General features: G+C 50.7%; 6 protein-coding genes and 3 non-coding genes across 10 annotated transcripts in view; 7 read left to right on the top strand and 2 right to left on the bottom strand.

Annotated features, from left to right (window-relative positions):
* Window positions 1-28,336: 28,336 nt before the first annotated feature.
* JAM3 (junctional adhesion molecule 3) lies at window positions 28,337-107,695 on the bottom strand. The gene is made up of 10 exons (XM_078608259.1): window positions 107,573-107,695; window positions 48,621-48,686; window positions 47,223-47,333; window positions 43,851-44,018; window positions 42,453-42,655; window positions 41,224-41,323; window positions 40,092-40,199; window positions 38,697-38,715; window positions 35,287-35,356; window positions 28,337-34,865 (listed from the first exon to the last, which is right to left on the bottom strand). The coding sequence occupies exons 1-10, from the start codon at window positions 107,631-107,633 to the stop codon at window positions 34,830-34,832; spliced, it is 942 nt and encodes a 313-aa protein (XP_078464385.1). The 5' UTR covers window positions 107,634-107,695; the 3' UTR covers window positions 28,337-34,829.
* Window positions 107,696-117,633: 9,938 nt separating this feature from the next.
* Window positions 117,634-152,609, bottom strand: REXO2 (RNA exonuclease 2). The gene is made up of 7 exons (XM_078608256.1): window positions 152,227-152,609; window positions 142,688-142,771; window positions 140,066-140,143; window positions 130,445-130,556; window positions 121,267-121,375; window positions 119,908-119,961; window positions 117,634-118,072 (listed from the first exon to the last, which is right to left on the bottom strand). Exons 1-7 carry the CDS (start codon window positions 152,467-152,469, stop codon window positions 117,949-117,951), a joined length of 804 nt encoding a protein of 267 aa, XP_078464382.1. The 5' UTR covers window positions 152,470-152,609; the 3' UTR covers window positions 117,634-117,948.
* A 2,403-nt stretch (window positions 152,610-155,012) lies between these two features.
* On the top strand, window positions 155,013-164,270 carry LOC144728667 (uncharacterized). Its single transcript, XM_078608253.1, has 5 exons — window positions 155,013-155,336; window positions 158,991-159,153; window positions 161,136-161,229; window positions 161,634-161,727; window positions 162,302-164,270. The coding sequence occupies exons 1-5, from the start codon at window positions 155,025-155,027 to the stop codon at window positions 162,629-162,631; spliced, it is 993 nt and encodes a 330-aa protein (XP_078464379.1). The 5' UTR covers window positions 155,013-155,024; the 3' UTR covers window positions 162,632-164,270.
* Window positions 164,271-168,707: 4,437 nt separating this feature from the next.
* LOC144728671 (uncharacterized) lies at window positions 168,708-187,799 on the top strand. 2 transcript variants are annotated; one of them, XR_013587550.1, is made up of 5 exons: window positions 168,716-168,968; window positions 172,879-173,041; window positions 180,773-180,854; window positions 182,697-182,811; window positions 184,214-187,799. XR_013587550.1 is itself a non-coding variant. In XM_078608258.1 (4 exons), the coding sequence occupies exons 1-4, from the start codon at window positions 168,876-168,878 to the stop codon at window positions 184,506-184,508; spliced, it is 513 nt and encodes a 170-aa protein (XP_078464384.1). In that variant the 5' UTR covers window positions 168,708-168,875; the 3' UTR covers window positions 184,509-187,799. The 2 variants fall into 2 exon arrangements, 1 of the variants encoding a protein (XP_078464384.1); XM_078608258.1 differs by lacking the exon at window positions 172,879-173,041 and having other exon boundaries at window positions 168,708-168,968; window positions 184,286-187,799.
* Window positions 187,800-199,789: 11,990 nt separating this feature from the next.
* On the top strand, window positions 199,790-207,226 carry HSPA8 (heat shock protein family A (Hsp70) member 8). The gene is made up of 10 exons (XM_078608255.1): window positions 199,790-200,036; window positions 202,011-202,234; window positions 202,694-202,899; window positions 203,231-203,383; window positions 203,916-204,188; window positions 204,542-204,824; window positions 205,052-205,254; window positions 205,579-205,777; window positions 205,973-206,205; window positions 206,554-207,226. Exons 2-10 carry the CDS (start codon window positions 202,030-202,032, stop codon window positions 206,743-206,745), a joined length of 1,947 nt encoding a protein of 648 aa, XP_078464381.1. The 5' UTR covers window positions 199,790-200,036; window positions 202,011-202,029; the 3' UTR covers window positions 206,746-207,226.
* LOC144728699 (small nucleolar RNA SNORD14) lies at window positions 204,878-204,970 on the top strand. The gene has a single exon (XR_013587556.1). It is a non-coding gene; the product is annotated as a small nucleolar RNA SNORD14 (small nucleolar RNA).
* Window positions 205,408-205,500, top strand: LOC144728698 (small nucleolar RNA SNORD14). Its single transcript, XR_013587555.1, has one exon. It is a non-coding gene; the product is annotated as a small nucleolar RNA SNORD14 (small nucleolar RNA).
* LOC144728700 (small nucleolar RNA SNORD14) lies at window positions 206,368-206,456 on the top strand. The gene has a single exon (XR_013587557.1). It is a non-coding gene; the product is annotated as a small nucleolar RNA SNORD14 (small nucleolar RNA).
* Window positions 207,227-211,781: 4,555 nt separating the features above from the next.
* The window catches only part of LOC144728668 (uncharacterized), a 151,025-nt gene continuing 90,925 nt past the window's right edge, over window positions 211,782-271,881 (top strand). The window contains exon 1 of the transcript XR_013587549.1: window positions 211,782-211,918. The gene's annotated coding sequence lies outside the window, so the exon portion shown is untranslated. The remainder of the gene's footprint in view (window positions 211,919-271,881) is intronic.

Here is a 271,881-nt window from a genome sequence, read left to right as displayed (position 1 = left end):
GCCAGGGGACGATTTCGCTCTCTTGGCTTCAACCTCCGGGCGGTCAAGACCCTGTTCCTGCCGTCCTGCCTCTTGGAGCTGCTCACAACCTCCGTGTGATGCCAGCGAGTGCTGCGACGAGACAGTGATAGGTCAAGTCTCCCCTCGTCCTCCTCCCTCCGACTCTCTCAGTGTCCGTGGGACGCCGCGAGTCTAGCTTCAAGGTACGTGGTAGGACATTTGTGTGACTGGGTTCATAGGCAGAGTTAGGCTCTCCTCGCGAAATATTCCAACTCTAGGTATTGTGTATTTGCGCCGTTAATAAACTTTTGTTCAGAGGATCGGTGCAGTGTGATTTATGTGTGTGTGTAGAACCTCGTCGCGGTGTCTGCGATTTGTATGTGGTGCTCCTGCGCGGGAGACGGTGTGCGTGAGAGAGCGAGCGCGGGGCTGGAGCGTCGGCGCGGTGTTGGTAATTTGAGCACGTGTGTGAGGCGATCGTGTATTAAAACATACACGATCGCCGGCGCTCGTGCGCGTTTACACAGCGACGATAGCATTAACGGCAAGGCGCACGCAATTTCGCGCAGCCCGTTAACGCTAGTCTTGGTGTGCCGCGGATTATAGCTTAACCACCCGGGGGGTACGCATGCATATTCATACTGCCGCCGTTAATTTTGATTAGCGCCGGCCTTTGTGTAAAACACGCGCCTGCAGGGGCGCGCGCGTGCACGCCACCATGTTCGTTTTCGTGGTGGTGTCCGTGGGCGTGTGGGAGATAACCCCGGGCGGTGGCGAGCCAGCCGAGTAGCGATGTCCCTCAGAAAGGGCGCTGGCACGGGGGGAGGGGGGCCGATCACCCGATCGGCGGGGGCCCGGCGAGAGGCGGCCGACGAGGGGGAGGGGGGAGAGGAGGGTGTGGACGTCGCGCCCCGCCCGCTCACAGGGAGCGGCGAGGCGGGTGTCGGCCCACACACGTGCACGTTCATGATATTTATTTTTACTGGAGGAAATCCAATGAGCTATAAAGCTCTTTTTGTCACAGATGTGCGAGGAATGCGAAGTTTTTCTACCCGGCGCGTGGTTCCCTTGACCACCGCAGGCATTCATCTCTTCAATTTGACATCATAATAAGCCGTGATCTATCCACTGCTGGATGAATGCCTTCCCAAGCCATGGCCATCGCACATGCTCACTCGATGTGACAATCCACCCAGCATCCCGCACACGAGCTGACCTCATTGCTCCGTCTCCTCTGTGGAGGATGCCCCCTCGGAAGCGTTCCGTTCCTTGGCTGCGGCTCCGTGACCACTCTTCACCATCGGCCAATGGTCCCCGTGTCGCCGTGGCGCGTCCTGCCCAACCCCGCTCACTGTACTAGGGAGCCAACGCGATGTCTCTCACGCGAGGCAGACGAGAGGGGGTTGGAGTGGTTTTAAAATGTATCATGAAAAGCCACACAGCCAGCCTGCCTAAACAAGAACGGTTTTTGCTTTTCCTGATACGACACGGATCAGAAACAGAGACACTGACAGAGAGAGAAAAACATCTCTAAAGCGTGGAGAAGTGCGCGCTTGGAATGATCCTGACAGCCAGAGAGAGGATAGCGCGCCGTCAGAGAGAGAAACGAAAAGCTAAGGCGAGGTTAATAACCACAGCTGTGGCCAGCCGAGTCTGTACACGACGTGAGGACGCTTCAATTGTGTGAGTCGGCGATGTTAACTTCACTCGCTCATGCTCCCTCGGTGTTGTTGATGGGAAACAGAATCGTTGAGTCGCCACTCGCCGCAACCCTCCGGGGAAGTTGCGCGAATCTGGGAAAGAAAGTCGCCCCCTTCCCATTCACCGGGACCTCGCTGATGTCCCACGCCATCGCTCGAAGTCACTCCGAGCGCTGTTGAACCCATGAGCTTAACCTTCAAATATGCGAGTTCAACCCCCGATGAAGTCTGGAGAGCTTCACCGCCTTGTTGTGAAAGACCCAACGCGAAACATCCCTGGGTTTGATCTTCCACGAAGCTCACGGTCCACCCGAAACCGCATCCACTCCATAGGCCACGGCCGTAGATGCGAATTCCTAATGCACAAATGAAAAATTAAAAACTCTCCACTAGCAGCAGCAGTGTGCGACTGTGGTGGTCATCCAGAACAGACCGTGCCGCGTGTAACGACGCAATGCCCCGATCCACCAATAGGGAGGAGACATCACAGCGATGATGCTACTCCACTCAGCTACTCCTGACGCGGTGATCTGCTGGCTTGACCACCTGGATGTGAGATCGTAGTGGCGTGGCTCTGCATCTACACCAGCAGCCGAACGACAACAAGAAGAAGAATGTTGACGTAAAACTTTCGAGACTGCAGGAATTCATATTCTTTGTTTCTTTCGGTAAAGTCACATAGATATAATTTTTTAAAGTAAATAAAATAAAAATGAAAAAAATTAAAATGACGATCGCTTGTGTTGTGATCGAAACGTCGTAGTTTGTATTTTTTTTCTTTTTTTTTACTTTCATTTTTTCTATCTACGTGACTTTGCCGAAAGAACTAAAGAATGAGAAGAATGAGACTCGCCCGCCTGCCCCCTGCCGTGGGGTTTGTCCCCTCGGAGCGCCGCGTGGACTCCTCTCTCGGCTCGGCCTGCCCACCGCTTCACCGATCGCCGCACCTTCCACGGCTGTTTATTCCCTTTGCCTGCTGAACCCCCCCCACCCCGTGCCTGTCACGCACGCCCCACCCCACCGCAGCCGTCTGCGTTATCGATTCGTGCCTCCGAAAAAAGACCGCGCAGCAAGCTGCGGTCATAGCTCACCTGGCGCGCTGCTGCCGTCTGCTCGGCAGCAGGGACGCGCTGTCGGCGGCGACGACTTCATTGGCGCCTCGCCCCGCGCCGCCCGCATGAGCGTCAGGCCCCTCGTGACCCCAGCGGGTCGCCCACGTGTTGCCCGCGCGGTACCCGCCGCGTGGCGTTCAGATCGATGTCCGACGTTTCGCTCCGTACGTGTGTATGTATGTATGCGGTCCGTACCCCGGTCGGGGGAAATGGGGGGAGGGGGGGTGCAGGCTGAGGCATGGACACCGTGCAGGAGGAATGTTGAATTTGTGCAGGAAATGTCATTGTCACATTGTGGTGACAACACGCACTACGACACAACGTGAAACACGCGCCTTACTAGGAGCGCGTTGACTCGCGGTATGGACACGTGATCTCGCTGTATTGTGGCCTCAGTAGTCTGTGGGGGGCTGGGGGGGGCACCAGTGCACTTGATTGGGGGGCCGCCGAACCGAACAGTCGGAGCCCCGCTGATGGAGATGGGGAGCGGTGACGGTCAGCGCTATGCTGCGCTACGAACCCGGCGACCCGAGTTCGATTCCCGCTCATGGCCACCACCAATGACGATTATCTGAACCGGTCCTGGGCCTCACCTAGGTCGACTCAGCCTTAAATTAGTACCTGGTGCGGTGTGTAAAATCATCCCCACTGGAGAGACAAAGGCGGTCGGGCGTGGTGCTGGTCACCCACCCCTTCGTGTGTATACCGTGCCGGCCTTAATAGGTGCTGATCGCTAACAGCACTTGCCCCAACAGTATGTTAAGGCTATACAGGGGAACTTTGCCTTTGCCTTACCAAACAGGTGGGGGGGGGCACAGCTGATGGAGATGCCGGCGTTCCGCGTGTGTCACCCCGCGTCACCCCGAGTCACCCCGAGTCTCCTCGCATCCACGAGTAGCTCGGAGCGCTGGGACGCTGCTCGCGACGACCCAAGGGCGTCTCGTCTCCTACCCCGATTTGCTTTTCCACGAAAGTGCCCCCCAATCCCTCCACCCCTCAACCTTGCTCCCCGCCCCAACTCCATCACGGATGAGAGCGGTTCCCCAATAATTCTTAAGCGTGATTACGTTGGCTGCTTTTACGCTTCCAGCTGAGAGTACATTGAGAAATAATGTTGATGTGCCAAGTGAACAACAAATGCCACTCCACTGGCACTGTGCTCGAGGCAGATAAGAGATTCGTAATTCGGCGGAGCAGAACGTGGCTTCTGCCGCGTCGCGAACCCGCGCCAGTTGGCCATGCGATGGATTGCGCTCACCGCTGCGAACGGAATGGCGAGATGTGGAATCGCTTTGCGCGCCGCCGCTGCCACTGTGGCAAATATTTGTCCTTGCAGCCAGCGATGGGCGCACGGGTGCAAGGGGACGAAACATGAGACCGCTGTCATCCCACATCATGGCCGCGTTCACTCGAGGCTCCGTCGCCCTGTAATGCGAGCAGCAGCAGCAGCAATAAGAAACTCCACGGTGCGCGACCGTTATTATCATTGCAGCAGATTTACTGCGGAGAGCTGAGGACCTTCGGACGTAACTTTGGGCTGAGCCGCATGCCGGATCGGCGCATCCATCGCACGAGATGAGGAGATTAAAAACAGAGATGGTAAAAAATAAATGCGTGACCTGTTTAATTTATGCCGCTGACGTGGGGTGAACGTGCGGTAACCGTTGCTTCGTCAAGTCTTGCAGAAGATTGCGCCAAGCAAAATAAAATAAACGGTCAGGGTAAAATCGTTGCCGTGAAATATCTCGGCGGTTTTGAGCGAGGGAGCGCGCGTCCAGTAAAGTTACCAGACGATCTCTCTGTGTGCATTCCCCACGACCACCGAATTGTGGGCCCACTGTCCACCTGTGCCAGTCGGATGAACCTCGACACGCAATGTTGTCAGTGTGAGCGGTTCAAGCAATTTGTACAATCACGAATTACCGTGCAAATTCCTTGCATGGGCCACATCTGTACAGTGCCGAGGAGAGATGCGGGGACCCTCACCGTGGGGGTTGGGAGACCCTCACCGTGGGGGTTGGGAGACCCTCACCGTGGGGGTGGGAGACCCTCACCGTGGGGGTTGGGAGACCCTCACCGTGGGGGTTGGGAGACCCTCACCGTGGGGGTGGGAGACCCTCACCATGGGGGGTGGGAGACCCTCACCGTGGGGGTGGGAGACCCTCACCATGGGGGTGGGAGACCCTCACCGTGGGGGTTGAGAGACCCTCACCGTGGGGGTTGAGAGACCCTCACCGTGGGGGTTGAGAGACCCTCACCGTGGGGGTGGGAGACCCTCACCGTGGGGGTTGGGAGACCCTCACTGTGGGGGTTGAGAGACCCTCACCGTGGGGGGTGGGAGACCCTCACCGTGGGGGTGGGAGACCCTCACCGTGGGGGTTGGGAGACCCTCACCGTGGGGGTGGGAGACCCTCACCGTGGGGGGTGGGAGACCCTCACCGTGGGGGTGGGAGACCCTCACCGTGAGGGTGGGAGACCCTCACCGTGGGGGTTGAGAGACCCTCACCGTGGGGGTTGAGAGACCCTCACCGTGGGGGTTGAGAGACCCTCACCGTGGGGGTGGGAGACCCTCACCGTGGGGGTTGAGAGACCCTCACCGTGGGAGTGGGAGACCATCACCGTGGGGGTTGAGAGACCCTCACCGTGGGGGTTGGGAGACCCTCACCGTGGGGGTGGGAGACCCTCACCGTGGGGGTTGGGAGACCCTCACCGTGGGGGGTGGGAGACCCTCATCGTGCGGGTTGGGAGACCCTCTCCGTGGGGGTTGGGAGACCCTCACCGTGCGGGTTGGGAGACCCTCACCGTGGGGGTTGGGAGACCCTCACCGTGCCGGTTGGGAGACCCTCACCGTGGGGGTTGGGAGACCCTCACCGTGGGGGGTGGGAGACGCTCACCGTGGGGGGTGGGAGACCCTCACCGTGGGGGTTGGGAGACCCTCATCGTGGGGGGTGGGAGAGCCTCACCGTGGGGGGTGGGAAACCCTCACCGTGGGGTTGGGAGACCCTCACCGTGGGGGGTGGGAGACGCTCACCGTGGGGGGTGGGAGAACCTCACCGTGGGGGTTGGGAGACCCTCACCGTGGGGGTTGGGAGACCCTCACCGTGGGGAGTGTGAGACCCTCACCGTGGGGGTTGAGAGACCCTCACCGTGGGGGTGGGAGACCCTCACCGTGGGGGTTGGGAGACCCTCACCGTGGGGGTGAGAGACCCTCACCGTGGGGGTGGGAGACCCTCACCGTGGGGGTTGGGAGACCCTCACCGTGGGGGTTGAGAGACCCTCACCGTGGGGGTTGGGAGACCCTCACCGTGGGGGTTGAGAGACCCTCACCGTGGGGGTTGAGAGACCGTCACCGTGGGGGTGGGAGACTCTCACCGTGGGGGTTGGGAGACCCTCACCGTGGGGGTGGGAGACCCTCACCGTGGGGGGTGGGAGACCCTCACCGTGGGGGTGGGAGACCCTCACCGTGGGGGTGGGAGACCCTCACCGTGGGGGTTGAGAGACCCTCACCGTGGGGGTTGAGAGACCCTCACCGTGGGGGTTGAGAGACCCTCACCGTGGGGGTGGGAGACCCTCACCGTGGGGGTTGAGAGACCCTCACCGTGGGAGTGGGAGACCATCACCGTGGGGGTTGAGAGACCCTCACCGTGGGGGTTGGGAGACCCTCACCGTGGGGGTGGGAGACCCTCACCGTGGGGGTTGGGAGACCCTAACCGTGGGGGGTGGGAGACCCTCATCGTGCGGGTTGGGAGACCCTCACCGTGGGGGTTGGGAGACCCTCACCGTGCGGGTTGGGAGACCCTCACCGTGGGGGTTGGGAGACCCTCACCGTGCGGGTTGGGAGACCCTCACCGTGGGGGTTGGGAGACCCTCACCGTGGGGGGTGGGAGATGCTCACCGTGGGGGGTGGGAGACCCTCACCGTGGGGGTTGGGAGACCCTCATCGTGGGGGGTGGGAGAGCCTCACCGTGGGGGGTGGGAAACCCTCACCGTGGGGTTGGGAGACCCTCACCGTGGGGGGTGGGAGACGCTCACCGTGGGGGGTGGGAGAACCTCACCGTGGGGGTTGGGAGACCCTCACCGTGGGGGTTGGGAGACCCTCACCGTGGGGAGTGTGAGACCCTCACCGTGGGGGTTGAGAGACCCTCACCGTGGGGGTGGGAGACCCTCACCGTGGGGGTTGGGAGACCCTCACCGTGGGGGTGGGAGACCCTCACCGTGGGGGTTGGGAGACCCTCACCGTGGGGGTGGGAGACCCTCACCGTGGGGGTGGGAGACCCTCACCGTGGGGGTTGGGAGACCCTTACCGTGGGGTTGGGAGACGCTCACCGTGGGGGTGGGAGACCCTCACCGTGGGGGTTGAGAGACCCTCACCGTGGGGGTTGGGAGACCCTCACCGTGGGGGTGGGAGACCCTCACCGTGGGGGTTGGGAGACCCTCACCGTGGGGGTTGAGAGACCCTCACCGTGGGGGTTGGGAGACCCTCACCGTGGGGGTTGAGAGACCCTCACCGTGGGGGTTGAGAGACCGTCACCGTGGGGGTGGGAGACTCTCACCGTGGGGGTTGGGAGACCCTAACCGTGGGGGTTAGGAGACCCTCACCGTGGGGGTGAGAGACCCTCACCGTGGGGGGTGGGAGACCCTCACCGTGGGAGGTGAGAGACCCTCACCGTGGGGGGTGGGAGACCCTCACCGTGGGGGTTGAGAGACCCTCACTGTGGGGGTTGAGAGACCCTCACCGTGGGGGTTGAGAGACCCTCACCGTGGGGGTGAGAGACCCTCACCGTGGGGGTTGGGAGACCCTCACCGTGGGGGGTGAGAGACCCTCACCGTGGGGGGTGGGAGACACTCACCGTAGGGGGTGAGAGACCCTCACCGTGGGGGTTGAGAGACCCTCACCATGGGGGTGAGAGACCCTCACCGTGGGGGGTGGGAGACTCTCACCGTGGGGGGTGGGAGACCCTCACCGTGGGGGGTGAGAGACCCTCACCGTGGGGAGTGAGAGACCCTCACCGTGGGGGGTGGGAGACCCTCACCGTGGGGGGTGGGAGACCCTCACCGTGGGGGGTGGGAGACCCTCACCGTGGGGGGTGAGAGACCCTCACCGTGGGGGGTGGGAGACCCTCACCGTGGGGGGTGAGAGACCCTCACCGTGGGGGTTGGGAGACCCTCACCGTGGGAGTGAGAGACCCTCACCGTGGGGGGTGGGAGACCCTCACCGTGGGGGGTGAGAGACCCTCACCGTGGGGGGTGAGAGACCCTCACTGTGGGGGGTGAGAGACCCTCACCGTGGGGGGTGGGAGACCCTCACCGTGGGGGGTGAGAGACCCTCACCGTGGGGGTTGGGAGACCCTCACCGTGGGAGTGAGAGACCCTCACCGTGGGGGGTGGGAGACCCTCACCGTGGGGGGTGAGAGACCCTCACCGTGGGGGGTGAGAGACCCTCACCGTGGGGGGTGAGAGACCCTCACCGTGGGGGGTGGGAGACCCTCACCGTGGGGGGTGGGAGACCCTCACCGTGGGGGGTGAGAGACCCTCACCATGGGGGGTGGGAGACGCTCACCGTGGGGGGTGGGAGAACCTCACCGTGGGGGGTGGGAGACCCTCACCGTGGGGGTTGAGAGGCCCTCACCGTGGGGGTTGGGAGACCCTCACCGTGGGGGTTGGGAGACCCTCACCGTGGGGAGTGGGAGACCCTCACCGTGGGGCGTGGGAGACCCTCACCGTGGGGGTTGGGAGACCCTCACCGTGGGGTTGGGAGACCCTCACCGTGGGGGTGGGAGACCCTCACCTTGGGGGTTGAGAGTCCCTCACCGTGGGGGTTGGGAGACCCTCACCGTGAGGGTGGGAGACCCTCACCGTGGGGGTTGAGAGATCCTTACCGTGGGGGTGGGAGACCCTCACCGTGGGGGTGGGAGACCCTCACCGTGGGGTTGGGAGACCCTCACCGTGGGGGTGGGAGACCCTCACCGTGGGGGTTGAGAGACCCTCACCGTGGGGGTTGGGAGACCCTGACCGTGGGGGTTGGGAGACCCTCACCGTGGGGGTGGGAGACCCTCACCGTGGGGGTGGGAGACCCTCACCGTGGGGGTTGGGAGACCCTCACCGTGGGGGTTGAGAGACCCTCACCGTGGGGGTTGAGAGACCCTCACCGTGGGGGTGGGAGACCCTCACCGTGGGGGTTGGGAGACCCTCACCGTGGGGGTTGGGAGACCCTCACCGTGGGGGGTGGGAGAGCCTCACCGTGGGGGTTGGTAGACCCTCACCGTGGGGGTTGGGAGACCCTCACCGTGGGGGTGGGAGACCCTCACCGTGGGGGTTGGGAGACCTTCACCATGGGGGTTGGGAGACCCTCACCGTGGGGGTTGGGAGACCTTCACCATGGGGGTTGGGAGACCCTCACCGTGGGTGGTGGGAGACCCTCACCGTGGGGGGTGGGAGACCCTCACCATGGGGGTTGGGAGACCCTCACCGTGGGGGTTAGGAGACCCTCACCGTGGGGGTGGGAGACCCTCACCGTGGGGGGTGGGAGACCCTCACCGTGGGGGTTGAGAGACCCTCACCGTGGGGGTGGGAGACCCTCACCGTGGGGGTTGGGAGACCCTCACCGTGGGGGTTGAGAGACCCTCACCGTGGGGGTTGAGAGACCCTCACCGTGGGGGTGGGAGACCCTCACCGTGGGGGTTGGGAGACCCTCACCGTGGGGGTTGGGAGACCCTCATCGTGGGGGTTGAGAGACCCTCACCGTGGGGGGTGGGAGACCCTCACCATGGGGGGTGGGAGACCCTCACCGTGGGGGTTGAGAGACCCTCACCGTGGGGGTGGGAGACCCTCACTGTGGGGGTTGGGAGACCCTCACCGTGGGGGTTGAGTGACCCTCACCGTGGGGGTTGAGAGACCCTCACCGTGGGGGTGGGAGACCCTCACCGTGGGGGTGGGAGACCCTCACCGTGGGGGTTGGGAGACCCTCACCGTGGGGGTGGGAGACCCTCACCGTGGGGGTTGGGAGACCCTCACCGTGGGGGTGGGAGACCCTCACCGTGGGGGTGGGAGACCCTCACCGTGGGGGTTGGGAGACCCTCACCGTGGGGTTGGGAGACGCTCACCGTGGGGGTGGGAGACCCTCACCGTGGGGGTTGAGAGACCCTCACCGTGGGGGTTGGGAGACCCTCACCGTGGGGGTGAGAGACCCTCACCGTGGGGGTGGGAGACCCTCACCGTGGGGGTTGGGAGACCCTCACCGTGGGGGTTGAGAGACCCTCACCGTGGGGGTTGGGAGACCCTCACCGTGGGGGTTGAGAGACCCTCACCGTGGGGTTGAGAGACCGTCACCGTGGGGGTGGGAGACTCTCACCGTGGGGGTTGGGAGACCCTAACCGTGGGGGTTAGGAGACCCTCACTGTGGGGGTGAGAGACCCTCACCGTGGGGGGTGGGAGACCCTCACCGTGGGAGGTGAGAGACCCTCACCGTGGGGGGTGGGAGACCCTCACCGTGGGGGTTGAGAGACCCTCACCGTGGGGGTTGAGCGACCCTCACCGTGGGGGTTGAGAGACCCTCACCGTGGGGGTGAGAGACCCTCACCGTGGGGGTTGGGAGACCCTCACCGTGGGGGGTGAGAGACCCTCACCGTGGGGGGTGGGAGACCCTCACCGTGGGGGGTGAGAGACCCTCACCTTGGGGGTTGAGAGACCCTCACCATGGGGGTGAGAGACCCTCACTGTGGGGGGTGGGAGACCCTCACCGTGGGGGGTGAGAGACCCTCACCGTGGGGGGTGAGAGACCCTCACCGTGGGGGGTGGGAGACCCTCACCGTGGGGGGTGGGAGACCCTCACCGTGGGGGGTGGGAGACCCTCACCGTGGGGGTTGGGAGACCCTCACCGTGGGGGTTGGGAGACCCTCACCATGGGGGGTGGGAGAGCCTCACCGTGGGGGTTGGGAGACCCTCACCGTGGGGGTTGGGAGACCCTCACCGTGGGGGTGGGAGACCCTCACCGTGGGGGTTGGGAGACCTTCACCATGGGGGTTGGGAGACCCTCACCGTGGGGGTTGGGAGACCTTCACCATGGGGGTTGGGAGACCCTCACCGTGGGTGGTGGGAGACCCTCACCGTGGGGGGTGGGAGACCCTCACCATGGGGGTTGGGAGACCCTCACCGTGGGGGTTAGGAGACCCTCACCCTGGGGGTGGGAGACCCTCACCGTGGGGGGTGGGAGACCCTCACCGTGGGGGTTGAGAGACCCTCACCGTGGGGGTGGGAGACCCTCACCGTGGGGGTTGGGAGACCCTCACCGTGGGGGTTGAGAGACCCTCACCGTGGGGGTTGAGAGACCCTCACCGTGGGGGTGGGAGACCCTCACCGTGGGGGTTGGGAGACCCTCACCGTGGGGGTTGGGAGACCCTCACCGTGGGGGTTGAGAGACCCTCACCGTGGGGGGTGGGAGACCCTCACCGTGGGGGGTGGGAGACCCTCACCGTGGGGGTTGAGAGACCCTCACCGTGGGGGTGGGAGACCCTCACTGTGGGGGTTGGGAGACCCTCACCGTGGGGGTTGAGTGACCCTCACCGTGGGGGTTGAGAGACCCTCACCGTGGGGGTGGGAGACCCTCACCGTGGGGGTTGGGAGACCCTCACCGTGGGGGGTGGGAGACCCTCACCATGGGGGGTGGGAGACCCTCACCGTGGGGGTTGAGAGACCCTCACCGTGGGGGTGGGAGACCCTCACCGTGGGGGTTGGGAGACCCTCACCGTGGGGGTTGAGTGACCCTCACCGTGGGGGTTGAGAGACCCTCACCGTGGGGGTGGGAGACCCTCACCGTGGGGGTGGGAGACCCTCACCGTGGGGGTTGGGAGACCCTCACCGTGGGGGTGGGAGACCATCACCGTGGGGGTTGGGAGACCCTCACCGTGGGGGTGGGAGACCCTCACCGTGGGGGTGGGAGACCCTCACCGTGGGGGTTGGGAGACCCTCACCGTGGGGTTGGGAGACGCTCACCGTGGGGGTGGGAGACCCTCACCGTGGGGGTTGAGAGACCCTCACCGTGGGGGTTGGGAGACCCTCACCGTGGGGGTGAGAGACCCTCACCGTGGGGGTGGGAGACCCTCACCGTGGGGGTTGGGAGACCCTCACCGTGGGGGTTGGGAGACCCTCACCGTGGGGGTTGAGAGACCCTCACCGTGGGGTTGAGAGACCGTCACCGTGGGGGTGGGAGACTCTCACCGTGGGGGTTGGGAGACCCTAACCGTGGGGGTTAGGAGACCCTCACTGTGGGGGTGAGAGACCCTCACCGTGGGGGGTGGGAGACCCTCACCGTGGGAGGTGAGAGACCCTCACCGTGGGGGGTGGGAGACCCTCACCGTGGGGGTTGAGAGACCCTCACCGTGGGGGTTGAGCGACCCTCACCGTGGGGGTTGAGAGACCCTCACCGTGGGGGTGAGAGACCCTCACCGTGGGGGTTGGGAGACCCTCACCGTGGGGGGTGAGAGACCCTCACCGTGGGGGGTGGGAGACCCTCACCGTGGGGGGTGAGAGACCCTCACCTTGGGGGTTGAGAGACCCTCACCATGGGGGTGAGAGACCCTCACCGTGGGGGGTGGGAGACCCTCACCGTGGGGGGTGAGAGACCCTCACCGTGGGGGGTGAGAGACCCTCACCGTGGGGGGTGGGAGACCCTCACCGTGGGGGGTGGGAGACCCTCACCGTGGGGGGTGGGAGACCCTCACCGTGGGGGTTGGGAGACCCTCACCGTGGGGGTTGGGAGACCCTCACCATGGGGGGTGGGAGAGCCTCACCGTGGGGGTTGGGAGACCCTCACCGTGGGGGTTGGGAGACCCTCACCGTGGGGGTGGGAGACCCTCACCGTGGGGGTTGGGAGACCTTCACCATGGGGGTTGGGAGACCCTCACCATGGGGGTTGGGAGACCTTCACCATGGGGGTTGGGAGACCCTCACCGTGGGTGGTGGGAGACCCTCACCGTGGGGGGTGGGAGACCCTCACCATGGGGGTTGGGAGACCCTCACCGTGGGGGTTAGGAGACCCTCACCGTGGGGGTGGGAGACCCTCACCGTGGGGGGTGGGAGACCCTCACCGTGGGGGTTGAGAGACCCTCACCGTGGGGGTGGGAGACCCTCACCGTGGGGGTTGGGAGACCCTCACCGTGGGGGTTGAGAGACCCTCACCGTGGGGGTTGAGAGACCCTCACCGTGGGGGTGGGAGACCCTCACCGTGGGGGTTGGGAGACCCTCACCGTGGGGGTTGGGAGACCCTCACCGTGGGGGTTGAGAGACCCTCACCGTGGGGGGTGGGAGACCCTCACCGTGGGGGGTGGGAGACCCTCACCGTGGGGGTTGAGAGACCCTCACCGTGGGGGTGGGAGACCCTCACTGTGGGGGTTGGGAGACCCTCACCGTGGGGGTTGAGTGACCCTCACCGTGGGGGTTGAGAGACCCTCACCGTGGGGGTGGAAGACCCTCACCGTGGGGGTGGGAGACCCTCACCGTGGGGGTTGGGAGACCCTCACCGTGGGGGTGGGAGACCCTCACCGTGGGGGTTGGGAGACCCTCACCGTGGGGGTGGGAGACCCTCACCGTGGGGGTGGGAGACCCTCACCGTGGGGGTTGGGAGACCCTCACCGTGGGGTTGGGAGACGCTCACCGTGGGGGTGGGAGACCCTCACCGTGGGGGTTGAGAGACCCTCACCGTGGGGGTTGGGAGACCCTCACCGTGGGGGTGAGAGACCCTCACCGTGGGGGTGGGAGACCCTCACCGTGGGGGTTGGGAGACCCTCACCGTGGGGGTTGAGAGACCCTCACCGTGGGGGTTGGGAGACCCTCACCATGGGGGTTGAGAGACCCTCACCGTGGGGGTTGAGAGACCGTCACCGTGGGGGTGGGAGACTCTCACCGTGGGGGTTGGGAGACCCTAACCGTGGGGGTTAAGAGACCCTCACTGTGGGGGTGAGAGACCCTCAGTGTGGGGGGTGGGAGACCCTCACCGTGGGAGGTGAGAGACCCTCACCGTGGGGGGTGGGAGACCCTCACCGTGGGGGTTGAGAGACCCTCACCGTGGGGGTTGAGAGACCCTCACCGTGGGGGTTGAGAGACCCTCACCGTGGGGGTGAGAGACCCTCACCGTGGGGGTTGGGAGACCCTCACCGTGGGGGGTGAGAGACCCTCACTGTGGGGGGTGGGAGACCCTCACCGTGGGGGGTGAGAGACCCTCACCGTGGGGGTTGAGAGACCCTCACCATGGGGGTGAGAGACCCTCACCGTGGGGGGTGGGAGACCCTCACCGTGGGGGGTGGGAGACCCTCACCGTGGGGGGTGAGAGACCCTCACCGTGGGGGGTGAGAGACCCTCACCGTGGGGGGTGGGAGACCCTCACCGTGGGGGGTGGGAGACTCTCACTGTGGGGGGTGGGAGACCCTCACCGTGGGGGGTGAGAGACCCTCACCGTGGGGGGTGGGAGACCCTCACCGTGGGGGGTGAGAGACCCTCACCGTGGGGGTTGGGAGACCCTCACCGTGGGAGTGAGAGACCCTCACCGTGGGGGGTGGGAGACCCTCACCGTGGGGGGTGAGAGACCCTCACCGTGGGGGGTGAGAGACCCTCACCGTGGGGGGTGAGAGACCCTCACCGTGGGGGGTGGGAGACCCTCACCGTGGGGGGTGAGAGACCCTCACCGTGGGGGTTGGGAGACCCTCACCGTGGGAGTGAGAGACCCTCACCGTGGGGGGTGGGAGACCCTCACCGTGGGGGGTGAGAGACCCTCACCGTGGGGGGTGAGAGACCCTCACCGTGGGGGGTGAGAGACCCTCACCGTGGGGGGTGGGAGACCCTCACCGTGGGGGGTGGGAGACCCTCACCGTGGGGGGTGAGAGACCCTCACCATGGGGGGTGGGAGACGCTCACCGTGGGGGGTGGGAGAACCTCACCGTGGGGGGTGGGAGACCCTCACCGTGGGGGTTGAGAGGCCCTCACCGTGGGGGTTGGGAGACCCTCACCGTGGGGGTTGGGAGACCCTCACCGTGGGGAGTGGGAGACCCTCACCGTGGGGCGTGGGAGACCCTCACCGTGGGGGTTGGGAGACCCTCACCGTGGGGTTGGGAGACCCTCACCGTGCGGGTGGGAGACCCTCACCGTGGGGGTTGAGAGACCCTCACCGTGGGGGTTGGGAGACCCTCACCGTGGGGGTGGGAGACCCTCACCGTGGGGGTTGAGAGATCCTCACCCTGGGGGTGGGAGACCCTCACCGTGGAGGTGGGAGACCCTCACCGTGGGGTTGGGAGACCCTCACCATGGGGGTGGGAGACCCTCACCGTGGGGGTTGAGAGACCCTCACCGTGAGGGTTGGGAGACCCTGACCGTGGGGGTTGGGAGACCCTCACCGTGGGGGTGGGAGACCCTCACCGTGGGGGTGGGAGACCCTCACCGTGGGGGTTGGGAGACCCTCACCGTGGGGGTTGAGAGACCCTCACCGTGGGGGTGGGAGACCCTCACCGTGGGGGTTGGGAGACCCTCACCGTGGTGGTTGGGAGACCCTCACCGTGGGGGGTGGGAGACCCTCACCGTGGGGGGTGGGAGACCCTCACCGTGGGGGTGGGAGACCCTCACCGTGGGGGTTGGGAGACCCTCACCGTGGGGGTTGAGAGACCCTCACCGTGGGGGTTGAGAGACCCTCACCGTGGGGGTGGGAGACCCTCACCGTGGGGGTTGGGAGACCCTCACCGTGGGGGTTGGGAGACCCTCACCGTGGGGGGTGGGAGAGCCTCACTGTGGGGGTTGGGAGACCCTCACCGTGGGGGTTGGGAGACCCTCACCGTGGGGGTGGGAGACCCTCACCGTGGGGGTTGGGAGACCTTCACCGTGGGGGTTGGGAGACCCTCACCGTGGGTGGTGGGAGACCCTCACCGTGGGGGGTGGGAGACCCTCACCGTGGGGGTTGGGAGACCCTCACCGTGGGGGTTAGGAGACCCTCACCGTGGGGGTGGGAGACCCTCACCGTGGGGGGTGGGAGACCCTCACCGTGGGGGTTGAGAGACCCTCACCGTGGGGGTGGGAGACCCTCACCGTGGGGGTTGGGAGACCCTCACCGTGGGGGTTGAGAGACCCTCACCGTGGGGGTTGAGAGACCCTCACCGTGGGGGTGGGAGACCCTCACCGTGGGGGTTGGGAGACCCTCACCGTGGGGGTTGGGAGACCCTCACCGTGGGGGTTGAGAGACCCTCACCGTGGGGGGTGGGAGACCTTCACCGTGGGGGGTGGGAGACCCTCACCGTGGGGGTTGAGAGACCCTCACCGTGGGGGTGGGAGACCCTCACTGTGGGGGTTGGGAGACCCTCACCGTGGGGGTTGAGTGACCCTCACCGTGGGGGTTGAGAGACCCTCACCGTGGGGGTGGGAGACCCTCACCGTGGGGGTGGGAGACCCTCACCGTGGGGGTTGAGAGACCCTCACCGTGGGGGTTGGGAGACCCTCACCGTGGGGGTTGGGAGACCCTCACCGCGGGGGTTGAAAGACCCTCACCGTGGGGGTTGAGAGACCCTCACCGTGGGTGTTGAGAGACCCTCACCGTGGGGGGTGGGAGACCCTCACCGTGGGGGTTGAGAGACCCTCACCGTGGGGGTGGGAGACCCTCACCGTGGGGGGTGGGCGACCCTCACCGTGGGGGGTGGGAGACCCTCACCGTGCGGGTTGGGAGACCCTCACCGTGGGGGTTGGGAGACCCTCACCGTGGGGGTTGGGAGACTCTCACCGTGGGGGGTGGGAGGCCCTCACCATGGGGGTTGGGAGACCCTCACCATGGGGGTTGGGAGGCCCTCACCGTGCGGTCATATCATAAGAAGACGAATATCTCAACACCAGAATAGGGGAACCCCGCATGTAAATGCATCGTCTTGAGCAGAGTAGTCGCCTTATATTTACGAAACTGACTAAAATAAACGGGACTTTTAATGTCCTAGGAAGACTGACATATCTCCCAGGACAGCAGCTCAAACAAGAGGCCAATCCTGGGAAAAACGGGACAGGTGGCGACCTGACCCAGGCACTCGTTGCTGTGAGGTGTGGGTGTTTCCACTGCACATCCCTGCCCCCCGAAAGGAGCACATTATTGGAGAAAAACAGCGTAATGTCATTAGGGTGTCGAATGCGACCCTGCACTTGAGCGATGCACCTAACAGGGGTCAATGGCAGCTGATTGCATGAGTGCAGCCAATTTTAGGTGATTGCACCCGCCGCTGGCGGCGTGCACTGAGGTCTGCAAAGTGGCTACGAGTGGAGCAGAAAACATGAATACCGTAATCGTTCACACGGAGGTACAGGCACCAAATGCGACAAGTATTATCTCATGGGGTCACGTAAGAAAGAAAAAAATATAGCCACTTTAAAAAAAATATTGAAGATGGCCGCCATGTTTCTAAGATGGCGGCCATCTTAATTGTTTGGCGGCCATCTTAGATTTTTAAGTGGCCGGCGTTTTTTTTCAAATATCCACCATCGTGAGTATCGAGAGCAAATGTCACGCGTGTATCACAATTTAAACGATTCATATGAAAACATGCAATTATCTGCTCCACTTTGCAACGCTTCCTCCGTGGCAGCAAATGTTATCGAGTTAAGCCAGGGTGTGGATGATGCTGTATGCTAAGCAGAGCGGAAGTCTGTATCTCCACATAAAAAAATTGTCATTTAGCCCATTGGCTTTTGTAGAACAATATTGTAGGGGTGACATAGTGGCGAGATGTTCACTACCTCGCCTGGTGTACAGCAGGTCGTGGGTTCAATACCGACCCTGACACCTGTATATGAGGAACTTGCCCCTTCTCCCAGTGGTTGCGTGAATATTTTTCCGGGTCCTCCGGGTTTTCCCTACACATTTGGAATTAATACGCGTTTAGAGTATTTGGCTGCTATACATTTCCACAAGATAAGCCACTTCATTGGGTTATCATGTGTGGCCAGGTCACTTCTGAAAAAGAGCGTAATGGCTCAGTGTACCTGGTAAAATTAAAAATAGTTTTGTTTTTGAAGTGTAATCCACTAAAGCCAAAACCATAAATCGCATCCCCGACGAGTGCACCATCCATGCACACCCTGGCCGTATCGCTGCAATCCTTACAACATCTACTACTGCCGCCTTGGATTGGTTGAAGGACCTTAACATTCGACTATGACACCATCTATACAAACTGTTGCTTACATGGCGTACGAAAGAAGAATACGAAGCATAATCCAGCAGCATTTCTTTAAGCAAGCAAACATAGACGCGGTTTTAACCTTCGGGGGAGTCTCATTGGGCCGGCAAAAAATATATTGCGGGGCTGCCAGATGTTCCTGGCGTGAGCTCTCCTCAAATCTCATCGTGGCCACTCACTGATGGCAAGAATCGCGTGCGATCCGCCCCCAACCCCCCGTCCGTCCGTCCTACGTCTCGGCATATAAATGAGTTTGGAGGGGAGGAGAATACAAACAGCAGCCTGGGGTGGGAGGAGAGAGTTGGGGGGTCGAGCGGTGGTGATCACTTATCAATAACTCATTCGGCCCAGGCTCTGCTCCCCGGGCGGTCTCTTTTGTCCCCTCGCGAGCGAGGTGCAACCGCGTTATTTACAACGTGGACTTCATCGCTGAAGTGGTGGAGAATTTCATTTGATTCGCCATAAATCCACATTTGTGCATTCCCATAAAGAGCGTCCCCGCTAATTAGCGGGGGCGGGTTGGTGGAACGCCTGGGCCGGGCCCCCCACCACTGCCTGCCCACCACCCCCCCACTCCTCCCCCCACCACTCCCCCCCCACACTCCTCTCCTCACTCCCCCCACCAATCCTCCCACCATGCCACCACCTCTCACTTCAAACGCCTTTGGTGTTTATCTGCTGCCTTGCCCACTCTTGATAAGTCGGATATATATACATATATATAATGCATTCCTTTTTTTATTTTTAGTAACTTGATTACCATTTTCTAAAAATGTTTAAACTCCTATTGGTCTTTGTTTTTGTATTGTTTGTTTATTTGTTTTTGTTGTCACCTGCTGACCCCGTACTCCCCTCCACCCCCCCCACCCCATACCGGACGCGTGTGTGTGAACAGAAGAGCTTCGCAGCTCATCGGATTCCTCCTGTGGTACAAATAAATATTCAGATTCTGAACGAGAGACGCGCGCGAGAGGGGGCGTGGTGGTGCCCGTGCCACGCGCACCGCTCACCCCCCAGTTCGCGTGGCCCCAGCCCTCGTTCAAATCGACGAAAGCCCTCCCCCTCTCCCGTCACATGTTGACATGCGCTGTCAACATGTGAGCCGCGTTGGCAAGCGCTGTCGAACGTGGCTCACAGGTGACGACGTCACATCTATACTCCGCTTTATTTAAGACCGAAACAGGAGGAGGATTTCTCCGCAACTCTGACTGTCGCCTGATGATGTTGCTGGTTCTGATTACCTGCGAATCGTCGTTCTCGAATGGTAAATGTTGTGGGTGTACTCTCCAACGCACCGGTGTGCTGAACTAGTAACGAATTGGCATGTTTTGTTTACCTGACAACCCTTACTAATTGGCTGTGTCGGGTGGTGGCGGGTTTAACGACACATATCCACGCGATTGTTGCTGGCCGTTTGACGTTTTAAGCTTTTTTGAGCCTGCTGTGCTCAGCGACTGTGTTGATAGACAGGCAGACAGACACACCGCCTCTCCAACAACTCTCCAACTCTCCCCTGGGTCCCACTGGACATCTGTTAAAGATAGAGCTTCATAGCTCATCGGATTCCCCCTGCAGTCTAAAGAAACATTTCGATTCTAGTTCCTGAGAATGTGTGACACCTCGCGTGCGCCTTGTCGTGTGCCCCTACAAATGACCGTAGACTGCAGATTATTTACTGAAATCCTGGCAGAGCACTTCTAAAGCGATGTACAGCACTGCTGTGTACGTGCTTGTGCTGTTCAGCACAAGCAACCGGGGGCAGAAACGCACGCAACGCGCGCGTGACCGGAGCAACATGAGCGAGAGGCAGCGATCATTCCCATGCGCCTGCGGTCTAGGGAGCGATCGTGGACCAACAGGAGAAGAGGGAGAGACGCGGAGGGAGAGAGAGGGAGGGGGGCGAGATGGGGAAGAGAGGAGGGGAAAGAGAGTGGCGGACAGAACGTGCCGCGGCTTTGCGCCAAAGCGAGTCGTCAACGGAGAGTGGCTCTGCAGTGGCTGGATGCGGACGCCAATCGGAGCATTTCCCCGGGAGGGATTCACCAGAATGTCCAACGTAATTGCTGCAACAAGCAAGCAAATAAATAAATAAATAGCGTACATGCAACGTATGGATCCGGGGTGTGTGCATCGCGCTGTCTGTTGGGTGTCCTTTGCAGAGCAAGTGGGAGGGGGCTCTCCCTTCCGAGGCTCACGTCCGGTCTATGCAGCAAAATAAAGGCTGAGTGTGCTCCGTTAATCGTGATGCAGCCGGAGAATTCCTGGAAAGAGTGGCGAGAGGTGGGGGGATGGGTGGGTGAGTGGGTGGGTGAGTGGAGCTGGGTGGGGGTGGGTGGGGGTGGTGGAGTGCAGACAGCCCGTGGTGGCGGTGAGGACACGGCTGTCGATACGGGCTGTGCAGAGCGAGGGGTGAGCGGTAGGGACGCGTCCTGAATGTGATATTGGGCGTCTAATGGCTGCTGAGGAGCCCTCTTCCCGGGTGGCAAACGCGGCGGTTCCGTGAGGGACGCCTCCAACCATCCCACATGCACATTCCCACATCGAGGGCTTGCCTGTAACGTCGGCCTCTCTCGCTGGGAGGGAGAGAAAATAAATATAAAACCCCCAAGCGTGCGCGTGAGAAAATCGATGGATCGATTTCAACCACCAGCAGGATACGTTGCTATCGGAGCAGAGGAAATTATTTCCGTGTATATATTTCATTTACAAATATGTTCGCTGACCGTTAAAGGCTCTGGAAATCACTTCCTATTGTAGATCAATCTTTTTGTTCGTCTGAGCCTCGTTTTGGCTTTCGACCACTCGAAGAGTAACAAGGTCGTGCTCAGGACGAGGGTGTTTCATATGACTGCAATGTGCGTGTGAGGTTTGTTTGGGCGGGTGGGGGTCGGCCGGTGGCAGGAGGTCCCTGACTCGCAGTCAGAAGGCCCTAAGAGGTCAACTTCCCAGGGGGGTCCACTCGGCCCATCGTCTGTCTGGGACCATTCAAACGCGCACCACCGTGTGGGAGGTAAACAGCGTCGTCTGGACCGGTCCACTAGAAGAATGTGGAATGTCCGTCACTGGTTTGCGGCTGCTGCCAACACAGGTGTCTGAGCTGTCCCCGGTCATCATTCGAGCTTTACAACTGTCTGGGCTCAGATCTGTGCTGAGCTGTTCTCGAGGGCATGTGGCCTACTCTTCCACGCCTGGCAAGACTTGTTGGAAGAGGTGGGCGCACCCACACTTTGCCCCACCACACTCGTGGCCTGCCTGATCGACTCCGTATGTACCCATTTATACTGCTGGCTGGATAGAGGTGTGGAGGCTTGGGGCGATTTAGAAACGTGCTCCATTGTTGCGACTGGCGCGGCGGGAGATTGACCCGGCAACCTCTGGGTTGCATCCTCGCAATGCAGGCTGCAGTGCCACACACATTCTGTGGAATTACGACTTCTGCTGATGAACAAATACTGGAGCCATGTGATGTCGAACCACGCTACACTTTCTTCTCAATGCTTTCAATGTTACCATTACAATATTTAGACTGTTCAGGTTAATTTAAATATTAACATTAAGCTCTAATATTTAGTTGGTTTGTATTTTTCCCGATTTTAAGATATAAAAAACATGCGTTTTCCACATCCACTTTAATGTCAGTGTCTCTGGAGAGAATAGTTATAATTAATAATTATCTTTCCATTAAAGGATTAATCAGTCTCGGCGAACCTAAATTATAACGCGCAAACCCCCATTGCCTCCACTGGGGCCAGTGGCCTTCAGCGAGCTGCCAATGCAGATTAAATCAGAGTCCAGTTTCTGCAATGGGCCGGTGAGCAAACAACTTCTCACTTGCCTCCTTGAGGTGAGCGACAGTGGAAAGCTCCACGTACTCAATTGCTCATGATGTTTCTGTAATAAATCATCATCCTCCTCCTTGGTCAATCCATTGCTGGATGAAGCCCCCCTCCCCCCAAGCCACCGCCGCTTCTCATAATTCTGCAATCTATCGCTCCATCTCCTCAATGGATGTGATCTCGGATGAGTTCCACTCCTTGGCTGCCATTCCATCATTACCCTTGGCCATTTGTACGTATTTACGTTGAACTTCGTTCCCACCGTACGTAGTCAACCGCGCTAATCGGAGGTGTGGGGGAAGGACAACAAACTAAACACTCAAAGCAGTTCTAAATAAATTAGTTTATAACTGCCTTCATATGATGAAGAATTAACCTTGTGCAGGCTCTGTAATCCTCTTTCTGATCTCTATCTCTATTTTCCTCTCTCTCAGAAAGAAAACATTTCAAAATATGATGTTGGAGTTCAGGGTTTCACGGTGTGTGTGTTTTTTTTGTTTGACCAAATACTCAACAATATTGATTGCAGCTCCATGAGTCCTCAGGGGAGAACGCCGAGTGCAGAGTTCCGTAAAAGACGGCGTCGCGTCACTGTCACGTGGTGTGCAGCCACAGAGAATGCATCATTTGCATGTGGCACGCTTCCCAGCTGTAATGCACTTGGCACCATCAGGTCAGTGCGCCACGGTGGCGAGGAGATGTTAACTACCTCGTCTGGTATACAGGAGGTCGTGGGTTTCGATTCAGACCCTGACTCCTGTATTTTGGAGTTTGCGTGTCTCTCTCTCTCTCCCCATGGTCGCATTTATTTTTCTCCAGGTCCTCCGTTTTTTCCCTCCACATTTAGAATCAAATCGCGTTTAGAGCATTTAGTTGCTATACATTTACACGTGATAAGCCACTGCGTTGAGCTATCATTTGTGGCCAAGCCGCTTCTGAAAAAGAGCTGTACAGTATAGCTCAGTGTGCCTTACATGGTAAATAAAAAATAGTTTTAGATAAGCCCTCTCATTTACAACAATATTTTACCTACAGCGGGACATTTTGACTTAAAACTTTCGTGACTGCAGGAATTCATATTCTATGGTTATTTCGGTAAAGTCACGTAGATAGAAAAACATCAATAAAATAATTCACTTTATTTGTATTATTGTATTGTTATTTTTTCTATCTACGTGACTTTACCGAAAGAACCATAGAATACAGCGGGACACTGCGGTGGTGTGACAGGCAGTGGACAAGACGAGCAATCCAATGGTCGCCGGTTCCACTCAAAATCCCGGCGCGGCAATTGAAACTGTGGCACACATTTCTAACCCCCCCCCACCCCCCCCGTTGTGTCCACGAGCGGCATAGATTTCTACGCCACAGTCGATCGGCACGTGGTGTGCGGTGGCCTAGAAGTGTGTGTACTCCCACCCCTTTCCGCGAAGTTTGTCCAGAGTGGATGAGTAGGCCAAGCACTTTCTAGAGGGGGCTCCCCTCGTGTGCCGTGCCGGTTTTCATAAGTGCTCGCTAACAGCACTTGCCCCAACAGTCTGTTAAGGCTATACGGGGATGTTTGTATTTGTAGTAACTCTGCAATGATGATGGCCGTGGGGTGGCTGGGTGGTCGCTGTAATAAATTCACCAGCTCTTGAGCAGAACAGAGCCCCCGCCGATATAACTCCTCAGCCCGAGTTGTAAATGCTCTGATACTTGCATTGTCTTCGTATTGTTCGCCCTTTGGCGCTCTCTGGTCAAAAACTCGTGAGACAGGGCCACAGAGAAGGCTGCTGTCTCTGGTGTAGCCGTGTAGGTCTATCAATTTCGAAGACAATGCAAACATCGGGCATGTTTGTTTGCCTGTTTTGTCACCAGCACGTGTGGTTAGTGCAGACGTGATGCCTTGCAATCGGCATCTGTTTCAGCGCCAGAAAGGGTAAAGCCTATTCTTACTTTTTTTCTCCGTAATTTTGATAGTGGCAGAGTGCCCCCTTGTTACCACGTCACGTAACCCCGGGGAGTCCGGCTGTATGCTGACCCCTAGTGATTCGCCTGCTCGCCACAGCTTCGCGGAGAGTCCGGCTGCAGCCACTGTGCACACTTAACTATTTTAATTTCACCAGGTACCAGGTAAGGCCCACTGAGCTATGCAGCTCTCTTTCAGAAGCGACCAGACCATCACAAATGGTGGCCCAACGAAGTGGCTTATCGTGTGGAAATGTGTAGCAGCCAAACATTCTAAAGGCGTGGTGTTGATTCTAAATGTGGAGGGAAACCCCGGAGGACCCAGAGGAAAAGATCCACGCGACCACGGGAAGAGAGACACGCAAACTCCAAATCTACAGCAGGCGTCAGGGTCGGGATCAACCCTCGACCTCCTACATACCAGGCGATGTAGTTAACATCTCCTAGCCACCGGGGCACCCCATGTCCAGCTGAACAGAATATTAGTGGCCGGTATTAAAACAACTCATCATCTCTCAGGAGGTCATTAAATACGTACCAGAAAAGTTGTCCAATGAATATACTGGTGTCTGCCATAGCAATGGGGAATTTCCACCACTGATTCAAGAGTCCGACTGATGTAGTGATGAACACCATCCGGAGCTTATAGCGACGCGGCAGATTCGTGCCACCTTTGCACCACTGGCGGTTGTCCGTGAGCCAGTGGCGTAGCGAGCGTGGTGGGACAGGCAGGGGGCGCCTTGCCCCCCCCCCCCGCCCCCCCCCCCCCTGATGGCCAAAGCTCCGAGTCGGGGCCCCCTTGACAACCACCGCGGGAGATGTTTTCAACAACAGTGGCAGACGAACAACGACGCTTGTTGTGCGAAGACGGAGCGCCCCGACAGCGTTACATGTTCGAGCCCGTGATGCGTAATGATGTGGTTAGGCAAGAAGATCCGTGATGTGATCATCATGAATAGCCTGGTGGTCCGGAATTCCACACTGCTCCCTCCCTGTCCCCACGTGTGTCCGCTGGTCCTGGCTCCCCAGTCCTCTCTCTGCCCCGGCCCCTCCTCCCTCTCTCTATTTAAGGCCTCGGCACAGATTCGTTGTCTTGGTGTGTGTCTCTGCATGTGTGTCTGCCTATGTCCTTTTCCGTGTCTGTATTTTATCATTCATTTTTACCTGATGATGGCTGCTTGTGTTGCAACCGAAACGTCGTATTCTATTATTTTATTTTCTCCGTCACTTTACCGAAATAACCAAAGAGTATAAATAGCCTCTCAAATATTGGGGCCCCAAACCTGACCGAGCTGATGATGTCGCTTTTGCACAACGGGCGTGAGCTCTCCCGTGGGGACGAGCTTCACACGAGTCGTGTTCACAGAGGTCCCGGGACCTCCCGAACAGCGCGGGCATGGATGTCCAATGCTGTAATTAACCACAAGAGGGTGCGCTCCAGGGCGGGAGGGCGGTGCAATCACCGCGTGTCCCGTGCGGGAAGCCCTGCTCGGAGTGGCATCGCCCGCGCATCATCGCGTCCACGCGAAGCCCTCCAACTTTGTCAACTGGTGCTCGTTAGAGGATCAATGTCGCTCACTGAGGATTATGAAACCGTGAGCCCTTCCAGTAATTTACATAAATAATGTGTGTTATGTTCGTTGTCTGCATATTATTGCAGCTTTCTCACACCTTGGCTTAGATGCAGAACGCAGAGCGAGTGGCCTTGGCAGGTGTGACGTGACTTGAACCGATGGTGCACCCTGTAGTGCAAGCGTGACATTTGGCAGGAAAACACCCAACGTATTCTCAGGTAGGCAGCCAAGCTGCAGGAACCGTATTACAGTGGCCATCTCGGACTTCCAAATGGCCACTCTCAATAACCAATGTACGGTCCCCACGACGTCGGTTTCTTAGCCACAGAGGTTGATTTCCAGTTGCCATACCCACACCTGTGGACCCATACGGGTAAGTTTAACACGTCGGAGGAGGCTTTCGCGACCAATATCATCCATAAGAGGTTTTTTGGGTTAGATCGCGTAAATATATAAATGTGTCGTTAAAACCCGCCACCACCCGACACAGACAACTAGTAAGGGTTGTCACGTAAACAGAACATGCCAATTCATCACTAGTACGACGATTCGCCAGTAATTACAACTAGCTTCATCAGGCGACAGCCAGGTTGTAAATGTTGTGGCTTGGCTCTCCAACACACCGGTGTGCTGTACTAGTGACGAATTGGCATGTTCTGTTTACGTGACAACCCTTACTAGTTGGCTGTGTCGGGTGGTGGCGGGTTTTAACGACACATTTATATATTAATGCGATCTCACCCAAACAACCTCTGTTATGGACCATACGGGTTACCTGTATTTTTGTACAGGGAAATTGAGTTTTCAGGTCCATACGGCGTACAGCCGTTTCAATACGGGCAAAATTTTCTGTCTATTTGTCTGTTTCTCCCTTGTGATGGGACTTGGTAGGATGAACGTTGATATCTATTAAGGCACATTCGCAGCATCACCTCAATCGCCTCCTTCAAGAGAGACTTAAAAACTCACCTCTACAACCACGCTTTCGAGCGACTCTGAGCTTGGCTCCGCGCCTCTGAGTTGCGGCCGTTACGTCCGCAAATTTGCGCGTTATAAATTACATTATTATTATTAAGGTTTGAATTTGTCTGTACTAAGGTAGGCACTAATAAGGGGTTGACAGGCATGCATACACATATATTTTGGCCCACAGGAGCCTGATTCGGTCACCTAATGGATCATCAGTCATCTTGCATTTCATGATGGCTTCTAATTATTCAATATGGGCTGTGAAATTGCAATCAATACAATATTGACCAGAGACATCTTAACTGTGTGTATTCCTCATAACGCTTATAAAATGTACGCTCCTTTTCTTTCAGTTCGTGGGGGAGATGCAGCCATTACTAAGATATCGATTAAATTAGTGCTTTGCAAAGCATTCAATGAATGGATTTCGCAATATTCATCGCATGTTTTGATATTGTGTTAGGAGGTCGTGAGTTTCAATTCCGACCCCGACGCTTGTATATTTGGAGTTTGCATGTTCTCCCCGTGGTCGCGTGGATTTTTCTCTAGGTCCTCCGGTTTTTCACATTTAGAATCAACATCACGCGTTTAGAGTTTTTGGCTGCTCTAAATTTTCACGTGATGATAGGCCGCTTCGTTTCGCTATCATTTGTGGCCAGGTCGCTTGTCAACAAGAGCTATATAGCAGCTCAGTGGGCCTTACCTGGTAAAAAAAAATGTTGTTTTAAATAGTTGACCAATAGATACCTGGCCGTAATCATTTCTGTTTATCTGCCCTTTGTTCAGAAGCTACTTTGCCATCATCACCACCACCACGGCGTCACCTCTCAGCCGCAAATTTAAATGCACGAAGGGCGGCATATTTGAGCGCGTTTCTCTTCCCACTGAAACCACAAACTGTCACCGGTGCCACTGTCATTCGTGGGGCTAGCGGTGATCAGATTCCCAAGCAGCGAGAAAAGACGGAGCGGAACGCGTCGAGTGACGGGCCCCACGCTCTCCTCGTCGCTCCGCACGACGCGACGCGCTTGACGAACAGATCCTGGCGTAGGCCAAGCCGCTGGCCTCGCACGAATCCACCGAACTTCCAACTGCCCGAACGTTGCCCACGTGCACCGTATCCACTTCGCCGCGTTCACACGGTGCAAGGGGCGTCAAATCCGCAGTCCCCCGACCGAGTGCGGTGAGCTGCTCGCTCAAGAGCAGCGGTCAGCAATCAATGGACGGCCACAGCGTTACACAAGGTCACTGGGCCCGGGCTTGGATCGGGGTTGCCACCTCGCCTGGTGTTCCACGGATCGTCCACTTGTTGAGATAGCTGCGCCGAGAAAGCCACAATTCCTTCGTGGGACGTTAAAAGTTTTTTTTGTCAGTTATGTAAAGATTATGAAACACTCAAACAGATGCACGTACATGTCGTGTTTCCCTCTCATGGTAATGTGAGATAGTGAGCTTCCCTTGATATGTCCCTGCTTTTTTGGAGTTCCAGAGGTGGCAATCCCAGCTCAGACAGCATCTTCAAAAATTGTCGCCCTTCCGTTTTCACTTCTGTCAGATTCCACGCCCCACGCGCCCGGCAGCCCATCATGTCCCTGTACAATTTCTGCCAGATATGTTCGTTCGTTCGGTCCAGACCTCCAGCTCTTCCTGGGGAATTCCCAGGCGTCCCCAGGCCAGCCGAGCGACACAGCCCCGCCAGCAGCAGCAGCAGCGTGTCCTGTGCCGGCCCCGGGGTCTTCGCCCAGTGAGACGATCCTGGTAGGGTTCCAGGGGGAGTCTACCGGGGGGCATCCTGACCAGGTGCCCGAACCACCCCAACTGGCTCCTCTCGATCTGGAGGAGCAGCGCGACTCGACTCCGAGGCTCTCCCGGGTTACCGTGCGGAGAAACCTCAGTTCGGCCCCTTGTACCCGCCATCTCATCCTTTAGGTGGGATATGTTTCAAATAAGTCCGCTATCCATGAATTCCGGCTAATTGAGGTATTCGACGCAAGGCCCTTGTTGTTAAAGTTGATTTTTTTTATTAATACAAAGTACACATGTAAACACGTATTAGCATCTATAGTGTTTACTACAAAATACATTTCAGCATGTAAAAACGTGATTAGCATTTACAGAACTTTGCAAAACGCACGAATAAAAGAAGCTGCGCCATTTCACAATGCGTGGCGGGCCGGGCTCTCCTCGAAAATGCCAGAGAGGCTGTCATCTTGAGGTGGTCGTCTTGAGGTGGCCATGTTGGTGTACTGGCGAGCCAGCGAAGGCGAGGGAGCAGCAGCTGTGGGGGCAGCGGAAAGGCTCGGCTCGCTAGGCCAGCAGAAGCCCGCAGCAACCCCCCCCCCCCCGGCTCCTCCAACACATCCGGTCAGCACTCGGAAGAGGAGGCCAAATCACTCTCTGGAGGGGCGCTCACGAGAGGCAGCGATGGCAAAGTACACGCCGCCAACGGGGATGCTCCCGCCCTCTGGGGGTTTGCAGCGGCTGGGGCAACTTATTTAAGAGCGCCCCCCCCCCCTCATCGCCACATAGAATTCGCCGCGTGTCCCCGGTCCACTTCTGGCACTCTTAGCGTCGCGAGTCAGACATGGTGCACGTTCAAGCCGCGGATAACACTGGATTTATGCAGCCGTAAACAGACCCCCCCCCACCCCGCCCGCCCTCCTCTCTGCCATGCACCCGTCGTGGTTTCAAACGTTCAGCAAGACTCACACTCAGTGGGATGTTTAGACCGTGGCAGGGGCCGGCCGTCAGTGACTCTCGCAGAGTCACAGAGCCCAGGGCTCTCACCTGTACCCTCACCTGTACCCTCACCTGTCCCCTCACCTGTACCCTCAAATCAACCGCAATTACTCAACATCGCACTCCTGGCCGCGAGTTCGCAGGCAGGAAACCGCCGATTTAGTCGGACTGCGCTGTTCAGAAAAATGCGATGCAGCGCATCTTGGATACCGTTCTATTCAATGGCTTGTATTTATAGAAAAAATTCCTCCAGCAGATATACTGCAAGTTGCCTTCTTAAAAAAACAGTAGACGTTTAAAGAAAGCAATACTGAAATACGTGCCCTTGACTTCAAATTTGTTTAAACATGACTCGAAATTGGCCAAAAATGACACTTTTGTACCCCGTTTCCACTGGCACATCCGAGCCGAGGCAGCGCAGGGCTCTCACGGTTCCCAGTGTTTTCCTACTGGCCGAGGCGGAACTAAACCGTGATACGCTGGCCTCACGAGAGGACATCTGAATCTTGACTCAGGGCCAAACAAGGCCAGGGGCAGGGCGCCACGGTGGCGAGATGTTGACTGCCTCGCCTGGTTTCCAGGTCGTGGGTTCAATCCCGATCCCAACCCAAACACCTGTATATTTAGAGTTTCATGTTCTCTCTGTAGTAGCATGGATTTTTCTCCGGGTCGTCCAGTTTTTTCCCCCCCACATTTAAAAATACGCGTTTAAGAGTATTTGGCTGCTATAAATGTCCACATGAGCCGCTTCGTTGAGCTATCATTTGTGGCCAGAACGCTTCTGAAAAAGAGCTATATAGCAGCTCGGTGGGCCTTACCTGGTGAAAAAAAGTTTTTAATAGTTCACCAATAGTTACCTGGCCATAATCGCATCTGTTTATCTGCCCTTCTTTCAGAAGCTGGTAAAAAAAACTTGCTTAGTTTAGTGGCACGTACGTTGTGTGTGACGTCAGCAGCACGGCTCGGCTTTCTGCAGTGGAAAAATAACTCGATGAGTCCTGAGCCGTGCTGGGCTGGCTCGGAAACGGCCTCGGCACGGCTCGGTTGTGCAGTGGGAAAATAGGTATTGGCAGTCGCCAGAAACGTTGATAGCACACCCCCTCCTTTCCTGCCCGCAGCAGGCGCGCTCCGGTAATATGGCTTTAACTCACACATTACACGCCACTGTGTATAAAAAGATTAAAAAAATTCTCCAAATTAAATACTTCACTCCGAGCACCGCCACCCAACAAAAAAGGAGACTGCAGCCCAAGGGCTAAAGCGAGAGGAGAGGAAAAAAAGTGACACCAGATTTTCTCTCTCGTCAGGCAGATGGCTTCATCTGCTTCGGCATTCTCACACTCAATGGGACTAGTTTCACTCTGCAAACGTCAAATTAAACATTACGGCCGACCGTTTTAACACCAGCTAGGTTTCCGTAAATAATATTTTCAAATGTTGGCATTCGCTTAAATATAATTATGGGAATTCTTAATTTGAATTTTAAACAATGCAAGGTTTTTTTTGTAAAAAAAATGACAGTGTATACCCATGTCCTGCATATACCTCATTATTTTTGCCTAGACATTTCAAATGTATGTAGGTGTATTTTTTGGGAAGCCTTGAAGGATAATTGAATATAATTTTATTGGCATTTGTGAGACTCATGAGCGTGCGTCTTGTAATGATCGGTTATCCCGCGGCGCGTTGGTGGGCAGAGGTGGCCGTTTTGCGATAATTAGTGTAATCGTGGACAAAATGGCATATTTGGATATTCAAATGTCCACTTTTCCTATCCAATCAATTAACATGGAAACCGGGCTACAGGACTGGGGGCAGTTATTTCTCGTGTTTTTGCACAAATCTCGACTGCCGCCAAAAGCTTGAGGCCACTGGTCGCCACAGACAGACGCCTCTCTTGTAAACAAGCTCACGCGCACTCTCACCTCACGCGCACTCCCAGCTCACGCCAAGGCCAAGCACACGCGAGGATATGCGGCGCGAGGAGCGGGCCGAGGTTTGGCCACGTGGTGTCAGTCCTCCGCATCTACCAACTGGATGGAGGTTTGTGGCTCGCGAGGCGCGAACGCCTTCATAAGACAATGCAAGGGGAATAACGCAGATGTCGCCCGCCCACCCGCCAACCAAGGGCCCAGGCCAAAAGCCATTATGCCGCAGCGGCGGACAAATCTGGCACCGTGAAGACCAGCGGCGGCACGGCAGAGTGAGCAGCCGTTAAGTTGCAGCGGCAGCGAGCGGAGACGCGAGCTTTGTGCCATCGTAGAGAACGCGCCCGTCACCATCACTGGTGCGACGACGTTTGCGACGCTCGGGAATGAAGATGGCCACGTCGGAGCTCAGCGGCGCACACGCGCAAAGTGCCCGACACAACGCGGGCGCGATCATGCCGGGTCGTGCCCGCGTGCGTGCCAGCCGCTGTGCCCACGCTACGTCGTTGGACGCAAGGAGACCACCGCGCAGGTTTTCGCGGTCAAGCCGTAATGGCTCTTCCGACGCGCCGCTGCGCGCCCCTGGTTGGGACGTCAACTGAATTGACTTCTCAGATTTAAACTATATTTTTATAGTTTGATTAAAAAAAAACACTATTCAACTATTTTAATGTTAGCAGGTATTTTGCATTGGTGTTGTAACTTGCTGACCCGCCCATACTGGACATCTGTGAGAAAGAGCTTCATAGCCCACTGCAGTCTAAATAAAGATTCTGATTTGGAGCTACAGAGGTCTTTCTCAGAAGCGACCTGGCCACAAATGATAGCTCAACAAAGTCGCCGGTCATCACGTGTACAATTTCTAGCTGGCAATTATTCTCTAAACGCGTGATGTTGATTCAAAATGGATTGAGGAAGACCGGAGGACCCGGAGAAACATCCACGCGACCACGGGGTGAGAGACACGCAAACTCTAAATATACAGCAGGCGTCAGGGTCGGGATCGAACCCACAACCTCCTGTATACCAGGCGAGGTAGTTAACATCTCGCCACCGTGGCAAGAATATTCAGTTCGCGATGAAGGATTTCAAATGTAGTCTGTTATGTGCGTACTTGTGTACAGCTCTTTGTCAATTCGCTGCTGGATGAGGGCCTCCCCATGCCGTGCAGGTTAGTGGGCATTACAGGGCCGTACTTCACCACGCTGGTCAGCACTGATCGGTGAAGGCATAGAGCATAGAAGTACAGTACACAAATGCATTTTGGCTGCACGACCCTTTTTTGGGCATGACGTTTGCCCCCCCCCCCTCTTGCAGTCTATAACACCTGTTATGCACGGCGAACAAGCGGATATCCAGGCTCAAAAAAATCCTGCTTAGCTTCCGAGATATGACGAGATCGAGATGTGACGAGATCGAGATGTGACGAGATTGAGAGCGCTGGAAATAAACGACGAAGACGTTCCTGCGAGCCAACGGCTGATCTTGAGCAAGCCAAAGGCGAAGCCGCCTCCGTGGTTAACAAAGGGCGACTGATCCCGGTACGGCCAAAGGTGTTCGTCAACTTCAGTTAACCTAGTCGGTCGCAACGTTGCATCATCCGTGCAGCGGTGTGCAAATACCATTTCTTCTTGAATTCCGAGCCGTCGCAATTCCAATATTTTGGGGTTGCATCGGGCAGGCGGGGCCCGCGTGATCGAAGATTAACGTTACAGCGATTACACTCTACAGTGCATATATATCAAAGAGAATGTGATGGTAAAACAATTTGCACGCGATTATGTTCCTCTGAGCGCATCCCGAGCGCCAGCCAGCGGGCAGGATAAACGTCGTTAATAATCTCCTTCACAAACATGGCACCGGTGGAGCGGGCGGGCGTCAGTAATCTCATATGCAAACACTTTGCCTTCGTGAAAGCGTGCCACGACTTCACCCAAACCCGCACCCCGGCGAGGGGTTTTACATTCTTGACTAACGGGACGACGCACCGGGCTAGGGCGGTAGACGCAGCAGCAGCAGCGGAGGAGGAGGACGCGAGCGATGTGCCAGTGTCGTTGGGCACGCGCCAGCGAGCAGCCTCGCCGGCGCGACACCGCCAGGACGGGCACGGGCGGGCGACGAGGCAGCGTCTCCCGCACGCTGCGAGTCCCGGACCCAAGGCCCGGTTCACCGAGAGGCTTCAGGGGCCGCGGCCCCAGGGCCTTGAATGAGGCCCCCCACACCCCAGCTATATAAGCGCAAACCCACGGCGCTGCGATAGATCCTACAGGTGGTCTTGGAGCATAAATCGGTGTAAAGACCGTATTTTGCGGACTATAAGACACTCTGGAAAGTTAAGACATGCCCCAAACTCGTGCCCAGTGTCACAAACGAACGACACACACTATAAGATGCAACCCTAACTTTTTCTTTAAATTACAGGTAAAAAAGCGAGTCTTATCATCTGGAGAATATGCCACCAACGGTCATGCGCTGAAATTTTAAGAGTTTTTTTTAAATTTGAACTTTTATTTAGCTCTATAACTTGTATGTTACTTTAAAAAAAAACTAGAAGTTAAATAACCGAGGTGAATAAAGCCGGATTTGTGCCGCATCGTGCATGGGTGGCGGGCGAAGCGGTCAGGGCAAGGAATTGAAGAGAGACAAAGAGGGCCCCCCTACCCCCAAACTAGAACAGCCCTGGGGCCCCCCACACAAACGTAGTCCGCCCGGTGCCCCAGCGTTCACCGTTACTCATCGTCCGGGCGAGCCATTCACCGATCAGCGGGCGCGTGCAAGGTGTAACCGAGGGCAAGTTGCAGAGGTGGGCGGCGGGGTGCGAGGAATGGCGCGTGGGAAATACTGACGTTGGCGTGGTGCCTCCGATGAGCACGGTCGGCTACGTACGGTGCAAAAGAAGTTCAACTTGTTTGGTTTTGCGAGCGGCCTCGGCACGCAGTGGAGGGTGGAGCTGCGGCTGAACCTCGATTATTTGCGTTACTGTCAAGGCTCTAAAAGTTTCAAGTGGGGCGACGTTTATAACGACTCTGCGCTGCCGACGACGAGAAGACATCAAACGCGAAATTTTTACCGCCACAGCAGCATCCACCAGACTCCGGTGCCTGCAGACTGTCTACAAACACAGCCGCATGGGAATAGAAAAACGTGTTGACACTAAAACTCCCTTCCACAACAATCTCAGTGACCATCACGTGCCTATGGCTGGTGGTGAACCTCAAAAAGTTGTAAATACCTGCCACAGGAAATAATTTTGGCCAGGCGGTGGTTTGAGTTTTTAGTTTCCCCCCGACCATAGCACTCGGACACGTTTTAAGGTTGCACGGTGCGTTGCCCGGCACGATGTCCGACGTTTCCTCCCGCAGCGTCCTTGAGGAAGCGAAATGTCGGACCGTCGTGTGCCGAACAACAACAATAATAATACGTGCGGCCGCTCTCGCCTAGCGCAGCTCGATGGCGGAAACCCAGCCATGGCACGGCCAGCAATCGCGTGCCGGAGGGCCGCTCTCGCATCTCTGAAACGACACACCACCACCGCCTCCACCTCCTCCTCGCGCATAAAAAGTCTTCCAGTGCAACGTCACGTCGTAGGCAGATGTGGGGCGGCCGTGGTTCGCGTTGCCTCCTCCTATTCTAGTCGACAACCCTCTCATCGTCTAGTGCGCCGTGAAGCTCAATGTAACTCATCTACGTTAGTACAAAAACAAAAAGGAGAAAGCGTTACGTTAAGATTCATCGAGTTCCTTTCAAAAAGAAAATTCCCTTTTTCTAAAAGGAAAAAAGAAAGAAAATAATTATAATGAGTTCCGCAGGAAATTCCCAGCTGTTGTGGCTTAGATGACAAACGAGGACTTGTGACGGAAATCTCCCTGAAAAAAAAAGACAAAATACAAAAACATTGTTTAAATCGCAGCAACAGTTGGGATACCTGATACTCTTCTTTAGAACTGTCATACAAGATGGCGAGTTCAATTTAAATGACGATGAATATTGCAATCGGAAGCTTGTACACAATCTGTAAGTTGGCCATACCCATTTATAGCAGCAGCCAAATACTGTAAATGCGTGTTGATTGTAATAATAATCCACGCGAACACGGGAAGAGAGACACGCAAACTCCAAATATACTGCAGGCGTCAGGGTCGGGATCGAACCCACGACATCCTGCATACCAGGCGAGGTAGTTAACATCTCCTAGCCACCGCGGCGCTCCAGTTCCAGGGGAAGGAGCGAAGCGCTCGCTGTGAGGCTATCGGGGGGAGGGGAAGGGACGGGAGGGGGGGCACGCACCTCGTCGTCCGCAGGTCTGGATTTGGAATGCAGGGAGCCTCTCCCGCGGGCGTCCGGCGGAGACCTGTATCTGGAGGCGCGTACAACGCCCACGCGGAGGGCAGCTCCGTTAGCGAGCGCCTATTCACGCAACGGAGTGGGGGGGGGAGGGGGCACTGCCCACGCCGATGCTCACCGGACCGCAGCGGAAACTCGTTCGTTCAAGGCTGAGTCGACCTGAGAAGCGGCTCGTGACACGTTCAGATACAAATTGCCACTAAATGTTATATTTGGCCTGGAATGAAGCCCAGGTTTCTACAATCGCGGCACCAGTTGCGAGCCGCTGTGCCACCGCTCTTCATTGTACATGCCTACAACCACAATTGAAAATTTACTTATTTAGAACTTTCTTTTTATATTCTTGGTTCTTTCTGTAAAGTCACGTAGAAGGGAAATAATAAAATAATAAAAATATAAAAGAATTTTTTATTATTTCCCTTCTACGTGATTTTACCGAAAGAACCAATAATATTAATCTCTGCATTCACTTTCTTTTTGTTTAGATTGTTGTCCTTCCCCCGCACCTGCGATTAACACAGTTGGCTACGTTACGGTGCGAAAAAAGTTCCACATACATACATACAAATGGAGTTCAACATACTTACATGCTAGCGCCAGTGCTGTGGGTAGGCACCTATTGCTTCCCCAGCGCTCGCATTTATAGGCCACGCCAGTTTCTCTCTAAATAACTCATCACATTATGTAGGGGTTTTTTTCTTCTTCACACCATATCCCTTTAAAGAAATCGAAATAGTTTTGCCAAAAAAGAAAGTTTGCTGCAAAACTTTAAAGAACGAGGACTGGTATTAAACACAAATAGCCAGGTAAGTAGGTCGCCACTGGCTCTGGCCGCCCGGAGGCGCCGTTGAGGATCTCAGAGGAGCACACGGAGGAGAACCAGCGGCTAATTGCACGGGCGCGACATCGTGCCCAAAAAGGAACGGTGATTTCACCACCCAAACTAAAACTTTTTTTTATATATTACCAGGTAATGCCCACCTTGCTATATGCAGATCTTTTTCTGAAGTGGCCTGGCCACATGACAGCTCAACGAAGTGGCTTATTACGCGGAAATGTATAGCAGCCAAATACTCTAAACGTATGTTTGTATGTATGTGCTATATGATGAACTTCTTTCGCACTGTACATAGCCAGCCACACTAATCGAAGATGCAAACGCGTGTTGCTAAATGTGGAGGGAAAAACCGGAGCTCCAGGAAAAAAATCCCCGAGACCACCGGGAGAGGCACGCAAACTCCAGTATACAGCAGCAGGCGTCAGAGTTGGGATCAAACCCACGAGCTCCTGCACGCCAGGCGAGGTAGTTAACATCTCGCGCTCCATTGCGCGAGTTTATTGAGGCACTACTGCTTTAGGTGCTCTGAGCCTTGCACACTGCACACTGCACTCCCTGTCGTGCTGGAAGGTGCCTGTCATTTATTGTAATTCTGTATTTGGTTCGTCTCGTGTGTGATTGGTAAGCTGAACAAACACAATGACAGAAGCCAGCATTATTGTCCAGATTCTTTGACATCTCGTATTTAACAAATTAATTTGACACACACCGTTAAACGACACACAAACACACTTTTTTATACAAACAAGTCTCTTATTTATATAATTAAAACAAGAGTGCCAGTCATTAAATATGCAACTGACACTTGGTCCAAAGAATACTTGATACTGTTACACAAATGAAAAATAATAAAATGAATCAATGACTTAACTCAGAATTTATATTAATAAGGAGACACTCATTGCACGATGATATGATTTTGAAAAGGGAAACAACGCAACAAGGGCAATCCGCTTTCAAGAGATGAATCCCGGTTCATATTGCGTACATTTCCTACGTTCAGAATACAATCAGCACCATATGCTCTGAGACCTGTCGTTTAATGTTGCGGTGATCATAAACTTAACATGTGATAATAATATTATCGTGATGAAATGGTTAAGAAGGTAATGGGGTGATAATCATTACATCTATTCCAGGCACAGTCTGTTCAGTGGACTCTCACGCGAGCGTTGAGAAGGTGACACAGTAGGCGTGGAGGTGGCGAGCAGTTAACTACCTCGCCTGGTATACAGGAGGTCGTGGGTTTAATCCCGACCCTGACGCCTGCTGCTGTATATTTGGAGTCTGCATGTTCTCCCCGTGGTCGCGTGGATTTTTCTCTGGGTCTTCCGGTTTTCCCCTCCACATTTAGAATCAACGTCACGTGTTTAGAGTATGTGGCTGCTATACATATCTAGGTGATGACGAGCTACTTCGTTGAGCTATCGTTTGTGATAGTGGCCAGGTCGCGTCTGAGAAAGAGCTGCATAGCTCAGTGGGCCTTACCTGGTAAATAAAAAACTAACTTTAGTTGAGTTTCTGTGCCAGTGAATGTGAAGTTGTCGCGAACACGCCGTCCCTCGAACAGCGAAGCGTGCAACTGCTGCTTGACTGCGAAGTTTGGATGCGTGTATGTACGTGTGTGTGCGTGTGTGTATGTGTATGCATGTGTGTATGTGTATGCGTGTGTGTGCGTATATGTGTGTGTGTGTGTGCCAGGCCAGGTGCACATGGCCTGGCACAAGCGTCGTGGTGACGTCACCGCCACTTAGTGACGAATGGCGGTTGTTGTTGTATGTGTGTGCAGGGGGCACAGGTGGTGCATCAGCCAGTCATCTCGGTCATCTCAGTCAGTCGACCCGTGGCACCTGGGTCTGCCCCGTGACCTCCTACCAGTGGGCATTCGACACTTCAAGTGGCCTCAAGGTGCACATGGCATGGCACAAGCGTCGTGGTGACGTCAGCGCCACTTAGTGGCGAATGGCGGTTGTTGTTGTATGTGTGTGTACGTGTATGTACGTTTATGTAGGTTTGTGTGCGTGTTCGTACGTGTATGTGTAGTCTACTAATTCAGAGACACTAGTATGAGGCGTTATCCCTCTTGTTTATTCCGGCTCTCACAGCTATAGGAGACAACTCCATACCGGGTCGGGACAGCCAACATGCTTCCAGACCCACAGCTTGAAGAGGCGAAGACCACGACGACAGCAGCACGACAAGTTCCATTCCCGATAGCAGCAGCCCCGACTGTGAGTCGGAGCTCGCCTTTTATACTCCCCGGCGTGGCCAGGCTCTGCCCTCGGCCACGCCCCCCTCTGGATCCCCCAGAAGGCTCCGAGCTTGGCCCACGGGTCCAACTGGAAGAGCGGGCTGCTTGCCCATTGTCTACCAATCTGCTAGCGCCACGCGCTAGTGACTCATTCAATGTCACTACATACGTGTATGTACACATGTGTACGTGTATGTACGTGTGTGTACATGTATGTATGTGTGTGTACGTGCACGGCACACTGCTGCGACAGGAAGATCTTACCTTGAAGAAGCCTTGTGTTCTGGAAAATGGGGAGGGAAAACAAAACACAATGTTGTAAATTAATGACCGACACAATGCAACGCTATCCCATTTCTGGATTCCAACTAAAACCTGTGGTCGTATGTAGCAACGGTCTACAACGTAGGCAATTCCTCTGTAAGTACAACGGTCTACAATGTAGGCAATTCCTCTGTAAGTACGAGGTTAATTAATTCGGTTCTCACAGAGGTAACCGGCTGGGTAGGACATGGCAGAATTGCAGCCAAATAATGTCGTGAAGTCACCACTCGGCAGAGGCAACGTTGACGTGCAGCCAACATGATGGCATCACCGGCGATGAATGGATTTGTGCGCACAGCACCGACACTGGCACGCGGGCACAGGCTGGCGGCAGCTCACCAAGTTCGTGGCCAAGCGGCCTCGTGTCACATCCGTCAAACTGTGTGGCCCCCCCCTCCCCCACCCCCCCCAAGGGAGGTGACGACAACCGTTATGGTGGCTCATCAAACGTCCATTAAACGCTTTCCCATTCCAATGACATACGTCATCAGTTTTTCTTCCAATTGCATTCTGATAACGTACATTCCGATGTATGTATGTTGAACTTATTTAGCACCGTACGTAGCCAACCGTGCTAATCGGAAGTGCGGGAAATGATGATGTACGTGTACATCATTGGCACGGAATTAGAATACATTTTTTACTAACTTTATCCCCTATATCTTCAGTACCGAGTCTCCCGCAAGGTCACGTGGGAGGGCTTGTGGCACAGTTCGGCGCCGGCTATCGTAGAGTGCGGTCGTGTCGCCACGCTTCTCTGCAATGAGTGCAATGTCCTTAAAAAGGGCGGCGCTGCCACGCCTCTCTAAATAACATTAACGCCAAGCCGCTCCAGCGCTCCGAGAATCAGCGGTGAACGGGACGCCCGCCCTGCAACTTGCAGACATCTCGGAACGTGAAAGGATTCGGCGGTTAAACGGCACTCGGCGCTCCCCCCGCCGCTTCGCCAGGTCGTGCAGCGTCGGCACCACGTTCGAAGTTTTGCTCCGAGTGCCGGGAGCCAAACAGCTCGCTAAGGCGTGCGCAGGCTAATTTATGCATAATTTGTTTGTTTGTTTCAATAGGAGCCCTGGCGGGGGTACAGAAACTCCGCGGACATAGTCCCAAACGCCGTGCACCTGGGTTAAGAGAAGGGGAGAGATTGGGCTCGCCGCTAAGCCACCGAGTGGGGACCGCGAGCGGGGTGCGTGGGGAGGGGAGGGGAAAACGAACTTAATAAAAAAAGTGGAGGGAGCGGGGGGGGGGGGGAAGAAGAGGGGGGGTAGGGGGGTGCACAGGCTCTCAGCGGTGGCCACAGCGCCGCGCGTCACGCGTCACCCGACGGGCCGCGCTTACTTTTGAAGTAGCCCATCTTGTGAGCCCACCAGACGGCAATTCCGCACAGCGCCACCACCAGCACCACCACGATCACGGCCGCGACGATGGCGCCCACGTTCAGGTCATCTGCGAGGCGCAAGTCGCCCGTGAGGATCTCGTGGAGGCGCTCGCTGGGCCACGCCGCCCGGGGCGGCCCCGGAGGGGGGGAGGGGGGGGGGGAGGGGGGGGCTCGCACCGACGCAGCGCAGCAGCAGGGGGGGGTGCTCTGTGATCCAGCAACCGCTGGGCCTCACCGGGCGACTCGCTCGCGGGTGGTCAGTCAGAACCCAACAACCTAACAACCCAATCATTCTTCTATTGCCACTATACCATGGTTGGTTTGCTATTTCCATTGACGTCACTCATTGATTCTTCGCCCCAATGTGTGGCACTCGGTCTACCAGTGGCAGATCCAAGGAGGAGGGGAGGATGGCGGGGGGGGGGCTGTGTAGATAGGGGAGGTTGTCCCCTTCCCCCACCTTGAGAATCCCAAAAATTGGTATTTCATTAATATTCACCAGAGAGGTACATCGATGGTTTTGTTTATATATGTCGGGACATATTATTTTTTATCTGAAGTTTCGGGAAAATTCTAGATCCACCTCGGCAGTCTGGCAGAGAGACTGTCTTGTCCCAGCGGCTATTTTGTCCCAGCCGTGCCCCGCGTCCATCAACCACCCTGCAGGTCAAAACGCCTCCCTCGGCCAGAGAAGAGCTGCGAGCCGAGGGAACGAGACTCCAGAGGACCGTCATGATACGGCCAAAACGCGATCCCTGCGAAAGGCCGGCGTGGCGAGGCCTCCGTGTGAGCGCGTGCGTGCGGGGAGGGACATCAGTTAAAATGTTTTGGTAATCAAACTCTGGGTCGGTATAGACTTGAAGGCGACCGTGGGAATCTGTGTCGAACCCACTCAGTGGTGTGTCTCACGAACCGAACTGGCTCGCTATCCAGTGACTGTGGGAACGCAGCATGAGAGTCGCGCGGCCTGGCACAGTCAGGCGGGATACACAGAGATGCTGCTGACGTACGTATGTGTGTGTATGTACGTTGAACTTCTCTTTCGCACCGTTACATGGCCAACTCTGCTAACTGGAGGTTGCGGACACTTACTGACTTCCATGTGCTGTGCCGAGCACTGGGCGCTCCCCGCGGGGTTGGAGGCCACGCAGTAGTAGTTCCCCGTGTCCATGGGGCGCACGCCGCTGAACGTCTGCGTACATACGTGGAAGGAGAGGAGGGGGGGTTAGACGTGACGGTTCACACACGTGCCCTTCCCTGCCGCTGGGACTGACTTAGCACGCGCTCTTCCGGGGGCGGTCGTCGCAAGGCCCTCACTGCTGCGTTTCACAGACACGGTCTGTCTGCAGTAGTTTCACCCAACATTTTTTTCTAATTTGCCAAAATTTCGACCGTGACACCGGCACGCAGCGGCCTCCTGTTTATAAATGGCGTCGAAGCGGACAGCGTGAATTTTTGTTATGTGCAGTACTCCCACAGTAATGACCAGGGCAGCCTGTGGGATTCGAACCGCCAATCCCTACAACAAGAGGCGGGAATGCCACTGCTGGTCCGCGCCACCGCCAAACCACTGAACTATTTGAACCTATTTTTATCTTACCAGGTAAGGCCGACTGAGCTGCTATACAGCTCTTTTTTAGAAACTACCTGGCCACAAACTAAGCCAACTAAGTGGCTGATCACGTGGAAATTTACAGGCGAATACTCTGAATGCGTGTTGATTCAAAATGTGTAAGGAAAGACCGGAGGACACGGAGAAAAATCCACACGACCATGGGGAGAGAGAGAGACAGAGAGAGAGAGACATGCAAATATACAGGCATCAGGGTCGGGATCGAACCCACGACCTCCTGCATACCAGGAGAAGCAGTTCACATCTCGCCACCGAGAGCAGAGCCCCTCCCGTGGCACCGCAAGTACGGTCACGGCCGCAGGGGGCGCGCAGACATCGAGGACTCGCGCACATCGAGCCGGTGCCCGCCTCGCCCCACAGGGGCGTCACGTGCACGGACCACACCAGCGCGTCAGCGAGCGCAGAAACGTGGCTCATCCTTACGGCCGAGCAATTTCCTGTGCAAAATGAGCAGGCGGACAGGGCTCACCTCCCATTTATAGCCGAGCCATTGGTGGAAATTCTGCATTCTTATGGCGGGAGTGCGTCCATCCAAAACACAACCGATGTTGAATTTGTCACAGAGCGGCACTCGTGGGACATTGGGTCGAGTGAAACCCCAACCCTGATTTGAACTCGTGACCCTTTCCGATAGCGCGCCGCCCACTGCGCCCCTCGAGCGAAGGGGTCGCGACGGGCCTCCCCGTACCAGGCTGCCGGTGTTGACGTTGAGGCGGTACGAGGAGTTGGAGAACTTGAGGCTGCTCTTGGGGTCGAGGGGCACCTGATCGCCGTTGCGGAACCACTGGTACGTGGAGATGGGGAAGCCCTCCGACTCCTGGCACAGCAGCTCGGTAGAGCGCCCGGTGGTGACCGCAGTTGGCACCACGCATCGTGGCGTCACGGGCTTCACTGCCGAGCGCCGGCGACAGCAAAGAGCAGAATCAATGCCGTCAACGTGACGGAACGCCGACAAAGCGTCGTAATGCCAGCAACGCAACGCAGAGCCGGCAACGCGACATAACACCGGCAACGCGACATAACGCCGGCAACGCGACGCAGAGCCGGCAACGCGACGTAGACCCGGCAATGCGACGGAACGCCAACAAAGCAAAGCGCCGCGGGACCATGCCTGGGAATTTCTAAATGTTAGAGGTTATAAAGAAGAGTGCCATGCATGGCGGCATTGACGAAGAAACAACAAGAGGTGGAAAAGGCGTAGCCCTGCAATTGCTCGCTTGCGCCAATGATGGCACAAGGGGCCTCCGCTAAAGGGAGCTCTATCCAGAGAGCCCCACTGGAGCGTGGCCCACCTACTCACTTGTTGTTTTACCAAGTAAGGCCCACTGAGCTATGCAGCTCTTTTTCAGAAACGACCTGGCCACAAATAATGGCTCAACGAAGTGGCTTATCAGGGCGACATTTCTAGCAGCCACATACTCTAAACACGTGATGTTGATTCTAAATGTGGACGGTAAAACCACAGGCAGAACACGCTAAGTCCAAATATGAAGGAATCAGGGTCAGGATAAAACCCACGAGCTCCTGTTTAACAGGCGAGGATGTTACCATCTTGGCACCACATGCGGCGATCTAGTGGCGTAAACATTTATACTGCCGGGAGATCGATTGCAAGTACAGTATGCTGACCATCACAGCACGTGGTACGACCCATCAGACATCGCGCGGCACAACCACAACACGCACCGGAGCGCCGTGCAGCATCTCCCGGCTTACCACGGTTTGATGGCAGTACAGCAAGGTGGATTAATTTCCATTCGTTTTCATCGGCATGGGGAGTGAGCATTAGGCCCCTCGCACGCGTAGGTTCTCTCCAGGCACTCCGGGTTCCTCCCACGTGCGTGAACACTCGCCACGGAGTTGGCCAAACATCCCAGGATAGGGCCACAGAGCTCGGGCAACTATTGGGCAACCGTACGGTTCAGGCTGCATTCCCCGCAAGGTTTGTAGTTCCCCGCGCCACTGCATCGATCTCCCTCTGTCCGACAGCGAACTAAAACTGCGCGCGTTGCAAATTTGCAGGGAAACCTACGCGGCCGCAAAAAAAAAATATAAAACACGGAGCGGCGGCGCGGGCGCGGCGCACCTTGCACGACCAGGTTGATCTCGATCTCGTCGAAGGACTTGGCGTCCTGCGTGGCCAGGACCTCGCAGCGGTAGGTGGCCGTGTCGCTGCGCGAGGCGTTGAGGATCGTGACCGAGGCGTTGAAGGCCCGGGCCACGTCGGCGATGTACGCGCGGTCCTTCAGGTCACCTGCACGCGCGCAAATCGGCGTCGCGCACGCAGCCGAGCTGTGGTGAACTACGCAGTGGAGGAGGCCGAGCGACGGCACAAGGCGGAGAGGGAGACGCCGGAAGAGACGGCAGCAGCAGTAGGAGCGGGGAGGCGACGTCGCAGAGTTCAGACGTCGCGGCTGGAGAGGAGCGGCCGAGGAGAGGAGGGGATGGAAGAGATTGGGGGAGGCCTTTGCTCAGCAGGGGCAGATGTTAACTACCTCGCCTGGTATACAGGCGGTCGCGGGTTCGATCCCGACCCTGACGCCTGTATATTTGGAGTTCGCATGTTCTCCCTGTGGTCGTGTGGATTTTTCTCTGGGTGCTAGACGTTTTCCCTCCACATTTACAATCAACATGTGTACGTATGTATGTTAAACTTCGTTCACACCGTACGTAACCAACCATGCTAATCGTTTTGAGCTTTTGGCTGCTATAGATTTCCACATGATAAGCCACTTCGTTGAGCTATCATTTGAGGCCAGATCGCTTCAGAATAAGAGCTACATAGCTCAGTGGGCCTTACCTGGTAAAATAAAAGTTCATTAAAAAAAACAGTCACGCGTTAATGCACATTCCTTTGAACGCGTCTTTCACAGTGGATGTTAAAACTCAGCGGACATTTCCCAGTGAGCCCCCCCCACCCACTTCCTCAACCTCCCAGTGTCAGCACTTTAAGCTTTGACGCAGGAGGTTTAAAGAAATTTGTCCATTCGTCTCGCTCCACTCGCTCCGTTTGCTTGTCACGTGTTCTAACGTCTTGCATGCACTAGGTGCTGGAAAATACATTCTCAGTGCAACAAAAAAAAATCAATCTGCAGACAGCGTTGGCCACTGTGTGCCGGGAGCGACTCGGTCCAAATCTGACAAATTTAAAATATTGCCTGCAAATAACTCAATTGGGATCACACACAGCAGCAGCATTGCCCCCCCCCCCCCCGACTCTAAACCTACCGCAGACTGCATCTACGAGACACAGCAACTTCCTTCGCAATGATCGCCCTGCACTGTAACAGCAGCACAAACACCAAACAGACTAAATCAGCATTCATCGTAATCATTAAATGCGAGTACACTTTCAATGAACTCAATGTACTTCCTTTAATTAAGTGAGGAGATAACTCTGGTATTCATTATCACTTTCACAATCGGAGCTTGCTAACCAAGTGCAAAAATGTGAGAAGTAAAAAAAAAAATCCTCACAATTAAGCCGTGTTAATTTTTACGTTTACAAACTGGGTCTACAACTCACCCAGTGGCTCGCACCTTCAAATGGCATCTCGGGGAGCTGAAAGCGCACGGAGGTGCAAATTGTTTGCGCCACATGGCACTGAGGAACGCAAGCAGCAGCAGCAGCAGCAGCAGCGACACCGCAGTCACCGCCTACGGCGCACGATCACGCACGGGCAGCGGAGCGCCGTGTGTGCCGTCGCCTCGGTACTGTAAATTCCAAAAATAAACGAGCGGGTCAAAGGGGAAGGTTTTTTTGTAAACTGTTACGGTTTCGGTTCGAACGCAGTCATTCACTGAGAGGCGACTTACAGGCAGCTCCATTGCCAACGGAGAAACAGAAATTCAATATAGAAGTCGCTGTTGTAAAATGTTTCCTTGCAAAACTCAGTTGCTGACCACAAGGCCCTTTGGCCCAAAACGTTAAGTGGCGAGCAAACAAGCAACGCGACTTAAAGACACTGCGGGAGATATCAGTTGACACACGCTTTCTGGGATTGAGCCGAGGTTATTACGGGAGCTTGGGAAGAGACGATGGGAAGGAGGGAGTTCCAAAATGGAGCAGTGCAAGGGAAGAAGCGGAGAGAGAAGTGGGGTGACCTGCAGAGTGGTGAGTGGGCAGGTGGGTGAGTGGGCGAGCAGTTTTATGAGTAAGTGTGTCAGTGTGTTGGGGAGCGGTGGTGTCACAGTTAGTGCACTGCACTACGAACCCGGCGACCCGCGATCGATTCCCACTCACGGCCAACACCAGTGACAATTATCTGAACCGGTCCGGGACTTCCCCTAGGTCGAATCAACCTCAAAATGAATATATGGTGCCATTCAGGAGACAAAGGCGGCCGGGTGTGGTGCTGGCCACTCAACCCCTCGTCTGTCATGCCGACCTTCATAGGTGCTAGCTAACAGCACTTGCCCCAACAGTCTGTTCAGGCTATAAGGGGGATCTTTGTCTTTGAACACAGTGTGGAGGAGCCAAAACAGCCAGTCTGGCAGACAGAGTCCTAAACATTGTTGGAGGAATCAATGAATGAAAGTTCACAGGAACATATTCTTGGTTCTTTCGGTAAAGTCACGTAGAAGGGAAATAATAAAATAATAAAAATATAAAACAATAAAAATTCTCACGACGTTTCGACTGCAACACAAGCAATCATCATCTTGCTGTGGATTTCACACCTGATGATGATTGCTTGTGTTGCAGTCGAAACGTCGTGAGAATTTTTATTGTTTTATATTTTTATTATTTTATTATTTCCCTTCTACGTGAATTTACCGAAAGAACCAAGAATATGAATCCCTGTAGTCACGAAAGCTTTAAATAAAAATTTAACAGGAACAGGAACTATAGCAGTTTCAGTACTAGTAGTGATAGAAGAGTGATAATGAGGTGGCTGAACACGGGTGAGTGAATAACTAGAGTCACGTAGAATCAGCTTCTGGTTGCCGAACAACACATTGAGGTCATCGCATCGTGCGCTTTCATGTGTGCTTCTGCGGCAGTCTGGAACGCTCTTCCTTCCGATATTAAGCCACCGGAGCAACGGACTTCTAAATAATCAAGATTGAAACTTAATTTATTTAGAACTGATTTTTGTGTTTAGTTTATTGTCCTTCCTCCACACCTCCTATTAGCACGGTTGACTGCGTACAGTGCGAAAAAAGTTCAACATACATAAATAATTGTGGACTCATAGATTCCCAACCTGGGTGACTTTCTGCATGTGGAGTCTGTATGTTCTCCCGCTCTTCTGCATGGGTTCCCTCTGGGTTCTTTGGTGTTCCTCCCATAGCTAAGCACACGCAACGTCATTGGTGTTGGCCAAAAACATCCCGATGTAGCGGGACCCTCAAGAAAACGAGTCTATGGGCTCGAAGTGGTTTTTCTGGGTAAATAAGCAATAATAATAATAAAGATTATTATAATTATCTAGATAATTATTTTTATCGAGCGCACCTGTAATCTGCCCGTTGAAGAACACAAAGTTCTTTTCGTCTCCCTTGATTTTCTTCCACTCGACGCGCGGACTGACGCTCACCGTTTGGTACTGGCAGTGCAGGGTCACCTCTGCAAGACATTGGCACGTGTCATCATCACACACGCTCACACACAACAACAACAGCAAGCACCAACGTCCACTGCGCAGCCACCGTGGCAACACAACCACAGGTTTCGATTCGAAGCAAATAGCGCTTGCTTGTATGGTGAATACACCTGCAGAAATGACCAGGGCAGCCTGCCGGAGCAGAACCACGAACAATCGAACACAGTCAGGTGCGCTTATTCGGCCATCCGGAAAGCTCTTCCTTTCGAAATTAGGAAACTACTGGAGCTATGCACTTTTAAATCATCTAGATTGAAAACTCAATTCTTGAGAACCGCTTTTTGTGTTATGTTTGTTGTCCTTCTCCCGCACCTCCGATTAGCGCGGTCGGCTACGTACGGCGCGAAAGAAGTTCAACGTACATACAAAATACATGAAAGCGCCTGGCAGTGCCACGGTCCAAACCGCGGGCCACACACCCAGTCGGCGCAGCCCGACCTGCCCCAGGAAAACAATTCACACTCTGTCAAGGTCACTTCAGTTTCCCTGAATGCCTCAAACGATTCGTCCCAGATAAAGCCAGGAAGGGAGCGTGGGCGGCACAGCCGACGTTTATTTTTATCCCGCGTCAAACGCTCTTGGAGAAAGGTGCACACCCCACACCGTGTGCGCGCATGACGAAACGACCGCGGTTAGAAATATGGACGACTTCACGAGGATCGACAGCCGGGCGACAGCTTCCACACGGCATTTCGCAGCCGACGGAACGAGGCCATCGCTCACGCGATGTGAAGCGAGAGACCTCTGCTGACAGCCCGAAGCCAGTCGTTACCAGGGTGCCCAGTTACGCAAAAAGCTGTTCCATTTTCTAAACAGCCACCACGCCTCCTCCGATGGAGCGGGGTGATGCTGGAGTGTTCAGATCTGTGTGTGCGTGCGTGCGTGTGTGTGCGTGCGTGCGTGTGTGGGAGAGCGGAGGTGTAGTGCTTAGCGCGCTGCGCTACGAACCCGGCAGATTCGGGATCGTTTCCCACTCACAGCCGACACGAGTAACGATTATCTGAACCGGTTCTGGGCCTCCCATAGGTCGACTTAGCCTGAAATGAATACCCAGTGCGGTGTGCAAACATCGCCACTGGGGAGACAAAGGCGGCCGGGCGTGGTGCTGGCCACCCGCCCCCTCGTGCGCCGCGCCAGCATTCACAGGTGCTACTCGCTAACAGCACTTGCCCCTGCAGGCTGTTAAGGCTACACGGGGGGGGGGGATCTCTGTACGCGTTGCGAGTTGGGAGAGACAGAGGGCCACTTACGCTCGTACTCCCGCACGATGGGGTTGGTGTCGCGGGAGTTCACGGTGACGGCCGCTGTCCTGTGACCTGCAACGCACACACACACACACACGTGCAGAGAGCCCAGTTAGAACTATAAACAGTTTTTCTTATTTTAACCAGGTAAGGCCCACTCAACTATATCTAGCTCTTCTTACAGAAGTGACCTGGCGACACAAATCATAGCCCAATGAAGTGGCTTATCACGCGGACAATTATAGCAGCAGCCAAACGCTCTAAACGCGTGATATTGATTCTAAATGTGGAGGGAAAAACCGGAGGACCCGGGGAAAAATCCACGCGACCACGGGGAGAAAGAGAGACACGCAAACTCCGTCAGGATCGGAATCGAACCCATAACCTTCTGTATACCAGGCGAGGGAGTTAACATCTTACCACTGCGCCCCCCCCCCCCAGTTACGCCGATGCCATCCACAGCTCATCACGCGAGAGCTCCCAACATCAGTGACGAGAACGTGATCGCACATCCCGCCGTCACGCATTCCGCATCAACCGATTGAGCGCCCCCTGCTCGGTGCCGTGCAGCAAAAAGCTCTGTGAAGACGGTGGTCACCGCGACCGTCTGGAACGTGCTCTTCCTCACGATATTAGGAAGCCACTTTGAAATTATCTAGATTGAAAACTCATTGTCTTTTAGAATTTGTTTTTGTGTTGCGTTTGTTGTCCTTCACCCGCACCGTTGCATAATTTTGCACCGCTGAAAACTAAAACCTAAACTAAAAAGCTAAACTATGTTTATTTGATCAGGTAAGGCCCACCGAGCTATATGGAGGGATAAACCGGAGGACCCGGAGAAAAATCCACACAACCGCGACGAGAGAGAGACACGCAAACTCCAAATATACAGCAGACATACCAGGCAAGGTAGTTAACATCTCCTAGCCACAGTGGCACCCCCTTTACTGGTATTGTAATATGTTCTTCCTCTACTCCCCACGATGCGTCTCAGTAACTTGTGCCACACAGAGGTGTGGCGGGTTGAGAGCTGGGCTTGATCATAAAAAGCAATGCGGCAAAGCGCCAAGAAGAGACACCTTAATCCGTGCACAATCTCCTAGTGCGGCAAAAATGTCGGAAACGTATTTTATTTAATAATCCTTACGTTCGTGCACTTTGTTTTTTATAATTTTGTTCTGCTTTTTGCTTTTATTTCTATTTGTTTTTCTTTGTCATTTTCGTGACCCAGGTCACCCTTGCAAACGAGACTCCTCCTTGCTGGTTACACTTCCGATTAGCACGGTTGGCTACGTACGGCGCGAAAGAAGTTCAAGAAACATACGTACATGCATTACGCAGATTAAACTGTTCCTGGAAAATTGTCCAAGCAAACAGGGGGGGCTAAATACAGACGGCACTGACTGAGATAAGCGTGCAGAGCATGAGGACTGGGAAATGTTGACATGGCTCGTTAAAGTAGGGTGCAATCTGAGGATCAAGCAGGCACGTTTACACTCGGAGCTGTGAATAGCACGGGAACATTCATCACTGATAAGCACTGCGGCCATTGCTTAATACGATGCAAGCATATGAAATACGATACATGTCCACGTGATAAGTCACTTGGTTGAGCTATCAACTGTGGCCAGGTCGCTTCTGAAAAAGGTGCTATATAGCTCAGTGGGCCTTACCTGGCAAAATATTTTATTAATTATATGATTACATGGAAGAATTAGAAGAGAAGGCGACGGCTTGGGGAGGCCTTCATCCAGCAGTGGATCGATGATCGAATGTGACGTGCTTCTCAACGTAGCTTATGGGATACGCAGCTCGTGTGGCCGCTGGTAGACCACTATCGCGTCGGTATGCACACATATTGAACTTCTTTCGCACCGTACGTAGCCAACCGTGCTAATCGGAGGTGTGAGTGTTGGCGGAACACACAAGGGGATGCTGTCACAGTGGTGTCATGGTCAGCGCGCTGGACTTGCCATCAAGACGTCACCGGGTTCGATCTCCCGGGCGCGACGGTTGTAAGAACAGATTCCTAAACCCCCCCCCCCCGCCTCTATCTACCCAGCCAGAGAAATGTTTAGGCCGCAGTTGGTCGATCGGCAGGGCGTGCGTGCCGTGGCAAAGCGTGGGTACTCCTGCCTCTTCTAAACACGTGTGGCCAGCGTGGAAGATGAGGCCAAAAGCTCCCTGTCGAGTGAGGGGCTCTCTCCAGGGCTCCCTCCAGTGGAGGCCCATCTGCCGGCAGCAGCGCGAGCGAGCAGTTGCAGGGCCGCGCCTTTACTTTTTACTTTGGAAAAAAAACCTGAGCAAATGAGGCAGAGCTACGAATCGTGAGAGCTATACCAAGAGGGGCAGAGGTGACAGCTTCAGGCTGGCTCGGCGAGGAGGGCTGGAATTAATGAGTGGGGCAGACCATGTCATGCGTGCCTTCTAGTGTGACCAATTAAATTATTCCACTCCCGAAAACTGGGATGCGGTCGGTATTGCGTATCCAGCATGACCTGTTACCCAGAGGCAGCTCACTGGACCCACACCCCAGTCAGGGTATCAACGTTAACTACACCAAATAAATCGACTCTCTGTGTTTCCTGTTATCCGTACGGCGTGTTTTCCACAAACGATCCTGTTATCTGTAACCAAATAAATAGACAATTTTGCCTCTTTCACATATCTGTTGCTCCAAGTGAAAAAGAAAATTAAGTATTTTTTAACACTTCCCATCAGCCAAACGTCCTTGTGAACGTCAATAATTTCAGCCAAGTTGGTTCAACACAAGAAAACTCCAAGCTCATCAACAGTCAAGAACCAATTTTCATTCAACTCAAAATTATAGAACTCCGCACATTTGCAGGCAGAGGAAGACCCAATCAAAGAGGTTTGCAGTATAGATGTCCCCATCCTCCCAAAGCTGATTTTGACGCTCTCTGTAGTCCGTGACGTGGCGGTGATTCGCGCTGGCAGCACGCCGAGCGGGGTCACCTCCACACGCGTCAGAGGCACGTCACACTGACGACACCCACAGCGATCAGAGACAAGGGGACTTACACACACACCCACACACAGCGACAGCTATCAGAGACATGGAGACTTACACACACACCCACACACAGCGACAGCTATCAGAGACATGGAGACTTACACACACAGCGACAGCCATCAGAGACATGGAGACTTACACACACACACAGTGACAGCCATCAGAGACATGGAGACTTACACACACACACACAGCGACAGCCATCAGAGACATGGAGACTTACACACACACACACAAGCGACAGCCATCAGAGACATGGAGACTTACACACACACAGCGACAGCCATCAGAGACAAGGACACACACACACACAGCGACAGCCATCAGAGACATGGAGACTTACACACACACACAGCGACAGCCATCAGAGACATGGAGACTTACACACACACACACAGCGACAGCCATCAGAGACATGGAGACTTACACACACACACAGCGACAGCCATCAGAGACATGGAGACTTACACACACACAGCGACAGCCATCAGAGACATGGAGACTTACACACACACACAGCGACAGCCATCAGAGACATGGAGACTTACACACACACACAGCGACAGCCATCAGAGACATGGAGACTTACACACACACACACACAGCGACAGCCATCAGAGACATGGAGACTTACACACACACACACACAGCGACAGCCATCAGAGACATGGAGACTTACACACACACACAGCGACAGCCATCAGAGACATGGAGACTTACACACACACACAGCGACAGCCATCAAAGACATGGAGACTTACACACACACACAGCCATCAGAGACAAGGACACACACACACACACAGCGACAGTGATCAGACACATGGAGACTTACACACACACCCACACACAGCGACAGCTATCAGAGACCAGGGGACTTACACACACACAGCGACAGTGATCACAGACATGGAGACTTACACACACACCCACACACAGCGACAGTGATCAGAGACAAGGAGACTTACACACACACAGCGACAGTGATCAGACACATGGAGACTTACACACACACGCCCACACACAGCAACAGCTATCAGAGACAGAGACAAGGGGACTTACACACACACACAGCGACAGTGATCAAAGACATAGAGACTTACACACACACACAGCGACAGCGATCGGAGACATGGGGGCGCACTAACTGGTTGAGATCTGAACAACAACAAGAAGACTTCTGCGGGCTGTGTGTAGGGGGTGCCGATGGACAGGAGGTTGGAGGCTGTGAGGAGCCGCTGCAACAGCGTGCAGGCTCACGGCGTCCCAGAGAATCACTCCGCGCTGCGGTGGACGAGCTCGTGACGGATGTCAGCGGAGGGACTGGAGGATGCGAGCGGCTCTATCGTTTGGCACCTGCGAGTCACGCGTTCGGTAGTCCAGCGGGTGGCGTTTTTGTCTAAACAAGAGTTGCCGAGACCCAAAACGTCAAGCGGCACACAGCGAACAGCGCCATCGCGGTTGTGGGGGCTTGGGGGGGAGGGGACGATGGGAGGGAATTCCAAAGTGGAGCCGTGCGAGGGAAGAAGCTGAAAGAGAAGTGTTGTGACTGCCAGTGTGGTGAGTGGATGGGTGAGTGGATGAGTGAGTGGATGGGTGAGTGGATGGGTGAGTGGATGGGTGAGTGGATGGGTGAGTGGATGGGTGAGTGGATGGGTGAGTGGATGGGTGAGTGGATGGGTGAGTGGATGGGTGAGTGGATGGGTGAGTGGATGGGTGAGTGGATGGGCGAGTGGATGGGTGAGTGGATGGGTGAGTGGATGGCATACCCGTCAGCCCATACGGTTTACCCCAGGTTTGTAAAGCGTACAGCCATTTGAACATGGGCAAAAAGATTTGTTTTGTCTATTTGTTTTTGTTTCTCCCTTGTGATGGGACTTCATAGGATGAGATTTGTAAGGGTACGGGGTGACCCATAAGGTCTGAATTGGTCTGTAACAAGGCAGGGCACGGATAAGGGGTTGGCAGGTATGGGATGGGTGAGTGTGTTGTTGTGACCTGCAGTGTAGTGAGTGAGTGGGTGAGCAGGTGAGCGAGGGATTTGGTGAGCGGGTGAGCAAGTGAGCGAGTGAGTGGATGGGTGAGTAAGTGTGTTGTTGTGACTGCAGTGTGGTGGATGAACACGGTGTGGGCGAGGTGAAACAGTCGGTCTGGCAGATCGAGTGCTCAACGTGGGTGGCGCATTGAGCGAGAGAACGCTGAGGGGAATAGTGGCCGTGGCACTTGCGGTAGAAGAGTAGCAGCACTCGGATAAAAGCACAGCGATAATTTTAAAAAACACACACACAGTCCACGGACTGTCGCGACGGGTGGCACGGGGATTTGCACGGTAGCTTGAGGACGACCAAGGGGAGAGGAATCGGCACGAGCGCATCGCTCGCTACGCCAAGAGAGGAAGACTCGGCAGAATTGGCGGCACACACACGCCGCACCGCGCGCGGCCGCAGAGGTTGCGCGCGTGTGTACGTCGAACTTCTTGTGCACCGCAACGTCGCCAACCGTGCTAATCGGAGGTGCGGGGGAATGACAAAATGTTACGAAGACCTGGGCAGTTGGATACGCTTGGAACAAAAAACTCGCGCATTTTTTTTAGGTAATTCGTCCAGTAGTTAAAGGTCAAGATTGAGTGCAGCGTAGCTATATTGAATTGAATGCAAAGTGGTAAGTCAACAGAACCGGATGATTGAGTTAGCAATGCAATAAAGTGTGATTGGAAGAGTCTATTTTAGGCCAGGCTGAGGTACATCCGTTCGGACACTTTCAAATCTGGCGGGGGCACCCTTGAGTGGAACGCAACCGACAAGGGGCCTGCCCAAGCGAGTGGACGCAAAGTCACTTTCATTCGAAGGCACAACAAAAATGGAGCGGCGAGCGCTCGCGAGGTCCTGAAGAGCGCGAACGTCACGCCCGCTTGTTTGGAGCACCCGGCGCGGTGCGGGAAGTGTAATCCGGGCTCAGTGCACCATCTCGGCTCGTGGTAAGCACAGGCAGCAGCTGCGAGGGCTCAGCGGGAGCACAGCGCCGGCGCTGCGGGCTCACGTCGCGCGTCGTGAGCGCTTGTACAGCGAGGTGGTGGTGGTGGTGGCGCAGTGCGAACCCGCACGGCTCCCTATCGTGGGGGCCCTGCCGCTGGCAGTGGCGCGAGCAGGCAGTTGCGGGGCTGCGCCTTTACCCGACGGGTCGATCTCACAGCAGGGTAGCTTCAGTACTCGTGTGTCCCTGCACGGCCACTAACGAGCAACAGTTGAGGGAAATATATTCGTTGAGGTGATGCCGACACGTTGGAGCGTTTACCAGGGGTGCCGCGGAATGGCGACACTACCGTGTATCGCACAATATATAAGATAATAAAAATTGTACCATTTGCAAAAATATCGTCGTATCATAATGATACTGACGGTCATGTATTTATTTTTTACGTACATATTTTATTTCCTGATATAAAACGTATTTGAAATAAAACTTTACGATATTTTTTTCCAAGTCGTAAACGACGCAGCAATGACGGCTTGCCGCCCGCGAACCGTACGCTCTCCGTAGCTCAGTGGCCTCGCTTGGGATCGATGCGCAGTCGGGGATTTACATAACGAGTGGCTATTGACCACCATCAGTTCCACATGCCCTCTCCAATTGCTGGGCAGCACTACTGTCCTTTCAAGAAAGCGACGCAGCACTGAACCGCAATGTGTACTGCGATGTAGCACTACCCCCGGTTTTCGTCGGGGGACGCGTTCCTGGAAGGCGCGATGACGAATATTCGAACCGATTTTTCCAAATCACCGAAATACCGTACGTGAATAATATATTGTGCCCTACAGCACAGAACACTCCTTTACGCACGACGCAAAGTAGCTCGTGTACAGGGTAGGTGGGAGGCGAAGGCTGAGAGGCGACGGATACTAGAAAGGATGGACGGTGATGTCAGCGAGGTGAGTGTGGGGATGAGGCGACGCAAATCAGGTAGCGGTGTTAATAAGGTGACGACGTATTTGCAAAACTACATAAAATGAGGAGACGTTAATTTGGGGTACTACTCTATATTCACGTCCATTAAACACGGAGCAGGCTCTCACAACCAATGTTATCATCCATAATAGGTTTGTGGGTGGATCGCTGTATAAGCAAAATGTTTTGTCCCACACACTCCACCACCTGACACGGTCAATTAACAAGTATAACCCGTAAAAACAAAGTTTTTCACTATAAATCCTTTATATGCGTGGCGGCTAGAGTGCTCTCGTCCTCTGGCTTGAGATGGCTGCCATCTATGGGTCAGATGATTGCATGGCAGCATTAAGCAATTGGTAATTAAATATAATATTTTTGTCTTAAAAAGTGTAAAATTTTGGAAAAAAAATTTCACGAACATTAATTGTCACGCACAACGAGTCTGTGTGGAAAATGTCAGCTCGATTGGATCAAGGGAAGTGGGTTAAAAAACGACCGAAAGATTTGCATGGTCCTAAGCAAGCAAGCAAGTGAACTTAATATAAAGGATTTAAAAAAGTGATCGTCATGTGAACAGCAGTCATAAATTGGCACGTTTGTTCACGTGATAACTTTATTAATGGCCGTGTTGGGTGGCGGAGGGTGTACGACACACATCTTACTCACGCGACTTGATCCAAACTCGAAACTCAGTTATGAATCATTGTCACGTCCATCAACTGGACGCGAAAACAGACTCATTCAGACAGACATTCCGGTTACGCTAAGCTCAGCTGAGCCACCACACTGACACATCCTGTACTTACGTACTTACGTACACCCTGTACTTATGTACAGGGTGTACATTGAAACTTTCATTTAGTCTCAATGCAGGTGTAGATTAGCATGGTTGGTTACGTACGGTTTGAAAGAAGTTCAACATACATACGGTACATACATTTATAAAAATAGGCATCAAATATGAGCAATTATGCAGATTTAGGCTCGCACTGCTGATGAGGCTCAGCGGGTCGAAACCAGTCCAGAGTTTTCTTCCTCAAACAAATCCTGCTGCTGGATAATGCAGAACTGGTCTGGATAGACACATGGCGGCACAAGAGTTCTGCTTATATATACGTTTACCCGTAATGCTCTACCCACAACAATGTATGATGAGTTTGTATATGCTGTCTTTCTGCATTAAAATTAAGTGTCCCGTGTTCAGAGGCTGCTGTTTTTACAATGAGCACACACGGCAAAGACAAAGATCCCCCATATAGCCTGAACAAACTGTTGGGGCAAGTGCTGTTAGCGAGTACCGATAAAGCCGAGCACGGCACATGAGGGGGTGGGTGGCCAACATCACGCCCGGCCACCTTTGTCTCCCCAGCGGCAATGTTTACACACCACACCAGGAACTCATTAGAGGCCTAGTTGACCTTGGGGAGGCCTAGCATCGGTTCAGATAATCGTCACCGGTGTTGGTGGCCGTGAGCAGGAATCGAACTCGGGCCGCCGGGTTCGTAGGCGCAGCGTAGCGCTAACCGCTGCACCACCGCTCCGCGTTCCCTTTACATGTAAATGACGGCAGAACCCTCGCAGCCAGCGCTAATTTCTCCTGGGCGTTGCCAAATCTGCTCTACGCTCAAATTGGATGTGAAAAGATCGTGCGGCATTACAAATAGGTCGCTGTGTGCCAGTGTCACGGCCCAAACCCCGAACAAGAATGTTCCTCGCGACAAGGGAACGGAAAATGAATAATGGTTCCGTGGTAATTAAGGACGGCCCAAGTCTCCCTTAAAAAAAACTGGTAATGCGCCTTAAAGGCCACACCTGGTCAAATGTAATGAACTGGCATTTACAAGACACGTGTTTAATCGTGTAGCCCACTACGCCGACTCTCGTAATTCAAAAAAGCCATCTATTTACTTTGTAATGTTCTTAATTTAGCGAGTTATTTATTTATTTGAATGCTTTGTAAAGCATGGGATCTTGTTTTTTTTGGGTTAGATCGCGTAAATATAAATGTGTCGTTAAATCTGCCACCGCCAGTTGGGAAGGTTTGTCACGTAAACAAAACGTGGCAATTAGTGACTAGTTCAGCACACCGGTGTGATGGAGAGTTAACACGCGACATTTACAATTCGTGGCGTTTCGCTGGTGATGACAACAACCAGCCTCATCAGGCGATTTGCCAACCTAATCCTTAGCCAAGCTAATCGCCTAATGAGGCTGTTTACAAACCTTACTAATTGGCTGTCGGGTGGTGGCGGGTTTGGTTTAACGAAACGTTTATATTTACGCGACCCAACCCAAAAAAATCCTTGATAATTATGGATAATATCGGTCGCCAAGCCTACTGCGTGTCGAGAAAAAATTTCCTCACTGAGATTTTCGGGGGCCGTTACCACGGAGTCCACGGGGGGGAGGGGGGGGGCGTGATGGTGGCCCAGCAGGGCTTGCGGATTTCAAGCGCCGCCGGTTCAAGCGCTTGCGAGCGACAAGCCAGTGCCCTTGGTTGATGCTCGGGGATGCGCGCTCTGCGGCGAGTGGCGACGCGACGTGTAAACAACATCGTGTTTGTTGAAACGCGAAACTTTCCACCACCACTCCTCCCCGTACTTTACATGGCCCGGAGGAGTCGCGATGAGGACAACGTGCAGATGTTGGCGGCCGTCTGCGGAATTTTTTTCACTTCACGTCAATATGGGGAGAACGTTTTTCCTGTTTTTTTGGCATCCGACGGTTGGACTTCATCAAAAAGGTCACCGTCCCATCCGCGACCGGTCTCCTAGCGATCGAGAGCTCAGTTCGAAGGGGGAGATGGCTGTCACTTTTTGGACACGTCACCCGTCTTGATGCGCGGTCGACTGCGACCCTCAAAGGAATGGCGCCGCCCCCCCCCATGGTCACACCCCCCCCCCCCCGCTGCACCCCCATCCCCGTGATCTGTGGATTCAACAAAATCACTCGAGGCGCCGGTGTATGGCAGCCAAGAGCAGTTGACGCGAACGCTGTCACACGTTTGGCGCAACGGTCCTTCGCCGACTCTGCGTGACGAATTAATGAATCGACGTGTTCTTGTACGTCTGCACGAATCTGCCTCAGGGCAATTCTTCAGACCCAAAAGATGTTGGAATAAGGTCACGAGGAGGGGCAGGGAAATAAAAAACAGAGGAGAACACAGATCAGTCGCACAATCGGTAGATGAGTTCGAGAAACACATTGGTGGCACAGAGGTCGGAGTGAGCGCTGAGTTGGCACAGCCAAGATCCTGGGTTCCAATCCCGGTATCGGCCGCCTGTGATTCAACCGAGTTCTCAAGTGCAGTGGGTTGATGGTCTCAGCCTGGTTACCCATGACTGCACAAACAAATAAACGTAAAATAACATTTGATTTCTGCACCTAATTTGGCGAAATTCGCGTAATCAAAATATTAATTTGGCTGCCACACAATTAACTTGAAGGAACTCGGAGGTTGTTCTGTCAGATCTGCTTCTGCGGGTTGCACCGCCCTGCGAGAGTTTCGGAAGAATTCTTGGTCTCGCGACGACGACGACGCGATGATGATAGCGCGATCGGGACATTGGGTAGAATTTTTTTTTTTACAAAAAATAAACTTCTAGAAGGAGTAGCAGTGTCGTCCGTACTGTACAGAACGGCACGTGCCACTTCACTCCGTCGCCAACCAGCGGCACTGTGCCGTGAATCACAGTTTGTGGCTTTGCCGTTGCATCTTTCCGCAGGGTTATACAACAGGAGGGTCGGATAATGAGTAAGCAGATTCTATCACGACGCTGGGAATCCTCTTATGCAAGTTGATATGCGGGGAGCTGGAGTGGAAGATTTTTCGGGTTGGTGGGTAGGGCACGTTTGCGTAATAGCGCAGAGTGCCCCTTGCCTATCGTTACCCCCTGCCACATTAACGCACCGAGTCCAGATGCCCTCGTTCGATCCCTCATTTTTAGGGTTACGTCGAGCTTGTTACACGTTACATGCTGTTTTTTCCCCCCTCTTTTTGAAATCCACTTGCATTCTGGTTTCTTTAATGACAATACACCACGCTGCAGGTGCAAGCGGCGAGGCAGGGGGGGCTATTGGGGCTGACACAGTGGCGAGATGTGATCATCCTTGCCTGGTATGAGGAGGTCGTGGGTTCAATCCCGACTGTTGTAGATTTGGAAGAAGCAAATGTTCTCTCTCCCCGTGGTCACATTAATTATCCTCCTGGTCCCCCTGTTTTTTTCCTCCACATTTAGAATCAACACGCGTTTAGAGTATTTGGCTGCTATCAGTTTCCAAGTGATAAGCCACTTCGTTGAGCTATAATTTGTGGCCAGGTTACTTTTGAAAAAGAGCTGTATAGCTCAATGGGCCTTGCCTGGTAAAATAAAAAGTTTAGTTTATTATTATTCTGTGTGATCAGCGGATGGATCCATCCATTTTTGTGCAGGTGCCGGTTGGATCGTTAAATCGTGGGATCGTGAGAGAGGCACTCATTCAGCAGTGGTTTGACCGCGACTCATGATGGTGATGATTAAGAGGGAAAAAATAGGAGAATCAAGAAGAAGTTTGAAGAGGTTCAGGAGAGTCAACACTACGTTCACTTGGTAGACTTACGTCTTGCAAGAATGGGTAATGAATGAAAGTGGTGGGCGGGGTTCGTACTGGGAGGGGGGGGAGGGTGCTGAATTGGTGAATCGGTAGAAGAGGGCACCATCATCGGCCATGAGAATCGGAGAAGCCGAGATAAACCGTGTGGTGGGAATAAAGTGTTGGTACTCCCACCTCTTCCAAGACGTCTGGCCAGCGTGGAAGAGTAGGCCAAATACCACTCTATAGAGGGGCTCTCTCGATCTCCCCCTAGTGGAGGCCCTCCCACCAGCAGTGGCACGAGCGAGCAATCGCAGGGCTGCTCCTTCGTCCATTTTCTGCAAGGTGCCGTGGGGTCAAGCGTGAGGGGGCCACACGATTACCAAAGCTGAAAACCTAGGACACGGCACAGGCCTCAGGTGGCCATGCCACCGCATCCGAGCGCGACTCCGAGCGACCGGCCTCCACCGTGAGCCAACGACGGCGACTCATTAAACTGTCGCCCGCACGCAGCGGCCTGCTGGGGGTAATCCTTGCCAAGCTCGGGCAGCGTCAGCGCCTTCGCGGCACGCTAAGAGGGAGGGGGGCAGGGCTCGTTTTGCGCATGGCACGGTATTTGCTCTTCGTGCACGGCTCACCACTTTACCTCTCCGAGCGCGTCCCCACTCGCTCCCTTTCAATCTGTCACCGTCGCCACTTTCGCCCCTCGCCCTGCCCACGTTCTTTACTTCCACAACGCTGCTCTCAGCGCTTGAGGAAGTTTCGGGGCCACATCTCAGCGCTCGTTCGTCGCGTGGCGACGAGGACAGGGTGTGTGAGCACAGGCAAGCGTTCCGAGACTACAAGCACAAAGGCTGCCTCAGTCTGGTCGCCTAAGCCACCTTGTTACTGTCAATCTACCTCGTGCCGTACTCAAAACTGAGGGTTTAACGTCCATATTACGTTTTCCATTTGTCGCGATATTCGGAATCTCATACTGTACCACCGTCTCCCATCGTCCCCCGCCACGCACTGGCGTGTCCCACCGCACCCCGCTGCCTTCATCAATATCTTCATCCTCACGTTTCTGTTTGCGTGCCGAGTCATAAAATGTAAACGTGTGTCCCTGCCTGCACAAGCGTGGAGCAGCGTTCGTCTCAAGACAAGAGAGTTGAAGGCGCCACCGTGCCAACGATGGCAAAACAAGTGACCGCGATCACCTGCCGAACGGCACGTGGCCGCCAGCCCCCCGAGCTGGCGTGACGGGGCTGGAGACGCCACGCTGGTTCTGCCGTACCTCCTGCCGCACCCACCCACCCCGCAACCCCACTCCTGCCCCTCCGCATTCGAATCCCACACGTTGCTCTGCCAACGGCTGCCCAGTGTGAGTAGCCGTGGGAATTCACGCCCACCCTGCTTTGCGCACGTTTGTAGAGATCGCCAAGGTTGTGTTTTTTATTTTTCAAAAGAGAATATTCTTGTGTTTATTTCCCCGTCTCACTTTAGTAAAAAAAACAGCGCTGACACATCTTCTGGGTCGTGGGCTCTACATTGACATGTAAGTCTCCCTCCTGGGCTCTTCACGAGAGGTCCCCGTTGGACGCACGTGACTGTGTGTCCAGACAATAGCTTCTCTCTCCGCGTCATCAACCAACCCCGCCTCAGAGTTTCATGGAGTGCAAGTGTGCGCAGATTCTTGCAGTGGTTTGGGTTTTGCAATGCGTCAAAGAAGATGTTTTTTTGCATCAGTGCATGTGAATTAGAAACACGGACGTGAACGAAGTGACGAGGACAAAAAACTGAAAACTGTGCAAAGCAGCGTGGGGAGTTGCACGCCTGGGATCAAAATCGGCGACAGAGAGACAAGCACGTGGATGTGAGGGCATGCGGAGACTAGTCGGAGATACCGTCTCGGTGCAGCACCCACCGCTCGAAGGGACGATGGGCGACTGTCAAGGGTGGCAGCAGACGAGGGAAAGGGCACGCGTCCAAAAGGCATCCGATGAAGAGAAGGAACGACGAAATACAACTCGTGTGTCGGTGCGAGGCGGATCGTCGCATCGCACGTTGCCGCGAGATAACGATGGCCTTCATCCAGCAGTGGAATGGCCGTGGGTGATAATGGTGCTGATGAGAATTCGCGAAAGGAAGCAATTTAAATGTAGCCCCACGTTGTTTACAAATTTGAGCAAAGTTGTTGACTACGTAAGCGGAATTAAGAGTGCAACATGTAACCCGATGCAACTGCCAGTGCTTTACATTTCATTCGCTGTAACTTGGCCTGCGGACCAAAGAGAGAAAGCTTGCTCAAGCAAAATACAGACTTGTGAATATCAGACTTATTATGTCCCATTAAAATATGCATTAGGGGGACAAACGCTGTCTGCTGCGCATTTCAGGCGGAGCGTCTCGGGGAAATTTGCGCGGCTCTAGCGCCACGCACTCCTGAGCGCTTCCCGCAGGGAGGCCATCTGTTTCCAACATGAGAACAACACACACATAGCAGAGCACTCCGCGGGGCATCGGGCCTGCGACAAACGTCAAGAACACGGACGGCAGTGGAGCGGCGCTATTCAACCGTTTTGGCCAATGGATCACTCCGCCGAGTACCGGTCTCGCTTACTCGACCTCATCGGTAACGTGAAACCAGTTGGAAAATAAAAGTCTCACCATAATAGAGGTTTTTTGTGGATAGATTGCATACATATAAATGTGTCGTTAAACCCGCCACCGCTCGACACAGCCAATTAGTAAGGTTTGTCACGTGAACAAAACATGCCAATGAGTGACTAGTGAGCACGCCGCTGTGTTGGAGAGTTAACACACGACATTTACAATTCGAGTACGACGTTTCGCCAGTAATTACAACCGGCATGATCAGGCGACAGCCGGAGTTGTGGAAAATTATTCCACAAAAAGTCTCGCCTCTACTCGCACGTGACGCTGGATGGGAGGTGCCAATTGATGACATCCTATTGGCAATCGAAATATCAATGTCATCCAGATGCCTTTGTATAAGCGAGCAAACTCTGGCCTGGTTTCAACCTTCAGGGTCTCGTCAAGAGTCACGGCTTGTTAAAGGACAGTGGGTTGAAATAATTGTCTTAATCCATAATGCTCCACAGCAACACAGATGAAGACAAATTGGTGACACAACAAGTGCTGCAGAGACCATTATTGTTTACAGTCATCAATGCGAAGACAGAGACAAAGATTCCCCCTCGAGCTGTAACGGGCTGCTGGGACAGGTGCTGTTAGCGAACACATATGAAGGCCAGCGCTGCACATGGGTGGGGGTGGTGTGGCTAGCGCCATGCACGCACATCTTTGTCTCCCCAGAAGCCATGTTTACACACCGTACCAGGTGCTCATTTTAGGCTGAGTTGACCTTGGGTAGGCCCAGAACCGGCTTAGATAAATTCAACACCAACGTTGGACATGAGGGGGGGAATCCTAAACGAAACTTGTATTTTACCAGGTAAGGCCCACTGAGCAATATAGCTCTTTTTCAGAAGTGACCTTGCCACAAATGATAGCTCAATGAAGTGGCTTATCACGTGCGAATTTAAAGCAGCCGAATACTCTAAAAGCGTGTTTCTAAATGTGGAGGGAAAAACCGGAGGAACCATAGAAAAACCACGTGACCACAGGGAGACACACACGCAAACTCCGAATATACAGCAGCCGTCAGGGTAGGGATCGAACTTAGGGCCTCCTGCATACCAGGCGAGTGGCGCGCGAACCGTCACGCCACCACTTCCTTGGTCACAGCCCTGGCACGCGCAGACACGGGCTCCTCGACACGGGCGGCGCCGCGAGCGAGACTCCGCACGCCGGCGCCGGCCGTGCGCTCTCTCGGCCGCTTGTCAACGCCAGGAAACCGCGCTGCGCTTCAAGCAGCGGCAGTCGCCAGCAACGCGGTTTCTGCATAACTGGCGGGGCTCACGTGGCCCCGGGGGCCCGGCCTTTCACTCAGCATGGCGTTGCTGGAGTTTGGCGCAACATTGCAGGAGCTCGGTACAACGTGTGACTCAATGTCGACCAACCGAAAACTACCAAAATGAAAGGTGCATCAGAGTGAAATGCTGCCATGTCAAATCATGAGGTCAGTTGGCACTCACACCATTCTCATAGCGCAAGGCTTCACGAAAAAGCACTGTGTCACAGACCAGTATTGTCTGCCAGTAGGGCACGATTTTGCAATGTGACTTTACCCAATCAAGTAATTTGCAAGCAGCTTAAAAATAAAATCTAATTTAGACCGTGACGCTGGTACACACGGCCTATCCTTTTTCCAATAAAGTCACGCGATCTTATTTTACACGATCGTACTTTACGATCAATACACCCGCAGTATTAACCGGGGAGGCCGCTGGGCTCAAACCGCGAACCTTTACAACGAGTGGAGAGCGCTCCCCCGCTCGGCCATATGTGGTCAGGGCAGATACACGGGATACGCGACGGTGAGGTCTGCGACATCGCAATCGACGAAGCGTATCGCTACGAAAGGAAGAGTTACGTTTTCATAATCGGAGCGTGTTCACTTTGTGATGAAGTATTGCTCATGGAAAAAAACATTAGTTGCATTAATATTTAATGTCCGTAAGGTACTTGTGTTTTTGTTAATGAAACGCGTAAACAATTTTACATTATGCTTTACTGCCACTGCCCAACTTTTGGAACAGTATGAACCTCAAGCATAATGTATTAATATAAATTAAACACTTGCAAATGAGAGTGCCTCAAACAACTGCTCGGTTTAGGAACACATCCACAAATGCACGTATCCGCACGTGCGGCACGGAGGAACACAAGCGGTACGTAGTGGCAGTGTGGACAATAACGCAGCTTCCCTCTCCTACGTCAGCAGAAATTTCCACGGAGAGAGCGAGCGTTGCCGGAGGCACGTTGTGGTGCCCAGCGCTCAACTTTGCACGGCTCCACCGCCGCCAACGCCAATGCCCGCCGTCTCTCGTAATCACGCGGAGCCAACAGCTGTTGGTTTTCACGGCCGTGCCACGCGGCCCCCACATCGACGCGCTCCGTCGGGTCCGACGTTTCCCCTCGATGTTGGAACGTGAGCTGCTTAGTTCGGCTCCTGAAGAAGCTCCCTGCACGTGGGGCGAAACGTCGAACGTTGTGCCGCCACCACCGCCGCCAGGCCACTTCCCCCGGCCCCAGGGCCGGTGGCCTATTGGCGCCCCGGGCTGCCGGACACAACGCACCGCTGTGGCACATCTCTGCACTCGATGGCAACACGAGAGACCTCATTTTCTGTTTCTCCCATTGATCGATTCACCTTCCCACGTGGCCGCTCGCCTAACAAGGCTTCTGCCGTGTGAAGCGCCGCTTTGGGGGCGAAGCAGCCAGGCGCACGCGCTGCTCCTGTAAGCGCGTTACAAGCCCGGTGTGAAATGGGGAGAAACAAAAATCAACTGCGCAGCACGGGAGGGAATATCGCTGATAAACAGGGGCCATCCAGAGCTCTGTTTAATCCATGTTTGCATGACCCATTCTTAGCAGGCCAGCCTCTGTCTCCCTATGGAGTGCACACTCTCACTGCCTTCCGGTTCATATCTCCCAATCAGTGCTATATTCGTCGAGATAGGTTCTGTGCAACACAATGGGCAGTAAGCGGCCAACTCTCTGAAGGTGCTAGGTCAGTCCACATGAGCAGATTTGTAACAGGATTCATCGGGCTTCAAGAGATGGCTTTGCTGTAATGGTACCCGAGTGGGAATGTAACAGTGGAATAGGTTTTGTTCACGTTACCAGACTGAACTTATATTGGTCGGATGAAGGTCTCGTAGGTATGTAGTCGATGCAGGAGCACACTCGATCTTTATTTCTAACGAGCTCTCAGTTGTTGTGAGCGACTTCATCAATCTCAACCAGAAATGCAAATCCTCGGCTCTCCTTGCGAGCAATACGAGCAACATTTACACAGCTACCCGTTTACATGTTAATGAGACGGACGTTGCACCGTAGGCAAGTGACTGACATGGGAAAGCTTCACACCAGTAAACTCTGTGAGAGCTCCAGCAGATTCCTCGGTGTGTTAGACGGAGGCCAGAAGCCGCGCTTGCCCTGGAGAGAGCTGCAAAACCAAAACGGATCGAACGCAACTTACTAACGACGGTGCTGGTGCTAGCTCCAACTGAGCTCCTTTAGCATCCTTCTCTCTCCGCGTTGCACATTCGTGTTGTTCTTCGTGGACAGAATTTGTCGTCTAAGTAACCAAGAGAAGAGAAGAGAAAAAAACTGCTGCGCCGTATGTACATCGAATTTCTTTTTTCGCACCTCTGATGAGCACAGGTTGGCTACGTACGGTGTGAAAGAAGTTCCACATACATGCATGCATAGACAACCGCGCTTAATCGGGGGTGCGACGACGTGAGCCGTCGAACCCAAAAAAAGAACTTCCCTCAAGCCAGACAGAGCCGTAGTCCCGGCCTACCAAAACATTCCACAGCCCCCCCCCCCCAACATGACTGCGGCATGGACTTGTGGTGCGTCGGTGGCACCACCACAGCCGTGCACCGCTTATCTTTAAAGCGGCGCCTCTCTGCGCGCCGCTCCCCAAGCTCGCTCCTCGCCGCTGACATTTGTTTCAGGTCGAGAATTCAGAAAATCCACGGCAAGGCTCCGAGCAACTGACGTCAGAAGCCGCGCGGGGCAGCAGCGGCGGCATTCAATTCCATTTGCAAAGCATTGCATCATTGGAAGCCCTTTGCTTGTTTGATTGCGGTGTGTGTGGAGAAAACGCCTGCAGCTGAGACGGTTCACAATGCGGCCATAGCAAAATCCCATGCCTGCTTGAAGCACGAAGTGCCGGGTCGGAGGAGGCTGACTCAGCAATGGATGTACGTATGTTGATTTCGCTCAGTATGTAGTCAACCGTGATAATCGGATGTGCGGGGGAAGGACAACAAACTAAACACAAATAGCGGTTCGGAAGAAATGAATTCTCAATCTGTATTGAAAAGTGCACAGCTCCAGTGGCTTCCGAATATCGGAAGAGCGTTCCAGACGGTTGCATAAGCGCACGTGAAAGCGCACGCGATGCGGTGACCGTCTTTGTTCGATGGTTAGCCAAAAGCCGCTGCTGCAAGGATGACCGGAGTTTTCGTGATGATTTATGCTCCTTAACGAGGTTAGCAAGGTATTGTGAATTAATACCATCCAGCATCTCCGATTAGCAGGGTTGGCTACGTACGGTGCGAAACAAGTTCAACATACATACATATTCTTGGGTCTTTCGGTAAAGTCACGTAGATATAAACAGTTTGCCTTGGAAGCTAACCCCCCTTTTCCTCCGCTTGTGTTGCGATCGAAACGTCGTAGTTTTTTGTTATTTTCTTTGAACCTATCTACGTAACTTTACCGAAAGGCCCAAGAATATTAATTTCTGCAGTCACGAAAGCTTTAAGTCAAGATTTAACACACATACATTTGTAGCAAGCACTCGGAGTGTAATGAGTGTGACTTCATAATGTATTCGTACAGCAACCAGAAGCCAATGCGGCTCAGCAAGCACTGGACGGACATGGTGGGAGCTTGCAGTACACGCTGCACTGGGACATCACCGGCTGGGCTACCTTCACAGCAGCAGGGTCCCATCCCCACCCTCCTTCACCCATGACCAGTCAAGGGCAACAGTGCAGCCCTTCAATTACTTGCTCACACCACTGCTGGCAGAAGGGCCTCCACTCTGGAGAGCGCTAGATAATAAGGTTATAACCTCTCCAGAGAGAATTGGCCTACTCATCCACAGTGGCCAGACAGCTTGGCAGAGGCTCTGGGCCTCCGTGCTGGGCTGCCTCCTGGGCCCGTCGGCAGAGCCGCACATACTGCGCGTTGCTCCGCACGTACTGCGCGTGTGAAGCACGCCCTCTGGTTCCCCACCCTCATCTCAGGCTGGCACACGCCCCTTTCATCCTTTTATATTTTTGGACTTCCGAACCTCGTCGAATAAACAGGGATTCCTCTACTTACGAGCATTTTACTTACAAACTTTCAGAGATGAGAACAAACCTATCCGTATGTCCAGTTGCCTATTCGGACAGAGAGTCGTAAGTTAAACCACCGCGCAATAGATGGCGGTGGTGGCATCTACATCTGCAGAATGTGAAGAACCAGTGACATCTACATCTGCAGAACGTGAAGAACCAGTGGTATCTACATATGCAAAACATGAAGAGCCAGTGGCATCTACATCTGCAGAACGTGAAGAACCAGTGGCATCTACAGAACATGAAGAACCAGTGGCATCTAACTCTACAGAACGTGAAGAACCAGTGGCATCTACCTCTACAGAACGTGAAGAACCAGTGGCATCTACCTCTACAGAACGTGAAGAACCAGTGGCATCTACATCTGCAGAACGTGAAGAACCAGTGGCATCTACATCTGCAGAACGTGAAGAACCAGTGGCATCTACATCTGCAGAACGTGAAGAACCAGTGGCATCTACCTCTACAGAACGTGAAGAACCAGTGGCATCTACCTCTACAGAACGTGAAGAACCAGTGGCATCTACATCTGCAGAACGTGAAGAACCAGTGGCATCTACATCTGCAGAACGTGAAGAACCAGTGGCATCTACCTCTACAGAACGTGAAGAACCAGTGGCATCTACATCTGCAGAACGTGAAGAACCAGTGGCATCTACATCTGCAGAACGTGAAGAACCAGTGGCATCTACCTCTACAGAACGTGAAGAACCAGTGGCATCTACCTCTACAGAACGTTAAGAACCAGTGGCATCTACATCTGCAGAACGTGAAGAACCAGTGGCATCTACATCTGCAGAACGTGAAGAACCAGTGGCATCTACATCTGCAGAACGTGAAGAACCAGTGGCATCTACCTCTACAGAACGTGAAGAACCAGTGGCATCTACCTCTACAGAACGTGAAGAACCAGTGGCATCTACATCTGCAGAACGTGAAGAACCAGTGGCATCTACGTCTGCAGAACGTGAAGAACCAGTGGCATCTACCTCTACAGAACGTGAAGAACCAGTGGCATCTACATCTGCAGAACGTGAAGAACCAGTGGCATCTACATCTGCAGAACGTGAAGAATCAGTGGCATCTACGTCTGCAGAACGTGAAGAACCAGTGGCATCTACCTCTACAGAACGTGAAGAACCAGTGGCATCTACATCTGCAGAACGTGAAGAACCAGTGGCATCTACCTCTACAGAACGTGAAGAACCAGTGGCATCTACATCTGCAGAACGTGAAGAACCAGTGGCATCTACATCTGCAGAACGTGAAGAACCAGTGGCATCTACCTCTACAGAACGTGAAGAACCAGTGGCATCTACCTCTACAGAACGTTAAGAACCAGTGGCATCTACATCTGCAGAACGTGAAGAACCAGTGGCATCTACATCTGCAGAACGTGAAGAACCAGTGGCATCTACATCTGCAGAACGTGAAGAACCAGTGGCATCTACCTCTACAGAACGTGAAGAACCAGTGGCATCTACCTCTACAGAACGTGAAGAACCAGTGGCATCTACATCTGCAGAACGTGAAGAACCAGTGGCATCTACGTCTGCAGAACGTGAAGAACCAGTGGCATCTACCTCTACAGAACGTGAAGAACCAGTGGCATCTACATCTGCAGAACGTGAAGAACCAGTGGCATCTACATCTGCAGAACGTGAAGAATCAGTGGCATCTACGTCTGCAGAACGTGAAGAACCAGTGGCATCTACCTCTACAGAACGTGAAGAACCAGTGGCATCTACATCTGCAGAACGTGAAGAACCAGTGGCATCTACGTCTGCAGAACGTGAAGAACCAGTGGCATCTACATCTGCAGAACGTGAAGAACCAGTGGCATCTACGTCTGCAGGAGATTATACAACTTTTAAAGCCATTCCCCGTGTTTAGTGTATACGCTGTACAACACGTTTGGAATCGACAGGAGTAAATTTGGACTTCCGAACAAATCGATTTACGAACAGACCTCTGGAACCTAACTGGTTCGTAAGTAGAGGAGTCCCTGTATTATGTATTTCACTACGTTGGTAAATAGGTAAAGGTACAGCCCCGCAATTACCTGCTCGCGCCAGTGCTGGCAGAAGAGCCTTCGCTCTCGGACCTCTAGAGAGCCCCGACTAGACGATGCTTGGCCTACTCATCCACGCTGGACAGACTTCGTGGAAGAGGTGGGAGAACCCACACTCTACCCCGCCGCATGCGACTTGCCGACTGTGCTGTAACCATTCACACCGCTGCGTGGATGGAGGCGGTGCGGGAAGATTTCATAAACTGACTCCAATGTTTCAACTGCCGCGCCGGGAAATTTAACCGTCGACCTCTAGATTGCAAATCATATCAGCAAACAAATGGGCAGTGTTAGCAGGAAATCTGAAATGGTACATAGTTATCTCCACTTAAGATTATGTCTTTTGATGCGATTGAAACTATAAAAAAAAGAACATTACTTAGTTTTTTGGCCGAAATTTGGGGGAAATCATTTTAAATAAGTGGTTGCGATATGTGCAATTTTATTGTTTACAGCGTGTTATGCCAGCTACAGATAACTAGAATCATAATCAGCATTTTTCATGTTTATACAGGAAATGCATGCAGAGTCCCATGACTTCCAGAAACTGTTGCTGTTTTCATTACCTTTAAAAAATCAAGCATGCCTACCATGTGGGATGAGACCAGCAACCTAGGGTAAAAACCCATGCCTACAGTTCGGTCCGCTGAACTTCACACACAGCAGGCCCTGCACCTACTGCTTGTCATCAGGTAAAGGTGCAGCCCTGCAATGTCCTGCTCACGCCACTACTAGTGGGAGGGCCTCCACTCGAGCGAGCTCTGGAGAGGCCCTCCAGGGGAGGGTATTTGGCCTACTCTTCCACACTGGTCAGATGGCCCCACTGGATATTTATGGCTTATCAGATTCCTCCAGTATGAATAAATCTTATTCTGATTCTGAGCGCCCAGATTTTACCCAACCATACGCGACCTGTATCCATATATACTGCTGGATTGACGAACGTTGCCCCATTGTTTCAACCGCCGCGCCCGGTCCAGCGCGCCGACCGTGACATCGCCCTGGCAGCGTCCCTTGCCGTACCCTCTTCAAAAGCAGCTCATTGCCCTGGATGTAGTTCGGGTTCGGGTATAATAAAATCAACGTGCGTTTCGAGTATTTGGCTGCTATAAATGTCTACGTGATAAACCACTTCGTTAAGCTATTATTTGTGGCCAGGTCGCTTCTGAAAAAGAGCGATGAAGCTCAATGGGCCCTACCTGGTAAAATAAAAAATTAACATGTTTTATATGACATGAGCTGGCTCCCTCTCTCCGAGTGGCTCACTAACCCCATGGGCGAGTGTAGAGATTAGAGGCATGCCGCAGCACCCTCGACCCGGCACAAAGCCACCCTCAGGCATCGCGGCACACAATATCACGCAGGAAATCTCACACATCACAATTACAATTAACCCCCGCCCCACCCTCAAATAAATGCGTGGGATCTAGAGAACACCCATGTGATGCCGAGGCCAATATATAATCAGAGTCACAAATCAAACGCCCTTGTAAAGCGACCGTAGCACACGCGGTATAAACAACAACGGCAGCACCACGGCTCCCACCGGCCGTGCGCCTGCGCTGCCGTTCGGTAAATTGTGATGTCACAATGGGCTACGCCTGTGGGGGCCCACACGTGTGAGGCAACAATGGCGTAGCAGCGAGGGTGACTCACGTACAATATACGTACTTCATTTCCCCTCGGCACCGCGGACAAAACAATGTCCCGCTCGTTGCCCGTCAACGGTTTTTGCGCTCCACTGAAACGAGCCGAGTTCGCGTTGCGAGGCGGCGCCGGCGACTGATAAACTAAAAACTAAAAAAAAACTATTTAGATTTTTCCAGTTAAGGCCCACTGAGCTATATACAGCTCTATTTCAGAAGCCACCTGTCCATCACAAATGATAGCTCAACGAAGTGGCTTAATCGAGTGGAAATTTGCAGCAGCCAAATACTCTAAGCACGTGATGTTGATTCTAAATGTGGGAGGGTAAAACCACAGGCAGAACGCACTGACTCCAAATATGAAGGCATCAGGGTCGGGATCAAACCCACGAGCTCCTGTTTACCAGGCGAGGTTGTTAACATCTTGGCACCACATGCGATCTGCCAATGGGCTAATAGTGGCGTAAACATTTATACTGCCGGGAGATCGATTGCAAGTCCAGTATGCCGACCATCACAGCACGTGGTACGACCCATCAGACATCGCGCGGCATGTTGATTATAAATGTGGAAGGAAAAACTGGAGAAAAATCCATGTAACTACAGGAAGAGGGACACGCATACTCCAAATATACAGCAGGCATCAAGGCCGGGATCGAACCCATGTCCTTCTGTATATCAGGCGAGGTAGTAGCCCCCATACCGACGCTTGTTTACGAATTCTTCGTTATCCTGCACTCGTGGTTTTACAGCCTACACCTCAAGCATTGCCGGCGGGTCGCGGGTTCACATTGGCTGGTGTTTCTCCATTAGCATGTGCACCTCAGAGGCAATCACACTGCGGCTATACACAGTTAGCGCATACACGGCACGCCAGCAGCTCACGTGGGGCCGCTGCTGTGGTGTAACGGTCAAACTCGCTGGACTGGCAGCGCAGAGGTTGCCAGTTCAATCTCCCGGCACGGCATTTTTTATTTTATTTATTAATTTACCAGGAAAGGCCCACTGAGCTAGAAGACTACGGCTCTTTTTTTCAGAAGCGATCTGGCCACAAATCATAGCTCAACAAGGTGGCTTACCGCGTGGAAATTGATAGCAGCCAAATGTGGAGGGAAAAAACCGGAGGACCTGGAGAAAAATCCACGTGACCACAGGGAGAACGCGCAAACTCCAAATATACAGCAGGCGTCAGGGTCGAGATCGAATTCACGACCTCCTGCATAGCAGGCGAGGTGGTTAACACCTCGCCACCGCAGCGCCCAAACAACGGGACATGTTGCTCTTTGTTTTATGGAACTCATTGCAACAATCACGACGGAGAGCGTACGCGCGTGCACCAGAACAAGCCGGGAAACACAGAGATGGCGCCCTCTGGGCTGGCACGCCGCTCGCTCGGGGGAGCATGTCGATGTGGCAGGGGTCCGAGGCAGGGGGTACGGTCCGGGGAGGGTGGGAGAAAACCTAAAAAACCCCACTCACCCTCCCTCCGAGGCCTCCGATTAGCACGGGTGGCAACGTATGGTGCAAAAGAAGTTCAACATACATACATCAGCCGCCAAGCAAAGAGCGAGATGTTAACGACCTCGCCTGCTATACAGGAGGTCGTGGTTTGCATCCCGACCCTTACGCCTGCTGCTGTATATTTGGAGTTTGCAGATCTCTTCTTCCCCGTGGTCTCATGGATTTTCTCCGGGTCCTCCGGTTTTTCCCTCCACATTTACAATCAACGTTTGGAGTATTTGGCTGCTATAAATTTCCAGGTGATACGCCACTTCGTTGAGCTATCATTTGTGGTCCGGTCGCTTCTGGAAAAGAGCTATACAGCTCAGTGGAGCCTTACCCGTTAAAAATATAATAAAAATCACGTGTACAGGTGGCCCGGAGATGTTTAAGCAGGTTGGGGAAGAACGGAGGCACTCGTGAGCTCAAAAGCATGACGTGATCACACAGCTTGGAAGGATTAAAGCAAAGTGGAGCTTTGGGATTGCCGTGCAAGCACCATCATGTGGGTCAACCCAACACGGTGGCTCCTCGTGCCAGGTGGGGGTCACCTTGTTTACAGGGACCGAAGCAGACGGGATGGGCAGAAAAAAAATAAGCACGCAATTAGAGAGACGACGAAGACGACGAGCTCTTTAGAACGCTGTGGGATGTTTGTTACGCTCACGTAAACAAAGCATATTGATCCGTGAAAAAAAAAACAACGGGATGTTCTTCCGGCGAAAGCCCCATATTGCAAGCGAGCAACAGGAAACGCGGAGATGCAGAATTGGGGGTCGGCAGTGGCAGCAAGAACGCAGCCCGCCTCACTTGACGACCGCACGGCTATGGCGCTTTTTGCAGAGATATTTCACTGCTATGGAGAAGAGTCAATGCCCAAAACGTCGTCTATTGTATCGTTATTTATCTATTTATGGTTTTAAGTTCGATAGAGCCAAATTTAAAATGCCATTCAGGACCTTTAGTTATTTGAAATTATTTTAATTCTCATCTTAATCCGGAATAATTAAAAAGTAAATACCGCAGTCGGGAATCTATTAAAGCAAAACGTAATGCAAAGAGATGGCAGTGAAGGTCATGGTTTGGGGCTCAGTTGTGGATATAGGTCACGAATCAATTAAGGGAGAACGGCAGGGTTGAATTATGCACGAGTGAAATTAGCTGAGATTAAGGTTATTTGTGTTCAAGTCAAGATTGGGTTACGTTCAAGGTACGCGCTATTGAGAAAAAAACATCAACTGTTGGAGATGGTTACATTGACGCATATCGATTGGACATCCGGGGGAATGATTGTGCGCAGTTTTGTTTGATGGCGTGTTCCGTGCGTCTATTAATCGTTGCTGCTTCTGCCCCCTTGCTACTGCGTGGCAGCTGACGGGAGTGAATCTTATCCATTTGCTGGGGCCGGGCTTCGATAGTGAACATCCCTCGGGGCCGTGTCTGCCCTTTCCCCCAGGGCCCTCGCAGATGCCGAGAACGATCTCCAGAACGTGCCCCGCCGGGGGGCGCAGTGCAAGCGGTGACTCACTGATTGGCTCCACTGGATACGCTCGCCTCTAACGAGGAAGACAAATCATGCACGGCCATGGCTTCCATCTCGCTTTCGCAAACGAGCGTCCGCCCTCGAAAGTATTCAACCGGCGACAATAACAATGCTCTTCCAAGCCGTACGGAGAGGTGTCGTCACGCGACGCACGATGAGAGGGGTGAAGACTTTAAGCGCCGATGTTTTTTTATGACCAGGTTTTGGGCAACGATGTGGCCGGTAAGTTCCAAATAGCAACACGACTTTATACTAAAGTTTCGTTCATATGAGATGATCTTTACGAGAGTTACCGTGACCCACGTTACAGACAGACAGACAGGCAAATGGACAGAGCTAATGCATTCAGGCTATCAACCTTGATTGAAAGCTTTGTAAAGAGCTCATTGCCATACAGCAAGATTCTAATATAGGCACACAAGTAATCTGATTTCTGTACGCAAGTTGTGGACTCGGCTTGTCATAAACAGCTGTCGATTGACGGACAGCTCGCAATCACGTGCTTCATCATCATCATGATCATCACCCTGAACAATCCACTGCTGGATGAAGGCCTCCCCAAGCCGTCACCAGCTGTCACGGCACTGCGTTGTAACGATCCACCGAGCTGTGTTTTCTCAGCTTTGATATCCCACATAACTGAGTTGCATTGGCTTCCGGTAGCTGAACGAATACATTATAAGGTCGGACTCATTACACACAAAGTGCTTGCCACAAATTAACCACAATACTTCGCCGATGTCATGGAGCATGAAGCATCGTCACGTGAACTCCGGTTATCCTTATTACAGCGGCTTCTGCGGCCATCTAGAACGCCCCTTCCTTCTGATATTAGGAAGCCACTGGAGCTATGCACTTTTAAATCTATATTGAAAACGAATTTCTTTACAACTGCTTTTTGTGTTTAATTTGTTGTCCTTCCCCCACACCTCCGATTAGCACGGTTGGCTACGTGCGGTGCGAAACAAAGTCCGGCACACAACACAATTCAATTTCCAACTGCTCCCGTGTGCTCGTCTCGTAACGTGCGTGTGACGTTCGCGAAAGCGCGCCCGGGTGAGCCGGTGTCCTAACGCGGCACATTCTGGACCTTGACTGCGCGAGAGCATTCCTAGAACGAGGCACTGCAGCAGCAGCAGCCCGGGGGGGGTCTCGCACGGTCAAAACTCGCCGAGTCGGGGACCATAAACAGTCGATAGCCCCGGCGATTGCGCGCCCTGCTTCTTCTAACTCATAAAGCCGTCAGCGAGGGCCTGACCCCCCTCGCCCCGGCGGATGGAACCGAGATTGCAAAAAACACTCTCTGTGATTGCCGAGCAAAAGGCGCGGCGGTATAAGTCACCGTCCATCCACTCGCTGTCGGCGCTGGATATATCACGCACAGCCTCCAGGCTGAACAGGGGGAAGTAATGGACGTGTTCACACAGCGTACGGGTGCACACGTGATCTGCCGCTTTGGAAGGGACCCATATTAGGAACTCGGAGCTCAACTGGAACGGACACAAACAAATACCTCCTGAAGCGTTTTTTGCCTGCATCGCATTAAATAGTAATAACAATGATAATTCGGCGTATTTTGGAGCACACGCCATTCTCATAGGTGCCTGCGTTTCACGAAAGGCTGGAGAGAAGTTTGCGAGCGGAGAGCGACATTGCAGAGTACCGTTTCTGGAACGGAGTCATCTACGGTGCCACTTCTTCAAATTTGACAGAATACGGGACCGTGACGCCGGGGCGCAGTGGCCGACACGTTTCGAACGACGCCACGGGACGTTCAAGGTCTGCTGCGGAGCGGATGGCGCGTACTGATATGATGGTAAATACATCCGCAGTAATAAAACTATAAACTATTTTATTTTCCGGGTTAAGGCCCCACTGAGCTACGTAGCTCAGAAGCGACTTGGCAACAAATGAGAGCTCAAGGAAGTAGCTTATCATCATGTGGAAATGTATGGCAGCCAAATACTATGAAACACGTGATGTTAATTCTAAATGTGGAGGGAAAAACCGGAGGACCCGGAGAAACATCCACGCGACCACGGGGAGAACATGCAAACTCCAAATATGCAAAAGACGTCAGGGTCGGGATCGAACCCACGAACTCCTGTAGACAAGGCGAGGTAGTGAACATCACCTAGCAACCGTGATGATGATGAGAGGGAGAGAGACGCAGACTCCAAATATACAGCAGGCGTCAAGGTCGGGTTCAAACCCACGACCGTCTGTATACCAGGCAAGAGAGTTAACATCTCGCCACCATGGCGCCCCTCCCAGGGCGGCCTGCCGAATTCGACCCCACGACCTGCCGCCAAGAGGCAGAGACGGCGCGAGCGCCACGCGGTGCCATCCGCCGCCCCAACCGCGCGATCCTCTCAACACTCTCGGTAACGGAACACGCCGCAGATCCCTCAACACTCCCGGTAACGGAACACACCGCAGGTCTCTCAACACTCCCGGTAACGGAACACGCCGCAGGTCTCTCAACACTCCCGGTAACGGAACACGCCGCAGATCCCTCAACACTCTCGGTAACGGAACACGCCGCAGGTCTCTCAACACTCCCGGTAACGGAACACGCCGCAGATCCCTCAACACTCTCGGTAACGGAACACGCCGCAGGTCTCTCAACACTCCCGGTAACGGAACACGCCGCAGATCCCTCAACACTCCCGGTAACGGAACACACCGCAGGTCTCTCAACACTCCCGGTAACGGAACACGCCGCAGGTCTCTCAACACTCCCGGTAACGGAACACACCGCAGGTCTCTCAACACTCCCGGTAACGGAACACACCGCAGGTCTCTCAACACTCCCGGTAACGGAACACGCCGCAGGCCCCTCAACACTCCCGGTAACGGAACACACCGCAGGTCTCTCAACACTCCCGGTAACGGAACACGCCGCAGATCCCTCAACACTCCCGGTAACGGAACACGCCGCAGATCCCTCAACACTCCCGGTAACGGAACACGCCGCAGGCCCCTCAACACTCCCGGTAACGGAACACGCCGCAGATCCCTCAACACTCCCGGTAACGGAACACACCGCAGGTCTCTCAACACTCCCGGTAACGGAACACGCCGCAGGTCCCTCAACACTCCGGTAACGGAACACGCCGCAGGTCTCTCAACACTCCCGGTAACGGAACACGCCGCAGATCCCTCAACACTCCCGGTAACGGAACACACCGCAGATCCCTCAACACTCCGGTAACGGAACACGCCGCAGATCCCTCAACACTCCGGTAACGGAACACGCCGCAGATCCCTCAACACTCCGGTAACGGAACACGCCGCAGGTCCCTCAACACTCCGGTAACGGAACACGCCGCAGGTCTCTCAACACTCCCGGTAACGGAACACGCCGCAGGTCCCTCAACACTCCTGGTAACGACACACGGCGCAGGTCTCTCAACACTCCCGGTAACGGAACACGCGCAGGTCTCTCAACACTCCCGGTAACGGAACACGCGCAGGTCTCTCAACACTCCCGGTAACGGAACACGCGCAGGTCTCTCAACACTCCCGGTAACGGAACACGCGCAGGTCTCTCAACACTCCCGGTAACGGAACACGCGCAGGTCTCTCAACACTCCCGGTAACGGAACACGCGCAGGTCTCTCAACACTCCCGGTAACGGAACACGCGCAGGTCTCTCAACACTCCCGGTAACGGAACACGCGCAGGTCTCTCAACACTCCCGGTAACGGAACACGCGCAGGTCTCTCAACACTCCCGGTAACGGAACACGCCGCAGGTCCCTCAACACTCCCGGTAACGGAACACGCGCAGGTCTCTCAACACTCCCGGTAACGGAACACGCCGCAGGTCTCTCAACACTCCCGGTAACGGAACACGCGCAGGTCTCTCAACACTCCCGGTAACGGAACACGCGCAGGTCTCTCAACACTCCCGGTAACGGAACACGCCGCAGGTCTCTCAACACTCCCGGTAACGGAACACGCGCAGGTCTCTCAACACTCCCGGTAACGGAACACGCGCAGGTCTCTCAACACTCCCGGTAACGGAACACGCGCAGGTCTCTCAACACTCCCGGTAACGACACACGGCGCAGATCTCTCAACACTCCCGGTAACGGAACACGCGCAGGTCTCTCAACACTCCCGGTAACGACACACGGCGCAGATCTCTCAACACTCCCGGTAACGGAACACGCGCAGGTCTCTCAACACTCCCGGTAACGGAACACGCCGCAGATTCCTCAACACTCCGGTAACGGAACACGCCGCAGATCCCTCAACACTCCCGGTAACGACACACACCGCAGATCCCTCAACACTCCCGGTAACGACACACACCGCAGATCCCTCAACACTCCGGTAACGGAACACGCCGCAGGTCCCTCAACACTCCCGGTAACGGAACACGCCGCAGGTCCCTCAACACTCCCGGTAACGGAACACGCCGCAGGTCCATCACGGTCTTCACCGTGATCCTGGTTTCCATCGATCGTCGCAGGAGGGGACCGCCGCCATTAGTGCAGATTAGTGTGTGCCTAATAGGGGGTGTTAGCACTTACTACACCCACCACCGGGCACGGGTCAGGTCAAGCATCAGCATGATTACACAACCCTCGCATGAGCGTAACACTGAACTCCGCACTTGTTTTAATCCCAGCAGGACTGTGACAGGTGCGGTCCAGATGTCTCGTGACCCCCATTGAATTCCCCCACAATTGAATTTTTTAAATGTAAGCTTTATTTAAGACAGAAATGAATATGCAAAGGAAAAACAATGTGAGGGGTGTCAATTAATTTGGGGGCGGGGGGGTCACAAGACATCTTAAGCACCCTGTAGAGTGGAGAGGTGCTGTTGGGGAAGTCTGTAACCTGGTGGGACCGGTGTGGCTGGGCCGGTGTGGCTGGGTCGGCGTGGCTGGGCTGGTGTGGCTGGGTCGGCGTGGCTGGGCTGGTGTGGCTGGGCTGGTGTGGCTGGGCCGGCCCGCCCAGTGAACGTGGGCCCTAGAGCGAGGCCCCCGCTGTCTAAGCACCGAGCCAACCGCCGTTCCCACTGGCCACGGGAATGAGGCAAGAGCCACAATTCCCGAAGGCTTCTTCTTTTTCGTCTTGCAGAGCCACGACTACAATCTCACATCCAGGTGGTCTAGCCAGCAGATAACCGCGTCAGCAGTAGCGGAGTGGTGTGGCATCATCGCTGTGATGTCTCCTTCGTATTTGTGGATAGGGACATTTCGTCGTTATCCGTCGTACGGTCTGTTCTGGATGACCACGAGTTTTACATTTTCCATTTGTACACCAGGAATCCGCATCTGCCATGGTTTGTACAGATGTGGTTTAGGGTGGACCATGAGCTTCATGGAAGATCAAACGCAGTGATCTTCTGCGTTGGGTCTTTCACGAGGTGTTTGTGAGTTATTTTGAACTCCATTCAGCTCTCCAAGCTTTCCCCATTGACCAATTCCCCAGTGACGAGTTTTCAAATTATTAAACAATTTTTATTGTACCAGGTAAAACTCACGGACCTATAGAGACATTTTTCAGAAGCGACCTGGCCACAAATGATTGCTCCACAAAGCAGCTTATCACGTGAAAAATGTATAGTAGTAGCCAAATACTCTCCATGCATGTTGATTCTAGGTGTGGAGGGAAAAACTGGAAGATCCGGAGAAACATCCACGCGACCACGGGGAGAAGACGCAAACTCCACATGTGCAACAGGCGTCAGGGTCGGGATCGAACCCACGACCTCCTGTATACCAGGTAAGGTAGTGAACATCTCGCCACCGTGGCACCCAAGAACCGGGGGGCTCTTCATGCCGCGCACATGAGGGTTGGGGCCAACTGGGAGAGCCCGAGGGTGGCCGGAGCGCGCCAATCTCTCCCGTGGCCGGGGCCTGGCCGTCACGAAGGGTACAGGATTCCCTCGTCATTCACGACGAGGGATATACGTTCCCGCAGATGCTGGTGAAGAGCAAATTTCGCGTATAATGTTGGCCTAAGACCTTAATTAAATTCGTAAATAAACTATGAAATACATTAAAATTATCTCATCATTTTATCTCATCACTTTATCTCTCATCACTTTATCGCTCATCACTTTATCTCTCACATTCTCTCTCATCACTTTATCAACTTCTCTCTCTCTCTCTGGTATGTAAGCGTGCACGCTGAACTTCTTTTCACAGCCAACCGTGCGAATCGGAGGAGCGCCGTGCCAATTGAAGATGCAGCAGTTGCGTGGAGTTCCAGAAGCCATTCGCCGAGAGCAAGTTCGTGAATGACAAAGGGATGCTGTAAAAGCTAACGGTGGTGAACCGCTTGGGCTAACCAGAGAAATCAGGGCAGTGGGTTTCATGTGAACTGCTGGTAATTCACCGGATGAGATCTCCACACACAAAGGCCTGGCAACTCCCAGATGTATTTCAGGAGTCCAAACAATTTCATTTTAATGGCTGGAGTCTACGCGCAAAAGAGTTTAAATAATAATGTCATTAGCTTGTACAGTATTTAATTAGCGCTACAGAGACCTCATTATGTTGCTTTTTTACAGAAAGCTTCTCCAACGCAGAAAAATATGTAATTAATTGTGAATGGAATTGAGTGATTCATTATAGAACACATTTACTTAGCATCTTCATACAGTGAGATTGGTTCCATTAATCTGCATGCAGTGTGCGCTGCTTATCAGTGAGCCATCTTTATTTCTAGCATTCAAATTAGCGCCGTTATTCCTTCACTCAACTCGTCTCTCGTTGCGATTTGTCTCGGCGGATTACGAACATCGCGGGGTTGTGTGCGAGAGCCGTTTTGGGGGCGGGCCTCCATCCAGCAGTGGATTGCACATGGCTGACGATGATGACGGTGATGCTCGGCTCTCGTGTCTGGGGGGCAGGCACGGGGGGGGGGGGGTGGCACCAGATGGCACTGCCAACAACGTCTCCCCCATATGTCACGGATTTCTCTGCAGCAGTTTGGCCCAGGGGATACCCGGAGGCACGACACGCACACAAAGACTAAGATTCCCCGTATAGCCTTAACAGACGCTTGGGGCAAGTGCTGCTAGCTAGTAGCATCTATGAAGGCCGGCACGGCACACGAGGGGGTGGGTGGCCAGCACCACGCCCGGCCGCCTTTGTCTCCCCAGTGGCGATGTGTACACACCACACCAGGTACTCATTTGAGGCCGAGTCGTCCTAGGGGAGGTCCAGGACCGGTTCAGATAATCGTCACTGGTGTCGGCCTTGAATGGGAATCGGACTCGGGCCACCGGGTTCGTAGCGCAGAGCATCTAACCGCTACACCCCCGCTCCCCACAACACACACACACCGACACATACAAACGTACGCTCCTCTGGCTTCGGCAGCATTCGGGAAGAGACAATCTAAAAATAGTAACCACTCATTGTATGTAGGCTACGGTGTCAGCAATGAGCGCAGTGCAGCAAAGTCCATTGTTGCACTCCGCCGCTATATTTTCACCGGCATTTGGTTCGCCGCGAGCCGAAACTCTGCCGATGGAATGGCCGAATGTCGAAACCGGTCCAGGGCGTCGGTGCAACGCTGCTGGAATGGTGCACTCCCAGCAGGCCGTGTGTGGCTGGAGGAACGTGAGAAAAAAACACTCTGACCTTTCATGCGGAGGTGTAAAGGGGGCCTATTGTCTGCCTATATAAATGTTGTATGTTGCGGGGAGCGGTAGTCCACCGGTCAGCGCGCTGCGCTACAAACCCGGCGGCCCGAGTATCGATTCCCGCTCACGGCCACCAACACCGGTGATGATTATCGGAATCTGTTCTGGGCCTCCCCAAGGTCGAATGAGTACCTGGTGCAATGTGTAAACATCGCCACTAGAGAGACAAATGATGGCCGGGCGTGTTGCGGGACACACACACCACTCCCTTCGTGTGTCGTGCCGTTGTTTCACTGCATTTCACAAGCTTGGGACTTGCTGTGCCACTGCAATTTGAACTTCTATACTTGATTATTATTATTTAGATTTATTTAAGGGATGCCACGGTGGTGTGACGTTATCTTCCTCGCCTGGTGTGCAGGAGGTCAGGGGTTCAATCCCAACCCTGAAGCAGGACATTTATAACAGCCAAATACTCTAAACGCCTGTTGATTCTTACGCGAGCACGAGGAGAACACGTAAACTCCACGTAGAACCTTCACATATACAGGCGTCAGTGTCGGGATCGAACCCACGACCTCCTGCATACCAGGCGAGGTAGTTAACATCTCCTGGCCACCGCGGCGCCCCAACGGCTACAACTCGGGCCACGTCCCTGGAAAGCACAGACGCCATGACGCACTCAAGCCGAGCGCGGACCTCCTCACGGCAGCACACGACGACGGTGAGCTGCAACGAGGGGGGGGGGTGCTGCGACGAGGGGGGGGGGGAGGCGCTGCGTCTACGCTCAGGGCCAACGGCCAGGGTCACCGCGCCACCTTGCGAACGGGGACACCACGGCGAGCGATGGGGACGCGGCCCCTGGACGTCCGGTAAAGCAAAAAGCGCAGCGACGCTCGTCTCAGCCGGGTCCCGCGTTTCTCCCTTCGTCGTCGCTTCCACGACAACGTCAAAGGGTGACGCGCTCCCGTGCCAGGTGGACTTCAGCACTGCGTGGTATCTTGCAGGGCCTGGGGCTCAAATGTTTCAAATTTTCCCAGCGACGTTGGAAAGCGCTGGGGCCCCCCGAGCCAAAGCAGCAACTGAAACGGTTTTGTCACCGTCCACCAGCTGACAGACAGGAAGGCTGAAGCACATGTGGGGAAGTGATGTTGCTACCACTGGCTCCCACCGGTAACGCATTTCTTCTTCTTGGCAGGAAGTAACGTGTTTAGCGCTCTCCGCTGTGTTTTCATGTTGAACCGCCGAGCGTTGTCTGGCACGACGTCCGGCGTTTTGCTCGACGTTTTAACCGCACTGCAAATGGCAAAGCATTACAATCCTTCCACATCCTCTACTGTGTTGCCAATAGGGTCGCACGACATGCACACACACAGTGCTCGCCACAAATGAACCACAATACCTTGCTGAACTCGTCAAGGAGCATAAACCATCATCACGCAAACTCCGCTCATCCTCGCGGCACCGGCTTTAGGCGAACCATCGAACAAAGACGGCCACCGCATCGCGAGGCGCTTTCAGATGCGCTTCTGCGGCCGTCTAGAACGTTCTTCCTTCCAATATTAGGAAGCCACTGGAGTTACGCACTTTTAAATCTTATTTAAACTAATTTCTTTAAAACTGCTTTTAATGTTTAGTTTGTTGTCCTTCCCCCCGCACCCCTGATTAGCGCGGTTGGCTACGTATGGCGCGAAAGAAGGTCAACACACATAGGTACAATAGAGGCTTTGCTTTCAGTCGCTACACAGTGAACTCTGTCTGGCTGGCAAGCTGACATGTCCTCTCTCGGGCTCTCATCCGCACTGCCATGCCCCCGAGGGAACCGTAAACATAGCCGGCCTCAGGACAGCTGTCAGCAGCCCCCCCACCCGGTGGCCCTGTATAGTTTGCAGGGCACAGTGTAGCCTGTGCAGAACCGTCGGTTAATTTACGCTGCCGGGCCTCGCGAGACATCTCGGGGGGCCATTTTGCGATCAATCAAAAGCGGGTTCTGAGTTCGAACGGGTGGCGTCATCGTCCACGATTGACGGCGACGGAGCGAGCGAGCGAGCAGCTTCCCCGCTGGGGGCGACACTGGCGCAGCGCCGGCGCGTGCGTGTCGCTCGTTGCAGAGGTTCGTGGTTCGCTTCCCGCAGGCCCCCGCGCCTCCGATCGATAGCACTGTGCCGTATTAACCGTAATATCATACGCTCCGTGCGCTGCACGGTGTGCGTTAGGGGTCGCGTGACATCGTTTGAAACGGGGAGGCCATTCGTGCGCCGGGCGTAATTGTGAACATTTTCCAAATTTTCCAAATTCCCAATTTGTAAAATGTACCCGCGAGTTTACTGAACCGCATCGCCGCCTGCTGGCAGACTAACAGCTACTTGCAGTCCACTTGCGCTGCACAGGGACAGCTGCCACTGGGGGGTGCTCTTTCAAATATGTTGATATAAGATGGGGCGGTCAGTCGCTCATCGCGTGCAAAGCGCTCCGAGATGCCCCGGTATCAAGGAGAGCCTCGCTGTCAATAATACAGCTCGCTTCACACATCCACTGTAACCTACAAGGCCTTTTGATTCATAACATCATGCAGCTAACTATTCAAGCTGTGTGAACAATACTTACTTTTAACAATTTTTTTTTATTTTTGTACAAGGTAAGGCCCACGGAGCTATGCAGCTCTGTTTCAGAAGCGACCTGGCTATCACTGATGTTTGAGCCGTTACTGGGAGTCGAACTCAGGTTATAGGGTTTGCCACGGTCACAAGATGTTAGCTCCCTCACCTGGTATGGAGGAATTCGTGGGTTCCATCCCTACCCCAACGTGTGTTGTATATTTGGAGTTTGCATGTCTCTCTTCCCGTGGTCGCGTGGATTTTTCTCCGGCTCCTCCGGTTTTTCCCTCGACATTTAGAATCGACGTCACGCGTTTAGAGCATTTGGCTGCTATAAATGTCCGCGTGATCAGCCACTTCGTGAAGCTGCCATTTGTGATGACCAGGTCGCTTCTGCGAAAGAGGCACATATAGCTCAGTTGTGCCTTACCTGAGATAAAAAAAAAACCCAAATAGTTTAGTTCTAGGAGTTTATCGGTCTGGAGCACGTGAGGTGGACGTGGTCCCTTGACGGGGTAACAACCGAGCGCTGCGGCACTAACGCGGGAACCGGCTGCCGTTGTCCGCGGCGGCGGAGTGACGGCGGCGAGGGCGGCTGGGGGTCTCCGTGGGGCTCAGGGGGGGCGCCGGGTAGGAGGGGATCCCCGAGCAAAGTTTCACGTTTCATGTATTAGGTAGAGCCCTGTGAGCCATGCGGCTCTTGAGTCGGGTGCAACCGCAACAAACAAAATATGAACAGAGAACATCTTAAAGTGACGACGCACAACAGAAACATCCTGGATAAACCAGCAAATCTTCCAGAAAAAAAACACCGTATTACAACGCTGTGTGCAAAAATCCCAGTGTGATGCAAGTCAAACAATAACAACCATAAGACAATTTAGATTAAAGTTATCAGGCCAACTCCGCACTTCCGCAAGAAACATGGCTTAACCAAATGTTTTCGAAATCACCAAAATAAAGCTATAAAAACAATGTAACAACAGTAATCACAGGAACCGTGATTCAAATTGTGGACAGTCGCCGTCGAGCACTCCCGCGAGGTCCGTGCCGTCACGAACGCGCCGACGCTAATCGCCCGCGCGTCTTCACGTGCACGCAAGCGAATCGCGAGTGCGTGGCGGATGGACGCAACGCGATTCGGAGGAGTGGCGGCACAGTGGTTGGCGCAGTGCTCTGTGGAGCCGGGCGACCTGAAATCGAACCCTGGCCACGGGCTAACATCGGTGGCCATTGGCATCTGAAGCGGCTTCCCCAACCCGCCTGCGCTGCGCTGCATGGGCCGCGGCCTTCAGCCAGGAGGGAGGACTGACAGAAGTTGCAGTGACTTACTGTCGACTTTTAAATTCAGCGGGAGCCAAGTAAAGCCACATGCTGGCCACCGTCTGAACGGCTTAATTCAACATCAAAGGCCAACTTTCCAGAACATCTCGAAGAGACGGTGGTGGCCCCTAGCAGTCTCGCTGTGCAGTCTGTTATCGAGTGTCCTCAAAAAGCACGCTTGATTGCGATAGGCGGGTTTAAGACAAAAAACAGGCACCATACTCTCGTTATTGTGAGCGTCCTTCGGGTGCAGCGCTGTGTCTCAATGCGTCCGTTGCCCAGGACAACTTGGCGACAATAAAAAGCCATTGTGTTATTGTGTCGCTGAATAAGTTAGGGCTGACGCAGAGTCACAAAAGGCATCCCAACTTCGTATTCATCCTTCACAGCATTTGGTTACGGCTGTCTGAATTGATACAAACTGCAAAAGGTGGACGATGTTTCGCTTCAGGAGTTTTAAATGTCAACGTACGTCAACCACCGGGTTAGCGTAACACATCGCTCAAGAACCGCGCGACGTCCGACGTTTCGATTCAGGTCCAAGGAACTCGGTTCGTGAAGAAGTTCCCAGCACGAGGAGCGAAACGTCGGACATCGCGCCGGACAACACACGCGGCACGACCCGGAAAAAGCCCGCGCAGTTTAGGCGGTGGACACTCTCCACTGAGACCCACCGTTCCCTAGCGTGCATGTCTACACGGCTAGTCCCTGTGTAAACACGCACACTGTGTGTGTGTATATACAGCACACACTGTACATCGACCATGACGCAAACTCCGGCCACCCGCGCAGCAGCCGCGGCTTTTGGCCGCCCATCAAACGGAGGCGGTGGCCACCGCCTTCGCATGCTTCCGCGGCCGTCTGGAACGCTCTGCGTTCTGATACGAGAAAACCACGGGCAGCTACGCACTTTTAAATCATGTAGAATGAAAACTGATTTTTTTTTTAGAGCTGCTTTCTGTTTAGTTAGTTGTCCTCCCCCCGCACCTCCGATGAGCACGGTCGGCTACGTACGGCGAGAAAGAAGTTCACCGTGCATGCGTACGTACGTGCACACAACCCCGAGTGAACTGTAGCGATAGCTCCCGCAGCGCACGGGGTATTCCCGCCGTGTTTATTATTGCACGGGCGACCCGAGGCGGTTCGTCTGAAGGACCGGGAGCGGCGTGGGGGGCCGTGGGGGGCCGTGGGGGGCGTGGGGGCTTCCTCCTCCTCCTTGAGCACCGCGGGAACGAGCGGGGAGATCGCGCGAGGAGGGAGCGGGGAAGGAGCGAGGGGGGAGGGAGGATGCAAGTGGGGCGAGGGGGGAGCAAGGAGGAAGCGTAGGGGGGATTAGGGGGGAGCAGTGGCACCACATCTCCCACATTCTGAGTCAGCGGCGCTCTTGCACAGAGCACCGTCGACGTTGTGCGGCCTGCTGGAAGAGCATCACTGCAGCAGCGTTGGTTCAGCACCGGCAAACTCAAGAGTCAGGCTCGCTTCAATCAATGCGGGCGACTTGCCAGATGTTATAGGCAAGGAACCTCTCTGTTAGATATGGGGCCTAGATCGATATTGGTGCAAAACTATTTATTAGGTAACACAGAACAATCATTGTGAGCCAAATGGGGATTTAAAACAATAAATATTTATATATTTACGGTGGAGGGACAGAGATGTGTGGAGGAGATGTCGTGACCCCAAGTCTGGACTGTGTCAGGGATGGGGTGGGACAGGTAGGGGGGTGGGGAGGAGGAGATAGATGGTGAATCAGAGGGGGGGGGGGCTGTGTGGGGGGTGCGGTGTGGGGTGTGGGGGGTGGGGTGTAGGGGGCGGTGTGGGGGAGGGACTATGTGGGGGGGGGTGGAGTGTGGGGGGGGGCTGTGTGGGGGGTGCGGTGTGGGGGGGTGGGGGAGGGACTATTTGGGGGGGGGGTGGGGTGTGGGGGGGCTGTGTGGGAGGTTGACTCAAGTAAAATCTCTGCAAGACAAACACATTCGCGTGGCGCACACAACAATAACGAGGGCATCGGACAACAAAGCTGGCCACAGCGGACAAACCTCGCCTCTGGGCGATGTCAGGAACTCCCGCGCAAGCGTGGCCCTCAACCGCGACTCTGAACAAGCCGAGCTTTCATCCCGGCGCGGCCTCGCCGCCCGCACCCCACGACTCGGGCAGCGCTGAGGCCCCCGTGCTCAGCTGCCGCTTGCACCTCTCTACTTGGGATCGCTCGGTGACTGAGAGCGGTGACTGAGAGCGGTGACTGAGAGCGGTGACTGAGAGCGGTGACTGAGAGCGGTGACTGAGAGCGGTGACTGAGAGTGGTGACTGAGAGCGGTGACTGAGAGTGGTGACTGACTGAGAGCGGTGACTGAGAGCGGTGACTGAGAACGGTGACTGAGAGCGGTGACTGAGAGCGGTGACTGACTGAGAGCGGTGACTGAGAGTGGTGACTGAGAGCGGTGACTGAGAGCGGTGACTGACTGAGATCGGTGACTGAGAGCGGTGACTGAGAGCGGTGACTGAGAGTGGTGACTGAGAGCGGTGACTGAGAGTGGTGACTGACTGAGAGCGGTGACTGAGAGCGGTGACTGAGAGCGGTGACTGACAGCGGTGACTGAGAGCGGTGACTGAGAGTGGTGACTGAGAGCGGTGACTGAGAGTGGTGACTGACTGAGAGTGGTGACTGAGAGCGGTGACTGAGAGCGGTGACTGAGAGCGGTGACTGAGAGCGGTGACTGAGAGCGGTGACTGAGAGCGGTGACTGAGAGCGGTGACTGAGAGTGGTGACTGAGAGCGGTGACTGAGAGCGGTGACTGAGAGCGGTGACTGAGAGTGGTGACTGAGAGCGGTGACTGAGAGCGGTGACTGAGAGCGGTGACTGAGAGCGGTGACTGAGAGCGGTGACTGAGAGGGGTGACTGAGAGCGGTGACTGACTGAGAACGGTGACTGAGAGCGGTGACTGAGAGCGGTGACTGACTGAGAGCGGTGACTGAGAGTGGTGACTGAGAGCGGTGACTGAGAGCGGTGACTGAGAGCGGTGACTGACTGAGAGCGGTGACTGAGAGTGGTGACTGAGAGCGGTGACTGAGAGTGGTGACTGACTGAGAGCGGTGACTGAGAGCGGTGACTGAGAGCGGTGACTGAGAGCGGTGACTGAGAGCGGTGACTGAGAGTGGTGACTGAGAGCGGTGACTGAGAGCGGTGACTGAGAGCGGTGACTGAGAGTGGTGATTGACTGAGAGCGGTGACTGAGAGCGGTGACTGAGAGCGGTGACTGAGAGCGGTGACTGAGAGCGGTGACTGAGAGCGGTGACTGAGAGCGGTGACTGAGAGTGGTGACTGAGAGCGGTGACTGAGAGCGGTGACTGAGAGCGGTGACTGAGAGCGGTGACTGAGAGCGGTGACTGAGAGCGGTGACTGAGAGTGGTGACTGAGAGCGGTGATTAAGAACGGTGACTGAGAGCGGTGACTGAGAGCGGTGACTGAGAGCGGTGACTGAGAGCGGTGATTGACTGAGAGTGGTGACTGAGAGCGGGGACTGAGAGCGGTGACTGAGAGCGGTGACTGAGAGCGGTGACTGACTGAGAGCGGTGACTGAGAGGGGTGACTGAGAGTGGTGACTGAGAGTGGTGACTGAGAGCGGTGACTGAGAGCGGTGACTGAGAGTGGTGACTGACTGAGAGCGGTGACTGAGAGGGGTGACTGAGAGTGGTGACTGAGAGCGGTGACTGAGAGCGGTGACTGAGAGTGGTGACTGACTGAGAGCGGTGACTGAGAGTGGTGACTGAGAGCGGTGACTGAGAGTGGTGACTGAGAGCGGTGACTGAGAGCGGTGACTGAGAGTGGTGACTGACTGAGAGCGGTGACTGAGAGTGGTGACTGAGAGCGGTGACTGAGAGTGGTGACTGAGAGCGGTGACTGAGAGCGGTGACTGACTGAGAGCGGTGACTGAGAGCGGTGACTGAGAGCGGTGATTAAGAACGGTGACTGAGAGCGGTGACTGAGAGCGGTGACTGAGAGTGGTGACTGAGAGCGGTGACTGAGAGCGGTGATTGACTGAGAGCGGTGACTGAGAGTGGTGACTGAGAGCGGTGATTAAGAACGGTGACTGAGAGCGGTGACTGAGAGCGGTGACTGAGAGTGGTGACTGAGAGCGGTGACTGAGAGTGGTGACTGACTGAGAGCGGTGACTGAGAGCGGTGACTGAGAGCGGTGACTGACAGCGGTGACTGAGAGCGGTGACTGAGAGTGGTGACTGAGAGCGGTGACTGAGAGTGGTGACTGACTGAGAGTGGTGACTGAGAGCGGTGACTGAGAGCGGTGACTGAGAGCGGTGACTGACTGAGAGCGGTGACTGAGAGCGGTGACTGAGAGCGGTGACTGAGAGTGGTGACTGAGAGCGGTGACTGAGAGTGGTGACTGAGAGCGGTGACTGAGAGTGGTGACTCAGAGCGGTGACTGAGAGCGGTGACTGAGAGCGGTGACTGAGAGCGGTGACTGAGAGTGGTGACTGAGAGCGGTGACTGAGAGCGGTGACTGAGAGCGGTGACTGAGAGCGGTGACTGAGAGCGGTGACTGAGAGGGGTGACTGAGAGCGGTGACTGACTGAGAACGGTGACTGAGAGCGGTGACTGAGAGCGGTGACTGACTGAGAGTGGTGACTGAGAGCGGTGACTGAGAGCGGTGACTGAGAGCGGTGACTGAGAGCGGTGACTGAGAGTGGTGACTGAGAGCGGTGATTAAGAACGGTGACTGAGAGCGGTGACTGAGAGCGGTGACTGAGAGCGGTGATTGACTGAAAGTGGTGACTGAGAGCGGGGACTGAGAGCGGTGACTGAGAGCGGTGACTGAGAGCGGTGACTGACTGAGAGCGGTGACTGAGAGGGGTGACTGAGAGTGGTGACTGAGAGTGGTGACTGAGAGCGGTGACTGAGAGCGGTGACTGAGAGTGGTGACTGACTGAGAGCGGTGACTGAGAGGGGTGACTGAGAGTGGTGACTGAGAGCGGTGACTGAGAGCGGTGACTGAGAGTGGTGACTGACTGAGAGTGGTGACTGAGAGTGGTGACTGAGAGCGGTGACTGAGAGTGGTGACTGAGAGCGGTGACTGAGAGCGGTGACTGAGAGTGGTGACTGACTGAGAGCGGTGACTGAGAGTGGTGACTGAGAGCGGTGACTGAGAGCGGTGACTGACTGAGAGCGGTGACTGAGAGCGGTGACTGAGAGCGGTGATTAAGAACGGTGACTGAGAGCGGTGACTGAGAGCGGTGACTGAGAATGGTGACTGAGAGCGGTGACTGAGAGCGGTGATTGACTGAGAGCGGTGACTGAGAGTGGTGACTGAGAGCGGTGATTAAGAACGGTGACTGAGAGCGGTGACTGAGAGCGGTGACTGAGAGCGGTGACTGAGAGCGGTGACTGAGAACGGTGACTGAGAGCGGTGACTGAGCTATATAGATTTTTTCAGAAGCAACCTGGCCACAAATTACATCTCAATGAAGTGGCTTAACATGTGGACATTATAGCAAATACTCTAAACGCACGTTTCTAGATGTGGAGGCGAAAACCGGAGCACCCAGAGAAGAATCCAGACGATCACGGACAGAAAGACATTCAAAACTCCAAATATACAGCAGGCGTCAGGGTCGGGATCGAACCTACGATGTCATGTAACCAAGCAAGGTAGTTAACATTTTGCCACTGTGGTGAGATGTTAACTGGTAGTAGTAGTTCAGGATGGGTAACGACAGACCGGTGCGCTCACATATTCCTCTTACAGTACCGGGAAACTTTAACACGGGAGGGAGGGAGGCTGCTCTGTTTTAAGTGCCCTGGGCGTGCCAGCTGACGCAGTGCAAGATGATTAGTGCCTCTTCCTATGGTGGTCGACACGCCCTCCTCACATCCGTGATAGGAGGTGGATGAGAGATGATTGAGCCGAGCTTTGTTTGTAGGTCCCCAACAGCCGCGTCCGTGTGTCCCACCCACGAGGAGACGTCTCCCTCGGCAGTGCACCACAATGACCCGCACATTTGCCGTTTAGATGCAGGCATCGTGAACAGACACGCTCGAAACAAAATACTCCTGCATCCTCGTCATCATCGTCGGTCATGGCCTTTCCACTGAAGTATGAAGGGTTCCCCCCCAAACCGTCACCATCTCTCACAGAAGCTATAAACAACTTTCAATGTATCAGGTAAGGGCCCAAGAAGCTATATGACTTTTCAGAAGCGACCGGGCCAACGATTGATCGCTCAACAAAGTGGCTTATCATCGTGTGGAAATGTATGGCAGCCAAACACTCGAAATGCATGTTTCTATGTGGAGAGAAAAACCGGGGGAGCTGGAGAAAAATCTACGCAACCACACAATCCAAGATCGTCGCTCCATCTCTCCGCGGCGGACGCCCTCTAGAGCCCTCCTTTGGCTGCCGCTTCGTTGTTTATCTCCGCCTGCCCAAGGCCACGACGCTCAACAGCCGGAGCGACGTCTCCACCTGCCTCGCCACCGACGTCACGTCCCTGAGACCCGAACGTTCGCTCGCTGTCGATACCGGACTGCAGCCAAGGGGCGCCGCGGTAGCTAGGAGATGTTAACTACCTCGCCTGGTATACAGGAGGTCGTGGGTTCGATCCCGACCCTGACGCCCTGCTGTGTATTTGGAGTCTGCGTGCCTCTCTCCCTGTGGTCGCGTGGATTTTTCTCCGGGTGCTCCGGTTTTCCCTCCACATCTAGAAATATGCGTTTAGAGTGTTTGGCTGTCAAAAATGTCCACTTCGTTGTGCTATAATTTGTGGCCAGGTCGTTTCTTAAAAATAGCAATATAGCTCAGTGGGCCAGAACCTGTTAAAATAGTTTAGTTTACACGGAGTGTCCCCATCTCCAAACAGAGGTTCGCTCTCTTATGAGGCATGTAACAACTCCCGGATTAACAAAAAAAGTATATTTCTTTTTGACACATCCCATCAGCCACGTGGCATTATTTCAGCAGCATCGGCTCGATACAAGTAAACTCTGGACTGGTTCCAACATGGATTGTCTCATCAGCAGAGTCCGGCTCGATTCATCGATTGAATGGATTCTAATGCTCAGCACGCACCCTACATGTTGTATATGCAGGGTTCGAGATTCAGAATCCACGCAAATTATGTACAAATGGTACCTTAAGGCTTTAGAGCACCGTAAACCATGCACAGGAGCGGCCGTTTCGTCAAACCACTGCTGGATGAGTGCCTCCCCACGTCACGCTCGTCGTACGGAGGGGGCTATTTGACCATACTTGACCACGCTGCTCAGCACGGGTTGGTGAATGCGGGGCAGCATAGAAGCGCGGTACAACGCTGGATTTTGCTGAACTGTCCTCCACCCGCCCACAATGCAGCAGTGCAGCCCCGCAGCAGCCCACGGCAACCCGGCGGCAACCCGGCGTCATGCATGAGGGTGTGGGGGGGGGTCGGCCCAGCCGAGCGCCGTACAGGCTCGGGCCTGCTCGGCTTGCGAGACGCGAGTCGAGGTACTGCGCAGAGTTCCCGGGCGATTCGCTCGTCGGCGCGGCTTGAAGATGGACGGAACGTCGACCCCCGATGACCCCCGACAAGTCGAGAGGGAGCGAGCCGTGACCCCACGTATCCGTGGCTACGCGGCCGCGGAGGTAGGGAAGGAGGATGACTCGAATGGCGATCAAGCCACGGCGGGGGGGGGGGTGCCTGCGAACCGACGTCCCCGTGGACCGCTTCGCGGAGGGATGAACCAGAGACCCACGGCCGGTCAAGTTCACATTCCTCGGGGGGGATTAAAGCGCTTTAGGATGAGCGCACACGACACGTGTTAAGACTGCGTCCAATCCGTTACGTTGCGGCAGCTCCGGGTGGGCGTCGAGAACACGCTCGCTCCCTCCCTCCCGGGGGTCTTCTCCCCAAACTCCCCGGGGGCGCGGGGGGCTGGGTCAATCTTCCCGTCTGTGGCCACGTTTTTGATGTACAGTGGGTTAAGGAATGTCGGAATAAGTCGTGGAAGCAGGGGGTGAACGACGCTGCTCCCGGAGCACAGGGGAGTCGCGTGGCGGCGGGCAGGACGCCTTGTGAGAAATAAAATTAAATGAATTTATTCTTACCAGGTCAATGTCGCTCTTTTTCAGAAGTGAACCGGTCGCATGTGATAGCTCAACGAAGTGGCTTATCGTGTGGAAATTTACAGCAGCCAAATACTCTGAAGGCATGTTGTCTAAATGCGGAGGGAAACACAGGAAGGAACCGGAGAAAAATCGACGCGACCACAGGGAGAGAGCGACACGCAAACTACAAATCTACAGCAGCAGGCGTCAGGGTCGGGATCGAACCCACGACCTCCTGCGTACCAGGCGAGGGAGTTAACATCTCATAGCCACCGCAGCTCCCTGAACGACTGACGAGAGACAAGAGGCGAAACTCACGACGGACAAGGGAAGAGAAGCGGAGGGAGGTGGCGGCAGCGACAGCGAGCAGCAGGTAGCCGACGCTGCAGCGGTCGAGGAGGGGAAGGAAGGAAGAGTGGGGTAGACCTTTTCCCAACCGAGGCAAGGCACAGGGTGACCGCAACAACGCTGTCGTACGGAGCAGGTGAGGAGGTGCAAGCTGGTGTGTGTGAAGCCCTCGGGGGGGGAGGGGGGGCGCGGAACTTCATGCCTTCAGACATTCATCCCGGGCCACCATCTATGTGAGGCAAGGAGGGTGCTGGCCCACCCACTCCACTCACCCACCCACCCACGTGCCCACTCACCCTGCTCACCCACCCAGAATCTTGAGAATCAGTCTCTTCACATCGACTGCAGGGGGAATCCAATGAGGTCAGAAGCTCTTTCTCACAGATGTCCGGTACGGGGCGCGTCATCACCCAGCACACTCACCCACCCCACTCACCCAGCCCACTCACCCATCCACCCCTCACCATGCTGTGCTGACACAGACTAATTGTGAAATACGGGAGGTTAAAAGCATTGTAAAGTGCCTCTTCTTCCCTTGTGCTGTCGGGTCGGTCAGCATGCTCTAAATTTCACGTGTAATTGACCGCTCGCCAGAAATAAACCCCCCTCCTGGCATGGCTCTGGATTTAAAACGGACGGTGCCATTAGCTGGCACCCAACGGCAAAGCCCGCCGGCCTGCCCAAGAGCCGACGACACTTCCCACGTACGACAAGAACGGTTCCACAATGCACGGCGCACGACTACCCTCGGTTGCACTCTATTACAAAGACAAAGAGCCCCCGTGTAGCCTTAACAGACGGTTGGGGGCAAGTGCTGTTTGCGAGCGGTACCTGTGAAGTCCCACACGGCACACGAGGGCGTGGGTGGCAGGAACCACGCAGGGCAGCCTTTGTCTCCCCAGTTCCGATGTTAACACAACCCAACAGGTATTCATTTGAAGCTAAGTCGACCTATGGGAGGCCCAGGACCTGTTGAGATAATCCGCACTGGTGTTGGCCGCGAGGAGGAATCAAACTTTGGTCGCCGGGGTTCGTAGCGCCGCACGCTAACCACTGCAACCAACCGGTCCACACACATCTTCGTCATAGATCAATGACACAGGATAATGCCATAGCCGCATGAAAATAAAATCTAAGTAATATTTGAAAGTGCTATAATATTCTCAACAAATAAAGGTTAATAATGGATTGATGTGTTTTGTAAATAATACAGTGCAATATTTTCGGGCAACGCTAGCTTTGCAGAAATGAAATGCATGAATAAATGAAGAGAGGGAATGCCATGCATGAAATCATTTGCCGCGTATCGTGCCGTCTCTGTAGGATGGTGGAAGAGAAGGAGTCTGGGTAATGGTGACTCAGGGGTCAGTGCCCTGGGCTGACACCGCTGAGATCCTGGGTTCAAATCCGGGCAGCCACCACCTGTCATTAAACCGGGTTCCCGAGTGTAACGGGTTCATTGTCGTCCACTTGAGAAGTCCGTTTAATCACAGGCGGTAGCTGCCCCGATTTGAGCCCAGGATCTCAGCGGTGTCAGCTCAGTTCTCCGACTCCTGGGTGAATGGTCTTGAGCCCGGTTCACCAATGACTCTCACAGAGACCCACAGACTTACATAGAGACCCAATGGCTCACGCAGAGACAGATACACTCCTAAAAAGACCCACAGGCTCACAGAGGCCGAGTTGTTGCACAAATGACTGCGCACAAAATCCATAATCCGAAAATGAGGTTTCAATTACAATTGTCATATTGCCGCTACATATTTTTGGGTTGATTGCCATGCGGCGGATCACTCGCTGAATGGCAATCCCAAGGGGTTGCCCGTTTGGTGAATGATGAAGTTTTGCGTGGGGCTCCCCGGGCTGCTGCCTGGCAGTGTGGTGCCACTGCTGTCCGCAAGACCTCTGAATGAATTCTTGTTCTCGTAACATCACCGCACATCCCCAGTTGAAAAAGCAGCAACGATAACAAAAAACGATGGATTTTGAAAGACAGGAATGTGCTTATTGGATCTCGTTTCATCGTGACAAGCTACAGGCAACGGTGGTAAAGGTGGAGCCCTGTAATTGCTTGCTCATGCCACGGCCGGCAGAAGGTGTGAGTATCCAGTTTCCTCCAACACACACACACACACAGACACACAGACACACACACACATGCGCACGCCGGTCGGCTCACCGTGGTGCTCCAATCTACACTGCCGGACCTGCCAGCAGAGAACAGTGTTTCCGCAGTACAGTGGAATAACGGTGCTGGACAGGCCCCAGTGAGGACTGCCCGGCCCCACACCGTGCCCAGGGGCTCTGCCCTGAGCCAGGGCTGAGCACCTGATGACGGATGCATGTGTTTTGCCCGAAACGTCGTGATTCAATGTATTTTGTTTTATATCTACGTGACTTTACCGAAAGAACCAAGAGTATGTATCCCTGCATTCACGAAAACTTCAAATCTAGATGTTAACTATCTCGCCTGGTATACAGGAGGTCGTGGTTTCGATCCCAACCCTGACGAGTTTGCATTGTTCTCCCCACGATCGCGAGGATTTTTTTCCCTGTGGCCGCGTGCCTTTTCCCTTCATGTACAAACGTGCGTTTAGAGTATTTGGCTGCTATAAATTTCCACGTGATAAGCCACTTCGTCAAGCTATCATTTGTGATCGCCAAGTCGCTTCTGAAAAAGAGCTACACAGCTCAGTGGCTCTTACCTGGTAAGAAATAGAATCGAGTGCGACTGTAATCGTCGCATTTGATTGTGAGAACTGTTCGTAGATGTACCGGCGAGCTCAAACTTAAACGACCGGCGTCTTGAAATGATTGTGCACGTGACGATTGAATTTGTTTGTCAATGCCGAATGGTGGTGGGTTTGTTGACGGGAGTATGACCAGATCATTGTGGCCTGAACCCAACAAGTGAACTATGAACTCATAACACTCGACTGGCTCCATAACCCAAAACGCTCAATGTTGATAACCCACGACCTCCTGTATACCAGGCGAGGTAGGTAACATCTCGCCACCGTGGCGGCCTTGCTTTTCTCCATCTACCCATGACCAACCGGTCTTCTTTACGTCCATGCCAGTCGTTTATTACGGTGCTGCATCTTGGTACGGTGGTCAGTCCGCATGGTAAAGCGGGGAGCCCGGGCCAAGTTCAGAGATCACACGCCGCACTGCAGGTCACAACAACACAAACTCACACACCACACTCACACACCGCACTCACACACCACACTCACACACCACACTCACACACTACACTGCAGGTCACAACAACACACACTCACACACCACACTCACACACCACACTCACACACCACACTCACACACCACACTCACACACTACACTGCAGGTCACAACAACACAAACTCACACACCACACTCACACACCACACTCACACACCACACTGCAGGTCACAACAACACACACTCACACACCACACTCACACACCACACTCACACACCACTCACACACCACACTCACATACCACACTCACACACCACACTTACACACTACACTGCAGGTCACAACAACACACACTCACACACCACACTCACACACCACACTCACACACCACTCACACACCACACTCACACACCACACTCACACACCACACTCACACACAACACTTACACACTACACTGCAGGTCACAACAACACACACTCACACACCACACTCACACACCACACTCACACACCACACTCACACACCACACTCACACACCACACTCACACACCACACTCACACACCACACTTACACACTACACTGCAGGTCACAACAACACACACTCACACACCACACTCACACACCACACTCACACACCACACTCACACACCACACTCACACACCACACTCACACACCACACTCACACACCACACTCACACACTACACTGCAGGTCACAACAACACACACTCACACACCACACTCACACACCACACGCACACACCACACTCACACACCACACTCACACATCACACTTACACACTACACTGCAGGTCACAACAACACACTCACACACCACACTCACACACCACACTCACACACCACACTCACACACTACACTGCAGGTCACAACAACACACACTCACACACCACACTCACACACCACACTCACACACCACACTCACACACCACACTTACACACTACACTGCAGGTCACAACAACACACACTCACACACCACACTCACACACCACACTCACACACCACACTCACACACCACACTCACACACCACACTCACACACCACACTTACACACTACACTGCAGGTCACAACAACACACACTCACACACCACACTCACACACCACACTCACACACCACTCACACACCACACTCACACACCACACTCACACACCACACTCACACACTACACTTACACACTACACTGCAGGTCACAACAACACGCACTCACACACCACACTCACACACCACACTCACACACCACACTCACACACCACACTGCAGGTCACAACAACACACACTCACACACCACATTCACACACCACACTCACACACCACACTCACACACCACACTCACACACCACACTCACACACCACACTCACACACCACACTTACACACCACACTCACACACTACACTGCAGGTCACAACAACACACACTCACACACCACACTCACACACCACACTCACACACCACACTCACACACCACACTCACACATCACACTTACACACTACACTGCAGGTCACAACAACACACTCACACACCACACTCACACACCACACTCACACACCACACTCACACACTACACTGCAGGTCACAACAACACACACTCACACACCACACTCACACACCACACTCACACACCACACTCACACACCACACTCACACACCACACACCACACTCACACACCACACTCACACACTACACTGCAGGTCACAACAACACACACTCACACCACACTCACGCATCACACACACCACCCTCACGCACCACACACACCACACTGCAGGTCACAGCACTCATCTCTCTGCTTCCCCCCTCGCACTGCTCCACTTCAGAGTCCCCAGCGACTGAAACACGTGACCACTCTCGACTCGTGCAAGACAACCCTGACAGTGGCGTTCGTTGCCGACCGATTGACGCCATCGGCCATTCGCGTCTGCGCTCAGCAATTGTGCAAAAATATATATAAATAGAGATACACCGCATGTATAATTGTTAATAATGATACAAACGCAAGTGCTCAGGAGGGAACGCTGACCGGAGGAGCGCCGCGATGCCGTTGTGCCACCTGCACGACCGCCTCGCCCGTCACTCGGCCGTGGAGGCACTGAGAGTTACCCACTGCCGCCAGAACTGATGCTTCGTTCGCCGATGGAGCATCGCCGATGAGCATCGCCGATGAGCATCGCCGATGGAGCATCGCCGATGAGCATCGCCGGCGTCGCGAGCTTCAATGGAGCGTCGCGTTCTCGTGTCGTGGCGCTCGCATGCGGGCACCGGGCGGTGTCCATATTCCCACACATCATCACCGAGCCCGTCACGAGTGCATGCGAGCAACTTGCCGGCACAATCAACGCTGGGCCACGAAGCAGCCGTGGCGGCAACATCCAACTCCCAAGACGACACCCACCCAGGATGACACCCAACTCCCAGGACGACACCGTGAGAGGCGGAACGCAAATCGTCTGCAGGAACACGCCGATCGCGAGGAAGGTGGTGGCTTGTGGACGTGAATACCACTGCGGCAGCTGGTGCTCATGCTGAAACAGATATGGCAATTCGTTTTGCTGGCTTTTCGAAAGGTTACCGGGCCAATTATAAAGCCTCGCACTTAATGCTGGGAAATGAGCCGATAACCCCCCGTGCAATGGGAAAAGCGAGGCAATTCTGCATTACACAAAAACAGATAATCAGAGTATCCACTTGTATTGCATTGCTACACGAGCAGTAAGTGGAAGTGACAATTTCAACAAGTTGACATTCTTTGAACGTTCTAAGGCGCTTGTTCAGAGACAGGAAGAGTTCATTAACGCGGCACTGCCCGTGGAGACAAACCGGACAGCTGTGGAAAAGAGCTTCATAGCTCATCGGATTCCTCCTCCAGTCTAAATAAACATTCCGATTCTGACAACTCTCGCTTGCGTTTGTGCCACTTTGCTGCGACATGCTGGATTACAGAGTCATCCGTGGAGCGGTGGTGAGGAGGCCAGTGCGCGATGAGCCTGACGAGTGGAGTTCGATCCCCAAGCACGGCTCACGTCGGTGGCGAGCGACAACTTGAAACGGTGGTCCTGGGCCTTCGTCGCGTTCGGCAACCCGCGCTAACCCCACATGGTGAAGTATGGTCAAACAAACCCCCGTGACCGACACGGAGTGAGGAGGCCTTTGTCCTATCAGCGAATTTGCAAAGTTCTCTAAATCATCATCATCACCATCACGAGGATGACGCACACAAGAATGGCCATGAAACGTGGTTAGACTAAATGCGAAGCACTCTGTGAATCACGCAACCCGCATCCTGTGTGTACTGACGTGGAAATTCGACTGGCGTCAGGTACTAACTGCTGTGCTGACATTTTTCATGGGCGCAAGCTCCGGTTGTGTGCATGCCTAGAGTGATTACGCCATGGGATTATCTCCGCAAAATACACGCATACATTTTATCCAACTGGGATAGGCACAGACATACAGAAATCACTGAGGGTGGAGCGGTGGCGTGGTGGTTAGCGCACCGCGCTATACACCTCACGAAGCTTCGTTTAATGCCCAGCCACGGGTGACATCGGTGGCGAGCGATGCCTGACACGGCCCTGGCCCCATGGCCACCTTCACCAATCAGCACTGACTGACGACCATCGTGGTGACGTATGGCAAAAACAACCACCAGCACCAATACGGCACGGGCAGGCGTTCATCGAGCAGTCGGTTGACAAAGGGGCTGTAGTTTTTAAAATGCATAACCACGTTTAGCAGAGAAGTACAAAACACATTTAAACACACCACCGCATTTGTTATTCGGACTGATTCTTAACAGGACGAAGGCCACTGATGAAACGGAATCCCACTAACCGTATATATATTATGAAGCTTGGAGGTTGTTTGGTTTGCACTCTCACACCACCGTGCATTCTTAAATTTTAATAAACAGAAACCCATAAACACCGTGGCATCAGCAGACATTCATCAGCCTGCACAGAGCAACGCATTGCAAAGGCTGCGGATTCATGCACGTACAGTCCTGTGCTTCATCGATACACGCTTAGATTGATGGGCGAGCAACAAGGATACTGCACACAATCACAATACATACAACATACACACGATACCAAGACAAAGATCCCCCGTATAGCCTTAGCAGACATTTGGGGGCAAGCGTTGTTCGCGAGTAGCACCTATGAAGGCGGGGGTAGGTGGCCAGCACCATGTCCGACCGCCTTTGTCTCCCCACACCGCACCAGGTACTCATTTTTGGCTGAGTCAACTTCAGAGAGGCCCAGGATTGGTTTAGATAATCGTCACTGGTGTTGGCCGTGAGCGCTACACTACCGCTCCCCCAATCTTCCACAGCACAGCGCACACACACACACACATGCGCAACAGGTCTGTATACATCTGTGCAATATAATACTGCACATGTAATATCTACACGCACTCAGTGCTACATCTACCCCCCCCCCCATCCTCTACGACAATGCACCCCTTTCGAAGGTCGATCTTCGGCTTCGCTCCTCTGGGCTGCCGAACGAGTTCTGTGCAAACTGAGAAAGCTGCAAGGACGCATGGCCGACTCCTTGCACTCCACTGCAGCTCCATCGATGCAAGGAATCAACAGGTTCGGTCTCGACTTGACTTGAAGCAGTTGCTGCGGTCACCGACAGGGGCAGGGGGACATCCACCGCAGAGCCCTGGCGCTCGCCTCCCCCTGCTTTCGGGGCCCCGCCGCGGTTCTCAGCATGGCAGCGACCAATCCCAGAAGGGACCCCGTGGGGGTTGGAGAACAATCTTCGTCGGAAAGCTGTGGACATTCCTTCCCTCTAACAACAACAAAACGCCTCACAGCACGTTCCCTCCTGTTGTTGTGGGGGCCACCACCTCTTGGGTTGTGGCCAACCAGCGTCAGGGTTTGCGTGAAACTCCCCCCGAATGTCGGGGCCGACCTCCTACCGGGCTTAGGATACAGTCAGCTGGGGCAACCTCAACAATGCTTGAACAAATTGGTTCAAGACAGGCACAACTTGGGACAGGTTTCGAGATTCGCAATCGCATCGGCAGTCAGCCTGGCTTGGACCATTGGTTCAACGCAAGCGCGACTCTGGAGCGGTTTCGACATTCGCAGTCTCATCAGCAGAGTCTGGCTTGCTTGAGACATTGGTTCTATCATATTGGGGGGTGACGCATCCCAATAACCACAGCCGAAATGGCGAGGACCAGGAGCTAGGACCACGTGACCCAGAGCAATGACTTGCTCATCCTATTACTGCAGTGGGAGGCCACCCTGCCCAGAAGTTGTGGGGGCACCCATCACCCTAATCCCCACCACCCCCAGAGATGTGGTCACCCTTGAAATACATCAACCAACCCCATAACTACCCACGTCTCCCACCTCCCTCCACCCACGTCTCCCATCTCCCTCCACCCGCGTCTCCCACCTCCCTCCACCCGCATCTCTCATCTCCCTCCACCGACGTCTCCTATCTCCCTCCACCCGCGTCTCCCACCTCCCTCCACCCGCGTCTCTCATCTCCCTCCACCCACGTCTCTCATCTCCCTCCACCCACGTCTCTCATCTCCCTCCACCCACGTCTCTCATCTCCCTCCACCCGCGTCTCCCACCTCCCTCCACCCACGTCTCCCATCTCCCTCCACCCACGTCTCTCATCTCCCTCCACCCACGTCTCCCATCTCCCTCCACCCACGTCTCCCATCTCCCTCCACCCGAGTCTCCTATCTCCCTCCACCCACGTCTCTCATCTCCCTCCACCCACGTCTCCCATCTCCCTCCACCCACGTCTCCCATCTCCCTCCACCCGAGTCTCCTATCTCCCTCCACCCACGTCTCTCATCTACCCACCCGCGTCTCCCATCTCCCTCCACCCACGTCTCTCATCTCCCTCCACCCACGTCTCTCATCACCCTCCACCCACGTCTCTCATCTCCCTCCACCCGAGTCTCTCATCTCCCTCCACCCACGTCTCTCATCTCCCTCCACCCACGTCTCTCATCTCCCTCCACCCACGTCTCTCATCTCCCTCCACCCGAGTCTCTCATCTCCCTCCACCCACGTCTCCCATCTCCCTCCACCCACGTCTCTCATCTCCCTCCACCCACGTCTCCCATCTCCCTCCACCCACGTCTCTCATCTCCCTCCACCCACGTCTCCCATCTCCCTCCACCCACGTCTCCCATCTCCCTCCACCCACGTCTCCCATCTCCCTCCACCCACGTCTCTCATCTCCCTCCACCCACGTCTCTCATCTCCCTCCACCCACGTCTCCCATCTCCCTCCACCCACGTCTCCCATCTCCCTCCACCCACGTCTCTCATCTCCCTCCACCCACGTCTCCCATCTCCCTCCACCCACGTCTCTCATCTCCCTCCACCCGAGTCTCTCATCTCCCTCCACCCACGTCTCTCATCTCCCTCCACCCACGTCTCTCATCTCCCTCCACCCACGTCTCCCATCTCCCTCCACCCACGTCTCTCATCTCCCTCCACCCACGTCTCTCATCTCCCTCCACCCACGTCTCTCATCTCCCTCCACCCACGTCTCTCATCTCCCTCCACCCACGTCTCCCATCTCCCTCCACCCACGTCTCTCATCTCCCTCCACCCACGTCTCCCATCTCCCTCCACCCACGTCTCTCATCTCCCTCCACCCACGTCTCTCATCTCCCTCCACCCGAGTCTCTCATCTCCCTCCACCCACGTCTCTCATCTCCCTCCACCCACGTCTCTCATCTCCCTCCACCCGCGTCTCTCATCTCCCTCCACCCGAGTCTCATCTCCCTCCACCCACGTCTCCCATCTCCCTCCACCCACGTCTCTCATCTCCCTCCACCCACGTCTCTCATCTCCCTCCACCCGAGTCTCCCATCTCCCTCCACCCACGTCTCTCATCTCCCTCCACCCACGTCTCCCATCTCCCTCCACCCACGTCTCTCATCTCCCTCCACCCACGTCTCCCATCTCCCTCCACCCACGTCTCTCATCTCCCTCCACCCACGTCTCTCATCTCCCTCCACCCACGTCTCCCATCTCCCTCCACCCACGTCTCCCATCTCCCTCCACCCACGTCTCCCATCTCCCTCCACCCACGTCTCTCATCTCCCTCCACCCACGTCTCCCATCTCCCTCCACCCACGTCTCTCATCTCCCTCCACCCGAGTCTCTCATCTCCCTCCACCCACGTCTCTCATCTCCCTCCACCCACGTCTCTCATCTCCCTCCACCCACGTCTCCCATCTCCCTCCACCCACGTCTCTCATCTCCCTCCACCCACGTCTCCCATCTCCCTCCACCCACGTCTCTCATCTCCCTCCACCCACGTCTCCCATCTCCCTCCACCCACGTCTCTCATCTCCCTCCACCCACGTCTCCCATCTCCCTCCACCCGAGTCTCTCATCTCCCTCCACCCGAGTCTCTCATCTCCCTCCACCCGAGTCTCTCATCTCCCTCCACCCGAGTCTCTCATCTCCCTCCACCCACGTCTCTCATCTCCCTCCACCCGAGTCTCTCATCTCCCTCCACCCACGTCTCTCATCTCCCTCCACCCGCGTCTCTCATCTCCCTCCACCCGAGTCTCATCTCCCTCCACCCACGTCTCCCATCTCCCTCCACCCACGTCTCCCATCTCCCTCCACCCATGTCTCTCATCTCCCTCCACCCGAGTCTCTCATCTCCCTCCACCCGCGTCTCCCATCTCCCTCCACCCGCGTATCCCATCTCCCTCCACCCACGTCTCCCATCTCCCTCCACCCGAGTCTCATCTCCCTCCACCCACGTCTCCCATCTCCCTCCACCCACGTCTCCCATCTCCCTCCACCCACGTCTCTCATCTCCCTCCACCCGAGTCTCTCATCTCCCTCCACCCGCGTCTCCCATCTCCCTCCACCCGCGTATCCCATCTCCCTCCACCCACGTCTCTCATCTCCCTCCACCCGAGTCTCATCTCCATCCACCCACGTCTCCCATCTCCCTCCACCCGAGTCTCTCATCTCCCTCCACCCGAGTCTCTCATCTCCCTCCACCCGCGTCTCCCATCTCCCTCCACCCGAGTCTCTCATCTCCCTCCACCCGAGTCTCTCATCTCCCTCCACCCGAGTCTCTCATCTCCCTCCACCCACGTCTCCCATCTCCCTCCACCCGCGTCTCCCATCTCCCTCCACCCACGTCTCCCATCTCCCTCCACCCACGTCTCCCATCTCCCTCCACCCGCGTCTCTCATCTCCCTCCACCCGCGTCTCTCATCTCCCTCCACCCACGTCTCTCATCTCCCTCCACCCGCGTCTCTCATCTCCCTCCACCCACGTCTCCCATCTCCCTCCACCCACGTCTCCCATCTCCCTCCACCCGCGTCTCTCATCTCCCTCCACCCGCGTCTCTCATCTCCCTCCACCCGAGTCTCCCATCTCCCTCCACCCACGTCTCTCATCTCCCTCCACCCGAGTCTCTCATCTCCCTCCACCCACGTCTCCCATCTCCCTCCACCCACGTCTCCCATCTCCCTCCACCCACGTCTCCCATCTCCCTCCACCCGCTTCTCCCATCTCCCTCCACCCACGTCTCTCATCTCCCTCCACCCACGTCTCCCATCTCCCTCCACCCGCTTCTCCCATCTCCCTCCACCCACGTCTCCCATCTCCCTCCACCCACGTCTCCCATCTCCCTCCACCCACGTCTCCCATCTCCCTCCACCCGCTTCTCCCATCTCCCTCCACCCACGTCTCCCATCTCCCTCCACCCACGTCTCTCATCTCCCTCCACCCGAGTCTCTCATCTCCCTCCACCCACGTCTCCCATCTCCCTCCACCCACGTCTCTCATCTCCCTCCACCCACGTCTCCCATCTCCCTCCACCCACGTCTCCCATCTCCCTCCACCCGCGTCTCTCATCTCCCTCCACCCGAGTCTCATCTCCCTCCACCCACGTCTCCCATCTCCCTCCACCCGCGTCTCCCATCTCCCTCCAACCACGTCTCCCATCTCCCTCCACCCACGTCTCCCATCTCCCACTGACCGGTCCCGTTATTCGTCCCTCCCGCACCCTCAGCTCGCATCACTCAGACCTGTAGCCAGCACCCCCCACTCAGCACCACCCCCCTCACCACCACCCCCCTCACCACCCTCACCACCCCCCCCGACTCAGCACCACCCCCTCACCCCCCTCACCACCACCACCCTCACCACCACCCCCCACTCAGCACCACCCTCACCACCCCACTCAGCACCACCCCCTCACCCCCCTCACCACCCCCCTCACCACCCCACTCAGCACCCCCCTCACCACCACCACTCCCCTCGTCTCCCGCACGATCTCCGTGGCCGCGTCTCCCCCCCCCCCGCCGCTCGCTCCCAGCGCGGACCGAGAGTCTCTCCCCCACCCCCCAGCCCAACTCCTCACGGGGGGGACCAGGGGGACCGGGGGGACCCCCCAGACGAGGTGGAAGGTGAAGAGGGGAACGAGGGCGACGAGGAGACCGCGGCCCGTACCTTGAGAGAGCAGCAGCAGCAGCGGCAGGAGCAGCAGCAGCGGCGCGGCCGTGGGCGCCATGATGGGAGAGGCGGCAGCGGCTCCTCCCTGCGACTCCCTCCGCCTCCTGCTGCTGCTGATGGTGGTGGGGGTGGGGGTGGTGGTGGTGGTAGTGGGGGTAGTGGGGGTGGTAGTGGGGGGTGCGGCTGGGAAACCTCCCTCACAACATCGTCAGCGTCACAACAACAACAATCTCACACCATCAACAACACAGCAGCCTCACTCACAACAACATCGTCAGCATCACAACAACAACAACAATCTCACTCACAACAACATCGTCATCATCACAACATCGTCATCACATCATCATCGGAGCTGCCCTACCTAACAACATCATCACAAAAACCTCACACCACAGCAGCCTACCTCACATCACATCATCATCACTCATCATCATCACATCATCATCACCACTCATCATCATCACATAATCATCACATCATCACTCATCATCATCACTCACTCATCATCACATCATCACTCATCACATCATCACTCATCATCATCACATCATCATCACTCATCACATCATCACTCATCACATCATCACTCATCACATCATCACTCATCATCATCACATCATCATCACTCATCACATCATCACTCATCATCATCACATCATCATCACATCATCATCATCACATCATCATCACTCATCATCACTCATCATCATCACATCATGACCATCACTCATCATCACATCAGCATCACTCCACATCATCACTCATCATCACATCATCACTCATCATCATAACCTTCCTCACATAACTACACCGCAGCAACTTCCCGAGCAACACCATCCACAGCATCGCAGAAGCCTCCATCACAACATCAACACAACATCAACACAACATCACCATCGTAGCTGCCCTACCTCACGACATCACCATCACAGCCTCCCTCACGCCACGGCTGTTTCACACCACAGCAACTTCCCGAGCAACACCATCCACAGCATCGCAGCTGACTCACAACATCAACACATCATCATCATCACAGCCTCCCTCACAACATCAACACAACATCATTACAGCCTCCCTTACATCATCAACACATCATCATCACAGCCTCCCTTACAACATCAACACATCATCACAGCCTCCCTCACAACATCAACACATCATCATCACAGCCTCCCTCACAACATCAACACAACATCATCACAGCCTCCCTCACAACATCAACACATCATCATCACAGCATCCCTCACAACATCAACACAACATCATCATCACAGCCTCCCTTACATCATCAACACATCATCACAGCCTCCCTTACATCATCAACACAACATCATCATCACAGCCTCCCTTACATCATCAACACATCATCATCACAGCCTCCCTCACACCATCAACACAACATCATCATCACAGCCTCCCTTACATCATCAACACATCATCACAGCCTCCCTTACATCATCAACACAACATCATCATCACAGCCTCCCTTACATCAACACAACATCATCACAGCCTCTCTTACATCAACACATCATCACAACAGCCTCCCCTTACATCAACACATCATCACAACAGCCTCCCTTACATCATCATCACAGCCTCCCCTCATCATCACCATCCATCCTTCTTACTCCAACCATCATATCCCTCATCTCTCATCTCCTCCTATTATAATGATCCGTTGTTGCCATGTGTTTGGTCTCTTTATCATCGATCTTTCGCTGCTTTATGTTGTATTATTTATTTCCCCATCCCGTAAACTTTTAAGCACAATTTCCATGTTGGTGCTCCCTCTCTCTCTAAATGTGTTCTTCTCTGCAACGCTCTTGGCCCACGGCGTTGAGCGCAGTTTTATTCCGTGCGTCGATCGCGTCCCGTTCGTAATTGTTCCCCCCTCCCCATGTCGGTTTCCCCATTTGTCCACAATTTGAGTGTGTGTGCTTGTGTGTGTGTGTGCTTGTGTGTGTGTGTGCTTGTGTGTGTGTGCTTGTGTGTGTGTGCTTGTGTGTGTGTGCTCGTGTGTGTGTGCTCGTGTGTGTTTATCGCTTTCCCCACACTTCACTGAACTCACCGCGAGACACGCAGCACGCGCCTTGCACCGTCGCAGCAGCAGCAGCCAAGTGCGATGATCACACGTGGGTCACCACACGTGTGGTGTGGTTGTTGTGTCACCACACGTGTGTTGTTGTTGTGTCACCACACGTGTGGTGTTGTTGTTGTGTCATCACGTGTGGTGTTGTTGTGTCACCACACGTGTGGTGTGGTTGTTGTGTCACCACACGTGTGGTGTTGTGTCACCAGACGTGTGGTGTTGTTGTTGTGTCACCACACGTGTGGTGTTGTTGTTGTGTCATCACGTGTGTTGTGTCATCACGTGTGGTGTTGTTGTTGTTGTGTCACCACGCGTGTGGTGTTGTTGTGTCACCACACGTGTGTTGTTGTTGTTGTGTCACCACACGTGTGGTGTTGTTGTTGTGTCACCACGCGTGTGGTGTTGTTGTTGTTGTGTCACCACACGTGTGGTGTTGTTGTGTCACCACACGTGTGGTGTTGTTGTTGTGTCACCACGCGTGTGGTGGTGTTGTTGTTGTGTCACCACACGTGTGGTGTTGTTGTGTCACCACGCGTGTGGTGTTGTTGTTGTTGTGTCACCACACGTGTGGTGTTGTTGTGTCACCACACGTGTGGTGTTGTTGTGTCACCACACGTGTGGTGTTGTTGTTGTGTCATCACGTGTGGTGTTGTTGTTGTGTCACCACACGTGTGGTGTTGTTGTGTCACCACACGTGTGGTGTTGTTGTTGTGTCACCACACGTGTGGTGTTGTTGTGTCACCACACGTGTGGTGTTGTTGTTGTGTCACCACACGTGTGGTGTTGTTGTTGTGTCATCACGTGTGGTGTTGTTGTGTCACCACACGTGTGGTGTGGTTGTTGTGTCACCACACGTGTGGTGTTGTTGTTGTGTCACCACACGTGTGGTGTTGTGTCACCACACGTGTGGTGGTGTTGTTGTGTCACCACGTGTGGTGGTGTTGTTGTGTCACCACGTGTGGTGTTGTTGTTGTGTCACCACACGTGTGGTGTTGTTATTGTTGTGTCACCACACGTGTGGTGTTGTTGTTGTGTCATCACGTGTGGTGTTGTTGTGTCACCACGTGTGGTGGTGTTGTTGTGTCACCACGTGTGGTGTTGTTGTTGTGTCACCACACGTGTGGTGTTGTTATTGTTGTGTCACCACACGTGTGGTGTTGTTGTTGTTGTGTCACCACACGTGTGGTGTTGTTGTTGTGTCACCACACGTGTGGTGTTGTTGTTGTGTCCCCACACGTGTGGTGTTGTTGTGTCACCACACGTGTGGTGTTGTTGTTGTGTCACCACACGTGTGGTGTTGTTGTTGTGTCACCACACGTGTGGTGTTGTTGTTGTGTCACCACACGTGTGGTGTTGTTGTGTCACCACACGTGTGGTGTTGTTGTTGTGTCACCACACGTGTGGTGTTGTTGTTGTGTCACCACACGTGTGGTGTTGTTATTGTTGTGTCACCACACGTGTGGTGTTGTGTCACCACACGTGTGGTGTTGTTGTTGTGTCACCACACGTGTGGTGTTGTTGTTGTGTCACCACGCGTGTGGTGTTGTTGTTGTGTCACCACACGTGTGGTGTGGTTGTTGTGTCATCACGTGTGGTGGTGTTGTTGTTGTGTCACCACACGTGTGGTGTTGTTGTTGTGTCACCACACGTGTGGTGGTGTTGTTGTGTCACCACACGTGTGGTGTGGTTGTTGTGTCATCACGTGTGGTGTTGTTGTGTCACCACACGTGTGGTGTTGTTGTTGTGTCACCACACGTGTGGTGTTGTTGTTGTGTCACCACACGTGTGGTGTTGTTGTTGTGTCACCACACGTGTGGTGTTGTTGTTGTGTCGGCGAGTCAAGGGCGTGGTGCTGGTGGACAGCAGCAGCAGCGTGTGGCCAAGAGGGCCCTGCGCTGGTGAACTACGAACCCGGCCACACGGGTTCGATTCCCGCTCGCGGCCAACACCTTGAACACCCAGTGACGATTGTTATCTGAGTCGGTCCTAGGCATCCCCCGAGGTCGACTCAGCCTCAAATGAGTCCCTGGTTCGATGTGTAAACGTCGCCGCTGGGGCAGACAAAGGTGGCCGGCCGTGGTGTTGGCCACCCACCCCCTCGTTTGCTGTGCTGGCCTTGATAGGTGCTCGCTAACAGCATTTGCCCAAACAGTCTGTTAAGGCGACACGGGGGATCTTTGTCTTTGGTGGATGATGATGTGCGTCAAGTTTTCAAGTTTATTTTTTGATTGAACCGCGTGGGAACTCAAGGGACGGGCATTAGCATCTCGTTGCAAGAGGTGACCCGGGTCACCTAAGTGGCGAAAAGCAAAACGAATACAACAAAGTACAGCAATGTGGAACATCGAAATCGCAAGTGTGAATGGGGGGGGAAGTTGAGGATGTTCGATCCTTTTAGCGTACTGAACAAACCGTTGGAGGTACACAACAGGAACACCCCAGCAGAGTTTGTGTATATCGAGGGCAATTATTGAAGGCGGAACAGGATCGAAAGAGTTCACTAATGAAGAGAGCAAGGGCGGAGTGGGGTGCTGTTTGGAACGCGCTGAAGTTGCTACTGACTTGCTACCAGAGGTGGGACAAAGTCATTGTTATGCAAGTCCAAGTCGAGTCGCAAGTCATCAAATTCATGACTCGAGTCTGACTCGAGTCCAAGTCACATGACTCGAGTCCACATCTCATAGGTGGGACAAAGTCATTGTTATGCAAGTCCAAGTCGAGTCGCAAGTCATCAAATTCATGACTCGAGTCTGACTCGAGTCCAAGTCACATGACTCGAGTCCACACCTCTGCTTGCTACTGTGATGCACAACGACGGAGCAGTTTGCCGAAAAAACATTCTCAACTGGTGCATATTCATACCTGTCAAACCCTTATCAGTGCTCCTACCCTATTACAGACCAACTCAGACCTTATTGCAGTGGCGGCTCCTGCAAAATCTCTCAGGGGGGGCAAATGTCTGGATGATTGATAAGGTCCACCCATGCAATGAATAAATTAACAGCTTAAGCATGTAAAGGCAACTTCACTTCTTTAATATTAATGAAAAATAAAGTGACTCTTACAATACATCTTGTTTGTTTATATACTCACTATTAAAACAAACCACTCAAGTTTATTTTATTAAAGATTCCACTAGGTGGCGATAAATTATATTGTTGGATGAAACGTGCTTACGTATGATGACGTTAGCACGTATGATGACGTAAGCACGTTAGTGCATGCCCTCCCGGAAGCCATAGAGAATGCATTGCAGCGCCCCCGTTCGAAAAAAAACATCTTTTAATGTAAGTCTATGGGACCACTCGGGGCGATTCTCAGCCGTAGTGAAATCGCCCAAAAAGAGGCGGTACTCCACAGAACGTGACATGACGCTGATTGGACTATATCCAGAGGCTGACAGTGACGGCTAGCGTGACTCTGTGGTTGAATGACATTGGTGGTGCGTCGCCCAATCGCCCTAATGAAGAAACCGCCCCTGCCTTATTGGTCACCCCGTGCCCCTTATACATCTCAACGTTCATCCTACAAATCCTGCATTGAAACGTCTGTTCGCCGTATGGACCTGAAAACTCAATTTCCCTGTACAAGAATACGGGGTAAACCGTATGGGTTGACAGGTTTGCACATTGCCTGCCATGGCATATGAACAGATGGACTCTGACAATGCACATGGAATAATAGCTGAGAAGTGAAAATCAGCATCGAGAGATGCATGCCGGGAAGGGAATTACAGAGACAGAGGAGCACAGATATTATTACTATCTGGTTCTTAAGGTAAAAAAATAGAATGCCTATTAAATAATAATAATATGTATTCTATTATTTTATTTATTTTATTTCTACGTGACTTTACCGAAAGAACCAAAAAGTAATTCCTGCAGTCACGAAAGCTTCAAATCAAGTTTGAGCAGATATGTACATTACACTTTTTTCTCACCGTACGTAGCCAACCAAGATAATCGAAGATAAGAGAACCTTCCAAAAGTGGACCTTTTGGACTTGACGAGAGCGAGTGGGCTTGAGGAAGATATTTCACAAGAAGGGATGATAGACGAGACGGATGATGGAGTGGCAGCCAAAGGTGTGAATATGTCCTGGAGGACAACCTTGGCAGAGATGGAGCTAATTTGCAGGAAAAATGCATTCGAAAAATTCCAGTTGTCTTCTAATTAAATATCCTAGACACTTTAATAAGTACAAATAAGTGTGTTCACGTTCTCAAGGTTTTTATATATATATAAATAAGTAAAGCTTAAATTGTGTAAACATAATAACATAAACACGTCCCTTGGAGCAGAAATAGCATGCGCCTGGCAAGCTAGGTTCAAGATAAGGGCAATGCCTCCTTATATATCATGCCCATTAGTGGCTTCCTCAAAACTCGGAGATTGGCTGGCTCACTTAAGCCAAAGTCTTGAGATGCAACGATCAACAGAGAAGTTTACAAATGTGTAGTGAGTTCAACTGAGTCGCAGTCGTACTCTTTGGAGGCAGCAAATGTATTGATACCAACACAAAGGGGTAACTGCCTCTTTACCAGATAACAACCTGTGGTGGTGGACCACCGGGCTAACTACACCTTCGGGCGTGTCCTCTCCTTTGGCTGTCAACCTATTAAACTAAACTTCTTATATTACCAGGTAAGGCCCACTGAGCTATATAGCTCTTTTTCAGAAGCGACCTGGCCACAAATGATAGCTCAACGAAACGGCTTATCGTATGGAAATATATAGTAGCCAAATACTCTAAACGCAATTTCTAAATGAGGGAAAAACCGGAGGACCCGGAGAAAAATCCACGCGACCATGGGGAGAGCATGCAAAACTCGAAATATCCAGGCGTAGGCTCGGGGTCGAACCCACGACCTCCTGTATACCAGGCGAGGGAGTTAACATCTCGTGATGCGTCCTGACCAAGCGAACTTTTCTTTACAATCGGGATGACATCCGATTTGCATTCGTTCCATGATCTACGTGCTCCTCTGCTGTCAGTGTGATACTGAGCATGCATATTATCCTCTTGTGAGATTTCCCTGGACACTCCACATGCGCCCACTACCCTCCACATGCATATTACTCATTAACACAGACACTGGCCAAACTTTTCCCACAGGACCCTCCATACTTGTTTCCTTCTTGAAGATGATTCCAAGCACACATTTCACGTGATGGTCAAACTCCCTTTACCCAAGACAAGTTTATTCAAGGGTACACTTTTACAAGTCCAAAACTCAGATATAACATTAACAAGCGATTTTGTCCCTGTTGACATAGTTTCCAAATTGATTCAAAGTAGGCAATTAAAAATGGGAGGAACAGAGGTAAACCTATTTTTTTTATTAAATTTACACCTGCACATATAACAGTAATTTATTTTTATATTTTTTATCTGAATCCTGTTATAAAACGATGTACGTCTAAATACTAGACTTAAGGCCGTTCAAAATATGACTACAAATGCACATGGCTACATTAAGGCTGGGAAATTATTATTCAGCTTACCTACATAGTTTATTGCAATGAACCATTCCAATTTGTATGATATATTTTTTCAATACGGATTATGTAAAACAAAATACAGTAACGATTAAAAAAAGCTTTTCGTCTTATACAAACGTCACATCTGAAGTCATCCCACCCAGTGCGGTTTGGGCGACTCGTTTAGATATCACAGCAATGGGCTGTAGTAGAATGCATGTTGCAAGCTGCAAGGAGGCATGGAGGCCCTCGAATGAAGGCAAGATGTCTGTTGTCGACTTGGGGACTGACATTTGCAATCGGGTCATTCGTAATGACTTGCAAACATAATGTAACCATGTCAGCTAACAATGCAGCTGTATCTATGGGACCTTTTTGCCCGCATCAAAAAAGGATGAAAAATAACAAGAGGTTTTACCCTTTCTGGCGATGAAACATGTGTTAAGATGTTCAAACACCAAACAGATACCTTTTGCAAGGCATCACGTCTGCACTAACCACACGTGCTTGTGACAAAGCATGCAAACAAACATGCTCTGACAATAGATGCATTGTCCTTGATGCCTTGTAAAATCTATCTATTTGGTCTTTGAATATCTTAACACCTGTTGCATTGCCAGAAAGGGTCAAATCTATTATTTTTCATCAACGCTGCTGTATGTAATTACAATCGATCCCAGCTCCGGTATATTACTTTACATCCCAAATACACTGCACGGAATGCTGCATGGATACGCAAAAAATACACAACAAAGGACTTACAGAAGTTCAGAATGTATTGATACGTGGAACATTAAAACATATATATTTGCGATTTTGTCCTTGGTATCAAAACATTTCCCCTTATGTGGCTAAGATGTTAACAAATCAAATCACCCTCTCGAAAGCTCTTTTTAAGTTCACATATATCACGATGCAGGGCTACTATGCATTTAGTCCAGCCCTTCACGAGTTGTAAGCAGTAGCATGCTACAATGAGAACGTCTCCATCTCTCCGTCATGCCTACTATCGTGAAGCAAGCTTGACTGCTTTGACCTAGACGGAGTAACGCAGCACTGAGTGCGCTCGTAAAACACCAACCCCACAAGTCGTGGAAAGCCAGTGTACTGCATTGCTGAAAATACAAATAAACAATGGTATTGGTAGGTGGTGCTTAAAGACATCAGCATTGGCTACATTTGACTCAAGCGTGCGTGCGTTTCAATGCCATGCAGCAGTAACGCGGCTGTCGCCACGTATACCTGCCGAGAAACAGGCTGGCCACAACGTTGAGCAGGGCGCTAGGCAAATCCTAATCACGGTACACCCAAGTGTCCTATCAGCTAATCACCGAGGGCTACCGTCGACTGCATTGACAGGTTTAGGCAAGTCACTTCTACTCGTACTGTCTCAATACATTTGGCCAATAATCTACAACTGCACAAGGAAATGTATTTAAGTAAGATTCATACAAGGCCATGCAGAGTAAGTAGCAACACAAAGCATGATGATGTCCCCGACTGGTGGAACGTTCTTTCCTGCCGAGGGGCCCCTGGGAGTGTAATGTCATTCAATTGCTGGCACACCTGCACTCTCCTATCATCACACAGGATCAATACAATTGCAGCAGGACGAACGCTCGCTGCCACGCGTCCCACTTGTGCGCATCGTATGCACACTTCGGCAATGCTCCGATGCCGTCGATTTCAGCTCGAGTACCCTCACCGCTCAGCGCACAGGAGTGAGCATCGTGGCAATGCTTTCCAAATGAAAAACACCGGTCCTAATTTTGCTCGAGAAATGTACGTTGCAACTGCACGGGGGTTTCTTTCATGGTTGGGCCGCAAAGCTCTCCTCCCAACGTGCTGCCGGGTTGCACCGCGGTGTCGAGTGGCACCATGCCCGACACTTCGCTCCACGAGCCGGGAGCTTTTGCAGTTGACGAAGCTTCCGCAGTTTCTGAACTCCCCTTACCTGAAGCGACACCTCTAAATCATGAGACCTAGGCACAAACGTGATAACGAAGGCACTGCCTGGGGAACGTCGATCAGGAGCCGCGTGTGTATGGTTCGGCCAAGGCACGAGGGGTTCGGCCTGGTCCAAGTTCGCACCGCATCGTCCTTTGCAAAACCCAAAACGTCAAACATCGAGCTGTTGCATGCAACAGGGAACGCCGAAATGTATTTCTCCCACAATTTTATGAATCCAAATAACAAAAGTCGCCCGGTGTGGCACAGGCTACGCTGACGCCGCCTCTCCACTCCAGTCATTACCGGGGCCTTTTATCGAGAAATAGAGCATACACCAGCATTGTTATAGCAAGGACATTTTCTTTCTGCTCGCTCTAAAGGATCTCTCGCACAATCCGTGACATTTAAATATTCACGTACAGCATCTATGTGTGTGTGAGGCAGTGTTAATGGTGACAGCGGTGGTGAGATGCTTTTGTCCGTGGGCACCAGCGCAATGTTTCCAGTTTGTCTTTTATATGCACGAATGCCAATTCAGCGTTCTACATTTTATTTGAAACTCCGTTACAAAATCAAACGGGACACACAAATACACGTAAAACAAACCATTTCACGACCTGTGTGTAAAGGAATGATGCGTGTCGCCAACGTCTGCATTGCCTATTTGAGGATACACAGTTGTAAGGGCTGAAAGAATGGGCATTGGCAGTGGGCAACATGCACGTGCGGTGTTTTGTCTACGGCATGGGTGAGGGCATCCTAATCCGTGTTGGTGCCACTGCTGCGTTGTGCAGCGTGCGGATCGTCGACTTGGGTCGGTGGGTCGGTCGGCCGCCACGCGGGGGTCATCAGGATGAGCGTGGCTCGTCGGTGCCGTGCGATTGCGTGGCCGCGCTCGCCGGGCTCGGCTTGAAGACGTTCCCTCGGTAAAACTGCAGCTCCTTGATGCTCTCGTTGATGTCCTCCACGGCCCTGGAAGCAACAACACCATGGTCATCGTCATAATCGTCGTCTTCAACACCAAGTTCCATCAGAGAGATCGTGTAACTGTGTCGTCAAACCCGCCACCACACGACAGAGCTGTCGACTGACGAGGCTGGTTGGAATTACCGGCGAAACGTCGTACCGGAATGGTAAATGTTGTGGGTTTACTCTCCAACACACCGGTGTGCTGAACTAGTAACGAATTGGGATGTTTTGTTTACGTGAAAACCCTTACTAATTGGCTGTGTCGGGTGGTGGTGGGTTTCACGACGCATTTATATTTACGCGATCTAACCCAAAAAAAGCGTCCATTATGGATATTGGTCACAAAAGCCTACGTGTTAAACACCAACTTCATTACTTGGCAATGGTGGTAGATCTGGGATGAGGAGTGATGGAGCCAAGCCCTGCCATCCCCCTCTCCTGGGAAACATCTTGATCTACTTCATCGTATGGATGGTATTTAAGCCAAAACAATGAGATAACCAGTCAAGATGCATGTGAAGAAAAGAAGCGGGATGTAGAATTCCCAAGGAAAATGAACACAAACAGAACAACAGACTCGAGAATATACTCCATGTACACAAAATCACTGTAATCCAATGTATTCGTAAGCGTAAAAACACGTACACTAACAAACACAGACAAATAGAGATATACGGAGGCTGACCTCAGTGAATTGGGTAATCATAGAAGGTGGCTTTCCACGTGGGTGGACAGTAGAGCGGTAGGAAACAAGTGTGAGAGTGCCAATTCTAGCCAATTCCGCACGGATGGAAATTTGCTCCGTCTGCCTCTGCGACACCATCATCACGACAAGTCCCAGAGACGTCAACCGCCAGTTAGAGGGAGGGAGCTGACATCAAAGCACGCTGTTGACACAGTGTTGACTGGTCCTGCCAATAGGTTCACGCAAAACGCGCGACGGCGACAGTTTTAGCGACATGCAGCCACAGCGCGGGGCGAGAGCGCTGGAACACACCCCGGCTGCGTGTTAGCTCTTGCTCTACACCGACGATTCAACGGCAGTTAATGTCAAATGCTGCCGTGGTGGTGCATTGGGACGGGTTAGCACGCTGGGCTTGCCAAATCCATTGGTCACCGCAAGTTTCGATCTCCCACCATTTACACCAAGCAGGATAAATGGATTGCACTGCAGTCAATGGGCAAGTCATTTGTAGTAAGATAAGGTGTGAATCCTCAGACCGGTTATTGCTGATCACTAAAATGTTGAGCTTATAGAGGTGAGCATGTGGATAGTTCGGAGACGGTAGTATTCAGCTTCATGTTGAACCCTCTGGATAATGCGTGTTGGGGTTTAAGGGGTTGTGTGTATATGCCCTGGGCTCAAATAGCAAATGAAGGTAGCCTCTGGATGTTTCGAATGAAATCAATGTCTTGGCGCCTCGACGTGTACTGCATGAGATGTGCGGTATAAATAATAAATGATGGTGGTAAAGATGATGAGAAGACAGGGACATTATGATTCCAAGTCAAGACGCAAAGCGCACGGCCCCATTATGAGGCACCGTGTGGTTTTCTTGAGGTTCAGCATTAAGAATACCTTCTACGCAGGCAACCGAGACACACAGTACTAACTAGTAAAACTTAGCTATGTTAAATAATAATACAAACTAATATTCTATGTTTAAAATAACAAGATATATCTTTCAATTTAAAATGAATGTAAACATCTCATATTGCAATTGTGAGAAAATAAATCTATGCCGGATAACCGCTGACGATTCACTGTATTAAATATACCATGCACGAGTGCACGTGTTGATGTCTCGACAAGTAACATTGTGGACTTCGACCATTACCGGTGTGTTGCCTTTTTCTTGGGCGTCTTTTCATACTCTTCAGGATACCAGCGCCTGCAACGGGCAACACATCGGCAGCATTTAATGAACCCAGCCAGCCTTTAATCACCCGATAACAGATAACCATTTGGGTACAGCTAGCAAAGAAAGCATAAAACTGTCACTGCAAAAAACATAAATTTTCCAATTTCACCCGTTGATTGTGTCCCGTGCATTGCAATTCGCATGATTATAATATATATAAATTCTAATTCTGTGGGTCATTACCTATTTAATATCGGGGAGGTATAAAACGATGGACGCGATGACTGTACTCGCTCCAAGTGATGGTTCACGTTGCCACCCGTACGATACATTAACGCACTAAACGGCATTTCCCACAGGGTAACGAGGCGATGGGGATAATTGCGCGGGAATTCTCGAGCCCTCATTATTGTGCAAAACGAAAATGTGGAGTCGCCGAGCTCTTCACGACCATTTTCTCAGCGCGCTCCTTGCACCCACTCGCCATGCCCCCTTTTTGTGAGGACAATGATGCGCGTGTGATGAATTGCTTGGAGCTGTCAGCGCTGATCACTTCAGCAGTGACAGCGACCACATGAAGCTGTAAAATGGACTGCGAATGCTGCCCTGGACAACCCAGTGAAAGCACTCAGCCGACGGTGACATTTCGACATTTGGTCGCCCGCTCGCTCCTTGCCCGCCCGCCCGCCCGTCCGTCCGTCCGCCCACATAAGAGTTTCCATGTGGGAAGGGAGCCGCTGTGGCTAGCCTCCTATCGTGGGACACACCGTTGCAATCACTTGATCTGCTGTATCGCAAAAACATCGGGATAAGCGGTGTCTACAATCTCCGTTGACAGGGCAGGTACAGGTGGATGAGACGCAAGGGGGCTTTGTGCTGCCTTTCACACACGCCGGCAGAAGCAGTGACAGAAAATGGAATAATTTACTTTGTAAGGAAACTCAATTTCCACTTTCAAAGTTATGTTGGTTAGCATATAATCCAGAGGTCGCTGGTTCGACTGATCTCCCGATAAGGCACTGAAAACTAATGGCAAGTTTCTAAAATCGCACCCAGCAATCAAATGGGCACAGCACAGTTGATCGTGAGGTTCCACGTGGCAGGGCAAAATACCCTCTCCAGGTCCCTCGGGTGGAAGTAAATTAGCCAGCAGCTGGGTGGGCTTGCAATTGCAGGGCTGCACCTTTACCTTTTATATGATGAGCCTTTCAGTGACCTTTATGTATGTAGGTTACACTTCTTTTGCGCTGTACATAGCCAACCGTGCTAATCAGGAGGTGCGGGGGAAGGACAACAAACACAAAAAGCAATAAAAAAAAATGAGGTTTCACTCACATGCATAGCTCCTTAATCGTGCTGACATCGATGATCCTGTAGTGGAGATGCCTCATAAACTGTGGCATGAACTTGTCCAGAAACTTCTTGTCTGCATGCACCGAATTCCCTGTAGGCACACAAAACAGCAGCAGGGCTCAAGCTTTTTACTTCTAGACAGAACATTGTATTATAATGTGACTCCTACAAGAGGTACGACTACAATGGAAAGCTGAGCCAATGGGAACTCATCACCAGGACACACCGAGATCTGCCAAATACAGTGATACCTCGGTTCACGAACTTAATTCGTGAACTGACTCTGGTCGCGAACCGAATTGGTCGTGAACCGAGGCACATTTTCCCATAGGGTTCAATGTAAATCCGGTTAATCCGTTCTGACCTTTTTTTGGGGTTTTTGAAGCACAAAAATATGAAACAAATAACAATATACATTAGTACTGTACAGTATAGTAATGTATAAAGAGAGAACGCTAACCTTGCTTGAGATGACTTCAGTAAGCACTCAAACGGGTGAACTGTACAATACATTAAGTACAGTACAGTAGTACAGTACAGTAGTACAGTACTGTATGTGCTAAAAAGCACACCAAAAAGCAAAAAGTCACTGAAAGTGTCTTCACAGTACTCACAGTACTTCTTTCTGTGTCTCTTCTTCTCTCCACGATCTTCCTACAGGAAGTCACGACCATGCGACAGCCTGGAAATAGCATTAAAGCGGCCGCGGCTCCTGTTCATGAACCGAAGCGGAGTTCGTGAACCGGAGCATATTTTTATGAACTTTTCTGTTCGTGAACCGAGTTGTTCGTGAACAGAAGCGTTCGTGAACCGGAGCATATTTTTATGAATTTTTCTGTTCGTGAACCGAGTTGTTCGTGAACAGAAGCGTTCGTGAACCGAGGTATCACTGTAAACCCAGTGGGCCTTGCCTGGTAGGTTGGGGATGGTTTAGTTTGTATTTGTATCTTGGGGTGATTTGTTTACCTTTCTTGCACTTTGGACTCGTATCGTGTTTGTTGTACTGTTTGTTGTAATGTTCTGACCCACCCCTACTGGACATCTGTGAAAAAATTGCTTTATAGCTCATCGGATTCCACCACAATAAATAAATATTCTGATTTCAATGAGACTGCAACTGGGTACACACAAGACTTGTGTCGTGACCGAATGTACTATTTTACCACACAGTATACATGAGGCAATGGTCAGGACATTTTTTTTCCAAGACATCAACCACCATGACCAGGTTGAGCCTGGACTGAGTCCCTGTTCAGCAAATTCTGCACCGCAAGAGTCCACGGCATCTGTGACACCGTCTCCAAGGTGGTGTGTGGCTGCACGGGCCTCCTCAGGGCTCCACACAACACAGCAGGGTAGTGAAAAAACACAGTGGTAGGCCACAAGACTAGTGGTAGGCACCGAGGTGATTAGATGTTGACTCCAGGTCGTGGGTTCGATCCCGACCTGTATATTTTGAGTTTGCATGTTCTCCCCGTGGCCGTGTGGATTTTTCTTCGGGTCCTCTGGTTTTTCCCTCCACATTTAGAAACAATATGCGTTCGAGTATTTGGTTGTTGAAAATTTCCACGAGATCAGCCACTTTAAGCTATAATGTGTGGCCAGGTCTCTTCCTAAAAATAGCTATACAGTTCATTGGGAGCCCTTACCTGGTAAAATAAAAAGTTTGGTTTTAAGTTAGTTTTTTTTGTTTATCCTTCACCACTGCCTCGTCTGCTTTACGCAGTTGCGCATTCAAGCGGAGACCGACAACGCAAAACGAGACCAGACTTAGCCTCGCTCCCTCAGTCACTCCCCCACGCAGTGCCACCCCGTGCCCTCCCACGCTCGACCTCTCAACCCTGGAGAACCACTTGCTCAGCCTCCTCTCGACCATCCCCCACGGACCCTTGTTGGTGTCCTGCCTCCAGACTATTCATGGGAAAAATAAAATGTATATGTACTTCTTCCTTACACTGCAACAACAACCGCCATTCGCCACTAAATGGCGGTGACGTCGCCAGGGCGCTTGTGCCAGGCGATATGCATTTTAAGGCCACGTGAAAGTGTCGAACGCGCGCTGGCACGGACCCTTGTTGGCGTCTTGCCTCCAGACTGTTCATGGGCAAAATAAAATAGAAACGTACTCCTTCCTTTTGCTGCACAAGCGTATTATTCACTCACGCCAACGTTCAATGTGAGTGTAATGCGGTGAGACGACGTTCAGTCTAACTTTAGCTTATTCAGCCCTTTCTTGACAACGTGCTCACGAATTGATGTCGGCCGGTCTTGGCATTCTCCTCTGCAGCACCGTGCCAGCTTCCTTCATTCAGATCAATCACATTTCCTGCCCAGTAACAAGTCCTCTAGTATCAACAAATAAACATGCCCTTGGCAATTTTACGTAAAACGTTATGCACGTTTTGTCTTATATGACCCCCACTTTAACGTTGATTCCTCCACTACAAAGTGATACCTTTGTTTTTATGGGTCAATGAGCAAGTATAAATGTGAAAAAAACTCCAAACCAGCTCTTCCTTGAAAAAAAGAGCCCAAGTATCTTGAGGAGCTCTCAATCGTTTCTCAATAAGGAAAGAGAATGGTGTCTCCTGGAGCGAGACGGGACTGTTGTGTGGGAGAGTTTGATGGGCGGTGTCTGCGACTGCTCAAAAAACTGCCCAGTACGTATTTGCACTTGTCACAGGCACCAGAGAGAAGGCAAAATGGGTGATAAAAATAGAGAGACATATTGAGAGCTTCAATGATAGTGTGGGAGGAAGTGCCCGTGGAAAAAAACAGTCGTTCTGGGCACTGGATCGGTTAAGAGCCATTAAAACGGAAACAATCAGTGCAACAAACGCCGTTCAAAACGGCAAACGGGATGAAGTACACACAAGTCAAAATGTTCCTCATCAGATGTCAGAGGTAGTACTGGGTTAAGCCTAGAAAGTGCTTGGGCAGGCCTTTATCCAGCAGTGGATTGATCGTGGCTGACGATAATCGTGACATCTGTGTGCAACGTGTATTACCGAGGCAGGGTGTGCTTCTTCTGTCGAGGCATGCACCGTGCAGAATGCAGAACACACAGTTCAGCCGGGCAGCATTCGGTCTGTGCAAAGATAGAGATCCCCCATAGAGCCTACACAGGCTGTTGGGGCACGTGCTATTGGCAAGCACGTATAAAGAGGCCAGATCACCACTCGAGGGGGTGATGTGGCCAACACCACCACACCCGGGCCCTTTCTGCTTCCCCAGCGCTGATGTTTACACACAGCACCAAATACCAAAACATATAAATGCTCATCTATCCAACTTTAATAGCGCAGTTTGTATCTGGCTTACATGGAATTTTGGGCATTCACGGCTATGCTCAAAAACCTTGATAACAATAAAGATAAGACTCATTATGACCGAGTGGACCGAGGCAAGGCCCAAGACTGGTTCAGATAATCACACTAATGCTAAATCTAGATTGAAACCTCATTCCTGAAGAACTGCTTTTTGTGTTTGGTTTGTTGTCCTTCCCCCTGCACCACCGATAAGCACGATTGGCTACGTACGGTGTGAAAGAAGTTTAACATACGTACAACATACATACGTAACCACCATGCTACGGCTCCACACAGCCACCTCGACGCACGCCTGCAGGGGCGGCAGGCAACGCAAGCGAGATCGGTGAGCACGCTGCAATGGCACGCAGCTTCGCTGGCCCACTGTGCCTCTCCCGCCTCTCCTTCCCCCGTGTGTCGCCGGGGACCGCCGCCTCTCCGCCGTCGTGTAATTTAAAGTGCACCATTGATCACGTGCACGCTTTGTCTCGTCAGAACAACGACAATTTGTCCGCCGTTACAGCGGGGTCCCAAAATTGTTTCCGCTGCACTGCACAGCATCGCTCAAGGCTATTAATCTGGAATTCTTAAATCAACAGGGTCAGGGTATAATTTAAAATCCGGCCTGTGATGTTATCATTTACAATTTTTTTCAATGACAAATATACTTGATTCTAGGGGACAACTGTAGCATATACAAGATGTCGAGAACAGGTTGGTTCAGCCACTATTATCAATGTTCATCAAAATGCACATTTTGAAACTCATGTCGTTGTTATTTTAAATTTAGGATATGTTTATAGGTTCATAGTGCATTATATCATATATACCACTGTCATCAATATATATGATGCATTATAATATGATTGTGTTAGAGAAAATTATCTCTGAATTCTCATTCATCCTCATCATCAGCCATGGTCAATCCACTGCTGGATGAAGGCCTTCCCCAAGCCACTGCCCCCTCTCACGATCCTGTAATGGAATACTCCACCCAGCACCGGCACACAACGTGATTGCATTCTCTCACGAGCATCCTCCTAATTTATGCAAGGCTGCTCATTTTTTATTTTAGAAATAAAATGAGACTGTAAAGGGCATCTGGAGAGAGTGCATATCAAAATCCTCCAACGGACTGGCCATAAATACACTTTTATATCTTTCAAGGGCACAACTGCATTAATTGCCAAGAGATGCACGCACGCATACAAGCACGGACGCAGCCTGTATGTGTGCGTGCAGGTGGTAGCCTCGTGAATAACTGCGAGCACTGGGTTACAGCACTAAGCTACTATTCCAGCAACCCATGCACAATTCCTGGATATGCACAATGCACATTGTGCATATCCAGGGATTGGCAATTGGTGCATAAGAATAATAGTGAATAATCCTTTGTATTTATCCAGCAAAGCCTCAATGAGTGTCACGGCATTTTCAGGAGGGTTCTGCAATTGAATGTTTGACAGAATTCCTGTTTCATGTGGCGGGTAATCCAGGCACTCGGGGATACCAACTTCAAAGTGTGCAGAGATGGATTCCAGAATTAATTAGCTGTACTCCCATCTCCTGCCAAACTCGCACGTCGGGGAGTTAGCAAGTTTCACACATCTCTGTGACCCACCAACTCTTGTCTTCAAACTTCTAAATATCATGTAGGCCACCAAATATGTGACCTAAGCTAATTCTCCCCGAGGTCAGTTAAGCATTAAATGAGTATGAGGTGCATTGTGGTAACTTGGGGATTGAGTAACTATTCCAACAAGACCTGACAGGTGTGCGCAATCAGCACTGCCCCAATGGTCTATGAAACTCTAAACGTGGGGGACCTTTGTCTTTGCGATAGATAAAAAAAAATGCTGAGTGATGTAAAAAAAAGACAAAACGTGAAATGCAGTGTTCCATCCTGACAAATGACAAGTCACTCTGATTCCTCCACCAAATTCGAAGTGTCAGTTCACCAGGCAGACCCTGCAGGCCACAACACTTCACTTTCGGCTTCTTCCCTCGCACCACTCCACTTTAGATTTCCCTCCACATCATCTCTCTTACAAAGTGTTTACAGCCGTGCTCGATTTAAGAAATGTGCTAACTCTGGAGGGGGAATTCGAGGCCAGATGGTCCCCTTTCATACATCTCAAATAAGTTAGCAGGATGGAGGGTCGGGAGACGGGGACCAAGGATAAGGGGTACAAACCCCTGCAGATGAGACAGGAGCCGGGCTCGGAGGGGTCGAAGGTAAACACGCTCATCCACGTCGTCTCTCATGTTTTTCTTTTCCTTATTTCAGGCGTGTTTCGGCTATGGCCCTCCCTCCCTTACTTAAAAAAACTGCCCCTTACCCCTTTCGGTGGGGACCCGTCTGGTTTGGGGCAGCGTGTTCGTTCCCAATCGATCCCCTGCTTTATATAACCGGTTTAGTTTATGTTGACAGTGTGAACGTGCGTCACAACGTGATGTAACGGGCCCGCGCACTGCCTCGATTAAAAAAATAGAAATGTGTTAACTCTTACATAGTACACTTTAAATAGCGCTATCCGTTGCAGGCTACTGGTCATGGGGCCCTGTGCTCAGCAACCGTGATTATTTTTGCTTAAAGCCACTGTTGTTGTAAAAACTGAAAAGTTGGATTCACAACTTGAAAGTACAAGAAAGCAACAGGACCCTGGCCCTGGCCCAACAATTTTGGAGAGCCGGTAAATGTTTTTGTTTATTTTTTAGTTGGGTGGAGGGCATTTAGCGTGGCAGGGGGGGAGGGGGCATGCATTGACCTCAGTTTCACCTCGTGAACGGCAGTGATTGAAGCACACAAACAACATTTTTGCAAGAGACCTCTCACCGTCTTATGCTCCCAGGTTGTGGGTGCATATTGGGCTCAATCTTGACAAATGCTCCTTTGCCATTCATCAAGGAAGAGCAATGCGAGAAGTCAACATTGTGTAATAATTGTGCCGCTCCGTACTCATTTTGATGGGACCACATGTGTCTCTGCGCACACAGTATACACATGGGCATGTTAATAGAACTTAGCACGTACCTACGGCAGGACGCACAAACGTTCACCGCAGCATCTGTGTTTAGAGGCAGTGCTTTTTGCCGAATGTCCTTTTGGACCTCGAATTCGCACGGTTGGCTACATTCAACAAGTGAATTTATCAAATTCGGACAAAAAGTCCCCAGGCATACAATGGCATATTCTTATTGAATTACGTCACGGGATCTCTAATGTTCACCGTGAAGCAGCAGGTGCGTGGTATTTTATGGTTCGTACACCCGCCAGTAATAACCAGGGTGGCCTGTCGGATTCATACCGCGGACCTCTGCAACGAGTTTCCACTCGTGCGAGCGCCCCTAGCAACATGCACACAATTAGATGGCCTGGGCGGAGATGGAAAATCTCTCTTTTTATCTGACAGTATTCCACTGTGACTAATTGTAGCCGTATCTCAAGGCATATTAGAAGGCAAAATTGCCTTAAGTGTATGACTACTGTGCACATGAGCGACAGCTGAAGGGCAACAAGACTTAAATCGAGAAGCAGGGAAGATGTTTACACGCATAAAACACGACACTTGTACTGCAGCTTGACAGCAGCAGCAAACTTCAAGTAACGGGATTAATATTAAACAGCTCAATCTCGTGCTCGAGAAATTGCAAGGCATTTAACATCAACACTATTAATCAAGCATGTGATCAACATATAGAATCGGAATCAGTATTTAGACTGCCGGAGAAATCTGATGAGTTATGAATCTCTTTTTGACAGATGTCCATGTGGGGCGGGGTCAGCAAGTTACAAAAATAGACAATTTAAAAAACGATACAAGTGCAAAATAGAGAAAAGAAAGTCACTCAAATAAATAAAGATAAATAAAGTACACAAGTACAAATTGCATGTGCGATGAAATCTAGACGTGATATGAAGTTATTGTGTATAGTTACTGGAGTTAGTTTCCATAGTAATAATGGTGATTTATTTTTGATAGAGCGTCCGAAACATCGCATCTCATCGTAAATGTTTGAAAGGGCACCCCCAGGGGCGGCAGCACCAGCAGCAGCAGTCCCTGTCTGGACGCGAGGTGACTTAGCACCTGGCCTGCAAGCGGCAGTAGCCTTCCAGTCGGGGGAAAACGATGGCTGTGTAATCCCCAGGTGAATAATTTGCAGGTGATTTTTTTTTAAGTTGACCGTGATGCCGGAACACAATTGCCTGCTCGTGTTTATGACGTTCGAGGGTTATTTGACGTCTGTGATGCAGACGGGGAGTGTTTGGAGGTTAATGCACCCTTGGTGATCACCAGGGTGGGCTGTTGGATTCAAAACCGCAAACCTCTGCAACAAGCGGCGAACGGACCTACTAGCGCTGGGCCATATCACCGCAGATCTTGCATTGTTTGTATGAATTTTTGTTGAACTTCTTTCGCACAGTACGTAGCCAACCATGCTAATCGGAGGTGCAGGGGAAGGACAACAAACTAAACACAAAACTCAGTTCTAAACACAAAACTCAGTTCTAAAGTTCTAAAGAACTGAGTTTTCAATCGAGATTTAAAAGAGCCATAGCTCCAGTAGCTTCCTAATATCGTAAGGAAGAGTGCGTTCCAGACGGCCGCAGAAGCGCATGTGAAAGCACGCGATGCAGTAACAACCTATCATCATTAAGGTTCACTGCAACACTGTGGGGCTATTATTTCACATCCTTCCTCTCTGGGATTTTTGGCGACAACATCGCCTGTCTGGCGACGCTCCGCTCATTGTCGAGCCGAACGTCTTTGAAGCGAAGAGGAAGGCGGCATCAGCCGAACGCTGAGCTCGTCAAAACACACGGCGGCAAGGGGCGCTCGGACCAGCAGAAACTCGTTGCAGAGGTTCTTGGTTCAAATTCCGACAAGCCGCCCTGGTTATTACTGCGGATTCATGAACCGTAAATACTACGCGCCCGCTGCTGCTGCACAGTGGAAGTTAGAGATCCCGTTACGGATTTCAACAAGAGTAGGCCATTTTGTGCCAGGGGTCTTGGTCCCAATTTTCTAAATTCATACTACTCAATTGGGATTATACATAGGAACATTGGCCACTACTGTAAAATTATTGGACTATGTCTGCAAAACAAAGCCCATTTGTGACAGCCTTGCGCTATAATGGCGCAAATACAAAATGTCCTAAAATATTATTTATTGACACAATCTGTGACAAGGTTAGGGAATATATAATTTTCAATGCAGAGTGATAGCAGTACGAAATCTTATTGTTTTAAATACACAAATGTCGAGCATCGCATCACATGCATCGCACACGGAACACGAGACGTGTGTCATGCCCTGGAAACATGGACAGCTCTGCATTGCAGATAAACGTGATAGGCCCCTAAACCATCATCACAGCAATTTCTTCTCACCTGAAAAAAAAATCTCTTACCTGTGGCACCATCAACATCAGCTGGGACGAGTTTCACCATGCACACCGGAGGACGTGAAACAGCTCACGACATACGGGGGCCAGGTTCGTTAGTCTGTGCTCGTGAGAAGCCTTCCCACAGGGCAGGGCTATGCAGACAGCTGCTCTCCGACTGCGTTTTCGGGTTGTCCCGCATGACGGAAGGCACTATACGTCACAAGTTTAGCTCCGCGTGCTTGAGAGCCGCTGCGGCAACCGAAATCGTCTCACGTGCCGCGAGTCTTCGTCGGGAAATGAATCGGCTCATTTGCTGAAGAAGCTTCCTGGCAAACGGAGCAAATCGTCGGGCATCGTGCTGCACTTGGTATTCGCGGCACGGTAAAGAGAAAACGCATCGGGGTAGAGAACCGTATGGCACGACAACGCCCAGGCGGCAGCGGCAACCCCCCGACGCTCACCTGCCAGAGGGCACACTCCGGGGGGCGTGTGCTGCCGAACGAACGACAGCACCTCGTACTCGGCCATCTGGAGCGAGACCAGGCTCTCTCGGACCGCCTTGGTCAGTCCAGACTGGTGGGCAAGAATGAGAGACAAAGGGACACGGATCACCGTTAGAGAATAAGCGCAACAACAACAACAAAGAGTCTACTCTGTGGCCTAATATCCAGTTTCAGGAATCCGGGTATGTAGGTCATGGGGGGCAGACAAAGCAGTGAAACAGAAGGATTTCTTCACAAATCTGGCTGTCGCCTGATGATGCTGGTTGTAATTACTGGTAAACGTCGTACTCACATTGTAAATGTTGTGGATTTACTCTGCAACACACCGGTGTGCTATACTATTAACGAATTGGCATGTTCTGTTAACGTGACAAGCCTTATTAAGTGGCTATGTAAGGTGGAGGCGAGTTTAACGACACATTTATATTTACGCCATTTAACCCAAATAAGACTCGAGTATGGATTGCAGGGAGACCTCGTGGCATCAGAAAAGAAGCATTTTACATTTTTATTTCCCTGTGGCATGCAGTGGGTCGGCGATGTCAACGGTTAGCATGGGTTCACGCATTAATTCACGGTGTACTTATTTAGATGCTTTTGATGGGGAGTACATTAAAATGCCGAGCTGCCAATTTGCGTTGACTCCTTTGATTTATTGATGAAAATAATTCTCGCTTTACACTTGCCGATGCCATTTGGCAAACCTAATAGGCGTGTGCGAGACCCTGAAATACTGTTAGTTAAAGCTGGGAAAGTCTCCTCGCTGTGTGATTAAAATTTAACTCAATATGATGTATAGTAATGACCTAAAATTAGTCTGCCCGTTGTCTGAGAGTAGGTTTCAAGCCACTGACCATGAATAATTAGTTTCATATTTTCTCATTAAGAAAGACATTAAATCCAAGTGTATTAGTTAACACTGAACTTCTACTGGCAAAACCGCTCGCAGCATATTGCTTCATATTTACCCACATATTGCAAATCATAATTTGTTCACGTTTGCTCATTTGTGGGGAAATATTTGCGTTGAAATAAATTGCGAAATTATCTCAGGTGTGGGTGCTCGGTGGATTATTACACCGTAGCGTCGCGAGAGACAGCGGCATCTTGGAGAGGCCTTCACCCATCAGTGGATTGAGCATGGCCGATGATAACAGGAAGGGAGCCATATACACGTCCCCTGCTTGCACACATTTCTTCACTCGGTAGGTCACATCTCATCAGCACTGCCGTGCAGCAGATATTAGAATTTGCATATGTGGTGGGAATTGTTTCAAACGATCCGTGGCTGTACTTGACAGGGGCAGACCTACAGTGAGGGAAAAAAGTATTTGATCCCCTGCTGATTTTGTACGTTTGCCCACTGACAAAGAAATGATCAGTTAATAATTTTAATGGTAGGTTTATTTGAACAGTGAGAGACAGAATAACAACAACAAAAACCAGAAAAACGCATGTCAAAAATGTTATAAATTGATTTGCATTTTAATGAGGGAAATAAGTATTTGACCCCCTCTCAATCAGAAAGATTTCTGGCTCCCAGGTATCTTTTATACAGGTAACGAGCTGAGATTAGGAGCACACTATTAAAGGGAGTGCTCCTAATCTCAGCTTGTTACAGAAGAAATCAATCAATCAGATTCCAAACTCTCCACCAATGGCCAAGACCAAAGAGCTCTCAAATGATGTCAGGGACAAGATTGTAGACCTTCACAAGGCTGGAATGGGCTACACGACCATCGCCAAGCAGCTTGGTGAGAAGGTGACAACAGTTGGTGCGATTATTTGAAAATGGAAGAAACACAAAAGAACTGTCAATCTCCCTCGGCCTGGGGCTCCATGCAAGATCTCACCTCGTGGAGTTGCAATGATCATGAGAACGGTGAGGAATCACCCCAGAACTACACGGGAGGATCTTGTCAATGATTTCAAGGCAGCTGGGACCATAGTCACCAAGAAAACAGTTGGTAACACACTACGCCGTGTAGGACTGAAATCTTGCAGCGCCCGCAAGGTCCCCCTGCTAAAGAAAGCACATATACATGCCCGTCTGAAGTTTGCCAATGAACATCTGAATGATTCAGAGGACAACTGGGTGAAAGTGTTGTGGTCAGATGAGACCAAAATGGAGCTCTTTGGCATCAACTCAACTCGCCGTATTTGGAGGAGGAATGCTGCCTATGACCCCAAGAACACCATCCCCACCGTCAAACATGGAGGTGGAAACATTATGTTTGGGGGGTGTTTTTCTGCTAAGGGGAAAGGACAACTTCACCACATCAAAGGGACGATGGACGGGGCCATGTACCGTCAAATATTGGGTGAGAACCTACTTCCCTCAGCCAGGGCATTGAAAAATGGGTCGTGGATGGGTAATCCAGCATGACAATGACCCAAAACACACGGCCAGGGCAACAAAGGAGTGGCTCAAGAAGAAGCACATTAAGGTCCTGGAGTGGCCTACGCAGTCTCCAGACCTTAATCCCATAGAAAATCTGTGGAGGGAGCTGAAGGTTCGAGTGGCCAAACGTCAGCTTCGAACACCTTAATGACTTGGAGAAGATCTGCAAAGAGGAGTGGGACAAAATCCCTCATGAGATGTGTGCAAACCTGGTGGCCAACTACAAGAAACGTCTGACCTCTGTGATTGCCAACAAGGGTTTTGCCACCAAGTATTAAGTCATGTTTTGCAGAGGGGTCAAATACTTATTTCCCTCATTAAAATGCCAATCAATTTATAACATTTTTGACATGCGTTTTTCTGGATTTTTTTGTTGTTATTCTGTCTCTCACTGGTCAAATAAACCTGCCATTAAAATTATAGACTGATCATTTCTTTGTCAGTGGGCAAACGTACAAAATCAGCAGGGGATCAAATACTTTTTTTCCCTCACTGTACGCACAGCTGCTTGCAGCGACAGACGGCGTCATCGCGACACACACTGCCGATGCTGCCTCGACTCGGCAGCATGTGCACTCTCACCCCCATATTTCCACAAGGGAGGTGAAGCGAGCGCCACCATCACCGAGTGCAGGGCTTTCTCTCACTCCGCCATGGTGCCCACACTCCCTTACAAGAAATTTGACGAGCAGGGGGGCTGTTACGCAATGACGCATATTGGACCGAAGATATTTTATTTCTATTCTTTGGGTCTTTCGGTAAAGTCACGTAGATAGGTTCAAATTAATAAAAAATAAAATAAATAAAAACTACGACGTTTCGATCACAACACAAGCGATCGTCATCAAGAGCATCGCGAGGATGACGATCGCTTGTGTTGTGATCGAAACGTCGTAGTTTCTTTTATTTTTAATTTGAACCTATCTACGTGACTTTACCGAAAGACCCAAAGAATATGAATTCCTGCAGTCATGAAAGCTTTAAGTCAAGATTTAATTTCGTTCGATTTCTCCCATGACATCAGCTGGGCAGGCTCCCATAATGATTGAATCATTGGAACATGGGCACAGCGATGATAAACGTACAACGTCCACGCCAAGTGTTTTTGGGATACAGATGTCACCGGGCGCCTCCTGCACTCCACGACACTGTGCAGTGGGAGGTCTTAAGGCTCGCGTCATTTCCCCTGTGGATATAGCGATGCAACGCACAGTAGCTGCATCCAGTTGCACGCTCACGCCACTGCTCCAGTAGAGAGAGCTCGAGAGAGAACATCTAGAGAGCATTTGGCCTACTCTTCCACACCAACCAGATATCTTGGAAGAGGTGGCCGACTACCTACAGTGTAACAATTTAAAAAGCTGGGTGGATAAGGCAAGAGCACTAACCATTACACCATGTAAGCATCCTATACGGCCTGTAGCTGTCCCTAAAATCCTTTATGGAGTAAAGAAACGGAGTCACGTGATAATATTCTCCAGGGTGGCACTCGGTCCCACGAGCGGGCGCCGGGAGACTCCACCACCACCACCAACGGGGCAAAAATAACCTGGGCAAAACAGCTGAACAAAGAGGCTGTGTGGAAATTTACAGTCGTAAACAGACCAAATTAGAAGACGGAGCAGTGACGCAATTCTTACCGAACTGTGCCATGAACCTGCCAACCCCAGCGTGATTCCAGGTCATGGTGAGTGATAATGAAAGGTCCAGGTTTTCCTCCTTCGCCAACCGGCACTGACCGGCACTGGTAAAGTGTGATTAAACAAACCACATGACCAATATGCTGTGGGTGGTCTTCCTTGTATTTAGTCCAAACACACCGGATGGAACGCTGTCATTTGGCATAAGTGTCCGTAAAGGATCACGTAATAATGTCAATGACAGTGATAAATGGAGGATAATGTAACAAGGAATAATCCAATCCATTGACTCGCTAAAACTTAAATTGTTTTCACGATCTAACTTTCGAATGATTAAATTTTGTCTTGTTTATAACATCTACATATTTTTTTACCAGTCTGATTTATTCTCTCAGTGAAAGAAGTTCAACATACATACATCTGTGCTGCTACATTCATTCCATTATCCTGCACACGAGTCGATTAATTTGCCTAAGATTTGATTTTAACCAATAAAACGTTACAAGTTTGGTGATAAGATAAAAACAACCTCAATACAATCGGCAATAACACCGTGACATTATAAAGGTAAAGTAACCCAGACGACGCAACTCGGGATTAGTGAACCATACATACATACATGCTTGTATGTATGCCCTTTGTCATGATCGTAGTTACGGGTTCAATAAAAACTACATTTGCACTTTTAAATCTAGATGGATAACTATTTTTTTAAACTGCTTTTTGTATTTAGTTTGTTGTTCCCCACCCCCACCTCCAATTAGCACGGCTGGGTTGCGAAATAAGTTCAGCATACGAACATACAGAGAGGCAAGAGAGAGATAACTCTCCCTCTGAGGCTCCACCCATGTCAGCAACTTCTGCATGCTGCACACGTAAGAATGTGATTGCAAACCGTGGCAAGCACCTGCCATGATAACCAGGTCAGGCAGAGAGAGCTGTGTGACTGACTTGATAATCAAGTAATGCCTCGAATAGCTGTATTCAATAAGGTCACTCACCACAGCAGTGGCAGGGCACACCAGCCTGCATTTTAAAGCGATATCAGCGGCAGTATGTCGTGTTAACAGTGCCCACGGGGTGGTGACGTGGAAACAACCATCGCACGCTGTGCAAATGCCCACATTTTAACATGCGGCGCGTGAACAGAGGGCGGCTTGCAATGTGGCTGCTGTCGGCACGCACTGCATGATGTGCAATCAGTCAATCAGGTTCCGCAGTGAGAGCATTCAGGTCTCGTGCCCTTGGGCCTGAGGCTCACAGTGCTCATTCACCTGGATACAGGCGACACGTTATGACAACAATTATTATAGAATTTGTAACGCGCGCAGCTTTCCATTCACTCTCGCAGACAGAATGATTCAGAAGTGTGTGATACCACAAAAGAGCTGCAAGGCGGCCAAAACCTGTAGCAACAATTTCCCAACCTCTGTAGTCCTATATTTACATGTTTAGCCAACTCAATTAACGCCATTAATGAGTGTTAAATTGCAACGCAGGGTAAGAGGAATTCATGGGGTGTCGGTGCAGCCCGGCATATGCTTCATCACACCACTGACCAAGGGTGCTCAAGAGAGTATCTTGGCCTACTCTTCCACAGTCGCTAAATGTCTTGGAAGAGGTGGGTGCACCCACACTTTGCCCCACCACACGAGATCAACTAATATGTGGTGTACCCCGTTTAGACTTCTGGGTGGACAGAGGCAGTGGGGGTGGTTTTGTAATTGCTTCTGATGATCTCATTGCTTCCAATTGTAAGGCCCAGCTTGAACATGCTCCCTTGCGTTCTCACTGCCAATAGATCCGTGGCTATCCAGTAAAGGTTTATGTGACCAGTGAATTCGAAGCCCTGACTATGCATGTGCATAATAACGGACACAAATCATGGTTCAAATGGTCCAAGACATCAGTGCCACATTATTCACGAGTAAAACAAGTTGTTGGAACTGCTTTAAATTATATAAAGGCCATGATTATTATATCACAAGAAAACCACCGTCATTAAAATTACAACAATAGCATTCTCCTTGACAGCTGAAACCATATAATTAGCACTGTTATACTACTTGCCCAAGGTAGCTATTGGATTGTGTTGAGGATATTTGTGATGTCTGTGTCATTGACAAACGAGATGGCTAATTAGAGCACGCATTGAAGCCTGTGTATATATAAACACGTCTATCGTTTTATATAAAATGCACTGTTGTTGATATCGTGCAGATGTCCCATCTTCATTTTGTTTATCATAAAAACCTGCCATTGTCGCTCCTTCAAGTGACAAGCTATGGCCTCCGACACAGAGCGTAGCACTTATGGCTTTCACCGAGACCGACGCGATACCCATCAACGATTTCAATCTCACGACCTGTGGTCGAGTGCCCCTCCATGGTGAATCGGGGAAAGTGCCGAAGAAAAGTGAAGCCCATGTGTCGATGCACATTCCCTCCGAGCAAATGGTTAACCACTAGTCTTTGCGTAACTTTATAAACGTAGGTGCACCCTCTGGAGTAGAATGGTTATTCAAAAAAGCACGCGGATCGCTTCGCAATTATATTAGCTTCAAGCCATCGGAGCGTGGCCAGGTTCTAAATTCAATTTACCTTTACCATCTCTCTCAGACTTCATCCCACAGCTCCATAATAAACACATTCATCATATTGATTTTACACCCAATGCTCAAATAAATGTCCACTTTCTATGCTCCTGGAAAGTAATGTTTATACAACGCACACGAAACAAGCCAATTACAAGTTGGGAGCATCGATATGTAAACCTTTGCAAATTCCCCTTTAAAAACTGATATAAGAATGCATCAAAATACAATTTAAATTTCCCAGAAAATGGGGACATGTGTTCATCGCCCATTACAATCCTCCTCCTCTTCTGTCTCCTCCTTCACCACCATCTCCTCCTCCTCCTGCTCGTCGTCGTCTCCCCCACTGGAATTCTGTGAATACTGTGAAACCACCGAACAAAACTTGCCCACACACTCTCCTGGTTGTGCAACCTACACCTCATCCATTACTCAGCGTGGTATTTTGATGCAGCGATGAGACACTTGCCTTCACTTCTTGCATTTCCACGTACCACTTGCTATTCAAACACAAATATACCTTAGGCGGTGTAATATATCCACAAAACCGTTCTCGGTGGCACTCATATTTATGTATTATTCCAGAAAAGCAGGGAAACATTTCCGTCCACCATAACTCAAGAGTTCTGTCAACATAAAATATAACTTCTTTCATGCGTCGAGTTTCCCCCTCCCTCTCACAGAATTTGAAAACATTAAGTCCAAGCACATAATGGCAACTGCTTCCAAAATCTACGGAGCAGTTCATCATCAGCAAGTGTTCATAAGAGTGTCTCTCTGCTGCTGAAGGCCACAATTTCAGGTCACCAGCAAAACTATTACAGAAACACGTTACTAAATCAACGAGCCTCCCTCTGCTTATAGACACCAATGGTTTAATTTATGACTCCAAGCTACAATTCTTGTATCAGTGCAGATAGTGCAACGTTGAATGGTGGTAAAGTATTCCTTCGTTATGCACGAGGGTTACGTTCCGGATATGCTCGTGAATAGCAAATTTCGTGGATAATGATATTGACCGACAAAAACCTATCTTAATGAATAACCTTAAATTAATATGTAAATAAGTCTTTACATAAATGAAAAGGATCATAATACAAAAAATATAAATTGTCTATAATAAACTTAAAGTAATAAAACTAATATAAAATTATTAAATAACAGTTCATAAATTAACTTACTTTAAATTACGATCATGCCGCGCAGTATCAGTAACGATGATGCTGACGACAATGACGATGATGATGGTGATGATGATCGTTGTGATGACGTTACCATCTCATCACTTTATCTCATCAAGATATCTCCCATCACTTTCTCTCATCACTTTCTCTCGATGCAGTCGTGTCGAGTTCCAGATGTGATTCACGGATAGCCAAAATCAGAGATAGCAAGTTTATGAATAACGTGGGAATACTGTATTAAGATCATGTAATATGTTCCCTGGACATGGTTCACTCTGTCGCACTTTCCACAAGTTTGTGATGGCTTTGTGCATTTACCGCTCCTCATTCTTTTCATTCCGATGGTTGTCCCAAAAGTTTCTTTCAAAGCTGTGCCCGATTTCGTTGGTGGTCATTTCATTAACCTCTCTTCATTGTTTTCACAAATATAAACACAATTCATGCCTTCACTGAAATGAAGCTTAATATCCATAGCAATGCAAAGTACAAGAAAGGTAAACAAATCACACGGACACATACAAGTATACAACGCTGAACCACCCCCCATCCTACTAGACAAAGCCCACCGAGCTATTAACTTATTGTTCAAAAGTGACCCGAACACAAATGATAGCTCAACGAAGCGGCTCATCAAAGCAGCCCAATACTCTAAAATGCGCGATTATAAATGTGGAGGGGAAAACTGGAGGACCTGGAGAAAAATCCACACGACCACGGGGAGAGAGACACGCAAACTCATAATATACAGCAGGCATCAGGGTCGGGATAAAACCCACAACCTCATGCACACCAGGCGAGGTAGTCAACATCTCGCCACCGTGACAGATGGGTAAGTTGCGTGGAGCTTGCTTTAGCGGTGCTCACAACAATTGGAAAAGCATCGGGCGGATAAAACAGTGAAATAACTAAACGTGGCGATGTTTACGGGAAAGGTGCTTCTTCAGAGGGTGGAGAGAGCGTTGAGATTGACTTATCTCATTTACACATCACACTTTACACTCTTGATGCCTTAAAAACCTTGAAGCATGAAGATTTCTTATCATTTCCAGCTGTTGCAGTAAAATAACTGGCTATCTCTCCAAGAAAGTCTTTCTAAATCTGAAGACTCTGTTTCATGAGATTCCTGCACCAAGATATTGAACAGTTCCTTCATGAGCGTGACTCACTAATAATCAGAACTGAAACTTTCCCAGCCAAACAGCTGACTGTGAACCTCGTGTGGTAACCTCTACAGTGACATTCAGCGGTAGTCACGTCTCACGTCGAAAGAGAACAGACACATATCTACACTTGTCGCAGGCACACTGTCTAAAATAGCGACTCTGGAAGGACATTACTTCTATTTTTTTATACGAAGCAATTTTTTTTAATGTTACCAGGTAAGGTCCACTGAGCTACATAGCCCATTTTCAGAAGCGACCTGGCCACAAATGATAGCTCAACGAAGTGGCTTATCATGTGGAAATTTATAGCAGCCAAATACTCTAAGCGCATGTTGCTAAATATGGAGGGAATAACCAGAAGACCAGGAGATAAATCGATGTGACCACGGGGATAACTCCAAATATACAGGCGTCAGGGTTGGGATCGAACCCACTACTTGCTGTATACCAGGCGAGGTAGTGAGCATCTCGTGTCCATGGCACCCCAAACTCGTGTCAGGAATCGAACCAAGGGCCCCTTCTTTGCTGGGCGGCACAAGTGTTACCACTGCGCCGCCCAGCTGCTGGGAGGCATGCACGTGTGGGCAGTGCCCAGTACCCTGCCGTGGTGCTCCTTGCACCAGGTGGACATGCCGTCGAGCAGCTCATCCGGCTGGTGGATGATCAGGCTGGGCCCCTGCACATGCGTCACACACAGAAGGGTACGGCACGTCTTGGGTCAGCACTTGCGTAAGTAAGCGCGAGTTTGCTTACATCTCGAGCATTGTCTCGTCTTCAGTATTCACGGGAGAATATTAGACGTGTTCCAAAAAATGTGAGAAGTTTCGTCTGTTGTATAACCACGTATCAAGTCAAGTGATTTCATGCTCAAATGAGCATTGAGGTGATGCTAATCTTTCATTTACAGGCCTGAGTCAGTGGTGGAGATTCCACGTTCCTATGGTCAGGGTGTTGTATAATAAATGTCTTCAAGGGCTGGGGCTGATATGACGGAGTGTGTTAAGCACACTGGAGTGGCGTGCATGCCTGTAATCAGCACTATGCAGTTGGTGGATCACTCAAACACCACCGTGTGCATGAGAAGCTCAACCTGCAAGGCCACAAGGTGATCAGCAGACGCCAGTGCAGGAAATCGGTTCCTCACCTATCCGTATGAATATTTAAGTGTTGACGCCTCATCTCATAATGCCTGTGGGTTCTCTGGGTCGATAGACGGGACTGTTAAACTCTATGAATTTACGAAATTATGGTACAAGCACCACATTACTAAAATTAATGATGTTTTCCATAATCTCAGCAAAACAACACTATTTTGTATTTGTACGACTTATGCTTTTCCTTTTACTGAGTTGTTTCTATCGAAATTTGTGTTATCAAGCCTCTTATTACAAATAATAAAAGCGCCGTTAACAAGACAGTTTCTGTAAGAGTCTGCGTTAACTCAATCACAAAATACTAATGAAGCAATTTTTAAAAACCGCGTTGTGTAATGAGATGTGACGTGTGCGCGTGTACAAGCGTGCCCTCTGCTCGGCACAACACAGGAGGCTAAAGAGGCTCCTGTGTGGCGGAGTTCAGCATGGCTGCCTACGTGATGTGCGCCGTCTTCTTTAAGCATTTCTGCATTTTATTATTTTAAACCCAACTGCGACACTAACGGAATTTAAATATTATCACGCTCGTGGCAAAGACAAACGTCTCGGGGAGCCTTCATGCACTGGTGGAAAAACTGTTTATTTTTCCAAATTAATGTAATGTAAGTATGCTAAGGTCTTGCCAGTTTTATACATTTTTGTTCATTTGCAAATGTGACCTTAAGGCTGCTATTATCTGGCCTTTTTGAGATACAACCAATCTATGGGACGTGCTAAATAAATGTCTGCACAGACGTCAGGTCCATTGAGCTCCATCCGAAGAAGTGAGTGTGGCAATAATGGAGACTGATCAGGCTACTTATTACAGTGCAGAACCAATAAATATCAGGTTGTATCAAGTATTCGCCTTTATTTCAAATATCGTGATAATCAACTCAAATGTACTCATATTTGTATACAATTCATTATATGTAGGGCTGAGCAGCCAATTGAATTTCCTTTTACCAACCCACACTGACCAGTGTGGTGAAGTATGGTCATACTGCCCCCACCATGGCTGATGTACCGAAACTATGGCCCCCAGTTCCCAGGGGCTCTCTATCCACCAGCCAATGTCTGTGCGAATCTGTCAGTCTATTTGCGAGTGAGTGAATCTCGATGGGAGTCCGAAGGTATCTGTGAGTCTGTGTATCTCTGAGTGTATTTGTGAGTCTCTATGCAAGTCCATGGGCATCTATGCGAGTCCGTGGGTCTCTGTGCGAGTCCGTGGGTCTCTGTGCGAGTCCGTGGGTCTCTGTGCGAGTCCGTGGGTCTCTGTGCGAGTCCGTGGGTCTGTAAGAGGCATCGGAAATGCAGGTGAAGGAGCAGGGGGTGCTAAGAATCACGAGGTACAAACAGGGCGCCTTCTGGAAAACCCCACTCATCGTCAATAAACCATGCTGAAAATGAGCCAATGGGGAAGGGAGTTAACAATTCTGCTGTGGCGAGCCCAGATCTCTATATTTTAATATTCATTTCATTATTTAGTGTGGGTTTCCTGATTTAGAATACCGGATAAAATTTTAATGAGTGGCACAGCCCTCTTTATAATTCATGGCAGAGTCCCATTGACATAACCCATTTGTGGCATGAGCAACAGTGCCCCCCAGAGTGGAACAACTATAAATTCAACAAGGTTAGAGCACCGCTACAACACCGCTGACACCTACACGATCGCCCGCCTTTGCAATGTCTCCCTTGAAAGCAATTGCATACACATGATACACTAATCCATTCTGCATAATACCTGTACATTGTCATGGCGAGACTGTGGGTTTGTAATGAGCAGACATTTTAACAGCAACTGCTCAAACAAGGACGGTGTTAGAGGGATACATTAGACTGTGGTTGCAATGAAAGGTATGATATGCCAGCCAGTTAGTATTGGCCTGTATGTTAAGCAAGTATAATGGATAAGCAATGCAAAACAGAACATACATGCCAAATGACAGCTGCTCTTAAATGCATGTAGCAGCAATTACTGTCAATAATGCATAACATATAGATGGCTTAAATGTTGCATTGGCACAAGAAGCAGTAAAACAATTTGTGGTCTTCCATCGCAGTAGGCAGAAACCTTAACTCACTTGCGCAATGATGTTGAGATTGGAGTCGGTGATGACACAAGCGATCTCAATAATCTGATCCTTGTCGATGTCCAGCCCTGTCATCTGAAACACACACACACAATGCACATTCATCACAGGCACTTGAACCCGGGCCAAACTGCACGTCCACTCCTGTCCTGTAGACCCTGGCAACACAGACACTGCAACCGTGCAGCATGGAAGCCGCTCACCAGGAGGCTAAACCTTGAGACACCACCTCCCTGGGATGCTGCGGATTGTCAGCCTATTAGGGGGGAGCAGCACCAAATTAGAAAAGTACAGAAATTACTGTCAATTATACTGGCCTTATGCACAGTGTATTAGAGACATCGGTTATCTTGAAAGCATGTATAATGCTTTTGTTTTTGGTAAATTACTCAAACTGAACCAATCAGAGAGAATACTCCTCAAGCCAGGCAATATGTTGATGCAGTCCTATAAAGATCACAAGAGTGCCTAATAGGAGGTAATTTTGCGCTCGAACCACAGCACACATTGCCGAGTTGAAAGGGCTAATGCATTCTTTTCATCTATTGCGCACAGTCCAAAACTGGGCCAGAATAAATTAGGTGCAAAGAAACATTGAGGATGGGGCTTTGACTTATCAATGGCTACTGGGCTGATGCCATAACAATCTGTTTACCCCAGATGGTAGCACAGGCCTTGAATACAAAGGTTATAGACCAGAACCCCAGCAAAGGTTCTGTTATTTTTACACATTATCGTCTTAAGACAGGCAGGAAAAAGTTTCCCGAGGCCCAAATAGGCTTTTCAAATACTTCTACTGGATCACACATTGACCAATTTGCTGTGTTATCCCTTCTTTCATACAGTTTATGTAGATGCAGTGAAACTACAATTTCAGATTCAGGCGGTCAAGCGAGGTAACTTGCGTCAGCAGCAGCGGAGTCTATCATCCCTGTTATGCCTCTTTCGTATTTGTGGACCAGGCCATGCATCGTTACACGTTGTACGATCTGTTCTGGATGACCACAGTCGCACACTACTGGAGAGTTTTCAATTTTCATTTTGTGCATCAGGTATCCGCATCTGCCATGTTTTGTGTGGATGCGGTTTAGGGTGCACCATGAGCATTACGGAAGATCAAAACCAGGCATCTTCTGCATTGCGTCTTTCATAAGGTTTTTGTTTGCGGGTGTATTATTATTACCCCTGTAGGTACCTTACTGCCCAGCAGATAAGTGTCTCACGCAGCCCCATCTATGTGATTCAGAGAAATGCATTCATTCATATGTGTAAGAGTTAACAGGCTTTGCACCCTGACTTAAACACAGAACACGAATCACTTTAACCAGCATTACTGCAACAACCAATGTATAATTAATCACTCCTGGGCCACAGACTGTAATGCATCATATAAAAGAGCAAGATGATACATTAATAATAACAGACTTCACGCCAAATTGATTAATGGCTTAGTGGTCATGAGTTGGAAGTTAACAAAATTTGCAATGATAATGATGTGGCCGGGTGGCCCAGAGGTCAGTGCTGAGCCGGCACCACTGAGATTCTGGGTTCGAATCCTGGCAGCTGCCCGTGATTTAACCGAGTTCTCAAGGGCAATGAGCCGAGGGTCTCAGCTCAGTCAACCAATCATCGCACAAAAACCGAGATGTAAAACTTCGTCTTGTGCTTAATTCTGATGCATGCCTGCTCTGGTTCTGGTAATTAAATTCCAGTGATTGTGCAGTGGTTACCGTGCTGTGTTATGAACCACGAAATCCGTATTGGATTCCCAGCCATGGTCAAAATCATTGGCAATCGATATTAGATCGTCCCTGCCCTCTCCCAGATTCACCTCCTCGTACTGACCGGCATGGTGAAGATTTAACAAAAATCCCCATGAGCGCCATAGCATGGGGAGGCCTTCATCATCCATTGTATCAACAATGGGTTGAATATTATTATTTTACTGGTAGGAACCACCTGGTTCCACCAGCCCACAGGGGGTTATTGTGTCCGTCCGTCGTGCACCCAAAAATGGGAGGGGTGGGGCTGGGTGGAGAGGGGAGGGTGGGGAGGGGCTGGGTGGGGAGGGGCTGGGTGGGGAGGGAAGGGGAGGGTGGGGAGGGTGGGGCGTGGGGCTGGGTGGGGAGGGTGGGGCGTGGGGCTGGGTGGGGAGGGGCTGGTCACCCCGTGGTGCCCTTATAAAACTCAACGTTTGACCTACTCACGGCGGCTTGTGCCCGGCCTCACAGTCGGCCATATTTGCGGAATACACCATGCCGCCATTGTCCCTGGCCATTGACCCTGGCCATTGACCGAGCAACCCAACGTTGCTACCAGCTCCCTCCGCAGGAATGTGTTTTATACTGGGGATATCCTTATTTCATGCAAACAGTTAAAACACCTCACATATTTTGCCGGAAAGGGAGCTTTGCTGCAGTTTTAATCCAAAAAAAACACAACAAGATGTAATTTGTGACAAGCACCATAAACAAGGGACCGAGAGATTATTCTCAGGCTGCAGCAGACGATGGAATCAACAACGAGGCTGCAAGCAGATCATTCCCTCGTAAAGGTTGCTGCAGGCTTCGAAGGGTGGTGGCCACGCGCTGGTGCCGTTGTTTGTGGATAATTCCAAGACACCTAGGCACCATCTCTGGTGTCAATGCCTCCCTCGTCTCTCCACGACAATTACCAAAGATATTTAGAAAATGGATGGCACAATTATGTCGCGGATATTACATCGCTTGATTTATCATAGTCCTGCGATATCGCAACCTCCCTATCTGCGGCCCAGCATGCGCGAGCAACACTGTCCACACAGACTTCTCGCGATCGGCCATTGGAACTGCTTCATCAACGACATTGGAAGGAATGTTGTGATATATTGTTAACAGTGGCCTTATAAACGCTATGACTCACAATGGAGGCAAGTGACAGTCTGAATAAGCAAGGCTTTTTATTCTCGAGTATATTTCAGTCTAAATATTTCCAGTAAGCATGCTATGTTCTTGTAGTATTTGTTTAATGTAGTGCCGCTTACGATGGTGGGAATTTCTATTTGAAATTTTGGCAAAGGTTTTTTTTTAGTGCTGCCACTGCAGCACTGCTGACGAGTCTCATAACCGTCAAGCCCAGCCTGCCGCTCACATCGTGCTCCTGAGCGTGCACGAAGCAATCCATTACTGCTGGGTTCTGGCATGAACGCTACTCGAGCATGAAGAGTGAGATTTTACCAAGGCAAGCAGTCAGGACCCTTTGAAAGCCGGCCACAACAATCAATGTCGCATTAACGAGTTACGTTAATGCAGCATTGATTTTACGCACAGTAAATAATTACAGGGGGCATCGTGGCAGAGTGGTTAGTGCACCGTACTATAAACCCAGTGACTGGCGAGCGATATTTTAACTGTTCTGTGGCCCCTTTCATCAACACGTAGTGACCTGCATGGTGAAGTATGATATGAAAAACCATGACAAACACGGTATAAAGGGTTCTTATCCAGCAGTGGATTGACAAAAGGTTAAAATCAAGAAGAAGCACTAATCTCTTGTTTCCCAATGCAACTAATGTTCAAGTTGGTATAATCATGGATGCACTATTCTAATTCATATATGCTCACATCATACACACAGATAATGTCGATGGTTACCTTCATGGGAAAATTAATGATACATCTAAACACAGCGGATCTTCAGTTGCAGTGCGCTATGAAATGAGGCTGCTTAGTAACAGCATTTGGTGGGCAACACTGACCCCCACTGACAGATTGTGGAATTGCCAGGTCACGACTGAAGAACTACAGAACGTACTCAATTCTACTCCTGCTCAATTCTTCTCGTCAGTTGATGATATCGAGTACTATGTTGCTGCTACTCATGCGTGTGGTGAACAACATCTTCATCAGCTATCGTCAATTCACTGCTGGATGAAGGCCTCCTCCAGCTGTTATCATCTCTCACAGTCCCATGATGTAACAATCAATATAGCTTGTGAACTCGAGCTGATTTCATTGCTCCATCTCCGCAGTACGGATCATCTCGGGCACGTTCCCACCCTTGACTGCCACTCCGTCATTAGTCTCGACCATTTAAATAAAGATATTATTTTCATTGTTCATAAAAGTGTGCTGGATAAAGCTAATGCTGATTTCTAAGTGGAATAATTATTGATGTTGGAACATTTTTTTTGCTTCCGATTACTTAAAAAACTGAAAATATCCTAGCCGACAATAGTGACATGCAATATAATTACCCTGAATCCTATTTAAAGCGATGCACACTGCACGGGTAAAATTTGACGTTTCCATCAAAAGTTGAGTTAAAGCCAATACACTAGAATGTCTGTGATGCAATATAAACCGTAATCCATCAACACCTCCAGTCCTAATTCACTAAAAATGGATTAAATTTCAGACGAATTAGATGTATTGAAGCAGCTTCAAACTGACGGTGCAATGAGTTTCAAAGACTTAACTGAATGCAGTAAGTAGTAATTTTCCCCTACAATGTATCCTATTGATTCCTGGTTAGCTGACTTCATTTGACAGGAATGTCCCTGCCTATTGCAGAAATTTCACCAGACTGCATGATACTAGCCAGCTGGCTGAATAAAATGTCACATTCTGATGTTACTCGTCTTAGCTCCATCTGTGTCTGGAACACAAAATGCAACAGGTAATAAAAACAAAATAATATTTGAAAACATTATTTCATACCTATCCTCTCATGACGTGATGCCGACAGCATGATTGCAATTTCACTTGGGAAATGGAGAACATTGATAAAACAATGAACACTGTCTCGCTGTGTGTTTCCTCGGAATTTCCATGAGCCACAAATATTTGAAATGTTTCACATCAAGACAGAATGACTCTGAAGTTTAAAGAGTGTCTTAATTCGTGACGACTTCTCTGTACAACCCGTTACACGTTGGCAATTCGGTGATGTGGATTGTACGATGCCACGCACACAATCTATACAGCGGCCATCACCATCATTAGCCATGGTCAATCCACTGCTGGATGAAGACAACCCCAAGCCGCCTTCTCACATGCTCCTGCGACGTAAATAATCCACCTCGCATCCCGAACGGATTTCCTCGCTCCATCTCTTCAACACATCCAACTCACCCGGGTATTGAATATAAAATGACTTGCACTGTTACCCCGCGGTTGGTTTAATCGCACCGCCACCTACAGCTGTCGCTAGTTGCTGCCCTTCCGTTTGGCTCTCGTTTTCACCTCGTTAATCGTCATCTCTTTCGACCCATTCTTAAACATGTTTCATCAACTACTTGGTCGCACCTCCGATGAGCACGGTTGGCTACGCAGGGCGCGAAAGAAGTTCACCACACCGCCACGTGCACACAAGCGCCTGTAAAGCCCTGAGACACCGTATGAATGGGCATAGTACAGCTCACAAGTGGTGGGGTAAAATGTGGGTACCCCCCCCACCTCTTGCAAGACGTCTGGCCAGCAGCGTGGGCCAAATACGTAGCGAGTACAGAGGCTCTGTCTATTCAGCCAGAGGCTCTATCTATCTACTCAGCCAGAGGCTCTATCCATCTACTCAGCCAGAGGCTCTATCCATCTACTCAGCCAGAGGCTCTATCTATCTATTCAGCCAGAGGCTCTATCTATCTATTCAGCCAGAGGCTCTGTCTATCTACTCAGCCAGAGGCTCTATCTATCTACTCAGCCAGAGACTCTATCCATCTACTCAGCCAGAGGCTCTATCTATCTATTCAGCCAGAGGCTCTATCCATCTACTTAGCCAGAGGCTCTGTCTATCTACTCAGCCAGAGGCTCTATCTATCTACTCAGCCAGAGACTCTATCTATCTACTCAGCCAGAGGCTCTATCTATCTACTCAGCCAGAGACTCTATCTATCTACTCAGCCAGAGGCTCTATCTATCTATTCAGCCAGAGGCTCTATCTATCTACTCAGCCAGAGACTCTATCTATCTACTCAGCCAGAGGCTCTATCTATCTATTCAGCCAGAGACTCTATCTATCTATTCAGCCAGAGGCTCTATCTATCTACTTAGCCAGAGGCTTTATCTATCTACTCAGCCAGAGGCTCCATCTATCTACTCAGCCAGAGGCTCTATCTATCTACTCAGCCAGAGGCTCTATCTATCTATCTACTCAGCCAGAGGCTCTATCTATCTACTCAGCCAGAGGCTCTATCTATCTACTCAGCCAGAGACTCTATCTATCTACTCAGCCAGAGACTCTATCCATCTACTCAGCCAGAGGCTCTATCTATCTACTCAGCCAGAGGCTCTATCTATCTACTCAGCCAGAGACTCTATCCATCTACTCAGCCAGAGACTCTATCTATCTACTCAGCCAGAGGCTCTATCTATCTACTCAGCCAGAGACTCTATCTATCTACTCAGCCAGAGACTCTATCTATCTACTCAGCCAGAGGCTCTATCTATCTACTCAGCCAGAGACTCTATCCATCTACTCAGCCAGAGACTCTATCTATCTACTCAGCCAGAGGCTCTATCTATCTACTCAGCCAGAGGCTCTATCTATCTACTCAGCCAGAGACTCTATCTATCTACTCAGCCAGAGGCTCTATCTATCTACTCAGCCAGAGACTCTGTCTATCTACTCAGCCAGAGACTCTATCTATCTACTCAGCCAGAGACTCTATCTATCTACTCAGCCAGAGGCTCTATCCATCTACTCAGCCAGAGGCTCTGTCTATTCAGCTGGAGTTCCCCCTAGTGGAGAATCTTTCGCAAGCATGTGCAGGGCTGCCTCTCTCCCCCAGCAGCATTATGGCTTAGTTGTTATTATAGCATCAAGATTGATTTCAGCCAGCCTGAAGGAGGGGGATATATTTTCCGGAATTCGGCCCCGGCTGCAATAAAGCACTGGTGGTCGTGGTGGTATTTGTAATCTGTGGAACATGTTATATCATACTCATACCGTACGACGCAGAATTGTGTTTATAAAGAAAGGTCTGGCTAAATCGGGAGGGACAGTCACATACAGATAACGTCGGGGTTTATCGTTGTAATTATAAACTGCAGTGATTTTGTGATCCTGTATTCGCCTAGGTAAATTTGCAGCAGGGCTGGACATTGCCTGCTCACACCACTGCCGTGTGAAGCTCCTCCACAAGAGGGAGGACCCACCCCCTCTCCTCATGCTCTGTATTCGGCCTACTCTTCCATGCGCGTTCGTCCCTGCGATGGGGGAGGCGTGAATGAGGCCCCCGGGCGCCCTCTCACCTCGAGGTCCATACACACCACGACTCCCCATCTCGGCCTCTCACCTCGTGGTCCACACACACCACGACTCCCCATCTCGGCCTCTCACCTCGAAGTCCACACACACCACGACCCCCCCCCCATCTTGGCCTGAGGTCCACACACACCACGACTCTCCATCTCGGCCTCTCACCTCGAGGTCCACACACACCACGACTCTCCATCTCAGCCTCTCACCTCCAGGTCCACACACACCACGACTCCCCCCCATCTCGACCTCTCACCTTGAGGTCCACACACACCACGACTCCCCCCCAGGCTCAGCCTCTCACCTCCAGGTCCATCCACACCACGACTCTCCATCTCGGCCTCTCACCTCGAGGTCCACACACACCACGACTCCCCATCTCGGCCTCTCACCACGAGGTCCACCCACACCACGACTCTCCATCTCGGCCCCTCACCTCGAGGTCCACACACACCACGACTCCCCATCTCGGCCCCTCACCTCGAGGTCCATCCACACCACGACTCCCCATCTAGGCCCCTCACCTCGAGGTCCACACACACCACGACTCTCCATCTCGGCCCCTCACCTCGAGGTCCACACACACCACAACTCCCCATCTCGGCCTCTCACCACGAGGTCCATCCACACCACGACTCCCCATCTAGGCCCCTCACCTCGAGGTCCACACACACCACGACTCCCCATTTCGGCCCCTCACCTCGAGGTCCATCCACACCACGACTCCCCATCTAGGCCCCTCACCTCGAGGTCCACACACACCACGACTCTCCATCTCGGCCCCTCACCTCGAGGTCCACCCACACCACGACTCTCCATCTCGGCCCCTCACCTCCAGGTCCACACACACCACGACTCTCCATCTCGGCCCCTCACCTCCAGGTCCACACACACCACGACTCTCCATCTCGGCCTCTCACCTCCAGGTCCACCCACCCCACGACTCTCCATCTCGGCCCCTCACCTCCAGGTCCACACACACCACGACTCCCCATCTCGGCCTCTCACCTCCAGGTCCACACACACCACGACTCTCCATCTCGGCCCATCACCTCCAGGTCCACACACACCACGACCCCCCATCTCGACCCCTCACCTCGAGGTCCACACACACCACGACTCTCCATCTCGGCCCCTCACCTCGAGGTCCACACACATCACGACTCCCCATCTCGGCCTCTCACCTCGAAGTCCACACACACCACGACCCCCCCCCCCCCCATCTCGGCCTGAGGTCCACACACACCACGACTCCCCATCTCGGCCCCTCACCTCGAGGTCCACACACACCACGACTCTCCATCTCGGCCTCTCACCTCGAGGTCCACACACACCACGACTCTCCATCTCGGCCTCTCACCTCCAGGTCCACACACACCACGACTCCCCATCTCGGCCCCTCACCTCCAGGTCCACACACACCACGACTCCCCCCCATCTCGACCCCTCACCTCAAGGTCCACACACACCACGACTCCCCCCTGGCTCGGCCTCTCCCATCCAAGTCCACATACACCACGACTCCCCATCTCGGCCTCTCACCTCGAGGTCCACACACACCACGACTCCCCCCCAGGCTCGGCCTCTCACCTCCAGGTCCACCCACACCACGACTCCCCATCTCGGCCCCTCACCTCGAGGCCCATCCACACCACGACTCCCCATCTCGGCCTCTCACCACGAGGTCCACCCACACCACGACTCCCCATCTCGGCCCCTCACCTCGAGGTCCACACACACCACGACTCTCCATCTCGGCCTCTCACCTCGAGGTCCACACACACCACGACTCTCCATCTCGGCCCCTCACCTCGAGGTCCACACACACCACGACTCTCCATCTCGGCCCCTCACCTCCAGGTCCACACACACCACGACTCTCCATCTCGGCCTCTCACCTCCAGGTCCACCCACACCACGACTCTTCATCTCGGCCCCTCACCTCCAGGTTCACACACACCACGACTCCCCATCTCGGCCTCTCACCTCCAGGTCCACCCACACCACGACTCTCCATCTCGGCCCCTGACCTCGAGGACCACCCACACCACGACTCTCCATCTCGGCCCCTCACCTCCAGGTCCACACACACCACGACTCTCCATCTCGGCCCCTCACCTCCAGGTCCACACACACCACGACTCTCCATCTCGGCCCCTCACCTCCAGGTCCACCCACACCACGACTCTCCATCTCGGCCCCTGACCTCGAGGTCCACCCACACCACGACTCTCCATCTCGGCCCCTCACCTCCAGGTCCACACACACCACGACTCTCCATCTCGGCCCCTCACCTCGAGGTCCACCCACACCACGCGACTCCCAAGCTCGGAAGCCGCCGCCGCCGTCGCAGCTGAGTGGGCCGCGCTCCTGCGGGCGTGGCGCGCGAATGGAGGCGCTTGGGTCTCCCCATGCCCACGCGAAGCGGAGACGGAGGTGGACGAGGTGGAGGTGGAGGAGAGGGCGCCATGGGGAGCACTCCGACTCGCCGCCGCCGCCGCGGCCCGCGCCGTCATCATCAGCACCGCAGGACGCATCGGCGAGGAATCGATTACCGGGAGTCGACTGCGCTAGAATCGATATCACGCCACGCGGCCCCGCCCCACTCCTCCCCGCGTTAGCGAGTGCGGCCCGAGCGGCTCGTGGGGGAGGAGGGGGGAGCGCTGCCGCGGGAGTCGATCCTGCGCGCGGCGATTCCTCACTGAATAAAAAAATAAGCGATTCGGAATCGACGGCCTCGCGTCGCGCGCCACGTGGTGACTGTCGGCTGCGGAGAGCTCCGCCCATCGCTTGCAGCTCTGAAATTGGCGAAACTGTCAATTAGATTTTTTTCTCGGAGAAAAAAATGAATGAAACATTTAGGTCGTTGAAAACATCAATAGACTTTACGCTCAATTTATTTCCAATATTTTTCTGTAAAAAAGGACATAGACACGTAAGCAGAGAGGGGGGGGGGTAGAGAAATCAGCATGTCAATGAGAGACCTGGCGCAACAGCAGGAAACAAAACAACAACACGAGGGGAGACAGAGAGAGAGAAACCACACTAAATCAAACAAACTTAGTGACATTTGGAAATGTAATGCAATGCAACACAGAGAATCGGTCAACACACAATTGACGCGTGGCCTGGTTGATTACGTTCTCCCAAAGATTGCTAAATTAGAAGTTAAGTGTGAAATTTGAGAGAGAGACCAAACACAGACACGGAGACACAAAGACAGACACACGGGCAGAGAGAGAGAGACACACAGAGAGAGACACACAGAGAGAGACACACAGAGAGGGAGACACACACACAGAGACACACAGAGAGGGAGACACACAGAGACACAGAGACACACACAGAGACACACAGAGAGAGAGACACACACAGGCACACAGAGAGAAAGACACACAGAGACAACACACAGAGACACACACAGAGAGAGAACATAAACTTAAAACCTCCCCGTAGAGGTGGTTCAAACTTAATTTGGCGCTTTCGTGACTGCAGGAATTACCACTCTTTGGTTCTTTCGGTAAAGTCACGCAGAGAGAGAAAATAATATCTAAGGCCTCGACACAGAGGCGTCGTTTCTGTGTGTCTCTGTGTTGTCTCTCTCTGTGTGTCTCTGTGTTGTCTCTCTCTGTGTGCCTATGTTGTGTGTCTCTCTCTACTTGTGTGTCTGTCTGTGTGTCTCCCAGAGCCGACCTTTGGGGGCCCTAAGCAAAATTTGGTTGGAGGCCCCTTTGATGTATGATTTTTTTCACCCACTAGCTAGCAGTGACTCTAGGGGGCCCTCTGCTGGCCACGGGGCCCTTTGCAATTGCAAGGGTCGCTGAGTGGCTGGGCCGGCTCTGGTGTCTCCTGTTCTGTGTTTAGTCTCTCTCTTAAATTTAGCAATCTTTGGAAGAACGTAATCAACCAGGTAGGGTGGTGACGGCTGTGTTAGCCGACTATATGTGTTGTATTACATTATATTTCTAAGTTTGCTAGGTTTTGTTTTCTCTTTCATTTGTACCTGATGATGATTGCTTGTGTTGTAATCGAAACGTCGTGTGGTATTATTTAATTCATTATTTTCTCTTTCAACGTCACTTTACCGAAAGAACCAAAGAGTGGTCATTCCTGCAGTCACGAAAGCGCCAACTCAATCCTAGATTTGAAGCTTTCGTGACTGCAAGGAGTCATACTCTTAGGTTTTTTCGGTAAAGTCATGTAGGTAAAAAAAAATATTAATCGAAATAAAATAATAAAAATGAAAATTGATTAAAAACATAAGAATTAATGAAAAGAAATACATTTTCATTTATTTTTTTATTAAATAATAAAAAAAACATTTTAATACTACATTAAAATATATCAATTTTCATTTATTTATATTTTGAAATAAATTTACATTTATTATTATGTTTCCCCTACGTGACTTTATTGAAAGAAGCTAAGAGAATGCTTCAACTTCTTGGTTCTTTCGGTAAAGTCACGTAGAAGGGAAGTAATAAAATAATAAAAATAAAACATAATAAAATAATATAATAATATAATATATATTTTTATTATTTTATTACTTCCCTTCTACGTGACTTTACCGAAAGAACCAAGAAGATGAATCCCTGCAGTCACGAAAGCTTTAAATCGAAAAATAGAATGCTTCATATTCTCAGGTTTTTTCGGTAAAGTCACGTAGGTAAAACATTAAAAGTAATGAAAGTAAAATAAAACAAAACAAAAATAAAAATAAAATTCACGACGTTTCGGAGGCAACACAAGTCTCCGTCATCAGGTGGGACCGTCACAGCCAGATTAGCTGCATCAGCTAATCTGGCTCACTTGATGCAGCTAATCTGGCTGTGACGGTCCCACCTGATGACGGAGACTTGTGTTGCCTCCGAAACGTCGTGAATTTTATTTTTATTTTTGTTTTGTTTTATTTTACTTTCATTACTTTTAATGTTTTACCTACGTGACTTTACCGAAAAAACCTGAGAATATGAATCATTGCAGTCACGAAAGCTTCAAATCTAGAATAGAATGCTTCAACTCAAGTTTCGGTCACGTCACGGGTTTAGTTTTACGACAGCCCCCCCCCCGCCCTAACGCTTTACGACCAATGGCATTGCTTTACGACCAATGCAGCTGCTTTACGACCCAGGCTTTACGGCAGGCTGAGGACCCTCATGGCGGCGCGCGTTCTGTGAGGCCTGCGTCGCAGATTCCCCGCGCGCGGGACGAGGACGACGACGAGGAGGAGGACGGCGACGACGACGATTTGGTGGTGGTGGTGGTGGTGAGAAGCCGGAGAGAACGCGAGGTCGACCCGAGGCGAAACATGGGCTCGAGCGATGATGTGGACCGCTGCCTCTTTGTGGGCAACCTGGACCCGCGCGCCACTGAAGAGGTCCTCTTCGAGCTCTTCCTGCAGGTGACGACCCTGGAGAGGTCGATTACACAAAGACGCGGTGTTGTTGTTGTTGCTGCTGTGGTGGTGGTGTTGTTGCTGCTGTAGTGGTGGTGGTGTTGGGGGGGGGGAGGTGGCCCGGGGGGAACCAACTCGCCCGAGCCTGTAGCTCCGCGGGCGCGGATCATCGTGAGAGGTGGGGGGAGATGCGCGCTCCTGCGCGGTGTGCCGCGGCATTGAGGATGTGTTATCTACTCATCATACACACGCTGTTGATGTGTTATCTACTCATCATACACACGCTGTTGATGTGTTATCTACTCATCATACACACGCTGTTGATGTGTTATCTACTCATCATACACACGCTGTTGATGTGTTATCTACTCATCATACACACGCTGTTGATGTGTTATCTACTCATCATACACACGCTGTTGATGGTGTTGATGTGTTATCTACTCATCATACACACGGTGTTGATGTGTTATCTACTCATCATACACACGCTGTTGATGGTGTTGATGTGTTATCTACTCATCATACACACGCTGTTGATGGTGTTGATGTGTTATCTACTCATCATACACACGGTGTTGACGGTGTTATCTACTCATACACACGGTGTTGATGGTGTTGATGTGTTATCTACTCATCATATACACGCTGTTGATGGTGTTATCTACCCATCATACACACGCTGTTGATGGTGTTGATGTGTTATCTACTCATCATACACACGCTGTTGATGGTGTTGACGGTGTTGATGCTTTATTTGTTTTTAAGTTGTCGCGCCACTAAATTCGGCGCAGGAGAAAACACGGCCGCGAAGGCCACGATCATTCGGGTTCGCGTATCATCGGAGGTCGCATTATTCTACTCTAGTCATAGTAATGCATAACAACACGAACAATAATTATAGGAGCAACTGTTCTGCGTGCAGGTAACGCGCCTTGGGTACGACACTAATGATTATTTATATGTTGAACTTTTTTCGCATTGTACGTAGTCAACCGCGCTAATTGAAGGTGCCGGGGAAGGACAACAAACTAAACACAAAAAGCTGTAAAGAAATAAGTTTGCAATCTGGATTTAAAAGTGGTTAATTTGTGGAAAGCACTGTGTGTGTAATGAACATACAAAGCACTTTGTATAATCAACTGACGTGATAAAATACAATATCAACGGCAGTTATTATTATTGAAAGTTGATTCGTCAATCAACTAGGAATATAATCGCCTTTAATGGTGATGGCCAATTAAATGATCATCGGCATCATCAACCACAAACTTCTAAATGGTAACTAATAGAAAATATACGAATGACATCAATATTATTGATATTCTTTTGGTCTTTCGGTGAAGTCACGTAGATGGGTTGAAAGAAAAAAAAAATCCTTTATATGCGTGGCGGCTAGAGTCCTCTCGTCCTCTGGCTTGAGATGGCTGCCACCTATGGGTCGGATGATTGCCTGCCACCATTAAGCAATTGGTAATTAAATATAAAAAAAAAAATTCCTAAAAAGTGTAACATTTTGGGAAAAAATTTTCACGAAAAGAAATTGTCACGCACAACGAGTCTGTGTGCAAAATGTCAGCTCGATTGGATCACGGGAAGTGGGTTAAAAAACGACCGAAAGATTTGCACGGTCGTAAGCACGCAAGCAAGCAAGTGAACTTAATATAAAGGATTTAATTACTAAAAACTACGACGTTTCGCTTGCAACACAAGCGATCGAAACGTTGTAGTTTTAGGTTATTTTTAGTTATTTTATTTCTACTTATCTACGTCACTTTACCGAAAGACCCAAAGAATATGAATTCCTGCAGTTACGAAAGCTTTCAGTCAAGAAATAATGATAATATGGTTTTCCCCTTTTTTCTGGCAACAAAACAGGTGTTAAGATGTTAAAACACCAAACTGAAACCTTTTACAAGGAATCATGTCTGCATTAACCACAATACTTGTGGACAGAATGCAAACAAAAACACACTGATAATATATGCATTGTCCTTGAAACTGATTGGTTCACCAGAGACGGCTTTCTTATGAGCCTCGTCCTCTGGTCTAACACATAATTCCTTTTAAAAGGTTTCGGTTTAGTGTTTTAACATCTTAACACCTGTTTTGTTGCTGGAAGGTTTGTCACGTGAACAAAACGTGCCAATTCGTTACGAGTACAGCACCCCGGTGAGTGTGTTGCAGAGTAAAACCCGCAACATTAACAATGATGCCGGTTGTAATAATTACTGGCGAATCGTCATACTCAGATTGGAAACGTTGTGGATTTACTCTCCAGCACACCGGTGTGCTGTACGAGTAACGACTTTGCCATGTTCTGTTTACGTGACAAACTTTACTAATTGGCGGTGTCGGGTGATGGCGGGTTTAACGACACATTTATACTTACACGAACTAACGCAAAAAAATCTGTATTATGGTGAATAATTACTATTGCTAAAATATTTACCGTACATAGTTATACTCGTAATAAATAGTATTTTTGCTCGTTTTTCCACGCTCAAGTTGAGTGAGCAGTCGAGAACCGTGATCATGATTTAAAATTGAATGCCCTCACGCTATCCCTATTTTGATTGACACAATTTTCTAATGATGATTGGTGATGTAAATGTTTTGAATTAAAGTACAAAATCTGTGCGCGTTGAATACGGTCTCGCGAAATACACTTGTCCATATGCGCGCATTGTTATAGAATTTCAGTCTGTCTTCCCGTCTTTCATACTGTATAGTACTTAATGATCGCAAATTCGACAATTAAACACGTACATAAATATCGCCTTGTTTTAAATGGCATTTGACGACTTTGCAGTCGGCATGATCGTTATTCTAATTGTAATAGCCGTGATGCGAGCTATCAAACTCTCATTACGTAAACTGTTGTGTAGCAATGCGCAGGCTTTCACTTATTGTAGGGTCAAGGGTTGACATGGGCAGCAAAGCCATTGTCATCTCTACAGGATCATACATAAATTGTTCAAAAACAAGCTTTTCAATGCACGTAATTTTATTTGCACTCTAAAGTACAGAATAAATTATTTTGACCCCGGAATTAATCACATTTGATGTGCTGAATTAAAGTGGGTGGCTTGCATAGAGAAAATGAAACATCGACAAACGTGTTTTTTTTCCTGCATTTTTTTCGTTTGTAAAAAGGCCTCGGGCATCATCAGGAAATAAAGCCGAGAAGTACAGGAGTCAAAGACAAGTAGTGTGTGGTGAACACTTGAGATGATAATTAATCAACACACAACTTAACTCAGAAAACCACACTTGGATCAGAATCATCACGAACATGATCATCTAAGTAATAATACGCTTGTTAGTGTGCGTTTTTATCTGTAACGCACCGGGGTGATGGCACGAGAGATTGGGGTGAAGTGGAGGGGAGTTGAGATGCTTGTGTGTTGGGTATAGGACAACTGTATCGGGATCAGAATATTTATTTACTCTGGAGGAATCCGATGAGCTATAAAGCTCTTTCACAGATGTCCAGTATTTTCACAAATGCCCAGTATGATGACATACAGAGACTCGGGGTTGGTGAGGACAAAGGGTTGATGACATTAATCAACACGTTACTTTCGTATACTCGAGTTGCGATACTGTTCAGTGATGTTATCACGTGTGCGTTTCCTCCGTGCATTCTGACGAGTGTAGGCGGGTCCCTTGGTCAAGGTGTGGATTGCTAAGGACAAGGATGGCAAGCTGAAGCAGTTTGCCTTCGTGACGTTCAAGCACGAGGAGTCGGTGCCATACGCCATGAGCCTCATGAACGGCATCCGCCTCTTTGGACGCGCGCTCAAGCTGCAGTATCGCACAGGTACGGTCTCCCAGGCAGACGGATGTCTCGCCTCACTCCTATGGACTGGGGCACCACGGTGGCAAGATGTTAGCCGCCTTGCCTGGTATGCAGGAGGTCGTGGGTTCAATCCCGACACTGACGCCTGTATATTTGGAGTTTGCGTGTCTCTCTGCCTGTGGTCACGTGGATTTTTTTCCAGGTCCTCGGGTTTTTCCCTCCACATTTAGAATCAACATCACGCGTTCAGAGTGTTTTGGCTGCTATAAATTTCCACATAATGAACCACTTCAATGAGCTATCATTTGTGGCCAGGTCACTTCTGCAAAAGAGCTATATAGCTCAGAGGGCCTTAGCTAGTGAAATAAAAAATAGTTTAATAGTCTAGATTTGAAGCTTTCGTGACTGCAGGAATCCATAGTCTCTGGTTCTTTCGGTAAAGTCACGTAGGTAGAAGAAAAAATAATAAAAGAAAACACGACGTTCCGGTCGCAACACAAGCGTCCGTCTTCAGGTGAGAAAATGATCTGCTGTAGTAGCTTTATATAGGCACGGGAGGTTGTCGTCGTCCGATTACTAATTCGAGCTCCTTTACTTGATAATTTTTCCAGCCCCATCCTTCCCTTCATGCCACAACCCCCCCTCTCCCCCCTGTGCCAGCCCCCACCCTTCCCTGCACGCCCCCCCTTCTCCCCCCTGTGCCAGCCCCCACCCTTCCCTGCACGCCACAACCCTCCCCCCCTCTCCCCCCTGTGCCAGCCCCCACCCTTCCCTGCACGCCCCCCCTCTCCCCCCTGTGCCAGCCCCCACCCTTCCCTGCACGCCACACCCCCCCCCCCTCCCCCCTGTGCCAGCCCCCACCCTTCCCTGCACGCCACAACCCCCCTCTCTCCCCCCTGTGCCAGCCCCCACCCTTCCCTGCACGCCCCCCCTCTCCCCCCTGTGCCAGCCCCCACCCTTCCCTGCACGCCCCCCCCTCTCCCCCCTGTGCCAGCCCCCACCCTTCCCTGCACGCCACAACCCCCCCCCCCCTCTCCCCCCTGTGCCAGCCCCCACCCTTCCCTGCACGCCACAACCCCCCCCCTCTCCCCCCTGTGCCAGCCCCCACCCTTCCCTGCACGCCACAATCCTCCCCCTCGTGAACTCCTACAGCCACGACTCGACAGAACTCCCCCCCCCTTCCCGTGCCTATGTAAAGCCACAACAGCAGATAGTTTTTTCACCTGAAGACGAACGCTTGTGTTGCGACCGAAACGTCGTGTTTTATTTTATTATTTTTTCTATCTCCGTGACTTTACCGAAAGAACCAGAGATTATAATAGTTTAATAGTTTTGAGGGAAATGAAATGCAGGACTTCGTACTCCTCAATTTCAAACCTGCCATAATAGCGAATTTTTGCAAGTTTATATAATTATCAGAATCTTTATTTATGCTGGAGGAATCCGATGAGCTATAAAGCTCTTTTTCACAAATGTCCATTAAGGGGCAAGTCAGAACGATACAACAACAAACAATACAACAGCACAATAGTGCAGCAAAGTATAGGAAAGGTAAGCAAAGCACTTAGAAGTATCCAAATAAAGCTAAACTATTTCTATCTTACTCTAAAGTGAAAAAAACTCAACACATTCATCAACATCAATATCTCTGCTATGAAGGGATTGCAAAAAATGTATCGTTTTATGTAATGTTTCATAAGAAAGGAAATGGTATTGATGAATTGTGAGTTTTCTTATTTGTGCTTTTGCATGACAGCCAATGTAGTCTCGTTATTTATTATAATTTTCCCCAATTTTAAGGCTGCTAGTGTGTCCGAGACAAGCAGTTTAAATATTCAATTGGGTGGCGATAACACATGGGAAACGAGTTTTGTGTCGGCAAAAAAATCTCCATTTGTGGATTTGGCCTATAGGAGTGATTGATTGCGGTGGGACTTTTGGGAGACCCTGAAAATATTTGCACCATCGATTGGTTCATGCCGCCTTTGGGCTGTGGATTGCAGGGAGCACTCATTTCAGTGAAGAGAAGGCAGAGCTGTGGGGAACCGGTCACAAGCAGGAAAATACCAACGGAGCAGCCAATCCATCTCTCAACAGGTGAGGCTCACCATCTAACAATGGATAAATAAACACATGATGTATTACAAACAATATGAACCAAATATTGTTTGTTCTTTTGCAAGAGCGACCATTACACCAACAATTGTGAACTTATATCTGCTGGATCATGTTGTCATTTACACATTTGCAACAGGAAATGTTCAACGTGGACAATGCGCTTCTGCGGCCGTCTTGAACGCTCTTCCGATATTTGGAAGCCATTGGAGCTGTGCACGTTTAAATCTAGATTGAAAGCTGATTTCTTTAAAACTGCTTTATGTGTTTAGTTTGTTGTCCCGCTACCGCACCTCCGATTAGCACGGTTGGCTACGTACGGTGCGAAAGAAGTTCAACATTCATACAAATGGCCTCATGTGTTTTAACACAGTTATCATTTCCAGGTACAATGGGAACCCAGCCAATGGAAATGCGCTGCATCCATCGTACTTTTATCAGATGCCTTTGTCAAACCCTGCACAACACTTGCAGGCTTCGGTGAGTAACATAACTGCTGATACTTGGGTACCCTTCATATGCCGCTGCAAAACTTGAGTTTTTAAGACTCGGCTATGTGGCTCGAACGACTTAGTATGTCTGCTATGTGTGGGATTGTCCGTGTTGTGGGTAGCAGTTGCGCACTGGTCAAATTGGCACACGGACATAATCCTTACATCATCAAGAGTCCTAGCCACGCACAACACGAAAGCCAATTGGCATTTGAACATGGCATAGACACGGCCTCGAATGAATACCAGGTCCAGTGGTGTTGCCACTGTAGTCACTAGTGGAGGGTGTTGTGATACCCCCAAGTACCTGGGTTTGCACACTTCTGTGAGATATACAGAGATATTCTCTGCCTCATTACATGACACCAGTGCCACATTTGAAATATATTTGGGAGGGAGGGGAGGGAAAGTGCAAGGGGGGGGGGATATTAACAAGAGTATATCATTTATGGTTCTAGCTCGACCATCCCTTGATATACTGTGTGGTCTTAATTTGCATTGCTAACAACACTTTTCCTTGACAACAAGACTAATTTGGGGACCGTTGTCCTTCTTTTCTCCAGGTGAGCAACTTTAACATGCCTCAGTCCAACAGGCAGCAACATGCTATTAGCTACCCCCTACAACACCTTCAGCAGCAGCAGCTGCCGTCGCAGGCCGTGCTGGGCGAGAATGAGGCTCGTTTGTCGACCAGCGGTGGTGGCAGGGCCGTGGGAGTCGGTGAGCAGCAGAGACGGAATCCCTCCGACGCTTGGGGATGGCAGAGAAACCAGTGGGCCCAGCCTGCACCCTTCCACTACCAGCAGCAACATCATCAATCATACCAGCAACAGCAGCAGCATCCTTATCAGCAGAGGCCACCATTTCAGCAGTGGCGTGGACCTATGTACTAGGTGGATGCATGTGCTTAGGTTGTAGCGAGCGTGTGGAGTTAATTTGTTAACCGTTGCCGCGTGGCTACTGAGAACTGCTGTTTCCAGGCCTGTCTTCAGCCACAGACAGGCGAAAGACCGCTCTTTAAAAAATGTAAACAACTCAGGTGAGAGCATCTTAGTTTCACAGTTTCGGGAGCTTTTTCCATGTCATAAATACCGAGCTCTCTGTTAAATACCTTCGGCAGCTACTTGGAACATTACAGATTTTGGGAGGATTTTTATTTTTTATTTTTACCCAAAAAAAATTTCGTCCAAAATGTGATGAATTTTCAATAGAATTTAAGCATCCAGTAAGGTTTTTTTTGCTGAATATTTGGTGTGATATCCTCCTCTTAGTCTTTAACCTTTAATATTCAGCAGAGTTAAGTGATGCCAAGCTCGCCGCTCCACATACAATAGCAATGTCCTCTGCTCAAGAATACGACCCAACAGTACAGCAGTATAACTGTAGATGGCAGCATCTCTGGGCAGAGGCTATGGTTTGATAAATCTTGTGTTATTCAGTGTCATACAGGATATTGTATTCAGCAGCTGTGTCTGCTGTGCAGTAACCCTCGTTTGGTTGTGTACGTCTCCTATGGAGGGGTGGTACACAAGTGAATTTGAGAATTGCTGTGATTGGCTGTCTAAAATTGGTCTTCCCCCGTTGACCACGGTGCAATTCCCCCAGTGTGTGCAAGTGCACATGCAGTTGACGCCGATAACGTTGGCAGCATGTGTGACGAGTACACAAAGAACTGACACCAGCTCTTGGTGCCCAAGCTTCTGGCAACATTTGTTATTTTGGGAAATGAACACCATTGAGCACCTTAATCAGGCCACACACAACCCTAAGATGCGTTTTACTGGAAGTTGGCCTGGGACGGTGCATTTCATTCACACTCGCTTGACAAAAAACCCAGCCAGCCTGCCAGTTTAAAAAGTTTTATGCAGCGGACTTGCTGTTTCACACTTCCATGCCAGAATAAGTATGTGGCTGTGAACTGTTGGTATCTTGTAGAACACAACTTTGTTAATTTTATACAGTTTATGTACAAAAGTAAAAAAAAATGTGTACAAATGTACAAAAATGTCGGGTTGTTTTTTTAAAAGTTGAGTTTGAATACAAACAGCAATGAGAGGGGAGAACCAACGTTACATCAGACTCAAAACGACTCAGGAACCTTTTGAGCGGAGGTGTTTTCCAGAGGATTATTTTCAAATACGCCACTGATGTTGAGTCATACTTGGGCATCTTAAATTAAATAAAAGCCAGCATGGAGATGCTGTTTTTCATTTTATTTGAAGTCATAGTTGATTGTGTACAGTGTTTAAAGATGGTTTAAATTGAAAAGAGGAACGTGACAGCAGTATTCTTTAAGTGTTGGTAATTTGTAGTTTTTATCATGCAAGGAACACATTCGAGTCAATTTAAGAGGACAACGTTTTAGTTTGGCAGGGGAATTCCTCAAATTGTCACATTCATTTTAAAACATTTACTCCCCATATTTTACTCTAAACAAGAACATACATTGTTTTTTAAAATCGGTATTCGATGTGTTTTACCACATTTTTTGGAAAACAAGTATGACCATAAAACGATATTTGAGCAAAAAAATGGAGATTGTGATTTTATTTGATGCATTCGTTTCCATTTTCCTGATAATTAAGCTGGTCTATTTTGTCTGCCATATGTGTACTCTCATCTTTGCCACGAGTCATAAATAACAGCGACTGGAGCCCCATGTATTCACAAAGAACATCGGTGAGGTTTAGCTGCAATGCAGAGCCTCGGCACGCTTGGGAGTTAATTTCAATGACAATTGTAAATCACACACGTTGGGAAATAACGTGATTAAAATCCTGACTTAAAGCTTTCGTGACTGCAGGAATTCATATTATTTCGGTAAAGTCACGTAGATAGGTTTAAAGAAAATAAATAACTACGTTTCAATCGCAGCACAAGCGGTCGAAACGTAGTTTTTTGTTATTTTATTTGAACCTATCTATGACTTTACCGAAAGACCCAAAGAATAAGTAACGTGATGTAAGCGTGTTCTGGCGTGTTGTGAGTTAACAATGCTCCGTGATTGCTCATTTGCAAGCGATTGGTGTATTAATTGGCAGTGGTTCATTAAATAGTCTTAATTCGCAGCGGTTCGCTAAAATGTCGGAATGTGGAAGTGTTCTCTACAGTTTTTTACTTATTAATATCAATACCATAGATGAAAAAGAAAAATTGTCAGCAGTTTTAATAAAACTAGTTGTTTTTAAGAAGATATTTTTTGTGTATAAACTAGAGAATTTGGTCATGGAAAAACAGTTTTGTTAAACTTTACCTTATAGTAAATGTAAATTTTTAGCTTGAGTCTATCCTGTTATTTTTGTTACTGTTATGTGATTTAAATACAGATTTCCATATTTTTATGCAAATGTATACAGTTATGAATTCAAACTTGGTTGTACTACAATGGTCAGTGTCATCTGAGAGCTGTAGCTTGCATTAAAATGTATCCATATTCACACCTGCGTGCCACCTGATTGAGTGTTCATTTAAACCTTGTCCAGTCCATGGTCTCTCACGCGTTCTCTCACTTGGCTGCCAGCCCCATTGTCTCGACCACCAGATAATTTGCATGAAAATGTATGTTTTGAAAACCCATCCGTTTGTACCAACAATGTCTCAAGTGCATTATACTGGTAGGAACCTCCTGGTTACACCAGCCCACAGGGGATTATTGTGTCCGTCGTGCAGGGAGGGGCTGGGTGGGGAGGGTGGGGCTGGGAGGTTGGGGAGGGGCTGGGTGGGGCTAGGTGGGGAGGGGCTTGTCACCCCTTGGTGCCCTTGTAAAACTCAACGTTTAACCTACTCACGCCGGCTTGTGCCTGCCCTCACAGTCGGGCATATTTGCGGAATACACCACGCCGCCGTTGACCCTGGCCATTGACCGGGCAACCCAACGTTCCTACCAGCTCCCTCCGCAGGAATGTGTTCCCCGTAGCAGCGTCATCCAGACCAATGCCCCAACTTAAAACAGCCAATAGTCGTGTTTGTCCACTGTTTGGAACTTTCTGACCCGCCCCTACTGGACACCTGTGATAAAGAGCTTTGTTTCTCATCGGATTTCTCCAGGATGAATACATATTTTGGAATGTAATAGGACATGTCACTGCATGTGGCTACTTAAAGATACTGTATAACTCATGCGTGCATTGCATACCTGTCAACCCATACGGTTTACCCGTATTCTTATACAAATTGAGTTTTCAGGTCCATTCGGCGTACCTACAAAGTCCATGGGACTATTCATGGACAAAGTCCATGAGCGTTGAGATTTATAAGGGTACGGGGTGACCAATAAGGTCTGAATTGGTCTTTAATAAGGTGGGCACTGATAAGGGATTGACAGGCATGCCATTGCAACGTGACATATGCATGCTCAAGTTGCCTGCAAAGTACGCAACGGACCAGCTTTGCTTCGTCATACATGGCAACAGGAATGTTATTTGTCTCTTTCTCTGACCCAGGGGTTTCTGACATTTCACAGTCACGTCACGCCAAGCTAAATGTGAATGTCATGCTGGTGTGGTCTAGGTGTCGTCAGATTGCAGGGGACAAGGTTCGTAAGTCATAGGTGTGGTTATTTTGTTGTTATACGTGACATGTCAGGGTGGGTATGTAGATGTGTACAAGAGGACATGTTTATTTTAAACAGCATTTTTAAAATACATTTCATGAATTGATCCGTTTCATTTCCAGTTTCATTTCCACGTGCTTTTTAAAAACAACATTGAGATCAACTTCAGAACCTTCTAGACTCGCATTGCGTTTTCCAACAGCATTTGTTTAAGCAGGCACATTCTTAATCGGTTTTGACTTTTATGGGCCTCATCAAGTGAGTGCCTGTAACCTATAATTTCATGAATGTGGAATGTAGATGTGTAGGCATGGCCTAATGTACTGGTGGCCCCGGGTAACCTCTCGAGCGGTCCCTGACGTGAGCCCCCAAAACAATACACAATGTGCCAACACCCCCCACCATCAGCGTGCTGCTGTCAACCCCCCAACGATTCTAAATGTGTGGCGACCCTCACGTTGATATTTATGAGGACACGGGGTGACCAATAAGGTCTGAATTGGTGTGTAATCAGGCTTGTCACAGTTCCTATGATTGCTTTTTCATTGCTTTCATGGCTTTATTTTGGTGATTTCGAAAAGTGTATTGGTTTAGCCATGTTTGTTTGTTGTAGTACAGAGTTAGACTGATGGCCTTAATCTAAGCTGTCTTGTGGTTGTTGTTGTTGTTGTTTGACTTGCATCCCACTGGGATTTTTGCACACAGCGTTGGTGTACGGTGTTTTTTCTGCAATATTTTGCTGTCTTTTCTTGGATTTTCTGTTTGCACTTAGTCACATATTCACTTTAAGATGTTTTTTGTTCATGTTTTTGTTTTTTGTTTGTTGCGGTTGCACCCGATTCAAGAGCTGAATGGCTCACAGGGCTATACCTAATAAATGAACTTGAACTTTGAGAAGGGGTTGTCAGGTATGGAGACGGAGAAGAACGAAGAGGAGAGGGCGGGGAGGGAGTTAAAGGCCGTGAAACCGACAGGAAAGCGAGAGAGCAAATTGAAAGGAGAGCGAGGGGAAGTGACAGGCAAGCCCAGCTGTGAAGTGCATGGAGCGAGACGTCACGGCGGCCATGTTGCACCGGGGACTCGGTGCACACAACGGCAGCCATGTTGCGTCAGGGTTGGTTTCCTCGCGGCTGATTGGTTGGTGTAGCGGGAGTGATGACGTAATCCCTAGCAACCACTGAAGCTGCCTCCATCTTTGCGAGGTGGCTGCGGCACCGCCACAGATACTCGTGGGCTCGTGCACTGCGCACGCACTCACAGTGAACGCGAATCACTGCCTGGTAGGATTTACGCATTGTTTACTGTAGTAAATAATATGCACGGTAGTAAATATTGCGTACATTTTAAATAAATAATGTGTAAAATTTGAATATTTTGCTGCTATATATTTCCTCACAATACGCCACTTTGTGGAGCTGTCATTTGTGGCCACGTCGCTTCTGGAAAAAATAAGTTAATAACTGAAATCGGTTTTACCTGGCAAGATAAAAAAAATAGTTTAGTTTTATTTTATATTTTAAGTTATTTGTTTACTTTTCCTATACTTTGCTCTCCTATTGTGCATTGCTGTAACGTTCAAACTCCGTGACCCGACCGGATATCTGTGAAACAAAAATAGCTTTGTATAGCTCATCCCTGATTCCTCCTCGCAGTATAAATAAATAATCTGCTTCTGAGATCTCCAAAGACCTTGGTCTGGGGCTCACCGTGAAGCGTGAGACTGTGGGAGTGGCCGACAGGTGGGTGGGGCGTGGTCTGAGACTGGGCGGGGCCGAGTGGCAGAGTGGGCGTGGTCAAAGGCGTTGGGCGTGGAAATGGGGTGGGGCGTTTTTTTTCTTCTTTTTTTTCATTTATTTGGAAGAGCCCTGTGAGACATTCGGCTCTTGAATCGGGTGCAACCGCAACAAACAAAAACATGAACAAGAAAACATCTAAAGTGACTATGCGCAAACAGAAAAATCCAGGAAAAAGCAGCAAAAATCTTCCAAATAAAGCACCGTCCACCAACGCTGTGTGCAAAAATCCCAGCGGGATGCAAGTCAAACAACAACAACAACAACCACAAGACAACTTAGATTCAAACATGGCCATACCAAAAAAACTTTTCGAAATCACCAAATTTCACAATAAACGACATTAACAAAATATACTAGACGGGACCCAGAGATTGAGTGGGGCGTGTTTTCAGACAATGGGTGGGGCCCGGAGGTTGAGTGGGGGCGTAGTTTGAAACTTTGGCCGGAGGGGCCACAGGTAGAGTGGGCGTGGTCTGCAATCGAGTGGGCGTGGTCTGCGAGCGAGTGGGCCTGGTCTGGGTGCTGGTGGGCGTGGTCTGCGAGCGGGTGGGCGTGGTCTGTGTGCTGGTAGGCGTGGTTTGCGAGCTAGTGGGCGTGGTCTGAGAGCGAGTGGGCGTGGTCTGCGAGCGAGTGGGCGTGGTCTGGGTGCTGGTGGGCGGTGCTAGAGGCGAACAAAAACTGCGCGCGAGCGAGACGCCGGACTGAAGCGTGTCGAGTTTAAGTCTCGCTGGCTTTAGTCTCTCAAGTTTACGAGAACAACAACAACAACATCAAGCAGCAAAGTGAAAGATGAACTCGACTGACTACAAGGAGCGCACCTTGTTTGTAAGCAATGTGGACCCGCAAGTGACGGAGGGTCTGCTGTACGAGCTCTTCCTGCAGGTACGAACTGCTGTGTTCTGCGGATTCTTGGCGCGTCTCTTACACGAGCCGCCTCGGGTCTCGTCCACACCATAGGCACTTGCACAGTTCGGCAGAGTTACCACGTGTTGTGTTGTCTACACGTGTTGTCTAGACCTGCTGTCTGCAGTTCAACGTAGTCTTGAGATCGTCATATACATGGCCGTCACGTACAGTCTATAATTCATCACCACAGTACTAGGCACACTCCAGTTCACTTTATCTATAATAATGAGTCAACATCTACCACCTGGATACAGCCGAGTTCGCTTGAGAATCCATCGTGCAGTCCACCACCAACGCACCGGCTATCTACACACACGGAGTGGGTCTCCAGCAGGGCTCCGTGCGGCTTACCCCGTGGTCTTGTCGAAGTAAATTGAGTTTGTGATGGGACTTTGTAGGATGGACGGTTAGATGTATAAGGGGCACGGGGTGACCAATGAGGTCTGAATTCGTCTGTAGTAAGGTAGGGGCACTGAGAAGGGGTTGACAGGGTTGATTATAGACAGATACCCATAGATACCCATGTAGATACATAGAGACCCATAGAGATACATAGAGACCCACAGATATACACAGAGACGCACAGATATACATAGAGACCCATAGATATACACAGAGACCCACAGAGATACATGGAGACCCACAGAGATGCATGGAGACCCACAGAGATACATGGAGACCCACAGAGATACATGGAGACCCACAGAGATACATGGAGACCCACAGAGATACACAGAGACCCACAGAGATACATGGAGACCCACAGAGATACACAGAGACCCACAGAGATACACAGAGACCTACAGAGATACATCGAGACCCACAGAGATACATCGAGACCCACAGAGATACATCGAGACCCACAGAGATACACAGAGACCCACAGAGATACACAGAGACCCACAGAGATACACAGAGACCCACAGAGATACACAGAGACCCACAGAGATACACAGAGACCCACAGAGATACACAGAGACCCACAGAGATACACAGAGACCCACAGAGATACACAGAGACCCACAGAGATACATAGAGACCCACAGAGATACATAGAGACCCACAGAGATGCATCGACGCCCACAGAGATACATAGATTTCGCATACCTGTCAACCCATACGGTTTACTCCGTATTATTGTACAGGGGAATTGAGTTCTCAGGTCCATACGGCGTACAGCCCTTTCAATGTGGACAACAACACGTTGTGTCTATGTGTTTGTATTTCTCGCTTGTGATGGGACTTTGTAGGAACAACGTTGAGATGTAGAAGGGGCACGGGGAGACCAATGAGGGCTGAATTTGTCTGTAATAAGGTGGGGGCACTGATCAGGAATTCAGAGGTATGCAATATAACAAGATACATTATTTACGAATTCCGTAAAAAAATATTCCAAGAGCCGCCAATTCTTGTGGTAAATTCGAGACGCTGGGCTCTTAATGAAGCCACGAAGCAGTCATTAAAGTGCCGCAAGTTGCGGTCCTCGCTCATCCACAGGTGCGCGTGTGGACAGGGCTGAAGGTCAGCACCGTTTATTATTGTACACTCACTCGCTGTTTCTCAAACAACGCATGGTCGATTTACGCTCTTTACGCCCCATCACTATTTATCAACAATTCCACCCACGTACAAAGAGCCCCCGCGTTTAGCCTTAACAGACTGTAGGGGCAAGTGCTGTTAGCGAGCATCGTACTCATTTGAGGCTGAGTCGACCTAGGGGAGGCCCAGGACCGGTTCGGATAATCGTCACTGGTGTTGGTCGTGAGCGAGGATCGAACCCGGGTCGCCGGGTTCATAGCGCAGCGCGCTAACCACTACACCACCGCCCCCCACACACACTGGCACATACGCAGGTATGTCTAAACATTCACAGCAATGACGCTACAAACTACAATAACCTTGACACGTGAGGGCACAAGTACTGTTTCGACTGAACCCTCTGTCTCACTGATTTACTAGACCGTGTGGACAAATTTGCTTCCATGACGAACTTAAACGACTTGGGTGCCTCCAGTGGCAAGATGTTCTTCTTGGTTCTTTCAGGGAAGGCACGTAGAAGGGAAGTAATAAAATAATACAAATAAAACATAATAAAATAAAATAATTCTCACGACGTTTCGGCTACAACGCAAGTAGCCGAAACGTCGTGAGAATTATTTTATTTTATTATGTTTAATTTTTATTATTTTATTACTTCCCTTCTACGTGACTTTACCGAAAGAACCAAGAAGATGAATCCCTGCAGTCACGAAAGCTTTAAATCGAAATTTGGCAAGATGTTATTTTCCTCGCCTGATATGCAGGAGATCGTGGGTTCCATCCCGACCCTGACGATGCCTGCTGTATATTTTAAGTGTTCTTTCTTTCCCTGTGGTCGCGTGGATTTTTCTCCGGGTCCTCTGGTTTTTTCCTCTACATTTACAAAGATGCCTGTTACACTATTTGGCTGCTGTACATTTCCACGTGATAAGCCACTTCGTTGACCTATCATGTGTGGCCAGGTTGCTTCTGAAAAAGAGCTATTTAGCACCGTGGGCCTTACCTGGTAAAATAAAATAAAATGTTTAGTTTTGGTTTTGGTGTAAACACTGGAGGGTACCATAATGTGACCGCCCCTCTTATTAGTACGCCGGCTCCAAATTCCCCCATCAAGCTCTGCGCATCCTCTTCGTATGAAGGCATTGTGGGCTGATTAGCGTGGGAGGAAACCGGAGAAAATTAACGCGAGCGAGGAGGACACAAGTTATCCAATGCAGGTGGAACAGATGGAAATGATTCCATACTGCCATCCTGACGAGCCAGTGTAGAGGGCACCTCGATGCCCACAGGAGGTGGAGATTCACGGGATTTGTGCGTTTCACCAAACCTTTCCCTAAGGCCACGTTCATTGCCTCCCACCGCCACCTGGCACAAAGCAAACCAGAAGTGAATTCTGTCCTTTTTGGTCAGAATTAGTGACATGCTCTGACACTACAAGGCACTTCCTTGTACAGTTCATGTAAATTATTCTTTGATGATTATTTGCAATATTTGGCGCCTGTTATACAGCAACATAAACCCCTAAGTTATGTGTAATATTAACCAAAGTGCCAAATTGCTGTAGGTGTAATGTTCGGACTTTGTCTTAAATAATCCCTAATTAATACTCGTTTATGAAATATCATTGCTCCAAGTTAGTTTAATGTGCACTTCACAGCATTATATTGCCTTAGCTGCACTGGTCACCAAAATTTACACCTAACCCCAAATCCACCCTTCACTCGTGAAACATCGTATTGTCTGCCTGGCGCATGACATTAATGAGCAGCGTGGAGACATAAACAACAAACAAGTCGGCATTGGCATGCTGTGTTTACTTTTGAGCTTCGGCAGTGTGATTTTCAACTTTTTTCACTCATTTTTGGGAGTCCTGCAAACAATCTCCATGATACGCACGCCACATTATATTAGCTCACTTCATTTCACATCTGTCTACCTAGTACAGTCGTGCAGTATATATAATTGGGAACACCACAGGTACTCCGTCGACAGATCACATGTAATGGGATAAAGTGTGGTCATACCAAACTCCTCCAGGATGTCTGACCATCATAGAATAGTAGGCCAAATATCAGCTGTCAAGTTTCCTGTAGTCGGGGCTCTTCCGGCAGCATCGGCGTGAGCAAGTAATTGCAAAGATGCCCCATTGCACCTATTTTAAGTATAATATTTTTTAATAAATCGATTTGGCCAGGTTAGGCCCACTGAGCTGTATAACCCTTTCTAAGGAACGACCTGGCCGCAAATGATAGGTCGACGAAGTGGCTTATCACTTGAAAATGTTTAGCAGCAAATGTTCTACGTATTAGACTGCAATAGATGTGGGCTGTGGTCTCTTTCTCTGCAGGCTGGGCCCCTGTGCAAGGTGGTGATCCCAAAGAGTAAGCCTGGCGTGCGTAGTCTGAAAGCGTTCATCACGTTCAAGCACATGGAGTCGACCCCGTATGCGCTGGCTATGCTTCACGGCATCTTGCTGTTTGGAAAACCCCTGCAGCTGAAATTCTACCGAGGCAAGTGTCAGGGCTGCTCCCTGCTTTCTCAAGCACAACACCAAGGCCTCATGCACACCGTATTAAAGGAAAACTCATTCGTTGCTGTGAAGCATTATGGGTAGAAGAAAATCTAAGCAAAACCCAGTTCTGTCTACTCATTAAAAAAACAATATGGTAGTCTATCAGACCATTGGCATTCCAGACCAGTCGAGGTATTCCGAGATTTACGAACGTTCGGTTTACGAAATTTTGCGTAAACGCAATTGACAAATTATGGACACTTTTCGATTAACGGAATCGAATTTCCACATTAACGAAGTTTCACACGGCACACGCCATGAGATCAAACAGGAAGTCAGCATCATCTATCCGCGACAGCATCACGGTATCCCTACAGTGCAACATTAACGCCTCTCCAGTCTTTTGGTGAGTTCCCTGACATTTTTTTTTTTACGTAAAATAATCTGTCATTTCAATGTTTATGTTCTTTATTTTTATTTTGTTTCTCTTGTGAAAAGTGATATCGGTGTATGTTTTTAGGCTAGTAGTAGAGTTGGAATGACTGTCCAAAACACACTGAATTTTTTGTATTAAAGGGAAAAGCCATTCCAATTTCTGAAAAAAAAATTCGTACGTTTTTTTTAGGAGAACTTATCCCTTTCGTAAATTGAGGGTTAGCTGTAGTATCAAGCAGAATTAGTGGTGGCTCTTCGTCTTAACAGGCGTATCGCCGTGTTTTGTGATGGGGCGGCTTGCGCGCTCGGCCGACGTGAACCACACAGTGCCGAATGCCCTGCTGGTCTGCCCGGAATTCAGTGGTGGCATCTAAATATATAAAATCGCAAATCTGTCTGTCTGTGTGTGTGTCTGTGTGTCGCCGGACCATACGCAGTTTCATTGGACGAAATGGTTTCCCCTGGCAACGGGTAGCGACGCATTCGCTGCTGGGTGGACGCCATTTTTAATTCCCGTTAAAAATATGCGCACGCATTAATACGCGACTCTGAGGTAAATTCATCAAAGTTTCACGTCATCTTCACTCCCCCCCAACCCCAATGTGTGCAATTACTATTATAGGGTCGGTAGATAATAAAATTATAGCGATTAGACAGTATTATTGTAGCGCGGGGGGGGGTAACGGCCCCAGTACCCAGCCTCAGCCGGGTGGGCAATCTAGGCGAGGCCGGAGGCTCTGCACGGTACTAGGCCTCGACACCCCACCTGTGTCAAGCGACGACTTTGTGGTATAAACTCGATATACCCAGCGTTGCCTGGGGGGAAAATACATTTAAAATCTTCTGAAAACTTTCAAACATTACATACCAATGAAAAAACAACTGTGTAATTACTTTTAAACCCGACGTGCCAAGAATCGATTCTTTAAATGTTGACTGTACAAATAGTCATTAAGCTGGCTGAGCGTACTGGCAGTCTATAATGTAGACTGTAGCCTGGTTATTAAGCTGGGTGGGTGTACTGGCAGTCTTTAATGTAGACTGTAGCCTGGTTATTAAGTAAAGTGAGTCAATTTGTAACACGTAGGCTTTCGCGACCATTATAAACAACGTTATTGGGTTTTGATCGCCTTATTTATTAATGTGTTGTAACCCTCCACCACCCGACACGGCCAATCAGTAAAAAAGTGTCACGTTGATAAAAGACTAATAGTTCACTGCTTTAGCCCACCGGTGTGTTGAAGCGTGAAACCACAACATTTACCATTTCAGAGTACGACGTTTCGCTGATGCTGGATGCAATTACCAGCGAAACGTCGTACTCAAAAATTGTCTGTCCGTCTGTGTACGCTCGCTTGCGAGGGATTTGCCGGGAGGCACGTCCCGTGCCCCGCGATGGGAATAGGCATGTCAGTTTTTTTATCCGTCACCTTTAAAGTGTTTTTATGATCGATTTAGTGTTATTCAACTTTATTTTTTTTTTTCTTCTGCGTATATATGTAAGGTTATTAAGAAATATATTTTTCACCCGGGCAACGCCGGGTACTTCTGCTAGTGCTTGAATATACTAACATCACGAATTGACCAATGTATACAAAAACACATTTTCTGACGCGATTTTTCACGTGAAAAACAGAAGTGCTCGTTCTCTGTTGTCAGGTGACAGAGAATTTACATCTGTAGTTTTTATGTGGTATCACTGTAATGAGCGCCTGGGGAAAGGGGATGTCTCTGGCACATTGAGTCAACCTCAAGGCCTTCCTACGGGGTTCTCAATGTTGCATGGCTCTCGTGTCGAGCGAGACTCCTGATTTTGGTGCCAAGTTCCTTAACAATAGAACAGATATACTCAAACAACCAATAACTAATCATTTATAATTTTCTTCATCATTTTTATTAGTATGAGATGACATAATATGTTTGAGACAAATGAGTATTTAATCAGGCTTAGTGTGGCCTGGAAGCGTATTATTAAATAAATATAATATAAAATACAATTTCAATTCCTTATAAGGGAAACAAATACCAATGAATAACAATTGAATGATTACCAATCTATATAATTACAATACCCTCCCCGCCTCAAATCACTACACCTTATTGAATTAAATGATGACGTCACCCTGCTGCTGCTCTATTTAAGACCGGGAGCAAGTGGAGAGCTTTACCATTCTGGCAAATCGCCCGATGAAGCTGGATGTTTTACCAGTGAAACGTCACTCAAATTTTAAATGATGTTGATTCTTTCTTCAACACACCGGTGGGCTAAAGAATTATTTTGTCTTTTGTAAACGTGACACATTTTTTACTGTTTGGCCATGTCGGGTGGTGGAGGTTTACGACACATTTATAAATAACGCGATCTAACCCAAAAACCTTTATTATGGTACATCCACGACAACACTCCTTGAAATTATAAATACTCTACTGTAGTGTACCCTGCAAAGGGTGGCTGAGTAGCAAAGAAGTTAACAACCTTGTTCAAACTATTAGTGTTCACTGCTAAGAATGTTATATCCTAGCTCCGTGGTGATGCATTGGTGAAGACGCCAAACAAGAATATCATCTTATAATCTGTGCGGCCTTAAAAGGTTGTATGACGTCGCTTCTCAATAGTAGAATGGAAAAGGTAAAGGTGCAGTATTGAAATGACTCTCTCGAATAGAAAAAAGAACATGATTCATCATTTAAAATCGACTTACACTCACGGGAAGGTATCAAAGCCTTTGCGTCAGAACCTATCGGTGTCAATGTATACAAAAGGGGAGGAGGTGGCGATGAGGTTTAACAGGTTTCAGTGTACAGTACATATGTACTTCCTGCCTCGGCATTCGCTGCTCTGCAGCAGATACAACATGCCTAAGCCCGGATCAACGTTCAGAATCAGAATCTTTATTGATCCTGGAGGTGAAATCCGATGAGCTATGAAGCTCTTTTTCACAAATGCCCAGCAGGGGCGCAGGGTCAGGAAGTTAAACTAAAACTAAACTAGTTTTATTTTACCAGGTAAGGCTCACTGAGCTAGAACGCTCTTTTTTAAAAGCGCCCTGGCCACAAATAATAATTCAACAAAGTGGCTTATCACGTGTAAATGTATAGTAGCCAAATAAACGTTTCCTCCCCCACACACAATTCCCACACTTTTGCTCTCCTTTCCCAACTCCATTGGCTCCCTGTCTAATTTCGCTGCCCGTTTAAATGTCTCACTCTGGTCTATGAATCCCGTTCATTGTCTTTCCCCACCTCATCTTGCCTCTCTCATCTCTTAATACTGTGGCCCATCACATCCTCTACGCTTCTGATCTCTACCGTCTCTCTCTCTCTGCCTCCCTCGCCCTGTTGTGCCTAGTCTTGCTCTCTCGTTCCTTTTACTTTCTTGCTTCCCTTCATTGGAACTTACTTCCACTGTAGCACATAAAACAATTGTCTTAATTTAACCCTTAAAATCAATTTGTTCTTCCTAGCCCAGGGGTCGGCAACCAAAATAACGAGCCATTTTATTTATTCTGTAAAAAAAAACTCAATTTCTAGAGCCGCAAAGCATGTGAATACGAACCGGTGGTCCTTAGCCAATATCGTCACGAAACAGCTCTTAAAGTGCCACATGTAACTCCGGAGGCGCAGGTTTCCGAGCCCTGCCCTAACCGTTGCTGTTCCTGCTGCTACTCCCTGCCCCAGCCTCCCAGCTACGACCAGGCCTACCACGAACACTGCCCCAGCTGCTACTCCCTGCCCCAGCCTCCCAGCTACGACCAGACCTACCACGAACACTGCCCCAGCTGCTACTCCCTGCCCCAGCCTCCCAGCTACGACCAGGCCTACCACAAACACTGTCCCAGCTGCTATTCCCTGCCCCAGCCTCCCAGCTACGACCAGGCCTACCACGAACACTGCCCCAGCTGCTACTCCCTGCCCCAGCCTCCCAGCTACGACCAGGCCTTCCCCGAACACTGCCCCAGCTGCTACTCCCTGCCCCAGCCTTCCAGCTACGATCAGGCCTACCACGAACACTGCCCCAGCTGCTACTCCCTGCCCCAGCCTCCCAGCTACGGCCAGGCCTACCCCGACACAGCTTAACCACTCTTGCCTGTTCTCCTGTCACCATAACTAATACCACCATGTTTAATAACCCCGCTATTTACCTCGACTACTGCCATCTCCATGTACAATTTCATAATTGCTGTAAAGCGCCTTGAAATAAAACGCTATATAAATCTAGATAAGGTAAGATATTACAATGCATATTGTCATATCTTTGGTTATTGGGGTACTTTCTTTTCAGATAATCAACTTTGTGAGAGAGAAAAAAATTACTTTCATTATGTGAGGTTGCTTGATTCCTCTTATGTGTCGTCTGTTTAGTCACGATTGGGTAGACAAGATCATTAATTTGCTTTGTGGGTTTTATCGGTGAAAACTCATGGAAAATAGGAAGATGCATAAGCGATGTCGTGTCGTGGCACATTGTAGGTAGTGACTTTTATCAGACTAATGCTTGCAGGTCACTGATGCAAATCAGACTATCCTGGTCTCTTTATTTTACACCTGGTTAAACAAATAAACTTGAATATTACCACACATCTGTGGTGGAATATGCAGTAATTGGAGATGGTGACAGCGGTAAACATGAAATCATGAATTATCATCATCCTTGTAATACAGTTCAGTGTTATACAATATGTTGAATGTTTATTTTATATTTTGACAGCCTATGCCCAATCTGCACTTGATTGACATCAACCTAAAGAGTTGACTTCTTCTTCCGTACAGCTGCTGATGTAGAGCAACAACTACATATCTCACATTCAGGTGGTCAAGCCAGACAACAGTGCCAGGAGTACAGGAGTGTATAATCGCTGTGATGTCTCTTTTATCTTTGTGGATCGGTCGTTGCGTCGTTATACGTTGCACGGTCTCTGTTCTGGATGACCACAGTCGCACGCTGCTGAAGAGTTTTTCATTTTCCATTTGTGCATCATCCGGTATTCGCAACTACCGCCATGGTTTGTGTGGATGTGGTTTAGGGTGGACCATGAGCTTCATGGAAGATCAAACCCTCCAGGGATCTTCTGCGTTGGGTCTTTCACTGGGTGTTTGTTTGTGAGTTCTTTTGAACTCCATTCAGCTCACCAATCTTGATCGGGGTTAAACTTGCATTGTTGAAGGTTAAGCGCATGGGTCCAAAAGGGCTTGCGTGACTTCAAGCGATGACGTGGGAAGTTATTGAGGTCCTGACGAGTGGGAAGGCGACCGTTTTTACTCGATACGCACGACTTCCTGAAGGGTTGCAGCATTGCGGCGGATGGGTGAGGGGTGATATTCGTGACACCACAGGCAGCCAAGGTCTTTGGGTCCATTTGAGGATTCCAGTGATACACCACATTGAAGTTGTCAGGTGGACATAAACTAGTGGAGTGTGACTGCTTCTGGTTCATACTGTTGCACAGTACTCGGCTACAGAGTACATAGGTTCCTTCGTTGATGTCCGTAGCACGGAGGGTGCTGATTCTCCCCAGCTTGTGCTTGCCAGTTTCCGGACCAGGCTGACCCTTGTTTTGGTCTTGGCAGCTACCTTTTTCAGGTGGTCATGGAAGGTTGGCGTATGGTCCAGCTTCACTCCAAGATAGATTGGAGTGGGGTCATGTCGCACCGTGTTGCCACAGAAGGTCACTTTCAGAGTGTGCTTGGTGCTCCTATTATCAAGATGAAATGCAGTGATCGTTGTGGGGATTTGGCTTGAGCCTCCATTTCCGGAAATATTCTCCCATGGTGTTGAGGTCTTGGTTCAGAGTGGATTCGATGTCGTTGCAAGTGGCTGATTATGTTGCCAGGGCAAGGTCATCCACGTTTTCACATTTGCGCGAGCCGGTTGGCAGCATGTCCCTCATATAGACATTTATGAGCGTTGGCGCGATTACTGAAACTTGTGCCAATCCATTGTTTAACCGGGGTGAGCTGGTTTTGTCGGCCACACAGACACGCAGTCAGCGATTTCTAAGCATCGTCCACATCAGGCGTATTGTTTTGAGGCAGGGAATGGTCCTTTCGAGCTTCAACAATGAGCCCTTCATCCAGACTGTGTCGTAGGCCCATGACAAGTCCACGGCCTCGGATGTGCATCGCAGGGGCCAGGAGTTAACTAACCCAGTACAATACTTTAAATATTTTCACAGTCAGGATCGTAGCTATTAATATTTACAATATGTGGCAACATGATTACCCTCACAGCTGTGTGCCAATTTTAAGTACATTAGAGATAATGAGCAGTGCTCAGTCTGGGTGTTTTTTATTCGCATTGCGTTGTTACGTAATCCAGCCATCCGGTCAACCCACTAGGGGGCAGCATTGACAAAAAAATCCCCCTTAAAATGTTCAAGCTGCTTCTCGCTGATTGAGACCCAAAGTCTTCCAAGATAGATCTGGAGAACAGCCAAGAAGTGTACAGTAAAACACGAAGTCGGTGCAGAAAATAAGGAGATAACCCAACAGATTTTGAGCACTAAATTATCATCGTCTTCCTCGTTGTGAAGAATATAAGCAGCCCACACCTCCGATTAACGCGGTTGGCTACGTATCTATGTATCTATGTATGTTGAACCTATTTCGCATTGCACGTAGCCAGCTGTGCTAATTTGAGGTGCGGAAGACGTTCATCATACATACATAACTCCCTTGCTTGATTTAAATCCCGCCTTAAGACATTATTTTACTTCAAGGCATTTTCTCCTGATTAATTTTGTGATGTGTTTTTGGGAGTGTGTGGGGAGGGGTATTTGTATCTGTGGTTAAATCATGAGTCTGCTTGCTTATATTAGGTTTTAGAATTGCGCGAGTTATTTACTTGCTTGCTTTTAGCGCTGTGCAGCGCCTTGTGACCTCTGGGGGAAACGCGCTTTATAAGTGTAAATTATTATAACTAAATCAATAAGCACATAATACACCTCCTTCACGTACATGTGTCTACCCCTCTTAAAATATCACAGTCTTTTTTTACACATCGCATCCGTGTAATCTGTGCTGAAATTACTCGCTCCCAGAAAGGCTGCTCCTTCCTGGCATGTGGAGCAAAACGTCGGACATTGTACCAAACAACACGCGGTATAACCCAAAAACGCATTGGATAAATGCATTATAAGTTTCCGCATGTGCTGTCTCCACGATTTCCTTCCCACTATTCCGATCTTTCACCGCCCACTCTACCGATGTTACTGCCTTCCCATCTGCTCCTAGGTCTTATGGTACAAAGGAAAATACCTGTTACTAAACGAGTTGATGTTCTGCTTGATGTGTTCAGGGAGTAAATTCGAAACTCAAAGAAGAAAAATCTTGCAGAACAGGTCCGCTATTCTGCACGGAGACGAGGCCCTATCATACAGGTGAGGTGTAGCGCTGCTTGTCCACATCACAGACTCGATAACAAAACCTTATTCCATTCAGTCACTTGAGTGATGTGTTCATGGGTAAGCTTGGTAGAGGTGCAGCTCCGTCATTACTTGCCCAACCCACTGCTGGGGGAAGGGCCTACACCGGAGAGTGAGAGCTCTATAAGTCGTGGTTCTTATTTCAACCATACTTTACCACACCACCACCACTCTCCGATGCAGTAATTATGTGATTTAAAAAGATTACCGTTGCAGTTGACATTGTAATTACAGCATCATGGTAATTAACTGTAATTACCTACGTTTATTACTGAATTACATCTTAAAGTGAAGAGCCAAGACCACTTGACTGAAATCTGTAAAAATAAAAAAATCTTCTTCTTGGTTCTTTCGGTAAAGTCACGTAGAAAAGGGAAATAATGTCTTTCTGACAGACCTGTTCTTCGCCTGAGGACGGCTGTTTGCATTGAGGCCGAAACGTCGTGAGAATTAGTTTATTATGTTTTATTATTATTACTTTATTATTTCCCTTCTACGTGACTTTACCGAAAAAGAACCAAGAAGATGAATCCCTGCAGTCACGAAAGCTTTAAATCGAAATAAAAAAAATCTGTAAAATTCCCAGAATACATCTGGAGGAAATTGTTTAAATGTTACACAAAAATGTTGTTTTACAGACACGAGCAACCCGCACATACTTTTAATCTTATAAATAACCATGTGTCTCTTCCACCTTTCTCGCAATTTGACTCGGTGTTTATCTGTTTTTCGGTTCCTCTGTGCATGGCGATGTCACCACCGCACACGTCAACTTGGGAGCATGGCACCTAGACCACCCGGGTTATCCAGCCTGAACCCTTATTTTCTAATGCAGTATGAGCATGATTATTGTGGGGAAAAATATTCGTACTGTGTGTTCTTATTTAAGAATGCATGATCATGTTGTGCCGAGTCATCGAGATGAGTATCATGGCTCCTTGAGTTACTGCTACCGGTTAATGATTCAGCACTGCCTGGTGAAACTTGGAGGCCTCTCATTCTTTCCATTGCATTAATCATGGTCCCCTTAGCCGAACTGACGTCCTCTGAACCTTGTACTGTTTCTAAACCCGCCTTGTTTCTTTCTCCGTATGACTCTCACAACCATCTGACAGACCCGAGAAAGGTTTTTAGGCATTTGCGTCACCAGTAGTGGGTAAACACTAAACGTTTAGTTTCGATTATAAACATTCCACAAGCTGTAAAGGTGATATTCACTTCGAGGTGTCGCATTTATTGCTATGAAATCTGCTCTTAGAAGGGTAATTTATGCTACTACTAGCCATACGCTCATGCACTGCTGACTTTGGCAGTTCCCAAGGGAGGTTTCTTGACATGATGCCGATGTTGATGTATGTTGAACTTGTCTCCTTCCCCCGCACCTCCGATTAGCAGGGTTGGCAACGTACGGTGCGAAAGAAGTTCAATATTATTCACGCATACACACCACTCAGGATTTGAAGCTTTCGTGACTGCAAGGATTCATACTCTTTGGTTTTTTCGGTAAAGTCACGTAGGTAAAAAAAAACCACTTGGGCAGTTGTGCTTTCGCTACGTTGTCCCCATCTGAAGAAGGACGCTTGTGTTGTGCCCGAAACGTCGTGGTTTAATTTAGTTGTTTTCATTTATTTTATTTTATACCTACGTGACTTTACCGAAAAAACCAATGAGTATGCATACAGACCATTTGTGAGAAATGCCATGAATGATTGGCACTCCCCTTTGGCAATTTCTCTGCGCTCCCCTTTGCGCCGACCTCGGCACCAATGTGATGTCGTTTTTGCCGTGGTGCTGCAGTCACCCCGCCGCACAGCTCCCCGTCACGACGCCCGCTCGCACAGCACGGCACCCCGGCACGCTGCCCTCAGCCGCTGCGGCGGCGGCGTCGTCTCCCCCAGCCGTGCGGTCCAAGGTGGGTGGTTGGCAGTGGCAGACACAGGGTAAAGATGGGGGGAGGGCATCCCCCCATCCTCCCCCGGCCCCCCCTTGCTTGGCAAGATGTTATCTCCCTCGCCTGGTATACGGGGGGCTGTGGGTTCGACCCTGACACCTGCTGTATATTTGGAGTTTGTGTGGCCGTGTGGATATTTCTTGGGGTCCTCATTTAGAAAGGTACCATGAGAGTATTTGGCTTTAATGAATTTCCACGTGATAAGCCACTTCGTTGGGCTATAATTTGTGGCCAGATCGCTTCTGAAAAAGAGCTACATAGCTCTGTGGGCCTCACCTGGTAAAATAAAAAAAAATAGTTTAGTTTAAAATGCCAAAAATGTATACATTGAGAGAGAGAGAGCGAATGTGATGAAATGTATGTATGTTGAACCTCTTTCACACCGTACATAGCCAACCGTGCTAATTGCAGGTGCGGATAGAGGGATGAGAGAGAATGTGATGCGAAAGTGATGAGATAGTAATGAGATAAAGTGAGATAAGGTCAGTTCATTTATAAACTATTATTTGAAATGTTTGTATTAATGACTTTATGTTTAACCAATTTTTATATTTTATGTAATAATTTTCATGTATTTAATAGCTTTTTTACGTTTATATTTAAGGAAATTAATTTAAAATTTTGGTATTCGTAGGCCAATATCGTTATCCACGAAATTTGCTATTCACTAGCATTTCCGGAATGTATCCCTGGTGAATAACGAGGGCATACTGTACCTTATATCTACCTACCAAAGAAAATATATTGAACATTTATTTTATTTATTCACGTAGGCTTCATTTAAAAATCTTGGAATTTAAAAATGGCCAGTAAGGTTGTCGCAATATCGCGGTACTGTACCACGATATATCGTACAATATAATGTCCAAGATAATAGCAACATCAATTTGGCACCATATCCTCATATACTGGCTCTACTTGTTCATTTCATTTAGTTTTAATGTATGTCTACACAAAATACTTTTGAAGAAATTAACTCGGAAATCAAGGTAGTAAATGAATAGCTATTCATTACATTTGCCCTTTACAACTTTTTGGGTAATGTACAGCATGGCAATTGTATAACGTCATCATTTTTGCAGTCAACGTAAGTGTGTAATTCCTTGAGTGTAACTGGCACCGTGTGCGTTGTACGCATCATAGTCTGTAATGATTAGAAATGTTGATGGAAGCATCGGCAACAAAGACCCAGAGAGAGTTTATCCCCAGAATAAATTGTTTTATATCCAGGGTTGTGATCACGCCAGGTATTGCAGCATCATTTCTAACAGTGCAGCCTTATTGCCAGTGAAGTTGCAGTGAGAAGTAGATTTGATCAATGATGATGACAACAATATTTACCAAACCTGTCGCCCTTTGTTAGGTTGAACCATCACCATTGGCCGATACACGACAGCTGTTTATGAACGCCCTGACTTCCCTGCGTGTTGAGCAGCAGCAGGCAATGCAGTCGAGGGAGCAGGGTCACACCGAGAGGCAGGATCCACACCACAGGCGCTCAGCTGCGGAGCTCGGAAGCAGTAATGGATCTCTGCGGCACAACCACAGCGGCAGTCGCAGCAGCAGAGACGAAGTTGGGAGCGTTGGAGACCGTATTGAGCGAGACGGCTTCACTGGGCTTGAGGGTGGGAGAAAAAGGGACCTCAGAGCCAGGCTAGGGCCAAACAGAAACCACAGGCAGGCGGACAGCAGATATAAAGGTGAGGACCCCAGCATGGAGTTCAGAAGGTACAGTGGAAGCCCTGATGGCCGAGATGACACCGTTTTTGTTGACATGAGCCACGGTGAAGACAAGAGGAGTTGGTCGTCGTCGTGTGTTTGGCAACACAAGAGTCCGAAATCTAATGATTGGGAGAGGAGGCAGGAAGGAAATCATCCTCGAGGCCATGATTCCAAATATCGGCAGGGAAGATCAGAGCGAGATTACTCTCCTGGTCTTGATTCTGCATGTCGGGAGGGAAGATCAGAGAGAGATTACTCTCCAAGTCGGTATGCTAAATATCGGCAAGGAAGATCACAGCGAAGTTACTCTCCTGGTATTGATTCTGAATGTCGGCAGGGAAGATCAGAGAGAGATTACTCTCCTGGTCTTGATTCTCCATGTCGGCAGGGAAGATCAGAGAGAGATTACTCTCCAAGTCCGTATGCTAAATATCGGCAGGGAAGATCACAGCGAAGTTACTCTCCTGGTATTGATTCTGAATGTCGACAGGGAAGATCAGAGCGAGGTTATTCTCCTAGTCTTGGTTCTGAATGTCGATTGGAACGATCAGAGAGAGATTATTCTCCAAGTTCAGATGAAAAGTATCTGCAAGGAAGACCAGAAAGTGTTTATTCCCCACATCCTGATGCCAGGTATCGGGTGAGAAAAATGGATGAAGCATATTTAGGGAGTCCGGAAGATCCATTTCGGGCGCAGAGTCTGGCAGTTCGTTTGCACTCCACGCATCCCGGTGCGAATCTCCGTCGGGAAATTTCACAGCAAGTCTATTCTCAAAACGTGGAAGGCACGTGTAGAGCAGCTGTGCAAATGAGTCGCACGATCCCATCACGGACTAAGGAAATGCCTTCACGGAGCTACAGTGACCACTTGGAGGATTCCGATAGAATAAATCTTGTTTCTCAGAATAATTTGAGTCGAGGCAATGGAAGAGTCAATTCCCAATCTCATCTGACTGCCATAAGCAAGAGAAGGAATGACGAAAGAGGTCCTGTTTATGCTGATGGCGATGACATGACACTCTACGACCGCAAAAGGAGCTCTCGTGTTGTGTTTGACCAAGAAGATGAATACGACAATAGCCGTAAGATTGACGCTGAGCGCTGGGAAGCATACCACACCGACGTGGTTGAACGCAGCCTTGAAGCAAGCTGTCGAGAAGGACTGAACGTGCCGAGACGGAGCGAGAGCAGGTACCTCACAAAGCGAACGGCGTTCAAGTCGGCCAGGCAGTATGCATCAGACGATGGGACAAGTCTCAAGATTACCACGGTGTTTAATTCTAGCTATTAGCTGCACATTTTTGTCAGAGTCCAGAATAATTTGTCGACACGCCATGGACAACATGTGTCGTGAGCTGACATGCTACAAGGGTTTAGATGTTCCATTAGGAATGTTCTCGTTACCTACACCATAATTTAGTGATGGTTGCATTCATGCTGCAGATTAATCAATGTCACATATTTACACTATGTGCACTATTAAATTTGAAAAAGGTGTGTTTGTCCTTTGAATGTGCATCAAAATATTGCATTTCAAGGTCGTAATTTACAATTGGCCCAATTGTTTGATGGGTCTTAGCATTTTCATCTACGCCATCATCTTCTGCTGTACAGCTCATAGTTCTATTTAATGTAATTAAATGGCCAATAGCGATAATGGATGCCCACAAATTGCGAACCTTTTGCAACGGGCGGCACAAATCGCGCGACCACTCGGCCCTGTCACCGCCCCAGCACCTGATATTCACCCAAATGTGCCACCGGGGATGACTTCACTGTGCCATCCCCCCTGTAGTTGTCTCCCCGTGGGTGTGTTCCCTCCCTCCTGTGGCACTCCATTGCTCGTCTCATTCTCCAGTTGCCATCCATTCTCATGGTTCCTTCTGAACGAATAGATGTTAATTCCCTCGCCTAGTATGAAGGAGGTCGTTGGTTCGATCCCGACCCTGCCGGCCATATATTTGAAGTTTGGATGTCTCTCTGCCTGTGGTTGGGTGGATTGTTCTCAAGGTCCTCCGGTTTTTCCCTCTACATTTAGAAACATGCGTTGTAGAGTATTTGGCTGCTATACATTTCCACGTGATAAGCCACTTGGTTGAGCTATCACTTGTGGGCAGGTCGCTTCTGAAAAAGAGCTATATAGCTCAGTGAGCCTTACCTGCTAAAATAACAACAACAAATGGTTTAGTTAACATTGCCTGCAATCGTGGGTTCTTCATGCCTTCTGATTTAGAGGTTTACTGTTTGTGCCATTTGTTCTAAAGCAGGGTCCTTCCTATGCTGCTCTTGCAAGTGTTTAAGGCTGTAAATGAGAACATCCTCGCTCTCCCATCTTCAAATGTAGTGCCTTCAAAACAGAAAATAAAGATTGTGTGCGAGTACAAGGCTCGTTTTTTGTGTTTATTAGCCCTGTGGGTTTTCTTTACTTCTCCTGAGTGATCCTGAGTAATATTCCAGAAGTCGGCCTTCTCAAAATGAGTGCACATCATCGATGAAAATATGACTTTGTATTTGTGCACATGCAGTAATGCATGCAGCTGTAAACGAAGAAAAAACACAATTACATGGCATTGTGCAAGGAATTATTAACACTTGTCTTGGCGTGGTAACAGGAATTCATACTCTGGTTCTTTCGGTAAGTCACGTAGGTCACATAGGTGACTTTACCAAGCGAAGACGACGGTCGCTTGTTGTTGCGATCGAAACGTCGTGATCTCTTATTTTTCTACCTACGTGACTTTACCGAAAGAACCAAAGATGATGTAATCCTCATGTAAAATATAGGAATACTTATTTTATTGCGCAACCTTTGTTTTCCCTATTTCTTACCAAGTGGGAACGCAACAGATATGTGGAGCTCGTGGGCAGTCATTGACAAAAAAAATACGTTTTCTATTAAACTCGCTTTCCTACCCGGCCTCGCCCGGGACTTGGATTCATCACGCCCGGTCGCCTTTGTCTCCCCAGTGGCGATGTTCACACACCACACTAGTTACTCGTTTGAGGCTGAGTTGACCTAGGGGAGGCCCAGGACCGGTTAAAATAATCGTCACCGGTGGTGGCCGTGAGCGGGAATCGAACCCGGGTCGCCGGGTTCGTAGCGCAGCGCGCTAACCACTACACTACAATGTGTTACGCTTCCACATGCGCGGGTCACGTGACAGATTTGACGTCACAGCTCACTTGCCGTGCAAAAAAATAAATGCATTATTGAGCTCACCCCCCCCCCCCAAAAAAAGAAAGTCTATTTTTAAAATGTTTGCATGGTGTACAGTCTGGAAATTACCCACATGGCAAATTTCAAGTTTGTTGCATGTCGGGAAGTACGCTAAATATTTTGAACAGACACATAATAACAACTTTGCCTTTTATATATATGGAGATGTTCATGTGTATATCACAGGATGTCGCACAAAGAGCAGTTTTCAAACTTTATAATATCGCATTAGCCTTAACTTCCTTCAGTCGGTGACAATGTATTTCTGATTCCAAAACAGAACTGTGGGTTTAATATGATACGCTGCTTGGAGCTGTAGATGGTGCTGTGTAAATGAAAATTAAAAAAGTGAATCAAAAGACTTAAACAAAGCTTAACGTTCTTATCAAGATCAAACATTTTTTGCTAAACAAATTGTAATCAAAAAGTAACTGCCCATCTTGTCGATTGCATCAATGCGCATAAACATATTTTTAAACCACATTAAAGACACATAGCCTTTGTGAATATTCAAACACATTCGGCATCTCATGAGGAAGCGCGTCGCGGTCCTCCAAATAAATGTGTGAACAGATGTGACCGAATGACAGCAGCAGTGGTAAACGGTGGACCGGCTCCGTCTTTATTGTCAGCGATGCTCACATCGTCAGCGCATCCCCCTCAAAATCGTACGTGGAGTCTCTTCGACTTCAATGCGAAAACAGCCGCGAAACTGACTAAATGGAATGAAGGGTGTAAGAAATAAAACACTTTAACATCAGCTTAATCCGCTCCGTTTCAAGCAGTATGTTTTTTTTTGGCCAGCACCAGCATTCTGTCACGATGGGTTTCTCTCGTCCCTTCCACAGCTGATCATTGTTGACGCGTGCCCCCTGCACGAACAGCAGCAGCAGCACCTTCGTCTGCTGCCAACTTTGGGATTGGCAATCAACCAGGCGAGGGACATCCTCCCCTTGCCCCACGGCAACACAATCACACGTTACATAAGTCATGCTGGGGCTGTGCAATGCTTGAACTTTTGCAGCCCAAACTCACCACGCGACCGGTTGTTCACCTCCAGAAGCACCGAGCTTGAGGATTCTTTCTGGAAAACGAACTTACATTTACACCACGTAGGTTTTCACGACCAATATTATTCACAATAAAGGGTTGTTGGGTTAGAGCGTGTAAATATAAAAGTGTCGTTAACCCACCAACGCCCCACAGCCAATTAGCAAGGTTTGTCACGTAAACAAAACGTGGCGATGAGTTACTACTTGAGCACAACGGTTGTGTGTTGGAAAGTAAAACCACATTTACAGGAAAAAAAAATTGGCACGTTTTATGTAACACGTTACTAATTATCTGTGTCCGATGTTGGTGGGTTAACCACATTTATATTTCGATTTAAAGCTTTCGTGACTGCAGGGATTCATCTTCTTGGTTCTTTCGGTAAAGTCACGTAGAAGGGAAGTAATAAAATAATACAAATAAAACAATAAAATAATTCTCACGACGTTTCGGCCACAACGCAAGCAGCCGTCCTCAGGTGAAGACCAGGTCTGTCGGGGAGACAGCATTCAGATGCATTCAGACGCTGTCTCCCCGACAGACCTGGTCTTCACCTGAGGAAGGCTGCTTGCGTTGTGGCCGAAACGTCGTGAGAATTATTTTATTGTTTTATTTGTATTATTTTATTACTTCCCTTCTACGTGACTTTACCGAAAGAACCAAGAAGACACATTTATATTCACGCGATAGAACCCAAAACCTTTACGATAAATTACATTTACATATCAACCTATGATCGCGTTTCGAAGAGGTGACTGCTCACGCGTATTTTCAAGAAATACCCCGCAATTCTGAGAGTAATACTGCGTGAAGAGACATGGTGAATTACAGGTGTTCGTCAACGCGGATTTCCTGCTCAAACGAGCATTCAGGCGGTCCTTAGCCGTCGTGACAGCCCCGAGCGAGTGGTGGAATTTCCATGTTCCTATGTCGTGGGTGAGTCTGTCCATGGGAACACGACTTCACTTTCCCGAGATTGAAGAAGAGGCGTATATGGTGAAATTAGGCCCTCCCAACTTTTGTACAAGACAAGCGACTGTGATTCCTTCAGGTACTCGGTGGTCTTCCCACTGTAGAATGTTCTTGCGTTCCTATCATTCTCGGTTTATGTTGCATTTTTTCATCATCATCATCATCATCGCCCGTAAGCCTTGTTCTCGCACAACACATTCCTGCGGAGGGAACGTTGGGTTGCTCGGTCAATGGCCAGGGTCAACGGCGGCGTGGTGTTTTCGGCAAATATGGCCGACTGTGAGGGCGGGCACAAGCCGGCGTGAGTAGGTTAAACGTTGAGTTTTATAAGGGCACCACGGGGTGACCAGCCCCTCCCCACCCAGCCCCACCCCTCCCACCCCCCACCCAGCCCCACCCTCCCCACCCAGCCCCTCCCCATCCTCCCCACCTAGCCCCACCCCTCCCATTTTTGATTCACGACGGACGGACGGACGGACACAATAATCCCCTGTGGGCTGGTGTAACCAGGAGGTTCCTACCAGTATTACTTGAAAGTTGAACACTGCGTTCCAGTCTCCAAGCCTCGTTGTGAGCACGCATCTCTCCACGCTCTGTGCACTTATCAGATTTTGCGCCTTTATATTTGCCGTCAGTCTCCGTGTTTATGATCCAGGTCATAGTATGTACTGAGAAAAAAAAACTGACCTTGGTAGATAATTGAAATTATACGGGTAATCTTTGTAAATTACCAAGGTCCAGTCTGGGTAAAGATTGTAAATAATGTGCATGATACACCGCCGTTGACTCAAGGATGTGATACAATTGATAAAAGCTACAGGAGCATAAAAACATTGATACCTTTAGTCTTTGCGGTGTACAGTATTTTACTATTGACTGGAGCCTCTACAGCTATGTAACCACAGTATTCCCTCATTCAAGAACTTTCCATCCGCGATTTTGGCTATTCGCAACTCGAATCTGGAACTCTCACGACCGCATGGAGAGAGAGAAGAGTGATGAGTGATGAGAGAGAATGTGATACGAGAAAGTGATGAGAAAGTGATGACACAGTGATGAGATAAAGAGATGTGAGGGATATATAATTTTCATGTATCTAATAACTTTTATATTTATTGAAGGTAAATCATGAAAAGATAGGTTTTCATATGCCAGTATCATTATCTGTGAAATGTGGTGTTCACCAGCATCTCGAGAATGTATCCCTCGCGAATAACGAGGGAATAGTCCATATTTATCATCCTTCAAGACCCATCCTTCCACAACAACTGCCTGAGGAAAATCTGTCGCATCTTCTGGCCAAACAAGATTCAAACCGGGACCTGTATATCAAGACCAGTTCAAGATTCATAATGAGGGACGTAACGGAGAGATGACTAAGGTGGCTGGGACACGAACCGAGAATGGAACCCCAAAACTGCCCTACGGTGGACACCACAAGGGAAGAGACCACGGGGCAGGCCGAAGACCACCTGGCGACACACCATTCAAGACCAACCAAAGACCACGAAGCAGAGAAAGCTGCTAAAGACACGGCGTGGGCTTGTTGCGGCGGCCTCATGCTCCACAGGAAGTGAAGAGGAGTCGGTGATTCATGACCCATCCAACACTGAGACTGCCCTCCCTAGCGTGTGCGTGTTGGAGCTCAAGCGACGTAGAGCAGGAATCGCATTAATGCCGGGGATGGTGACGGCGACGGCGGCACACAGCTCTCCACTAATTGTTACTCACGAAAAAACACCAGAAACACAGCAGCTTCTAGAGTGGCAGATGCAGTAGCTCCCTTGTGCGCTGCTTGTATGGAATCGCTGCTGCCAATGACGAATATAAATACAACGTCGCCATACTCGCGGGGCCTCTGTGAGAACGCGTACCTTCTTCAAACCGCCGCGTCCCAGTTCACACCCCGCATCACTTAGGGGCCGTCCATAAATGACGTCACGCACCTGGGGTGGGGGGGGGATCAGACATTTGTGACGATGTGTGACGAAGCGGGGGGTTTGAGAAATGTGACGTCACATCAAAATGCGCAACTTTAAATAAACATAAACACGTTCCACTTAATTAAATATACTTTTTTATAAATGTTTCCTCCTACAACATCAGAGTGCAACGCCACATTAAATACGCACTACAATGACAATAGTTTAAAGCGATTTGAAGCATATTTTATTTTGGGGGGGGGCAGAGCTTTGTGACGTCATATTTGAGGGGGGGGGGGTCTGACTTTTTGTGACGCCGTGTGACGAGGGGGGGGGTCACAAATCGAGTGACGTCATTTATGGACGCCCCCTTAGCCCTCCCGGACGGAGTTCCCGTACAACTGTTGTGTTATGAACGTTTTAAACGAGAGGAAGGTTTTTTGGGGTTAAATCGCGGAAGTGTAAATGTGTCGTGAACCCGCCACCACCCGACACAGACAATTAGGTTTGTCACGGAAACAAAACGTGACAATTAGTTACTCGTTCAGCCCACCGGTGTGCAGAAAAGTAAATCCACAACTTTGACAATTTGAGTCCCGTGATGTTTACCTGGTAATTACACGCAGCGTCATCGGGCAATTTCGCCATAATTGTGAAGAGATCTTACCTGCTTCCAGTCTTAAATAGAGCAAGATGACCTTATTACTGTGAGCTCATCAGGTACGACACATTTATACTTACACGCTCTAACCCAACAAACCTTTAATCTGAATAATATTAGTCACGAAAGCCTACGTGTCAAAATTATAGGAAGTCTGAATGCATTTACTGTTCTGCACCATAACAGTGAAATACTACTGCTAAAGAGAGTGAAATGTAATAGGCGAAAGGAACATCTTCTGTATGTATGTTGAACTTCTTTCACACCGTACGTTGCCAACCGTGCTCATGGTTTGCACAGGGCCTGGGTCACCTGCAGCTTACGAATGATGCCACTGATCAAGGTTTGCCGCTCGCATGCATTTTGCTCGTGGCATAAATCCACGTCTTATATTTTTTGGAAACGCTGGTAGGTTGGCTTGGAGTCAAAATTCTTAGACTAAGGCACTACTACTGTGGTACAACGTGTACATAACGCTATATTCATCCTTTGAACAAGTGTATCGTAATTTGGGCATGCTGGGGAAAAAATTAGGCAAGATGGGTCTGGTTCGCCGATATTTTCTACTTTTTTAACCAGGGAAAGCTTGCCCGAGTCTCATGACTGTTTCGACAGTCGCGGCTGATGATTGCTACGTAGATTCTAGTTGAGTAGTTTGTCCGCGCAAGGCACAAATACATTGTCGGGACAGTGTGTCGGACTGTTCCAGTTGGAATAAGCCTCGGATACAACATAGTGTGTAGCTGGTGGCAACTAAACGACTCTCATCCCATCCTGTAATTCAGTATAGTTAAGTGGCATGGTGATACAGATCATGTACGGACTGGGCGAAAGGCTCATGGTGAACACAGATGGTACTGCTTGCCGGTATAAACTATAGAGTGGGCTTGGTGATAGCATATCATAGCAGGAATATCAGCGGGTCTTGGCTAGGGCGCCCAGGGTTTCCTTTCAACAACCCTACCTCATTCCTGTCAAGGTTTTAGTGGTTGTGCTGTAAAGTATAGCTCTCCGATCGTGTTTTCAGGTTGCATTTCATGAACCGAATGTTCATCTTAAGCAACTGAATACCCTGTTCCTGAGAAGCTCCGACCAGCACATGGGGCGAAACATCAGAGGCATCGTGCTGAATGAACACGCTGTAACAACGCGAACACATCACATCTGGAGAACCCGGTCCCTCCGCCAAGTCATGTGAATGTGTTTCTCTACTTGGTCTCGCGTTGTGGTGCTTGACTCGTGTCAGGCACACAAGAGGGCCTGTTGTACGCGTTCTCCTCCGAGGCTGGATTTGTGCTTTGTTCGCACATACGCACTGCTGGAAATGGGTCGCAGTGTGGATTTTCACTGAAATGTTCTGTTCCACGGGACACTCGGGCGCTTGTATAAATCCGTCTTCTCATCGGTTGGGAAAATAGAGCAACTAGACACATGGTCGTGTACTCTTTGGTTCTTTCGGTAAAGTCACGTAGGCATAAAATAAATACATCACGACGTTTCGGGCGCAACACAAGCGTCCATCATCAGGTGGGAAAGCATGGTTTGCTGCTTATGCAGACTGTTTTATAACAGTTTTAACAGTCTGCATCAGCAGCAGACCATGCTTTCCCACCTGATGACGGACGCTTGTGTTGCGCCCGAAACGTTGTGATCTATTTTATTATATTTTATACCTACGTGACTTTACCGAAAAAAACAAAGAGTATGGATTCTTGCATTCACGAAAGCTTCAAATCAACATGGTCGTGTATTTAGTTGTCAGAAAATAATCAACAATCCAGTGCAGTACTGTGTAAATTAAACGATGTCTTGTTTACTCAAACATTTGTCTTGCTGCTATCGTTCGAGTTGCAGATCTAGGTAAGTATGAATGCACCCGTCCAAAATTATGCAAATTGCATCTAGTAATGCCGCATGTTGAATTTGGAACTCATACAGATGATTTTTTCTGGGAGGCGCAGGGTATCACAGACCAGCAGAGAATGCATCGAGACCCGGCGCCAACAGTTGCCCAAGCTCTGTGATCCTGTAATGGGATATTTTGGCGAACTTCATAAATGTCTTGACTTAAAAGCTTTCGTGACTGCAGGAATTGTTTGGGTCTTTCGGTGAAAATAACAAAAAACTACGATGGTTCGATCGCAACACAAGCGGTCGTCCTGATGATGACTGCGTGTGTTGCGATCGAAACGTTGTACGTGACTTTACCGAAAGACCCAAATAATATTCATAAATGTCATGGGACCTTTTGATATTGTACGATATAGCTGCTCACCCCGAGATAGAAATGCTCTTATGCGTGCATTAGCTTTCAACTGTTCGCCTTTTGGCATCCTCTGGTCTGACACTGGTGAGACTAGGCCATAAAGAAGGCTGTCTCTGGTGTAGGCCAATCAGTTTCAAAGACAATGCAAATATTATCAGACCATGTTTGTTTGCATGTTCACCACAAGTACATGTGGATGTGGTTAATGTTCACTCAATTCCTTGCAATCTAATTGGTTGTGTTGCCAGAAAGGGTATTCTTATTTTCTTATTTTTCATAACTCCACAAATGGGTGTTTATAATGTGAAGCGACGACTGTGAAGCTGTCTGCCATGTGGAAGACGCCCGTTGTGTGTGAAGGCTTGAGGCACCTCTCTTGCATACTCGCTGGTCAAATGCACGCTTGCAGCACAATGCAGGGTGGTGGACAGCCATAGTGGTTTTGTCAGTCATTCGAGCAATAATGCAGCGATACAAATGTATGGGCTTTGTTGGGCTAATTATACTTGTGCTAATGATGGCACTGCCCCAAAGTGTATAACCCTGACCACGCGATTAATGCTATCAGGCTAAACCTACACTAATTCTAATACGGAAGCATCATGTCAAATCCTCCGTCCTGTTGGGTCAACATAAGTCATTCACAAGCATGCACAACAATTACAAAACATGTTGGTGATACCAGCATTTGAAGTTGCTTTCCTTTGCCAGCGTAATGCATTTTATAATTAATCGTATTTATCTTTTCCAATACACCACGCTCGAAACCAACTATCATGCTTGTAAACCGTATGGCATCCGTTTGAATGTGTCTAGTTTTGCATTGAACTTAAAATATGCTTTTTGCAGAACTTATCGAACGACTGTGTTGGGTTTGATTCGTTTTACAGGCACTGCCTTTGTTCAGACCTTAACTTTCACATCATAAACAGTGTGTAACCGAAGTTATACTGTTCAATGCCAGCACAAGAGGGTCAGCCAAGCATTTTGAGAATAGGACACTTCATTATAAATACTGGACAGCAGAATAATGTTTATCAAATTGATAATAAGTTCAAAGTCTCTCGTATAATATGATATCGCTCTGGGCTTAATATCAGCCTGAGCTGTCCAGAGCTGAGCTCTAACAAAAATGTTTCCCATATATGGTATTTGTAATTCTCACACAACATTTTTTGGGAACATGTGTTTTCGTTCATGATTGGTGACTATTCATTGAAGTTGTTTTTCTATCGAAGTCGTGATTGTATATTTTATTTTAGTCTTCACCTTGGAAGCTGCCAGGGTCGAAATGGCAAGTACTGTAGACTTATCTTGCAATTCAGAGGTCGTGGGTTCAATCTCCTGGCATGGCAGTCAGTTGCATCAGTGGGGCAGGTTTATTAAATCCCTCTGCCCCTGTCCACCCAGCAGTATAAATAGGTAAACTACAGTTAATCGATTGGCAGATCGGTGGTGGGATATAATGTGGGTAACCAAACCTCTTCCAAAATAAAACAAAATACCCCCAGAGGGGCATTAGAACTCACTCAAGTGGAGGCCCTTCCGCCAGGAGTGGCATGAGCGAGCAATTGCAGGGCTGCCCTTTACCTCTTACATAATATCCAGTTGACCAAAAATCTCAGCACACACACTCAAAAGTACCCAGACTTAAAACTAATTTCTTTCAAACCGGTTTTCGTGTTTAGTTTGTTGTTTTTCCCCGGCACCTCTGATTAACGCGGTTGGCTACGTACAGTGCAAAAGAAGATCAACATACGGTACATTTGTAGTGTCGCCTGTGTGTGCGGGTGGTGTGCGTCGCACACACACTCAGTCAGAGACGAGGTAGTCGCAGGAGGCACCGTCCTCCCCTTTTATTGTTGTTGAGTTCACGCCACCACTCGAGCCCCCTCTCTCTCATGACCACGCTGCCGCACGACCCGTCCCAGACACGACCCTGTCCACGTTGCACCGACGGCCTCGACCGGGACAGCGGACTACTGTCCGGCCGTGCAATGATCGGGCGAAGGCGGCAGCGACGACGAGATGAGTTCAATTCCAGAACCGGCAGCCTGGGGCTCTCGCTATGCGCTGCTTAGATTCCGCTCGGCGCGGCTTGGCTCCGCCCTAGCCGTGCCTCTCTTCTCGAACCCTCCAGAGGGTTCCAGGCAGAGGTGGGACAAAGTCATTGTTATGCAAGTCCAAGTCGAGTCGCAAGTCATCAAATTCATGACTCGAGTCTGACTCGAGTCCAAGTCACATGACTCGAGTCCACATCTCATAGGTGGGACAAAGTCATTGTTATGCAAGTCCAAGTCGAGTCGCAAGTCATCAAATTCATGACTCGAGTCTGACTCGAGTCCAAGTCACATGACTCGAGTCCACACCTCTGGTTCCAGGGGCTTCCTCACGAGGTCTATCGTGACCCTTGCCCCAGTTCCTCTGCCCTGCCGGCACACCCACGTATATGCTCAGTGGCGTGTGCGCTAAGTGCCCACCCGCAGTTACAGCTGCTGTCCAACAGTCATCGCTATGTCACTACACATTTAAAAAAGGAATGTGGGTGCAAAAATATCCCACACGTTGTCAGATATAAGGACTGCACATGGCATTTGCCAATTTTTACCCCTATGTACTTAAGACAAGATACCTAAAAGATGGCATTTAAAAAAAATGTATTGGGTGATGTATGTTTAACTTCTTTTGCACCGTACGTAGCTAACCCGTGCTAATGGGAGGTGTGGGGCGAAGGACAACAAACGAAACACAAAAGCAATTCTAAAGAATTAGTTTTCAATCGAGATTTAAAAGTGCATCGCTCCAGTGGCTTCCTAATCGGCAGGGGTGCACAAGCGCACACACGCCCAATAAAAAAACAACTGGCGAATGTTTTGAGTTTTTGTTTTGTTAAAAGGGGCCAGTGGGCAGTAATGTAATGTCAAACATCTGTTGGAATGTTGCGCAGCGGTTATAACTTAAAGCAATTGCACTCATACGACAACAACAGCATATCTATGAGACCTTTTTTGCTAATATCTAAAATGATGAAAAATAAAAATAGGTTTATCCCTTTCTGGCAATAAAACAGGAGGTGTTAAGCTGTTCAAAGACCAAATAGATTTTAATTTTCAAGACATTAAGGCTGCATTAACCACAATATGTGTGGTTAACACGTATTGTTTTTTCTTAATTTTGGATACTGCTAAAAAGGTCCCATAGAAATAACCGCTCGACCCAAGCTGTAAGTGCTCTGATACTTGCATTGTATTTGTGCTGTTCACCTTTTGGCGTTCTCTGGTCTCACACTTGTGAGACTCGGCCATGAAGAAGGCTGTCTCTGGTGTAGGCCAATCAGTTTCAAAGACAATGCAAATATTATCAGAGCATGTTTGTCTGCGTGTTTTTCCACAAGTATCTGTGGTTAATGCAGACTTTATGCCTTGCAAAAGTTATCTATTTGGTGTCTGAACATCTTAATACCGCCTGTTTTATTGCCAAAAAGGGTAAAACCTGTCCTTATTTTTCACGAACAGCATAGCTTCTAGAAAGGGCCGTATCCATCTTCCCTTGTGCCTGATGACCGAGCAATCGAATATATATTCGAACAAATATAAGCGGAACCCCCATTCTCTTTCTGCACACGTTAACACATATTTAGTCCATAAGCCTATTTGCTTTCCATTACCAATACAGTAATAGCAAGAAAAATGTGTTTCATAATTGTCTCATCAGCAGGCTCAGGATTCTTTGTCGACGAATTGAAGCAAATATAAGCAAACGATGTTCTGTTTCCACATATCGATACTGTACTATATAATGTAATTATCATTCTTTAAGTTTACTTATTTATCCAGGAATAGGCATAATGTATGCATGCCTCTTTTTTAGGAGGGCCCTGCACTGTTTATTATATTTAGATGTCTTCAGCTATTGACCGAGGACAGTATTTACACAAGTGGGAGGGAAACCGGAGCACGCCGTAGACAACCCGCGAGAGCAAGAGGGCAACATTCGATCCCCGATAGAAACAGATGGCGGCGATTAGCTCACTTGCTGTACTGCCTCCTCTTGGCGAGCCAAGCAAGGTTTTCACAACATGCCCGGTGATCCCCCAACCCTCCCCTCCACTGCCGGATCACAGACAGACAGACACGCGCGGAGCCACCACTGCCCGGTATGAGCCCATAATCATCATATTTATTTCCACTGGAGGAATCCGATGAGCTATAAAGCTCTTGTTCACAGATGTCCAGTGAACGGTATGTCCATCGGCCTATTGGATTTCCAGACCGGCGTTATGGAAGATGTAACAACAATATTCCCTCTATTGTGGCAACGTGAATGTTGACCTTCTGTTTGGACGACGGCTAACTGCGGGCCACGGCAAATGTATTTACGTCGCTTCCACGGTGGACTCCACCTCATCGTCAGCATTATTAATAGCCGCCACGGGAACACGTGGATCACAGAGCGGTGACGTAATGCGGAGTGACGTCACGGAGGAACATGGTGTGGGGGAGGGGCGGGGTACAACGCTGAGGGGGCGGGGAGCGGTGCGGTTGAGGGGTGGGGGGGATCGGGGGAGGGTGGAGGGTGAGGGGGATCGGGGGAGGGTGGGGGGGATCGGGGGAGGGTGGGGGGGATCGGGGGAGGGTGAGGGGGATCGGGGGAGGGTGAGGGGGATCGGGGGAGGGTGGAGGGTGAGGGGGATCGGGGGAGGGTGGGGGGGATCGGGGGAGGGTGGGGGGGAGCGGGGGAGGGTGGGGGGGACGTCAGCGAGCGAGACCCGGCGCGCTCGCGGGAGAGGGGCGGGGCTAGGGTGGGGGGGGAAACAAAAGTCGCGCGAGATTTGGGCGCGCGCGCGTGTACACCGGGGAAGAGGGGCGGGGTTTTTTTGTGGGGGGGGTTGAGGGGCGGGGTTTTATGGGGGTTGAGGGGCAGGGCTTGGGGGGGGCATCAGCGCGAGAGTCCCGGTGCGCTCGCTGGGGGGAAGGGCGGGGGGGCTGGGTGGGGAGGGTGAGGGGGAGGGGAACAGAGAGCTCGCGCGAGATTTGGGCGCACGCGCGGGAACGCAGGGGGAAGAAGGGCGGGGTTTAGTGGTGGTGGGGGCTCGAGGGGCGTGGCTTGGAGGGGGGGTGGGAGCAGCGCGGTGGGGGCGGTGGGGGGGGTGCGTAAGAGGAAAAAAAATGTGCGCGGGCCGTGTCCGGGCGGTGCGGCTTCTGATTGGCCGTGGGGCGTCACGTGGGCAGAGAATGTTCTGGAAAGCGGGCGGGGTATAAAAGGGGCGCGCAGTGCGGCGTACGGCCTCACACTCGCGTCCGCCATCAACCGACAGGTCGCGCCGTCCTCTGCCTGCCCCCAAGAACCCTCGACTAAAAGAAAGGAAAAAAATAAGTACGTGTAACCTTTTATTTCGTAGGGTTTGGAGGAACATAATTCTGTTTACCTCGCGATAATGCTTAAAATTGGTGGTGTTGAGTCAATTGTGGTGTTTTATTTCGCGGTTTTCTGTGCCGGGGCCCTCCGTTCGCCGCCGGCGTCTTCCCGGCTGTGGCTGATGGCGGCCGCGCGGCGTTGGCGGCGGTGTTTATTTAGACTCTCGCTGTGAGGCGATGTAAGATAATGTTAGTGTTTTTTTTAAGGTAAATAGGTGTTTGCGGTACAACATGGTGTGTGTTTAGTCGACCCCTGCTTTAATTAAAAAATATATATTTGTAGCGTGGTGACCGCCGCGGCTTTGTTTATTAGCAGTCAGCCAGAGCTGCTTTTAAAGCGAACGCCGATCGGGTGTTGTGTTCACGACGTCGTCGTCTTAACCGCGTGGAAGGAAAGATAACTTAATCCTCCTTCTCGGGAGGGGGGCGGCTGCTGCTTGATGATCTCTTGCGGTCCAGAGGTCGCCGGCTCGATTTTGCGCCACTACCAACGCCTCGTCGCTTTTAATAATTGTAAACTATTTAAGTTTATTCAGTTACTCGGCCTGCCTTGCGACACGGCGCTACCGCCGTGGGCGCTTTGTGTGTGTGGGGGGTGCCGCGTGTCGGGTCGTTGAGCGCCACGTGGTGGAGGGAGCTTCTTTAAAGAAGCCGCCGCAATGGGTCTCGATGTGCCCTCGTGAGTCGGCTAATGCACGCGGCAGCCACCAGCTTAGACTGCGGCCGCGTCTTGTCGAAGAGCCCTCGTGTAACGATACGTCTTCGCGTATTGTTACGCGATTTAAAATAATAAAAAACCCGTCCGCATGCGTCTACAGGATTATTGCAGGGGGGGTAATAGCGTAATTGCTCGTGGAGGTAATCTCCAGGATTGTAAAGGTTATGATTGTAATTGTGGGGCTGATTGTAATTGTGGGGCGATGGTTGATGGCGGTGGTGGTTGGGGGGAGACCGACCGGCTTCAGATTCTGCCGGCGAACAAAGACCGAGGCGGGGGGGGAGGGGCGGGTCACGTGGGAGGCGGGGGGGGCATCGTGAGCCCCGCCCCCTGCAGGCCGGCATCCGGTCATGTGGGCACGAGCGCCTCGTGCTCGTCCCCGGTTCCGCTTTTTTTGTGGGCGGGGCTGTTACGTGCACGTGGGTATAGGGGCGTGGTTATTGAGGGGGGAGGGGTTTCCGCGAGAAGGCGTTGATGTTACGGGGGGCGGGGCTTTTTGGTGGCAAATGCGGGGGGGGGAGTGGTAGGGGGGGGTTGTTTTGGTGCCATAATGGAGCGGCTTCGAATAAAAAATTAATGATTGGAGGAATCGCGTGAGCTTATAGAAGCTCTTGTTCTCGCAAATGTCCAGACAGAAGGTTGTGTGGTCGAATCTCGCGAGTGTGGAAGGCGGTTCGATGAAAGTAAACTATGCGATGGAATACTTAAGCGGACACCGGGAGTGGGGGAAGGGTGGTGGTGAAGGTTGCGGGTTTGATGGTAAATGCGCGGCTCTTCCCGAGCCCGGGTTGCTGCTGTTGTGGATTTCGCTTGCGTGCCAAAGGGCCGAGCCGCTTTGGGAGAGAGGGGGGGTGTGGTTGTTGTTGCGTAACTCGTTGCTGCAATTGCTGGCTTGTAAACCTCGAGAGGGGTTTGGAGGCGTAACTGCTGTGTACCTTTTTGTGGTTGGCTTGGCATGACCGACATGCGTCTGACGTGTTGGCCCGCAGCCACAAATGCACCCGAGTACGCGATGTACTCGCCAAGCGGAAATAAGACCTCAACATGTTGATTCTCGGATAGACTTTTTCAACTATTTAATAAAAAAAATGCAACGTTTAACGCTTAAAATTCAGAAATTTCAAGATTTCCATTTTGGTTTTCGAGATCTTTTTTTGTTCCAAAATATACATGTGTGTGGCAATTCTGACTGATCCCCCCCCCTCTCTGGTGCAGACATAAAAATAAAGCAAACATGTCGAAGGGACCGGCAGTAGGGATCGACCTTGGCACCACCTACTCGTGCGTGGGAGTGTTCCAGCACGGGAAGGTGGAGATCATCGCCAACGACCAGGGGAACCGCACCACGCCCTCCTACGTGGCCTTCAATGACTCCGAGCGCCTCATCGGTGATGCAGCCAAGAACCAGGTTGCCATGAACCCCACCAACACAGTCTTTGGTACGTGTGAATATATGTTTTCCCCACAAGCTCTTAATTGTTGGTTTTTGTGAGTGCAAGGGAGGGGGGGGGTATCTTTATATTCACTATGGTGGCTTGAGTGTATGGGTGTGTGCACGTGTTGGCTTGCAAGCATTTAAGTCGACAAACCTTGAATTTTTTACATTTGAGCTACCTCCTGGCTGTTTACGAATACGCCCTGAATTCTGCTGGTGAAATTGCTAGTTACAAGGATGTTCCCCCAATCACACTTTCTGCAGAAATATCTGCAATTAATGATGCACCACTTAATAAAAAAACCTAGAGTGCATTACTGACAATCCCGCATGTCTTGTTAATGGCCACAGTGGCCACGACCGTGTTGCTGACCTAAAGCTACGCTTAACCTTGGCACGGCACAGATCCATGGTCTACAAAAAAGCGCTGCTCTTAAGTGATGGTCACTTTATTTAATTGCAGATGCCAAGCGTCTGATTGGGCGCCGCTTTGATGACCCGGTGGTTCACGCCGACATGAAGCACTGGCCATTCACGGTGGTGAGCGACGGTGGGCGACCCAAGGTGCAGGTCGAGTACAAGGGCGAAAACAAGACCTTCTACCCTGAGGAAGTCTCCTCAATGGTGCTCACCAAGATGAAGGAGATTGCAGAGGCCTACCTGGGAAAGGTAATGTCCTGACATTTAATGGATAATCTGTCTTTAAATAATTGTTGGGGGGGGGGGGGTATGAGTGATGGAAGAGATTCTCACGTGCTCTTCAGCTTACCATCGTCGCTTGTAAGTGAGCCAAGTATTGTGTAATACTTGGATGTCGTAAGGACATGTTGTGAAAGAGAACTGCACCATTTCAAAGACAAGTGCTGTTATCTCATTTATTTTCATCATTGTTACTTAAAAGTACACTAACAATTTTGTGCTGCTTTTGAATACGTGAACGCTTTAAATAGGCTCCGTTTTTCAGAGGCTGACATGCACCTGCGCTCTGCCTCATTCCCAGACTGTAACAAATGCTGTGGTGACTGTACCGGCCTATTTCAACGACTCACAGCGGCAAGCCACCAAAGACGCCGGCACCATTGCAGGGCTGAATGTACTGCGTATTATTAATGAGCCAACAGCAGCAGCCATTGCCTATGGCCTGGACAAGAAGGTAATTATGCACGCCTGGACACAAGTGCTGATGTTGTAGTCTGTTCCATTTTTGAATGTGTAAATGGTTGTATATTGTTGCATGGTTTTAATTTCTGCTTTTTTTTTGTTGCCGGTTTACTTTCGCTCTGGACATGAGGTACAAAAGGTGATATATGACGGGCACACTTGAATCCACCCTTATTTCGCAGACATTCTCATGCAATGCATTTATGGAAAGGTATCGAGACATCATTTTACCCATTGTTATTTGAATTGAATGACCCTTACAACTTTTAAAGGGGATTAAATTTGTTAAATTGCAACATTGGCCCAACCTTTATTTGAGGTTAATTTGGATTGTGAGCATCACTAAGCTGATGTAACCAATATTTTGGATGGAAATGCATTGAATGAGGCTTTCAGTAAGAAGTGATTTTTATTCGGGGTGAATCCAAGTAATATATTGCACGACATTTTTAATTGCAATTATTTTGTAAATACGCCGGTTTGCAGCCGTACGGCTATTAAAACCGTAAACAATTACGTTTCAGGTTGGCGGGGAGCGCAATGTCCTCATTTTCGACCTGGGCGGCGGCACATTCGACGTGTCCATCCTGACCATCGAGGACGGCATTTTCGAGGTGAAGTCGACGGCGGGCGACACTCATCTTGGTGGCGAGGACTTTGACAACCGCATGGTGAACCACTTCATCCAGGAGTTCAAGCGCAAGCACAAGAAGGACATCAGCGACAACAAGCGTGCCGTGCGTCGCCTGCGCACTGCCTGTGAGCGGGCAAAGCGCACCCTCTCCTCGTCCACTCAGGTATGGTTGATGGACCGATCGCCACCTCGGCACACGTTTGAGCCTCTCTAAACCGTTTTAGGTAATACATTGAGGATGTACTACCATTGATTTGTTTCCGGGAACGTTTCTTGAAATTTTTACAATTGCACAGTTGTGATGCACAAACCCTTTTCTGTGGGGTTAGCAATTTGCACATCCAACTGTAGATTACATGTTTTCCCCAGAAAAATCTTAATGTGCAATGCTTTATTCTCTATTTGTCCTTAAGAAACTAATACGAGAGAATTCGTGTGCATAAGTTCGGAATTAAATTTTGCCTCGAGTTGAGTGGCTTTATGTGAGAGTAACTGAACTTCTGACTGTCCTTACAGGCGAGCATTGAGATCGACTCCCTGTACGAGGGCATCGACTTCTACACGTCCATCACGCGTGCTCGCTTTGAGGAGCTGAACGCCGACCTGTTCCGTGGCACCCTGGAGCCCGTGGAGAAGTCTCTGCGTGACGCCAAGCTCGACAAGGCCCAGATCCACGACATCGTCCTGGTCGGTGGCTCCACGCGTATCCCCAAGATCCAGAAGCTGCTGCAGGACTTCTTCAACGGCAAAGAGCTGAACAAGAGCATTAACCCTGACGAGGCTGTTGCCTATGGAGCTGGTAAGCCTTGGCAGCTGAGAAAAAAACACATTGCTTTAAAATAGCAAATAAAATCGCTGTGATGATGGATTCCATACCATTCGTAGTTTCCACCAGAGACCGTCACAGGTCAATGATGGCCTAACCTTCCTTGGATGTCTGAGCGATTTAAAAATTGTATTTCATCTTTATTTCCAGTAAACGTACAATGAACAGGAGCTAATGCTGCGCGTGGTTTTAAAATTCAGCTGTGCAGGCTGCCATCCTCTGCGGAGACAAGTCCGAGAACGTCCAGGACCTGCTGTTGCTTGACGTCACCCCGCTGTCCCTGGGCATTGAGACCGCCGGTGGAGTGATGACTGCTCTCATCAAGCGCAACACCACCATCCCCACCAAGCAGACGCAGACGTTCACCACCTACTCTGATAACCAGCCTGGTGTGCTCATTCAGGTATGATACACCAGCTGCTTGCAAAAAGACCTTGTGCCTTGGAGCATAATGATTAGCTTTTTAGGAGCGTAAATTTAATTTTTTTGTGTAGTTTACATATGTACCAAAGTGGACTTTTCCATATTTATTTTTAGGTGTGCTCAATGGTACTGATTGCTGTGATGATGGATTCCATACCATTCGTAGTTTCCACCAGAGACCTACACGGGTCAATGTTGGCCTAACCTTCCTTGGATGTCTGAGCAATCAAATACCATTTTAATATACTTGCAGTATTGCTTCTTAGATTTGGCAATCAAACTCCACCTGTCTGCGATTTTACAGGTGTACGAGGGTGAGCGTGCCATGACCAAGGATAACAACTTGCTGGGCAAGTTCGAGCTGACGGGCATCCCTCCTGCGCCCCGTGGAGTCCCTCAGATTGAAGTAACCTTTGACATCGATGCCAATGGCATCCTCAATGTGTCTGCTGTGGACAAGAGCACTGGCAAGGAAAACAAGATCACCATCACCAATGACAAGGGTATGTGGAACGTCCGATTGTCCTTTTTTTTTACATAACACCAGTGGCTTTGGATTTCACTGCACAGAGCCCAAGTTGTATGAATTTTGACTTGCAACTTTTGTGACTGCAGGAATTCATATTCTTTGGTTCTTTTGGTAAAGTCACGTTGATAAAAAATAATAAATGAAAGTTACGATTCTTGTTTTGTCACAGGTCGTCTGAGCAAGGAGGACATTGAGCGCATGGTGCAGGAGGCGGAGCGCTACAAGCAGGAGGATGAGAGCCAGCGCGACAAGATCTCCGTGAAGAACGGCCTCGAGTCCTACGCCTTCAACCTCAAGTCCACCGTTGAGGACGAGAAGCTGCAGGGCAAAATCAGCGACGAAGACAAGAAGAAGATCCAGGACAAGTGCAAGGACGTGCTGGACTGGCTGGACAAGAACCAGGTGAAGTGACGCACGGGGCAGACGCCGTGGCATAACCTGGATACATTGTCAAGGTTTATGGTTGTCTGAAGTGCAAAGTATATAGCCCTTTGCCTGGAAGCTAACAGAAGGCAATTTTTTGCCTTCACCTCGACAAGACTTTCTTGGCTTCTTAGATGAACATTGCTATGATGATGGATTCCATACCATTCGTAGTTTCCACCAGAAACCTCTGTTGATGATGGCCAATCCTTCCTTGGATGTCTGAGCAATGTCTATCAAATACCACGTTATTACTAAATAGTGTTTGTTGACATTGTTAAATGTGGTTGTGATCTTATTGGTTTGTTGGGGACTTTTGCATTGCAGACTGCCGAGAAGGAGGAGTTTGAACACCAACAGAAAGAGCTGGAGAAAATCTGCAACCCAATCATCACGAAGCTCTACCAGGGTGCGGGTGGAATGCCTGGGGGAATGCCCGGTGGCTTCCCTGGGGCTGGTGCTGCCCCAAGTGGTGGTGGCGGTTCCTCATCCGGCCCCACCATTGAGGAGGTGGATTAAATATGGGCCAGTAAACCAGATGCTGCAAATCCCAAGTTAACACCATGGCTAGACAAGCAAATCAAATAGGACCTTGTACAATTGTTCTTCCCCCAATACCTTTTGTACTTTGCCGTTGCCCAACATTTATCTTAAAAAAGAATTGTCACGGTTTGACCCTGTTAATATTTAAATTGCAAGTTTACAGATTAAATGTACTGTGGGATCCTTGCATGTCCATCTGGTTCCCAGTCGTTCTTCAGCAAGGTGTTCCAAGTCTAAAAGTTTTGGGAAATTTGGCTCTTGTTTAAACTTTATGTACGATTTGAGTTGTAACCAACAAATAAATTGTTAACGAATATTTGCAGTAACATGGCCAATAAACTCTTAGCATCTGGTGCTGTGAAGCGCTTATGAGGACCAGCACATGCATATGAGCACTGTTGATGTATGTGAACACTTGTTTTGAATGTCTAGTCCTTAAATAAAGCAACCAACAATGCGTGGTTGTGGTGTCCTTTAATGTGGAGTTTTTTTTCACATGTACTGTAATGCACTTTGAAATGGCCAGTACGGAGAACACTCGAATAAAAAAAAACATTGTTTATAAACAAAATACATTGAATAAAAAATGTTGGCACTGGACAAATACTTTAAGTTTTACGGGTTTAAATACCATGCACTTTTTTTTGCGAGCTGGTAGGGCGTTGTCTGCTGTTGAATGGTTCTCGCCAGCGGTTAATATGGAGCACCGTGGTTCGCCAAGCCATCATGAGCATTGTTGGCTTATGGTGGCTTCGTAAATAAAGACGTTTGAAGGAGTTTTAGTCGTTAAGCTTTGGATCTGGCGAATGTAAAGGTTTAATTTGAGGCCACGCTGAAGCCTGGATAAATTGGTACCTATCTCGCTCAACGCATCCCTTACACCGTTAATTTGTGTAATTTGGAAAATAAGTTCTTAATTGGGACCTTTTCGCATGGTTTTAATTTTCCAAAACCTGATCGTTTTGCTATATGGTGCCACTGCAGTTTCTTCCGATGAGCATGGTTGGCTACGTACGGTGCGAAAGAGTTCAACATGGATGTCCTCAACTGCGAGGGTCGTTTAAAATTGGTTTTGCCCCCTTTAAAACTAGTACGTTCTCCCCTTGCACGGCAAACATGGCACAGATAATGCCTGGTGTAGTCCCCTTGTTGATGGTTTTTCATTTCTAAACATTAACTTCCTATGTTTTAACTACAAAAACTGGCATCTGGTAGTTTGAATCTTAAACTTAAAAACGAGACCACCTATAACACTCCATTTTACCAAGTAAGGCGCCCACATTGCGCTATCAAGCGCGACCTGTCCCAACGAAGTATGTAGACGGCCAAATGTTAAAATGTGGAGGGAAAGACCTGGAGAAGAATCCATGCTGGCGCGCATAGAATACTAAAACTCCGTACGGGATTGAACTAGCAACCTGTGTGCGAGCCGGTTAACGTCTCGCCAATGCAGCGAATCCACTTCCTGAACTCCACTTGTCATTTTTCCTGTTCCCCCGGGAGTAAAGTACGGGTTTTTGAAGCTGACCTTGTATCCTGGCTTGTGATTTTTAATGAGGGATTAAGTGAATGTCATCTGCAGTCGATCATGTCGATGGAAGGTAGATCTTTAAGGAAATTAATCTTGGGAATTGAAAATGATTCTTGCAGAAGGCTAGTTCATGAAGTCACTATACTGATCAGGAACTCTTACTCCCAAGTGAGTGTATACGTTTTATCACGGCATAGTAATGAGGTCTGCAAAATGCGATATTTGCATTTACAAGATGGATTGCCATTTTGTTGGGACGAGAACTCCACGACCCAATATCTTTAGAAGCCTGCAAAAAAAATGCAAATTCTGAAGTACATTGTAAGCACAATAACCCGATACACCATTGGGAACATAAGCCTTGGAGGTAATAACGTTCAACTAGTACCCGACGTACATCATGCACGCTCGATATTGGGTGTTGCATCTGCCTGAAAATTAATTGCTGGAGCTGTCGTTTATATGGCAATGGTAACCTTATGAAAGAAAAAGTTTGTTAAATTAACAAAAAATCTCACTATTGTATCAGGTCAGGCCCACTGAGCTGATATAGCTATTTTAATCAGCTCTGGCCACATGATAGCTCAACGAAGTTGGCTTATGTGGTAATGTTTGGCAGCCAAATATTTGAGACGCATGCTTATAAATGTGGAGGACCCGGAAAAAAAATCCACGCGACCACGAGGAGAGAGAGACACGTAAACTCCAAATATACAGCAGCAGGCGTCAGGGTCGGGATCGGGATCGAACCCACGACCTCCTGTATACCAGCCGAGGTAGTTAACATCTCGCCATTTCTTCAGAACTGCATTTTGTTTTTAGTTGGCCTCGCACCTCTGATTATCACGGTTGGCTACGTACGGTGCGAAAGAAGTTCAACATCCAAATGGTTATGCGAAATAGAGCAGTGCTTCGCAACCTCTTTTTTTCATCCCACGGCACTCTTTTTGAGCGTTACTCGATCTATGCGGCACACCGAACCAAAAAAAAAGACATCCTCTTAGGTTTTTTCACGTAGGTAAAAAATAAAATAAAAATTAATATAAGTAATAATAGAAATAAAATAATAAATCACGACGTTTTGGAGGCAACTCAAGTCTCCGTCATCAGGTGGGACCGTCACAGCTAGATTTACTGTATCAAGTGAGGCGATACAGTAAATCTGTCTCACTTGATACAGTAAATCTAGCTGTGACGGTCTCACCTGATGACGGAGACTTGTGTTGCCTACGAAACGTCGTGATTTATTATTTGATTTCTATTATTTTTTTAATTTAAATTTTATTTTTTACCTACGTGACTTTACCAAAAAAACCTAAGAGTATGAATCATTGCAGTCACGAAAGCTTCAAATCTAGAACAAAGCCATCGTGAGGCCACGGTTGGGGCCCCATGGTGTGGGTGTCGCAGAGAGGTCGCGGGACTTTCCCGTTCGGTTCTTTCCGAAGACTCGAGATTGTTTCCTCATGCCGACGATTCTTCGGCACACTGCTGAGGAGGAGCGCCGCTGTCGAAATGGGGGAGGGCTCTTTAATGAAGCGTGGCAGGTTATAAAAGTATGAAAACTAAGAATAGGTTTTACCCCTTCTGGCAATAAAACCAGGCGTTAAGATGTTCAAACACCAAATAGAAACCTTTTGCGAGGAATCAACGACTGCATTAACCACGCGTGAACATGCAAACATTGTCAGAGCATGTTTTGTTTGCATGTTCACCACGACGTGTAGTTGATGCACTCAGTACTTGATTTCTTGCAAAAAGGTTTCTATTTGGTGTTTGAACATCGTAACATTTGTTATAGTGCCAGAAAGGGTAAAACCTCTTTATGTCAACTTCAAGGACAGTGCATATAATTATCATCATCAGAGTTGTTTTTTGTTTGCATTTTGATTGCTTGTGTTGTGGTTATTGCAAACATGATGCCTTGTATAAAGGTGTCAGTTTTTGTACCAGTTTAAAGGGTAAAAACCTACTACTACCTCTTGTTGTTTTTCGTAGTTCGTCAGGTGGCGAGGGCTGCGTGGGTGCCTGAGAGCGGTGGTTCTCGACCGGGAGTTACGCGGACCCCGAGGGGTAACCACGTGGTAATGTCCCAGGGGCTACGTGAGCTGATTTATGAATGCGTGCAATCACACCATAACATCAGACTCAATGGTGAATAATCACGTAGGAATCTGCGAATGTAAAATAACTACGATGCAAATGTAAATCCACGTGGCATAAAAACCTTTGTAAACTCAATTGATCGTAAAGAATTTGGTTCCCAAAAGCAACCAGCGAACAAATGACGTCATGCATGCAGAAGGACTGTTGGATTGGCTAAGAGTACAAAACACGAATAGGGGTTACCCCTTCCTGGCAATACAATAGGTGTTAAGATGTTCGAACACTAAATAGTTAACCTCTTGGAAGGACTGCGGTCTATTCTTATTTTGTACCTCACCAAATGGACATGAACCTTATGGCGGGACCACGGGGTCCCGAATAAACAGAAGTCAAAATCGTAATTTTTTTATTTTTTATTTTTGGCGATTCCGTCCCACCGCGCACATAAACGCTGCGACCCACCCAGAAATCAATCTTCTCGTTCTTCACCAAGCACCCGTCGTTGCCAAAATTGCCATAGTCACAAACGAAACTTTTAAACTTTGATTAGCGCATCATGCAGAGCTCGTCGAGAGGAATAGATATCCGTTTCGTTCGCCTTCAACAGACATAAAACGATGTCGCAACGCAGTTCACGCGAGAGCCGGGGGCTTATGGGACCCCAGGGTCCCGCCACGAAGTTCGTTTGGTGTAAATATTGATGCTCATTATCCCGCATTTATTTTCTCAGAACCATGTTGGGTCGGGCAAAGATGGTTTACTCGCTTGAAACAAAATTCAACAATATGACAAAAACAAGAATAGGGTTTTACCCTTTCTGGAAATAAAACCTCATATTTTTTTCATATTTTGATACTGGCCAAAAAAGGTCCCAAGTTAATATTCAACCAGGGTGGGTGGGTGGGTGTTGGGGTTACACAGTGGCCCACACAAGGATGAGTGAGGACCAACTGCCTTGGTCAGGGTGGGTGTTGGGGTTACACAGTGGCCCACACAAGGATGAGTGAGGACCAACTGCCTTGGTCAGGGTGGGTGTTGGGGTTACACAGTGGCCCACACAAGGATGAGTGAGGACCAACTGCCTTGGCCAGGGTGGGTGTTGGGGTTACACCGTGGCACACACAAGGTTCAGTGAGGACCAACTGCCTTGGTCAGGGTGGGTGTTGGGGTTACACCGTGGCCCACACAAGGTTGAGTGAGGACCAACTGCCTTGGCCAGGGTGGGTGTTGGGGTTACACAGTGGCCCACACAAGGTTGAGAACCAACTTCCTTGGATCATTCTCTGGACTTATCGACCTCCCCACCGCCACCGTCACTCGAGGCTGCGGTTATTCCTGGAGCCGGCGCCTGCCGAGTTTTCTGAGAAACGGGCCCCCCCCCCCACCACCGTACGGCGTTTGTCGATGCCCAGGCACTCCGCTCTCGTCACTTTCAATTGACGCACGCGGCCACGCGAGTCCTGTCCCCGTGAGCCCGTCCCGTCACCTCGTCAGCTTCGGAATAATGGAGAGGTATGTCGGACTCGCGTCTTAACAACAACATCAACAGCAGTAGCTGCTGCTGACACCGCGCACAGATGTTGTGTTACTGTGGAAAGAGTAAGTTGTTGTTGTTCAGAGCATTTGACGGCGATGTCTTTGTCGCCCGCCGCGTGTGAATGGATTCGCTCGAATGGTCGTCGCGAACTCGTCGTGCTGAGCTTTGCCAGCTGCGCGCCGTGGTCTCCGTGCGGCTCACGAGGTGGCGAATCCCCCGACAGCCTCTTCGTCGTCGGTTTAGAAGTTGTGTGTTTGACTTTTGAGCTGTTTGCGAACATTTTTCTGATCGTGACCAACGCGTGCCCGATGTTGCCCACCGAGTAACGTTTCGCCCCCTGTATCGTAAGCAAAAAAAAAGACGAGATTAAGTTGTGCCAATTAGAAGTTATAAACAATGCAAATGTGTGTGTGGAAAACGAACACTTTTCTCCATCATAGTTCTAAAGGGAGTGTGGAAAACTGCCACACCAGCGTGAGACTGACGAGAATGGTGAGAATGGTGAGAATGATGAGAATGATAATAATGGTGTTATTCCTCAATAATTCTCATGGCTCTCACGATCAGAGAGATGTTTGTGTTGATTTTCCCCTTTTTGAAAACAAGTGCGTCTCGAACACCGCAGGTTGTACATTTTTTTCCGCTTATTTTTCGCGCTATCGCGGATCATCGCTGTCGAGTGCCGAGTACAAATGTGGTTTTATAAGCCGCAGTACAAATATGCAGGGAAATCTTCGCAACGGACCTCATTGTTGCTGTGAGAAAACAAAAACACGTCAACAGGAACGAGTTTTGAGCGTGCGCATGAGAAACGTTGACGTGTATTGCTCGAGAGAAGTGAACTACCCAAAAGTAGGAATAGGTTTGACCCTTTCTGGCAATAAAACAGGTGCTAAGATGTGCAAACACCAAACAAGAAACCTTTTGCACGTCCTTGTGGTTAACATGCAAACAAAACATGCCCTGGTAGCGTCGTCCCCAGACTGAAACGTCGAACTCGGATTGTAAATGTTGTTGTGGCCTGCCTCTCCAGCACACCCTGCTAGTGCTGCACTCGTGACGAATTGGCACGTTCTGTTTGCGTGGTTGCGGGTTTTAACGACACATTTATATATTTACGCGATCTAACCCCAAAAAACCCTCTATTATGGATGATATTGGTCGATAATATATTCATTTTTTAAACGGATTGGCCTATTGCCAGAAAGGGTGAAACCTATTTTTATTTGTTCATACTTTGATACTGGCAAAACAAGGTCCCATTTTGAACTACGTTGCTTTAAATGTCGACTTTCCCTGAGCGTTGAGGTTGGAATATTCTTTTTTGATCAAAACCCAACACTGCGACGCCCTCAGTAACGAGCCATCATGCCACTCGTGGGACGCACACACAGGGCCTGTCGCCAAACCTGGCCAGCCGGTCAAGTGTCTCTGCTGCGTTGTGCCTCCCTGCGTCTTGTGTCGTGCGGAAGCATTTGGCGAAGACCAGGGCTGGAAATGGGTGGAAATTACTGCGGGAACTCATAAATCATTCCCCACCAGCCCCACTAGATCTGAGGAGGAGGAGGGGGAGATTCGCTGTGCGTGTCTGTGTGTCTCTGTGTGTGTCTGTGGGTCTCGGTGTGTGTCTGTGTGTCTCTGTGCGTGTCTGTGGGTCTCTGTGCGTGTCTGTGGGTCTCTGCGCGTGTCTGTGGGTCTCTGTGCGTGTCTGTGGGTCTCGGTGTGTGTCTGTGTGTCTCTGTGCGTGTCTGTGGGTCTCTGTGCGTGTCTGTGGGTCTCTGTGCGTGTCTGTGGGTCTCTGTGTGTGTCTGTGGGTCTCTGCGCGTGTCTGTGGGTCTCTGTGCGTGTCTGTGGGTCTCTCTGTGTGTCTGTGGGTCTCTGTGTGTGTCTGTGGGTCTCTGTGCGTGTCTGTGGGTCTCTGTGCGTATCTGTGGGTCTCTGTGCGTGTCTGTGGGTCTCTGTGCGTGTCTGTGGGTCTCTGTGTGCGTGTCTGTGGGTCTCTGTGCGTGTCTGTGGGTCTCTGTGCGTGTCTGTGGGTCTCTGTGCGTGTCTGTGGGTCTCTGTGTGTGTCTGTGGGTCTCTGTGCGTGTCTGTGGGTCTCTGCGCGTGTCTGTGGGTCTCTGTGTGTCTGTGGGTCTCTGTGTGAGTCTGTGGGTCTCTGTGTGTGTCTGTGGGTCTCTGTGTGTGTCTGTGGGTCTCTGTGCGTGTCTGTGGGTCTCTGTGTGTGTCTGTGGGTCTCTGCGCGTGTCTGTGGGTCTCTGCGCGTGTCTGTGGGTCTCTGTGCGTGTCTGTGGGTCTCTGCGCGTGTCTGTGGGTCTCTGTGCGTGTCTGTGGGTCTCTGTGCGTGTCTGTGGGTCTCTGTGCGTGTCTGTGGGTCTCTGTGCGTGTCTGTGGGTCTCTGCGCGTGTCTGTGCGTCTCTGTGCGTGTCTGTGGGTCTCTGCGCGTGTCTGTGGGTCTCTGTGCGTGTCTGTGGGTCTCTGTGCGTGTCTGTGGGTCTCTGTGTGTGTCTGTGGGTCTCTGTGCGTGTCTGTGGGTCTCTATGTGTTTGTGGATCTCTTTGTGTGTCTGTGTGTCTCTGTGCGTGTCTGTGGGTCTCTGTGTGTGTCTGTGGGTCTCTGTGCGTGTCTGTGGGTCTCTGTGTGTGTCTGTGGGTCTCTGTGTCTGTGTGTCTCTGTGCGTGTCTGTGGGTCTCTGTGTGTGTCTGTGGGTCTCTGTGTCTGTGGGTCTCTGTGCGTGTCTGTGGGTCTCTGTGTGTGTCTGTGGGTCTCTGTGTCTGTGTGTCTCTGTGCGTGTCTGTGGGTCTCTGTGTGTGTCTGTGGGTCTCTGTGCATGTCTGTGGGTCTCTGTGTGTGTCTGTGGGTCTCTGTGTGTGTCTGTGTGTCTCTGTGCGTGTCTGTGGGTCTCTGTGTGTGTCTGTGGGTCTCTGCGCGTGTCTGTGTGTCTCTATGTGTTTGTGGATCTCTGTGTGTGTCTGTGGGTCTCTGTGTGTGTCTGTGGGTCTCTGTGTGTGTCTGTGTGTCTCTGTCCGTGTCTGTGGGTCTCTGTGTGTGTCTGTGGGTCTCTGCGCGTGTCTGTGTGTCTTTATGTGTTTGTGGATCTCTGTGTGTGTCTGTGGGTCTCTGTGTGTGTCTGTGGGTCTCTGTGCGTGTCTGTGGGTCTCTGTGTGTGTCTGTGGGTCTCTGTGCGTGTCTGTGGGTCTCTATGTGTTTGTGGATCTCTGTGTGTGTCTGTGTGTCTCTGTGCGTGTCTGTGGGTCTCTGTGTGTGTCTGTGGGTCTCTGTGCGTGTCTGTGGGTCTCTGTGTGTGTCTGTGGGTCTCTGTGTCTGTGTGTCTCTGTGCGTGTCTGTGGGTCTCTGTGTGTGTCTGTGGGTCTCTGTGTCTGTGGGTCTCTGTGCGTGTCTGTGGGTCTCTGTGTGTGTCTGTGGGTCTCTGTGTCTGTGTGTCTCTGTGCGTGTCTGTGGGTCTCTGTGTGTGTCTGTGGGTCTCTGTGCGTGTCTGTGGGTCTCTGTGTGTGTCTGTGGGTCTCTGTGTGTGTCTGTGTGTCTCTGTGCGTGTCTGTGGGTCTCTGTGTGTGTCTGTGGGTCTCTGCGCGTGTCTGTGTGTCTCTATGTGTCTGTGGGTCTCTGTGTGTGTCTGTGGGTCTCTGTGTGTGTCTGTGGGTCTCTGTGTGTGTCTGTGGGTCTCTGCGCGTGTCTGTGGGTCTCTGTGTGTGTCTGTGGGTCTCTGTGCGTGTCTGTGGGTCTCTGTGTTGTCTCTGGGTCTCTGTGTGTCTGTGGGGCTCTGTGTGTCTCTGGGTCTCTGTGTGTCTCTGAGTCTCTGTGTGTATCTGTGTGTCTCTGTGTGTGTCTGTGGGTCTCTGTGTGTATCTGTGGGTCTCTCTGTGTGTATGTGGGTCTCTGTGCGTATCTGTGCATCTCTGTGCGTGTCTGTGTGTCTCTGCGTGTGTCTGTGGGTCTCTGTGTGTCTGTGGGTCTTTGTGTGTATCTGTGGGTCTCTGTGTGTTTGTGGGTCTCTATGAGTGTCTGTGGGTCTCTGTGTGTTTGTGGGTCTCTATGAGTGTCTGTGGGTCTCTGAGCGTGTTTGTGGGTCTCTGTATGTGTCTGTGGGTCTCTGTGTGTGTCTGTGGGTCTCTCTGTTAGTCTAGGGATGTATCTGTCAGTCAAATAAAAACAAATATGAATCCTTGATTCCTTCAGGAACGCAGTCACAGGCATCACATTTTCACTCCCACCACGGCGTTGCGGCTCGTTCCGTGGGCCCACGGACAACCACCGGTGATATCATTGTTGAAAGCTGGCATTGACCTGTGTCCGTGGGTCAGTATCTTCACGAGGCGAGAAGGATTTTCACTCGGTTGACCCAGGACCACGTTTGTTGTACTAACCTGTCAACTGCAATTGCCAGCGAGACTTCCCGTCCAAAGGGATGTTCCCGGTGAACATTTGGGATATCAACAATTATTTGTTATATTTCCTAAAATCTCTCAACCTTGTCGTCGAATGAAGTTGAGATTTTGGAACGTGCAGTCACCAAGGAATCCGTGCAGGGTTGGGTTGGTGGAGGGGGAGCGGTGGCGCAGCAGTTAGCGTATCTTTCATTGCGTTGAAAAACTAAATTTGTCCGTACATGAGTGTGGTTCCAACCAACATAGTCCTTCAGCTAACGACAAACATGAAGGTCCTTACAACATCAAATTACACTGTAGACCGTGGCCGTCGATGCTAAAAAAAAGGTTTCGTTCATTTTTCAGAGCAAGGTTTTATTTTTAACTTTTTGGAATGGCAGGAAGATGCTGGCACCTGATTCCGGCAGCGCGAGAGAGTTGTCCTAGTCGGTAACTCCCCATCGCCTGCCCCAGGCTATTCCTCCAGCCTCACGCCTGCCCCAGACTATTCCTCCAGCCTCACGCCTGCCCCAGGCTATTCCTCCAGCCTCACGCCTGCCCCAGGCTATTCCTCCAGCCTCACGCCTGCCCCAGGCTATTCATCCAGCCTCACGCCTGCCCCAGGCTATTCCTCCAGCCTCACGCCTGCCCCAGACTATTCCTCCAGCCTCACGCCTGCCCCAGACTATTCCTCCAGCCTCACGCCTGCCCCAGACTATTCCTCCAGCCTCACGCCTGCCCCAGACTATTCATCCAGCCTCACGCCTGCCCCAGGCTATTCCTCCAGCCTCACGCCTGCCCCAGGCTATTCATCCAGCCTCACGCCTGCCCCACGCTATTCCTCCAGCCTCACGCCTGCCCCAGACTATTCATCCAGCCTCACGCCTGCCCCAGACTATTCCTCCAGCCTCACGCCTGCCCCAGACTATTCCTCCAGCCTCACGCCTGCCCCAGACTATTCCTCCAGTCTCACGCCTGCCCCAGACTATTCCTCCAGCCTCACGCCTGCCCCAGGCTATTCCTCCAGCCTCACGCCTGCCCCAGACTATTCCTCCAGTCTCACGCCTGCCCCAGACTATTCATCCAGCCTCACGCCTGCCCCAGGCTATTCCTCCAGCCTCACGCCTGCCCCAGACTATTCATCCAGCCTCACGCCTGCCCCAGACTATTCCTCCAGCCTCACGCCTGCCCCAGACTATTCCTCCAGCCTCACGCCTGCCCCAGACTATTCCTCCAGTCTCACGCCTGCCCCAGACTATTCCTCCAGCCTCACGCCTGCCCCAGGCTATTCCTCCAGCCTCACGCCTGCCCCAGACTATTCATCCAGCCTCACGCCTGCCCCAGGCTATTCCTCCAGCCTCACGCCTGCCCCAGGCTATTCCTCCAGCCTCACGCCTGCCCCAGGCTATTCATCCAGCCTCACGCCTGCCCCAGACTATTCCTCCAGTCTCACGCCTGCCCCAGGCTATTCCTCCAGTCTCACGCCTGCCCCAGACTATTCCTCCAGTCTCACGCCTGCCCCAGGCTATTCCTCCAGCCTCACGCCTGCCCCAGACTATTCCTCCAGCCTCACGCCTGCCCCAGACTATGCCTCCTCGGGCGTTCGTTCCCTGTCGGCCTCTGAGTCAAGTGGAATCTGTCGCCGTGTCGAGACCGCTCCAGTGACCCCAGGTGTCGCGAAATTGTCACTCTCGTGGGAAATTTCACTGTGGTGGTTGTAAAGGGAGAAAAAAAATATGCACCCCGATAATTTACTTACAACAAAAACAATTAATAATCAATCAGCACCTCATTGTTTTCGGGTTTCAAAGTGTTTCGGAACGCTTGTTTGTAAATGTAAAAGTAGACGCCATTTTAAAATGGAGCACGGTTGCGATTGTCGTTTATTGCTAATCATTAAAGTCGTGATGGTATGGCAAGCCATCTTTAAGTATCACACGTCAAGGATCTGTTTGATTGGTTGGTAGAGCCATGCTTCCAAGCTGATCAATGTGCGTTGGTGACTGTAGGTAGCATCAGTGCCGGCCCGAGCCTCTTGGGGGCCCTAAGCAGAATTTGATTTGGGGGCCCCCCTCCCACCACGCAGACTCATCTGTGCTAGAAGATTATTGACACAAATGTCACACTATAATGTTATAGCGAATATTATAAACGAATACAGTGAGGTTATGTATTAATAAAAAATAAAAACAACACTTAAAATACTTCACTCTTTTATTAAAACTTCTGAATACAAACGGTCACAAAAAACATATTAAATAAATTATTTGCAAATGTGCATTAAATGTGCAATCTTTTAAATAAAACCAAAATAGACAAACATTAATCTAATCAAAAATAGAATGTTACAAAAAAAAAGATACTTAAATAATGAAAGCAAACATAAGAACAGCAAGGGTTCAACAATGTCAACTGTACAACAATGACCTCAAAATCGTTCCTTCCTAGCTTTTCTGGAGGCAAAGTCACTAATGACATCATTGTATGGTATTGCTTGGCCAACTTTGTTATTAATACTAATGACTGCAAGTCCACTTAGTCTTTCCTGGGCCATTGATGATCTCAAATATGTTTTTATCAATTTGAGCTTGGAAAAGCTCCTCTCTGCTGAGGCAACTGACACAGGCAGAGTGCAGGCTATCCTGAGAGCTACCCAAAGATTTGGGTAAAGCTCACACATCTCATTTTGTGAGAGGTATGTGAGAAGCTCAAAGGCAGTCATCATAGTTTGGGGAAGTTCAGGAAGACTCTCTATCTCTACTGCCAGTGCGCTACCATCAATATCAGCCTCCTCTCCACAAGAGAGTTTTTCCCCAAGAAGCTCACATTGTTCCCTCCGGACCTTTTGATCTAGCTCCCTAAAATTGAGCAGCACTCCAAAGTTCTCTTTAACCTCACTTAGAGACTTAAATCTATCCTCCAATGACAGAATACTACGGTCCACTACAGCATTAAAAAATGACACTTCCAGCCTCTTCATAGCGTCCACTATCGGCTCATCTGCAGCCTCATAGGCAAAGTGCCTTTTTGTAGAACGCAATCGCTTCTCTTTCAGCACTGCTTCTGTGTTCATCCGCTCACAAATTTCTTTAGCAGATGTCTGTGCATCACAGAAGCCTGTTTTTCGGTAACTGATAAGTTCGCCTTTGTTCTTTTTTACAAGGTTAACCGCTACAGCTAAGCTTGTCATCGCTGTTTTCTCCAACTTAAACCGATATCTATCAACGTGAAATACACACCTACTACCTAGATAAATGTATATTAATAACATTTCACTGTTGTGGCGGGGATTTAGCTCTGGTGCGTTATATTACCACTTTTATGGCTTATAAAAATATCATGAGTCATGACTAGCTAGCTGCTTCCTCAAGTGACGTGAGCACAATTTGTGCTGCTGCTGCACAAAACATACTGTAAATAATAATGCAAACATACCTTTATCTCGCTCTTTTTTCTCCTCCTCGGTCCTTTTCTTTTTTCTTTTTTCGGCACCAGAGGGATACGTCCTTTTTTGTGACATGGCTTAGGCGTATTTATTATCGTGACGTACAATTGCGCGCACCTGCCCGCGCCCGCGCCCGCGCCCACGCGAATTGTCAATGAGCCGTGACATCCGTGAGCCGTGACAAAGCAGCAGTTGTCGACAGAATTTTCTTGTCTTGAATCATTTATTCATTCATTCATTAATTCATTTATATCACTTGTTTAAGTTATTTAATTGTAAAAAAAAAACGATTCGGGGGCCCCCTGGTGGCCAGGGGGCCCCAAGCAGCCGCTTAGTTCGCTTATGCCTCGGGCCGGCCCTGGGTAGCATACACCTTGGAGCGTAGTACAGTACCACAATGTATTGGGCTGCAATTTCCTTCTGTAGCGTCTTAATTCTACATGTGCTGTATAGTACAGCGTGGTCCAGATGTCTTGTGACCCGCCAATTAATTGACCCCTAACATTTTATCCCCTTTGCTTATTCATTAATATTTTCACACCCCCATTATTGTTTCAGATAGTTTAAATTGGGGGGGGGGGGGGGTCACAAGACATCTGGAGCACCCTGTCCAAGCGTACACATCTCATGATGCCCTCTAGTGGTGGTATAGCAGCATGCGTTGTTTTAAATCGGGTCGTGGATTCCGAGGTCCGTCCATAGGTCGTATACAGGGACGCCTCTACTTACGAACGAGTTGCGTGCCAGAGGTCTGTTCGTAAGTTGATTCGTTCGTAAGTCCAGCTTTACTCCTGTCGATTCCAAACGTGTTGTACGGCGTGTACATTAAACACGGGGAATGGCTTTACAAGTTGTATAATCTCCTGTAGACGTAGATGCCACTGATTCTTCCCGTTCTGCAGACGTAGGTGCCACTGGTTCTTCACGTTCTGCAGATGTAGATGCCACTGGTTCTTCACGTTCTGCAGATGTAGATACCACTGGTTCTTCACGTTCTGTAGATGTAGATGCCACTGGTTCTTCACGTTCTGCAGATGTAGATGTCACTGGTTTTTCACGTTCTGTAGATGTAGATGCCACTGGTTCTTCACGTTCTGTAGATGTAGATGCCACTGGTTCTTCACGTTCTGTAGATGTAGATGCCACTGGTTCTTCACGTTCTGTAGATGTAGATGCCACTGGTTTTTCACGTTCTGTAGATGTAGATGCCACTGGTTCTTCACGTTCTGCAGATGTAGATGCCACTGGTTCTTCACGTTCTGTAGATGTAGATGCCACTGGTTTTTCACGTTCTGTAGATGTAGATGCCACTGGTTCTTCACGTTCTGTAGATGTATATGCCACTGGTTCTTCACGTTCTGTAGATGTAGATGCCACTGGTTCTTCACGTTCTGCAGATGTAGATGTCACTGGTTCTTCACGTTCTGTAGATGTAGATGCCACTTGTTCTTCACGTTCTGTAGATGTAGATGCCACTGGTTCTTTACGTTCTGTAGATGTAGATGCCACTGGTTCTTCACGTTCTGCAGATGTAGATGTCACTGGTTCTTCACCTTCTGTAGATGTAGATGCCACTGGTTCTTCACGTTCTGTAGATGTAGATGCCACTGGTTCTTCACCTTCTGTAGATGTAGATGCCACTGGTTCTTTACGTTCTGTAGATGTAAATGCCACTGGTTCTTCACGTTCTGCAGATGTAGATGTCACTGGTTCTTCACCTTCTGTAGATGTAGATGCCACTGGTTCTTCACGTTCTGTAGATGTAGATGCCACTTGTTCTTCACGTTCTGTAGATGTAGATGCCACTGGTTCTTTACGTTCTGTAGATGTAGATGCCACTGGTTCTTCACGTTCTGCAGATGTAGATGTCACTGGTTCTTCACCTTCTGTAGATGTAGATGCCACTGGTTCTTCACGTTCTGTAGATGTAGATGCCACTGGTTCTTCACCTTCTGTAGATGTAGATGCCACTGGTTCTTTACGTTCTGTAGATGTAGATGCCACTGGTTCTTCACGTTCTGCAGATGTAGATGTCACTGGTTCTTCACCTTCTGTAGATGTAGATGCCACTGGTTCTTCACGTTCTGTAGATGTAGATGTCACTGGTTCTTCACGTTCTGTAGATGTAGATGCCACTGGTTCTTCACGTTCTGTAGATGTAGATGCCACTGGTTCTTCACGTTCTGTAGATGTAGATGCCACCGCCGCCATCTGTTGTGCGGCGGTTGAACTTACGTCTCTCGGTCCGAACAGGCAACTGGGCACACGGACAGGTTTGTTCGTATTTCTGTAAGTTCGTAAGTCGAATAATCGTAAGTAGAGGCGTCCCTGTATAGCTCATAATCAATATCTTAAGTCTCTGGCTCCTTCTGAACAGAATGGGCCCTCATTTGACTGTCATTAGAATGACCCCAGCGAGTGCTACGACTGACACATTAAGTGTCTTACGCCAAATCGTTTAGCTTGATGGACAAGAGCCTTTTCTGCCAGTATCAAAGTATGAAAAAGTAAGAAGAGTTTCACCCTTTCTGGCAATAGACCAATCAGTTTAAAAGAAGATGCATATATTATCGGAACATGTCTGTTTGCATGTTCACCACAAGCACCGCGTGTGGTTAATGTCGACTTGATACCTTGCAAAAGGTTGCTATTCGGTGTTTGAACATCTTAAAATCAGTTTTAGTCCCAAAAAGATTAAAAACCTATTCTTATGTTTTTCATACTTTAATGGAGACAGAGTGAACTCACAATGCACGGCATGAATGCTTCACGCGGTGTGCGCCGGTGTGGGTTCGAGCGCACACGCTCCTGAGTAACCTGTGAGCAGGCACCAATGGTCCCTAGCGAGTGACCTGTGGAGTGATTAGTTCAAGGGTGGACGGAGCCAAGTGAGTGCCTCGCATGAGCGAGAGGAGACGGCACTGACGCACTCCGAGGGAGTTGAGGAAGGGGCCCACGTGTTTGTGCAGGAGATGGGCGCAGACAATGAGGGATAATGCGGTCGGGATGCCCATGGTGTGCGGGCAGCAGGGTGGCCAAGTGGTGGTGCTTGCGGCTCACAGCAACAATGTCCTGGGTCTGGTTCACGACGCGGGTGTATTTTTGCGTGTAGTTTGGATGTTTTCTCTCTCTCCCCCACCCATGGTTCGCATGGGGTTTCCTCCGGGTTCTCCAGTTTCCCCCCCCCCATAGTTAAAAACAACCCCCCATAATTTAACCGGTTTTGGCCAAACATCCCAATGCTCAAAAATTACCAGAAAATTATTCAATCTCAATTGGCATCACAAATAGCAATATCGACCTCCTCCTGCAAAATCTTGGCAGGACCATCCTGATTTTTTTTTTACTTGGTGAAGTTTTTCTGGGTACACCAACGTGATATATGATAATACACACATTGTATTATTTTTCCATTTCTTTTTTTATTCCACACCAATGATTACATGAAATATTAAGTGGCACTGGACCAGTCCGACGGGAGTGACTGTGTAGTGCAATTCGTGACTTCCGTTGTCTTCATGAGCTAAAGAGCCCCTTCTGACATCATCCGTTGCCTGCCCCGTGAGGCATAGCAAACACTCCCTCCCAGGCAGGAATTGAGATGAGATTAATAGAGCGGTTGTTCAGGAAGTAGATGCAATCGATGATCGTTGTTTGGTACAGCATGGCCCATGTATGCTTACAACTTCATCCTGCCTACTAAGTCTGCCTGGTTAATGGAGTAGCCACATGCAGGCTAGCAAAGCTGCAGCCTAATCATTGAAACCCTTTCAGAGATGAGGCAGCCACGGACTTGAATCACAGCGGGCGCCAGTCCTCACTTCTGTCTGAAATCCAATCTCTGATCTCGTGAGTCTCAATGCCAGGTTGCCTTAGACCAAGGCTCTTCAGTTGTGGTAGATTTTCCAGCAGCCAGCATAATATGGCTGAGTAGTTGTGAGTTTACTGCTAAATGCAGAGGTTTGCAGTTCAAATCCAGTGACCTCCCTAGTTAATACTGTCGCTCCATTAACTGTAAAGGTTCCGTGGTGTTAATCGAAATTGAGTAAGCCATTTGTAATGTAATGTTAAATAGTAATTTAAGAAAGGCAAAAATCATGCTAATAGCATCTCTAATGTGTGCCGGTGTCATGGTTCAAATTTGCCAAGTAAAACCAAATGTCTGCAAACAACTGAATTGGGAAACACAGCAACACGGCTCCCCTGCTGCGAAACTTCGCAGCAGCCCGTGAGAGAGTCGAGATCCAGAGAAGCGTGCCTGGGTACAACACACGCTGGTGACCTGCACACCAGCGTGTGCCGGCGTGCGTGCATGTCTGTTGAACTTCTTTCGCACCGCACGCAGCCAACCGTGATTATCGGAGGTGGCGGGGAAAGGAGAGCATCACGGGCCACTGATTTGTGTCCCTTGACGTCTCGGGCAGGCCATGGCTCAAGGGGCCACTCCAACAGCCGTCACAGAGGTGGGCCACGTGCGACCCTGTGGGTCGCCAGTTTGAGAACCCCGCACCAGAGGCTCATTGGGACCTTGACCCCGTCCGCGCCCAGAACAGAGTTTCAGGGTTTGGCAGGAAGCGTTTGTGTGTCTTCTTTTTTTCTTCGAAGCAAAGTTCATCACTCAAGGTGTCCCTCGCTTCATGTGGATTCGGTTTGTGCGATGTCACGTAGACGCTGCCAAGCGATTTCCACCCGAGATTTGCCTTGTGCGGGTAGAATTCACTCAGATGTGGCTATGCGGTCGGACGTTGGACAAAATTTGTGTGTAAATTATGTGTGTGTACTGTGTGTGTAGTTTGTGTACTCTGTGTATGTACTGTGTGTGTGTAGTTTGCGTACTGTGTGTAGTTTGTGTACTCTGTGTGTCCTCTATGTGTGTACGGTGTGTGTACTGTGTACGGTGTGTATTTAGTGTGTGTACTGGGTGTGCTGTGTGTACTGTGTAAGAATAGGTTTTACCCTTTCTGGCAATAAAACAGGTGCTAAGATGTTAAAACACCAAACAAACCTTTAGCAAGGAATCATGTCTGCATTAACCACATATACTTGTGGTGAACATGCAAAGAAAGTGCTCTGGTAGTATATGATGCATTGTCTTTGAAACTGATTGGTCCACACCAGAGGCAGCTTACTTGAGACCCTCGTCTCAAGCAGAGTTCGAGCAGAGGACGCCACGAGGCGACCAGCACGAACAGTGAGGGCATTGAGAGCTCGGGGTGAGCAGCCACATCATGGGGCCTCCCTTGCCACTATCACAATATAACAATAGGGCTTACCCTTTCTGGCTGTCTGGGGTGGCCAGCACCACGCCCGGCCGCCTTTGTCTCCCCAGTAGCGATGTTAACACACGGCACCAGGTACTCAGGGGCCGTCCATAAATGACGTCACGCGATTTTGGACGATTTTTGACCCCCCCCCCTCGTCACACGGAGTCACAAAAAGTCAGACCCCCCTCAAATATGACGTTACAAAGTTCTACCCCCCCCCCCCCAAAATAAAAACTATTGTCATTGTAGTGCGTATTTAATGTGGCGCTGCACTCTGATGTTGTAGGAGGGAACAATTATTAAAACGCATATTTAATTAAGTAGAACGTGTTGTCTATATTTATTTAAAATTGCGCTTTTTGATGTGACGTCACATTTATCACCCCCCCCCCCTCGTCACACATCGTCACAAATGTCTGACCCCCCCCCCCCCCAGGTGCGTGACGTCATTTATGGACGGCCCCTCATTGGTGGCTGAGTCGCCCTAGTGTCTGCCCAGACGCGTCGGGTTCGTGCTGTCGGGGAAGTCATTTCAGTTCACGTAGAGCCCCACAGGGGGCGGTGCCGTTCCACGTGGGTAAGGATGGAGTCGAGTAGCAGCTCCTGCGACGCGGGGCAATGTGATGGTGGCCCGCGACCCAGACAACTTGACAAGCCGCAGCGAGCCTCGTCTGGCGCGGTTTTCTGGACACGAGTGGGTTATCGTTGTGTGTGGAGGATCGTGGAGGCCGACTCGGCCTCGAATGGCTACCTGGTGCGGTGTGAAGTAAACATCACCACTGGCGAGACAAAGGCGGCCGGGCGTTCATAGGTGCTCGCTAACAGCACTTGCCCCAATAGTCTGTTAAGGCTATACCGGGGATCTTTGTCTTTGTGCTGTCATCTCCTGGCCACTGCATGCAAACCACGTGACAGCACTCCGATTGTCAAGGGATTTACATTTTTTTCGTTTTTTAACCACTTTGTGGCAAAGCACCCGTATAAAATAAATACACGGACAGTATGTAATTATTATATTAAAGTAGTGTATTACACAACAGATCGCACAATATAGCACCGCATAACATTTTTACTGAAATGCATGAAATTGTTTTATATTTTATTAGGGACATTTTGATTTTTCTATGCAGTGTTAAGTAAAAAGTTTACTAATACGGCACCTAATCCAGTAGTGTTGTTATAGTTATGATTGTGGTATTTGTATTCGAGTGTTCGACATTTTTCAGGTTAAACATAATTGTAAAGTGTGCTTTACGCTAACGATGACTTTAATGTTAGCGTGTTCAACGCCACATGCATTCTCTGACTTATCTTGCCATTCTGTTCACGAGAGCGCTCGGTAGGTGGATAATGACACCGATAATTGTGAGTAAATTCAAGAAGTCTTCTCACTGGGATTGTTGGGGATGTATTGTATGCAGGACGTCTTTCGCACCGTAGCCGACCGGCTCATCAGAGGTGCGGGGGAAGGGCAGCAAATTAAACACAAAAAGCAGTTCTAAAGAAATGAGTTTTCAATAGAGATGATTTAAAAGTGCACAGGTCCAGTGGCTTCCTAATATCGGAAGGAAGAGAGTTCCAGACGGCCACAGAAGCGCATCTGAAAGCGCGCGATGCGGTGACCGCCGTCTTTGTTTGATGACGAGCAGCCAGAAGCCGCCGCTGCTGCTGCTGCGAGGATGAGCGGGGTGCCCGTGATGATGGTTTGTGCTTCTTGACGAGATCACAAAGGTATTGTGGTCCATTTGCGACAAGCACTTTGTGTGTCGGTTCTTGACCTGGGGTGCACCCTGCACTCCCTGGGGGTGCGAGACGCCCTTTCTGGGTGTGCGAGACACGGCCAGATTGTTTTTAGAAGGTAAATAATCGAAACACAAATTGAGCACGGGCACGTAAGTACGAATACTGTCTCATCAAACCCCTACGTGTTTATTAACATTGCACATGTCGTCCCCCCTCGCTCATTAACTAATCACTCCACAGGTCACTCGCTAGGGACCATTGGTGTCTGCTCACAGGTTACTCAGGACCGCGTGCGCTCTTACCCACAACTGCGCACACCGCGTGAAGCATTCATGCCGTGCATTGTGAGTTCACTCTGTCCATCAAAGTATGAAAAACATAAGAATAGGTATTTTTGGTTCTTTCGGTAAAGCCACTTTTTTCAAATTTTCTTGATGTGGATTTCACACCTGATGATGATTGCTTGTGTTGCAATCTATTATTTTATTGTTTCCCTTCTACCTGACTTTACCGAAAAAAAACAAGAATATGAATCCCACTATGAGACCTCCTTTACCAGTAGCAAAATATAGTAATAGGTTTTTACCCTTTGATCTGGTACAAATTATCAAAGTTGTTTCTTTCTGTTTGCATTGTGACTGCTTGTGTTATGATCCCTTGTATAAAGGTGTCAGTTTGTGTACCAGATAAAAGGGTAAAAACCTATTACTATTACAATATGAATCCCTGCAGTCACGAAAGCTTTAAATAAAAAAACAAGAATAGGTTTTACCCTTTTTGGCACTAAAACAGATATTGAGATGTTCAAACACCCAACAGACACCTTTTGCAAGGTATCAAGTCTTCATTGACCACACACAGTGCTTGCGGCGAACATGCAAACAAAACATGCGCTCGGCCAGTGCAACTGAGCGAGCAATGGACGCACGCGGCCCATTGAAGGATCGTCCACGTGCATCGGCGTGTTCACCGAGCGACGAACGGGTCCGTGGTGCTGAAACTCCTGAAGGCGCGTTCGTGTCTTTCGATGTCGTGACATTATTGAGTCGTCTATTCGCAGACAATTCAGCCACTACGACGCGCTTACACTACAGTACTGTGTGTTCTCATGTCATCAAATGCAAGATGGTGAGAGACTGGTCGGGCAGGTTTATGGGCCTGTGTGAATATGGGTAGCTGTGTGAGTCTCTGGATATGTGTGGAAGCTTGTAGGTTTATATATGATTCTGTAGGTCCCGATGTGAGTCTATGGGTCTCCGTGTGAGTCTATCTAAGAGCAGGTGGTCAAATACTGCCAGGGTAGGTCTATTGGTCTCCATGTGAGTTTATGGGCCTCTGCGTGATTATGGTTCTCTGCGTGAGTCTCTAGGTCTGTGTTCACGTCTGTAAGTTTCTATGCGATTCTGAGCAGCAGGTGGGTGTATGTCAGGGCATAACTTGGAGGTCCGCTCCCTTCGTCAGGAAAACCACAAATCAAGCTGTCAAAGTGCAGTGTTTAACATTTTAAGTGGCATCAACTATGGATGAGCAACACGTGCTTTATTGTAAGCTGCATTTACATGTTCAGCTCATTGAGCTCACAGGTCTTCATCATTGAGCTCACAGTACCCTGGGAGGACTCAGTAGATGAGGCTTATGAGCGAAAACATCTGCGCTATGCCGATCTAGCTGCCGAAGCACGGCATCATGGCTGGAACACAGAAGTCCGACCAGTGGAGGTGGGCTGCAGAGGTTTTGTGGCAACATCTACAACCAGACTGCTTAGAGACCTGGGAATTAAGGGCCAGAGCCAGCGTTCGGCAATCAGAGCTGTATCGGAGGCGGCAGAAGGCAGCAGTCAGTGGCTCTGGATGAAGAGGAAAGACCCCAGCTGGGCCCCAAAGTGAGAGGGCCAGGAGGTATGCAGTCAACAATGCTTGACTCAGGGAGGAGGACGCCCCTGCCATGCATAGTCCCATGGGATGTTGGCTATCAACAACAAGGCAACTCCTATGACTAATTGGGGATGGGACGCAAGCGTAGGATTGATCACCCTGTCGCTGGTCGCCTTTGGGGAGGGTGTATAGTATGAAAGGCCGAAACACCCTAGGAACCAAAGGTTCACTACTGACGATGCGCTCCCCAAATTTCACCAGGCTCACTGTTCATGAACTCTTGGAAGTGCTTGCACAAAGGATAGTAACATCTCATCCTGTGTTCTTTGGAATCTGAATTCACAATTGTAGGTACTCCACCTAAAATGATTCCATTCCCGGTCAAGGCCAGCATCGGTTACAAGTTGTTGCTGAGCCAAAGATGGGCACCCCTTCACCGATCTGTATTGACCGGCATGTCGAGGTATAGTAAAACCTCCACGGTTGAAAGGTTTTCAGAGACCTTCATCCAGCAGTGGATTTGTGTCAAAGGTTGTTACATAGACACTCCCCATGTGTTACAGCATTTTAGTTAGGACGATGTGGCGAGCTCGAGGCTCTATGGGATGGTTGACAAATTACACTAATGTTTGACAGCTCTTGGAAGACAATACGACTTTACTGTCGTGCAGTGTGTTGTTTAAATAGCACGTTTTATATCCAACACCGTGTTTTAGATTTTCCGTGATATCGCCGTGCTGGTCATCTCTCACCCAAACATAAACCAGCTTTACTCCTTCACCGTCGTCGTGCATTTGCACGATGCATTTTTTTGCATCTCTTTTTTTGTTTGGATGGAGGGAGGGATGTTTTTTTTTATTTTTGCGGCTGCGAGTCGTGCCAGATAAGCAAAACGGAAGGACGCAGGCGCATGCACAGTGCTCCCGCGACGAGCCTAAAATAAAAAGTCTATCACCCTTGAAAGCCACGCACCGTTTTTTATTTTTATTTTACACGGACAGACAAGGACGCTCAATACGATAATTTCATATATTGGAACTTCTTTTGCACCGTGCACAGCCGACCGTGCTAATCGCAGGCGCGGGATACGATACATTCACGATTGATGTTCGGGGTTGGGTTCGTGTTAGGCCACGCGCAGTGTCGTAGATTTGGTTGCGAGGGCTGCGCTTCTACGGAGCCGAGGCGACAAACTGGAGCGTCGTCCAACGCTTGCGCACGTCACAATGCGTTTGCCTTCGCCAGGTGGCGGAGGGTCTTACGGCAAAAAAAACAAAATAAAGTGGCCGGATCATGACGTGGTCTGAACCAAGACTCTATAACGAACCACAGTATTGGCTGCTTAAACCTTGGGTGTTAGGTTATTGTTCGATAGTTTAAGTCATCGTCGACACGAGAGACGCTCTCGTGCTCCCTCAATAGCCTGGGCTGCCCAGGCTGCAGACGCGTTGACGGCAGCTGAGCAATACCAACACTGTCCTGATGGAGTATGACTGAGCGTTATATACCCCAATCATGACAGCATTAGTGCAGCTCAGCCTGAGGGCCCCTGCTGAGCACCACGCTCACACGGGGCGCCACGGTGACGAGATGTTAACTCCCTCGCCAGGTATGCAGGAGGTCGTGGGGTTGATCCCGACCCTGATGCCTGCTGTAGATTTGGAGTTCGCATGTCTTTCTCTCTCTTGCCGTGATCGCGTGGATTTTTTTCCGGGTCCTCCGGGTTTCCCCCATCAACATTTAGAAACATGTGTTTCAAGTATTTGGTTGCTATAAAATGTCCACGTAATAATACACTTTGATGAAGTATCATTTGTGGCCAGGTCGCTTCTGAAAAACAGCTGTTCTCGCTCAGTGGGCCTTACCTTGTCAAATAAAAAAAATAGTTTAGTGCCACCATGGCCAAAGATGTTGGTGCCACCACACCTCGCTTACACGTCCTCCCCTCCACCAGATCCCACAGCTGCTGCTGCTGCAGCTGCTACTGCTGCTGCAGCTGCTGCTGCTGCAGTAGACACGCAACCTCTCAGGATCTGCCGTGGCTGGATCCCACCATCTGCTCTTAGACTCACATAGAGACCCACGTAGCCCCATAGTCTCACACAGAGATCTACAGACTCACATAGAGACCCACGTAGCCCCATAGACTCACACACAGAGATCTACAGACTCACATAGAGACCCACGTAGGCCCATAGACTCACACACACAGAGATCTACAGACTAACAGAGACACCAACAGATTGACACAGAGACCCATAGATCTGCCCCAACAGTATCACGTCACCTGCTCTTTCGTCTTCCCCTCGGTGGCTGGTTACCCTCATCACAGCCTCACCATCCCCACCACACGCGGCTGTCCACGCGTCCCTCTTCCCCACTTCTGCATCGCTTCTCCTGTCTTGTGTCGATACATTCCGAGCCAAGAGGGGAGAGAATGGAGGGAGGAGATAGAGAAGGGAGATAGAGAGATAGAGGGAGGGAGACGGATGAGCGAGATGAGAGAGATAGGGGAAGGAAGATACCGAGAGGGGCGGGGAGAGAGTGAAAGGGCGTGAGACGGCGAGGAGAGAGAGAGGGCAACACAGAAAGGAGGGAGCGAGGCACAGCGACAACGCGGTGGTCGGGTGAGGGAATCAGAGAGACAGAGACGGGGTGAGACATTCGAAATACGCAGCGAAATCCAGGTGGAAGAGACACAGGCCTCGATGTAAGATACAAAACAAAACGTTTTGCTGATTGGGACGGAGGGTGGCCAGTCACGTCCAAAGTACTGCGGGTTGCTCATTGATATAATACATAATCAGACAATACCCTCTACGTAACAACAAAACACATGATGCGAATCTTGACACGTCCCATCAGCCACACAACCGCCTGGGAGCTAGGGTTCAACACAATGCAGTTCAACACGGGGTAATGCAGCATGTCGCTGTACTACGCGGTACGACACGTAACGGCACTTGAGTATGTTTGATGAACACAGCCTTATTTCATCAGCTGCAGTCCTTCAGCCAGCCTTCCAATTGCAATAATAAAACCCCGCAAGAGTTCCAGATTCCTCTAATGCTGCTTTGCATATCGCGCCGCTCAACTTTGACCCCTCCATGCACACTCACAAAGACAAAGTTCCCCCGTGTAGCCTTAGTGGACTGTTGGGGCGAGTGCGGTTAGCGAGTACAGGTACCTGTGAAGGCCGGCACGGTGTGCGATGGACAGAGTGACCAGCAGCGACACCCGGCCGCCTTTGTCTCCCTCGTGGCGATGTTTACACATAGCACGTCAACTGTTCTGTATCGTCACCCCGTTACCCATGAAATATAATGCTATCGCACTTTCTGTACTCGACCATGCTTTATTATTGTCACATCTCGTTCCAAGTTCTGTATAAGGGAGACCCTTGAATATCGCGGGTTGTCGTTCGCGGCTTCGACCTGTCGGGGGCCACCTCTGCTTACCAATTGAGCCGTCGCCGTGATTTTGGCCTTTCGCGGGTATCCTGTCCACAGAAGTGCCCTATCATCGGTAAGTACAGTACGCAGTATTGATCTGAGTATTGTCTAGGATTGTTTTTTTGTCTAGGGGTTGTTACGTGTTCGTGTTGAGTTTGTTTGGCGTACAGGACAGAACTTATTTCAATTGTGATGCATATATTTTTAGATGCCGTGTCCCTAACCCCATTGTTGAGGTGAGGCTTAAGTTTTGAATATCGCGGTTTCGCCTTTCCACGGCACTTACCAAGAACGGAAGGCCCGCGATAATCGAGGGTCTCCTGTGATTTTGTCCGGGCGATGAGTTTGTGTGATTGTGTGGCGGGGTCGCCGCTGCCGCTGCGGGTCGTATTGCGATGCCGAATGCGCGTGTACTGCGGTCACCTCGTGTTGTGACAGTCACTCAGTGGCGTGTGGTTGTGTCAATGCCGGTTGTGGGTGGGGGGGGTGACACAGCCCATCATCCTCTAAGATTGATAAAATTAGTACGGTACCCACTTTTCATGGAAGTCAACAGTGGCTTCCCGATGGAAAGACTCGTCCCCACCGTAGCAATGTGGAATGTCCACCATTAGCTAAGGGCTGTAAACGAGCGGCAGCGAAGAAGGCAGCTCGAGAAGGAAAGAGAACGTAGACGGGGAACCACGGTGGCAAGGTCACGGCAGGGGCAGGAAGCTGCGGTGTCTCAGACCGGTGGCCGCTGAGGACGGTGATGGACGGTGGGAGGTTGTCTACGGCCCCCTCAAACCTCGCCGCGACTCCCTGTCCATCCCGCGTGCCCTTCATTGGCTGCCCATTCCCACCAGAATGACCTTCGAGGTCGCTTGCCTCTGCTTACCGCACCCAAAAATCCGGCTACCCCTCCGTACCGAAGTTCTCTGCTGAGGTCTTAGCCACTTTCAATGGATCGTCGACGATGTCGCAGTGCGATGCAGAACCTCCTCGGCACTCCCAGGACAAGGGCCGCCATTGCTTCTCGTCGTTTCTTCGTCACAGCCCCCTGCCCCCAAATCATCACCTGGAATGCCATCCCACCCCTATTCACATCCGTTAACGATCAATAATTTTCTTCATTCAAAAAACTTTAGCGATTGTTTTCTTGCTGTGGTTGTCCCCGCCTGATGACGGACGCTTGTGTTGCGCCCGAAACGTGGTGTTTTGTTTTATTTTATTTTTATTTTTGTTACTTTCTCTGCCTACGTGACTTTACCGAAAGAACCAAGAGTATGGATCCTTGCAGTCACGAAAACTTAAAGTCTAGAATAAATCGCATCTCTTCAGCTCGACATTTAACCACCGAGTCTCAGCGGAACTGCGCGACGCGACCTCACACTCAGCTCAGCTCCGCGTCTCAGAATTGCGTCTTCGGTCCACAACATTTGTGCGCGTTACAATTTGTATTATTGAGGTGCCGGGGGAAGGGGGGAGCGCTCCAAACTGACGAGAGGTCAAACACCAAACACATGACAGGGTGGAAGCCACGGTCACGTGAAGGGTGCGGTGGCGGAGAGAAGTGGAGAGACACCTGCAAGGACGTTGGCTCTGTTGGCTACGTACAGTGCGAAAGAAGTTCGACGCACATACGAAGGTAACGGGCACGCACCGACGGCCCCACAAGACCAAATGTAACCGGAGCAAGAAGTCGTGGGTTCGAGTCGACCTTGACGATGAGCGTACGCGTCTGCGTAGAGACTCGTTGCTTGGGCTGTGTGGCGTGGACAATGCTACGTTGGCAGGGCCACTGAGCAATGCATGAAACCCCATCAACGATAGCATTAACCTCGACACAGGCGGCTCGTCCTCGCTTGGCGCGTCGGGCAGGCAGACGGACAGATGGCCGAGCGATTCATCCTCAGCAAAGATAATCAAATTTGAGAACTTACTTACACATCCAGCAGCGGCAGCAGCAGCAACAGGAGATCGTCACCCTTGTGGTTGTCATCGTCATCAGACGCCCCCCCCCCTGTGTGAGACAGCGCTGAGAGAATCAACAACTCAAGACAATCGTCCACCTCTTCTTGGTAAAGTCACGTAGAAGGGAAATAATAAAGTAATAATTATTAAAAATAATAATAATTATTTTATTATTTCCCTTATACGTGACTTTACCGAAAGAACCAAGAAGATGAATCCCTGCAGTCACGAAAGCTTTAAATCGAAATTTAATCGTCTACCTGTCGATCCGTGTGCTCAGATGCAAGGTGGCAATCACGATACCTGGGTATTGATAATTTTGTTCAGTGGCGGAGTGACGACATTCTCAGCTCAGGTGGTGCGGCAATCGGTCAGACGGGGCCCCCGAAAATATTTCATTTGTCTCGCGCGATCGTCAAACGACGTTACTGCTCTAATTACATTTAAATAAAAAGTGTAACGTAAATGAAAGCATTTTCATAAAAAAAAACCCCAATTAAAAACGCATTCTAAAACACGTTCCTTCGGAGTGGGCAGGTAGGAACTTGGTTGGACAGTGCATTCGTGCACGACAGACGGACAAATAATCCCTGGTGGGCAGTGTGGAACATTGTTCCTACCTGTATAAGTGTTGCTGCGCTTTGCCACTGCCGACTTTCGTGGCGTGAGTTGGTGGCGGATGGGAGAGGGCACGAGGCGAGTGCTGCTGGGTCGTGATCACGCCGAGCGCTCGTGCCCAGACACCAGCGCCAGACCCCCCCCCCCCCTGGGGGCTGCGTCAGACGAACCGCGAACAGAACAACGTCTCAAGACACGACTGGCACGAGACGGACTGACGGGTGTGGTGTGAGGATACGGTCACCATCTTTGGGGGAAGGACAACAGAAATATAATAACGCGACTTGGAAGAGACTCGCAGGTTTCCCCAGGACAAGAGGGTGGGGGTGGGGGGGGGGGTAGAAGGAGAGATGGCGAGCCTGCGTGAGGCCCCAAGTGGCAGAACGGGGGAGGGGGGGGGGGGTGATGGGTCATTGAGTCGCCATTAACATCTCTACTGGACTTGAGACTTGGTTGTTTGGATGTTGCGTTGCGCCCAAACTAACTTCGGGGTAGTCGAGCGAAGAATTATTGAGAACCAGAATCTGTATTTATACCGGAGGAGGAATCCGATGAGCTATAAAGCTCTTTTTCACAGATGTCCAGTCGGGGCACGGGGTAAGAACGTCACAACAACAAACAGTACAACAACACGATAGGAGTTCCAAGCACAAGAAAGGTAAACAAATCACCCAAACACAAACAAATAACAACGAAACCATCCCCATCCTACCAGGCGAAGCCCACTGAGGCATCAACTTGTTTTTCAGACGCGACCTGGCCACAAATGATAGCTCAACAAAGTAGCCCGTTATTTGTACATTTATAGCACCAAAATTATCTAAATAATCTAAATCCATGTTTACACAGGAAAAGCCCACTGTGGTATTTTGTAATGTTTCATCTAATGCCGCCACTGTCGCCTTCAGCGTGGAGTTTGGCAAGAGGTGTGAGACCAGTCCTGCGCATTTGTCCCTCTCTGTTCCTCCTTCAGATGCCCGAACGAACCCGCAGCACCGTCGCGTATTTGTGAATGAGCCACTCGTCAGCGCCGTCACGAGCGGCGCGATTTGCGATTGCGACGACACGCCAAGGGCGAATCGCCCAAGGCGCTCTCACGGCGTGTTGGGTCGCTGTTTCCTCGACAAGGGCTGCTCGGTCTTTATGTAGCGTCAACTATTGCTGAGCGAGGCTGTTGCCACAACCGTATCCTGACTCCATCACCACCCTGACCCCATCACCACCCTGACCCCATCACCATCCTGACCCCATCACCACCCTGACCCCATCACCACCCTGACCCCATCCCCTCTCAGTGCCGTCCCCCCCCCGCTCCCACGCGTGGCAACACCACGCCCATTGACCACACCCTGTGACTCACAAAGGCAATTTCCATTCGCTCGATGACCACTTTTCAGAGCAGTATCATTTTTTACAAAAAAACAAATACACAATAATCCAGAGCTTTGGGGTAGAAATCTCATCGTAGGGTACCCACGGGATCTCAAGACTGTTAAGACCCTGTGGGTAAAACAAGGGCGCCCTGGTTTGACCAAAATGCATTTTGAAGGAAGATGTTGCATGCGGGAAGCACCGGTATTCCTGCGGTGATATGCGTATCGCGATACAGGAAGTTAGCAGTGAGTGTACTGTGGATAGACATGCCCCTGTCAAAGTGATGTGGAGTTTTCACCTCTTCGCTTGTTCTAGGAGGAAAGGCCCTCTGAAGGTGCACGGTGCCAGGAGCTGCACGGGGCGCAGTGGAGGGAGTCGCATTGACTAAGATCTTTCCATGTGAGGTTGAAATAAAATTTACTAAGTTTGAAATTAAATCAAACATCGTTTCAGTAAATCGTTTGCAATGCAGTTTGATTTCTCGACCAAATCGGACATGAAAATAATGGTTAAAAAAATTGAATAAAAAAAGATAACTTCCGATTCCACGTGTGCCGCTGGACGGGAAGTGATGAACGCGGCTTGGTGACATCACCGGTAGCATGAGATGCGGGGGTTTCCGGCCTTTCGGGAGTGATGTTATTCTACGTTCTTGTCGTCATGTGATTCTAAGTGATTGATTCTGTCGTTTGGTGACCCAGGTCACTCTTGCAAGTGAGACTATCCGGGTCTCACCACCTGCTTAAACAAATCAACCTGGAAGATTCTTGAAGGCTGTGGGAGCGGCCGTCATTTTACAAAGGGGCGCGAGTAATCGGCCGCGACAAAAGATCAACGACACGTTGATCTTCTTTCACACCGTACGTAGCCAACCGCGCTAATCAGAGGTGCGGGGGAACAGACAACAAACTAGACACTCGACGCGTATCAGTGGATTCCAATTTAGAGTCGATCAATCGACCGTCCCGGGTCGAGAATGACTCTGCGCGTGTCCGCGCGTCGCAAGGGCCGCCTGGACAGCTCTGCTGCGACTACCGCGTGCCCGACCGCCCCTCGTCCTCCGCCGCTCCCCGCCGTGATGGGCCCGATGCTCGCGCATTCCCTGCCGCTCACCCCACTCGGCAGGACGCCGCTCACCCCACTCGAGACGTCGCCGCGCGGTGATGCTCCCGCGGTGATGCCGACCTCCGCCGCCGCCGCCGTCACCGCTGCGTCACTCTGCGGAGTGGTTTCGGGGCGCGTCGCTTGGTTAGGCACGATTGTCCGACGTTTCGCTCCACGCGCCTGTGGGAACCGAATGGAGCGGCTCGCAATTCTCTCTCTCTCGATTGTACAGCGCCGCCGCTGGTGTCTAGTAGAGCGAGTGACCGATTATGATGTTGTTGCTGCTGTTTTGAACTCTGAGCGCGCACGCCAGCCGTGTGCGTTACGAATTCTGAATTGTTGCGAACCCCCATTATCTCACCCAAACATCGTGCCTCCTGGAGTGGGAAGATAGCAGCAGCAGCCTCCACGCGGCGCGCTCTGTCAAGAGGGAAATCACGACGGGTGCCGTGGACGCGGCAGTCGAACGTCGACCGTCCATCTCCAGAGCAGCAGCAACAACACGAACCGCGCAATAGAGGGGCCAGATAGGCGCTGGGACAAGGATCCTACACGCGAACATCTCGCGGACAACGAGGACACCCCCGTGACGCCGGCGTCCTCTGCTCCTGGCGCGGGTGGACTGGGCTCGACGGCCCGCGTGTGGCATTCTCGGCCTTGCCCCGCGTCCACAGCAGAGGAAGACGAAGGCCGTCTTGCCCTGCGATATGGAAGTGGCTTTGTGCGGAGTGGCTAACAGCAGCAGTGGGGAGCACTGACGGATTATCCTCGGAGCAAAAGTAGCTACAAATGTAGTAGCTACGGGACCGGCATTTTCAAGGGAACCGCGCTAAATGCTTTCAAGCTATCAATTCCGGTTCAGTGGTTCTGCACTTGCTCTATTACTACAGTACTATACTGCCTTCAACTTTTACGAACAACTGGGTGTTTAAGGTTAGCGATTTGTAGTATTATCTGGCTATATAGCAAATGAAAAAATACAATTACTTTACTGCGCAAGTAAAAAAATAGTTTATTTATATTAATGTGCTTTATTTCAATGCAGGGCCCCTTTATAACAGATGCTACAGGCCCCACACTCGCTTCATCCGGTACTGGTGGGGAGACGACCGCGGGCTGGGGGAGCGCTCGCCGCCCTCACAAATCCTTTTACCCACTGAGCCGCCGATGGCCTTAATAGGCGTTCGCCTACAGCACATGCGCCAATAATCCAAATGACTAAATGTGGGTAGATGCACTGCAAGCGAGTTAGGCGGGCGAAAGTAGGGGTAGGAGTGGGTGGTTCGCCATTGCACGGTGCCGCGAGATATTCCCAGCTGCACTATGTGTCATCAGCTTTGGGCCTTACCACTTTAAAAGTGAATGGGCTGTGAGTGAATAATTGTAAGGTGTAACCGACCTTCACATTCCACTGCGCAGAGCTGTGGCTGGTTAATGAGTAATAGATTACCCTCGATTGGTGTACATGACTAACGCTTGCAACAATGTTGCCCCACAGCTCTGACATTGCCGTGCAGTAATGACTGCCCAGTGGGATACGGAACGGTCAGCGCACTGGACTGGCAGTCCAGAGGTCGTTGGTTCGATTCCAAATACCGGCGGTGGAACTTGCATTGCCGGATTATCCTCGTAGCAATAGTAGCTACATATGTAGCTACGGGTCTCCGCACTTTCAAGGGCCCCGCACTTTCAAGGGCCCCGCGCTAAATGCTTTCAAGCTATCAATTCCGGTTCAGTGATTCTGCACTTGCTCTATTACTATAGTACTATACTGCCTTCAACTTTTATGAACGACTGGGTGTTTAAGGTTAGCGATTTGTCGTGTTATCTGGTTGTATAGCAAATGAAAAAATACGATAACTTTACTATGCAAGTTAAAAAATTGTGTTTTAATATTTACGTGTTTTTTTTTATTTAGGGCCCCTTTATAACATATGCTACAGGCCCCGCACTAGCCTAATCCGGCACAGGGCACTTGAAACAATGTGCGGGTTGATTACAGCAAATCCCCATAACTGCACCTTGCCGTGCGGGTAATCTCACTTCTTGCAAGACTTACGAGATGTCTGGCCAATGTGGAAGAGTAGGCCAAACACCCTCTGGCAGGGGCTCTCCTTAGCTCCCTCTTGGCGGAGACCTTTTCTCCGGCAGCGACGTGACCACGTATTTGCCCTCCGTAGTTCACACCGTGACTACGACATGCCCACGTATCCCATCAAGGCTGCCGCTGCTGCTGCTGCTTGTTGCTACTCTGCACAAGTGACGTCGTCTGTCTCTCGCAACACGGCGCTTGTGGTCCGGCACTTTGCCCCTTGACTTTTGCGACATAAACAGTGCCGCCAAAACGTGCTCGTGAACTACCTCCATGCTGCTCTGGGTGGCCTCCGGCTCCGTGGCGACACCTTCCAAGCCAAACACACGCGGCCTTCTCCTCACTGCTCTCTCTCTCGCGCGCGCGCGCCATGTCCCCCCAAGTGTACGTGGTGGCCCCGTTAACAATGCAGAATACGCACGTCAGGTTTCCTGCAGGTCATGTTGACACAAAAAACGGACGGATAGCCAGGCTCACCCGATCGCTGTGGTGGACCGCTATGATTTTTGTATGACTGCCATGAAATTATATTAACAACATAAAAATGCGATGCGTGTGGGTGAGTTCTGCTGATTTTTAAAATTGCATTAAACAAAACATTGGTTTTGCTTTTAATAATCCACGCATGAGAGGGTTAATTAAAATAATAAATCTGTCCGCGAAAACGCCAATCACCTGTCTTTGCGATTATCTGCCGTCATCTGCAGATTTATCCAGAGGTCTGTGCGGAACGGCTTCCAATTACCTGCGATTTTTTTCGCAAATAAGTGGAGTCACGCGGCAAATTGATCGAAAAATCTGCGTAAAAGTTGAGCAAATAAGCGGGGCTAACCCCGCTGATTAAATGATCTTCCGATATGGTACTCAACATCACGGCGGATCACACGATTCCTGGAGAGATCTTGGCCTTGGTGTGCGTAAATCCACCTCGACGTCTGGATGCCTTACTGGCCTTACATGCTGCTGATGATTATGAAATGAAAATAGTAACCGTGAGATTTAAAAAATGTAACACCCTATCTAGTTTTCCTTCATGTATATATATAAACACCGCATTCATTTATATTGCAGTAAAAAAATCCGGTATGTAATGTACACGCAGGAACTCGTTTCAAGAATGACTCAGTAATCCCGACGAAAGTGGCTCTACTTCCACAAGGGCTGCGTAACGCTGCGACCCTGACAGCCCTCCCGAGGCTGCCTGAGCTCTGTAAGGCGTGACACTCTGCGTGGCCGCTTCCATGCAACGGAGATCTGGCCGTGATCCATCAACCCCCCCCCCCCCGGTGACCACACCCCGCTTGAGCGCAGCGGATTTCGAGATGTTAACTACCTCGTCCGGTATACAGGAGGTCGTGGGTTTGTGGGTTCGATCCCGACCCTGACGCCTGCTGTTTATTTAAATTGTGCATGTTCTCCCCTTGGTCGCGGGGACTTTTCTCGGGGATCCTCCGGGTTTTTCCCTCGACATTGTGAATCGATGTCACGTGTTTAGAGTATGTGGCTGCTGTACATTTCCACACGATGTTGATGCTAAGCCACTTCGTTCAGCTATCATTTGTGATAGCCAGGTCGCTTCTGAAAAAGAGCTAGACAGCTTAATGGCGCCTTACCCAGTTCAATTAAAAATAGTTTAGTTTAGAAGACGGTATATAGAACGCATGGTAAATGTCACATAACACATGCAGACCGTATTATCACGGTGTAGTGAATACGACTTCGGTGTGACGAATGCAGAAATGGGCAAAATACCTCCAAATGACGAAATACTGGCGTCGTGTTGCTTGATACAAATGACCAATCGCGTTGTGGCGCGTGATGGAGATGCCACGAGAACGCGACATGATTACGCGGCTACGTTCAACGATGTGCTGTGCAAGAGCGCCCGATGCCTAGAAAGTCGCCTGTCACTGTACTCCACGTGCTTAGAGAATAAAGACTTTAAGGAAGTGCTATCGGCGGACGTTGTGGGCGCTTTGCTGCATTTTGTCGTCAATCGTGCGGCGTGCATTTAAATCGCGTGCCACTGGTATCCTTCCTCTCCGCACCTCCCATTCGCACGGCTAGGCTACGCACGGTGCGAAAGAAGTTAAACGCGCGCACGCGCGCACGCGCACACGCGCACACACACACGCACACACGCGCACACACACGCACACACACGCACACACACGCGCACACACGCGCACACACACGCACACACACACGCACACACACGCGCACACACACACGCACACACGCGCACACACACGCGCACACACACACGCACACACGCGCACACACACGCACACACACGCGCACACACACGCGCACGCGGTTGAGATCGCAATGATAAACCGAGACGGCGCAGTCGCTCGCCGTGGACGCTCACCGCTCACCGCCGAGCGCCCAGCACCCACGCGGCGTCGTTCGCGACTCTCGGGAAATTGTTTCCAAGTCGGCATCACGGCCCCCCACCCGCCTGCCTCACTGACCGCCCGGCCCCTCCCCCCGCCTCGCTCTCGGCTCTCGAGAATTTCGGGCTGCCGACTGACGGTGGAAGTGGCCGCGCGGTTTCGCATCGTTGCAGGTGGCAAGCCGCCGACTGCAGCCGCCTTCCCTTCCCCCCGCAGCCCCCCGGTCCCCCTTTCCTTACGAGAACAGAAGTTAGGGAGGGCATCAAAGTCGTCATCATCATCATCATCGTCGTCATCATCGTCGTCGTCGTCGTCGTCGTCATCATCGTCGTCGTCGCGCGCGCTCCGAGATCGCCAAAGCTCGGGCCAGGCAGCGGCGCGCGTTGCTCGAACCAAACAGAAACGTCGCTGTCCGCGCGGTGCCACGGGGGGCACCGCGCGCTCGGCCACGTGCAGCGACTTCTGTGGCCACTCGATCGTCGTTGGGCGAAGGCCGCAGCGGCCGGGCGCCCGGGTCATTTAGTCGCGAGACGTGGGAGACGTTTTGGCGAATGTTGAGAGCATGCGGGAAAAGTTGGAAGCCGTGTTTAAAAAAAAAGCCGCGTACGGTCGTTTCTCTCTGTCTCTGGCCTATTTTAATTTATTTCGCGCGCTCTCTGAAGGAGGGTCATTGCCCGAAACGTCGCATTGCATACTCTTCTTTATTAAGGCCACGGGTGTTGTGGATACATGCGTTGACATGTTGTTATGTTTGCTGGGTGGACCACTGACACTGCAGCACCGGCGTCAGCAGCAACACCCAACAATCTGATTGGCTGCGTGGTCGTGCGGACACTCCGAGTCGCGATGTCACCGATGGGGTCTGCTCGGTCTCCCCCCTCTCTCGCTCTCTGCCTACGGCTGTGTCCTCTCTGCGAACACCGACATGTCGCTCAGAGCAACTGCGGTGCGTTCGTGTATTTTGATTTCCGTGCCGATGGCTGTCCGTCAGGGAAGGGTGCTGCGCCGTATTTGCCCAACGCGCTCCCGGTTTGGGGGGATAGGGGAAGTGGGCGCTGTTGTTGCCCTCCCCTTGTCGACACGCTCACGGTACCGCATTCTGCGTGCAGCTGTGTTAGGCGTCGGTATTTCAATGGGACTAAATTTGACTTAAATGTCAAGTTTACACAGAAAAAAAACTACATTAGAGATAGAATCATGAACCGATGTGATTACTTATTTTGTTTAATTGTAAAAAAAAAGATTGGCAGCGGTATAACAAATTGTCTAAACACGCATGATCACTTCATCAACAGCAATTCCTTCATATAAAAAATACATAAGCGAAATGACAACCCTTCATAGCACTGGCCGAAACGTCACCTACAACATACAATATTTGTATATATTTTAACGAAGTGCTGTTGACGAATGTGTCGGTATTAGTGGCTCGTTTGCGCCGCTGCTGACGCAGTGGCCTGGCGCGCGCGCTGCGTTTGATCGAGGAACTGTAACGTCGATCCCTGCGGTTCACGCTCGCACCTGCGGCGTGTGCGTTGCGTGTGGCCGGAGCCGTAGGAGGAGGAACTGACCTGGGGGTGCGTGTGCAGGCACGGCAATCGCCCCGTCGCTCTGTACGTGGGGCTAGGGGCGTGGTGCTCCGGTGCGGAGTCCGTCTGGTTCTGGCCGAGCAGTCCGGAGGCGAGAGTCGGGCCTTGGGAGAGAGCGGGAGAGACTTTTGACTTTTAAACAACTTTTATTGCCGCCAGCAGCAAAAGCACTGGAGGTGATTTCGATATGAAATACACAAAGTCACCAGCAAACAAATGAAAATAAACGTTACAAATCCACGCGCTGTGGCGCTAAAAGCACCGCGCACAATACGATAGAAAAGTCACGTGGTTGTGGTGGTCATCGCGGAGTCGACATCACAAGGAAGACAAAGACGCGTGAACTCCGCCGCCGAAGCCAGCGGATAAAAACGAAGCTCGACATTGCAAACGCAACGCAGGGCGCCGACGGGGGTCAAACGTCGTGGAATTTAAGAGCAAAACGAAGGAACGATATCGCTACGCTGCTAGTGCAGTAAACCAAACAAAGTGGACATTTCGAACGATCTCCTCTGATCTGTGTTTCTAACTGCGTGGGCTCTCTGCGCGTTGCTCGGCTCGATGTCCGACGGTACGGTTCACGCACCACCTGCATCACGCGGAGCTCAGAAGAAGCTGCCAGCAACGCGCGGCCCTCATCACGCCGGAGAGGCCCGTCACGCAGCATTCGAGCGGAACACGTCGATTTTACGAGTGCACTTGTTTGCGTTTTGTTTTGATGGCTTCTCGTCAAGCGCACAGCCGCCGGTGACATCGTCACGACGCTCTGCAGACACCGCAGGGGCAACGACGGCAACGCGCACGTTCAACCCCATTGCTGCGCCCCCTGATCGCGCCTCAAACCCGCTGCTGCGTGTTGCCCTGGGGTGGCGCTCAACCCACGAACCCAACGTCTTAGCCCCCCCCCCGCCGCAAAAAATCCTGACGACTCTTGATGATTAATTTCCGGGTAAATGAATTGTAATTGACAATAGCACCGAGCGCTTTCCCCCAAGCCCCCTCCTCCCCCACCGCCCCACCAACAATGTTTTTGAATTGCGACAGCTTTAATGCAGAGAACGCGACTTTTCACACTGACGGGGGTGGTGGGGGTGGTGGTGGGGGTGTTGGTGGTGGGGGTGGTGATGGTGGGGATGGTGGTGGTGGTGGTGGGGATGGTGGTGGGGGCGGTGGTGGTGGGGGTGTTGGTGGTGGGGATGGTGGTGGTGGTGGGGATGGTGGTGGGGGCGGTGGTGGTGGGGATGGTGGTGGTGGTGGTGGGGATGGTGGTGGTGGTGGGGATGGTGGTGGGGGTGGTGGTGGTGGTGGGGATGGTGGTGGGGGTGGGGATGGTGGTGGGGGTGGTGGTGGTGGGGGTGGTGGTGGTGGTGGGGGTGATAGTGGTGGTGGGAGTGGTGGTGGTGGTGGGGATGGTGGTGGTAGTGGGGATGGTGGTGGGGGTGGTGGTGGTGGTGGTGGTGGGGATGGTGGTGGTGGTGGGGATGGTGGTGGGGGTGGTGGTGGTGGTGGGGATGGTGGGGGTGGGGATGGTGGTGGGGGTGGTGGTGGTGGGGGTGGGGATGGTGGTGGGGGTGGTGGTGGTGGTGGTGGGGATGGTGGTGGTGGTGACTTCGTCGGTGCAGCGCGAGCCGAGCCCCACAACCACCACGAGTGGACAACGTGACGAGCGGGCGAGCGGGTGGTGGATGAGGTCGAGGCGCCGCTTGGATCGCGATGAGCACGCGGCAAGGGGTGCGCTGGCGAGAGGGGGTGGGGGGGTGTAACGAAGAGGGAACGAGGGGGGTCGTCGGCACCAGCCGCAGTGTGCACGTGGAGAAGAGCGAGCACGGACGTTCAGCCGACGGTTGATTTATTTTTATATTTCACCTTCGCGGTTTGCCTCCGTGGTGAACCCCTCCACGTGCCGTGGATTCGCCCGCTCAACATTTCACTGCCGTACGGCGCGCGAATAATAACGGATGCTGATGATGATGGTTATCATCATCCGGACGTCTGGGTCTCATTGCACAGCGCCATCGCGAGTGAATACCGCAGCGTTCCACGGACTGTCGGAGTCTGCCAGTAGGCAGCGTTGCTGCTCTGCGACTTTTGCCCAATATGGGGAGCCGGATAAATCGTCTCGGGCTCTGTCACGCGCACACCGAGGCAGGAGAGGACGTGCGCATTTACCGGTTCGTTCACGCGCAGCGTTAAGCAGGGCCGCCGCTGGGTTCCAACTGCGAGCCAAGGAACAGGGGCAGGAAAACGCGCGTCCGCTCGGCCGCGTCACGAAGTTTTGGCGTGCGCCGAACGGTGCCTCACGAGCGCAAGTCGCAGCCTGGCACGGCACGTGCTTCAGCTTCGGATTTCATTCATTGGTTTGTATCTGCAGCAGCAGCAGCAGCAGGAGGTGTGTTAATGAATACAGTTTAATGATCCAACAGAGCTCGATTATTGATAGCAGCGGAATCATCGGGCGACTCTTGGAGCGACGCGCCCAGCGCAGCTTTGCCCGTGGCTGACGTTCGGTGCTTTTATCCCACAAGGGGCGCAGATGGCCGAATTGCGTGACTACCGCGCGGCACTCGCTGTGACGTTTCACTCGCATTACATCAGCGATGAAGCTGGGGTTGAGTTGGCATCTGATGATCGGGGTTGCTGCAGTAGGATTGGGGCGCTGCGGTGGCAAGATGTTAACAACCTCACCTGGTATACAGGCGCTCTGACGCCTGCTGCATATTTGGAGTTTGCGGTGTCTTCTCTCTCCCAGTGGTCGCGTGGATTTTTTCCTCCGAGTCCTCCGGGTTTTCCCTTCACATTTAGAATCAACATCACTCGTTTAGAGTATTTGGCTGCTATACATTTCCACACGATAAGCCACTTCGTTGAGCTATGATTTGTGGCCAAGTCGCTTCTGAAAAAGAGCTAGACAGCTCAGTGGGCCTTACATGGTAAAATTAAATGTTTAGTATCGTAACGGTAATAAAATAAAAATAATTACACCTTACCCACTATTCCTCTCATTCACATAGCTCTCGTGTCACTCATTGTTGAGGTCACTGGCACTGCGGGGGCTCCGGTAGTGCCACCACCATTTAGAATCAGCACCAGGCGTTTAGAGTATTTGGTGGCTATACATTTCCACGTGATACGCCACTTTGTTGAGCCATCAGTTGTGGCCAGGTCGCTTCTGATAAAGATATTATATAGCTTAGTGAGTCTTACCTAGTAAAACTTTTTTTGTAGAAGTTACGGCTGCGTAATCTACAGGAAAACTATCACCAAGCTTCCCGCATGATGACATTACATGCGTAACACGAACCCTGCATAACTATCCTTTGTATCTGTCGCACGTGAAAATATGTTAAATGAAAACATAAAAAAAATAACGTTAATTGTTGTGGTGAGTACTGCGCAAGTTTTTGCTGTTGTTTTATTTTACTTAACCAGGTAAGGTGCACTGAGCTGTGTACTTCTTTATAAGAAGCGGCATGGACACAAATGATGGCTCAACAAAAGTGGCGTATCACGTGGCCATTGTATAGCAACCAAACGCTCTGACCGCACGTTGATAAATGCGGAGGGAAAACCCGGAGGACTCGGAGAAAACTCCACGCGATCAGAGCGAGAGAGACACCGCAAACTCTAAATCTACAGCCGCAGGCGTAAGGGTCGAGATCGAACCCACGACCTCATGCACACCAGGCGATGGAGATGACATCTCCTAGCCACCGCAGCGCCCCTGTTGTCCCGTGTAGCTCTCCGATGCGTCGCCCGTTTATATCGCGCGTTGTTTAACGCAATGTCCAACGTTTCGCAGCACGTGCCGGGAGCTTCTTTCAGCAACGTGTACATGACTCGTCCATTGAGTTGCTGCAGAATCTGTCCAGCGCGCGGAGCGAAACGTCGGACGTCGTGCCGAACGACACGCGGCATGGGGAGCTTCCTCCGACGAGTTTCTGCCATCGTCCAAAACATCTCAAAGCGCGGACACTCTCTCTCTGTCATCTACAAACCCATCGTGCGAACACAATCAAACTCACTGCTCGAATACGCACTGAACTCGGAGCGGCTTGTGGTGGAAATTCCACATTCCTGTGGCGGGGGCCAGTCTCTCCACCCACCGGACACGGCACCGCTGCCCACGATGCGTTACGCGTTGGCATAATTCCTGAGTCCGTGACGACGGCGATTGGCCAAGACGCGTGACCGACGAGGATGTCGACTGCCAAACCTCCCCACGCTGAGTCACGGCGCCCCGACCGCGAGTTCGGCCAAACGGCCGCGACCGAAGCGGCACGGAGGGTCGATGGGACGTTGTCTAGAGCTCTACGGCGGAGGCAGCCATTAACAATTCACAAATGCTCTGTGGTTTTTTTCTTCGTGTAACTTATAATTCCTGCTTAAATTTTTTTCTCTTTTTTCAAGTGACAACTCATGGCAATCCGGCTCCGGGTTTGCGTCACAGCAATAACGGTTGGCAGCCTTTTGTCAATCCGCTGCTGGTGTCTATGTACGGTGGGAAAGAAGTTCGCCATGGTGGCGAGCTGTTAACTACCTAGCCTGATATGCAGGGGGTCGTGGGTTCGACCCAGACTCTGACGCCTGTTGTATATTTGGAGTTTGCGTGTCTCTTTCCCCGTGGTCACGTGGATTTTTTTCATTTGGTTCCTCCGGTTTTCTCCTCCACGTTTAGAATCAACACCACGCGTTTAGAGTTCAGTATTTGGCTGCTATAAATGTGCGCATGTTAAGCTATTTCACTGAGCTATCATTTGTGGCCAGGTCCGCTTATGAAAAAGAGGTACACAGCTCAGTGGGACTTATCTGGTAAAATAAAAAGTAAAACATAGTAACAGAGTGCCCCCCATACCGTGTCAGCAGCCATACTTCACCGCAGTGGTCGGTGCGGGGGTTGATAAAGTGGAGGGGGGGGGGGGTCCTCGGACAGGGTCGAGATGTCACCTGCCGCTGATGTTAGCCGTGGCTATAAATGGAAGTCGAGTCGCCAGATTGATCTTCGCAACGTGCCAACCCCAGCGGCACCACGCCCTCGGCCGCTTTACAAACTGAAGTTTTTTTACTTTTTTAACACTGAAAATTTAACCAAATCACCCAGAATGCGCACAATCTCGCTCGATCTCGCTCGATCTCGCAAGCAAGCAGAGCGCTTGAGCCTGGATACCGCTCGGATGGGTGCAAAAGACGCGTGCAGTCGGCGTCGTGTGTAGTAGAGGGCAGTGCAGACAAATACATTGTCGCTGCAGCCCCCCCCCCATCTCACGCAACCGCACTGACCAGCGTGGTGAAGTATGGCCACAATGTCCACCAATCACGGCCCACATAGGCGTGAGGAGGCCCTCATCCAGCGGTGGGCCGATGCAAACGGACTCGGCGCGTAAAGATGACTCGGCCCCGACTGGCAATACGCGGCAGGAGCCTCCTGAATCAAAGAGTCTCGAGACGCTGTGAGTGTGAGGCCCTCCCTGGCTAAACAAAGCGGAGCAGTGCTGATCGTGGCAAGGCAGAGGGAGAGAGGGGGGGGGGGGGGAGAGGGGGGGGGGGACTTGTGTCCGTGTCTCGTTCACTGAAGAGCGAGCGCTCTGCTGCCCTGCAGATGGGGCTCCTGAAGGGCCGGGAAGGGAAACGCACTCGGCACGTCGCCGTTTCACCGTGACACGCGTGCCACTGAGGGGGGGGGGGGGCGTAGATGTTGACTCCCTCGCCTGGTGTACAGGAGGTCGTGGGTTCTCACGCGCGGGTGCCGCGTGCCCGCACGGCCCAACGTCGGCTGCCGTGGCCGAGCGAGCGAACAAGAAGCCCCTCGTGTTTCGTTCACCGTTAACGATCGAACTCACAGCAAACGTCGACACGGCCATTGATGCCGGCTGACAACGAACTCACCCGCTATCGCATTGCGCATCTTGCGACCGAAAACTAAAACTAAAAAAAAACAATATAGCAAAGGCTTGGTGAGTAGCCCGACGTTTCTTCTCTACCCCCCCCCCCCCCAATGGGCTGGTGACAAGTTGAGCTCTTGTTTGTTGTTGTCAAATGACATCTAAACCTTGCTTTGTGCCCGCGTCGTGCCGCGTGTACTGTGCACGCGTCACCCGACACCCCGGACGCCCTTGCAAACGACGACGCTCAATCATCGCAGGCGATCACCCCCAGGTGCAATATTTGAACAAGTCCATCACAGTTTCTTTGTATGTCATCTCATCCGGCGTCGTTTGTCCCGCCCATTCGCAAACCGAAATAACCAGAAGTTAAACGCGGCCCGGGTAGTCGCGTCTGATGCATTTATATATTTGCGATGATTATTATCGGGAAATCGTTGGTGGGCTGTCGGGAAAGACTGCGGTTATTCAGCACCTGTTCAGGTGGGCACGGCAATGTGGGGAGAAAACAAGAAGCGACGTCGCCTTAGCTGCTAACATCTTTGTTAGTGTCTTGGTTGAGTGTGTCCGCAACGCGTTTAGTCCTCACGTCTCTCAACCACCCCGACGACTCAGTGCCCCTCGCCCCTTCGACTTCTTGGCACTTCCATTTCAATTTAAACTAAAAAGGCGCGTAACGCGTTTGTATGGCACGTGCCACGCGTCTCATTACAGCCCCGTTCCAGGCCGTCGAAGAGGGGAGGGGGGGGAGAGAGAAAATAAAGATGTGTAACTCCTAAAATGAGCGATTGAGGTTCGGGCTCGTCGCTGTTAATCAGACCACTCGGAGCAGCTTTGCCGTCTGGAAGTTGGGATTGGGATCGGGTGAACTCTGGCAGGCTGCCACAACAAAGTTGTAGCGAGCGCACGAGGTGCCAGGCGATCGTGTACTGTTTAAAAATAATGTGAAGATTAAACGGGGAAAACTAAAAAAAATTCTTAAAGCTGCATCTGAAATCGACTTATTTATGCACACTGTGAAAGTGGAATAGCGCTCCACCACTTACAACTCTAGTGACTCACGATCGACAAACAGTGGTATCGAAAGTGTATTTTGTTAACGAACATGTGAAGTAAAACAATAGATAAGAAAAGGGCCTCAAGTTGTTTCTTATTCTGTTACATTTGCCGACTGATATTAGCCCGGTTTGTAAAATGTTTCCGCTTTGCCCATTCAATCAGTGCTGAACCACATTGAGGAGCATGGCAAATGCTTTTTCCTCCCCAGTCTCTTGACGCGAATTCGTCTCGAGACGCGAATTCGTCTCGAAGACGCGAGTTTGTCTCGAGACACGAGGTCGTCTCGAGGTCGTCTCGAGACGCGAGTTTGTCTCGAAGACGCATGTTTGTCTCGAGACACGAGTTGGTCTCGAAGACAACGCGAGTTCGCCCCGAGACGCAAGTTCGTCTCGAGACGCGAGTTCGTCTCGAAGACGCGAGTTGGTCTCGAGACGCGAGTTTGTCTCGAAACACGAGTTGGTCTCGAAGACGCGAGTTTGTCTCGAGACGCGTGTTTGTCTCGAGACACGAGTTGGTCTCGAAGACAACGCGAGTTCGCCCCGAGACGCGAGTTCGTCTCGAGACGCGAGTTCGTCTCGAAGACGCGAGTTGGTCTCGAGACGCGAGTTTGTCTCGAGACACGAGTTGGTCTCGAAGACGCGAGTTTGTCTCGAGACGCGTGTTTGTCTCGAGACACGAGTTTGTCTCGAGACGCGAGTTCGTCTCGAGACACGAGTTGGTCTCGAAGACAACGCGAGTTCGCCCCGAGACGCGAGTTGGTCTCGAGACGCGAGTTTGTCTCGAGACACGAGTTGGTCTCGAAGACGCGAGTTTGTCTCGAGACGCGTGTTTGTCTCGAGACACGAGTTTGTCTCGAGACGCGAGTTCGTCTCGAGACACGAGTTGGTCTCGAAGACAACGCGAGTTCGCCCCGAGACGCGAGTTAAAGAGTGCAGCTGCACGTGTCACGTGCCGGTAGCGAGCGGCGCGTGTTGGCGAATGTCCGTCGTGTGCGCTGCAGGGGTTATTGGGCGCGTTGGCTCACTCTTGCGTTAATCATCTGACGGTGGCTGGGCACGTACGACAAAGACCCCCCCCCCACACAGAATATTTTCACGATGTCGTCCGTGTACAGTGTACAAGCTGACTGACACTGCAAAACAACGCACCCGTGCCGAATCCTACAAGCTTAGCCAATACATTTATGGCACTAGGTGTCGTCAACGTGTTCTCGACTTCAATGAGAACATGCCATTTCCCTCCTGTTCAAAACAAAACATTTACAACCGTTAGTCAATCCACTGCTGGATGTCGGTTTTCCCGCGCAGTGTCACTCATGGGGGTTGACCATACTTCACCACGCTGGTAACCGCGGATTGGTGAGTGGCGGGGGGAGGGAGCCAGATGCCACTCGCCGCTGGTGTTAGCCGTGGCAAGGAACCGAACTCAGGTCAAGGGGTTCACGTTGCATCGCGCTGAGCCACTGCACCACCAACTCCCCCCCCCGTCCTCGAGTACTCGCGTTAAAGCACGCACGGAGCTCAGTGCTGTACTCACGTTTGTGTCTCCGATGGGGTGAAGGCGAGTCCGGAGGGACGGCCCGAGCGTGCGCCATCGGAGTGGGAGACGGGGGAGAGGCTTCGGGACTGCAACTTGCGCCCGAAGTGCAGCTGCGCCGGTGTCGCTGTGAAGGCCCCCCCCCCCTCTCTCCTCTCTCTCTCCCTCCTTCGGTGGCCGAGTTCCTCGAAGGCAAGCTGACAGCTGTTCGTTGAAGTTCAGCGCAGAGTTTCACGCCCGCTCGGTTTGCAGTTTCAGGTGCCCCAACATCAACAACAACAACCACCCAAAGCCGCGCGAGTTCACGGCGCAATCCGAGAAGAGTTCAGTTGCAGAGCGAAGCACTCCTCGCACAGTTCGTCAAAGCCGTTCGACCTTTACCGGCACGGAAATGTCGACTGGAAAGTGTTTTTTTTGTCCTCCGTTTTCCGACATTCACAACCTCAAGTTGACACAGCAGACCGGGGGGGGGGACAGCAAGACGATCGACGGCGACTGCCGCTGTTGTTGAACAGAACCCGGTTATCGTGAAAGCTCAGCAGGGTGGTCGTCGTCACGGCAGCTGCCCCCGGCCTCTCTGATGTGGGGCAACGGCGGCACGCGCCGGGGGTCTCCTGCCCCCCGCGGGGAGCGCCACGGGACCTCCGTGTGCCGCTCTCTCCGCACGTTGTTTCACCCCCCCCACCCCAACTCCATATCCGTGGCTCGCGCGCGTTCAGGAAGGGCCCCCATCCTGTCCTGGACGCGCCCTTCCACAGTTTTGTTGCGCTGCTGGCACCGACTCCTCTGCCGAGGAGTTTGTGTCGACGTTGGTCGCTGTGGGCACGCTCCCGACGCCGCGGCCCTCCGAGCCTGGGGTTCCCCTCTGGGGAGCTTCGTTGCCCCCACCTCTTTCTCTCTGACAAGTAACTTCTGTGAGAGCAACTTCTTCTTCGTCGCAGCGAGTTTCACGTTCGGGTTGTTATGTTTGTGATCACCCCACCCGCCTCCGATTCGCTCATTTCGAGTGCCCGGCTGCGAAAGTTCCTCTGTGGATGTCTCCGTTGATCCGGGGGGCGCTCTCTGGGAGTGAGTGATGTTGCTGCTGCTACTTCTGTTGCTGCTGTTGTTGCTGCTGCTGTTGTTGCTGCTGCGGCTGCTTCTGTTGCTGCTGTTTTCGCTGCTGTTGCTGCTGTTGCTGCTTCTGTTGCTGCTGTTGCTGCTTCTGTTGCTGCTGCTGTTGTTGCTGGTGGTGCTGTATTGAGACACGCCGAGTCAACTCTGGGGGAGACTCACTATAACTCTCTCGGCAGATTTGAAACTAACTTGAGCTAATTCACTGACATGTAAAACAAAAATAAACCTCACCAAAAACAACCTACAATGTTTCTCATACTTTGTTGGAGTAGTTTACAGCGCTTTTATCGATGTTAAAACTTTCTCCCCACCCTTTTGAAAACTCTTTGCACAAACAAAAAACAAACGAGAACGCCGTTTTCGCTTCAGTCGACCGTCGGCGTGAATATCGCGGCGACACCTTCACTCAAGAGACCGTCCGCACACGAGTTAGATTCCTGCTCCCCGCTGCCTCGCTGCGCGGTCGCGTGCCGCTGCTCTGGGCACCGTGTGGTGGCAATGCCGGCGAGGCGCCTCCACGTGGCTTATAAAGGCGGATCGACTGCTTCCAGGAAGCACGATGAGTGATGGAGCCCGGCCCACCCACCCACCCCCCACCACTACCACCAACCACCAGACACACACACAAAATCCCCAACGATTATTTATAATTATTTAGAGTGAAAGAGAAAACAACCCCAGGATGATTCGTAATAGCAGCAGCGCTAATTTTGTTTGCATGTCAAATTTATGCGGTCAACACGAATTCTGAATGCAGGTTCAGTCGTTGAAATTACTCATTACGAGGAGGAAGGGGGAATTCACACATTTTAGGGATTTTCTTTGGCCGAGTTCGTTACCGACCAGAGGGCAACTTGCCCGTTCTGCTCCCACCTCCCCCCCCCCGTGCCCCACTCGACTCCCTCGGGGCAACATCAAAACCAGCCCCGTGTTAACGTTTCTACGTTTTGTAAAACAAAAACAAAATAATTGTTTATCTTTATGCTAGAGGCTGCGTTCTTACGTTGCGTGTGGGGGGGGGGGGGGGCTGTGATGTGCTCACACTCGCTGCTTTCTTCACGTGGGTTCCGAGGAACCATCCGTGGGGGGTTCTAGATTTGGGGGGTTATCAGCGAGACGGATCTGTGCCCCGCGGGCTTGAGACGCGCCCAGAGGCGGTTGTTGGGCGCCCTGCGGGTGGCTTGATGGCAGCCGCCTCGGTGCAGTGCAGCGTTGAGTCCGTGGGCTCTGCAAGCGCACACCACCGGTGCCCATTGGAGATCACGGGTGGACGGTGCGAAAGAAGTTCAACATGCATGCACACGAAAGCTTAATACAATTTTTTTTAAATGCAACTCTTCCTTGCTCACTCACCGCCTATCCTGTCATTATAACTACACCACCACCACGTTTAATATCAACCCCACACTTGATTTCAACCACTATTATCTCATGTACAATTTTATAATAATTGCAACGCGAATAAGGCGCCATCTGAATCTATATACGATAAGATAAGACGGATTCACGTAAACATTTCAAAAACAATGTCCTCTGTGAGCGCGAGAAGTATAGTATTGTAAAAGGGTGTCCTTTAAGAGTTTCATTTTACTCGTGGCTTGTACTTCAACATTATTTTATTGTCTTTGCATCTTATTTTAGTGTACACTGTTTTGGTAGTCTCTTCAGTGGAGGTGACGTTACACCTAGAATAAATACAGTCTAGTCGACGTAACTTGTCCAGCCACTCCTCGCTTAACGTCGCTTCGCTTAAAGTCGCATTTGCCAGGAACGCAAAACCCGACGTTTATCGAGGAGTGACTGTACGTACTTGAACTTAAGTTATAACATACTTAAGGGAAATGTCGTGGCTCTCCAACACACCGGTGTGCTGTACTAGTGACGAATTGGCATGTTCTGTTTACGTGACAACCCTTACTGGTTGGCTGTGTCGGGTGGTGGCGGGTTTTAACGACACATTTATATATTTACGCGATCTAACTAAATAAAACCTCTCATGTCATAGAGGTTTCGTTAAGATAAATGTGCAGACTAGGCAGACACACTCACCAATTGTGATTAATGTCGGTTCTGGGATGTGATCAATACATAAGGGAAACAGTTTTATAACACCTTTTAAGACCACATATTGTGCGTTTTATGTGTTTCGTTGTCTCTTTATCGTCACAAAGCTTAACCATTTATTTTATTCACTTGTGTTCGTCTTTATAAATCACGGGGTGTTAGTCGATGTGAGCTGTAGTTCACGAACACCAACACAAGTTAACTCCGCAGCACAGAATGAACTCCACAGAGTACAATAAAATAACTCGACCTCGACACTTCATGCGCAAAGTATGTTTTGAACACACAGCATTATATCTTACACAACCATGCTGTTGTATATACTGGAGAACATGTAGCACCTGCCTCTTATGATTAACAAGCCGTAAATTAATTCACCCTCGTGAAGACAATCATTCCTCGCGAGTAAAGTGTGGAGATGGAACGTGTTTATCGTGAGTCAGAAAACAATCATTCACTGATAGAGGATGATATGGGCATGGAGTATGTGGGTTTGTCGTCGGTATGTCTCGAGAAGCGGTTCTTAGCCTGGGGTGAACGTACTCCCTATGGGTGAGAGACGCCCTTTACCAGTCTACAGTCTACATTATAGACTGCCAGTACACTCACCGAGGTTAAGAACCAGGCTACAGTCTACATTATAGACTGCCAGTACACTCACCAAACTTAATAACCAGGCTACAGTCTACATTATAGACTGCCAGTACACTCACCCAGCTTAATAACCAGGCTACAGTCTACATTATAGACTGCCAGTACACTCACCCAGCTTAATAACCAGGCTGCAGTGTACATTATAGACTGCCAGTACACTCACCCAGCTTAATAACCAGGCTACAGTCTACATTATAGACTGCCAGTACACTCACCGAGGTTAAGAACCAGGCTACAGTCTACATTATAGACTGCCAGTACACTCACCCAGCTTAATAACCATTGCTACTGTCTACATTATAGACTGCCAGTACACTCACCAAACTTAATAACCAGGCTACAGTCTACATTATAGACTGCCAGTACACTCACCCAGCTTAATAACCAGGCTACAGTCTACATTATAGACTGCCAGTACACTCACCCAGCTTAATAACCAGGCTGCAGTGTACATTATAGACTGCCAGTACACTCACCCAGCTTAATAACCAGGCTACAGTCTACATTATAGACTGCCAGTACACTCACCGAGGTTAAGAACCAGGCTACAGTCTACATTATAGACTGCCAGTACACTCACCCAGCTTAATAACCATTGCTACAGTCTACATTATAGACTGCAAGTACACTCACTCAGATTAAGAACCAGGCTACAGTCTACATTAGTAGTGTTTGTTTTTTATTTTACATTTTTATTTACTTATTTTTTTTATTTTTCTATCTACGTGACTTTACCGAAAGAACCAAAGAATAAGCACAAACCAAGCAGGGACACGTAAGTGAAAACCTTACCTTGCTTCATCAAACCGACGCACTTACTAACATTATACATTGCAGATTTGAAGTTTTCGTAACTGCAGGGATCCATACTCTTTGGTTCTTTCGGTAAAGTCACGTCGGTATAAAATAAAATAAATTAAATCACGACGTTTCGATTGCAACACAAACAATCATTGATTGCAATCATTAATTGCTTGTGTTGCAATCTACGTGACTTTACCGAAAGAACCACAGAGTATTACACGTTGATTACACGATGGAGAAGCCAAGGCGTGGCAGTGTGCGGTGAAGGTGAAGAGCCACCTTCTCCGGGGCCTGCCGAGTGCTTGTCGTCTCTGCCGAGGCGCGCTAAGAGCACGTGGCCGCGCATCACGTGGGCAGTGCATCAGCTGCAACGCCGTCGTCCCAATTGTCACAAAAACTCAGATAGAACACTCAGATCAAACACTCACATACAACACTCAGATAACACACTCAGATAAAACACCCCCCCCCCCGTCGACTTATCCAGGTGCTGTTTCACAACAATTCACGAAAGTTTCCCCACCCACCCCTCTCCTCCGCATTGTCGGCAAAAAAACCCCAAAGCGAATCTCAATTTTTTTATTGGCGGTAAAAGGGGCCTCTCGCCTTTTTCTATTGTGGGGGGGGGGAGTTTGGGGGGGCTGGTGACAAAGGCGGCAGGCAGGGCAAGACAGGCAGGGCAAGGCAGGGCAAGGCAGGCGCTTTGGCTGTGATCTTTACGGGAAACGCCGGCGGCGGCAGCAGCAGCAGCAAGGGGAAGCGCGCGTCCGTGTCACGTCTCGCGCCTTCCAGAAGGAGGCGCCGCACCGAGGCCGGGGCTCGGAGCAGCCCCCACCCCAGAGCCCCCACCCCCCCACCCCACCAGAGCCCCCACCGCCACAGCTCCCGGTGGCTACCGTTGCGCTCTCCGGCTCAGGCGGCGAGTGGGAGGAGTAGGAGGAGGAGGGCGAAGTGAATGTTGTTTCCTGTAAACGGTGTCAGCTCTCGTCGCCCCTCGGACTCATCCTTCCACTGCCATTCCCACCCCACCCGCCTGCCGTCATCCTCTCACTGCTTCCCACACTTCTCGCCACAACCCCCTCCCACCCCTCCTCCTCCTGGGCCGTGCTGCTGCTTTCTGCTGAAGTCACTCCACTCCAACTGGAGCCCAGCTCCCCCCCCCGTGCCGCCTTCTGATCTCACTCTTACCAGAAAGCGAATGAATGAACCGGGCCCTTTCCTTTTCTCAGTTTAGCCGGGAAAGCGTGAAAATGCGTGGACCCAGGCAAACAATGGTGATGGTGACGATGATGATGATGATGGCGAGTCGATTCGCGTCTCGGTTGCCTGCTATGCGGAATGTCGTGCCGCGTCGGCCGCGAGTTTCCCGATTTTGGGTTCATCCGCCAAACATCCCAAAGTCGGTGGCACTACCCCAACCCCCCCGCCCAAGTGGGCATCGGCTGATGTCCCTTCTGCCACGTTGTTGTTGTGGTTGTTGTTGTTGTGGTTGTTGTTGTTGTTTGGTCGTGCAGGTTATCCGAAACGTCTTAAACAACAACAATAATAATCCGAAAGGGGAGTTAAAGATCCGCAGAACTGAAATGTTAATAATCCGAAAACCGCATCCCTAATACGTATCCAGCACAAGCGAAACGAGTCAATGTACAGCCCCGTGTGTTAATCAGCACGAGAGTCTTGATTTAGACTGGAGGAATCCGATGAGTAATGAAGCTAGTTTTGCACAGATGTCCAATTAAAGATTCGCCTTGCGACGTGGGTCGTGGGTGTCGCACGATCATAATTCACCACGCTGGCGAGTGCGGTTTGCTGTTTTGTATAACAGGGGCTTCGTTCCCACGGGCGATTCTGCTATCACTCGCCACTGTTGTTGGCAGTGACCAGTAACCAAACGCAGGTCGCCGGGTTTCATGGCACAGCAGTGCGCTAACCACAACGCCACCCCTGCCGCCATGAATACGGGTTACCGAAAGAACACGCACACTGACGCCTATCGGAATGCAGAGTCACACCATCACCCCGCACAGAAATGCGCTCTCATCAAGACGCTCATTCATCGGGCTAAGAAAGTGTCAGGTGGTGACAGTCTGAGAAGTGAAATTAAACATGTTAAAGAAGCGCTGTAATATACGGTTACAATGATGCACAAATCAACAGGGCATTGAATGCCAAAACCAAATCAAATAACACGGGAATTTGAAAACTGCCCAAGTAATTACAACTATTAAAATATCATACATTGCGGGAGTAACTGATAAACTTGCCAGATGTTTGAGAAAACAAAACATCCGAGTCAGATTTGGCATGGTACATAAAATACAGAAATTAATATATTGTACAAAAGATGTATTGCCGAAGCTTTCTACAGAAGATGTGTATCGCATGAATTGCATTTGTGGCAAATGTTATGTTGGGCAAACAGAACGAATGATCAGCACGAGACTAAAAGAACACAAACTCAATATTAAATACTCCCAAATACAACTCTAGGCAGTGGCAGAACACGCGTGCCAACAAGGACACTCAATTGGTTTTGATCATGTTGAAGTTCTGTGCAAAACAAGCTACTACTGGCCAAGACTAATTAGATAATCTATCGAAATTGAAAGAAATACAAATAATTGTAACCGTTCTGATAGCTACCGACTTAGTGCTGCTTGGAAGCGAATCATCAAATAATACACTGTTTAAATGCATGCCTATACAGGTCACCATACTTCAATTTGGGATTACCGTTGGTACGGCTATTTTAGTACACACAATGGATAGGAAGTACAAGATCAATGGGCTCGCATAATGCGCATGTATAATCTACATTGATTCATTGCACTCCCCCCTCCCCCACACTACGCACAAGAAGAGCGCAGAAGTTATGTCATCACATCTACGCCTCCACAAATCTGGCTATCGCCTGATGAAGCTAGTTGTATTTACTGGCGAAACGTCGTACTCAGATTGTAAATGTTGTGGCTTGGCTCTCCAACACATAACCGGTGTGCTGTACTAGTGACTAATTGGTCACGTTCTGTTGACGTGACAACCCTTACTAGTTGGCTGTGCCGGGTGGTGGCGGGTTTCATATTTTTGTAGACATATTTACGCGATCTAACCCAAAAAAGCCTGCATTATGGATGTCCTGTAGGCTTGCAGCGAAATTATTTTCTGCAGCTTGTGTGATGGTTGTTAGTCAATGTGCATGCGGAACCTCAAGAAATGATTTACAGTCTTGTAAAGATGCACACGAAAAATCTCGTAACGATCTACGTGCTGACCTGCCCCTACTGGACATCGGTGAAAAAGAGCTTTATAGCTCATCTGATTCCTCCAGTGTGCATACATATTCTGAGGTCTCATAATAGTTCGGAATTTCCTCTCTGGAGGGTTACCTATGTATGTGTTACTGAGAACAGGGACTTACACGGTGAAGTGGGGCCGCTAATGACCTCATAATTATCAGCCTGCGAACCAGCGGCGCGTTTTCTCTGCACCGCCTTCCCACCCTCCGCGTGCCTTCTGACGGCACCTCCACTCGCAGTGTCTCCCTCCTCCTCCACGTGATCATGTTTTCCTATAAGTTACACAGCCCTCGGCTGGGTTGTGCGCGTGAGTGCACCCGTTTCCACGTTGACTGGTACACGAAGCAAGGCCGATATATTTGAACACTTCTCACTGCTGTGTCTATGAAATGCGAGAATCCCCCCCCACCACCCCCCACCACCAGCATCAGTGGTGGCGCTTGGTACACGCACACACAGCGAAAGAACAGGGCACCATGGAGCTGCAGGGTTCCGGGTTAATGCAAACAAACAGATGGATGTGCACCCATTTCCAGGTTCTTTCATCTTACCTATAAACATAAAAAATATAAACAAATGAAATTAAACCCACCCTATATTTTGTCGACAGCTCACCGGCTTTTGCCTGGACATCGAACAAAGACGGTCACCGCATCGCGAGCTTTCGGATGCGCTCCTGCGGTCGTCTGGAACGCTCTTCTTTCCGATGTTAGGAAGCCACTGGAGCTATGCACTTTCAAATATAGATTGGAAACTCATTTATTTATAAATGCTTTTTGGTGTTTAGTCTATTGTCCTTGTCTCGCACCTCTGATCAGCACGGTTTGGCTATGTACGGTGCGAACGAAGTTCAACACACACACACACAAACATTCCTCTCATGTCGGACCCGCCTTTTGAATGGAGATTTCACGTCACGTGACTCAATGCTATCTCCTGCCCACACAACTATCCACGCTCATCCGAGATTCCGCGCCGCGGCTCACAGGGATCGATCGTTTCTGACGCGGCTCCGCTCCTGGCCTGGGCCTGCTGCGGCCTGTAATCGGGGTCTCGGTTACAAGTCACGGCTTCCTGCGTGCGTAAGAGCGTGGGCCCTCTCCTGACACCCCCCCCCCCCCCGCCTGCTGCGGCATCGCGGGCTGGTTTGGCTTTCTGCCCTCCGTTGATGAATATCTCGCCTCCTCGTCGTTGGCTGTGGAGAACATGGGCCGGCCTACTGATGGTACATTTCGTGGTGCGTCAACATCACTAGAGGCACAATAATCCGGCAGATGTCGTAGAAATGAGAAGAAGAATGTCTCACGTTACCGGTGAACGTTGTTATCGCTCATGTCCCGGGGAAGACTCACAGCTGCCTCGCCCAACAAGAGACCCATCGTGGGAAAGCCAGGGCAGGTGGCGACCCTACCTGCCCTGGCGTCCCTACCAGGACAGGTGGCGTCCCTACCTCTCCTGGCGTCTCCCAACTCTGCAGTGGAGTTCAGAGCGCGGTGACGCGGGCCGATCGGTCCCACAAGAAGGAGGCACGCCGAGTCTGTAGCTGCTGCTGCTGCCACGATGGTGGTGCCACGTTGCTGGTCTCACGTTGGTTGTGCCACGTTCCTGGGCCCTTTTTTCGTCGGGGGATCGGGGGTTTTCTTACAGAAAATCGGGGAAATTTCCAGAATGTTGGCGACTGCCTGGTTGTTGTAATTATAATGATATTTTAGTGAAACAAAAGTCATCACGGGCACAAAGGCAAATATCCCCCTCGTAGCCTTGATGATTTTCTACCTTTCCTGTACTTTTCACTCCTGTCGAGTTGTTGCACTGCTTGTTGTTGTAACGTTCTGACTCGCCCCGACTGGACATCTGTCAAAAAGAGCTTCACAGCTCATCGGATTCCTTCAGGATGATTCATATTCTGACGCTAACTCTTGGGGCAAGCCCTGCTTGCGAGCACCTACGAAGGCTGGCACGGCACACGAGGGGGTGGGTGACCAGCACCACGTCAGACCGCCTTTGTCTCCTCAGTGGCGATGTTTGCACAACGCACCAGGTACACATTTGAGGCGAGTGCATCGCGGCAGACGACGCTGGCTGGGTGGCTGCACGTGTCACCACACGGACCCATCGCGGCCAGGGTCCCGGGGCCCAGCTCCCCGTGACGCTCCAGGTGGGAGTGGAATCCCGCATGGCCACCTGCTCGTACGATGTACGTCCGTTGAACTTCTTTCGCACCGTACGTAGCCAACCGTGCTAATCGGAGCTGCGGGGGGGGGGGCAACAGACTAAACACAAGAAGCGCTTCTAAAGAAGTGTTTTCAATCGAGGTTTAAAATTGCACAGCTCCAGTGGCTTCCTCATATCGGAAGGAAGAGCGTTCCAGACGGCCGCAAAAGTGCATCGGATAACGCGCGATGCGGTGACCGTCTTTGTGCGACGGCCAAAAGCCGCTGCAGCGAGGATGACCGGAGTTCGCGTGATGGTTTATGCCCCTTGACGAGATCCGCAAGGTACCGTGGTTCATTCGCGGCAAGCACTTTGTGTGTAACGAGAGCGACCTCACGATGCATTCGTTCGGCAACACGAAAGCCAACGCAGCTCGGCGAGCCTCTCTGGCCTGGCAGCGAGGGGCTTGAGACGCGAGGCGCCCGTCTGTGCACCTTCTGCAGGTCCGGCAGTCCCCCCACGCTGCCTGCTGCGGTGGTGAGAGAGGGCGCTGTTTGTAGACGCCGCAGGAAGGGGCTTTGTGTCAGTGACTCCGACACGAAGCGCACACGCTGCACGCTGCTCTGTCTCTTTGTCGGCGATGAGACAATTGGGATACAGTTTCTCCCCCCCACCCCCGCCCACCCCCCCCATGTAAACATTCTCTGCGAGAGCAGCAGTCGGCAACCTGCGGCTCCGAAGGCGCCTGCAGCTCGTTAAGGACTGCACCGTGGCTCTTGATATTCGGAAAAAAATGCCTCTTCTTGTTATTGTAGTTGCCCTGACCATGCACGTTCACCATGGGTGTCCAGTTTACCATGCGATTCCAGTTCCCCATGGAAGTTCAGTTCACAATGGGAGTCCAGTTCACCATGGGAGTCCAGTTCACCATGGAAGTCCAGTTTACCATGGGAGTCCAGTTCATCATGGAAGTCCAGTTTACCATGGGAGTCCAGTTCACCATGGAAGTCCAGTTTACCATGGGAGTCCAGTTCATCATGGAAGTCCAGTTCACCATGGACACGCGTCGGCAACCTGCGGCTCGAGAGCCGCATGCGGGCTCATCGATGACTGTTTCCGTGACGTCATTGTTGACTGTTTCTGTGACTGGAGTCGCCTGCGTTTCAGGCAGACGACCGCCTCGACAACCGTCAACGAAATACAACAAATTCGACGCACCCATCGACAGCGCCGCCTTGCAAAGCCATACGAGGCGCGTATAATTGGCGACGTTATGGGCAATTGCCCTTCATCGCAGGGCAACTGGAAGCCACCGCATGTGATAGAGGCGGCATGACATGCACAGTGCTTTTATGCCAAAGATAGCTTTGTTTCACATGGACGACATTGACCGCTGTTTAATGAGTGTGCACAAGGGCACATACGACTGCATGATAAAGTACCATTGTAGTTTAATGGGCACTCTCGTGATCTAATATTATTGGGTGAGTTCAGCATGAAACTGTAATCGGTAACATAATACGTTCTTAAATATTTCCATAAAAAAATAACAGCAAACACCACCGCCACCTCCACCGCAGCCGCGACACAAATCAGAGAGGCCAATTCACTTACTTCGTTCAGCGCCTTGTCCTCAGCGTCGTCACTCGGTGTATGTCCAGGACTGTACGAATCCGCAGGTTTTCCGGCGGTGCTCAGAGAGTGTCCTCACGTTGCGGAGAGCCACACTCCTTGGCGTGCAGTGTTCCCGAATCACTTCGCTCGCGGCTGCATCGCAGACGTGGCCCAGGCTCTCCCAGACAATGACGCCTCTTTGCCCTCGAGTGGTGCGGAGTATTTTTATATTTCGCTTCTTGCAGGTGCCATCAGTGATTCCCTGGTTGATGACGGTGCAGTGGTGGAGTTGTGATCACGGCTAATTATACATCTCAAGGCGTGATATATTTATTTTTTCTCTGTTGCAGAACTGACCTTACTGGCCGTTGCGGTGCGGTGTTGGAAATAATTGAATTAATAGTCAGAAACAACCAACAGGCCATAGAGAAGCCTTCACCTATTTCGCATGGCCTCAGTTAAATTGTTGTGCAATATCACCACACTCATTTGACTGCTACGAATGGAATATTAGGGCACTGCATTGGTGGTGTTGATGGACATTCACAGTGGTGTAAATTCCGCATTTCTATGACGGGGGTGAGTTTATCCAAGATGAAGGACTGAGTTGCGGCCAGGACTAGTTCAGACAGCACATCGTCCTCCTGCGGAGGAGGAGGGAGCTGCTGCTGCTGCGGAGGGAGCTGCTGGTAGGAACGTTGTTGGGTTGCTCGGTCAATGGCCAGGGTCAACGGCGGCGTGGTGTATTCCGCAAATATGCCCGACTGTGAGGGTGGGCACAAGCCGGTGTGAGTAGGTTAAACGTTGAGTTTTATAAGGGCACCACGGGGTGACCAGCCCCTCCCCACCCAGCCCCACCCCTCCCACCCCCCACCCAGCCCCTCCCTACCCTCCCCACCCAGCCCCTCACCACCCCCCCCCTCCCCACCCACCTCACCCAGCCCCTCCCCTCCCCACCCAGCCCCTCCCTCCCCACCCAGCCCCTCTATGCACGACGGACGGAGGGACACAATAATCCCCTGTGGGCTGGTGTAACCAGGAGGTTCCTACCAGTATCAGTCGCCACTGATGTCAGCCGTAGCCACGTATCGAACTCAGCTCGATGGGTTTAGAGTGCAGTGCACTAAGCAGTTCACCACTGCTCCACTCCACCCAATAGACACATTGCAACATTTTCATTTAAAGAATAAAACTAAAAACTTGTCCAAACTCCAACAGCTGTTGTCTTTTAAAATCTGAATTCGGAATGTTATATAGGTGCGTTCCAGTAAAACGCGTCATGATTGTTGTTTCCAAACTCTTCTTGTGTATAGCGATGTGTCCATGAGCTGTTGAGGGTCTGCTAGCCACGACGAGAGGGCTTCAGGAGAGAGTTCGTGTCTCCATTACAACAACAAATCGTGCGGCCATGTTTAGCAAGTGATGGCAACTTCCAGTAATTGTGACAAAAACCTTCATTTCTGGGGAGAGCTCATGGCTGAAATGCATCATCGTCGTGATATATGTATGAATGTTGAACTTCTTTCCCACCGTACGTAGCCAACCGTGCTCATTGGAGGTACGGGGGAAGGAAAACGATCTAAACACAACAGGCAGTTCAAAGTAAATGAGATTTCAATCTAAATGATTTCAAAGTGCATAGCTCCAGTGGCTTCCTAACATCGGAAGGAAGAGCGTTCCAGACGGCCGCAGGAGCGCATCTGAAAGCGCGCGATGCGGTGACCACCGTCTTTGTTTGATGGTCCAGCCAGAAGCTGCGAGGATGAGCGGAGTTCGCGTGATGATGATGTATGCTCCTTGACGAGATCAGAAAGGTTATTGTGGTTCATTTGTGGCAAGCGCTGTGTGTTTAATGTGTGTGCGTGTGATTGCGACGTGGGTCCGATCCACACCCTGACGCCCACTGTAGATGTGGGGTTTGCGGTGTCTCTCTCTCTCCGTAGTTGCGTGGATTTTTCTCCGGGTCCTTTGGGTTTTCCCTCCGCATTTAGAAGTAAATACGGCTATGCTTTTTTGGGAAATGGCCCTCGCTCCCAGAAGAAAGAGATTTTTCTCACAGAACGCGTGTGGGAGGTGGGTGGGGGGGTGACTCAGGATGAAATGTGAAAATGTAAATGTGGTGGGTTTACTCTCCAACACACCGACCTGCTGTACTCGTAACGAATTGGCACGTTTTGTTCACGTGACAGTCCTTACTAATTCGCTGTGTCGGGCAGTGGCGGGTTTAACGACACATTCATATTTACGCGATCTAACCCAGATACCTTTGTTAAGGATGAAATGTGAAAACTCTGAAAGCTGTTGGTGGGGGAAGTGAGAGGGGTGGAGGTTGATGGCTGCCTGTGGTGAATCGGGGAAGAGTGATGACAGCGCAGCCCCTGCATATGCCGCCGCTGCTGGTGGAAGGGAATGCTCTTCCCCGCAGGCCAGACAGGAAATGCGATCATCTGTTTGTGTTTTTTATTGGCTTCGGAATAGGTTTTACTGAAAAACACTCCAACCTTGCCAAATCTGAAATTTGGAACTCTACAATTTACCCTCCCTCGTCACTTCTCCCAAGCGTTAATAAGCTTGCCCTGCTCAACACTCGCATCTGTCACGCACCTTCATGCCCTTGGAATTCTCGGCCTTTGACCCTGTGTCAAGCAACCGTGGTAAAGTGCATGCACGTGGACGTTGGACTTCTTTCGCGCCGTACGTAGCCAACCACGCTCATCGGAGGTGCGGGGGAAGGACAACAATCTGAACACAAAATCAGTTTTAATGAAATTAGGTTTAAATTTAATTTAAAAAGTGTACAGCTCCAGTAGCTTCCCAACATCTTTACCTGTACTGTATATATAACGATATCGCATGTAAATATAAAACGAGCATGCGTTGAAGTCAAACGCAGTGGTTTATTTTGAGCGTTCCGCGGCATATCCCGTGACAGAACGAAACAGAGGTTTTGCTAAGGGCCAATGTGAAATGATGTCCAAGAATAACAACGAGGGCGAGAAATGCATATCTGGAGAGAGGGAGAGGGAGGGGGAGAGGGAGGGAGGAGAGGGAGGGTTAGAGGGAGGGGGACAGGGAACGAGAGGGGGTGGCAGGGAGGGGACGGGGAGAGGGGGGAACGGCACCGTCACCACCAACGCCTCCCTGGCGCGCTTCACCGACACCTCCCCGGAGTGCTGGTTCTGCGGTGAAGTGGAGACGGTGCCGCACCGATACGTGGAGTGCAAGAGCCTGGACTCGCTGTTCAAGGTCCTGAGAAACATCCTCCTAAAGTTCAGCCTCCACTTCTCCCCGACGGTCCTCATCTTTGAACACCCGAAGGGCGACGGATCCCAACATCTTCAGGGGCCGGTCAACGTGCTCGTCGGCTCTGCCAAGCTCGCCATGCACAGGGCGAGGAAGGTGGCCCTGGAGGGGAAACGTCCGGCCAGCAGCCTGGGCATCTTCCGCGCTCTGGTCGAAGCCAGGGTGTGTGGGCTGGAGTTCCGCCATGCGCGGCTGACCCACGCCGTGCCGGTCTTCATGGAGCAGTGGGCGCTGGAGGAGGCCGCGTGCTCGGTGGTAGAAGACAGAGACCTGTGCGTGGAGACATGATGAGCTACCGTCGGAGGCCAGGGGACTGTGAGGAGTGCTGGGTGCAGATGCAGCACTTGTCGTAGTTAAAACAAATTACATAGAAAACAGGGGGAACAGAGAGAGAGAGAAAGAGAGGGGGTAGAGAGAGAGGGTAAAGGGTAAGAAGGAGGAGCAGAGCGTGTTGTAGCACAGATAGCACAATGGGAACATTCCTAAAATCGTTCATTTAAACAGGGGGGGGGGGAGCACATAAAGCAAAGCAATGGGGAAAAAAAACGAAATTATGAACGAAGCAAAGTGCCGACTAAATCGAGCATCTGCCTTAATCTAAGTTGTCTTGTGGTTGTTGTTGTTGTTTGACTTGCATCCCACTGGGATTTTTGCACACAGCGTTGGTGTATGGTGCTTTTTCCTGGAATTTTTGCTCTTTTTTTCCCTGGATTTTCAGTTTGCACATAGTCACTTTAAGATGTTTTCTTGTTTATGTTTTGTTTGTTGCGGTTGCACCAGATTCAAGAGCCGAATGGCTCACAGGGCTATACCTAATACATGAACTTGAACTTGTTTTCCTCTGATCGTAAAAAAAGAGGGAGGGAGGTGGGGAGATCGGGAGGGAAGAGTGGACGCTGGGGGGCCGGTGGGGGGGGGGGATTGCCTCCACGCTTGGTGGGTGGAGGCGGCCACGTGGGAGGAGGCGGTCACGTGGGGGGAGGAGGACCCAGCGCGAGTGAGTGGTCGATGAGTCCCAGAGGTTCAATCCGCAAGGAAGCAGTCGGAAATCCACGCAATGAGAAAATTTAGGTTTTTTTTTGCTGTGGTGTATTTCATCACTACTCTGAATTCACTTTTCAATCCCCCTCCTCCAAGCGTGCCGCGGTGGCGACACGTCAGGAGCCGTCCATAAATGACGTCACGCAATTTTGGATGATTTTTTACGCCCCCCCCCCTTGTCACACGGCGTCACAAAAAGTCAGACCCCCCCCCTCAAATATGACGTCACAAAGCTCTGCCCCCCCAAAAAATATATAGCATGCTTCAAATCTCTTTAAACTATTGTCATTGTATTGCGTATTTAATGTGGCGCTGCACTCTGATGTTGTAAGAGAAAACCTTTATTTAAAAAAGTATATTAATAAAGTAGAACGTGTTGTCTATATTTATTTAAAGTTGCGCATTTTGATGTGACGTCACATTTCTCAAACCCCCCCGCCCCTCGTCACACATCGTCACAAATGTCTGAACCCCCCCCTAGGTGCTTGACGTCATTTATGGACGGCCCCTTAGCTGCCTCGCCTGGTGTGGCGTTTGCAGCGTCTCTCTTCACGTGGAGTTTCTCCCCTCCACATTTTGAGTATTTGGCCACTATACATTTCCACGTCATCACTTGTGGAAAAAGAGCAATACAGCTTGGTGGGCCTTACCTGGTAAAATACAACGTTTAGTTTAGTATCGTAACAGTAATACAATTAAATTAATCAGACCTTACCCAACATTCCTATCATTCGCATTGCTCTCGTGTCAGCCATTGTTGAGGTCACTCGCACCGCGTGGGCTGCGGTAGTGCCACCACCACCACATTGTAGTGCCACCACCACCACCACCACCACCACCCATTGTAGTGCCACCACCACCCATTGTAGTGCCACCACCACCACCACCCATTGTAGTGCCACCACCACCACCCATTGTAGTGCCACCACCACCACATTGTAGTGCCACCACCACCCATTGCAGTGCCACCACCACCCATTGTAGTGCCACCACCACCACCCCATTGTAGTGCCACCACCACCACCATTGTAGTGCCACCACCACCCATTGTAGTGCCACCACCACCACCACCATTGTAGTGCCACCACCACCCATTGTAGTGCCACCACCACCCATTGTAGTGCCACCACCACCACCCATTGTAGTGCCACCACCACCCATTGTAGTGCCACCACCACCCATTGTAGTGCCACCACCACCCATTGTAGTGCCACCACCACCCATTGTAGTGCCACCACCACCCATTGTAGTGCTACCACCACCCATTGTAGTGCCACCACCACCCATTGTAGTGCCACCACCACCCATTGTAGTTCCACCACCACCACCCATTGTAGTGTCACCACCACCCCATTGTAGTGCCACCACCACCCATTGTAGTGCCACCACCACCCATTGTAGTGCCACCACCACCCATTGTAGTGCCACCACCACCCATTGTAGTGCCACCACCACCACCCATTGTAGTGTCACCACCACCCCATTGTAGTACCACCACCACCCATTGTAGTGCCACCACCACCACCACTACCACCCATTGTAGTGTCACCACCACCCCATTGTAGTGCCACCACCACCACCACCCCATTGTAATGCCACCACCACCACCCATTGTAGTGTCACCACCACCACCACCACATTGTAGTGCCACCACCACCCCATTGTAGTGCCACCACCACCACCCATTGTAGTGTCACCACCACCCCATTGTAGTGCCACCACCACCACCCATTGTAGTGCCACCACCACCACCCCATTGTAGTGCCACCACCACCACCCCATTGTAGTGCCACCATCACCACCCCAGTGTAGTGCCACCACCACCACCACCACCACCACCACCCATTGTAGTGCCACCACCACCACCCCATTGTAGTGCCACCACCACCACCCCATTGTAGTGCCACCACCACCACATTGTAGTGCCACCACCACCACCCATTGTAGTGCCACCACCACCACCCCATTGTAGTGCCACCACCACCACCCCATTGTAGTGCCACCACCACCACCCATTGTAGTGCCACCACCACCACCACCACCACCCATTGTAGTGCCACCACCACCACCCCATTGTAGTGCCACCACCACCACCCCATTGTAGTGCCACCACCACCACCACCCCATTGTAGTGCCACCACCACCACCACATTGTAGTGCCACCACCACCACCCCATTGTAGTGCCACCACCACCACCCATTGTAGTGCCACCACCACCACCCATTGTAGTGCCACCACCACCCCATTGTAGTGCCACCACCACCACTACCACCCATTGTAGTGTCACCACCACCCCATTGTAGTGCCACCACCACCACCACCCCATTGTAATGCCACCACCACCACCCATTGTAGTGTCACCACCACCACCACCACATTGTAGTGCCACCACCACCCCATTGTAGTGCCACCACCACCACCCATTGTAGTGTCACCACCACCCCATTGTAGTGCCACCACCACCACCCATTGTAGTGCCACCACCACCACCCCATTGTAGTGCCACCACCACCACCCCATTGTAGTGCCACCATCACCACCCCAGTGTAGTGCCACCACCACCACCACCACCACCCATTGTAGTGCCACCACCACCACCCCATTGTAGTGCCACCACCACCACCCCATTGTAGTGCCACCACCACCACATTGTAGTGCCACCACCACCACCCATTGTAGTGCCACCACCACCACCCCATTGTAGTGCCACCACCACCACCCCATTGTAGTGCCACCACCACCACCCATTGTAGTGCCACCACCACCACCACCACCACCCATTGTAGTGCCACCACCACCACCCCATTGTAGTGCCACCACCACCACCCCATTGTAGTGCCACCACCACCACCACCCCATTGTAGTGCCACCACCACCACCACATTGTAGTGCCACCACCACCACCCCATTGTAGTGCCACCACCACCACCCATTGTAGTGCCACCACCACCACCCATTGTAGTGCCACCACCACCACCCCATTGTAGTGCCACCACCACCACCACCCCATTGTAGTGCCACCACCACCACCACCACCACCACCACCACCCCATTGTAGTGCCACCACCACCACTACATTGTAGTGCCACCACCACCACCCCATTGTAGTGCCACCACCACCACCCATTGTAGTGTCACCACCACCCCATTGTAGTGCCACCACCACCACCACCACCCCATTGTAGTGCCACCACCACCACCCCATTGTAGTGCCACCACCACCACCACCACCACCCCATTGTAGTGCCACCACCCCCCATTGTAGTGCCACCACCACCACCACCCATTGTAGTGCCACCACCACCACCACCACCCATTGTAGTGCCACCACCACCACCCATTGTAGTGCCACCACCACCACCCATTGTAGTGCCACCACCACCACCCATTGTAGTGCCACCACCACCCATTCTAGTGCCACCATCACCACCCATTGTAGTGCCACCACCACCACTCATTGTAGTGCCACCACCACCACCCATTGTAGTGCCACCACCACCACCCATTGTAGTGCCACCACCACCACATTGTGGCGCTACAATGGGGGGGGGGGGTGGTGGCACTACCGCAGGCCACGCAGTGCGAGTGACCTCAACAATGGCTGACACGAGAGGAATAGCGGGTAAGGTTTGATTAATTTTATTTTATTACCGTTACGATACTAAACATTTAATTTTGCCAGGTAAGGCCGACTGAGCTGTCGAGCTCTTTTTCAGAAGCGACCTGGCCACAAATGATTGCGCAACGAAGTTGTTTATCGTGTGGAAATGTATAGCAGCCCAATACTCTAAACGCGTGATGTTTATTCTAAATGTGGAGGGAAAAACCGGAGAGCCTAGTGAAAATTCTACGCGACCATGGGGGGAGAGAGACACCACAATCTACAAATATACAGCAGGCGTCAGGGTCGGGATCGAACCCACGACCTCCTGTATACCAGGAGAGGTAGTTAACATCTTTCCATCGTGGCGAACTTTTTTCGCACCATTCATTCTGACGCGGATTCCTAATAGCCTGTTGCAGCCCTGCGCTACGTAACCCAGCATGCTCTGACAGTATGTGCATTGTCTTTGAAACTGATTGGTCCACACCAGAAACAGCTTTCTTTAGAGCCTCGTCTCAAACAAT

Source organism: Lampetra planeri, chromosome 29 (assembly GCF_965212315.1).
Source record: "Lampetra planeri chromosome 29, kcLamPlan1.2.h2, whole genome shotgun sequence".
In the NCBI taxonomy this organism is placed as follows: domain Eukaryota; kingdom Metazoa; phylum Chordata; class Hyperoartia; order Petromyzontiformes; family Petromyzontidae; genus Lampetra; species Lampetra planeri.
The sequence above is the reverse complement of the archived record's forward strand: the minus strand, read 5'-3'. Positions and strand labels throughout refer to the sequence as shown.

Coding starts and splice junctions, on each gene's coding strand:
- JAM3 (XM_078608259.1), bottom strand. CDS start 107,633: ATGGCGCCCACGGCCGCGCCGCTGCTGCTGCTCCTGCCGCTGCTGCTG. Junction 48,687..107,572: donor GCTGCTGCTGCTCTCTCAAG/GTACGGGCCGCG, acceptor TGTGCGTTGCAG/GTCACAGGACAGCGGCCGTC. Junction 41,324..42,452: donor ACGTCAACACCGGCAGCCTG/GTACGGGGAGGC, acceptor GTATGTACGCAG/ACGTTCAGCGGCGTGCGCCC.
- REXO2 (XM_078608256.1), bottom strand. CDS start 152,469: ATGCGTCCTGCGGTGCTGATGATGACGGCGCGGGCCGCGGCGGCGGCG. Junction 140,144..142,687: donor ATCTCAACATCATTGCGCAA/GTGAGTTAAGGT, acceptor ACGCATGTGCAG/GGGCCCAGCCTGATCATCCA. Junction 121,376..130,444: donor CGGAGTGTGCCCTCTGGCAG/GTGAGCGTCGGG, acceptor GTGTGCCTACAG/GGAATTCGGTGCATGCAGAC.
- LOC144728667 (XM_078608253.1), top strand. CDS start 155,025: ATGGCATTGCTTTACGACCAATGCAGCTGCTTTACGACCCAGGCTTTA. Junction 159,154..161,135: donor CAAGCTGCAGTATCGCACAG/GTACGGTCTCCC, acceptor TGTGGATTGCAG/GGAGCACTCATTTCAGTGAA. Junction 161,230..161,633: donor GCCAATCCATCTCTCAACAG/GTGAGGCTCACC, acceptor TATCATTTCCAG/GTACAATGGGAACCCAGCCA.
- LOC144728671 (XM_078608258.1), top strand. CDS start 168,876: ATGAACTCGACTGACTACAAGGAGCGCACCTTGTTTGTAAGCAATGTG. Junction 168,969..180,772: donor TGTACGAGCTCTTCCTGCAG/GTACGAACTGCT, acceptor TGATGTGTTCAG/GGAGTAAATTCGAAACTCAA. Junction 180,855..182,696: donor GACGAGGCCCTATCATACAG/GTGAGGTGTAGC, acceptor GTGGTGCTGCAG/TCACCCCGCCGCACAGCTCC.
- HSPA8 (XM_078608255.1), top strand. CDS start 202,030: ATGTCGAAGGGACCGGCAGTAGGGATCGACCTTGGCACCACCTACTCG. Junction 202,900..203,230: donor CAGAGGCCTACCTGGGAAAG/GTAATGTCCTGA, acceptor CCTCATTCCCAG/ACTGTAACAAATGCTGTGGT. Junction 204,189..204,541: donor CCCTCTCCTCGTCCACTCAG/GTATGGTTGATG, acceptor CTGTCCTTACAG/GCGAGCATTGAGATCGACTC.